This window comes from Chelonia mydas, chromosome 1 (genome assembly GCF_015237465.2).
Source record: "Chelonia mydas isolate rCheMyd1 chromosome 1, rCheMyd1.pri.v2, whole genome shotgun sequence".
Taxonomy (NCBI): Eukaryota; Metazoa; Chordata; order Testudines; family Cheloniidae; genus Chelonia; species Chelonia mydas.
Window position 1 is genome coordinate 302,591,561 of NC_057849.1, and position 288,358 is coordinate 302,879,918.

Here is a 288,358-nt window from a genome sequence, read left to right on the forward strand (position 1 = left end):
CAAGGAAGCATCAGAACTGTCAGGAGCTTCACAGGGCGGAGACCCAGGAGAGACAGAGATCACGCCACTGGAAGACATGGCAGGAAGTAGCCCAGGGGAACTAGACATTGATCCAGTTGTAGGACCAAGCACTGAGTCAGCGTGTTTCGGTCAGATCCCCGCTGACCCAGTGGCAGTACACATGCTGCTAGCAGGGCCCTGGGCCGGGACTCGGTGGAGAGGGAGAGCCTGGGTCCCCCTGCCTCAGCCACCTGCCCTATCCCCCTCTAGCCATCAGCCCTATGAGGAAGGGCAGCCAAACTGACTCTGGCCCCTAGGCCGCGTAGCCCTGCTAAGGAAGGCAGTCATATTGACTCTGGCCGCTAGACCATACCGCCCTGAGACTAAGAATAGTCAGGTGGGTGCAGCCATTGGGCTATAATGCCCTCTTCCCCATCCCAAAGGGAGTCAGGGTGTACTTGCCCACAACAGTGGCACTGATGCCTGTTTTCTACTTATGTTCCGAGGCAAGCAGAAGCCCTCTTTCAGTTGGATATATAAGCCTCCTTTAAAAAGAATTAATTAATTTATTTCTGCAGTAGCTCAGACAGAACAAAAATTTGTTACAGTGAATGTACAAATGAGATGTATTGCAGAGATTAGATATCAGTTCCCAGCTCTGCTTTAACTGGAAACTGAAGATAATTATATGGCTCCCCACCAAACACATTTTAATAATCCAATCATGTCATGGTTTAGATTGTATGTCTAGGTTTTCAAAGAAACTTGAAGTGTATTCCAAAAATCACTTTAAGGTGATAGCTTTGAAAAGGTTTTTTTTAACCGATGGCAATGTCTGCTTTTATTAATCCAAATGCATTTTCAGTATTAACAATACAATAGGTTTTATTAAAAAATCTCTTCCGTTATTTACAGCATCTGCTACTCAAGTGATGTTGCTCTGTTCATCTAAATAATCAGAGTTCTTAGACTGAACGTGGTAAACAATATTGCATAGCAGTTATGAAGGAAAGAGACCTCATACATAAAGGCTTTCCATTTTAATTTTAGTAGTATGCCTTCATTCCTAATCCAATGGTAGTGTTGCCTGTGTAAAAATTTGATACGGTCCAAAATCACCATGAATTTGATCATGGATATAATGGACATGGTGCATATTCAGTGAAAAATAGTCATAACAATTTAGGAAAGTTATAGCCTCCTGCCAAAAAATAGCTTTTACAATTTTTTATTTTTTACTATTTCCTATTTCCCATTGTAGCAAAGAGTCATGGTCGCCCTCGGAAATTGACAGCGAGGGACAGCCAGAGGCCCTCTGGTGAGCGGACCCAGAGAGGCCACGCTCAGCATCCAGAAGCAGAGGGGTGGGACAGGAACAGGAAGTATAAAAGGAGGGCCCTATAGCTCAGTTGAGCTGGACCTGTCAGGGGAGACAGATGCATTCTGCTGGAGCTGGCTGTACCAAGGACTGGTGAGTGCTCCCAGACCTGAGGACTGGCCACAGCATCCAGGGTTGTTGGCCCACTAAGAAGCTGCCAACTGAAGACTGATCAGAGCTCCTGGCTGACAGACACTGAAGAGCTACTGGGGCTGCTGCTAGCCACCTACCTGTGGGAGACTGAGGACAACTACAATGTAAAGGTACCAAACCTTGGAGATGTAGGAAGTAACCCAGGGAAACTAGACAATGGTCTGGTTGAGTGCCAGCCTGATACAAGGTTGGTGTGTTGTGGGTGGATCCCTGCTGACCTAGTGGTGGACCACTCTGCCACTGTTAGGGCCCTGGGCTGGGACCTGGTGGAATTGGGTGGGCCTGTGTCCCTCTGCCACCTCCTGGGGTAGCAGCCTCCCCACCATAGGCCAGGAGGCCTGTCAGTCTACTGCAGGGGTTGGCAACCTTTCAGAAGTGGTGTGCCAAGTCTTCATTTATTCATACTAATGTAAGGTTTTGTGTGCCTGTAATGTTATTGACTTGAACTGGGACCATATAGAACATTGTTGCAACCAAGGTCCTGTAGTGACACCAAATCTTGTATAAAGGGGATCATATAAGGTGTCTAAGATGAGGTTATGGTTTGCTGGTTATGATTATGCTATCTGTTTGCATATATAAATACAAAAATGATAAAAGTATTGGCTCTATACTGTCTGTATTTCAAACTTATGCTATGCTTCTGGGTGTCACCCCGGACAAGTTGGTGTCCACTCTGCCTAGCCTGCTTGATGGCGCATTAAGGACCATCAGCTATACAAGTGACCCATTGAGAAAAGGCAGACATGCCTGAACCAGCATCGTTACAGTGGCGTAGTCATGCTAGGATCCACAGAATCAAGTCAATTAAGCTTTGGGTCAGAACCCCACGCTATCCAAATTTGAATTTTGGGATTGAGAGTTTGGTTGGTTAAAAAGCAGTTGCAATGGATGAGCGAAGAGCATATGAAGGCCTTGGCAAAAAAGCCCTGGAAGGTTTGTGTTCAGAAAAGGGGATAAGCTTTAGAAAGAAAGCTACAAGTCAAGAACTGAGAAATCTGTTAGTGGCCAGTAATCAGGAGGCCGGAGCACAACCCTTACCTGAGGCTACAGAAAAAATTAGAGTGCAAAAAGGCAACCAATAAACTGCAACTTGGGCATGAACAGAATCTAGCAGATCTTCGATTGCTAGAAAGGCAAAAAGTAGCTGAATTAGAAAAAGAAGTTGCTGAGAGAGAAAGAGAAGCTGATGAAAGGAAGAATAAAGCTCAATAAATGCAGCAAGAGATGGCCAAACTTCAGCTCCAAGTATTTGAAGAGCATCACCACCTGGTGCTCCACTTCCCCACCGCCATGAGAAAAACTGGGAAAGGATGTGTCCCATTTACAATGATACTGAGGATATAGAGGAGTTTTTGTCTACCTTTGAATGCCTCTGCAATCTGTACCAGATCCCCGAGGATCAGCGAATGCCTGTCCTGGTGACCAGACTGACTGGAAAAGCCAGGGAGGTATTTAATGAACTGGGGGAACAAGAAGCCTTGGATTATGAGCGGTTTAAAGATTCTGTGTTGAGGCGGTTCAAGGTTACTCCTGATTCTTAGAGTTAAATTTAAAAAGTTTAAAATGTCCAATGATTGTACTTTTGTAGAATGTGCTCATAAGCTGATGGGTTTTGTTAAAAAGTGGGTTGTGGGAGCAAAGGCGCATGGGAGTTTTGAAAAACTGCTGGATTTAATAACTTTGGAATGGTTCTTAGACATTGTGCCTGACCATGTGAGAGCAGCTGTGTGTGATAGGGACCCTGAGTCAGTCCTACGTACTGCAGAGATTGCAGATGCCCATACCCAAAACGGAGCTCAGGAGGGCTATAAACCCCAGGGGGAAATTAATCACTGTTCTCCCCAGCTCAAGAGGAGGGAAGGATTTAAAAGTAAACCTGGCCCTGACTCTTATAAAGGAGCTCATGGGGGCCCAGAGGGTAGGAACTCTCACCACAAGAATAAACAGGTTGAATGCTATCACTGTGGTGTGCTGGGCCACATGATACCAGATTGACCAACCCTGAAGGGCGGCCCACAACCAGCAACCCCAAATGCCACGACAAATGCTAATCCTGTTATAAGATCACAGGCAAGCCACACAGAGCCCAGCGCTGGTGCCCTGTGTGCAAATGCTGTTTCTGTGGTCTCTGAAGAATTTGACCTTAAAACTCATGTTAAAGCTAAATATGGGAAAAATAATGCAGAGTTTATTAGCAGTGCAGAAGTGAATGGAATAAGGTGTATGGCATGGAGGGACACCGCAGCAGATATTACTTTTGGTTAAAGCAAGTCTTGTCAGGGAGGAAGATTATTGGCCAGATGAAAGTGTAACTGTTGTAGCTCTGAGTATTTTGTCAGGGTGCCTTTGGCTAAAATCCACCTTACATGGAAGGGATTTGAGGGCACTAGGGTTGTGGGAGTGAAGAACACAATCCCTAAGGATCTTATGATTGGAAATGATATTAAAGCTATGGTCAGTCAAGTTGACACAAACCAGGCACAGGAGAGGATTAATCCTGAAGTTGTCTATGGAGGGTTTTTCTAAAAATATATCTTTGGAAAGTAGCTGTTTGTCTGTGAATGAAGTTTCTGACTGGCTGTCTAATGTCTCAGAAGTGAATCTGGAATTAGATCAAGCACAGAAAGAACTCATTGGTCAGGACAATGTTTCTCAGGAGCAGATTAAAGTGGATGGTCAGGTTGAAGCCCTAACTGAGAAAGGAAAGGGTAGAATTTTGATGGGTGATGGATTGTTGGCTAGTACAGCTTATAAAGGTGAACCTGAAAAGGGTAACTGATTTGCTGGAAGTAGCTCAGGGTAGTGAGAAGAGCAGCCGTTTATCTGTGGGGAGTGGCAATGTGCCTGGGAAGGAAAGTTTGGATGAGCCTAGGCAGCCTTGTGAGCTGATGGCTTTATCCAGTCAGCAGTTTGGGAAGGCAAGGATAGTGGAAGATGAGTGTCCCTATACCTTACCTGTTACCTGTGTGGAGAAGTGTGACAATGAAGGAAATGTGCCTGTGTCAACAGTATGGACGTGCCTGTGGAGGGAGCTACCCCAGTCTCCAAGCAGTTGTCTGTGAACAGCCCTGTGTGCTGGGACAAGGGAAATGAGATCCCAAGCTGTGTCTGGGAAAGGAGAATGTGTCTCCGACCCTTTTGTCTGTGGAGCAGGCAGAAGGTGCCTTTCAGCCTGTGATGGTTGAGACTAGTGCAGTTGTCTCAGAGTTGGTTCTGGATTCAGCTAAAGCCCAGGAAGGGAATAGTCCTAAGATTGTGTCTGCTAGGGAGAATAGCACTGTAACTAGGTTGCATTCAGTTAGTGTCCTAGCAAAATCCCAGAGACCAGACAATTCTGGTGCTTGTATTTTGCCTGTTGCTAAAGTGGTGTTAGGAAAGGGTGTAGCAACTCTGCCTGATCAGGGTGATACCCTAGCCAGGGCACAAGGAGAGCAGAAAGGTGATTTGATTGTGTTACCTACTGATGGTGTGGAAACTTGTAGCAAGAAGGAAAAGATTCCTGAGCTTGTGTGTGGCAAAGGGAAGGAGAATGCTTCTAACCTTTTATCTAGGAAGTCTAGAAGTTTGCCTGAAGGGGGATTGTGTAGGAATCTGCCTGATTGGGCCAGAGGGGATTCTGGATGTAAGTGAGACCCAGAAAGGGGGAAGTGTTCCATTAGAGCAAGCCCTAGGTGAAAAGGGTAAAGGCAGAATTTCTGTGAGGGGTGAACTGTTGCTTAGAAAAGCTCCTGGGGAAAAGAATCCTCATGGTAGTCTTTGCAAGTTTACTGTAACTGAAGGGTGTGAAAGTGATGTAATCAAAGTTTCAGTTCTTAACCGCCAGAAATTCTCTGTGAATGGATCCACTGACTTTCCTTTTGAATGTTCCAGTATGGGTAGCTTTGAAAAGGTCTCAGATGTAGTGAAAGCTGTTAAGAAAGTTGAACAGTCCTATAACCAAGTGGCTGGCCAGCTTGTTGGGGAGACAAGGTTGTTCAGAGAAGAATGTCTCCATGCTGATTCTGTGAGTGAACAGTCTGTGTCTCAGGTTCAGAGGGAAGACTGGGTAGCTGAGTCTGCAGAGCAAACAGCCATGTAGTTAATCTTTCAAGAATGCAAGCGATGGTAGGTATACTCTCATCTCTAGACACTTTGGATATGACTTGCAGTCTCTCAGTGAACTTAACATCTGATTCCATGTGGAAGCAGAGGTTGGTAAGGGAAGGACAACAGAACTTTGAGTCTAGCTTGTTAGTGAAAATGGATGGTCTCTCTTTAACACAGAATCCAGCCTTGGAATTGGTAGCAGTTAAGGATCTGAAAACTGGTGAACTGGCTCCTGTCTGTGGTCATGCAAATTACTTGGCTGGCAGGGAGAAAAAAGACTTGCTAATAGCTTTCAGAGTAGCAGCCATGTTAGTCTGTATCCGCAAAAAGAAAAGGAGTACTTGTGGCACCTTAGACTAACAAATTTATTTGAGCATAAGCTTTCGTGAGCTACAGCTCATGCTCAAATAAATTTGTTAGTCTCTAAGGTGCCACAAGTACTCCCTTTTCTTTTTGCTAATAGCTGTTAGCACAGAGCACACCCAATCAGCCAGTGAATTCTGTTAAGCAAGAGAAATCAGGATTTGATCCTTCAGGACAAGGAGGAAAAAGACCTTAATGTTGCAAAGGGAAGCCACAGGCTAACCCTAAAAGGCCCAACCTCAATGGTATTGAGCCAAAGGTGTGGCATGACAAAAATGGTTGTAAATGGACGCTTGCAATGAATTTGTGGTTATTGCTAATGGTACTTCTTGTAACTGTGTTGCTATTACCAAAAACTGTAAAAATGTACAATGTGCCAAATCTTTTGGAAAATTCCTTGAATATCTTAAAAGTGATAAATAAGGGCACACTTTTTATGTTAAAAGGCCTTGTTATACTGATGTTGCACAGTTAATGCCTGTACAGTCTTGGAACTTTTCACGTGGAAAAGACGTTCCGAACCTGATGTGCTGATGAAAGGGGAAACTGAGGCATATTACCATATTGCTTTCACGGCTAAATGCCAAGATTTCTATACTATGGACAACATTAATATCTACATTGACTTGATGTTAATAGGGTTTCAAACATTTGCCAGAGCTTTTATGGATAAAATAGCTATGTTCTTTAGCTCTTGGCAAGATCACATGAGACATACAGGAACCATGCTGCAAGAGCAGGATCCAATCCACTGTTGTTCTAACCAAGTTTTGCCTTGAGTTTGTAAAGAAATTCAATCAGGTTATTGAAAATGACTTTGATTAACCATTTCTGTTATACACTGGTATGGCTTCTAACCCAATACTAGCTGTAATAAGGCAGAACCAAGGATGGGGAGCTCTTGGGATGCAGTCAGTGATGTTTGTGTCATCCCTTCCTGCATCAATTTTGCACTGGGGGACTGTAATGATGCTGGTTCTGGCAGGACCCAACTGAGAGTGTCAATTCAGGACAAATTGCTTAAAGCAGGGCAGTTACAGCCCAAGGCTGGGGTTTCTATGCACACCAAGGCAAGGCAAACCAAACCAGAGAAGACTTTTGTTTTACCCTACTGGCTAACCACAAGTCCCACAAGCAATTCCCTTAGACACTCCAGTTTCCCAGTATCACCACCAGTGCCCCCCATTATGGGGACACATGGTTATGAAAACCAATACCCCAGTAAAAGAAAAAAGGTTCTCTCGATCCCAAAGGACTAAGCCCCAGACCCAGGTCAATATACATATCAGATCTTAGCCACCAATCACGCTGTTGCCAATCCTTTAGAATCTAAAGGCTTATTCATAAAAGGAAAGAAATATAGATGAGAGCTAGAATTGGTTAAATGGAATCAATTACATACAGTAATGGCAAAGTTCTTGGTTCAGGCTTGCAGCAGTGATCAAATTTAAACCTGCAGTTTATCAAGTCTCTGGAGTACATCCACAGCTGGGATGAGTCTTTCAGTCCTTGGTTCAAAGCTTCAGTATAGCAAAGTCCCTCCAGAGGTATGGAGCTGGATTGAAGACCAGATGGAGGAGCTGCAGCAGCTTTTTATATTCTTGCCATGTGGTCTTTCTTTCTTTGTTCCAAAGACAAGCTGTCCATCACATGGCCTGGAAAAACCACAGAGTTCTGTCCATAGGCAGGTCCCTGCATACCTTGCTGAGTCACAAGGCGTGTCTGCCTTTTCTGAATGGCAGGTTTCAGAGTAACAGCCTTTTGTAGTGATAATCAAGGTGGGCCATTTCCAGCAGTTAACAGGAACGTCTGAGGAACAGGGGGGTGGGGGGGAATAAACATGGGGAAATAGTTTTACTTTGTGTAATGACCCATCCACTCCCAGTCTCTATTCAAGCCTAAGTTAATTGTATCCAGTTTGCAAATTAATTCCAATTCAGCAGTCTCTCGTTGGAGTCTGTTTTTTGAAGTCTTTTTGTTGTAATATTGCGACTTTTAGGTCTGTAATTGAGTGACCAGAGATTGAAGTGTTCTCCGACTGGTTTATGAATGTTATAATTCTTGACATCTGATTTGTGTCTATTTTTCTTTTATGTAGACTGTCCAGTTTGACCAATGTACATGGCAGAAGGGCACTGCTGGCACATGATGGCATATATCACATTGGCAGATGTGCAGGTGAACGAGCCTCTGATAGGGCCTAATCACATCAGCCACACTATGATGGTGTCCCCTGAATAGATATGTGGAAACAGTTGGCAATAGGCTTTGTTGCAAGGATAGGTTCCTGGGTTAGTGGTTCTGGTGTGTGGTTGCTGGTGAGTATTTGCTTCAGGTTGGGGCAAATATTGTCTGTAAGCAAGGACTGGCCTGTCTCCCAAGATCTGTGAGAGTGATGGGTCGTCCTTCAGGATAGGTTGTAGATCCTTGATGATGCATTGGAGAAAAAACTTCAAAAAGACTCCAACAAGAGACTGCTGAATTGGAATTAATTTGCAAACTGGAAACAATTAACTTAGACTTGAATAGAGACTGGGAGTGGATGGGTCATTACACAAAGGAAATCTATTTCCCCTTGTTTATTTCCCACCCCCCACTGTTCCTCAGATGTTGTCAACTGCTGGAAATGGCCCACCTTGATTATCACTACAAAAGGTTCCCTCCTCCCCTGCTCTCCTGCTGGTAATAGCTCACCTTAAGTGATCACTCTCGTTACCGTGTGTATGGTATCACCCATTGTTTCATGTTCTCTATGTATATAAATCTCCCCACTGTATTTTCCACTGAATGCATCCCATGAAGTGAGCTGTAGCTCATGGAAGCTTATGCTCAAATAAATTTGTTAGTCTCCAAGGTGCCACAAGTACTCCTTTTTTCTTTTTGCGAATACAGACTAACATGACTGCTACTCTGAAACCTGAGATAGGACACTAGACTGTGTTTGGTGCTCACCCTGGCCTGGGCCCTAGACTCTTACCTGCACTATCCTGCTTGAAGGCTGGAGCTAGACTGCTTGGTGCCCTGAATTGTTCACGCTCTACCCTGCCTGAGGGTTTGTACCCTAGAGATTGCCATTCCAGAGACCTGACAGGAAAGAGGCATGGCTACCCTCGGTGATTGCAAATGAGGGATGGCCATGCAAGCCTACATGCTTACACCCAAGATGCTTGTCATTTTTTTCCCCCCATGTATATAACAGACCATCACCTGTTTATACACCCCAGAAGTGATTACAAAATACCAGTCAGCCATGTATGCACTGTACACATTCAGGATAATGTTGAGATCCCTTGGGAAGAACAGATTGTCAATGCGCAAAACTCTGCTGCCATAAAGCTAACAAATGCAATCTATTTGGCTATTATGCTCCCATTTACAATAGACTTTGCTCACAAAAACCAGAGCCACTTCAGCACTTATGCAGTGTCTGAGAAAATAGAGCACTTTTTTAAGGCCCAACCTACCCCAGTATGTCATGAGGTGATTTTAGTCTTTTTGGCAAGAATTAATGGAAATTAGTGTATTTACATGTTGATTTATTCTCCTTTTTATCACTTTAATAATTTTGTTGAAGGAAAGAGCAACCAGGTGGGAGAAATTACAACAATGCTTTACTTTGACATTTGGGATATTTTGCTTAACATGCTACCATTGAACTTTCATTTGCTAGGTTAACAGAAATAAGTATGTCACCAAGTTAATACTCAGTCTCCTGAATAGGAGAGCACTGACTGTATTGCTCTTACAGTCCCTTGCAAACTCATCTAGTTATGCACCAGTGCAGTACTGGGGGTGTGTGTGGAGGAAGTGGGCAGAATGAGTTCCAACAGTTTTTTCATAACAAACAAGTGAATGATGGCTAAGGCACTAGACTGAGTCAAGAGATCTGGGTTCAACTTCTGGCTCTGCCACAGACTTCCTGTGCTTGAGCTTCCCATCTGTAAAATAAAGCTAACAATCCTTTCTTGTCTTTGGGGCAGGAACTGTCCCTTATTATGTGTATATACAGAGCCTAACACAATAGGGCACTGATTGACTGGGGCCTCTTGGTGCTGTTGTAATACAAAAAATCAACTAGGATTGAGTTTGGGATTCAGGACTGCTGGGTTCTTTTTCTGTTTCTACGACTGACTTCAGCGTGGGAGCCTGGATAAGTCAGTTAACCTCACACTGACTCAGTTTACATACCATATAAATAATACTTATCTCTTACAGAAACATTGTAATGCTCTACTGAGGACATACAGCAAAAGGTACTATAAAAGTCCAGAGCCATATTAATAGCCTGTCCAGCACAAGCTGAATACAACCAAAAAGGAGAATTATATCTGGAGAAGATGCTCAAACACCAAGACAGTCTGTTTTCAGCTCCATGTGTCCATCTACTGTGGATTCTAGAAAAGGGAAGTGAATTTGAGTGACACTCCTATGACTAGTCAATTAGATAGACTTAACATATGAGCCCTTTCTGAACAAGAACTTAAGGGACAAGCATCTGGAGCAGTAATCAATAGCACTATAGCGAAGTGGTTGATACCACAGTGATGTCTGAACTACTCTATTTCTAGATACTATGCAGTGATGGTAGCCACTCCATAATTGAAGTTGGCTTAATGGGAAGTTTATTATAAGCCCAATTTTCAACACGTCCCACAACCACCCCCCGCCCTAACTGATTTTCCTGAGATTTCAGACACTGCATCTGATCACCTTTGAGTTGCCATGCTTACCTGCAAAGTAAGTCTCAAATGCCATAGGCACCCCACTGCCCACACCCTGACCCTTTTTTACCCTGCGCTTTTGGAGCGAAGGGCTATACCTGAGAAGACATGGGTTTAACTTCATTCTAATGAAGCACTTAACTATGCCCTCTGCTCTTTGGCACTGCTCCTGCTACTAGGCAAGACAAGCCCACTTCAGCATATCAGTAATGCTGGATCAGGTTTCCTTGTGTTCCCTCTATTGCTTATCAATTTTTTTTTACCATGTGGTTATGCATGAATCACTCAGCACCTGCTCCATGCAGGCTCAAGCCCATTATGTATACTACATCCACTTACACAAGTGCTACAACAATGCTACTCGTGCAAAATGAAAGATCCAGGTCACAATGAAAACCCATTTTGATAAATGATTTAACGTAAGTTATACAGGAGAAACATTGATTTTATTTTTCAGTGCAATTTACATTAAAACTGGCAATAGGCAGCATGTAAGCCACCTCCAGACAGAGCTCTTTGACCATATACTATTCCTTTTATGTTGTGTTCTTCTAGAATGCAGCAAATGAAACAAGGAATGGAAGAGGTCAAATAGGCATTGCTACACAAAGAATTAAGATAAAGAGTATAATATTTAAAACTGTGAGATCTAGTCATTCTAACAAGCTACAGATTTGGAATTTGATATGATTAACTGTGCCTTGATAAGTAGAAAATCTACCAGTACAGAAATATCTACTACCTGTAAGTAATTTAACAAGTGAGAATTTATCTATGGCTGCAACAAATGAAGTTTGCATGTTAAGTCAGTTCCTTAAAACTGTCCTTTTATGTAGTTCATGTTCTTTTAGCATTCATTTAGACATCTTAATTTCTGTTTAGAACAAATGAACATGAGCATCTATTTGCTTTGTATGTGGTCATATAACAAATGGCATTTTCCAGCCATTATTTCATAAAGCCCCCTAAAAATATATTTTAGGAACATTATTCTTTTAAATACCCCTATCTGTCTTCAGTTTATTCCTTTTAAAAAAAAAAAAGGAAGTTTTGATGTCTCTACTTTTCTGAGAGTAGAAAGATGTAATCTTTTTTAAGCTGACACATTGTTAGGATGCAGCATAATGAGAATGGAAATATGCTGCTCATATGTTTGCCGAAAATATACATTTTTTTCTCATCATGAGAGCTCTTTAGTGAAAACCAAGCTTTCTCAGAGCTTTTCTGATAGCTGGAATTACTACTGTAGGAAACCAGTTCAGGTCCGGTGTTTGGTAACTGAGACATCCTAGGGACAAACAATGTGCTGTGGGACCGCTTGCCAAGCGGGCTTGTTTCTAGGGGGCTGTAATTCCTATTCAAAGCCTGCTATAACTTTTAGATTGTTAACCTTTTCAAACACTTTTCATCTGATTTATGCCAAATGCCCATCTAAGGGTATTTAAATACACTATTTTAAAAAGATTTCAGGCTCGATTGTGGCCAGCACTGTGGAGGTGCACAAGGACCTTCACCTCCTCCCTCACACACTTGTGTATCTGCGCAAGTGTCAGCCATAATCTCCGTCCTGCTGCTGCTGACATTCCACTGCCACCAGTAGAACTAGAAACCCATAAGAAGGCAGGGAAGGGCAAGGCAGAGGTGGGTCATGTAACTGCTTTTTCCTCAAGTGCACACACTCCAGCCAGTGGAGCTGAGTCAGTAAAAGTATGTAAAGGATAAAGTTAAAAGGTGAAGCACTGGCTTTTGCTGTGTGCACTCTAATCTTAAACCAATGATGTTTTCATTGTTTTTTTTTTTTCCCCCTTTCAGCATTGCATCAGCACTGCCTCCGACTAAGCCAATGTGACTCCAGCAAATGAAAACTGATGTAGGAAAAGTGTTCTCTTGCATCACCAGCCCCAGCCTTGAGGCTGATGCAAACAGCAGTCCATGCTTTCCTTCACTGCAAGATGGATTGATTTGAATCTGACAGAGGCAAGAAATGGCAAAACAGATTATGTCCAGTATGCTTCGATCTCTTTGGAAGAATTGACATAGTGGAACTATACTGACTTTCACCAGCTGGGGGATCTGGCCTACAAAGAAGAAGCTACAGAAGCACAAGGAGCAAAGCTCAAGTCTTTGGTAGTTTCTGCAAGACTGCTCAGCAACTGTATGGCAAGAGCGAAGGCTGAAAAAGGGACAGGATTAGCACCAAGCTGCCTCAACTGCCTGTCTCTGGGGCTGACATAGGAACCATCAGACTCTGACAATACCAGGGGGACTGATGTTGGCCAGGCCTTTCATCTCATGCACTAGATCTTTATAGAGCTGTTTACCCATGTCAGCAGGATTATTTCTAGGGGACTTCACCTCTCCTTAACTAAGGATTGCTACAGGTCATATCAAATGAGATGACTTCTAGCAGCACCCTAGGAGTGGATGTCATTCTCCTCTAGCTGCAGCCTAATAAAGGCACTGACCCATGCTGCCACTGGAGCAGAAGCTAGTGCACTTTGGAAGTTGTAAAATAAACTATACACAAAGACACAGTAATAAGGGCATCAGTCACCCATCCCTCCAGCCACAAGGCTCACACAAGAAGATATCTGCTTACAGATGAGCAGTGCAGCCCCCTCTGCAGTTCTGAAAGGGCTCTCATCCTGGCCAGGCAACCCCTGAGGAGCCAGGATCGTGTGCAGATACAGCCACAGGAGCACATTCAACTGCCACGGTGGTGGCCTTCAGTAGGTTATACAATCAGTCACAGCAGCTACCCCATGGCAGGCCACTGATGATCAAGTAGGAGGCAGGTGAATGCTCTGGAAAGTGACTTTTTTTTTTTTTAAATCTAGATGGAATCATCAAATGTTTTAATACATGTTGTTTAATAATCAATATATACACTATTTCAGTAATCTCAGTTTGAATGTTAAGTATAATCATGAGAAGTGCACAACACAAAAGGAAAGATGTCTCAGCAAGATATGACATTGCTCAATAAATCTGAGGGCTTGATGGCCGCTATATCTATACATATGCAGTGTTGTTCGTTTGTTTGTATCTCTAATATCCTAGGACCAAGTGGGTGAGGCAATATCTTTTATTGGACCAACTTCTAGCAGTGAAAGAGAAACTTTCAAGCTTAAACAGATCTCTGCAAACTCTGGATAAGCTCAAAAGCTTGTCTCTCTCTAACAGAAATGAGTGCAATAAAAGATGTCATCTACCTTGTCTCTCTGTCTATATATAGTAATTCATTGCACTATCAGGGATAGATTCTCAACTGGATACAGATGAAGGGGAGTACCGGGGGAAGAGATACTTGAAGCTCTGTCTTTCTGAGGCCAGTGCTATACTGGCTGACTGGGGCCCCCTCCCAGGGACCATCTGTTAGCCAGAGAGAAGCAGTGTGCTGCTGATCAGCTATACCCCTCCCCCAATGTCAGTGGGTGGGTGGCAAGGGATCCAGACATGTCAGCGTTGCACACACTGAGAACTTCACCAAGCTGGGGGAATTCCCAGCAAGTGAGATCCAACTGGTTTCTGCTCCTTTTGCACTGCTGGAGCAGTACAAAGGGAGTGGAGTGGGCCACAAAATTTGTCTCCACGTATCTTGCCTGATTTCTGTTAAGTGTCTGAGATACCCTTACCATGAAAGGTTTTAGAGTAGCTGCTGTTAGTCTGTATCCGCAAAAAGAAAAGGAGTTCTTGTGGCACCTTAGAGACTAATCAATTTATTTGAGCATAAGCTTTCGTGAGCTACAGCTCACTTCATTGGATGCATACTGTGGAAAATATAGAAGATGTTTATATACATACAAACCATGAAAAAATGGGTGTTTACCACTACAAAAGGTTTTCTCTCCCCCTACCCCACTCTCCTGCTGGTAATCACTTATCTAAAGTGATCACTCTCCTTACAATGTGTATGATGATCAAGGTGGGCCATTTCCAGCACAAATCCAGGGTTTAACAAGAACATCTGAGGAACGGAGGGGGGGGTTAGGTTACCTTGCATAATGACTTAGCCACTCCCAGTCTCTATTCAAGCCTAAGTTAATTGTATCTAATTTGCAAATGAATTCCAATTCAACAGTCTGGAGTCTGGTTTTGAAGTTTTTCTGTTGTAATATCGCAACTTTCATGTCTGTAATCACGTGACCAGATAGATTGAAGTGTTCTCCGACTGGTTTATGAATGTTGTCAAGAATTATATCTGATTTTGTGTCCATTTATTCTTTTATGTAGAGACTGTCCAGTCTGACCAATGTACATGGCAGAGGGGCATAGCTGGCACATGATGGCATATATCACATTGGTGGATGTGCAGGTGAACGAGCCTCTGATAGTGTGGCTGATGTGATTAGGCCCTGTGATGGTGTCCCCTGAATAGATATGTGGGCACAGTTGGCAACGGGCCTTGTTGCAAGGATAGATTCCTGGGTTAGTGGTTCTGTTGTGTGGTATGTGGTTGCTGGTGAGTATTCGCTTCAGGTTGGGGGGCTGGCCTGTCTCCCAAGATTTGTCAGAGTGTTGGGTCATCCTTCAGGATAGGTTGTAGATCCTTAATAATGCGTTGGAGGGGTTTTAGTTGGGGGCTGAAGGTGACAGCTAGTGGCATTCTGTTATTTTCTTTGTTAGGCCTGTCCTGTAGTAGGTGACTTCTGGGAACTCTTCTGGCTCTATCAATCTGTTTCTTCACTTTCGCAGGTGGGTATTGTAGTTGTAAGAATGCTTGATAGAGATTTTGTAGGTGTTTGTCTCTGTCTGAGGGGTTGGAGCAAATGTGGTTGTATCGCAGGGGTTGGAGCAAATGTGGTTGTATCGCAGGGGTTGGCTGTAGACAATGGATCGTGTGGTGTGGTCAGGGTGAAAGCTGGAGGCATGTAGGTAGGAATAGCAGTCAGTAGGTTTCCAGCATAGGGTGGTGTTTATGTGACCATTGTTTATTAGCACTATAGTGTCCAGGAAGTGGATCTCTTGTGTGGACTCGACCAGGATGAATCATAGAATCATAGAATATCAGGGTTGGAAGGGACCCCAGAAGGTCATCTAGTCCAACCCCCTGCTCAAAGCAGGACGAAGTCCCAGTTAAATCATCCCAGCCAGGGCTTTGTCAAGCCTGACCTTAAAAACCTGTAAGGAAGGAGATTCTACCACCTCCCTAGGTAACGCATTCCAGTGTTTCACCACCCTCTTAGTGAAAAAGTTTTTCCTAATATCCAATCTAAACCTCCCCCACTGCAACTTGAGACCATTACTCCTCGTTCTGTCATCTGCTACCATTGAGAACAGTCTAGAGCCATCCTCTTTGGAACCCCCTTTCAGGTAGTTGAAAGCAGCTATCAAATCCCCCCTCGTTCTTCTCTTCTGCAGACTAAACAATCCCAGCTCCCTCAGCCTCTCCTCATAAGTCATGTGCTCTAGACCCCTAATCATTTTTGTTGCCCTTCGCTGGACTCTTTCCAATTTATCCACATCCTTCTTGTAGTGTGGGGCCCAAAACTGGACACAGTACTCCAGATGAGGCCTCACCAGTGTCGAATAGAGGGGAACGATCACATCCCTCGATCTGCTCGCTATGCCCCTACTTATACATCCCAAAATGCCATTGGCCTTCTTGGCAACAAAGAATGAGGTAGATGGTGGGACGGAAACTGTTGAAATCATGGTGGAATTCCTCAAGGGCTTCTTTTCCATGGGTCCAGATGATGAAGATATCATCAATATAGCGCAAGTAGAGTAGGGGCGTTAGGGGACGAGAGCTGAGGAAGCGTTGTTCTAAGTCAGCCATAAAAAGGTTGGCATACTGTGGGGCCATATGGGTACCCATAGCAGTGCCGCTGATTTGAAGGTATACATTGTCCCCAAATGTAAAATAGTTATGGGTAAGGACAAAGTCACAAAGTTCAGCCACCAGGTTAGCCGTGACATTATCGGGGATAGTTTTCTTGACGGCCTGTAGTCCATCTTTGTGTGGAATGTTGCTGTAGAGGGCTTCTACATCCATAGTGGCCAGGATGGTGTTATCAGGAAGATCACCGATGGACTGTGGTTTCCTCAGGAAGTCAGTGGTGTCTCAAAGGTAGCTGGGAGTGCTGGTAGCGTAGGGCATGAGGAGGAAGTCTACATAGCCAGACAATCCTGCTGTAAGGGTGCCAATATAAGCTATTACCAGCAGGAGAGTGGAGTAGGGGGAGAGAACCTGTTGTAGTGGTAAACACCCATTTTTTTTCATGGTTTGTATGTATATAAACATCTTCTGTATTTTCCACAGTATGCATCCGATGAAGTGAGCTGTAGCTCACGAAAGCGTATGCTCAAATAAATTGGTTAGTCTCTAAGGTGCCACAAGTACTCCTTTTCTTTTTGCGAATACAGACCAACACGGCTGCTACTCTGAAAAAAGAACATGTGAGGAACAGTGGGGGGGGGGGGAATAAACATGGGGAAATAGTTTTACTTACCATGAAAGGCACTATATAAAACCAAACTGGCTTACTATTTCTTCACTGGTTGACATAATGATAAAATATCAAAGAAAGACATTCTATTATCTCTTCAAGAAAAACAGAGGGAGAATAACTCACTCATTTTGATAGATATCAGCTACTGAATGTATCAATCCAGTTCACAATAGAAACTGATGGGAAGGGCCAAGACATCTCTTCTGAATTAAAAAACAGGTGAAAAGGCTACTTCAAGATAGGGATGTGCAAACAGCAACTTAACATCCCAGCATGAATTTTCAGGATGACCAGCAACCTCTGAGTATATGTTCAATGAATGGGGATGTTGCATATGTGGAAAAAGCAAAATTTGCCCAAAACTTACAAAAGCTCTCTTGTTTATGATTCCTGATGACCCAACACACAGCAGATTGAGCTGAATGCTGTAATTATATGCAGATGTAAGAGATCCTTTTCATGGAATGCCAAATGGTAGCACAAGAGTAGCTAACGCCAGCCAAAAAATAGAGAGAGTGTGTAATAGGTTTTCGGTCCTGAATTCCTGTAGTGAGAATAACATACGAGAGTCCATTCAGTAAGGTATAAGAAACAGGCATCTGACTTTGATATAAATGTATACATAGAAAATTATGCAAAAATGTATCAGATCTAACGGTATTTTACATTTTAAAAAAGTACTTGTGGCACCTTAGAGACTAACATTTATTTGGGCATAAGCTTTTGTGGGCTAAAACCCACTTCATCAGATGCATGCAGTGGAAAATATAGTAGGAAGATTATATATATACACACACAACATGAAAAAAAAAATGGGTGTTGCTATACCAACTGTAACGAGACCAATTAATTAAGGTGGGCTATTAAAAAAACCTTTTGTAGTGATAATCAGGATGGCCCATTTCAAACAGTTGACAAGAAGGTGTAAGTAATAGTAGGGGGAAAAAATTAGCTTTGGGTAGTGACCCATTCACTCCCAGTCTTTATTCAAGCCTAATTTAATGGTGTCCAGTTTGCAAATTAATTCCAAATCTGCAGTTTATCACTGGAGTCTGTTTTTGAAGTTTTTTTGTTGGACAGTTGCAACTTTTAGGTCTGAAATTGAGTGACCAGGGAGGCTAAAGTGTTCTCAGACTGGTTTTTGAATGTTATAACTCTTGATGTCTGATTTGTGTCCATTTATTCTTTTGCGTAGAGACTGTCCGGTTTGGCCAATGTACATGGCAGAGGGGCATTGTTGGCACATGATGGCATATATCACATTGGTAGATGTGCAGGTGAATGAGCCTCTTATGATGTGGCTGATGTGATTAGGTCCTATGATGGTGTCCCCTGAATAGATATGTGGACAGAGTTGGCAACAGGCTTTGTTGCAAGGATAGGTTCCTGGGTTAGTGTTTTTGTTGTGTGGTTGCTGGTATTTGCTTCAGGTTGGAGGGCTGTCTGTAAGTGAGGACTTGTGCAATAGTCATGCCTGTCAGACCTAGAATGAGGTTTTCCTTGATATTTATGTTGTTGGAACTGCTGTTTATAGTTATATGCAATAAAGAATTTCAACATAACTATCAGAACAGAAATTATTATATCCACAGACATCTGATGCATTCAGAGAGAAATCTATCATGGACATAACGTCCCCTCATTCAGTAACGGAAAGCTGATCTTCCAAAGGTGAAAAGCTGCAATGCATACAAACCCTGATAACTGTATCTTACCAGTATGATATTAATACTTATGTATCACTAATATGCCATATACTCAATTTGTTAATGATCCAGCCTGTAAGTATACCTTATTCCCCCTGAAGGAGCAATAACCGCCACAGTGACATCAATAACAACTACTTTCTCACAAGGTTGAGAAGAAAAGATGCAATTTAAACCTGCCTTTGGAAGCTTTACTTTGCTCACTTCTTGCTCACTTTTTTAGCAGTGCTTCTTTCAATGACATAGTGCTTAGGGGGATTGGCCCTAACCATATGAAGGTGACAAGCACCTTTTTCTACAACGGCAGTGTAATTTACATGTATGTAAAGCACCTAGCATATTCTCAACAATACTATACTAAACAAATAAATAATTATTAATAATTTGAAGCCCTCAGATACTACGGTAAAGAGTGAGGTATGAGAACCTAAACAGAATAGTGTGTATGTACTTAGCAGAAGTACATGTATTATTTGTATTTACCGGATATAGAACCATACATACATATACATGATGCTGTACAACAGGTAATGTGTGCCAAATAATTAATAGATCCCTGCCCTGAAGGGATTATATTCTAAGGTTGGTTCAATACAATACAGAAACAAAGTCACAGAAGATCATTTTATTCAGAATTTATTGCAGAGTAAGTGAGTTTGACTGGTTTTTTGTTTAAGAAGCTGAGGAAACATTGTCTGTGTTAATTATGATTAACCAGGATGTGAGGAAGATAGGAGCAAGTAGGGAGCCAGTTGTGGAGATAAATGGATGCATAGAAGCGACACACAGGCAGAACAAGGGCAGAGCAGGAGGTAAAATCAGAGGCTTATATGGCAACCAAGTGATGAGTGCCTCAAAAATGAAACACATAGTCATTTTTAGATTTTTAAAGCTGAAAGGAAGCATTATGATCACCATGTCTGACCTCTTGCATAACACAGGCTGTAGAATTTCACCCACTAACTCCTACATCAGTCCCACGACTTTTGCCTGGACTAGGGGGTTGAACCTGCCACGCACGCACACACTGATTAAATTGCGTAAATCTCAGGCAGGGCTGACACCTATCACGCACTGCTTTAGGGCGGGAATTTGCAGCGGCTGGACGGAGCCAGAAAACCTCAGTGAGTATGCACTTAAAAGCCTATAAAGATGAGTAGGGGTAGGCATGCTTGTGGATACGCTCAGCGTGCATGTGCAGGCCAGACTGGCTGTGGTGGGGTGGTGCAGAGGATTGAGGCAATAGGTGTTAGGCGGCAGCTGCGCATCCCTCCCAGGCAAGGGACTGCCAGAGCTGCACAGTGGCTAGTGCAGTGGTTCTCAAACTTTTGTACTGGTGACCCCTTTCACATAGAAAGCCTCTGAGTGTGACCCCCCCTTAAATATATAAAAATGTGTTTTTAATTTATAACACCATTATAAATGCTGGAGGCAAAGAGGAGTTTAGGGTAGAGGCTGACAGCTTGTGACCCCCCTCATGTAATAACCTCACAACCCCCTGAGGGTCCCGACCCCCAGTTTGAGAACCCCTGGGCTAGTGTGACATGCCTGCAACTGCAGCCTACAGCTCCTGGTCTTCCCAGGCTAGCTCCATGCCCCTGCAGTCCTCTCTCTGCAGGGTGGCAGATGGGAGGAGCATGCCTGCAGGGCTGTCCTGAGTGGGCGGGAGGGGAGAGGAGGAGAAAAGTGGCTGAGTTTTAACGCTTTCAAGTCAGGGTGTGATGGTGGGGGCAAGGGGCAGGGCCCCAATAACTGCCCCTCTGCCCAGCTCCGGACACAGACTGTGCCCTGCCAAGCAAGCCACAGGAACAAGAGTGCTTGAGACTAGGCTGCCCAGATTGGCCCAGTTCTGCTGTGGCTGTTTGCTAAGAATCAGCAGATAGCTGTATGTTATACACACTGTCCGCAGAGATGACTGATCCCCGAATGTGGCATGGTTAGGCCACTGAGATCAAGACAGCATATAGCCTGACAGGAGCTGCTATCTGCCTGTGCTACGCTGATACTGAAGTAAGCAAGGCCAATATTCTGCCTCCAGTGAGAAACATAACATTCAATTGTCTCTAACAATTCCATCAGAGCAAGATGTCTTTCTAAAAGATACTCTAGCCCAGGGATTCCCACAACAAAATTTGCCTCAGAGTGCTGCAACCAACTGTTGCTGGTGGCCACGCTGACATTTTTTCCTAAAATACTTAATGAACTTTAGGAAAAACAAATGAATATGCACATATAAACATCCAGATCGCTGTGATTTATTTGTGTAGGGTTTTTTTGCAGACTCAGTAAAAATACTGTGAACAGTGATATTTATATGTTTGTTAAATATGACAGGTTTCAGAGTAGCAGCCGTGTTAGTCTGTATTCGCAAAAAGAAAAGGAGTACTTGTGGCACCTTAGAGACTACCAAATTTATTTGAGCATAAGCTTTTGTGAGCTACAGCAGCTCACTTCATCGGATGCATCCGATGAAGTGAGCTGCTGTAGCTCTCAAAAGTTTATGATCAAATAAATTTGTTAGTCTCTAAGGTGCCACAAGTACTCCTCTTCTGTTTATTAAATGTAAATCACTTTTCACAGGACACTTATTACTTTTCACAGCTTCCCAGGTAGCTACTAAGTGATATCATACATACAAGTATCACTTTTCACAGCTTCCCAGCTAGCTAGTATGTCTGCTGTGAAAAGAGATACTTGCATGTTTGTTAATATCCCGTTTCTCAGCAAGTCCCAGGACAAATTAAGCCCTGGATGGCGGGATTGGAGAGGGAGGCACGGGGGCAATGGAGGGATGGATGCAGGGCCAGGAAGGCAGTGGGATCCAGGGGAGATGAGGGGTGAGCGCTGCCACTGCTCAGCTGGAGCCGGGGGTTGGCACCCGCTGCCATGAGTCAGTGCCTGTAGCGGCAAGAGCCCAGAGCTGAGGCAGGAGTGGCACAGCCAGGGCCGGGGGGGCAGTGCCCATGGCCAGAACCTGGAGTTGGGGGCTGGAGCCACGGTGAGAGCCTGCTGCTGCACAGCCAGGGCTCAGAGCCTGGTGCCCCCTGGCTGAAGACCAGGGCCGCGTGGCCAGCGCTGGGGGTCAGCACCCGAAACCCCACGTTTGGAGCTGGGAGTTGGCGACTGAAGCCCCGTGGCCGCAGTCCTGGTCCACGCAGCCTCAGGGTCCCACCGCCGGCCACCCCAGAGCTGAAGCCCGAGCCCCACTATCCAGTGGTGAGCTGGAGCCAGTTCGCGTGAACTGGTTGTTAAATTCTGAAGCAGTTTTAGAACCGGTTGTTAACCCGCTTCCCTGTAGGGGGCGCTGAGGCTTTGACGGGCTCTGGCGAGGAAGTGATGTAATTCCTCCTCCGGCCACTGGGGGTGCTGCACTGCGGGAGCCATGTGGGCTGCCGTCTGGCCCTGGACACGAGCCCTGTTGCTGCTGCTGCTGTTCCCCCGACCTCTGGCCCAGGGGTTCCTGCTGCTGCCTGGTGGTTCCCCAGCTGCTCTGCTGGGCCTGGGCTGCGTCCTGCTGCTTGGGCTGTTCGGAGCCGCCCTCCCTGTGAGTACCTACCACTCTGCCTGCAGCCAACCCCTGTCTCCAGCCAGGCCCTGTCTCCAGCCACCCCCGCACCCCCTGCCCTGCCCGCAGCCAGCCCCGCACCCCCTGTCTCCAGCTAGCCCTGGCCCTGCACACCTGCTTCAATGAGGGGGGCAGGGAGCAGCTTGGACCCCCACATGTGCACACCCTAGGGTGACCAAACAGCAAGTGTGAAAAATCAGGATGGGGGGGGGGAATAGGAGCCTATATAAGAAAAAGACCCCAAAATCAGAACTGTCCCTATAAAATCGGGACATCTGGTCACCCGAGCACACCCCCAGGGCGTGGCGGGGACCCACCCGTGTGAAACGCAGCTCATTCCTAGCTCAGGCCCATCTTTCTAAAGAACTTTAGGCAGGGTTAACATGCCTCCGGACGGGTCAGGCTTTTTGGTTTTTAAATTGCCGTCCGGGAGGAATTTTTAAATTTTAAAAATTCCTCCCGGGAAAATACGGACGTATGGTAACCCTGGTGGTACAAAAATTACATACCGGGGCCCACCCTTAAACCAGAACTTTTTACAGGGCCCCGGTTGTTAAGATTTTGGCAGCTCATCACTGCCACTGCCCCCCCCGGAGAACTCACCTTGCTCCTTCTTCAGCCTCGAGTCCCACCTGTCTGAGGGAGGGGCCAAGCATTGGCCCCCCCCGCCCGGGGGTTGTCCTAGCCGCGGGACAGCCCTGGCGGCCGCATTCGAGAAACCCCACCCCACACGCCTCTTCCAAGCCCCTCCCAATCCTGCGCGTGCGCAGTGCGCCAAGCCCGCGGCGTCACTGAACGTTCGGCGCGGGACGTCTCGCGAGATCCGGTTCCCGGCCCCGGTGGTGCTGGGAAGTAGCGCGCGGAACGGAGCCCTCGCCGCCATGACTTCCGCGCTGGAGAACTACATCAACCGTATCCTTCCGCCGGGATACGTGTGCTGCTGAGAGTCGCGAGCCGCGCAGGGAGGGCGGGGGGAGCCGCGGGGAGGCGGAGTGGGGTCTGCAGTGGCCTCTCTCTCTCTCCCTCCGCCTTCAAGGGGTCGGTGGCGGCTGCTGCTCCGAGACCCTTGTGGGACCCGCCCCCAGCACACACACACCCCCTGGCTCAGCCCGGGCGGGGATGGAGGCCACGGTCTTCCCGGTCTGTGGGGCTCTGCGGGGCGGGGGCTGGGCCGGTGCTGCCTGCGGTGCTCTCTGGCGTGGGGCAGCGCGGCCTAGGGGGCAGAGCACTGAGCTGGGACTCCGGAGACCTGGTTTGGTTCTGGGGTCTGCCGCTGCCCGGCTGGTTGACTTTGGGCAGGTGACGTCCTTCATGGCGTGTGCCTCAGTCTCCCTGTCTGCAAACTGGGGCTAATGATAGTGACCCCCCCCCCGTCCCCCCGAGCTCTATGGATGAAAACGCCAGGTCTGAACAGGTTTCAGAGGCCGTGTTAGTCTGTATTTGCAAAAAGAAAAGGAGTACTTGTAGCACCTTAGAGATTAGCCAATTTATTTGAGCATAAGCTTTCGTGACAGATCAGGGCGCTACTCTGAGCCGAGGCACATTCAAATTGACAATAAGGTGTCAATTTGAGGGTGATTTACCATTGGCGCAAACTAGCCAGGCATATGGTGGAGTCTACGTCTCTTGATGTCTTCAGCACAACATTGGCTGGTTTTTTGGGGTAGTATGTTTTAGCCCAACACAAGTTATGGTGGACAATATGGGGGTAAGTGGGTGAAATGTGATATGTAGGTCAGAGTAGATGATCTAATGATCCAATTCTGGTCTTAAATTCAATGACTGTGAACAAAATAAATAGCCCAGACTCAGAAACTGTAACGGGATGGGATATCTAAAACGCTTTAGGGAACCAGCACAGGCTGTCTGAGGCTGTCCTGATGATAAAGGAAAATACTTGCCTCTGTATATTTGGGGGTCTGCTGCTTTGATTTTCTGACTCTCCTGCAAAGAAAAGCATAGTGATGCTGGTTTGACAGAACAAAAAAAAATTACCCCAGACCACTGCTAATTTCAGAGGTTGATTTCATTAGTCAGTTAACACATTTCTTTAACAATTTTTTGAGTAAGAAATTTTTAAGGCACAAAGTTAATCTCTTGAATCATAATTAATACTACAGATTTGTGTTGAACACAACACCTTCATCTTGTTTCAAGCTGTGAATATGTTTTCTTTAAACATTTCCTTGACTGTACTGTTAGGTACTGTTGCAGTAATTACTTCTGATGGAAGAATGATTGTGGTGAATATAAAATTAGTACTATGTAAATAGTGTTGTTTGGATTATGTGGGTTTTTAAAAAATAACTAGAGCATTAACCTTCTAATGGCAGATGCCACACTCAAATAACAAAGCATGGAAACTGCTAATCTTGAACATTGTTCATCTTTCCTACAGAGCCTAAATAACTCTTTTTTTTAAAGAGACATCACTTTTAAAATCCTGTCAATTTAAAAACAAGTTTCAAATATTGTTGGGGTATGAAAGACCCACACAAACAGGGAAAACTAAATATACAGCAGAAATGGGGAAATTCGCTATTTTTAATTGACCATCAACTGCACAAAGTACACTTGAAAAAAGTAACTGCCTGGTCAGCCCGTTAAAAAGTCCCGGGCCGTTAAAAGTCCCGTCGGCAGTGCTGCCCAGCTAAGGCAGGCTTGTCCCTACCTGTTCTGACGCCGTGCTGTGCCCCGGAAGTAGCCAGCAGCAGGTGCGGCTCCTAGGCGGGGGGGCCACGGGGCTCAATGCGCTGCCCATGCCCCGAGCACCATGTCCACACTCCCATTGGTCGGGAGCTGGGGGTGGGGCAGTGCCTGTGGGCGAGAGCTGTGTGGAACTGCTTGCACACCTCCGCCTAGGAGCTGGAGCTGCTGCTGGCTGCTTCTGGAGTGCAGCGCGGTCTGCGGTGCCAGGACAGGCAGGAAGCCTGCCTTAGCACCCCTGCTGTGCCACTGACCTGACCGGGGGCCACCCAAGGTAAGCCTCTGCCCCAACCCCACACCCTAATCCTCTGCACCAGTCCTGAGCTCTCGGAGCCCCTTCCTGCATCCCAAACCCCTCATCTCCAGCCCCACCCCAGAGCCTGCAACCCCAGCCCAGACCCCCTCCTGCACCCTTGCCCCAGCCTTGAGGGCCCCCCCCAAACTTAGATCCCCATCCTGCACCCCAAACCCCTCATCCCCAGCTCCGTTGGGTCGTGGGCATCAACAATTTTTTTCAACTGGGTTGCCAGAAAAAAGTTTGAAAACCACTGCTCTAATACTAAGTTACAGTAATCTTAACTGTTACTTGTAACACGTGATAGTGCGTGATAATCATCTTAACCTGACTGTCTGCTATCAAGTTCCAATCTCTAACAGTACACGTTTATTCAGCTTTAAAGCTCAGAGTAAAATCTAGATTGATCATCTCTTCTACAGTATATTGCTGCCTGAATTATTCTTGTGAGCTAAAATGAAAAACTTAAAGATAATTGGAACACTTAAATTTTTTGTGCGCTTTTCAGGGAACCCTCAAAGGTTTTGATCAGACCATCAACTTGATTTTGGATGAAAGCCATGAACGAGTGTTCAGTTCTTCACAAGGAGTTGAACAAGTAGTATTGGGATTGTACATTGTTCGAGGAGATAATGTGTAAGTATATCTTATTCTTTTCTAAAACAAATCAGAATTAGTTAAAACTGTTTTAAAGCTGTAGTGATGCAAGATGTCAGATTGTAAACCTAGAAACCCTAAATTCTCTTTATCCACAGGTTCAGAACAGACAGTAACAGCAAACCTGCCTCAACGTTGACATAGTGGGCAAACATCTGTAGAATGGCTAAAATAGTTCAGGCTCCAGTTTTGGCACCCCTTACTGAAACAGCCAAAAAGTGTTCCAGTTAGCACTAGCTTGGATGAAGATGTGCACACTTATCACTAGAAGTGAGGAAGACATTTTACAAAGGCCCTGAATAGCCATCAGAGGGTTGTTTTTGGTCAGTAACAGGTTTAGTCATATTGAAACTGGTAATCTAGAGCATTGTTTCTCAAATGCAACCACGACAGCATCCTGGGCAGAGATGCGGAGGGAGTAAAGCAGTGGCCCCTCCCTGCAGCACCTGGAGCAGGCTTCCGCCCCCCTCTTCTTCTCTCCTCCTCCCCCCCCATCTTCAATTGTGGGACTGTGGGGGCAGGCTTCACACCCCAACCCCTGCCCGGCTTCAGCCCGAGGCTCCGGTGGCAAGCTTCAGCCCACCCTGCTTGGCTTCAGCCATGGGACTCTGTGGGAGAGCTTCAGCCCCAACCCTGCCCCCTTCAGCCGTGGGCCTCTGGTGGTGGGCTCTGGGCTTCAACCCACCCAGGATGGTGGTGCTCTGTGCTTCAGCCCCCCTCTGTCCCAGGTCCAGATGTGGGGCTCTGGCTCTGGGCTTCACGCCATGGTCAAGAGGCAAGGAGCAGGGTGAGCCTGGGTTGCGAGGCCCTGAAAGGGAGCTTGGGGCAATGCGGCGGGGGAGCAGTAGTGTCCAGGGGGGTGCTAGAGAGTCCTGGGGAGGCAGCAGAGGCCGGGGGCACCAAGATACAACTATACATTTATTTTTATTATTGGGTCTGCAAAAAACAAAACAAAACCCTACATAAAGGAAGTGCAATGATTTGGACATGTATATGTGCATATTTATTTGTTTTTCTTAAAGTTAATTAAGTATTTCAGGAAACTGTGTCTGAGCAGCCACCAGAAGGAGTTGTTGGCCACAGTCTGAGACCACCAAAATAATTTGTTGTGAGAACCCGTGACCTAGAAGTGAAAGGGAGTTGTATGCTTCAGACCTGATGACCTGTAATAAAAATTGTAACATAAGTTCTCACTTGTGGATTTAGGACTTATTATTTATTTGTATTACCATAGTGCCCAGCTCCCCGTAGTGCTAGATACTGTACCCACACACAACAAAAAAGGCCATCCTGCCCCAAAGAGCTTCCAATCTAAGTATAAGATGAAACAACAGATCCTGGAGTACAAGGAAATAATATTGGTCAACATGATAGGAGCAGCCTAAGCGTTTAATATTCTGTAAATATCAGGGGAAAGAAGAATTAAGTAGAGCTGGATGAAGTTTTTCAGATGAACAGTTTATTTGCCGAAAAATGCAGTTTTGAGGCTACCAAAACTATTTGCGTTGAGTTTGACAAATAGTTTCAACCAAACTGAAAAATTTGAAACATTTTTGGTAATGTCAAACAAAATGTTTGATTTCTATTAAAAACAAATCATTTTTATTTTTCTGGCCTTTTTACCAAAGAAAAGAATTCACAAAGTAGCTGGAGGAGGTGGTGGTGATGCCTTCCTCATAACCGTTAGGCTACTTACCTAGGATTTGACAGACCCAGGTTCAAATCACTGCTCCCATTGCAGGAGAGTGCCCAGGACACTGGGCAGTGGAGTATTCTGATACAGGGCTTTCTTAATCTCTCTTTTCAAAGTAGCAGCCGTGTTACTCTGCATCCGTTTAAAAAAAAAAAAAAAAAAAAAAAAAAAAAGGGAGTACTTGTGGCACCTTAGAGACTAACAAATTTATTAGAGCATAAGCTTTCGTGAGCTACAGCTCACTTCATCGGATACTTTAATCTCTCTTGAAACTGTTCCACTTTTTGTAAATAATTAGTCACTGAAGCAGGGACTTGAAATTAAGCCTCTCACATCCCAGGTAAGCGCCCCAATTACCAGGCTGCAGAGTCACATCCCAGGTGAGTGCCCCAACTACCAGGCTGTAGAGTCATTCTCACTCTTTCCCTGGCTCAATGACTGTACATGGTTGTTCACACACAATCATGGTGAAGTCATTGCCCCAAGGAAAGCAAATGAGAATATCTCTACCGCCTTGAAGTTAGGACACTTGCCTAGAATGTGAGAGACCCAAATTCAAATCCCTGCTCTAGTGACTAGGAGTAGACAGATTTCATCCAAAGTTGTTGAAGCATCAAAATGTATAATATCTTTTCAGGCTTCTAGATTGCCAAATGTTTGCAGAATGTACTTATTGTTCAATTTTATTTTATTTTTTTGCTCCAAATAAAATCTATGGGGAAAAATTACTGAAGTTTTGCAATTCTGTAATCACAGACCTCATTCTGGTATAGCAAGTCACCATATTTGTGGTTTCCATCTTGTTTCAAAGTGGGACAATTTCTACTAGTGATATTTAATCTATTTTGTTACTTTATAGTGCTGTCATTGGTGAAATTGATGAAGAGACAGATTCAGCACTTGACTTGGGGAATATTCGAGCAGAACCTTTGAACTCAGTAGCACACTGAACAGGAGAAACACAAGGATGCACAAGGACTTTGTAAACTTTGGCTGTATAGAACTATTTAAAAAACAGCATGAAGAATTTTTACAAATTGTTATAACTTGGTTGGCCCACACTTTATTTTGTGAATGTGTTGTAGTTTGATATGTAAATTAAAATACCTACATTTTATTGAAGTCTCTCGTATAATTTCACTGCAAAGTAAACATACATCTAACGTTAGCATTTAATTTCAGTGGCAGACTTGACACTTCAGACATAAACGACTCGTGAATGCCACTTTTGAAGCAGAAACATAAATCACTACTCTTAAAGGTGAAGTGTGCTTTACTGTGTTGATTTGTAAATTACACTGCAAAAACACAAGTCAACTTAACTTCTGCCAACAAGTAGCTTTTTTTAATGTGTGATATTTCAGTATTACAAATAGTGACACATTTTGGACAAATATAGTTCTGATTTGAGTGCAGGAGTGAAAGTCTTAACTAGGATCCTTGTTTACTAACCTATATGTGGAAATTTCATGATGCATGTTTCCAAAGTATTGCAAATTTGCTTTTATCAAGTTAATGGGACTGTTACTCTTCTGGTAATCACAAAACATCTGAATGTATTTTGTTTATTAAACCATTCCAGCCATTGCACCAATTCACAAATGCCAGAGCATTCATAACTTCAGTGCACCTCTGTGGTGTTTGTGAATATCAGTTTGCAAAATAAACATAATTTTCTGTCACTTGCACTAACACACATTAGGCTACTATAATAGTGAGTTCTATTCATTGTGAACAGGGGACTTAAACAGAGTAGTCAGATGGAAGGAAGGCTGATAAGTTCCAGAACAAAAATTATTCTTGTCCTGTACTCTAAACAATCCCTCTTGCATCTTAAACTTTGGGGAAGAGCTGAATAAAGAGAATGAATGGTTTGTTTGCTAATGTGTAACTTATTTTTGTTAAGCATTAGTTTTTTACATATTGCTGGCTCAGGTTAATGTCAGAGTAGAACAAATTATTCATTTTTCATGTGTATTTGCATGTACAATTACTAAATGAATGTACTTATCTTTGTAAAGTTCTTTAAGATTATGGATCAAAAGCACTAAATAGGAGCTAAATATCGTAAATTGGGCAGATGTAACTATGCACTAAACCGAGGGAGGCTAGAGTGCCTGTGCTGGAAAAGGCTGCAGTAGCAGTAATTACTGCACAAAGGCAGAGTCCTTACACATTTAAATGTGCAATACACAGAAAACAGACATCATAGCTACATACATCAGTCAGGTAAAACTGACTCGCCAGAGCTGTATTAAAATTATTTTCTCAGTCTGAAGAGTTATCCATCTACTTAGCTGTTTGTGCATCCCAGGATCATATTAGATCTTTCAGCCACAGCATCAGACTGGAAGCTCATGTTCAGCTGATTATCCACTACAACCCCCAGATTTTTTCAGAAGTGCTGCTTCCCAGGTTAGAGTCTCCTACCTTGCAAGTGTGGCCTACGTTCTTTGTTCCTAGACACACACATTTATGTCTAGCCGTATTAAAACACATATTGTTTGCTTGTACCTAGTTTCTCAAGTGATCCAGATTGCTCTGAATCAAGGGCCTGTCCTCTTCATTATTTACCACTCCTACATTTTTTTGTGTCATCTGCAAACTTTATCAGTGATTTTATTTTTTCTTCTAGGTCATTGATAAAGATATTAAATAGGGTGGGGGTCAAGACCTAATCCCTGCAGGACCCTCCTGGAAACAGACCCTCTTGATGATGATTCCCCGCTTACAGTTACATTTTGAGACCATTTAGCTAATTTTTAATCCATGTAATGTGTGCCATGTTAACTTTATAATGTCCTAGTTTTTAATCAAAATGTCGTACGGCACCAAATCAGCCAATTTACCAAAGAGTACATCAACACTATTACATGTAGCAACCAAACTTGTAATCTCATCAAAAAAAGATATCAAGGTAGTCTGCCAGGATCCATTTTCCATAAACCCATGTTGATTTACATTAGTTACATTACCCTCCTTTAGTTCATTATTAATTGAGTCCCATAGCAGCAGCTCTTATCTTTCCTGGGATCAAAGTTAGGCTGACAGGCCTATAATTACCCTAGTCATCCTGTTAACCCTTTTTAAAAACAGGCACAACATTAGTTTTCTTCCAGTTTTCTAGAACTTCCCCAGTGCTCCAAGACTTATTGAAAATCAACAGTAACAGTCCAGAGAGCTCCTCAGCCAGCTCCTTTAAAACTCTGGGAGGCAAGATGTCTGGACCTGCTGATTTTAAAATGTCTGATTTTAGAAGCTTCTGTTTAACATCCTCCAGATATACTAGTGGACTGGAAAGAGTGTTATCACCATATGGTGAGACATAATCTGTTTTTTCCTCAAATATAGAACAGAAATATTTATTGAACACCTCTTCCTTTTCTGCAAAGTATTGTTTAATCATAATAGTAGGACCAAAGCATAGCAAGATAAAAAGTTTTAATGTAACATAATATCTAAGTGTATGTTGGTCTTACCCAAAGCTTAGGTTGGCCTACCTTCACTTGAGTACCCCCACCTCTGGGGACTGGGGTTTAGTTTGCTTCCTCACTGACCCTCTCTCTCCTCTGTGCTTCAAGAGCTCTCAGTTTCTCAGTCCCAAAGTTGTTTGTTCCAGTTTCCTGCCTGAAGGCATCACCTCTCTTGGGTACAAGCTGAAACCCTTCCCCCACCCCAGGTCCCCAGCCATACAATTGATCTCAGCATGGTCAGAGAGAAATTTCTAGGGGGATGACACCTGCACTGTCCTTTTAAGTGTTGGTATATGGGGCAATCTGAAGCTATTGTCTTCCCTTTCCTGTGAACATGTAAGTAAATCCTGCATGAATTAATCCTTGAATTTGACAGTCATAGAGCAAACAACACAATCACAAATAGATGGAAATATCATTCATAAAATATTACAGGCATCTTCCCATCCTTCACAATCTGAGCTCCATCCAAAGACCTGAAAAAAGTCCATGTGGTATCATTGGTACTCCTTGTCTCCTGTGCACTGGGGAAGGCCATCCCTCAGATTGTTGTTTGGCATGATGTGTCTTCATGCCTTGGACTTGAAAGGATAGGCACATTTAGCTTCTGGCCTTCCTCATGACAGAAGCCATACAAGCCAGCTCTTCGGATTCATCCACTAGTCAGGCCCCAATCCTCAGGCAAAAGAAACTTTAGAAGTCCCTAATGTGCCCAGCACCATTATTAGGTTTTGAGTCAGAACACTAAGTCTAGTTTCACTTCCAGATCTCCAGTGCCAAAGAGGCTGGTTCTGTCATTTGAACCTTTATCTCAGGGTGTGTGAGGTACTGGGGAATTCAGTGCCTTTTCTGGCCAAAAACTGGCTGGTGCTATCAGTGCAGGTTCTTCCATGCCAAGTCTGTTCCATTGCTCTGGAAGTTTCCAGTTAAGTGCCTTTGTGTCAGTGCAAAGCTTTCCTCTGATCTTGGTTCTCCATCAGACCTAAAGTTTAGGAATGCCTGGGTTCCCTTCTCTGTATTTGGAGTGGTGCTGGGCGTAGGGGAAATTATAACTTATGTTAGGGAACGAAAAGTACTGTGATGTTATAAGGTCAACCTGGTAGCCATACAAGGGCAGAGTTATGGTTGTGTGGTTGTCTTGTGTGAGAAATATTCCCTTAACTCTGCATTTTCTCATGCTCTAACCTTTGTTTTCATAGTGTCTAACACTCTTTTAAGAGAGAGGTGCTGAGACTGTAACTGAGCAGGTTCTGTTTCCAAAGGTTTGACTTTGCCTTATGCATTTCAAAATCTCTTGTTCCAGAAGGATCAGAGGAGCAGGATACAATATTGTGCAGCAGCAACCTTTACAATGTTCCTTGTAAATGAATACATAATTACGGACAAAATATACACATCTGAAAGAGGCGGTTAATGTAGACACATTCATTGATGATATATCTGCCTAGATAACATATTGACAATAAAGAACCTCCTCTGATGCTCTGTGCCTGTTCCAGAGAGCTGTGTCTAGAATTACAGAATAGGTGCCTCTATGCACACATACAGTGATGGCTGTAGAGTGTGCAGGGCGCACCAACAACGTGGACACACTGAACAGTTTCAGCAGTAATAGACACACTTTGTTGTGCTGCTTGACCTTGGAGTGGAACAATTTTTTTTAGTGCATCTGGGGCTATAAAATGCTACTTAAAGGCAGTGATCCCAAAGCATCCACCCTTGATTTTTCACTTGTGCATGGGAAAAAGATGAACTTCTGGAGGCAATGGATTGAATAGTTTTGTTATCCCTATGGCAGCAGTAAACAGCAGTTCCTAATGCTATGGCTGGTGCTCATGCTGACTCTCAACACCTCTGCTCCAGCAGCCAGTGTTTGGAAACTTCAGCTCCTTCTGCCAACAGGTAATAAAAAAGCAATGGCATTGTGTTTTTAAGCAAATATAACTTTTTACAACAGGCAATTTATATATATATATATATGTAGTGTGACAAATATGGCGATAGGTGAGGCAGATAGGGAGGCTAAAGAGAAGAAGGGGATGGTCAGCTGGGCATTGGTCCTGTTGGTATCCAGGAGGTGAGCGGGCTTCTGCCCACCCACTACTAAAGGACCTCCCCCAGCCTAAGGGGAGGATCCACAAGTAGGCCAGATTTATAGTCTTTGCGCAAAGCAGTGTGGAAGCAGTCATAGTTGTAAAGCCTTGTAATGAATTATAAGTGGCTGCCTGCAAATCTCAAGAGTCAGGATTGAGTTGTCTGACTACTATCTCTACAGCAGCCCTACTTGAATGAGCTTTAACTGGTCCCTCAAGCAACAGTTCTGCCAATGAATAACAAAGAGAAAGCATGCTTGTTCTTTGGACAAAATGCACTACATCTTGAGTAAAGCAAAAAGCTGGATGGGCTTTTTTAAAATGTTTGCTCCTGGTAAAAACTAATGGACATGATCAGATACAGTTTGTGAAAGGAAGTTTTTCTGGTATTTTATTTGTATAGCTATAGCCTATGAGAGTACAACCTATTTTTGAAAAAGGAATTTGCCGTGATGCAGTTTAAAAATCTAGAAGTTGATCCTAAAAGAATACTTAGCAAGCTGCCTTTGTGACACATCTTAGCAAGGAAATTAAGAGGTGTTTCTGACACTAACTATATAACAACCAGTGTATAGATAAAACAGCAAAAATTTATACAACTCATTAGCACAAAATCCCAACAACAGCTTCTATGCCAAGTCACACAAGGGACTTTCACAATACAATGATGTGTTTCAAATAAAAGAATCACAAAATACTTACGAGCTAATTAGCCTCTTCATACAATTACCTAACATCAGAAGAAAGGTTACGAAGTGGCAGAGAAGTATATGGGCCCACACCATCCTCTCCTATGGTAAAACCAGAAGGAGATGGCTTATTAGGATGAAATCTCTGTGAGCAGCCATTTACAGAGATCCCATGCGGGAGGTGGGGTTGCCCCCCTACCAGAATAGGCCATGGGACCTGGCTCAAACTTGAGAGTACCCAAGGATCTATTGGAGGCCATCTGTGGAGAAGCTCTGGGCTTCCACAACAGCTCTGGCCCCTGCCACCTGATAACACACCTGCTGTTAGAGTTCCATTACCAGGGATCCCTGCTGCCTGAGGTTGCCCCCAGATTGTTGAGTGGGAGGTTCCATAACTTGAATTATTTTCTCTGGGGAAATCTCTGCAGGGCCAAAGGAGGCATAAGGTACATGCCCCTCACCACCCCTCTCCCCTGCCCATTCACTCTCCAAGTCTTCCTGAGGGCTGATGCTAGGCCCCAGGAAAGGCCTCCTGGGGGAGGGTGGAACAGTGTGGTATGCATGGATACATGGCTAGCATCCATATGTGTGCCTGGATTTCAAAAGGGAAGGCTAGGCAAAGAATGAGACATTTCTTACCTGATAATTTTCTTTTAGCAGTTTCTCTTCTTGTTCATTTCTAATGGGTTAAAACCCCCACCCCTCCAGAATTCAGAGGCAGTCCAGTGTTGTTTCTGGAGGCTCCGGGACTAAGCCCCACCCTTCCATACAGGCCACTGGAGGAGTACTTCGACAGCTGTAGAAATACTACAGCAACCGATTATTAGCATTAAGACAACCTGATACAATGTGTTAAATTAACCTTAAAACAATTATAAATATCTAACTCTCCCTCTAGTCATTTACCAGACTACCAGGGTGAGCTGAATGAGGAGAGAAGCTGCTAATGGAAAGAAAATTATCAGGTAAGAAATTTGGCATTCTCTTGCACAGCATCTCTCCTCATTCATCACTAATGGGAAGCAGCAAGCAGTGAATTCAAAAAGTGGGGGAGGGGAAAAGGATGCTTTAATTATTATTATAGTTGAATAATAGGCAAGAATGGAAGTTTCCCTCCATAAAGAGCCAGAGCTCTGTAATCTAAGGAATTATGTGGGAACCAACCCAGTAGCAGCTTCCTGTGGAGAAATGGAAACTCACTTTGCAAATCTTCCTCAGATGAGGCTCATACACTTTCCCTGCAGTGCCTCTAAAGACTTCTGTGATGCCTAGCATGCCACTTAGTGCAGAATTTTTGTGTTTTGCCTGGAGCAACTTTGATGCGTTATATTACCTTGACATTTTGGATAGCATTAGATGAACAAGACACAACTGGTGCATGTACTCCATGTGCTTCAGATATATTTTAAAGCACTAGGAATACCTATTTATGACACAACCTTCCAAGGTTTAGAACAAAACAATCGGAGACCTGTTTCCCAGGAATTGTGGAAAGAGGAACTTATCTTGATCAGAAAGATTTCTGGAGCTATAAGAGTAACCTTTTCCTCATGACAACAACAGTGTAGTTCTTGTAGAGATAGGGGAGTTAATTCCAAAAGCTGCATTTCAGAGGTACTGGCAACTAGAAAGGCCAGATACAAGCTTGTGTAATCTTGTTATTCTGATTAATCTTGGCACTTGATACTCAAATGAAGACTCGAATGTGCCTACCTATGGAACATTGCTCGGGCCAGTTCTTCTTCGAGGGCTTGTTCATGTCAATTCCAATCAGGTGTGTGCGTGTGCACGTGCACAGTAGCAGGAAGATTTTTCCCCTACCAGCATCTGTGGGGTCGGTCTGGGCCCCCCCATGAGTCACGCCTTCATGGCGCCCAATAAAAGGTCCTGCTGACCCACCACCTCCTCAGTTCCTTCTTACTGCCAGTGATGGTTGCTGGAACTTCCCCTTGCTCTTGCTTCGGCAAGCGGCTTAGCAGTACTTTCGGTTTTCACTGTAGATAGTTAGTTCTAGTTGGTTAGTATAACAAAAATTTACTTATAAGTTACACGGGGTTCCTCCCCCTTGTTTTTCTCCTCCCCACCCCCTGCCCCGTTATCTGTCAGCGGGGCACTCCACGATCCCTGGGCTTCAAGACTTGCTCGGACTGCGTGAAGCACATGCCTAAAAGTGACCCCCACACCTCCTGTTTACGGTGTCTGGGCAAGGGAAAAAGACCACTGCAAGATCTGTTGGGAAGTCTGACCGAGAACTCTAAGAGAGGGAGCAGCGGCTTAAAATCCTCCTCATGGAGGCAGCTCTCCGACCTCGGTTGGACCCAGGTGCCGGGGATCCTGCTCCCAGTACGTCTTCTTCAGTGCAGAGTGCTCCAGCGCCGTCTTCGAGAGATCCGGCGTCGAAGAAAGACACTGCCAAGGAGGCTTGGCACTGGCATGGAGCCTCTTGGGGGCATTCCAGCCTTCGGCACCAGTCCCAATCACCAGCACAGAAGAAGAGGATGGGAAAGAGGCCGATCCCCCTTAGCAAGATCCAGGGACCAGCCATCAGTGGCACCTCAGTCGGGCCACAATTCCGAGGCTCAGAGTGGGGCTATGTCGACTCCTGCCCAAGTGAGGCAGTCGAGTCTGGGCCCATCACACTCGCTGAACCCCTTGGAGCACCTGCTGCTCCCATCCACCCAGGAGACTTTTGAGGTGGCGCAGGACCTGCTGAGATTCACGGCGCCATTCTCACCCTCGAGGCAGGAGGATTCGCTGGCAATGCAGGCTCCATCCTGGCACCCCATTCAGTCAAAGGGAAAGCCGGCGATGATGTCATGCCAATCCCCGTCACCTCAGCACCCCCTGATGCCAGCACCTCCATCCAGGGAGCGCAGTCGGTCCCCAGGCTCCTGACGCTCTACGTCGAGAGGTGCAGTGCTGCCCTGGTCCTCCTATTGTGAAACATCAGAGTCGGCGTCAGTCGTACCGCTCTGACTATAGCAGAAGCAGAAGGTCCAGCTCAAGGCACCATAGGGGGTCCCGCCCGATGCAGTGGCCCTCACAATGGCAGAACCCGGCTCAGTGGCCCTTTTGGACTCTGTGGGCTTTCCGTCAAGGCCAGGGTCAGAGCCAAGGATCCCGCTCGGGAGCTGCATTAGTGGCGTCTGCAACATTTGTTCCACCACAACCAGCGACTGAGCCACTATCTCCAGTGCCGCCGCTGCCCTCGACAACATCTTTGGCACTGGAGGCGTCATTGGCTCAGACTGGTGCTACGGTGCTAGCTGCACCTTCGGCACCGACGACGGCACCGGCACCAGCATTTACACCAACATCGTCATCGATGCTGGCTGCGATGGCGTTGATGAAGACCCTGGTGCAGATGCTACACCAGGCGTCTAGACTGGCACTGGTGTGGGACCCGACATCGGCACCAATACCCGCATCCTTCACGGCACTGGGACCAGGCCAACCAACCACAGCCTCCTGGGGTCAAAAGATCCTTCGGGTGGGGATGGTAGAGAGCAACCACCTCCTTTGGTGGCCTCCGCCTCTTCACCAGATGAGGTGATAGTGGGCACTTCCGTAGCCCGAGCTCTGGAAGACTCTAGGGTTTGCAGCAATTGCTGTGCTGGGTCACCCAGGGTCTGGGCATTAAGGTGACCCAGCCTTAATGGTAGATGACGCAGACCCTATGGTTAACATCCTGGCCCCCTCTGGCCCTTCGCGTATCACCCTACCATTTATAAAGACAATTACCGACATGACTAAGACCCTGTGGCAGACCCTGGCCTTGCTATCACCCACCGCCAAGCGTAATGAACACCGGTAGTTTGTGCCCTCCAGGGGATATGAAATCATGCTGCATCCATCTGTTAGAATTCTTTGAGGGTATCAACAAACATGTGGACAAAGGTGATCCAGTGGATATAGTGTACTTGGACTTTCAGAAAAATCTTTGACAAGATCCCTCACCAAAGACTCTTAAGCAAAGTAAGGAGTCATGGGATAGGAGGGTAGGTCCACTCATGGATCAGTAACTGGTTAAAAGATAGGAAATAAAGGGTAGGAATAAACAATCAGTTTTTCACACTTGAGAGAGGTAACTAGCAGGGTCCCTCAAGGATCTGTACTGGGACAAGTGCTACACAAACGTTGAAACGAAAAACTTCAGTGATGTGGTGTTCACTGGGGCAATGTTGTTGGCTCATTTCCTCAAACTACCCAGGCAAACATTATCTGGCTGCACAGACAATTGCTCATGTTTTTTTTCTTTACTGGGGCATTTGCACAGTAATCCTTCCAGACTACACATGCAAAGAAACGATAACACATTCTTAAATATCATTCTCAATTTGCATCCCCCAAAGATTTAGTGGGTATCATGCCCTATCTGTGATAAAACTTGTCAGAGTGAGACCATTTTGACCCACATCACAACAATAGTTTGATCTCTAGATCTGTGTAAAAATAAAACAAAACACCAAAAACTCTTTGAAAAAACGCCTATTTTGGGGGCTTATATTTTTGCACCCCCCCTAGCTCAAATAACCCCAATTTTTGGTCTCTACCATAGGCTGATGTATCCTCCCAATTCAATGCGTGCACTGTCCCTCCCATCCACCCAAATGCCACAGGTTTGGGCAGGAGCGCCATTTCAGATTTTGATGGGGGGAGCCCAGCAGGGGCCCAGGGAGGCCACATGGCCACTGGAAGCTTGCGGAATTTTTGAAATGACAGAGAAGTTTATTATGCCAGAAATAACTTGGACAATCTTCTCCTCCAATTCTGTACTTGTATCACACAGATCTAAGATATATTGGGAAACAAGAAGGAGAGGGGCGAAGTTAGCTATGTAACCCTTCTGCCATGTGCTGAAGGCAGCAACAAGGGCTGGGATCAATATATAGGACAGGGGTGGTCAAACTACGGCCCGCGGGCCGCATCTTGACCGTCGGACCTTTTAATCCAGTCCTTGAGCTCCCACCGAGGAGTGGGGTTGGGAGCTTTCCCTGCTCTGGTGCTTTGGCTGAGGAGCAGGGTTGGGGGGCGTGCCTTGCTCCTCATCGCGCATGCAACAGCTCCGTGCGGCTCCTTGAAGCAGGAGCAGCCAGGGGGCTCCGCACACTGCCCCCGCCCCAAGCACTGGCTCTGTAGCTCTCATTGGCCAGGAACCATGGCCAATGGGAGCTGCGGGGACGGTGCCTGCGGATGGGACAGTGCACAGAGCGGTATGGCCCTGCCTCCGGATGGGGGACGGGCCGCTGTTTCCAGGAGCCACTTCAGGTAAGCACCATCTGGATCCTGCACCCTCGAGCCCCACCAGGCCCTAACCCCCTTCCCCAGCCCTGACTGCCGTCCAAACCCTTTGATCCCAGCCCAGAGCACCCTTCTGCACCCCAAACCCCTCAGCCCCACCCCAGAGTCTGCAACCACAGCCGGAGCCTTTATCCCCCCTGTGTGCCCCAATCCCCTGCCCCAGCCGGCCCTCCATACAATATCCATACCTAGATGTGGTGCTCAAGCCAAAAAGTTTGCCCACCCTTGATTTGGGAGGGGGTGTGTGTGTGTGTGGGGGGGGTCCTCTTAACAATGCAAAATAGAACTGTCTTGAGCCTGGTAATCTGGGAAATCTGAACGCCACCCCTGGCCGCCGCGAAGAGGCAATACTTCACCATGTGCAAGTCCTGTGTATAACCAAAAAACCCTTTTATTAAAGGAAGAAAACACAGCATTAATTTCAGAAAATACTGCAACAATGACGTGAAAGGACTTGCATATTTGAATGTGACCTGCTCGGTGACAGGTTCAGGGGCCCTCGCATTCACTGCAGCTCTCCGTGGGGCTAGCTTGGCTCCAAGAGCCAGGGAAAAGGCCTCAAACCAGCAGCAGCGCGAGCTCTCCAAGGGGTGCACTGTCAATCACCCTATTTTCCTTCCTGATTGGTTAACTCTGTTCCGATTTTACTGCGCCTTAGCCACTATCGTTGCTGGGCAGGATAGCAGGAGGGCGGGCTCTGCCTGCCTGATGTTCTGATTGGCCGTGCGTCACGCCATGTTCCCGGGTAGAGAAACCACTCTTCCCTTGGTGGTTTGTTCGGCAGCGGAGGTTGAGCTTGGAGCTTTACGATTGGCCAGAGAAATGTGATTTTGTTTTTCGATTGGCTGCCGTGATGCCAGTCTGGATTTTTGATTGGCCGGAGAAAGCTGTTGCTAGGCAGAGTGACCAGCGCTGGGACTTTGCACAGGCAAGGCGGGAGCGCAAGAGAATCGGGGTCAGGGGCGGGGCGGTGCTGGCGAGGGCTGCTTTTGTGTCCACCCGTGATGGGGGTGGGTGCAGCTACACCCGTGGGCCCCGGCCAGAGCCACCACTGACCCTGGCCCTGCGCCCTCAGAGGAACCGGACTGAGCGCGCGGCTTTCAGGGGACTCAGAGGGGTCGAGCTTTAAACAGAAGGCGGGAGGCAGCCTGGGCTGTAGTGGGCTGCGGCATCACGCGAGTCCCACCGAGCCCCAAAGAGCTCACAGCGTAAGGGGCCGGGCGGGTGGGTGCAGTGGGCGAGCCGTGGGCGCAGGTGGATTGGGGGTGCGGGGGGGTTGGGGTGCACCAGCAGAGCTAGAGGATGCGGGGTATGTTGGGGTGCACTGGGAAAGCTGGCGTGTCCCTCACTTGAAACCCCCATCATCTCTCCCTATCACCCGTCCCCATGTATCCTTCTCCCCGTAACCCCCTGCCTGTTGCTACAACCCCAAGCTCCTGTTCCCCCAGTCCTCTACCTCATAATGCCCCCCTCTCCAGGAAGCAGTCCCATCTAATTCCCCCTCCCACGAAGACTTGGATTACATTCCCCCTAAATAAAATTGCCACCCGTGACCCACAAATAGGGTGCCCAGGTGTCCGGTTTTCGACTGGAACACCTGGTCGAAAAGGGACCCTGGCGGCTCTGATCAGCGCGTCTGACGGGGCTGTTAAAAGACCCATTGGCGATGCTGGGATGCTAAGGCAGGCGAACCGGTCCTGGCTGGCACCGCGCTGCGCTCCAGAAGCGGCCAGCAGGCCTGGCTCCTGGGGGCGGGGGGAGGCGGCACAGAGCTCCATGCGCTGGCCCCACCCCGAGCACTGGCTCTGCACTCCCATTGGCTGGGAACTGGCCAATGAGAGCTGGGGAGGGGGGCAGTGCCTGTGGGCGAAAGCGGCATGTGGAGCCTCGTGCCCCCCCGCCTAGGACCCAGACCTGCTGGCTGATTCCAGGGCACGTGCAGCACAGTGCCAGGACAGGCAGGCAGCCTGCCTTAACACCCCGCCCCCCTGCGCCACTGACTGGGAGCTGCCCAAGATAAGCCGTGCCCCAGCCCTCTGCCCCAGCTCTGAGCTCTGCCCCCAAGCCTGGAGCACCTTCCTGCACTCCAAACCCCTCATCCCTGGCCATAGCCCAGAGCCCACACCCCCAGCTCAGAGCCCTCATCCCCCCTGCACCCCAACCCCTTGCCCCAGCCCAGAGCTCCCTCCCACACGCTGAACCCCTCATCCTCTCCTGCAACCCAACCCCCGGCTCAGTTTGCAGTCCTGTCCCGCACTCCAAATCCCTCCGCCCCATCCCCCAGCGTGGAGCCCCCTCCTGCACCCTAAACCCCTCATCCCCAGCCCCCACCCCTGAGCCTGCACCCCCAGCCAGATCCCTCACCCACTCCTGCAACCCAACCCCCTGCCCCAGCTCAGCGAAAGCGAGTGAGGGTGGGGGAGAGCGAGCCACCGATGGAGGGGGAATGTAGTGAGTGGGGGGCAGGGCCTCCGGGCAGGAGGGAGCCTCAGGGCAGGGGTGGGGCTAGGGTGTTTGGTTTTGTGCAACTAGGAAGTTGGCAACCCTACCCACAAATCGCTGCAACCTCCACCCACTCACTCCAAAACTCCTTTTGTCTTAGGTCAGGGCTGCTTGTGATTAACTTCATAGAGTCTAAGGCCAGAAGGGACCATTGTTATCATCTAGTCTGAACTACTGTATAACACAGGCCAGAGAACTTTCCCCAAATGATTCCTAGACTATATCTTAGAAAAGAAATCCAATCTTGATGGAAAATTATCACTGCTGAAGAACCAATCATGAGTGTTGGAAAACTGTTGCTATAGTTAATTACCCTCATTACATCTTATTTCCAGTCTGAATTTGTCTTGCTTCAACTTTCAGCCATTATTTGTGTTATACCTTTCTCTGCTAGATCGAAGAGCCCATATTAAATATTTGTTCCCCATATACGTAAAGACTGCAATCAAGTCACTCCTTAACCTTCTATCTGTTACGCTAAATAGATTGAGCTCCTGGAATCTATCACTATAACATGTTTTCTAATCCTTTAATCATTCTTGTGGCTCTTCTCTGAACCCTCTCCAATTTATCAAACTCCTTCTTGAGTTGTGGCACCAGAACAGGATACAGTGGTCGCACCAGTGCTAAGTACAGAGGTGAAATAACTTCTCTATTCCTACTCGAGTTCCCCTATTTATGCGTCCCAGGGTCGCATTAGCTATTTTGGTCACATCACCACACTGGGAGCTCATGTTCAGCTGATTATCCAGCATGACCCCCAAAACCTTTTCAGTCACTGATTCCCAGGATACAGTAGGCCATACTTATAGAATGGGGGACCTTTTTTGTTAAAATGCATATTGCTTACATCCAGTTTACTAAGTAATCCAGATTGCTCTGAATCAGTGACTTGTTCTCTTCATTATTTACTACTCTCCCAATTTTTGTATCATCTGCAAACTTTATCAGTGCTTATTATATGTTTTCTTCCAGGTCACTGATACATGTTAAATTGTGTAGGGCCCCAAGAATGAATCCATGGAGGACCCCATTGGGAACACACCTGCTTGATGACAATTCCCCATTTACAGTTACATTTTGAGACCTCTGTTAGCCAGTTTTTATTCATTTAGTGGTTGCCATCTAAATTGTATATTCTAGTTTTTTTAATCAAAATATCTTCTGATACCAAGGCAAATGTCTTACAGAAATCTAAATATATTACATCAGTACTGTTACCTTTATCAACCAAACTTGTATACTCACCACCAAAAAAAAAAAAAAAAAAAAAATCAAGTTAGTTTGACAGGACCTATTTTCCATAAACCCATATTGATTTGCATTAATTACCCTTGTTTAATTCTTATTAATTGAGTCTCTTATCAGCTGCTCCATTATCTTGGCTGGGATTGATGTCAGGCTGATACAGGCCATTTACCCTTTTTAAAAATTGGCACAACATTAGCTTTCTCCAGTCTTCTGGAACTTCCTCAGTGCTCCACAATTTATTGAAAATCAATTGTAACTGTCCAGAGAGCTCCTCAGCCAGCTCTTTTAAAACTCTTGGATGTAAGTTATGTGGACCTGCTGATTTAAAAATGGAATAGAAAGGGTGTTCACACCAGCTGATGAGATTATATCATGTATTCTTTCCCCAAATACAGAACAAAAATATTTATTGAACACTTCTGTCTTTTCTGCATTATTATTGATAATTCTCCTATTTCCATCTAGTAATGGACAATACCATGTTAAAGATTGCTTTTGTTCATAATATATTTTCAAAAACTCTTTACTTTCCTTAATTCCGCTGGCCATAAATTTCTCCTTCTGTCTCTTGGCTTCCCTTCTACTATTCCTAACTTTTGCTTTATAGTAATTACTATCAACTTCCCCTTTCTTCCATGTGTTATATTTTTTTACTTTTTATAGCTGCCTTTACTTCCCCTCTCAACAAAGTCAGTTTTTTAACCATTGTGGCCTTCTTCTTTGATTGTGGCTTTTGGGGCTTCTAGTAAGATGTTCTTAAATCATTCCTAATTATCATTCATATTTTTTCTGATTTAGTTCTTTCTTACAGCTGATTTAGCTCAGAATTGTTTTCAGCTTTATGAAGTTGGCCCTGTTAAAGCACCAAGTATATATATACACTGGTATGGACTTTATTCTTTTTGTACATTATAAATGTGATCAAGTCACATTTAAGCTACTATTATCTTTTAGTTCTGTGATCAGTTCGTTTTTATCTGTTAGGACAAGGTCTAATAAAGAATTCCCCTGTGTTGGCAGCAACACTTTTTGAGTTATGAAATTGTCTTATATGATGTTTAACAATTCCAATAAATTAGAATGTTTTAGGACAGGCAGAATGAGACCTCCAGCATATGTTACTCAAACTGAAATCACCCCAAGTCACACAGATTTTTTTCCTACACATTATAGATAGGTGCATAAGGAGGTGGTCATTCTGTTCCCTAGTGTGATTGGGTGACATCAATCTAAAGACTAATAGCCCAGCTTGTGCTTATTTGATAGGGCATTGATCCATAAGCATTCAAGATAATTTTCTTTTAAGTTATCAGTGACTTGGAAACGCATAATGCCATTTTTTGACAGTGAATGCCATTCCCCTTCCGCCCATTTGATCCTTCCTAAATAAGTTGTAACCACTGATTTTAACAGTCCAGTCATGTGAATCTTCGCACAAGATTCAGTAATACCAACTAGATCAAATTTATGCTCAAATTAGCAATTTCAGTTCCTCATTTACTACCCAGGCTCCTAGCATTGGTGTATAGGCAATTCAAACATTTCTTCTCTTCATGTCCTTTGGTTTCTTGATTAATTTTGTTCTCAACATCTCGATTTTGTGCTGACTGCTCCTATCTTCCCTCTCTTTACCCTGCCCTTTTGCTATTAGTGTAATACCCTCCTGACTACTGTAGCCAGCCTGTCCCTGCGAAGATTGGTCTCCCTTCTATTAAGGTGGAGGCCATCCAAATGGCCCCAGCAGATGGTGGACCATTGTTCCACAAAACCAAACCTCTCCACCCTATACCACTTCTCTAGCCTGCAGTTCACTTCCAAAATCTTCTGACTTCTACCTTCCTTCCCTCATGGGACAGGAACCATCTCAAAGAAGATCGCTTGGATATTTTAATTCTTCAGCACGCTTCCAAGTTCCCTGAAGTCATCTACTCTCTACGAAATATCTCACAACACAGTGTCATTAGCACCAATATGAACCATCATCAATGGATCCCTGCCCGTCGACTTCAGAAAACTAGCCAATCTTATTGTGACTTCTTGTGTCTTGGCTCCAGGAAGGCAGCGTACTGTCCTGTTTTCTGTCTGTCCCTTGTAGAATGTTCTTTCAATTCTTCAGAGTATTGAATCTGCAACAAGGATAGTCTGTCTTCCTTGGAAAGCTGGAAAACTCTTTGTGAGAAAGCTAGATTTTCTTGCAGGTTAGACTGAGTTACCATCCACACGTGTCCTACGCATCTTTCCATTCCCTTGGACCTGCTTGATTTAGGGGATATCTTCCAGAGTTTCCATATTGATGAATTGGTATCAATTTGAAAGTTCTAGCTGTGTGGAATCCCCCCTGGTCCTCTTCCCTCTGGTGGCCACAGCCTGCCCATCTTCATCTGTCTCCAGCCACCTACAATGCCACCCTGACTATCTTGATATTACATGTAGTGCTGAAGCTGGAAGGACAGCTGCTCACACTCTCTCTGAAACTCCAGTTAGCTTCCTCTGTTTGTGACTCTTGAGCTTGCTTAGCAAGTGACTTTTTATACCAAGTCTTTCCTGCTTAGAGCAGCTCAGCCCTGCCCCTCACCACTAGGGAGCAATCAACCACTCAGAGACTTCAAACTTATCCTTAGTTATGCTAAGTGAAAGGTGATCTCACAGTAATCAATCTCAATAAGGTCTGTGATTCATCCAGTCACTAGTACCTTTAGCTTTAAAATGCAGCAAAAAGAAACCAGTGTTTTCTTGGGAACCCCATGGTCAGATGACCCCAATTTTGGATCACTAATGCTACTGGGCACCTCCATGAGGCAAATTTCAAAGCAATCGGAGTCACCATTCAGATTTAGTGGGAGCCATGCATGACCTTGGGTGAAACTCAACAGATTGAGACCAATGGATCACAGCAATGATTTGATCTCTAGATATGGACAAAAACCAACCAAACAAAAAACCCCAAACACCTGGAAACTTTAAAAAAATGACTTATTTTTTCAGGGCTTATATCTCCACCACCTTAGTCCAAAGGCCCCCAACTTTGGGTGACTAACTCTACCTGTCACCTTCCTGAAGCACGCCAAATTTGAAAAGGACATGGACTAAGAATGTTGATTTTAGAGGATCTAGGAAGGTCAAGCTTTAAACATAAGCTGTGGTGCAACTTTACTGTAGTGGTGCTCCTGCACCACTGTAATGCTTGAAGGGGAAGATATTTTATTAACATTTAATAAATTCCTTTCAAGCCACTGGCATCCTGTCCTGGCACGTTTTTTGCGAATAGGCTGTTTACAAGAAGAAGATAGCACACTATTGATCCTGGCCTGGACACCACTCAACTGAGGCGAGATGCTGGTACAAATACCTTGTGTATGGGACTAGCCTGCTAGATGGCCTCAGAAGTCTGGAAGGATGCCTGTCTCCTCCCCAGTTTGTCTAGAACCATGAATGTTCGGCAGGAGTCATTTAGTACCACTCGAGGCTTTATTCAGTAAATCGAGTAATTCTGAACATGGGAAGAGATATCTCACTTATCTCTCTATAATCCCATGATGGTGCAACCCTATGGGGAATGGAGTCCTCATGTGCCTTTGATCTGGTCATAATCTGCCTGAAGTACTACTTACATTTCAGTGTGGGGCCAGCCTGAAGAGAGAGGCCCCCTTATCCCATCGTTAAGACTCTGAGCCCCGTTTGCTGGTAGGGCATGGTTTTGTGGGCTGAAAGCCAGATAGGCACAAATCCCATTACGCTGCAGCCTGACGCAGATAGGAGTAGGTTGGTTTCCATACTATGATGTTCTCTGTTTACACAAGAGCAAAATATGAATGGATTTCCATTTGCATTTAATTCTGTGTCTGGAGAATGATGGTCAGTGTGGAACAGGAAGAGTTTTGGGTCCCAGTAGATATTAAAGGATCCTGTGTATTGTGCTATTCGGCCCCTTGCCACAGAGTTGGACTTCAGCATATTAGCTTTCATTTTAAAAGCAAAACACCTTGTAGCCCTTGTGGTTGCAAAGAAAACCTCAGAACCCTTAATCAAGTGTAAATGGATGCAGTGTCATCTGCCTGTGTCTGAAGAGAGGCTGATTAATAGCTCTGAGAAGGGTCACTTGCCCCATTCATCTGAATCACAGCCACACGGACTGCAATTCTGTAACTGGTAATTTGGCAGTTTTCTCAAGATGTCACAAAATTAACTGTTTCTGTTTTAGCATCACCTGTTGCTGCACTCAAGACACCTGACATTTTGTTTTGTTACCCTGTACCTTGTCTGTACCTACCTCTTGCTCTGCATCTTTCCATATCACAGGGAATTAATTGGATTACAGCGCATGCTCATTACAATATTCTGTGGACCTAGGCAGCAGGAGGTTGGGGAGTGAGAACTGGAGTACAGCCAGAGGGAGGGAGGGACAGAAGCAGAGACTAGCTAGCGCAGCAACTGAGGTCTGGGGATCTGGTGAGTACAAGCTTCTCTCTTCAGTAGCACATATGGGAGAAGGAGGTTGTGAGCTGGGTTGCCATGGGAGCTGAAGCCCAACCACCAAGAGAGCATACCAGAACAAATGCTCTAGTCTAAACTAATCATAGTTGAAAAGTATAATGAAGTTTTATGCCAATGATTATTTTCTACTAGAAGCCACAGTGGTGTATGTTTTCATGACGGTGCAGATCATAACAACTGATGTTGATACACAAGAAATTAATGTTACAGTGGAATTTAGGAGTTGCTGCTGTGGAATTTTGTCCCATTGTGTCATGGAATACAAATGGCTCTGGTTAGCTGAAGGGTTTGATGGCTGATTGCTAAGAGATTACCAATTTAGGATACTCAATTTCATATTAGGGGCATTTAGGGAAGAGTCCAGAGCCAAAAATGATTTCGATTTTTGAGTTGTAGTTTGAGGTTGGGTTCCTAGTGCTTTCCCTTAAAGATGTGTGTGTTGGGGGAAGGGATGTAATTTCAGTGAGAGCTGCTGGGAGTGCTGAATACTTTGGAAAAAATCAGGTCATTTATTTAGAAGTCTAACTTTTGGGGCACCCATTTTTCAGTCTTGGCTGGGGTATCTAGAGGTGATAGATAATGGGCTGGATCCTCAGCTGCTGTAAATCAGCATAGTTCCATTAAAGTCAATAGGACGGTGCTGAACGACACCAGCAAAGGATCTGCTGCAATACCGCCCCTAAACTGTATGAGGTTTTAAAAGGCAACTTGCTCAGGGTGAGTGGAAGTTTTATATGGGATATTGAACTCAGTAGGAACCATTTTCTCTGGCCCACTGAGCTGCTGTTCCTTCAATCAGAAGGAAGGAGAAGACCAGAGAGAAAGGAGTATGTGGATAAGCATGGACATGGGTGTGTAGGAAAGAGAGGCACGGGACTGACATTTTGTGGGGAGAAAGGAGAGACAGAAGTATTAGAAATGAGATCAGTTGAGAGGGTTGGGCAGAAGACAGGAGAGGGAGTAAAGGGATGGTAGGAGAAGGACGGAAAGAAAGAACAGACACTGAAAACAACACAGAGAATGATGCGCACAAGTATAGTCAGGAAGAGAAGCAATGTAAAACAAAAAGTGAGACATGTTACATTTAAAAATTTATTGAACAGCTGATATGGAGTATTTTACAAGTAAAGACAATATACCAACTGTACAAAACTGTTTTATTCCTTTAAAACTGCTAAGAGACATGGTGGCACAGGTTTTTTCCACCCAGGCTAGTTAGCTTAGTTCTTGGAATAGTGGGTACAGGACAAATTTTTCATGTCCTGCTCATCTCAGTATAATCATTGTTCATGTTTTCTCTAGTGGGGATTTCTTCCTCCATTTCACCATCTTGAACCACAACATTAATGACTTTTAAAGATATTTAATGGCAGAAATATGGGTCTTCAGTAACAATGGATGAATCGCTGGAATAAGTAAAACTGTCTTGATCATTGAAACAGACTCGCTATAAGTCCAGTCTACTAGATTTATGATCAAGGGGTCTTCTGATTTTAGTAATAATGCAAAACTTAGCTTTTCCATGCACCAACTTTGGAAAATAACAAGAAAATTGGAGGTAGGCGCACACAAAATATATATAGTTTTACTCTATTTCATCTACAGAAGAGTTGTACTTATAACATAGCAGTGATCTACTAACAACTCAGAATGCCCCAAGTTGCTGTATTATTCAATTAAAAATTCAGTGCATTGTATTGATAAGTTCCTCTACAGTATAAAACACACACTACAAATCTCTTGGCACTATTACAGATATGTAGTATTTTTTAAACTCAAACACAATGGAATAAAAGCAAAAACAAATTAGGCAAGTGCCTAATTCTGCAAACCTAATATAGGTAAATCTTACAGTGAATCAACAGGAGTTTTCCCTGTGTCAGGACTACAGAACTGGGCACAAAACAGATGCATCAGATCTGAACAGGCTAATGGGCTACTTAAGAGAACATTTAAAAACATAAAATACATGTAAAAGAGAAAACACAAAACAAAATTCAGGAAATGCTTTGGTTAAAATACATCAGAGAAAATGAATGGGACGAGACTCAGAACAACTATTGTAACAACTAACATTCTGGCAGTTCTGTCAAACTCAAGAACACTGGTCTGTATTTCCTTTGCTAGTTACAAATGAAAACAAGGTATGGCTTATATATTTAATTTAAAAGGAGACTATATAACTATGTGCTGTTTCTCCAGAGAGAAGTGCAATGTGCCTGATATTTATAAAATACCTTTATAGTTTATATTTAAATTGTAATTAAGATTTTTCACATCTGAACCCATTTAATGGGAAACCATTAAAATGTGATGTAAACAAAGTCATTTCCACAAATTTGCTTTAATGTTTTGTTCAAATCATATAATTTTTCTTTAATACATCTAGATACTGCTGTGTTGCCCTGGAAACCGGATCCTGATCCACATTTAGATTTTTTGAAGATCCATCAGTAGATCCTACAGGAGAGACTCTTACAGACCCAGTTTCAAGTTCAGCTGTGGCTAGAAAGAACAAGAAAAACAAATGACCATATATGTTCTGTGTTATGTTGTGTGATAGTTTTACAATAGGCTTTGTCATAAACCCATTGAATTTTTTCCACTGACAGCGGTGGACATTGTGTCAGGTCCAGAGACAACAGATATACATTTTAAATCAATACAAAGGAAACACGATGAAAATTACATAAAAGGGATATTCACAAAGGAAGGGACCAGATTTTTTAATTATATAAGCAATATATTAGCCTTTTTGCTAATCAGTAAATAACTGTTAGTATTTCAAGGGCTATTGAAAATCATAGGTCAAATCCATAGATGCTCTAAGCACACCAAATTCCAATAAAGACAACGGAATGACAATTGCTTATTCTAGTGATACATTTGGAAGAATATGAATTATATACAATAATACTGATTAAAATATGTGTGAGAGGAGAAGTGATTTTTAAAGTTTGTGAAAAATCTTAAAAGAGGATTTACTGTATTTGTGTTAATCCTATGTGTATGGTATTTGGGAATTCCTGCAAAACTGACTTCAGATTAAGACTTTTTTTTGTGGGGGAATTACATAATATTCTGTACAGCACTTTGGTAAGTGGGCAGTCCTTGCAAATTTTTTTTATCAAATTTGAAAATTAGTAGAAACAGCAATGGTGTATGACATAATAGCTTAATACTATTTTTGAATTATAACTATATCATAAATTATATTTAGTAACACTCAGTTTTTGAAAAAAAATGTTAACATGCTCTAACAAATTACCTTGGTCAAGTTCTTTAGTGATACTTTTTTCTAGTTCCTGCTGCATCTGAAATTAAATATTAACAATATTTTACATATAAACAGTTTAGGATAGTTAGTGTCACAAAAATATTGCTATATATTTAAAAACAGAGTGTAACTAAAAGTGAAACCGAAATCCTGAACAGAGATTTAATTTTGTTTTGGAGAAAATCTTGATTAGCTGAGTCTTCATATTCTGATGGTTGAACAATATCAACAGCATCGTAAAACAATCTATACCTTCATAGACATCATAGAAATGTAGGGCTGGAAGGGACCTCAAGAGGTCATCAAGCCCAGCCTCCTGCACTGAGTCAGGACCAAATAAACTAGACCATCTCAACTGACTAGACGGTTACTAATTAGCCTCTTCTGTCCCTATGAAGTATTTTTACAAACTATAATTCACTACTCTATAGCTCAGAAGAGTGTTGGACTCTTGGCTTTTACTCCCCTTCATGTACATGCTGCTTAATAAACCGTCCTTACTAGCTGTTGGCTTATTAATGTATTTAACTAATGATAAATGATTCATAATTTAGTAGTTAAACACATACAAACAAGCACAATCAATTAATAATGGAGGGCTAAATTCTATCTTCAGATATGTGAATAAAACCACAATTAAATTCAGTGGTGGATATATGTATCTAATTCTAAGTTTGACCTGTTAAAAATATGAGGCCCAGTCCTGCAACCCAATGAAGCTACTGTTGCATGAATAAGTTTTGCAAGATTGAGTCCTTAAATTGTATATAAAAATAAAGTATCAGTATTTAATTTAGCTGCTATAAAAATGTACAATATCAGTTTACTGCAAGGCCCTCAGATCACACTGAGAACCTTCTCTCTATCTTTGTGGAAAGATGCAACACTCATCTCTTTTTGTCATCCTTCTCCTAAGGATGGTGAAATGATGCTTATGGGATCGGAGAACAAGTTCTGCACCTTTGTATTAAGTGGCTTAAATTGACTAGGAGAAACGGAAAGGTGTGTTCCTCTCTCAAGGGAATTAGTTACTGTCACTTTTACAGTTCTGATTGCAAGCTCTTTCTAAGCATTTTGTTTATTCATACCCATGGTACTGTGTAAGTTATTGTTATTTATAACTTGTATTTCTGTAGTGTCCACAATAGACTTTTCATTAAGACAGTCAATGACCTGAAGAATTTAAAATCTAAACAGACAAGACACAACAACAGCCAGCATATAAGAAAGCATAATTTCTAAATATATGGAGCTAGCACACAGATATAACAGTGGTGAGTACCTCATGAACAGTAATTAATACTTTTACAAATGATGAGTTTTACCCATTCAGTATACTGAGAAACAAATGGAAGAATTTAAATACTGGTTAATATCCTTTTTTTTCTTTACAAGGTTAATTTACTCACCAATTCAGCATTTTGGGATGAAGAAACTGCTTCAGTAAGGGAGTAAGGTAAGACACAATTGGGGAAAGTGTAAGAACAGAAAGAGAGCACAGAGTCTGACTGGTACTGAGTGGCAAGGCAAACTGTTTAGAGTGCACATAGGTGCCTTCTGTTGGATTTACGGGATAACTGGAATCAAATTAAGAAGCATGCCAATGGAAAGAACCATCAGGAAGCCAAGGTGGGGGAAATTCTGAAAATTCTGTACCTTAATGGGTAAAGAAGGGAAGTGGAGAAAAGGAGCCCCTAAATCCCAAAGCTCCAAATTATGTATGGCCAGGAAGAACAGCAGCAAAGCCCTGGGAAGGAAAAGGCTATTAGGGTTGAGGGGGAGAAGCTGAAGGAGCAGAAGACAGCAAGAAGTGGGGAGTCAAACAGCCCACCATGGGAGGAGACTAGCCAGGATCCCTGGGAAAGGAGAAGTTATGCAGTCTGAAAAAGTACATCCACAATCTGTTTCTGGAGCCTGCACAAACAGGTGCATGGCGTACACAGATTACTGAGTATCTGCTCTACTGGTACAGAATCATCAGTCAGGATCCTCCTTGGCCTTCCCTTGACCCATTTCATCCTATTTTTACCTCTTCTTTTTCTTCTCCCAAAGCCTGAAGTCATCCCTCTTATTCTCATCCATATCTGTCAAAGAGGGACCAAATGGAAAGAAAAAGCTGAGAAGAGATGGCTAAGAGTTGTGTTTCACACTTCCAGAAAAGGAAGCAAAGAATACTAGGGTGGTCAGGAGTCAACCTACATATATCTTGGGCATTATTTTTGATTCACCTCTCCTCTGTCAGGAAGAGTCTGATTCTCTTGTGCCTTTCTCAGCTCCTATTGTGGACTATCCTCAAGAGAGATCAGGGAACTCTTTTTTAACTTTATCATGAACCTGTGTGACTGAAGTATCGAGAGAGTCACCTGGGTCACTTCCGATGAGGTTCCTGGGGATGATCATCTAATGAGCATGTCATTTAAGAATTATTACAGATGAGTCCCTAAACTCACATGATTTATTATCAGTGTCAGTACCTTTATGAACCTGAGTAGAGACAGATGACAGATAAAAGGAGTAATACTTTGTATTTGTAGTGACTACTTCTGTAGGGAGGGAACAAAAAAATTGAAGAAATTGCTAGTGATGGGAGCGGAGTGGAATATGCAGCTAAGCTTCTGTCAGGCCTGCTGGAGAGATTGTAAAAAATAATGGAAGCTAGAATCCGATCCTGAATTTAATTCTTCTTCGTTGACCTGTTCAGCCTCTTGAGGTCTAAGATGGCTTGGATTCTTCCTGATCTTTCCCTTTCTATGAAGAATATGGAATAGAACCCTGAAAACATTTGCTCTTGGGAGAGAGGCTCTACTACTTATAGCTCTGGGAGATGAGAGATTTACTTCAGGATGGCTTGCTGTGTCTTAAGGCTGCAGAATGGATAAAGATGTAGAAGAGCCTGGAGCACCAGAGATTATCAGTGTTGAACTCTAATGTTGACTGGAACCATGTGTCTAAGTGCCCTCAGGGAGTATTTCTGGGTGGAATCTGGCACAGTTGCATCCATACTGACTGTCTGGATTGGAAACAAGGGCTAAACTTGTTCCCTGATCAGGACTTGTCTGTGGGTTACTGGTTTACTGTTTACCCTGGAATAAGAGAAGTCCCTTATCTGGTGGCCTGTGTTGTGGGTAGCAATGAAAGGAGCTTTTGTATAAGGACTGTAGTCCTTTTATCTTTTTTGGTGTAGAGAATAAATACTTTCACTTCCACCTTATCCCAGTGTCTACCTAAACAGGATTCCCACCTGAGACCTTTGAGGCACAGAGGGAGTTGCTTTGAATAGTTTTGCACAGCCTTTTGCTGCCAGCTTCATGGAGTCCATGGATCCATCTGCCACAAATGGAGTTGCTAGGGATAGTTTCTTCAGTGTTGACTCGACCTTGTCATGGGCTTCTGGTGGTCCAAGCTTTTCAACTCACTGCACCAGGACATCATGGCTCTAGTGAAGAATATGCTTGCGAATGAGTGTCTATGGATTTATCTACACAGCAATTAAAAACCTGCCAAGTGGGAGGGTCTCAGAGCTTGGGCTGCAGCCTGAGCCTGAAGGTCCACACCGTAATTAAACAGCCCCTCAGCCTGAGCCTTTTGAGCCTGAGTCAGCTGGCACAGGCCACCCTTGGGTGTCTAACTGCAGCGTAGACATACTCTATGGATCACTGAAGAAATTTCCAAGTACTATCTAAGGGTAGCGTCCATCTTCTTATCTGCAATGTCTTTTGGGAAGAAATAACGGTTGGTAAGATTAGCACAAATTTTTACTTGGGGAGTTTCTGTTAATCAGCTTTAGGGAGAATAAAGAACCTTTGGCTTTTAAGATCCTATGAAACTCCAGGGCTTGTTGACAGCATTTTTTGTCTTCGGTTGGGAGTTTCTTATCTTTCCCCAGGAAAGAGGAGTGGAGGATGAAAAGGAAGTGAGAAAACTATTAACATCAAGAAAAAATGAAAAACTAAACTATAAAAAATACAACTTAAATGATAAAGTAAGTATTGAGGTCTAGACTGATAGGCAAAAAGGAAATGAAAGGGTCATCATATACAATATATACAGTACTGTAGCATGACACTAGTCCATACACAGTAAATGCACGACTGATGGACTTTTCCTGGATTCAGTGGATTAGATAACTATAAGGCAGTCCCTGTGAGAAACTCCAAGAGTGGATTTTACAAAAGAAAGACTAAGTTGGAAAACAACTTTTTATCTAAAAGATAAAAAAATATATCCACCAACCCCTGCTGTTTAAAGACAGCCATGATTCAAATATAATAAATATGATTCTGCACATTCCATTCTTCAGTACTGATCAATGGTATCATTTTAGATGTTGTCAGTGTTACACACAAATACATAAAACACAGCAGTACTGTCTTGCTAATTTAAATAATTATGCCATTCACTTTTGTAAAGTATAACAAAAGTATACACTAAGTTTTAAAATTTGCAATATGATGAAATCCAGACAAAATATGTTCTTAATTGAAATTAAAATTTAAACAATACAAACAGACAAACGTGCCCAGTAAAAACAACTACATTGTATTAAGCAATACTGACTACACACCTTGCCATGTATCTGGTTGCAGAGAAGAGAAGGAAGAAACAGACTTTTGATCAAGGAGCTGAAGAAGTAAGAACAAAAGCCAATAAGTTTATAGGTCTTGGAAGTCAGAACTGAAAAATGACCCATAAATAAATGAAGAAAATAAAATTACTTAGGATTTTTGAATACTATACTACAAGAGAGTGCAGATGGAAAAAGACTGGAAACAGAACTGAAATTTAGAGATAAAATAAGGAGATTCCGCCTATTTTCACAGATTAAAAGATGTGCTTTATAACTATACTGACTCATGCTTAGTGTGGTTGGCAATAGAGATCGCTATTGTTTTCCAACGTAAACTGTTCATTTTTATTAACTATATTTTAAAATATTCACCTATTAGTTTTATGCATAGCTCTTTGTTTAATGTTTACTAAGGCCTCAATCCTGCAAAGAACTCCATGTGGGCAGATCTCCCCTAAAGTCATCACAGCTCCCTGAAAGATTGGGGCCTATTGGCTAGAACCTATCCTAGTGAACAGTGTGCAGGTATAGCACTCCATACACAGATCTCCCTCTGCCCCTGCACAAGGGAGGGCAACGCATACTCCTCACTTCCTCCTGGCTACAGAGAAGCTCTGCTGTTGGAGATCCAGAGAGTTAGGAGGAGTTGAGGTGGGCTAGCGAGTTTAAACCTCCCTCCCTTCATAACATTGTAAGTTATCTAAGTTACTACAGATGCAGTTTGCAGTGGATTTCTCAAGTACTTATAGTTGCTGTTTCTTCAGAATAATGTTGTATTTTTAATATGAAAACTGTATGTTATTTATCTGTAATTTTCTATTTAAGGCCGAACAATGTGGGTCGTTAACGTGTACATATTTTTTTGTTTCCTTTTCAAAAAGGTTTTATATGCAGTGTTTACATTTTGAGGTTACTGATGAATATAGTATTTATTCTGGGTCAGAGTTAAGGGTGCTGTGATTTGATTAAATATGCTTTTAAAAATACTTAATATGAATAATGAGTTTATATTTCTTCTATACCCAGCATCAGATTTATGAGGTTCTTAATTAATAATTTCTTTGGTTTTAAGTGCTTCGGTTTTTAGATGATGTGACAGGTAACTATCTTGTTATCTTTTCTTTTGTGTAGGTAAATGAAAAGACCATTTACATTTTTTTTATTTAGTGGGCTGGACAAGGTCACTAAATTATTAAACCAAAGGAGTGGCTAGCACTGAGAAAACTAATAATGGCTTCTGAAGAATAATGTCTCATTCAATTGTATCTGGCAGTGTATTTCCATTCTGTATATTGCTGAGATAGTCATGGATGCATGCACAGCATAGCCTACCTTCACTGAATGTTGGTAAAAAGTGCCAAAAAGTTGACACATTAAGTATCAATTTCAAGGCTGAAACCTAGGTATCTTCATTAAAGAATCAATGCCTAACACATTAGGAGACTCTTCTTCCCTGCCAAGTCACTGAACCTCTCTGTTGTGCTTTAGTTGCCCCATCTTAAAAATGTGTTTAATAATGCTTTGTATGTACATACAACACTTGTTCATCCATACATCTCAAAGCCCTTTACACATAGCTGAATGAGCATTATCGTTAAGGCTACGTTTTAGTCAGAGGTATTTTTAGTAAAATCATGGACAGGTCATGGGCAGTAAACAAAAATTCATTTTACTGTATACCCCTGACTAAACCTTGTGGGGACAAGCGACCATGGGGGCAATGCAGGTGCTGGGGGGGGGTGGCCCGGGGGTGTGTGCCGCAGGTACTCAAGGGGGCGCAGCCTGGGGGGCGCCACAGGTACTTGAGGGAGCAGGTGCCGCGGGTGCTTGGCAGAGGGAGGGTTTGGTAGGGCTAGGGCAGGTTCCCTAACCAGCTCCTGGGAAGCAGTGACCTCCAGCTCCTAGCTCCACATGCTGCCTCCACTCCACCCCAAGCCCCGGTTCTGCAGCTCCCATTGGCTGGGAACCGCGGGCCAATGGGAGCTGTGGGTGGAGGCAGCACATGGAGCTAGGAGCTGAGGGAGAGGAGTTCCTGTCGGTCTTCCAGGGAGCCTCCACCAGGTAAGTACTGCCCCGCACCCCAATCCCTAGCCTGAGCCCCCCCACACCCAAACTCCTGCCGCTGCTGGAGGGTTTCGTGGGGAGGGGGCATGAGACAGCCCCAGCAGCAGCCAGTGCAACTGGTCCAGGGGCTGCCCAAGCTGCTCAGGCAGCTCCCGGGCCAGCCACATGGGGCTGTTGCAGAAGTCATGGAGGTCACGGAATCTCTGACTTCCGTGACCTCCGTGACAAACATGGAGTCTTAATCATCATCTCCAATTTACAGGTGACCTAAGCAACCACTTTTGAAACAGTGTGTATGAGAGGCATGTAAGAATGTGTACTGTTTCTTTAAATCTGTGGAGGAATCTTGGAAGGTCAGAATTTGGGGAGGATTGTAGGAAGAAGCTCAACAGAAAAGAAGACAAACACAGGGTAGCTGTAAGATTAGTCCAATTTTCCTTATTTAGTGTTAGAAGAAACCAACTATTTTACCACATCCCAAAGTCTCTTTCCACTTTTGAAAAATCACCCAAGGATGTTGACAAAAAATATCTTCTATTGCCACTCAGTGCTGCCTCAAAACAGCTCAGCTGATAGAGAATTCGTACCTGATTTTCAAATAGCACCACTTTTTAAAACATTTTATCATTCTTGTCCTTGAATGCTATTTTTAGCATAAACCAATGTCAAAATCTACTTAAGTTTCAATTTTTGTGATGTAATGTAGACATATACAAAGAAAAACACTTTTCTGAAGTTTCAGAAGGGTATTGTTAAGACATTTTAAATTTCTTGAGAGTAAAACAATCAAAACAGTCAGAAAAAGTTCTAGCTGAAAATGGAACTTAATCTTAAAAAATCTCTAAGTATGGAAAATTCTCTTCTTTGCATTAGAAAAGGGATTAAAAATCAATCAGAATGGGACTGTGGTTGTAATCTCTAGACCATGAGGAGGCTATCACTTCAAAAGAATAATGAACACTTGTGGAGCTCAGACTGGAATTCTGCTTGGCTACACAAACACAGGATCTACCACTTGAGCTAAGGAAAATATCAGTTTGCTGCCATCTAGAGAAATACCATTATGTTTTAAGCTACAACCAGAAAAAAAAAAAGCAACATGCTTTACTCCACAGGACAGTGCCCAAGTCTGTTTCCACTTTAGTCTACATGAAAGAACTCACATTGATAGCAGTAAAAGGGTGATTGGGTCCATAACGCTCCACGTGGGTGGTGGGTGAACCTCCGCTTTGGAGTGGCTAGTGTGCTGGCGGTGCCCGCTTCTGCCCGAGGCCCTGTCCCCTCTGCATGCTGGAGCTCCAACCTCCCCCCATAACAGGAGAAGCCCTCCTAAGGCCCATCCCCGCGACTCGAGGAGCTCTGTGGCCTGCCCACACCAGGCCACTCACCCCCCCCGAGCGCCAGTCCGGCCCCAGCCAGGCTGGACCGAGCCCCCGCACCTCCAGACAGGCCAAGCACCCGGCTGAGCCACTCCCAGGACAGGATGGACCCCAGCTCCCCTCAAGTCAGGATGCCAGGCCGAGCAGCCGGCCCCAACCATGCTGAGCACCAGGCCGGCCCCAGCCACACTGGCTGGGCCAAGCTGCTGGTCCCCCCATGTCCAGCGAAGCGAGCCGCCTCACTCCCCCACCAGACCTTCCTGCCCACTGCTGGCTAACTGCGTTCCCTCCTCACTCCCCCACCCCTGAGGAGTAGGGATGTGGCGAGCAGCAGCAGGCAGGCAGCAGCAGAAGTTGGGGGCCTTGGGAAAGGGGAAGGGACGGGGCCACCATGGCCCAGGTGTCCAGCAGCAGGTCAGTGGCAGCTGCACCAGGGAAGGCTTAGAATTCTTTGTCCTATTATACCCGCTGCCCATGATGCTCCACAATAAAAATTGTTAAGAACTTTGCCTTATCTCCAAACATAGGCAGTATATGACTTTTCACAGAGATTTAACAACTGGGAAAGTTTGAAGAGTTAATAACAAGTGGTTTTTGATGCAGAGGGAGAAAAATGTTTTTGTTTTCTGTTAATCTGTAAATCAAAATTTCTGAATTACTTCAGACTGACTGTTGAAAATACAAAAAACGGCTTCAAATGATGCAGAGAATCTGAGAACTTGTGTCTTGTTTATTGTGAATAAGGCAGGAGTCAGGCAGAAGAGAAGGTTACTCACCTTGTGCAGTAACTGAAGTTCTTGAGATGCGTGTCCCTGTGGGTGCTCCACTTCAGGTGTCGGTGCATTACAGCGCCGTTGATTGGAGATTTTCGGTAGCAGTGTCTGTTCGGGGTCCGCATGTGCAGTAGCAGTCTCACGGTGCCGCTGGTGCTTCATCTAGCCCGCACATGGTCTGACTCCTTCAGTTCCTTCTCTACCATGGAGTGTTTAGCTTGTACTCCAAAGTAGAGGGGAGGAGGGTGGGTAGTGGAGCACCCCCAGGGACACACATCTTGAAGAACTTCAGTTACTGCACAAGGTGAGTAACCTTCTCTTCTTTGAGTGCTGTCCCTGTGGGTACTCCACTTCAGGTGAATGCAGAACAGTGCCCTCATGAGGATGCAAGGGGCTTTGGAGTTGAATTCGTTGCTGAAGCTAGTACCGTGAGACCTAGCCTTGTGTCTGAACTTAAGCTGAGAGTAATTGCGTAGTGGTTCATGAATGTCTGTTCAGAGGCCCAGGCGGCCGCCCTGCAGATGTCTAGAACGGGCACATTGTGTAGGAATTCTATGGAGGTAGATAAAGCTCTTGTCGAGTCGGTTCTGATGCCTGGAGGGGGTTCAGTGTTGTGTAGTGAATAGCACATATGGATACAGCTGGATATCCATTTAGATATTCTTTGCGTAGATATGGCAGAGCCCTTCGATCGTTCTGTTGTTGACACAAAAAGTCAAGGTGATTTTCAGAAGGGCTTCATTCTGTCCAGACAAAATGCTAAGGCACGGCACACATCCAGTGTGTGCAGGACCACTTCTTGAGTGTTAGTGCATGGTTTTGGATGAAATGTAGGTAAGTGAATTGGTTGGTTGAGGTGGAACGAGGAAGATATTTTGGGCATAAACTTAGGATGTGTTCTAAGTGTCACTTTATCTTAGAAGAATATTGTGTATGGGGGGTGAGCCATGAGAGCCCTTATCTCGCTGACTCTTCGCACCAATGTAATGGCAACCAGGAATGCCACTTTCATAGACAGTAATGAGCATGTGGCTAAAGGTTCGAATGGGGCCCTGGTTAGATTTCTGAGCACCAGATTTAAGTCTCAGGCTGGTGTGGGTTCTAGGATGTCTGGGTACATGTTCTGTATGCCCATTAAAAATCGCTTAGTAATCGGGTGAGTGAATATCAAAGTCCTGTCTACCTGTTGGTGGAAGGTCGTGAGGCGGCGAGATGAACTCTAAGTGAGCTTGTAGCTCCATCTCAAGCCGAGGACGGCTGAGAAGGAACTGAAGGGGTTGGGGTGTGCGCGTGCAAGATGAGGCACCAGCGGCGCCGCAAGACTACTATTGCACACGCACACCCTGACCAGACACTGCTACTGAAGATCTCCGATCAACAGCGCCGGGATGCACCAACACCTGTAGTGGAGCACCCACAGGGACAGCACTCAAAGAAGACCTAACAGTACGAGATCATGGGGCCCTAATTCTAGCCTAGTTTTGCCACTGATTTAAAGGGAAGCAAGATCAAGTTCTATAGTACTACACATACAGTAACAAACATATGCAGTCTTTTCTTTGGTATTTCTGACTTGAACCCTTTACTCTGAAACTTTAATCTCTTAACATCATTGTTCGTATGGAATAGATATCTTGTACTTTTACTTCTTCAGAAATGGGTGCAGAAGAAGAATATGGCTTCAAATACGATGCTGAAATACTGGGCTATGAATAGATACCCTCAGTCTGCACAGCTATGGGAAATATGTATTTTACTCAACTGTTCTCCAGCAATGACTGTACTTATTGCTGATAGTTCTATTTATTTTTCTGAAGCATGTTTGAAAGAAGAAACTAAGAGGTATAACCCTTTGGAAAAAAACTAACTATTCAGTGATCTGAGATGATCGATGTTGACATTAAAGTGGAGTCAAAGTTGTTCCCTGACCAGTGAATAGATTAAAAGAATCTCGCTGAAAGTTCTGCAGCTTAATGAAAAAGTTCATGAAAGAGAAGACTGATAGACACTGAAGGTTTAAGCTCCTAAGATCAGACTCCTGTTTTGTTAGAATACATGGCAGCTGAAAATCCAACAAAGAAGAAATTAGAGGATCTACATTAAAAGAGCTGAGTAAAATGGGAAAACTTGGGAGGCAGCATCACTACAGAGGCGGATGAAAGTATCAAAATGGAAGAACTGGATGACATGGAGGACTGGAATAACTGAAATGGGATCAGATTTAATAGTACAAAGTGCATGGTCTTGCACTTAGGGACAAATAAGAATTTATCCTATAAACTAGGGACTCATTAGCTGGAAATGACAAAGGAGGAGAAAGATTAGGGTCTATTAGTCAATCACTGGATGACGGTGGCCCACCAATGTAATGTGCTATAAAAAAGGCAAATGTGATCCTGGATATATCGGGAAAAATATTTCCAATAGAGACAGGGAAGTATTAATATCATTGTACAAGGCACTGGTAAGACCTCATCTAGAATATCGTGTACAATTCTGGTTACCTGTGTTCAAGAAAGATTAATTTAAACTGGAATAGGTGCAGAGAAGGGCTACTGAGATGATCAGGGAATGGATAGCTTATAAGAGGAGACTAAAAGAGCTTGACTTGTTTAGCCTAACAAAAGAAAGGCTGAGAGGGAATATGACTGCTCTCTATAAGTACATCGGGGAGCAAACACCAGGGAGACAGAAGAGCTATTGAAGCTAAAGGACCATGTTGGCAAAAGAACAAATGGGTATAAACTGGCAATGAATAAATTTGGGCTAGAAATTAGAGGAAGGTTTCTAACAGTCAGAAGGGGAGTGAGGTTCTGGAACAGCCTTCCAAGAGAACAGTGGGGCAAACAACCTAACTAATTTTAAGATGGAGCTTCATAAATTTATAAACAGGACTATACGACGAGGTTGCCTGCAATAGCTGGGAACTGTACTTGATAATGCAGGAAGTCCCTCCCAGTCCTGTGTTCTTATGGGAAGAGAGGGGAATGGTAAATTACCCATGAATCTAATAGTAGTTCTGCTTACTTTCATCTAGAGAAGGAAATCATCTCTATTAGAATAAAAAAAAAATCCTGCCCTGAAAAGGTAAATTTCAGATTTTGCTATGGATATGTAGTATGTAAAAGTATGTTTGAACTATCTACAAATATTTGTAGGATGTAATCAATAAACAAGGCTAGAGAGCAACTTTTTAGGGTGGTAAAAGGGAATTTAATTTGGAGTTATAGGATGAAATTAGGAGAGGGAAATTTAGGCTGAGTAACAGGAAAACCTTCCTGACAGTAAGACTCTTCCTGATATTCACCTCAAATCTTTTTCCTAATAAGATTATTGAATTTTGTTTTCAAAACTATTTAAGATATTTCAAAAGTAAACCACATAAAGGCACTTGCAAATATATAGTGAAGAACAATCCTCCACTGCCAGCTAGATACAACAAATGACCTAAAAGTAGGCATTTATCTTTAATTGTAAAGAAAAAATCCAAAATTAAGAATGAGAACATGTAGAAAATGTTTGACATTATTAACCCAACAGCAAAATTAGTTACATTCATGCAACCCTAAGAGATGCCTGGAAAATACCAAACTGTTTTTAAAACTTAAAGGAAATAATTGTTTAGATAATTTCACTGTAATTAATGCGATGTAAGAGCTCCCATCAAAGATGCTGGAACATGATTGCCACACAATTATAGAACCTGGTCTACTGTACTACTAATTAAACGTTAGACCTGGCTTTAGCACCTGAAACTAAAAGGGACTGAAAGTGACAGATTCTTTTTTTAAACAAATAGGTGGTGTTGCTGAAGTAGAATGAAGAGAGATATTCAGGTATGTAAAGAGCCTATCACAAAGATGAAGTCTTACAAGTGCCATGCAATAATTAAGCAGCACTGAGGATGCTCACTGCGATTTCGCAAATCTCACATTTTTCGGAAGGCTGGCAATTGATGAATCCTATTGAAAAGGATTACCCATTAGAAAATGCTCTGGGAGGAAATCTCATGAACAGTTAGAATGCTGTGAATGTTCAAGACCTTTGCCATTTTGTGAAACACATACTGAAAGGAAGTTAATCACCAAAGAAGTTTGCATGAGGGATCTTCAAAACTTCAAAGGGGATGTTCCTTCTTTCCGAAAACTTTCCACCTAAAATCAGAGTATGCGATGACAAAAGGGTTAGTGCTGTATTATCATTTGTACAGATAGGTCTGGAACATCATTCTTAATAGATCAAATTAATGGTGCAAAGAAAGCCAATGACTGACATGTTTCTAGTCAATATTTTATATTCCAGAATGCATGAACAAAAATACTCCAAAATTCCTAGGTTAAGTCAATGAATAATAACAAGAAGTCATCATCTGCCAGAGTCAAAATTGGAGCGTGAAAGGAATAAAATTTAAGTCCAGTGTACAGGCTCAGATTGGCTTCTATTTAGTCTCTCAGAGGGCTTGACAGCCTTCTATGAAATAAAGGAGGCTTAATTACATTGGTACCAATGATGTCCCTGAAGGGATTAACAGGGTTCCATGAGGGCATACCTCAGTCCTGTAATTGGCACCATGGCTAGTGCTGGCACCTTTTTCTGTGCTGATGCTGGCTTACTTAGTGCCACTCCCTTGGCACAGAACTGAAGTGCCCTTCCCTTGATGGAATAATTTCTGTTCTCTGTGAGGCAGTGCCTCTATGCTTGCAGCCATGTCTGATCTCTACACGGCCCTTCCTTTCAGTGTCATCCTGGAGTTGGGACACTGGTGCTGGCTCTGATGAAGTCATTGTTGGTGTTGGTGGAGCTTGTGCTAAGGCCAGTGCCAAGTCTGTTGATGATGATACAAAATTGGCAGTGATGCCAAAATTGTACTGGGCAGTTGGCATCAATGTCACCAGTGTCTGTTTCAACAGTTTTATTCTCAGCCTTTGTTTCACTGCTAGGCCCTGGGATATTGTGTCTGCTTGAAGTGGCACTCACTGAGGATAAGCCTTTGGGTTCCTTTCAGGTGGATGTCTCCACTGGGTCTAAGGTGACATGCACCAATTGCACAAGTACCAGTAGTTTCAGCAACGCCATCCCTCAACTTGTGAGTCCACAACAAGAAGGATTTCAAACTTATCAGGAATGAGGTCTCCCCGCAGACAGAAAAGGCACTGACTGTGTTGATCAGCCAGGGGAGTAAGTCCATCGCAGGTTGGGCAGGGCTTAAATCCTGAGTCCACCATGGCAGATGGCATGAGGCACCTTGCCTCACTGTACAGCATGCTATCTTTCTGTTGTTTTTTAAAACGTCGAAATTGGAAAATTAATCAAGGGTAATACTTCTTCACCAAACTAATTCCAAAAGATTAATTTGAAACTAGAGGAAAGTTAACAAGTCAGACACTTGCTAAATCCCATCTCACTTCCATGTGCAATAAGAGAGAACCGAGGAAGGGCAATCGGCTGCTCTGCCCTTTATGTCCTTACACGGGAGCATGACGCAGCACAGGGTGCATGTGTGGCCCAGATGGACACTGCTATTAATTTTTTTTTTTAAAAGAGTAAGATGCTCCAGGGAAGCCCCAGAAGAAAATGAGATCACAATTACACCAAGCTGCAGCAACAAGGTCAATGTCTTGAGAAGAGGGAGTTTATTTAACATAGAGTTTGCCCTCCCTTCTTTGAAAACAAGTTCTTGAAGATGGAGAGTCTGAAACAGGATGTTTTCCTAGAGGCCAAATCCAAGCAATAATGTGGAGAGTGTGCCAAGTAGCTGCATTTGTCTAGATAGATGAAGATGTCTGTGAGGTAAAATGTGGTAGCAGTCTCACCTTGGATCAAGTAAGCCTTGACAAAGCCTTTGGGCCAGCTGGATCACAGAAATGAGGAATACAATCTGACAGCCATCTAGACCGCATCCTTTTGGTAACAGCATTGCCCAGGGCAAACTGAGCACCCCCTCAAGAAGTGGTCTTCTCCCAGAGACTCAAGGAAACTGGTGTGCTGGTCCTTTACAGATACTTTATTACCACATGGCACATACTGTTTAATGGTAGATATTTTATCTGGATCTGATATGAGATTAGTCAACTTTAAATCAGGAAACTGATTAGAACTAACCAACTTAAAACAGTATTAACACTACTTAAGGTTTTAAAAATATTTTAATTGAAACTACAGCTAACCTACAAACTGACCTGATATAATTCACCATACTGCAGTACAGCTGAAGCAAGTGATCATTTTGAAAACTACTGACTATGGTGGAAGCAGCCCTGGGTCCCCAATATATGGTAATAAACAGATCAGTGAGTTGCTGTTCTTGCATTCTTGATGATTTTGGGGTTTGTAGCCCAAGAGTGGAGCTCTGTCAAGACAATTCTTAGTGGAGAAATTATTGTCTGTTGATCTTATTAACTGCCTATTGTTAACAGTGTTCTCAGATCTCAGTACCCGCTGAAAGGGGAAATAATAGAAACTAGTTGATTTGTCATAGCCTCATTTCAGCCAGTAATGAGTTAGTTAATGGAGAAAAAATTCCTATAATTGGTTTAATTTAATTCTTCTAAAATAAGTTATGACCAAAGCATTTAAATACACTATTATAAAAACCCTTAAGGTAAGCAGAGATTAAAGTAAACCAGCAGTGAGCAGCTCACCAATTTTGGTGGCTGTTGTCAAAGATCTCCGTCTCGTGCTGCTTTGAGATTGCATTATCTGGTGGCGATGTGATGCACCAAGAGGTAGGACAAGGAATTAATGTACTCATGCAGGTCAAAGCAGGAAAGAAAGTAGGTGTATTATGAGCACACATGCACATGTGTGCACTGTCAAGAGTGGTGTAGAGATATACTCCTGGTGCTCCCCTTTTCTGTATCTTATATACACACACGCTATAAAATCTAGTAAGACATAAAAAAAGCACTAACCTAAAAGTTGCCTGTGTCTTCTTTTCCTGCTTACATTTCTTTATTCTGATTTTCTCTACTTCCATTTCCACTTTCTTTCCCTTCTCTGTCTTTCTTTTTCTGCTTCTTTAAAAAAACACAACTCTTACCCCTTTTTGTTTAAGCTGGAACAGCATTCTTTCTTTTATCTATATAAAACAGATTCCTCCCTTCCCCTTGTTCTTCCTGTTATTTATTCTGTTCCATTTTCTCCCTGCTGCTCTTCATTCCCTCCATTCTACTCCTATCCCAACTCCTATTCTTCCTTGTTCGGCTGCTTCCTCCCCTTTTTGCCCTTCAACTTTTCTGTCTCCCATTTCTAATCTTTGCCTTCCTAAATCCTTTCTTACTTCCTTCTTTCTGGATTGCCTATTCCCTGCTGCTTGCCTTTTTTGCCATGGGTTAGTTCTTCAACAGACAACATGTCCATATTCCGTCCTAAATATATGCTCGTAATTATCAAGAGAACGTTGCCCTCTTTAGATTTGCCACTGCTACTCATTAATTCATATTGGTTTGTCCTGAAGCCATTTTCTCAGGTACAGTAAGCAGACACATTTTTAACAGGATGCTGATTAAATGGATTCTACTGTAGAACTAAACTGAAGAACTTGTCACTGAAGTGACAAAAAATATTTCTCAGCTCCTACCAATGGTGGAGTGAATGGGGGGAAAAAAGAGAGAAAGTAAGTCTGAGCTGAAAGCAAAGTCTTATTCACAGAAGGGAACTGAGAGGTGTTTTGTGAAGAATCCTGTACTCAAGTGATCTAAATATAGTTTGGTGGTTCCTGAGCCTCATAGTAGGAGGCCAATGCATTCTTCATAGAGTGAAGATCATGCATTGAACATGTGATCCCTGTTAGGGTAAATGCTGAGCAGTTCAAGAGATTCTGTGAACCCATTTAATGAAGAAAAGACAGTTACCTTTTCCGTAACTGTTGTTCTTCGAGATGTGTTGCTCATGTCCATTCCATATTAGTGTGTGTGCTTACCACATGCACGGGTGCCAGAAGTTTTTCCCTCAGCAGTATCCGTAGGGGACCGGCTCTGGTGCCCTCTGGAGTGGCGCCCGCATGGCACGGTATAAGGGGTGCCACTGGCTCCCCTCACCCTCAGTTCCTTCTTGCTGGAAGCTCTGACAATGGGGAAGGAGGGCGGGTTGTGGAATGGACATGAGCAACACATCTCGAAGAACACCAGCTGCAGAAAAGGTAACTGTCATTTCTTCTTCGAATGCTTGCTCATGTCCATTCTATATTAGGTGACTCCAAAGTAGTACCCCAGAGGTGGGTAGGAGTTCATGGATATGTCGATTGCAACATAGCTCTGCCAAATCCAGCATCATCTCTGGCCTGGTGAGTGATGGCATAATGAGCCATGAACAGGTGGACAGAGGACCATGTTGCAGCTCTACAGATGTCCTGGATAGGGATGTGCACCAGGAAGGCTGCCGAAGACGCCTGTGCTCTTGTCAAGTGGGCTCTGACAATTGGCGACGGCGGAACCCCCGCCAGGTTGTAACATGTCCTTATGGACAAGGTGATCCAATTGGCAATCCTCTGCGAGAACACGGGAAGGCCTTTCATTCTATCTGCTGTAGCGATGAAGAGCTGAGTTGATTTACGGAAAGGCTTGGTACGTTCTAAATAAAAAGCCAATGCTCTTTGGCCGTCCAGCACGTGAAGATGCCTCTCTTCACTGGTCTTGTGCGGTTTGGGAGGAAGATGTCCTGGTTCATATGGATACCACCTTCATCAGGAAGGCCTGGTGGGGCTGCAGCTGAGCCGTGTCTTTGTAGAAGAAGTTCTGAGGTCAAGGCTTTGATTTCAGAGACCCATCTTCCCAACGTCACTGCCACTAGGAACACGACCTTTCATGACAGGTGGGAAATGGAGCAAGAACCCAGCGGCTCAAAGGGCGGGCCGGTAAGCCTAGAGAGGACCAAGTTAAGAGGACTATGGGACAGGAGCCCGCACCTGCAGGAAGAGTCTCTTGAGCCCTCTCAAGAATTGGATCGTCATGTCATGGGAAAACATTGTCGTCCTTGGATCAGTTGGTGAAAAGCAGAGATGGCCCCGAGATGCACAATAACGGAAGAGTGTGCCAGGCCCTGGTTCCTCAAATGGAGCAGGTAGTCCAGGACAGCCTGTATGGAAGAACGTGAGGGAGAGATGCCACGTTCGGATGCCCAGCGGGAAAACCTCGTCCATTTAGCCAGGTAAGTCAGTCTGGTTGAAGGCTTTCTACTCCCCAGGAGGACCTGTTGGACTCCTTTTGAACAGGTCCGTTCCTCTGGGTTCAGCCACACAGCATACATGCCGAGAGGTGGAGGGACTTGAAGTTGGGGTGTAGGAACTGACCATGGTCCTGTGACAGCAGGTCCAGACAGTTGGGCAGGGGCCAGGGTGGGGCCACTGACAAGTTCATGAGCATGCCGAACCAATGCTGGCGAGGCCACGCCGGGGCGATCATGACAACCTGCACATTGTCTCTCTTGATCTTTGCCAGGATCCTGCTGATGAGTGGAATCAGAGGGAATGCATAATCAGGCTCCCTGACCACAACAGGAGGAAGGCATCGGAGAGGGAGCCCTTGCTCAGACCTTGCCAAGAATAAAACCAGTGCATTTCCTGTTCTGTCTGGTAGTGAACAGGTCCACTTGGGGAGTTCCCCACCTTTGGAAGATCATGCAGGCTACTTCTAGATGGAGCGACCACTCGTGGTGAGAGGAGAAGTCCCTCCTGACCTGGTGCGCCAGCATATTCTTGACACCGGGAAAGTGACAAGCTTCCAGGTGGATTTCGTGGCTGATGTAGAAGTCCCATAGGTGGAGTGCCTTTTGACAGAGAGCCGATGAGCACGCTCCCCCTTGCCTGTTGATGTAGAACATCGAGGCTGTGTTGTCCGTCAGGACTTGTACCACCTTGCCCCAGAGGTGGGACAGGAAGACTGCAAGCCAACCGGACTGCTCGGAACTCTTTGATGTTTATATGCAACCTCACCTCCTTTGGGGACCACATCCCCTGTGTCTGGCCGTTGCCGAGGTGCGCACGCCAGCCAAGGTCTGAGGCGTCCGACACCAACTCGATGGAGTGAAGGGGTTTGTTGAATGGAACGCCATCCAGGACTTGCCCTCAGTTGGTCCACCATTGCAGCGAGGTAAGTATTGCCTGGGGAATGGTAATGATAGTTTCTAAGGGGTGCCGGGACTGGGAATAGACTGTCCCCAGCCATAGTTGCAGGGGCTGCATCCAAAGCCTGGCACAGTGGATCACGTAAGTGCAGGCTGCCATGTGACCCAGCAGGTGCATACGGACCCTGGCTGTAGTCAAAGGGAACGTGGAGACTTCCGCGCTGAGGTTTGTCAATGCGTGGAACCTTTTCAGTGGCAGGAACACCCTGGTGCAGGTTGAGTAGAGGACTGTTCCAATGAACTCTATCCTCTGCACCGGCACTAACGTTGACTTTTTGTCATTCACCAGTAGGCCCAGGGAGCGGCACGTGGCTTGAAGCACCGGGACATCCCTTTGGACTTGAGATCTGGAGCTGCCCTTGATGAGCCAGTCATCGAGGTATGGGTAGATCTGGATACCCTGTCACCTGAGGTAAGCTACTACCACCGACATGCACTTGGTAAACACTCTCAGTGCTGTCGCCAACCCAAATGGGAGAACCGCAAACTGGTAGTGGTGGGGCCCCACTGTAAACCGGAGGAAGCGTCTGTGTCCTTGAAAGATTGCTATGTGGAAGTATGCATCCTTCAAGTTGAGGGTGGCATACAAGTCTCCCGGATCCAGGGAGGAGATAATAGAAGCCAGGGAAACCATGTGGAACTTTAACTTCTTTAGGTACTTGTTGAGATCTCACAGGTCCAGGATGGGCCGTAGATTGCCCTTGGCCTTTGGGATTAAAAAGTACCAGGAACAGAACCCCTTGTTCCGGTAGTCAAGAGAAACTTCCTCCACCACTCCCAGCTGTAGCAACCCCTTTATCTCCTGTGCGAGGAGACTTTTGTGAGGGGGGCCCCTGAAGAGGGACAGGGAAGGCAGATGGGGGGGGGGTAGAAAGGAACTGGAGGGTATAACCCTGCTCCACCATGCTGATGACCCATCGGTCCAAGGTTACAGTGGTCCAAGAAGGTAGGAAAAGGGAAAGGCGGTTGGAGAACACTGGGACAGATGGATCCGGGGAATAGTCTGGTAGGTTGCCCTCGGGCACACCCACAAAATGACTGTTTGGCCCCTTGCTTGGCACAGGTCGAGCCCGACTGGGCAGAGGGTTGAGGCGGGTGGAGGTGCTTGTAGCCCTTGGCTCGTTTGTGAGGCTGGTCCTGCCAAGGCTGGCTCCCCTGGCCCTGAGGCTGCTGCGGTTTGAACCATTTACGTGCCAGGGTTGGGACATAAAGACCCAGGGTTTTCAGGGTGGAGTGGGAGTCCTTGAGGCCATGGAACTTGCTGTCTGTTTGCTCTGCAAATAGGGCTCAGCCATCGAAAGGCAGTCCTTCATTGACTGCTGAGCCTCAGAGGGCAACTCAAAGAGGAGCAGTCAGGAGGCTCTGCATGGAGATAGTGGAACCCACGGTGCGGGCAGCAGCATCAGCGGTATCCAACACCGCCTGGAGGGCTGCCCTGGCCATGGTTGTGCCCTCATCGAGGATTGCTCGGAACTCCTTCTTGGAAGCCTTGGGGAGCGACCCTTCGAACTTGGCCATGGCTTGCCACATATTAAAGTCATATCAGCCAAGGAAGGCTTAGTGGTTGCCACTCTCAGCTGAAGGCTGGAAGATGAATAAACCTTACGCCCAAAGAGATCCAACCTCCTCTAGTCTTTATTTTGGGGGTGACCCTGGGTTGTCCTTGACTCTCTTTGTGGTTAACCACCTCTACCACAAGGGAATTGGGGGCCGAATAGGAGTAGAAGTACTCATGCCTCTTGGTTGGCACAAAGTACTTGCATTCAGCCCTCTTAGAGATAGGGGCCAGGGAAGAGGGGGTTTGCCACAGGACATTAATGATTTTGGATACCCCTTCATGAAGGGGTATGGCCACCCTGGCAGGAACCGAGGAGCAGAGGACATCAAACAGGGAGTCCGAGGGCTCTTCCAGTTCCTCTGCCTGAAGCCCCAGGATGGACGCGATCATTTTCAAAAGTTCGTGATGCACTTTGGTGTCATCTTGAGGAACTGGGTGAGGAGGCCCCGTGCAATGAGGACAATGCCACAAGGACCTCTACTTCCATTGTGGTCCAGTAGCTTGCTCCCCTGGGTCCTCCTGGACCTGTGGGGTCTTACCCCCCAAAGCCTTGACCAACAGAGGGGGATGAGATACTGAGGCCGCTGGCCTCTCCGAGGCTCTCAATGCCAACCGGGCAGCCTGGGAGGGTTGGGTGATAACAAGGGTTCCACAGGTACAATGGTACTGGCCACTGCGCCTGGGGCCATGGGACAGGTTTCAGTGCTGATGATGTAGGCGGCACTGCAGGTATCGGGGCTAGCCCCGCGGTCAGGGAACCTCGTTTAGTGCTGGAGGTATAAACGGAGCGGTTGGTACCGGGTGACCAGGATCAGGTGGAATGGTGGCTCTTGTCTGACCGGTGCCCATCACTGTGTCCCGAAGCCAACCTGTCCGAATGAGACAGGCATCTTGGTTGGGATCTCGGGGACCGATAGCATTTGGCGGATCTGCGTTGGAGACCTGGCAATTCACGCCTCACTCTACTCGACTAGTACTGGGACGTCAAACCGGACCGGGAGCTAATAGGGGCTGGTTGCCGGGAGGATCTTCCTGGATAAGGTGACCTATTGCTAGGAGATGGGCGATGATGACCTGGTGATCTGCAATCTCTGATCCTCGATCGGTCCCCGTGATTGGTACCGGGCCCTTGGAGACAGTCGGGGCCGGTCCAGGAGTTCTTGCCAGGTAGCGCGTGCCTCAGAGGGTCTGCGCCAATCTACCGGCGAGGTACGCCTTGAGTTCCTCCATTGGTGCCCCCTGTGCGGAGACCAAAGAGGGCTCTGCTGAGCCTGCCTCTCTAGTCCTGAGGCATGATGGCTTCTGGTGGGTGCGCAATGATGGGACGTCCCTATCGATGGGGAACAGTGCCGCTGAAGTGGGGACACCCGCATAGGTCCCAGCATGGGTTTTCCCCGAGACCGGGGTACTGGTGGAGCCGGTGTGGGCAGCACCGGGAACATAAGGCTCTCCTGAGCTGCTTGAAGGGCTTCGGGCGTCAATGGCACCTGAAGCTGGCTGGGGCCTGCACCGCTATCCGGAGTCACAGGTGAGGGATGGGCTGCACTGCTTGACTTGAGCTGGGGCCCGACTTCCTGAAGGGGGCATTGAGCTGCATGGCATGGGTCGTGGCTCACCCCCAGCCCTCTCCTTTCCCTTACGGGAGGTAGGAGATCTTCCCCTCCCAGTCTTTTTCGGCTTCTTGACTGGAGCCATGGAGGGGGATCAGTGCTGGCTCGTAGACGGTACCAGCCGAGCGCTGCGCATGGAGTCCACAGTGCTGGATGTGGAGTCAGACCATTGCTCCGGTGCCGGAGTAAATGCCGACTCCATTAGGAGCTTTTTCAGACAGATATCATGCTCCTTCTTCGTCCTAGGTTTAAAGGACTTACAGATCTGACACTTGTCACTTACGTGCCCCTCGCCTAAGCACCTTAGGCAGCTGGTATGTGGATCGCTGGTGGGCATAGGTCCTTTGCACTGGTCACAGGGCTTAAAGCCTGGGGACCAGAGCATGCCCCATCCCCTGGCTGACTGCCATTGGGACTAACGATGAGTTTGAGTACTACTAAGGGTAACTAAGAAACTACTAACTATATTACAGGTTTTCGAAGTTCGCATGAAACAATGCTAGCTGAAGCAGCAGATGTTCCAACACCATCACTGGTGGCAAGAAGGAACTAAGGATGGGGGTAACTGGCGGTGCCCCTTATACTGCATCATGCGGGCACCAGAGCCAGTGCCCTACGGATACTGCTGAGGGAAAAAACTTCCATCACCTGTGCACGTGGCGAGCATACACACTTAATATGGAATGGACCTGAGCAAGCACTTGAAGAAGAAAGAGTAGTTACTTACCTTAATGTAACTGTGGTTTTTTGTGATGCGTTGTTTGCACAAATTCCACCTTGAACATGCATGTGCCCCATGTGCACAATATCAGATTCTTTTAAAATATCAATATCCATTGGGGCTGCTCCTGAGTCCTGGGAGCTCTCAAAACCACCATAGCCAAGGATATAAGGGATGGGACAGCCTCAACCACTTTTCAGTTTCTTCACTGATAAAGAATCCCATGTGACGGGACTTTGAATTAGCAAGGACAGAGGGCAGGTTGTGGAATCTGTGTGGACAATACATCTTGAAGAACCTCGCTTACTGACTGTAAAGTTAAGTAACCTTTCTTTTTTGAGTAACTGTCCACACAGATTTCACTGTTGGTGATAAGTAGGGCTGTCAATTAATCGCAGTTAACTCATGTGATTAACTCAAAAAAATTAATTGCAATTAAAAAAATGAATCGTGATTAATCGCAGTTTTTATCGCAGTGTTAAACAATAGAATGCCAACTGAAATTTATTAAATATTTGTGGATGTTCTTCTACATTTTCAAATATATTGTTTTCAATTACTACTAACACAGACCACAAAGTGTACAGCGCTCACTTTATGTTATCATTTTTGATGACAAATAGTTGCATTGTAAAAAGGATAAATGAAATAGTATTTTTCAGTTAAGCTCATACAAGTACTGTAGTGCAATCTCTATCATGAAAGTGCAACTTACAAATGTAGATTTTTTTGCTACATAACTGCACTCAAAAACAAAACAATGTAAAACTTTAGAGCCGACAAGTCCACTCAGTGCTACTTGTTCAGCCAATCACTAAGACAAACAAGTTTGTTTACATTTACGGAAGATAATGCTGCCCATTTCTTATTTACAATATCACGTGACAGTGAGAACAGGTGTTCACATGACACTTTTGTAGCTGCTATTGCAAGGTATTTACATGCGAGATATGCTAAACATTCGTATGCCCCTTCATGCTTCGGGCACCATTCCAAAGGACATGCTTCTATGCTGATGATGCTTGTAAAAAAATAATGAATTAATTCATTAAATAGTGACTGAACTCCTCGGGGGGAGAACTGTATGCCTCCTGCTGTTTCACTCGCATTCTGCCATATATTTCTTGTTTTAGCAGTCTCGGATGATAACCCAGCAGATGTTGTTCGTTTCAAGAAGACTTTCACAGCAGATTTGACAAAACACAAAGAAGGTACCCATGTGAGATTTCTAAAGATAGCTACAGCACTTGACCCAAGGTTTAAGAATCTGAAGTGCCTTCCAAAATCTGAGAGGGATGAGATGTGGAGCATGCTTTTCAGAAGTCTTAAAAGAGCAACACTCTGATGTGGAAACTATAGAACCCGCACCATCTAAAAAGAAAATCAACCTCCTGCTGGTAGCATCTGACACAGACGTTGAAAATGAACACCTTTTGGTCCGCGCTGCTTTGGATCATTATCGAGCAGAACCTGTCATCAGCATGGACGCATGTCCTCTAGAATGGTGGTAAAAGCATGAAGGGACATATGAATCTTTACCGCATCTGGCTCCTAAATATCTTGCAACACCGGCTACAACAGTGCCATGTGAACACCTGTTCTCATTTTCAGGTGACACTGTAAACTAGAAGCAGGAAACATTATCTCCTGCAAATGTAAACAAACTTCTTTGTCTGAGCGATTGGCTGAACAAGAGGTAAGACTGAGTGGGCTTGTAGGCTCTAAAGTTTTATATTGTTTTATTTTCGAATGCAGGTTTTTTTGGTACATAATTCTATATGTGTAAGTTCAACTTTCATGATAAAGAGATTACACTACAGTACTTGTATTAGATGAATTGAAAAATACTATTTCTTTTGATTTTTACATGCAAATATTTGTAATAAAAATAAACAAAGTGAGCGCTGTACACTTTGTACTCTGTGTTGTCACTGAAATCAATATACAGTATTTGAAAATGTAGAAAGCACCCAAAAATATTTAAATAAATGGTATTCTATTATTGTTTAATAGCACGATAAATCACGATTAATTTATTTAATCGCTTGACAGCCCTAGCGATAAGCAAACAGTATCCTGCGCCCAGATTATGTAAAGGAGTCATATTTAAGTACTGATTGAAGAATCACCTGATCAAAGCTTGCATCTGATCTAGAGGCTTGAATGGTAAAAGTATCGACTGAACTCCATATAGCTCTTCTACATATCTCAGTCAATGGGTCCATTAAAAGAGGCAGTGTAGACCCAGTGGATTCGAATCAAATGAGACCAGATGTGTCTAAGGTAATATCATTCTTTAATAATACATACCAAGTATGTATATTGTTCAAAATCCATTTAGACAATCTCTGCAAGGATATCCGTTGTCCCCTCATCTGTCCTACAAAAGTACTAAGCAGTCTCAGTGAAGCTCTAATCAATCAATCTAGTCCTGTCCAAATAAAAAGACTGCTCTAACTACATCCAGTGTGTAAAGGTTTGCTTCGGCAGGTGAAGAATGAGGTTTGGGGAAAAAGACTGGCAGATGAAGAGACTCATTAATGTGGAAGTCTAAGACTACCTTAGGCAGCAACTTCAGATGAGGCCAAAGAGTGACTTTGTCCTTGTGAATGATGGTATAAAGAGGGCCTGCTATAAAGGCCTGAATCACCCATATCCTTCTGGATAGGGGCATAGACACTGGGAAGGCCACATCTTCACTGAGATGTGATGGAAGGAGCAGGTAATCATGGGCTTGAAGGAAGAACCCATTAAACTAGACACTGCAATCAGATTGCACGGGACAGGGACTGGTGGAAAAGCTTAGATTAGTCCTTTCAGCAATTTTTCCACAGTGGGGTGACAAAATATCATGTAGCTTTATACTGGGGAACAATTTGCTGAGATTGCAGCCAAATGGACTCTAACCAAGTGCAGGGATAGTCCTGATTGCTTTAACAAGAGCAAATAATCTATATTTGAAACTGTTGTCTAGAGAGGTGAGCAGTGATGTTGTTCAGCCCAAATAAACAATTGTTTCCATTTGGACTGGTAAATTTTCCTTGCTGAAGGCTTTATGTTTCTGAAGCAAGACGAGTAGGATTGATGCAAAACAGCTCCTCTCTGTAGGTGTCAGTCAACCAGACTCCAAACTGCCAGGTGCAGGGACTATGGGTCTGGATGGAGGACCTGGGTATTGTTCTGAGACAGCAGGTTGGGTAAAACCAGTTAGGTGATTGGCTTCTGAACAGACAGTTCAATCAGGTCCAAACAAAACAACTGCCTGGATTAAGCTGGGCTATCATGGTTTTATCTGAGCTTCCTAGCACGCTCTGAATCATGTGTATTGGTGGAAAAGCATACATCACCCCTGGTGTCCAAGGGATGAGGAAGGTATCTGTGAGGATCCCAGACTCCTGCCTTCTCTGGAGCAAAATCTTGGACATTTGTTGTTATGGCATATAGCAAGCAGGTCTACTGTCAGAGACCCTCATCTGTGCAAGATAGCCCAGGGAGTCAAACACTTGAGGGACCACTCACAAATCTCCAAGAGTCCTCTGCTGAGGCAGACTACCAGCATGTTCTGATGCCCCAGAAGATGAATAGTTAGTGGGATGACATGATGCTGAACGCTCCAAGTATGACTTCCTGGCACAGAGGGGATGGCTGGGCTTCTCCTTGCCTGTTGATGTAACACTTTGCAATGGTGTTGTTGGTAAGCACTTGAAAGGCCCTGAAAGAGAGGCAGAAAGGGCCTTGCATGCCAAACAAATTGTTCTGAGTTCTAGCACAGCAATGTGGAAGGAGGATTCAGGAGCTGACCATTTCTGTTGAATCTGAAGTTGATTCAGGTGTGCTCCCCACCCTTAACAAGTGGAGGTGTCCATGATTAATCTTTGACGGAAGGAATGTGGAAAATGGAACTTTCCAACACACTTATTTTGGTTGTGCCCACCAATCAAATGATCACAGGACTTCTGTGTGCCCCTTCCTGTCCATGCTGCACTGAGCAGATACACTGATTTCAACCACACTTCAAGTGGACAAAAGTGAAGCGTGGCAAAATCTTTAGAGAAGTTCTCACTTGCGTTATGAAATGCACCTGGAACTGCTTTATGATGTCTGATCTCTGTTGCGGTTGGTATGTCTTTGCTAACCTGGAATCTAAACATTGCCCCTATGAGTTCAATGCATTGTGTTGGAGTTAGTGTGGATTTGTTTTTGTTGACCATTGAGTCCCAGAGGGCTGAAGAGAGCTAGAGTTTTTTGTATGGAGTAGGTGACTTGTTCAGGGGACTGATTAATGTGGAAATCAGATGAAGCCTAAGGGTGATTAAGGTATATTTTCTGTGATACTCCCAGCACAATGTGAAAGTAGCTGTGAACCAGCCCATGGGATCCAAAGAGGGGATAACACAGGCTAAGGTGACCATCCTGAATTTGAAACACTGAGCAAAAGGACTGAGATCTTGAAGATTCAGGTGGGGTCTCCATGCCCCCTTCTTCTTTGGGATCAAGAAGTAGTGGGAGTAGAGCCCTTTTCCTTTGAATCCTTAAGGAACTTCCTCCACTATTCCCAATGTTAAATTTATTGTCTTAGAAGTGTCTCGTGAGAGGGATCTCTGAGGAGGAGCGGGAAGAGTGGGGAGGAGATTGTAACAGCTTGAAACTGGATGGGATACCCCTTGTTCACTATCTTGAGGACTGACTGGTCTGAAGTAATCCCAGCCCAAGCTTCTCTGAAATAAAATAGGTGGTTGCCAACATGAATAGAAGGGAGTCGATACACAGGTGGTCCAGCTGGGCTCTCGACATTGCTTTCAGAGATGTTTTGTGACCAACTGTCTCTGTTGCAGGGGTGCCAAGGAAGAGCTCAAGGAATGTCATTGGTGAAAACACTGCCTGTTCCTTGGTGGCTATGAAATGCATTGTTGAGGATAGCATTGCTGCTGTATTTATACAAGGACTGCTGACAACATTGTTGTTTACCTCTAAAAGCTGGATCACATAAGCCTCAGTGACTGGAGGGTTGTTCTCTGTATCTTTAAGACAGTGCAATGCCCAATCAGTGTCACTACTGAACAGTTAATTACCTGGGAAGGGTAGATCCTGTATGGTCACTTAGACTTCATGAGGGATAGCAGATGTCTATAGCCAGGACAACCTTCTCATTGTCACAGCCATAGCTGTGGTTCTGATGCATTGCTTGGAGCAATGTTCTAGCAGTGAGCTGTCCATCTGTCATGGTTGACCTTAACTCTTCCTAGTATTCACGGGGGAGCTTCTATGTTAAGGTGAAGAACCTGTCCCAAAAGCGGACATCATACTTAAAAAGAAGTGCTTGATAACTGGCAACTCCTAGTTGACAATTCGCTGAGAAGTATATTTTTTTGTCTGAAAAGATCTAATTTCTTTGTCTTTTTCTGGGAATGGATTTGGGCTGTTTAGATTTCTCATGAACAGCCTGGACAATCAGGGTACTGAGGCTGGGATTCTAAAAAGTATTTGTGCGCATTAGCTAGCACAAACATCTCTTGTTTGTGCACTTGGAAGTTGTGGGGGGAATGGATGCAGGAGTGTCCCAGATGACCTTTGTTGGTTCCAAAAGCCCTAAATTAATAGGTGAAGTCATTTTGCTTAAAGATGATGGGTGGAGAAGGGCTAATATCTTATGTTGCTTTTCTTGGATTATCTCTAATAGGATATCCAATGTTTCTGCTAGTCTCATCATTTCCTGAAAAACTTTTAACCACCCTGAAGAGGATGTAGGAGGAGGGTTGGTCGTTTCATCAGCAGGCGAGGAGGAAATAGCTAGAGATTGTGAGTGGTCCGAGGAGAGGTCATCTCCACTGAGGTCTTCCTCTCCTTTCAGAAACTGATGATGTCTGGGAGTGGGTACTAGGACTGGCTCAATCTGCTGTGTAGGCAAGGGGTGGTCTTGGTCTGAAGACCACTGAGGAAGCTGGTTTCCCAACATAAGGGTTGATACTGCATGGAGACCAATGAAGCCAGTGTTGGTAGGAGTGCTGAGGGGGAGGATGGCACATGGGATGGGAGAGTACCAGTTTAGAAGTTCCCTTATCAATTCAGAACTTGTGGGTGCCTCTTAGGGGCGCCATCATTATGTATGCATCACGGGTTTTCTTGGTGCTGCTGCCATTGGTATGGACCTATCCAGCGCCAGAGAGGAGTCTGCCGCCTGAGAGGTATCAGAAGTGGCAAAGTGCTTACTGTGTGAAGTGACTGTCAATGCCGACTTCGGCTTTTATGTACTTGTGTGAGGCTCAGCCTCAAGGGACTGGAGTGTCAGAGCCTCAGGTGAGGACTTAAGTCTTCTGACTGGGAAGGAAGATTTGTACGTTCCTTGGTCCGAGGAGCAGTGCTCCTTATGGTCCCTCTCCTGGGTCAATGCCAGAGGAGTGGGTATTCTGAGTGTTCTGTGAGTTTGGGATGACATCATAACTTGCTGGAGTGTGTGTGACTGACTGGATAGAGAAGGTCTCTCAGGTCACTTGCCAGGATCTGAAGATGCATGCAAAGACATCTCCAGGTGATGCAGGGTACTCAGATGCATGCAAAGACATCTCCAGGTGATTCAGGGTACTCAGAGATATTTGTGTACCAAGTATCACTCAGCTACATGTCCTTCTCTTACACCTAAGAGGCATCTTGAATGTCTATCACTGATGGACACTGCTGTCTCGCAGGACAGGCAAATATTGAATCCTGGACACTTGACTTCAGTCATTCTGAGCCTGTGTATGTGGGGTGAGGGGAGAAGTGTCTAGCTCTTACACAGAGAGATTGGGGGTGTGTGTGTGTGCAAGAAATCGGATATTAAGTAAAAACTCCCCCCCCCCCCACAGTGTTAACTAAGCTTATGTAAGCTACCAACTACATACCAGACAATAGCTCCAAATATTCTCTGTAGATGAAGAGAAGTGGACACCATGGGGTTCCATTTTGTAGCCACAAGCAGTAAGAAGGAATTGAGAGGTGGTTGAGGCTGCCCAGCCCATTTTAAACTCAGCTATGGTGGTTGCAAGGGCTCCCAGGCTACAGGCATGGCCCCAATAGACACTGCTATTGAAAAACAATCCAACCTTGCATGCATGGAATCCATGCACACTCAAGGTAGAATTTGTGTCGACAGTAACTTGAAGAACAATTAGTTTTACCTTTTAATTATTATTTACCATTCATATTTCAGCAGAGGAGGAAACCAGCCAATAATACAGTACATATACGGTATCATTTATCTTGCCATATTATGCTACTCTTCAACCTGAGACAGCCCAAAGAGACTAAGCTAAGGAGCTATTAAAAAGTAAATATTTACTGTGCATGGCATAAATTCCTCACCAAGGGATGTATACTAAATACAGACAACCCCATTGTACAGCATTCTTTTTTTAACGGGGCCCAAGTGGCCAATATTCATGTGCCAAGTCACTTGCCAAAGAGTGGAGCCCTATGACGCATGTATATAGCATAAACATTAGGAAGGTAACAGAGGAAGGCAAAAGTACCGTTAACTAATACTTGTTCTTCAGAATTTTTGTACCCCTCTTTTAAATTAAAGCTAGCAAGAATTACAACATCATGAGCTTTTTATCTTCACCCTTTCATAATACAAACGATCTTTCTATGTAAATAAATAATATGCACCTGTGTTAGGAGTTTCCTGCAACCTAAGACAAATATTCTTAAGATTTTTTTCTTCTTCTTGTTAGATGTTAATTGCCAGATATTCTGTCTTGTGTGCATGCTTATTTGCACACAGGCCCATACGGCCCACTGTATGTAAGTACTATAGTCTCTTTTCCCTCTAAAATTATATATATATTTATTTTCATGATTAATTATTGTGGTTTTTACACTATTAGGTTACAAGCATTGGGATATATATTTTGCATTTAAAATGAACGCTCATTAATAAGACTAAGACAGACTATGCTTTAACCTAAATTATATAAAAATAATTTAGAATGATATCTGTAATTACTCACCTTAGCAAGATAAGCTTCCACTCTGTTTTTTGAAGATAATGCATTTCCAGTTGGGTTTATGAAACTTCCTCCAAGACCAAGACTTCTATTTAGTGTTAAATTATTGCCGAGATTGCCAAGTTGAGTTGTATCCAGGACTGGACTTGCAGAAAGACCTCCATTTACAATGCTGTTAGCAATTAAAGATTTGCTCCTATGGCGCTCATGAAGGAGTTTTGCATTGGCCTCTGCTATCCTTTCATTAGCTCTGTGAAAAATATAGATGTAGTTTTTACTCACGCTTTCACAACTAAATGTTATCACCCAAATTTCAAGCTATTTTTATTATATTTCTATAACTGTAAATGATTAAGAATATTAGAAATGAGGAATTACTCAATTCCCTCTATCAAAGAGGTAGCCATGTTAGTCTGTATCCACAAAAATAACGAGGAGTCCGGTGGCACCTTAAAGACTAACGGATTTATTTGGGCATAAGCTTTAGTGGGTAAAAAACCCACTTCTTCAGATGCATGGAGTCCCACAAAAGCTTATGCCCAAATAAATCTGTTAGTCTTTCAGGTGCCACTGGACTCCTCGTTTTTGTCAATTCCTTCTGGAGTTTTCTGAGAACCCAATCCTGAAAGATTCTGAGTGCCTCTTGGGAATGAATGGGAGTTAGAGATGCTCAGCAGTTCTCAGAATTTGACCTCAAGACAATTTATCTTAGATAGTTATAAGTCCCGATTACTATAATCTTTAATGTATTTATATTATCTCATAATACCCTGTGAGAACAGAAAGTAATATTATCTCCATATTACATAAGGGGGAAACTGAGGCCCAGAGAGAGTAAGCAACTTGCCCAAGATCACAGAGGAAATCTTTGGCAGAGCTGGGAACTAAACCCAGGTCTCCCAAATCCTAGACTAGTACCCTAATAACTGGACTGTCCTTCCTCTCAATGTACTTCCAATCCTGAGAAGTACTGTTATAATGGGAGCTGAACTGACCCTAAACACACCACCAGATCAGGCTCTTTTTCTAGAGAGCCCTATTCTTATTCAAGCATGGATTGAGGCTGATAGAGTAAGGAAAAAAGAGATTACTCACCCTGGGCAGTAACTGCAGTTCTTCGAGATGTGTCCTCCTACAGGTGCTCCACTTCAGATGTGCATGCGCCCCACACATATTTAATCTGAGATTTTCATGAGCAGTCTGCATTTGGCCCATGCATGTGCTGCTGATAGCCTCATGCCCTGCAGTGAGGCTATATTAGGCTGCATGAGCAAACTGCCCTCAGTTCCTTCTTCACCGCTGCACCTCAGAAGAAAACTCTGAAGCAAAGGGGAAGGAGGGCAGGTAGTGTAGCACCCAAAGAGGGACACATTTAGAAGAACTACAGCTAATGCACAGGGTGAGTAACCTCTCTTTCTTCTTTGAATAATGTCCCTATGGGTGCTCCACTTCAGGTAACTCCCGAGCAGTATCCCCATAAGGAGGGGGAAGCCTCAGAATCAAGTCCAGCACAGAAGAAAGAACTGCATTGCCAACTGCAACATCAGCTCTAGAGGCACTGACTAAGGCGTAGTGCCTGGAGAAGGTATGTACCAAAGACCATGTAGCAGCTCTGCAGATCTCAGATACTGGGGAATTTTTAGGTTGAGCTATAGATATAGATTGTGACTTCATTGAGAACCTTTAGATCTGTCTACAAACAAAATGAGCAGGCTAGGAGATTTACAAAATGATTTAATCCTATCTAGGTAGAAGGGTAACACCCTCTTGACATCTTCAGTATGGAACACAGTCTCCAGATTGGAATTATGTGGTTTTGGAAAGAACACTGGCAGGTAAATGACTTGACTCACATGAAACTCTGAAGACACTTTAGGAAGAAACCTGGTGTGTGGTCGTAAAGTAACTTTGTCCTTGCAGAATACTGTGAAAGGAGGGTGTCATAAATATAAAGGGAAGGGTAACCATCTTTCTGTATACAGTGCTATAAAATCCCTTCTAGCCAGAGGCAAAGTCCTTTTACCTGTAAAGGGTTAAGAAGCGCAGGTAACCTGGCTGGCACCTGACCCAAAATGACCAATGAGGGGACAAGATACTTTCAAATCTGGAGGGGGGAAAAGGCTTTTGTCTGTCTGTGAGATGGTACCTTTGCCGGGAACAGATCGAGGATGCAAGCCCTCTAACTCCTGTAAAGCTAGTAAGTAATCTAGCTAGAAAATGCGTTAGGTTTTCTTTGTTTTGGCTTGTGAAATTCGCTGTGCTGGAGGAAATGTGTATTCCTGTTTTGTGTCTTTTTGTAACTTAAGGTTTTGCCTAGAGGGATTATCTATGTTTTGAATCTGACTGCCTGTAAGATTATCTTCCATTCTGATCTTACAGAGTTGTTCTCTTATCTTTTTTTGTTCTTCTAATAAAGTTCTGTTTTTTAAGAATCTGATTGGGTTTTTTGAGTCTTAAAAATCCAAGGCTGGTTTGTGCTCATCTTGTTTATTCTCAAGCCTCCCCAGGAAAGGGGGTGTAAGGGCTTGGGGGGATATTTTGCGGAAATAGGAACTCCAAGTGGTCCTTTCCCTGATTGTTTGATAAATCACTTGATGGTCGCAGCGTTCTCCCTAATCCAAGAGCAAAGACTTTGTGCCTTGGGGAAGTTTTAACTTAAGCTGGTAGAAATAAGCGTAGGGGGTCTTTCATGCGGGTCCCCACATCTGTACCCTAGAGTTCAGAGTGGGGGGGAACTCTGACAGAGGGTCTACCATGAAGGCCCCATCTCCCCGATTCTGTTGGCTGAGGTAGTAGCCACTAAGAAGGCTGTTTTCATAGACAAATTCAGTAAGGAGCGTGTCACCATCGGTTCAAAAGGAGATTTCATGAGTCTTTTAAGAGACAAATTAAGGTCCCAAACTGGGGTGGAGATTACCCAGACCTTTCATGAATGTTATGGTTGTAGAGTGAGCAAACAGTGAGAACCTCCAATAGTGGTATGAAAAGCTGTTAAGGCACCCAATTGAATCTTGAGAGAACTAAGTAATAGACCCATTTGCTTTAGTTGTAGCAGGTATACCAGAACAAGAGGAAGCAAAGCAGACTTGGGGACAGGATTCTGGAATTCAAACCAGTGACTAAATCTTCTCCACTTTTTGAAGGTATTTCTGGTAGAATCTTTCCTATTTTATCTATTGTACTTCTGCAAAGCAGACCAACTCTAACGCCACGAACCATCAAGGAGCCACGCCTTCAGGCGGAGAATGCTCAGATTACGATGCAGCAGTTGACTGGCACCCTGGGAGAGGAAAGATTAGAAGATTTATCACTGGACAAAGAGCTAGGCGAAACAGGTAGGAAATCAGGCCTGCCTTGATTGCGTTGGGGCTATTAGGATAACTCTGCTCTTATCCTGTCTGATTTTGTTCACCACTTTGAGAATCAGAGGTGTTGGGGGAAACGCATAAAACAGTTTCTTCGTCCAAGTGCGGGGGAAGGTGTCCCCCAATAAATTATGACCTAAGCCCCTCCTTGAATAGAATAGATAGCATTTTTTGTTTATAGCTGTGGCAAAGAGGACCACTTCTGGAAATCCCGGAGTCTGAAATATGCCGACAAGAACCTGGGAATCCAACCCCGATTTGTAGTCTTGGGAAAAACGCTTGCTGAGAGTGTCAGCTGTGACATTCATTATTGAAGTTCTTATGCAATGTTTTATATAGCAGTTCCATAACCTTATTGCTTCAGCGCAGAGGGAAGGGGATCTCGCTCCTTCTTGCCGACTGATATATAACATGCAGGCCACATTGCCTATCATAACTTCGATACACTTGTGTCTGATGAGAGGCAGAAAACAAACGCAGGCATTTCCGACTGCTCTGAGCTCCAACAGGTTGATGGGGGGGTGGATTCTTAGGATGACCATCTGCACTGTAACATTAGAGCACTGAGGTGCGCCCTCCTCCATCCTAACAGAGATGCAACTGGGGTTATGGTTACCATTGGCATTGGTTGAAGGAAGGGAATCTGTACCCCTACATTGTGATGAACATTCCACCAGTCTAGGGAGTACCTGACTTGTTGAGAAACTGACACCTGTTTGTCTAGGCTGTATCTGTTTGGTAAGTAAACTGGTCTGAGCCACCACTGGAAACAGCAAAGGCACAATCTTGCATGTTCTGTCACAAAAGTGCAAGCTACCATGTGACCTAGAAGTTGAAGACTGTTTCTAACAGAAGTCTGGGGTTTTCTTTGAATATTTCTGACAAGGTTTGATATTGTTGTGGATCTATCCAAGGGAAGGAAGGCCCTGGATGCCAAGGAATACAGGGATACCCCTATAAATTGTATGTTCTGAACAGGAGTCAGTGTGGATTGTCCCACTTTCAATTGAAAATCCAAGTCCAAGAACAAAAAGTGCTTTCTGTTTGGCAGATAACATTTCTTGGTATGACTGAACCTTGAGCAACCAATCGTCAAGGTATGGGAATACTGTAATTGCCTGATGACACAGGTAGGCAGCCACCACTGACAGAACCTTTGACAACAATCTTGGAACCGATCAGGGCTCTGGAGAACTGCTGCCAATAAGCTGCCCAGGAATCCCAATATGGCCACTGAAGACCATAAGGGGGAGGTGGGTGGTATCCAGGGTTGCTCTTATCAGGAGTCATGAGGTCCCCGGACATCATCTGTCTCTTTGAGAAAGGGAGTTTATATATGGATATGTAGGAGAGCCCTAAACAGAGATCCATGATACTGAAGAGAGGTCTCCATCATCATTATCTTCCTCCTCTAATGGGGGAACTCTGACCAAAAAGGGAAGTGACTGTACTGGGGATATATAAGGGTCTGGAGATTGAGAGGTTCTCGGTACCTAGAGATGCTTGGTACTTGCCAGCAATGGAGACTCTGGTTCAGCAGTCACTGATAAGTCCTTTGGATACCTAATGTCTTGCAGTACTGAGTGGAGCTGCGGCACTGAGTGCTGTTGCAGCGCCGACAGACTGGAATGCTTGTCCCTGCAGAATGGTGATGATGGTTTTGAGTGATTCACAGGCAGTGCTGATGTAGATGGAGGCTTAGTTCTACATGATATTGAAAAGCTTGACATAGGTACCAGGAGAGGGGTTAGGTCTGATGGTACCTATATTCTTCCGTGTTTCCTCTGATCATCTCCACTAGATGGTACTGGAGCCTTCTCAGAGCCAGGTTTACTCTTCAAGCTGCTGGATTTTCCTGACTCACTGGTACTGGAGGAGCCCTTCACTTTTATGGTACCAAGCCTTGAGGATGAAGTCTTTGAGGCTGCTGGCCTGGTCTAAGAGCGAGGGTTTTTGAGATGGATCTCTTCAGAGGGGAATTAGAGCTTCTCTTTTTAGGATCTTTAGAGGAGGTCTCTGAGGCTTTCCCCTTTGCAGGAGAGTGTTGCACCAAAGTCAAAGGGGCACTAGAGGGACTGATGTACGGGGTGCAGGGGTTCTCCTGACTTGGCTCCGAAGTGGGGAGAAGGGAGCACTCCTTCATTAACAGTCACAGCTTGAGTTCCCAGTTCTTCTGTGCCCTGGATTTGAGGGCTAACCGGAAGTTACACTTCTGTGGACCATGCAACTCTCCCCGGCAGTGAACCCACTTAGACTGTCCATCGCTGATCAGGATAGCTTCTCTCCATGTGAGGCAACATTTGAACCCCGGTGAACCGGGCAGGCCCCTCAAAGAAAGGATTTTCCCTGAAGCAATAAAATAATCTTTCAATAACCAGTAACTAACTACTGTACTACTACTACAAATTAACTAAACTAAATAAACTCAGTAGAATGAACTCAGCAAGAACCCGAGGCAGGCACAATGTAGACATGCTAAGCTCCATCTCAGGCTGAGGCAGTTGCTTGCACAGCCTCATATAGCCTCAGTGCAGAGCACGAGGATATCAGCAGTGCATGTACTGGCCAAATGGACATTGCTGATGAAAATCTTTGATCAAAGACATGTGGAATGTAAGTGCACCTGAAGTGAAGCACCCACAGAACACTATTCAAAGAACTGCAATTTCTCTTGCCTACTGTAAGTACAGATTATTACAGACCAGCCAGAAGACAAGCCTGTTAAAAATCAAAATAACTTTATAATATACTCTATAAAAACGAATGATATTTCTGCTACTTATAAAATATTGACAGAAATTCATGTTTCTCAGCCTTCCAGTTAGTTGTGAAAGTCTACTGCATACACAGATAACTGCTCTTGGATTGATGCATATTACGGTGAGCAGGTCCAGGAGTGAGGCATTTTAAGATGAAAGTTAATGAAGGGAAAAATAATATTTTACCATTTGTTTTAAAATAAAGATTTTGACTTACCTATCCAGTTTACTTGCTAGTGATTTTCTAATTTTTAACTCTTCCAAATAAAGTTCTTTGTATCTTTCCAGTTCTGTCTGCGTAGACTGTTTTTGAAAGACACTGTCTTCTTGTGTGTTTTTTATTCTAGCCAGTTCAGATTCTAGATCTCTAATTCTGTGCTCCAACTGGTTTCTCAGTGAAGTATTATTAGTAGTTCTTATTTGTTCTAATGTCTCTTGGGAGGCTGCCTGCGTCTAAAGCAAATAATACAACTTTAATAAATTGGAAGAAAGAGGATTTTTTTCCCAACTGTTACTCATATTCAATATAAGTACACTATCTTATTCTGATAGGGAACTACTCTTCCTTAGTGCCATTAACGATACAGGGAGACATTTGAAGTCACTACGCAATAGAAAGATTTCAGCTTAGAAAGAAACTGTCCATTATTAAGGATCTATTACATTAAAGTTAGCACTACACAACTTTCAGTCTTATAGGACAATAGTCTAATTGAAACTGATCCCCTTGCTGAAGCCAGAATCCCATGTGATCTATACACACGTAGATAATACTTCCAGCATTGGAATAATAAATGTGGAGTCAAAAAGAGGAGGTTATTTTGTAACTTTTGTTCTCTCAACATACTGTGTTCAGAACCACACTGTAGCAGTTAACATGCCTGGTCACTGACCATGGAACCATCAGTAATAACAACTCGAGGGGGTGAGGGGAAGGGAAGGGGTGGTGTAGGTGAGGTGGTAGACACACATCTTTTGAGCCCAAATAGTCTACTGGCCGAGGATATAAATAATCCATCCCCTTAGTCTTTCCTCAGTTCATCTTTATCTACAGAAGCTCAAGAACTGAATTCCAAAGAAGAGGGGAGGAGGGAAAATCAGTGTAGCTCTGCAAAAGAAATACAAAGAACAAAAGCTACTTTGGTCAGTGTGATAGGATACAATCCCTCTAAGAGTAAGCAAGTTGAGCATCCCCTCCAGGGTAAAAAATGAGTCATGAGGGAAAATCAGTCTGGGGCAGTCTTTGGGATAGAATGACCTGCAGGCGCTACTGTAAGGGATTGTACTCAATTTTACTTTTCTTTGTATTTTTTTTCTTCCTTCTACTGTATCTCTAGTTCCCTAACTACCAAACTGGAAACATATGGAAATACTATACATTTAGCTTTTATGATGAAAACAAAGCACCTAAAATATAAATTTCAACATGGAAATGAATATGGAATATAAAGCTTAAAGTACCAATTTACAGCATACAGTAAGTAGCAAATAAATTAACCTGCAAAAATAGATTGACTTCTTCTAGTTTTTGTCTTATTTCTTGTCTAGCTCGTTCTTCAATCTCTCTTTTATACTGTTCTAGTTGACTGTGGTCCATCATATTAGTCTCTACTTGATATTTGAGAGTAGCTACTTCTCCTTCCAGCTGCCATTTGCTCTTCTCCAGCTTTTCATGATTCTTATGCAGTATCTTCATAGAAGACAACTGTTCTCGTAGATCACGATTTGTAGATTCTAACTGCGTAGATTTTTTTGACTCTATATCCAGCTTTTTGGAAAGTTCATCTATCTGTACACATTGAAAAAGTTTAAACTCAATTATCAAACAGGGGGTTCAAAATTTCTCTAAATTCAATGAAAGTCAGTGAAAAAAATCACAATAATTTTACAAGTTCATAATTTTGCATTTAAAATTATAATAAATCATTCTAAACTTACTAAAAGCAGATCTTTTAAATTATTTATCATAGAACAGCTTAAGTTCTCTTCTTTATCAGCCTATATACAGTAGTTTCCAGAAATACTTTAAAAAATAAAATCATTTAGGCCCCAAACCTACAAGCATTTTACCCATGTATTTGGCTTTAAATGCGTAAGTAGTCCCAATGAAGTCACGGGACTATTCATATGCTCTAAAGTAAACAGGAGCATAAGAGATGGGGCCTTGTTATGTATCAAAAATGCTATGCAACCCTTTAAAACTTGCAAAATTGGATTGTAGGAAGCCTTTTATGTTAGCAGAGAAATAAAATATATTTGTGGTAAATCAAAAGGTAGTTTGCTTATAAGAATTTAAAAGACAATGTGAGATCTTTCAGTAGGATCTGAAACCTGAATAAAACTCACTGGAAAAAAAACTGTTAATCTTTTCTGTCATTACTGCATATTTTATGGTTTCCTTGTCCTTTTTAACATAAAAAAGGAAAATAGGAAAATAAATAAAATAAATAATGTGTAAAAATATGTAGACAGTATCAAACAGACCTTCTTATTCCAACTGTACTGATATGTATAAACATAACTGCAAGGAAGGGAATATATACAAATCCCCTTCCTTGATGTTCAAATATAATTTTTACATTTTAACTGCAACGAAGTCATACAAATACTATTAATTTTATTTATAAAAATGCTCTGATGTGAAGGCACTCAAAGCACTAAACACATAATTAAAAAAGTTACTTAATTTCTAAAATATAGTGCACTAGCAACAAAGCTACACTCATAAAATGATGGGAACAGACTGTAGTAAGTTAGGCCCTACCTAGGAATGGTGGAAATGTTTCTAAATATAAGCCAGATAAGGATAATAAAAGCTATTTCTAGGACACATTTTCAGGTTTTTAACAATAGGGCAGGATGGGCTGAGACAGCTGACAAGGGGAAAAAAGTTCCACTCCTTACAGACCTACCTCATTGCCTGCTTACCTAAAATATGATGGTGGAATCCCTAAAAGGCAGGTGACATCAGAGCCTTAACATATAATAAGACTCAAGAAGATGGTCTGGAACAAAACCAAGTATATTCAATGGCAAAAAACTACGTTAATGCAGATTTAAGGTTGCTTGGGGCGTGTGGTCCCCATGCAGAACGTTGAGTTGAGCAAATCTCAAAACTTCTGAAAACCAGCAAATGCAGTTAAGGTTGTCCATGCAACCTTAACTCTGCTTTCTTTCAGCAATGCCCCAATACACCCTGTTAACACACATACCTTTACTCTGCCACTCCCCAGGTGCTGAAATGTACAAGCTCTTCACCTCCTTTTACAACACATTCACTCTCACCCACAGAATTCCATCTAATACTAGGGGTGGGAAGGAAGGTTGCCCACATCACCTCTGCTCTGTTCCCCTGGAGATGGCAGCAACCCATGGGAACTATTTGCATGCAGACAGTGTTAGGCATATCTACACTAAATGGTGGAAGGCATAAGGCATTTTTTACAAAGACCATTGTCAGTGGTGATGGGCAATATGAGAGGATTCTAATGCTTTAATTATGTTTAAGTGAAAGTGATGGCTGAGATGATCTCGTGTTGTGACAGATTTCTGTTACCAATCTGCCTGAGGCGTCAGGTGATCAGGCTGAGGCCACAGGATTGTTTGGGGAGGAGATTACAGAACACACAAAGTAACTGAGTTTTTAAAGCTTTATTGATAAAATAATAAAACAACAGCAGAGAGTGCTGGGGGCGGGGGGGAGGTTCCCCACATCACTCGGAGAAAGGAAGAAAGCATTAGTGCCCCAAGCCCTAACCCACTTTCATACTCACACCCACACTACCCGAGGCTGGCCAAGCCTGGGTGTAACATAAGAAGAAGAGAGGGAGGGGTGGACGGCAGTTCTTTTCCCGTGCACGGGTTGTCCAGGGTCCGCTGTTGATCTCCGATTTGCCTCAGCTCCCGGGCGGGTTTTTAAGTCCTGGGGTCTCTTGGGGGGCGTCTCCTTCAGAGACCTTTGTTCCCCATGCTCTGTGTACCAGTCTAAACCGGCCTTCCGTGGTTTCTTCAGCTTTCCCAAAACACACCGGTTTCAGGGCCGTGAGACAGTTATGTTTTTTCCTTGTTGGCCTTTGCTGTCTTGGTCTTTTTTGCAGCCCCTGCATTTCGTTCAACAACTCTTCTTTCTTACAGCTGGTCGGGGGAGTGGACTTCCCCCCCCCCCCTTCTGTCTTGGCAGGTAGCAGAGTGAGTGTGGGTAGTGGCCTTGGGCTGGTGTCAGCTCCTTATTTTCGGGTTTAGCTGGAACATCAAGTTAACCCGTTTCCCACTCCCCCGCCTTCTGTCTTTTCGCCGCCTGTAAAGAAACCTTTTGTTCCGTATTTATACCTTTAACCCTTCCCAACATTCTTTCTAATACATACAAAAACATTTGCAACATATGAGGCTGGTATTTACACAGGGGACCCCCGGGGGGGGGGAGGGGGCGAGGGGGCAGCCATCTTGTGACAGTGTGAGTAAGCGCAAGGGAGTTGTAAAAGGCTGTGAAATAGGCTATGTATACACTATGAACCTTACAGCTGTACTGGTGCAGCTGCACTGCTGTAAGGTCTCCTGTGTAGCGGCTCTTTGCTGGTGGGAGAGAGCTCTCCCGCCAGCATAATTAAACCACCCCCAACGAGCCGTAGTACCTGTCGGCAGAAGAGAGACATACCACAGTCCACACTGGCGCTTTTGTCGGTGAAACTTATGTCGGTCTGGATTGTGTTTTTTTTTCACACCCCTGACTGACAAAAGGGCTAGTGAGGACAAAACCATAGTTCTTATATTGCATAGTGTTATTCTTTATGGGGAGCTGGCTAAGTGTGTGAGCATATGCCAGGATCCGGGACCTCCTCAATCTTATAGTGCCAAGGGCCAGAGTGAGTATATGCATATTGAAGCATTGCTCAAAGAGTGCAGAGGGAAGGTGGCGTGGGCAACCTTTTTTTTTCTCCTTTTTGTTTTTCAGTAGTGTTCGATGAAAATCACGTGGGTGAGAGTGAAGGGGTTGTAAAAGAAGCGAACAGCTTGTACATTTCAGCAACTACTGGGTTGGAAGAGTAAAGATATGTGTGTTTATGGGACATACTGGTCATTGCTGAATGAGGGAACACAAATGTTGCATTGGCTTAACTGTGCATTTCCTGGTTTTCAGAAGTTTGAGTTTTGCTCAACTCAACATTCTGCAAGGGGACAACATATCATCAAGCAACGCTTAACTCCATTAACAGTTTTTTGCCAATTGATTTCCCAGGTTTTTTACTAGGAAAAGATACATTGTTGATAGGAGTTAATAGTCATGTAGACAGTTGTTCATATCCCATCCTGCAGTTTGCATACTCAGTCAAATCAGCAATCCCTATACTGTACTCCATACTGTATCACAAACTTCTCCAACCTTGTGGATGAGGAATCACCCAGAATCAACATATTGGCAACCTAGCAGAACACATATTGCTCTTCCCTTAGCGTCAAGTCACCTGTGCTGTCAGTTCTGTACTTCTGTACTATGTGTTTTAGGAAACACCACATTAATCTACTCCAAGATCAGGAAATAGCCCTTTGCCCTAACCTCCCCAGAGGCTAGTAAAATGAAAAAAATCTGTAAACAACCAATGCAAGGCTCGCCTACAGTGGCGTAGCCAGGTGGAAAAAAACAGGGGGAGCGGAGATAAAAAAAGGCGCCAACCCCTGGTACTGACCCGGCAGTGCTCCGGGTCTTCAGCAGCACTTCGGCATCGGGTCTTTCACTCACTCCAGTCTTCGGCACTGAAGGACCCCCCCAACCCCCTAGCCACTGCAATGCCGCCGAAGACCGGAGCGAGTGAAGGACCTGACGCCGAAGAGCTGCTGAAGACCGGAGCACCGCCGGGTCAGTACCAGGGGGTGGCCCCTTTTTTTAATCTCCATTCCCCCTGACCCTCCACTGAAGACCCAGAGCGCCGCCAGGTGAGTAAAAATTTTAAAGGCGCCAAGTAATTAAAAAGGTGCCACTTCTGCTCGGTGGAGGAGCGGCTGCTGCCCCACTCCCCCACTAGCTACGCTACTGCCCACCCCTTCTGCAACTGCAACCCCTCTCCTTGTCTGTCCTTCTTGCCAACCCACAAGTCCTCTGTCATCAGCTCCTCCCAACCCAAAATAAACATTTTGCTTAAATCAGCTACTGACTATTCTGCTGTTGTCATAAATATAAAGGGAAGGGGTTAAGAAGCTCTGATACAGTACTATAAAATCCTCTTACTTGTGAGGGGTTAAGAAACTCCAGTAACCTGGCTGGCACCTGACCAAAAGAACCAATAAGGGGACAAGATACTTTCAAATCTGAGGCGGGGGAAAAGGCTTTGTCTGTCTGTCTGTGTGTTGCCTCTGCTGGGGACAGATCAAGAAAGCAAGCAATCCAACTCCTATAGAGTTAGTATGTAATCTAGCTAGAAAATGCGTTAGATTTTCTTTTGTTTTTGGCTTGTGAAATTTGCTGTGCTAGAGGAAATGTGTATTCCTGGTTTTTTTTCTTCTTTCGTAACTTAAGGTTTTGCCTCGAGGAATTCTCTGTGTTTTGAATCTGACTGCCTGTGAGATTATCTTCCATTCTAATCTTACAGAGTTGTTCTTTTATCTTTGTTTTGTTCTTCTAAGAAAGTTATGTTTTTTAAGAATCTGATTGGGTTTTTAGGATCCTAAAAACCCAAGGCTGGTCTGTGCTCATCTTGTTTATTCTCAAGCCTCCCCAGGAAAGGGGGTGTAAGGCTTGGGGGGATATTGGTCCTTTCCCTAATTCTTTGTTAAATCACTTGGTGGTGGCAGCGTACCCTCCAAGCACAAAGAGTTTGTGCCTTGGGGAAGTTTTACCCTAAGCTGGTAGAAATAAACTTAGGGGGTCTTTCATGCGGTTCCCCACATCTGTACCCTAGAGTTCAGAGTGGGGAGGGAACCTTGACAGCTGTGTTCACAGTAAACCTCCCCATAAAATACAAGCACACGATATTATAATAGACAACTTGCAGCAAGCAGCGTGAGTTATTAGATCTTTATTGCACAGGTGTACACAGATTAGAACTAGAAACATCAGTAGAGGGCTGTTCACTGGCGTAATGGTATTGGCACATTCCCTCAAACTACCCAGGTAAGCATAAAGTGCTTGCATAGAAACGCTTTCACGGTTTCTTCTTTACTGGGGCCTGTACATTGTAATCCTTCCAGACTGCACAAGTACGCAATTGAAGAAACAAACACTTTCTTAAATTCCCCAAAGATCTAGTGGATGCCGTCCATTACCGTGGGTAATAACCGATCAATTAAGAACATTTTGAGCTGCATCCCAGCAACAGTTTTATCTCTGGCTCTGCGCAAAAAAGCCTACCTAGTAACTTTTTGAAAAACTGCTATCTTTTTCAGAACTTATATCTCTGGAACTACTGTCTCAAATGATCCCGAATGTGGTCACTAGCCCTACAATGTATTCCTGCAAAGCAATGCGAATTTCAAAAAAATCAGTGCAAGCATGCAAATTTTAGAGCACTGTGAAGCGCAGTTCATTAAGCAGGAAGGATAGAGGGACGATGGAGGGAAAAGGCTTCTCTCTACGCATCCTCCTTCAGCACAGGAGTCTCTGAAAGGTCTGAAGTGGCCCTCTCATCTCAATGTGTTCTTTTGAGCAGAATGAGAACATCCTATTGAGATGAATACAACCTGAAACAATAACTCTGAGATGTGTGAAATAGTCCATTTATCTCAATGGGTGTTCCCATCCCTCTCCTGAGTGCTTTTTAGAGCCTTTGAGATGCATCAGGATCTCACGAGGCTCTTTGGGTGGGGAGCTGAGAACGGTTATTTCTTTACAATCTTTAACCAGAATAAAAACAACAAAAATCCCACTCAAAATGTAGCCACCACATTTATAGCAATTCTAAGAGGAATATATGAAGAATGAATTATGTGAGTTTCAAATATTAGAACCTACCTTTGTCCTTAATCTACTAACTTCATTGTCCATTTCAGAATATCTGTTCTTCAGTTCTCCCTGGAAACTAAACTGGGACACACTCTCTCCATTCTCATATTCCTTTAGTTTCTTCTTAGCTGTTTTTAGAAGTTTCTTCATTCTGCGTAGTAAGTACAGTAGAAAGACAAACAGACTTGTTTATGTATTTTTAGAAACCATAGCCAAGCCCCTCAAACCCATTTTAAATATATTTGATAGACAAATCTGAGGAATCATCCTCTCAGTCTCAGAAATCATTTTTAGGACAAACTTCTGGCTGCCCCATGAGGATGTAGGTGTAGGTCCTTTTTTCTCCATCCCTGCCTGAAGAGTTGCATGGCAGCCTGGCTTAACATACCTGCTCACTGCACTTTGCAACAGGTGCTCAATTACAAAAGTGAACAACATTAAAAGTTCAGCATTATACAAGCAATTTGTGAGGTCAGTTGTGCAATCATTTTTCAGTTAAAGTTTAATTTTGTAAACAGAACAAAGTCATGTTTTAGTTTACTTGATATTTTCTTGAAAGTGCTGAAAAAACTGTACCCATTACATTCTTTTTGTAATTCACTGTTTCTCTTCATTTCTTGATCCAGCCGGGCTTCCACTGATCGTTTTAACTCTACTAGCTTCTTCACTTTTTTCCTTTCACTCTCGAACTTTCAAAATGAAAAAAAAACAAACATATACACATTACTACATATAGTATTAATGGAAGTTTTCACTTGCTATATATGATACATACAGGAAGCAGACCTTCACATTCTTTACAGAGAAGCTGGAATACATCTTTGTTTTAAAATTTTGATGTTTTAATATAAAACTCTATTAAACATACATTCATGGCCAATTAAGAAGCAGATACAACTGATGCTAAGTCATGTTAACCTTATTAATTCACTGTTCATTATTATTAAATATTTTTTATTTCAGTGTTGCTCACATCGTGATAGGTGCTGTCCATGTACATATTAAGACACATTTTTGCATCACCAATTATCTCATATTAAAACTCTGGGGTTTTCATTAGCTGCTATTCTTCCAGATGTAGAAAGTATATTTCATCTCATCTCAAATTTAGATTTTGTCTTGCATCCCTTCAGTATGGGCTGAAATGAATAGGCTACTTTCTTCTCTGTTCTCACTTAGGACATGGGATCAAATTGTCACAGTGGAATTTTGGCACCTCCTGCAGTAGCAAGAGATCAAGACTATCAGCCCCAAATCTTGATTATAGAGTTGGCTTTCCAGAGTAGGGAAGATCTTCACAGAAATCTGTATTTCAGGAAATACATGGGAAAAGTTGCCATTTTATGTTTAACTTCACCACATCAGAGACTAATGGATTTCATCTAACAGTAACCCAGTAGACTCAGAGAAGGCACTATCATGTGACAGAAATACGTATTTTCTGGGATTACCACACTGAAATCTTCAAAATGTAGCACAAGGAGTCCCTTCCATCAAAATGGTGATGCCTAGTGGACGAGTGTGGACTGAGCACTATGTTGCTTTCTGGAAGATCACTAGCACCAAAGTAGACTCCTGTTTGGATCAAGAAGCTACTATGAGTCTCACTAAACATCCTTTGCCCCTCCAAGGGGCAAAAGACTTAAGCAAATAAGGTTTCTCAATGTAAGTTTACAGTCACTTAGCTAGAGTGGAACAAGAAATTGGCTGCCCTCTCCAGGAATTTACCCCATACTTGTGGGCTCAGTTTAGCATTTGTTACATTAATCTCACTCATGGTTGAGATTTTCAGGGTCCTGGTGAGATACAACTATTGGGGGAGGTCATGATCATGTAGATGGTGCCTTAGGTAACATGGGTCAATCCCATGGAGGCTTTTGAAGATGAGGGCTGAAATTTTAAGTTTGTCCCCAGTAGTTACAATGAGTTAGTGACAGGGGAGCATTATGGTGATGTACTCTTGGAGGCCTGTGGCTCTGTAAGCAGGCTGCTATGTTCTGAACTAATCAATGTTGTGTTTTTTTTTTTTTTAAGTAGTTTCATTCCTAGTTAAGTATATTCCAGTAATCAAGCCTGGAGAGCATAAATGCTTAGTCTGAATGTAACAGGTTTTTGCCAGCAGTAGGTGAGAAAAGGATTTTTTTTGGTAAAAAAATAAAAATAAAAATAGTTGTGGCTAATGAGGTATCCAGCGCAATGAGGAGACCAGATGAACATGTACATCATTTCCACGATCTGAGGGCAGACACCCTCAAAGAAGCGTGAAGTTATGGAGATGGCAAGTTCTTAACAGTTTCTGTCCCTCTCTGACATCAGCCCCATCTCTGTCCTTCTGGATTCAGTTTCAGTCAGCTGCTACTCTTCATCCAGCCAGGCTCTTGGAGAGCTGGAAAACTGTGCTGCTTGAGTCTGATGTGGTACTTGTGACTTTCCTGATGGATGGAGGAAGGGAAAGCTTGACTTGAGGGAACTACAGGTCACTTTTGTTTTCTTGGCATTAGTGTGATTAGCCTTAATTGTCTCCCTAATATGATTTCCATCATGAGGCAGCAGGCCCTTAAGCTTCTGTTGTACCTACTTCCGAAGGCCAGACACTTGCCGCAGCAATCCATAACTATAGGCATCTGGTTCCAGAGGCAGTTGCTCTTACTGTGGTATCTGCAACATCAAGCAACTTTCCAACTACCTTGATAACATTTCTGAATTCTTTCTGTTCTTCAAGAAAAGAATATATGATGTGGCAAGACTTGCTCCACATTTTGTACTCATAGTAGCCCATGTGAGACTGGCAGTTTCCTATGCAAGTGGCAAACTCAGCAAACTATGTTTCTGAAGGAAATCAGCATCTGGAATTATGGCAAGGCAATAGAAAGAATGGATACCTGTGTTGTAACTGTTGTTCTTCCAGATGTGGTTGCACATATGTATTCCACTGAGGTATTCGCTTGCCCAACAAGCTGGACCCAGAGTTTTCTGTAGCAGTAGCCATCAGGGCAGTGCATGTGTCCTGTACCTCCCCATAACCTTTCCAGAAGCTACGTAAGTGCAGTGCCACCTCAACACCCCCTCAGTTCCTTTACAATGGAATATGGGGGGTGTTAGGATATCGATATTCAGGCCTGTCTGTAAAGGCCTATACTCTAAGAATTTAGGTGTATTCTTATCACTTGGCTAGTTATAGAGGTATAAAAGAAAGAATCAAAATCACTGTCTGCCTGTGTAAAGTCCTTCTCTTACTGTGACAGTCTAAGGCCCTGTGCTTAGGCAAAGATCTTTGGCTAAGCAACAGAGGCAGCCATAAGCTGAGAAGCGACCGGTCACCTCCTCACATTCCAAACTAGTCACATTGAAATAAGGCGCTATTGGGCTGTTAGGAATGCAATCCTGTCTTGATAATGCCTATCACCTCCAGAGAAAGGGAAGTGCCTAGAAGATGTAAAAGGAAACTTAGTTTGATAGCATCCTGTCTGGCAAGAACTCACTTATCAATAGCTGGGATGTGAAATCCTCACTTCTGTATTGTTTTGTCATTATAGTTCCCACTTTGCTATTGTTTGCCTGTATAATCTCTGTCTGGTTCTGTGATTGTTTCTGTCTGCTGTATAATTAATTTTGCTGGGTGTAAACTAATTAAGGTGGTGGGATATAATTGGTTACATAATCATGTTACAGTATGTTATGATTGGTTAGTTAAATTTCAGTAAAATGATTGGTTAAGGTGTAGCTAAGCAGAACTCCAGTTTTACTATATAGTCTGCAGTCAGTCAGGAAGTAAGGGGGAAATGGGAACAGGGAATAGGCGTGGGGAAATTGGAATCCTGTTTTGCTAACTTGGGGAATGGGAACAAGGACACAGGTAAGGCTCTGTGGTGTCAGAGCTGGGAAGGGGGACACTCAGGAAGGAACCTGGAATCATGCTTGCTGGAAGTTCACCCCAATAAACATCAAATTGTTTGCACCTTTGGACTTTGGGTATTGTTGCTCTCTGTTCATGTGAGAAGGACCAGGGAAGTAAGTGGGTGAAGGAATAAGCCCCCTAACAGGGGGGTCAGGACTCCAATGCAGATGTGATAGAAGGCGGGTCCTGGCATACATGTGTGCAACCATATCTCTAAAGGACAACCCTTAGAATACAGGTATGTAACTTTTTTCTTTTTTGAGTGGTTGCACACACATATTTCACTCAGTTGACTCGTAATCAGTACTCTTAGGAGGTGAGACTTGGAGTCTACTTAAATAATGACTGCAATATTGCTTTCCTAAAGTTGCAGCAGCTCTTGAAGCAGTTGTGATGGCATAATTATGAGTGAAGGTACGCTTCCACGGAGGACCAAGTAGCAGCCCTACAGATATCCAATATAGAAGTGTTTCTCAGAAAAGTTATCGAGGTAGCTTGAACTCTTGCTGAATGGGCCAACAGTCTCTGTGGAGGAGGTGTATTTGCTAAACTGTACGTCATTATGATACAGGAAGTAAGTGTCCATCTAGAAAGTGTCCATGCTGAAACAGGTTGGCCTCTCACTCTGTCAGAATACAAAACAAAGAGCCAAGCCAAGGGGACAACCTGAAACATCAGAGCCATTAAACACAGAATCATAGAACTGGAAGGGACCTCGAGAGGCCATCTAGTCCAGTCTCCTGCACTCGTGGCAAGACTAATTATCTAGACCATTCCTGACAGGTGTTTGTCTAACCTGCTCTTAAAAATCTCCAGTGATCTCCACAACCTCCCTAGGCAATTTATTCCAGTGCTTAACCACCGTGACAGTTAGGAAGTTTTTCCTAATGTCCAACCTAAACCTCCCTTGCTGCAATTTAAGACCATTGCTTCTTGCCCTATCCTCAGAGGTTAAGAAAAACAATTTTTCTTCCTCCTCCTTATAACAATCTTTTACATACTTGAAAACTGTTATGTCCCCTCGCTGTCTTCTCTTTTCCAGATTAAACAAACCAAATTTTTTCAATCTTCCCTCATAGGTCATGTTTTCTAGACCTTTAATCATTTTTGTTGCTGTTCTCTGGACTCTCTCCAATTTGTCTGCATCCTTCCTGAAGTATGGCGCCCAGAACTGGACACAATACTCCAGTTGTGGCCTAATCAGAGCGGATTATTAATGAGCTCCTGGAGAGACTCCACTTAGCTCGGATCCTTACAAAATTAGACCTGCGTGGAGTGAAAAACAGCCATTTTGAATATTTGGCTATGCTGTTTGGCCTCTATAATGCTCCCGCTACCTTCCAGCATTTTATGAATGAAGTATTTAGGGATATTCCAGATCAGTTCATGGTCACCTATTTAGCTGACATTCTCATTTTCTCTGAAAATCAAGAGCTCTGTATCTGTATCATTCTAGACTGGCTTAGTCAGAACCACCTCTGTGCCAAGTCAGAAAAATGTGAATGTGAGAAGAACATGGTGGAATTTCTGGGTTATGTCGTATCCCTCGCAGGACTCACCGTGGACTCCTGCAAGGTAACGGTGATTACAGCCATGTCCTTCTTTGAATGGTTTCAGTCTATCTTATGAGTTTGTTTTTGGGGAAGACCTAGAGAGGAAGACCAACCCCACTTTCTCCCAGGAGAAAAGTCCAAGTCCAGGGGTCTGTCAAAAACCACTATAGCCTTGGTAGTGAACTGTGTACAGGTGGGAGGGTATTCAAATGAGGGCCCTGGGGAGAGAAGAATCTCACTGCCTGTTCCATTAAGTGTTGCTTGAGGCATAGATCTCTGGAAAACTGTGTTCTCTTGAAAAAATGGCTGATACTGCACCTTTCTTTAACGTATCCCTCACAAAAACACAAAAGCCAACACATATAGAGGGCACTATTTGAGACAGACACCCCCGAAAGGCAGTGCTTTAAGCTCAGTGAGTGCTGCATGCCATCGATGCCTAACACTGAAAGCCAAGTACTACACACTTTAAAAACAAAAATAAAATCATAAAGGAAGCCTAACTACAGGATACTAACTGCTAAGTAACTATTTACAAAAAAGGCAGAGATCTGCTCACTGACTATGCAGATAAAAAAACATGTGGTACACTACAAAGGGCGACGAGCAGTGACTCAGGCCACGAGCAGTGAGAAGGAACTGATTATGGGTGTGATGGCATCCCCACTCTCCCAACATTGCTTCAGGAGGGGCTATGAGTTGGCGAAGGGCACATGCACCACCTCAACAGGTACTGCTGCAGAAAACAGTCTGGCTCCTATGCACCAGGCACACACACACACCCCCCCAGGGCCAGATTAGGCACCCCTAGGCATAGCATTTTCAGTGCCCCCCTGCCTACAATGGACCTATGTGTAAGAGTCCTGGCCAATTTGTGGGCCCACAGAAAAATGGGTGAACAAGCCTTGGCAGGAGCTGCTGGGTGAAGCCCTGAGCCTGGTGTCCCGAGCCCAGGCAGCAGTGGGATGCGGGGGTGGAAGCTCCGAACCCAGGCGCCCAGTGCCCCGGCAAGAGTGGGAGGCAGAAGCCCGAAGCCCAGGCGCCCTGGTTGGAGCTGTGGAGCAGAACCCCCAAGCCTGGGTGCATAAGTCCTGGCTGTAGCCGTGGGGGCTGTAGCCTTAAGCCCCAGCTGCAGCCACCAGGTGGAAGCCCTGAGCCTGGGCGCCCTGGCTGAAGCAATGGAGGGCTGAAGCCCTGAGTCTGGTTACCCAAAACCCCATGGCAGGAGCAGGAGGGAGGGTGGAAGTCTCCGCCCAGGCAGAAGCTAATCTTACTACCTGGCTACTGCAGCACATTGCCTGGCAACTCTGAAAAGAGACTCCTGAGGGCTTCCATAAAAATACACAACGTTCCCATATAAAACACATTTGGAGGGAATTTGGCTAATAACCAACATTTCAGTGGTCTCATTTACAGATGAGCTATAGGTACTAAATATGTGGAAGAGGACATAAGCCTCATTAATCTCAAGAAGAATCCCACTGAGACAGAGGCTGTTCTAAAATCAGTGAAACAGATTGGTGAATGTCCTTGAATCTCTTTCCTGAAAGAAAGATTTTGGCCAGAGGCAAGTCCAGGATGGCTCTATGAAGGATAATCTTAGGTAGGAACAAAAATGGAATTGTCCCAATTTAGATGGACAGCTAAGGATTTGGAACAGTGTGCGTGTCATGTTGAAGAAACATTTTAATGCTTATTGAGAACAATAAAACCGCTGTAACAATTTTTATTGCTTCACAGGCAACTGGCAAGACAAAGGCGTCTGGAACGGGGTAAGTCAGAAAATACAGGAACCCCAGTTGTTAAAGGTGCTACCTTCTGAGTTTTGGCCAGGATCAAGGCTGATGTTATTCCAAGGTTTAGTGACTTTTGGAAAATGAAATTTTTTTATGGTAATTTTTAATAAATTTACCTGCACAGAAAGTACTAATAATGGAAAACTTGTTTTTATTTATTTTAAACTAAAAAGTATAGCTGAGACAGCCATCAAGATTTTCTGGGAGCTCCTCCAGTCTTCCTGCATACAGTGAAACTGAAAGCTGATGATATATAAGGGATTGCTGTGGTTCCTCTCCAAGTGTGGTGCACAAAATACACTAGTGAAGTCAATGGTTGTAGAACTACAGAGCTATGTGACTTTCTTGGCAAACACAAAGAGCATACACCCAAGAAGGTGGATCTACTATATGTTGTAGCTTTAGAGAATCTGACAGTTACTGGCTATCATATCATCATATAATATACCACATCACCCCTCAAGAGACACAAAATCTTCCAGATTTTTAAGAGGCTCTCCGCCTTCTGTTATAAATCTGCCAGCTGACTTCCCAGAATTCGTATGTCACCGTAAGCTTGAATTTCACAGGATACTAAGAAGGGTGACATAAAATGAAAATGTAACTATTTAAAATACAGATACAGCCTAAAACTGACAAATTATTTGGGTATTTTTTTTTTTTACTTACTTGTTCCAACATCTCAGCCTTTTCCCTATCAAGTTGAGATAGACGAACTCCAAGTTTGGATCTGGACTTCAACTCCTCCTCCCACAGATTATGTGTATCTTTTGCAGTCATTGACAGCATGGTTTGCTTTTGGACCTACAGAGTAAGCATTTGCACAGAACAAAAATGTAACAAAGAAATGTCAAGATTATTGTCAGGCTGGCAGTTATAGAAATTTTAGTCACATATGAAGGCCCTAATTATCAGTACAGTAACTCCTCACTTATGTTGTAGTTATGTTCCTGAAAAATGATACTTTAAACGAAACGATGTTAAGTGAATCCAATTTCCCCATAAGAATGAATGTAAACGCGGGGGTTAGGTTCCAGGGAAATTTTTTTCCCCAGAAAAAAGACTATATATACACACGCACACATACACACATATACACACACACACACATACATATATACACACACAGTATAAGTTTTAAACAAACAATTTAATACTGTACACAGCAATGATGATTGTGAAGCTTGGTTGAGGTAGTGGAGTCAGAGGGTGGGATATTTCCCAGGGAATGCCTTACTGCTAAATGATGAACTAGAACTCGGCTGAGCCCTCAAGTGTTAACATGTTGTTAATGTATCCTCACACGCTACAAGGCAGCAGGAATGGAGGGAGGAGACACAGCATGGCAGAGAGAGACAGAGACACACACCGTGTGTGTGTGCGTGTATGTATGAGAGAGAGAGAGATCGTGTCTGTGAGAGAGACGCACATTACCTCTTTAAGTACGCTGACCCCACTCTAAGTACATTGCCTTTTTAAGTAGATCAGCAAGTTGAGACAGCAGCTGCTGCCAGCAAGCTCCCTCCATCCTGAGCCCTGTTGTGCCCCCCCTCCCCCCCTGCTCTGTTGAGATGGGGAAAAGGAGTGGGGGGCAGGAGTGGGAGGAGGGGGCCACCCTGACATCAGCACACCTCTTTCCCCCTCCCAGCACAGCAGCTCCAAGGCAGAGGGCAGGAGCAGCACACGGCAGTAGGGGGAGGGACACCTGAACTGCCTGGCAATTGATACCCTGCTGGGTGGCTGCTGCACAGGGAACTTAGGGGAGCTGATAGGGGATCTGCTGGTCCACCCTGGTTCCAAGCACCCCCACCAGCTAGCTCCAACAGGCTGCTCTTTCTGCAAGCAGTGGACAAAGCAGGTGGCTGCCAAACAACATTATAAGGGAGCATTGCGCAACTTTAAACAAGCATGTTCTCTAATTCGTCAGCAACGTAACAATGTTAACCGGGACGACATTAAGTGAGGAGTTATTGTACTGGTCTTTTTATCTGCTAATTTCTCTCTTAAGAAGCCCATCCAACAATTTATAACAAGAGCGCTGTCTTGTTACTTATGACCGGGAGGCAGTAACAAAGAAATTAGAGGAACAAACCAATACGGCCCACTCCAACTCAACTCTCCAGAATGAAGTACAAAGTTAACTCAAGAAAGAAAACTAAGAGCAACGCTGGGAGAACTCGTGGACAGAAATGGCATGCCGTATTATATATCTCCAGAAAAATCAGCAGGTGAAATTTCTCTATTTCTAATAGAAGGCAGGCATTAGATGATTAGAAGCAAAAATATATAAACACTCACTCCAACCACTCTCACAAATTTTAATATTATGTACAGATTTCCTGTCAGCCCTACACCAACCTACAAGACTTCTGTTAAAAGGCTGCATCAAAAGAAGTCAAACTTATACAGCCTGGTAAAACTGTTGATGCTTGATCATGATGTAAACTTGCAAATTTCTTGCATGGGTCCCTTACACTTACTTACGAAGTTGTTGTAGACTGACTGAATGGTAATAATTCCTCTGCTTTTTGGCAAGAAGAAACTCCTTATATTGTAGGCTTCCCCAACAATTCCTGATCCACTTAGAAATAGAAAAAAGACAGTTACCTTTTCCGTAACTGGTGTTCTTTGAGATGTGTTACTCATGTCCATTCCATATTAGGTGTGTGTGCTCGCCACATGCACCAGTGCCAGAAGTTTTTCCCTCAGTGCTATCCACAGGGGACCAGCTCTGGTGCCCCCTCGAGTGGCGCGCAAATGCCGCGGTACAAGGGGCACCACCAGCTCCCCCCACCTCAGTTCCTCCTTGCCGGAAACTCCAACAGTGGGGAAGGAGGGCGGGTTATGGAATGGACATGAGCAACACATCTCAAATACCACCAGTTACGGAAAAGGTAACTGTCTTTTCTTCTTTAAGTGCTTGCTCATGTCCAGTCCATATTAGGTGACTCCCAAGCAATGCCAATGGAAGCAGGCAGGAGTTCACAGACGTGTAGATTGCAACACACCTCTGCCAAATGCAACATCGTCTCTGACTTGCTGAGCGATGGTGCAGCGCGCCGTGAATGTGTGAACTGAAGACCACGTCGCAGCTCTGCAAAAGTACTGGATGGGAACATGTGCCAGGAAGGCCGCCGAAGACGCCTGAACTCTGGTTGAGTGGGCCCTTGCAATCGGCAGTGGTGGTGGGACCTGTGCCAGCTCATAACAGGTCTGGATGCAGGAGGTGATCCAGTTGGAAATCCTCTGCGATGACACCGGAAGGCCCTTCATGCAGTCCGCTGTCATGACAAAGAGCTGGGTCAACCTGCGAAAGGGCTTGGTATGCTCCAGGTAAAACGCCAGGGCATGTCTGACGTCCAGGGCATCAGCCTCCTTTCCTCCCTAGTGGTGTGCGGCTTCGGACAAAACACTGGGAGGAAGAAGTCCTGGTTAACATGGAAGGAAGACACCACCTTCAGCAGAAAGGCAGGATGGGGTCGCAGTTGAACTTTGTTCTTGTAGAACACCGTATACAGTGGCTCCAATGTCAGGGCTTTAAGCTCTGACACTCATCTCATGTTATCGCCACAGGGAATGCGACCTTCAATGACAGGTGGGAGATGGAGCAGGAGCCCACAGGCTCCAAGGACTGGCCCGTGAGCCTGGAAAGAACCAAGTTAAGGTCCCACTGTGGGACAGGTGCCTGGGCCAGTGGGAAGAGTCTCTCAAGGCCTCTCAGGAATCGGACCAACATGTCATGTGAAAACAATGTCTGACCTTGGATTGGTGGGTGAAAAGCGGAGATAGCTGCAAGGTGTACTCTGATGGAAGAGAGGGCCAGCTCCTGGTACTTAAGATGGAGCAGATAATCTAAGACAGACTTAAAGAGGAGCGCATTGGAGAGATGGTATGCTCCAACGCCCAGTGAGAGAACCTCGTCCATTTAGCCAGGTAGGTTGCTCTAGTGTAGGGGCTCTTAACCTTTACTGCAGCCTGCACCCCTTTGGTTCTCAAAATATGTTCTTGCACCCCTTATCAAAAATCAAAATATGTTCTCACACCCCTTATCCAAAATCGTTGAAGTAGGTCAGTTCTTTAAACCTAGATATATTTTTTGTTTGTATATTACAGTAATCGTTAAAAACTGTATAATGTTAATAAATACATAGGTTTGATGAAAGCGTTTTGAGGGTACTTATGTGCCTGTGCTTAATTTGTCTTTTGATGATTTACCTTCTAAAAAAATCTGGCCTGTCTCGCACCCCCAGAAAGGGCATCTCATACCCCCAGGTGGTGCGTACACCCTAGGTTAAGAACCACTGCTCTAGTGAAAGTCTTCCTGCTTTCCAAAAGCATTTTCTGGACCTCGTTAGAGCAAGCCTGCTCCTCCAAGTTCAACCACGCAGAATCCACACCGTGAGGTGAAGGGGAGCGAGGTTGGGGTGTAGGAGATGCCTGTGATCCTGCAAGAGCAGATCTGGTCGGGATGGGGCCAGGGAGCGGCCACCGCCAGGTCCATCAGCGTGCCAAACCAATGTTGGCGTGGCCACACACTGCAACCATGATGACATCCCTCTGAACTTGGGACCTGGAGCAGCCTTTGATGAGCCAGTCATCGAGGTATAGGTAAATCTGGATACTTTGACGTCTGAGGTAAGTGGCTACTACCGACATGCACTTGGTGAACACCCTCAGTGCTGTCACAAGGCTGAATGGGAGGACCGCGAACTGATAGTGGTCGGGTCCCACAGTGAAACGTAGGAAGTGTCTGTGACCTTGAAATATCGTTATGTGGAAATATGCGTCCTTCAAATCAAGGGCGGCATACCAGTCTCCCGGATCCAGGGAGGGGATGATGGAGGCCAGGGAGACCACGCGGAACTTCAGCTTCTTTAGGTATTTGTTGAGGTCTTGCAGGTCCAGGATGGGCTGTAGACCACTCTTGGCCTTCGGAATTAAAAAGTACCGGGAATAGAACCCCTTGTTCCTGTACTCACGAGGAACCTTTTCCACCACACCCAGCTGCAGCAACCCTTCTACCTCCTGTGCGAGAAGACTCTTGTGAGGGGGTCCCTGAAGAGGGATGGGAGAAAGAAAGAAACTGGAGGGTGTAACCCTGTGACACAGTATTGAGGACCCAGTGGTCCGAAGTTATAGTGGTCCATGCAGGGAGGAAAAAAGAAAGGCAGTTGGAAAACAGTGGGAAAGACGGATCCGGGGTATAGTCTGGTAGGTAGCCCTTGAGTGCACCCTCAAAATGCTTGCTTGTCCCTCTGTTTATTGCGGGTCAGGCCCGATTGGGCAGATGGTGGAGGAGGGTGGCTCGGGCAGTGCTTGTAGCCCCTACTCTTCTTATGGGGCGGCTCCTGCCAGGGTTGACTCCTTTGACCCTGAGATGGCTGCAGTGTGAACCATTTATGGGCTGGACCGGCGACATACAGCCCTAGAGTATGCAGGGTAGAGTGGGAGTCTTTCAGTCCTTGCAGCTTACTGTCCATGTGTTCTGCAAACAGGGCCTGGCTGTCGAAGGGGAGGTGCTGCATCGACTGCTGAGCCTCAGTTGACAGACCTGAGAGGAGCAGCCAGGATGCCCTCTGCATGGAAATGGCCGAGGCCCTGGTGCAAACCAGAGTCTGCTGCGTCTGAAGCTGCTTGGAGGGCCGCTCTGGCCGCCACCGTGCCCTATTCGAGGATCGCCCGGATTGCCACTGTGCCTCAATGTTGACCTGTTCAATTGAGACGAGTCCCTTGCGCGGGCCCTTTGGGATCTTCGGTGATCGGCGTTGGTAGACCAGCGATCTACGCCTCATGCTGCTCGTCTGGTGTCGGGACCTAGAGCAGACCCAGGAGCCGGCCCGTCGTCAGGAGGATCTCCCCGACTGTGGGAATTTGCATCTCAGTGACAGGTGCCAGCAGGCGGGTGACCAGTGGCTCCGTTCAACCGATTGGTCGCATGATCGGTGCCGAGGCATTGGAGACGCGAAGGGTTGGTCTTGATGCTCATGTCAGGGGGTGCATGCCTCTGCAAGTCTGCGCCAGATTACCGGCGAGCCTCGCCTTGAATCCAGCTGTTGGTGCCCAGGGTTTGGAGACCGAAGAGGGCTTCTCTGAACTTGCCTCCCTACTTCCGAGGCATGATGGCTCCATGTGGGCGAGCGCTGGTGGGACATCTCCCGTGATAGGGAATGGTGCTGATGAATGGTGCCACTGAGGCGGGGACACGTGGAATGGTCCCAAGGCTTCAGCCCCAGACAGGGGGCCTGTAATCTGAGCCCTGCCACTCAGGGTTGAAGCCTTCGGGCCTGGGCAAGTGTAAGCCAGCCCCAAAGACCCCATTAAAACGGGGTCGTGACCCACTTTGGGGTCCTGACCCACAGTTTGAGAACAGGTGTCTTAAACAATTCAGAAGGGAATAAAGGAATATGTGCCTCCTTCTGTTTATTTGGAACAGATTTTAATCTTGCCTTCCTCACAAGTGGATATGGGTAAGGAAGAAGAGTATTCTGAAAAGGAGCAAGTGAATACAAGTTGATATTATTTTCTGGACTTGGTCCTAGGATTGCTCAGTCTGTGTTTCTGCCTTCTTTCTCCTTTAGAGGCTCTTGGAATGCTCCCAAGAAGATTGAAACTGCTGCATGTTGGTCCCTTCTTAAGCACCTGTAAATCCTTTCAATGGTGATAGTCATGCTCCTTGCTGAAAAAACTTGTGATCTAACTTGTTTATGCCAATTTAATTTGATTTCAAATACTGGAATAATCTGTTGAGCCCTTCTGCTGTTCTTAGTCTCCCACTTCCATACTCTCAAATTATATAATAGATAAAAATAATGATAAATATTTTATACTATTTTGCCTTTCATTGAATGTTTTCAAAATACATTATAAGCAATTATTTTGGTCTCAACCCTCTGTGAGGTATGAAAGTACTATCCCCATTTTGCATATGGAGAAAATGAAGCACATTCTAGCATGTTCAAGATGACATGGCAATCCACAGCTGAGACAAGAACAGAAAGTTTCCCACATTCCACTCCTGTGCCTTAACTACATAAGCATTTCTTCCCTATAGGCCACAAAACACATTATGCATGAAACTGTTCATGTTGATGAAAACATCACATGTTTACAGGGGCCTCATATACTTTAATGTCAGAAGGGACCATCATGGTCATCCAGTCTGACCACTACACATAACCTCACCCATCCACCTCAGAAAAAGGAACTGTTAAACCCATAATATGGCTCTTAGGAAACATATTAACAAGTCCTTACTAAGACACCTTGTTCTATAATAGGGTCTTGAATGCAACTCCTCTGGGTATTGTGCAATTTCCCCCCTTCATACAAAGCTCCCAATCCAAAAACAGTTATTTCATTCCTGCCCCACAACCATGATCACTTATAACAGTTTGCAGAGGAGATAAAAATTCATGGCCATGTGAAAAAAAGGTTACTCACCTTCTTGTAACTGTTGTTCCTTGAGATGTGCTGTTCATGTCCATTCCAATCAGTTGTGTGCGCGCGTAAGTGCACGTTGGCCGGAAGATTTTTCTCTTAGCAGCATCCGTTGGGTCGGTGTGGGCACCCCCTGGAGTCGCGCCCTCATGGCGCCTAATATATAGCCCTGCTGACCCGCCACCCCTTCAGTTCCTTCTTGCCAGCTACTCCGACAGAGGGGTAGGGGGGTGGGTATTGGAATGGACATGAACAACACATCTCGAAGAACAACAGTTACGAGAAGGTAAACAACCGTTTTTTCTTCTTCGAGTGCTTGTTCATGTTGATTCCAATCAGGTGACTCACAAGCAAAATTAGGAGATGGGGTCGGAGCTGTCCACTGACTGGAGTACTGCTCTACCAAAGGCTGCGTCATCTCTGGCCTGCCTAATAACCGCATAGTGTGCGGTGAAGCTGTGTACTGATGACCACGTTGCCACCCCGCAGATTTCCTGGGTGGGGATTTGAGCCAGGAAAGCTGTTGATGAAGCTTGCGCCCTTGTAGAGTGTGCTGTTATCGGGGGCGCTGGGATCCCTGCTAGATTGTAGCACTCAGTAATGCAGGCCACAATCCATGATGAAATGTGCTGTGGCGAAACAGGCTGGCCCTTCATCCCATCCGCTACTGAGACAAAGAGTTGTACCGACTTCCTGAACGGTTTCGTCTTCTCGATGTAAAAGCGCTCTACGGACATCGAGAGCGTGGAGTCTCTGTTCCCGGCTACTCGCATGAGGCTTGGGGTAGAAAACAGGGAGGAAAATGTCCTGGTTGACGTGGAACTGCGATACAACCTTCGGGAGGAAGTCCGGATGGGGCCTGAGCTGAACTTTGTCCTTAAAATATAGGGTGTAGGGCGACTCGTACGTTACACCCCTGAGCTCAGACACCCTCCGGGCTGATGTTATTGCCGCAAGGAACGCGACCTTATAGGAAAGGTAGAACAGGGAGCATGTTGCTAGAGGCTCAAAGGAATGCCCCATGAGCCTAGAGAGGACCCAGTTAATGTCCCAAGCAGGAACCGGTTGGCAGACGGGCGGGTATAACCCGTCGAGGCCCTTCAGGAAGCGACTGACCAGGGGGTTAGCAAAAACCAAGCGGCCCTGTACCCCCGGATGGAAAGCCGAGATGGCAGCCAGGTGTACTCTTCTAGAGGACAAGGAGAGACCTTCCTGCTTTAGGTGGAAAAGATAATCCAAAATCTGGGGCACTGAGGCTAGCACTGGGGGAAAGTCACGCTGAGCTCACCAGATTGAAAATCTCTTCCACTTGGCCAGGTACGTGGCCCTAGTGGAGGCTTTCCTACTGCCCAGGAAAACCTGTCTGACTTGTTCTGAACAGGAGAGCTCAAACAGAGTCAGCCATGGAGCCTCCATGCTGTGAGATGTAGCGACTGCAGGTTCAGGTGCAGGAGCCACCCGTGATCCTGTGTGAGAAGGTCCAGGAAGAGTGGTAAGGTAATCGGGGCTCCCACTGACATGTCTAGGAGAGACGTGTACCAATGCTGGTGGGTCCAGGCTGGTGCTATGAGGATCTCGAGCAGGACCTTGTGTACAAGCGGTAGGGGTGGGAAGGCATTTAGAAGCGGACCCCCACAATGGAGGAGGAACGCATCTGCTGTGAAGCCCGGACTGTGATTCTGGAAGGAGCAGAACTGCTGACACTTCCTGTTGCGTCGCGTGGTGAAGAGGTCAGTCAGGGGACAGCCCCACTTCTGGAAGAGTGAGGATGCAACATCCGGGCAAAGGGACCACTCGTGGATGTGAAAAGACTGCTGAGGTGGTCCGCCAACTCGTTCTGAACCCCTGGAAGGTACAACACCTGTAGGTCGACTGAATACTCTATACAAAAGTCCCATAACCTGAGGGCTTCCTGGCACAGGGAAGAGGAGTGTGTTTGTTGATATAGAACATCGTGGTTGTATTGTCCGTCATGACCGATACACATCGACCTGCCAGATACAGGTGGAATGACTGGCACGCTAGGCGTACCGCCCTGAGCTCCCTGACATTGATATGAAGATGGAGATCTGTCTGTGACCATAGGTCCTGAGTCCTGTGGCCCCCAAGATGAGCTCCCCACCCCAAATCTGATACGTCTGTCACTAGCACTAGGGATGGTTGTGGGGCAGCTAAGGGAAGTCCTGAGCACACCTGCTGAGCGTCCGTCGACCACAGGAGCGATAGGGCGAGGCAGGGTCATGATCCTGTCCAAGCTGTCCCTGGCAGGTCTGTACACTGACGCAAGCCACGACTGCAGTGTTTGAAGCCTGAGTCTGGCGTGCTGAACGACATATATACAGGCCGCCATGCGGCCAAGAAGTTTGAGACAATTTCTCGTGGTGGTGGTGGGGAACTGGCTGAGTCCCTGGATCATGGCATTGAGGGCCTGGAATCTCGCCTGTGGGAGGAATGCTCTGGCTTGGGTTGAGTCCAGAACCCCCCCTATGAACTCTATCCTCTGGACTGGGGACAGAGTCAATTTTGCCTCATTCAGAAGCAGGCCCAGATTCTTGAAGGTGGCTCTGATGAATGCCACCTGAGCTTTCACCTGAGCCCTGGATCAGCCTTTGATCAGCCAGTCATCAAGGTATGGGAACATCTGTACCTGATGTCTCTGCAGAAAAGTGGCAACGACTGCCATGCACTTGGTGAAGACTAGAGGTGCTGCTGACAGGCCGAAAGGGAGGGCAGTAAATTGGTAATGGGAACCATTGACCACAAACCTGAGGAACTTTCTGTGGTTGTGCGTGATTGCTATGTGAAAATATGCATCCTTCAAGTTGAGGGCGGCATACCAGTCTGCTGGATCCAGTGAAGGGATAATGGAGGTCAGGGAGACCATGTGGAACCTGAGTTTCCTCACAAACTTGTTGAGGTCGCGCAGGCCCAGGATAGGCCTGAGGCCGCCTTTGGCCTTCGGTATTAGGAAATAGCGGGAATAGAAACCCTTGCCCCTGTGCTCCAGTGGAACCTCCTCCACCACCCCCAGTGCTACGAGAGATTACACCTCCTGAATGAGAAGTTGCTCGTGAGAAGGGTCCCTGAAGAGGGATGGGAAAGGGGGGTGGAAGGGCGGGAGGACACAGAATTGGATGGAGTATCCCCGGCTCTACCGTGCGAAGCACCCAGCAGTCCAAAGTTATATGGGATCATGCACCATAGAAAGGGGATAGTCAGAAGGAATAGGTAAGGCGGGGTAGATCCAGTCTCTGGTCTGGCGCGCCATCCTCGACCACACCTTCAAAAGGCCGGTTTAGGCCAGAGGGTGGTTTGGGCTGGCCTTGATTAGTGGAGGAATGTTGCCTTCTCCTACCGCTCTGGTTCCTCCTCCTAGAATTGTCCTGGCGGTTCTGCTGCTGGAACCTTTGAGGAGGTTGTGGGCGGAAGTGTCTCCACTGTGGGGTGGGGGCATGCAAGCCCAAGGATCTGAGGGTGGCTTGGGAACCTTTTAGGCTCTGAAGCCGTTTGTCCATCTTTTCTGAAAAGAGTCTCACCCTCAAACAGGAGGTCCTGAACTGTCTGTTGGACTTTGTAGGGCAACCCTGAGACTTGCAACCAGGCCCCCCGCCGCATAGCCACCCCTGTTGCCATGACTCTTGTGGCAGCGTCGGCAACTTCTAAAGCTATGTGCAATGAAGCGTGGAAGACTAATTTCCCTTCTTCCACCAAGGCAGTGAACTCTGACCGAGAGTCCAAAGGGACGAGCTCCATGAACTTTGCCATTGAAGCACAGGTGTTATAAGAGTACCTGCTCACAATGGCCTGCTGGTTAGCAATACGGAGTTGTAACCCACCAGTGGAGTAGACTTTTCTATCCACGAGGTCCAGGCATTTAGCATCCCTATTCCTTGGGTAAGGACCTTGGAAACCTTGTCTTTCCCGCTGGTTAGCTGCATCGACCACTAGCGAGTCTGGAGGCGGATGGGAGTAGAGATGCTCAAAACCTCTGGAGGGACGAAGTACCGCCGCTCATTACGTTTGGCAGTGGGTGACAGGGATGCCGGTGTCTGCCACAGGGTCTTAGTGGTGTCCACCACCGTCTTTATGAGGGTAACGCTACCCGTGAAGGCCCCGAGGGTGCTAGGATGTCCACCATGGGATCCGTGTCCTCTATCACCTCCTCGGCCTTGATGCCCAGACTTTGGGCAGCCCTGCGGAGCAACTTCTGTAGGACTCTGTTATCCTCTAACGCAGGAGCTATAGTCGTCCCTGCCAACGCTTTGTCTGGCGACGAGGAGGAGGAAGCGTGTGCCAGTAGTGGAAGCTCTCTACCGTCTGCCCTGGAGGGTCACGTGACTCCCAGGGCAGCGTTGGAGGAAGTGGTGCCAGGGCCATAGGTGTCGTAGCAAACATCGGCATCAGCATCAGTCTCACCGGAGGGAGCTGAGTCAGCACGCTCACAGGAGCTGTCGGGGTCAGGGAGGGGGGCGAGGTGCCTGCATCGAGCTTGACACAGACAACAGTGCAGGTGTGGGAGACAGGTGCGTCAATGTCACGAAGGCTGATGCTGAAGTCAGAGCCGAGCACGGTGCCAGAGGCGATGACGGGGCCAGAGGCAAAGGCGTCGGGACCGTAGGTGCCAGGGTGGATGCACAGTGGAAGGCGGCATGAAAGTGGCGGAGGCCACTGAAGATGTCACTGAGTGTGGGCCCCTGGTGATAAGCCCAGGGAATCCAGAAGGGCCACTTAGGTGGATACTGCTACTGCAGAGGCCACGTCTGATGCTACCTTCTGTCTCTGCCTGACCTTGCTCTAAGGCTTCTGCTCCTACTTGAGCGGTAGGAGTCAGGCTCCGACTCCGGGGTCTCAGACACCGAAGACCACAGAGGAGCTGATCCTCAGTGCCTCGAATGTCAAGAGCTCGGGGAGTGGGAAGGCGCTCTGTCGGCGCGTGTAGGTGCCGATGGACAAGGCGAAGGGGAGTGCCTCGACATCATAGCCAGCTTTCCCTTCGCACTGGAAGATGGAGCTCCGTCGGCGCTGAGGGTTCCTCCATGGTAGGCGAGAACAGTGCTGTCAGGTGGAGGAGATCTCTGGCGGCCTGGTATGCTTCCGGCGTGGATGGGAGCTGCAGCTGCTGTGTAGGCGCTGGTGATCGAGGTGGGGCTGGAATCGACTGCCTCACCTGGACAGGAGTCGACACGGCCCCAGAAGGAGACGCTGAGGAGTGTCCCGCCTGGGGTCACACGTCTCGAGGCTTTGCCAGAGGAGAACGGTCGTCTGGCTTTTTCTTGTTTTGAGGCACTGGAGAATGGGAGCAGTGCCTACTATCAGATGGGCCCCACGAGGAGCTGTGGCAGTGCCGAGCGTCCCTGGAGGAGTCCTTCATCGGCATCGATGTTGCTGATGGCGCCGGGGCACTCCACATTGAGGACGACGCCGTAGAGGTCGGGTCTCTTGAGCCCAGGTCGGAGTGGGGCGTAGGCCTGCATCCATGAGGATCACCTTCAGCCGCTGTTCCCTTTCTTTAAGTGTTCTCGGGCGGAAGTCGCAGCAGATCTTACAACAATCTTTCTGATGGGTCTCCGCCAGGCACTGAAGATACGACGAGTGCGGGTCAGTCTTCTGCACATGCTTCGCACAGGCCATGCAGTTCTTGAAGCCCAGGGACCACGGCATGCCACGGCACCGGGGCTGAAGTGGGGGGGGGACCCCAAATACTATACTATACTATTAACTGCTGTACTATTAAAAACAAACTAACCACATACACAGAATAGAGAAGAAAACTTCCTGAGCAAAAGCCAAGGGAAGTTACAGCCACCGTCACTAGCGGTAAGAAGGAATTGAAGGGGTGGCGGGTCAGCAGGGCTATATATTAGGCGCCAGGAGGGCGTGATTCCAGGGGGCGCCCAGGACGACCCGATGGATGCTGCTAAGGGAAAAATCTTCCGGCCAACGTGCACTTACGCGCTCACACACCTGATTGGAATTGACATGAACAAGCACTCGAAGAATTATGTCTTTTAATTTACCTGCTGATTTAGCTGTTCTTCTAAATTGATTTTTGCTGTCTGTAAGCCTGTAATCAAGTCTTCAAGGCGATTATGAACCTATACAAGCATTAAAAAAATATATCACATTTGTAACTTTCCACACTCAAGTTCATATACAGTTACAGAACAAAAGTGATGCAAAGAAACAAACAAGTATTGTGAAAATTTCTAAGGGCAGTCAGACATATTCAAAGAATATTTCCCTTTTTGTATTATACATACCAATCATATCTGTTTTGATGTCTATGTCAACTGATTATTTCTCCTAACATTCCAGACATTATGGGACAGATTTTCAAAGGGCTTCTGAAAACGTGCTAATAAAATTGAGAAGTCGTTCATCTGCTAAATGAAAATCCACATTCTTTTCTAAATTAAAAAACCACAAATATTATCTATATTTGAGATCCTATTTGATTTTGGAAGCCGTGTGCAATGTGTTGCAATGCAGGAGGTGCAGGTTCAGGAACCATTGAGAGATTCCAATTCCAATAGACTAGTGGAATTTGGAAACATCAGAAGCATTATGGCCATCACCTTTATAAAGAAATGGTTTAGATTTTTCTCAGGTGTTCAGGGAGAGGATGGACTGAAAGGGGCAAGTTATACATTGTGGGCAGTTAGGGTTTTAAGCTATTATGCTAGATAAAATGTATATAGAAGAAAATGTAAAAATAGCTTTGTATGTATAATAGTTTCAATGTTTATATTGTGTTTTCTACTTTTTGTAAGGTGCTCAGAGCAATGAGTGTGTGCTTGAAATCAGTCAAAAAAAGAAGAAAAACTGTGCTTTATAGAAAGGATAACTTATGTGATGGCCCTCACAAGATTAAAAAAGGACTGTCAATCCAGAGAGGATGACAAATTACCAATAATTTGCCTTCACAGAGCATTTTGACTCAACAATTCTACGTGTCACACATCTATGAACTATGTAAAATGCAGTAACTGTTGTGAAAGCATGCATACCCTATTCTCAGAATCAAATATTCAAGGCAAAAATTATATAAAGTTCACAGCCTAAATAACCCCAGTTTTTTACTGTGGCTCATCATCTAGGAGAGAACTTAGAAGAAGTGTGGATCTTCAGAGTCAACAAACAAGTCTCCTATGTTATTTGCCATATACAGAGAGAAACATAGAGGAGCCTCTGTTCAGATCCATTCAATTAATCTCTAAATCCAGGCCTGTTATTACACTGCAGGTGTCTCAGTACCTTAGGGTATACGGTGGTAATTCATTGCATATAAAATCTCTTCCACAGCATGCCTAGAAATAGCCTAATAGCATCTTCTTCTCCCGACCCCAAAACTACTTCCCACTTACTTCAGTGATAGAATCTTCTCCCGTGATTGAAATAGACTGTGGATACCAAGAATAATTCCTCTCAGAACAACTTGCTTCTGCTAGCATTTCTCCTCAGTTTCCACACAGTCCAACTTAGAGAGCTACAGGACTATGTGACAAAAGGTCTATCTTTGAGGAAGAGGTGTACGGTAAGATGAGTCTATATTAGACCTGAAAACAATGGCCTTCATAGCTAATTGGGAAAGATGAAAACTAATGATGCTCCCCATATTGCTTTGCCAGTTGGGTGGAGTGGACAGTTCAATATCTGTGCCCATTCATATTTGACTTCTCTATGGCGCTGCCTACAAGGGTGTCAATTAGTGACAACTGTTGTGATGATTTCTCTGATATGGACCTTATTTAAATGAAAAGCTAGCCATCACAGAAGAAAAACGGATCTTAAACAAAAAATCAACATCTCACAAAAGGTACCTACCACAGGGATCCAACTTTGTTGTTTATTGCACATCACTAAACACAGTATTAGGAAGCAAAGGGAAAAAGCAACTGTACATAGCAAAACCAACCTCTGCTTATTGAAAAATCTCATCAGCTGACAACCTAAAAATGATTTTTTCCTTCTATACGTGTGTTCTTCCCCTATTCATTGCATATTTAAACCTTTAGAGTTCTTTCATTTAGATTATGTTAAAGAAATTCTAGCCATGAAATCAGTTGTTAAAATTGAGAAGCCGACATATAATACAAGGGATGTAATTCTATTCAGATGTTCTGATGATGTCATTTAGCATCAGCAGACTAGTGTGGAAGTATTTTGTCACCAAAATCCCAAGGGAATTTCTATTTATTAGCTGGTTACATACATATTTTTAACAATTTGCATGTCTAATGAATGTTTGAAAACTTGTCTGATTTAAAGTCAAACATTCACATTAGTATTAATAATAAAATATATCATACTGAAACTGATTTAATATATAATGTCAAACGTATAATAATAATACATATAATGCCATTTAAAAGTTCTCAGAAACCAAGTATTTGGCTATATTAGACTGGGATTTTCATAAGAGCGTAACTCCATCAGATCTGAGAATCTATTTCCTTTAGGCTCCTTTGAAAATCCCAGCCTTAATGCATAGATGCAATAAACTCACAAGAAAGTTAAGCCTGTGGGTGACTTACGGAAGCAGAATCCTGCAGGTCTTTCTGAAGTACCTCAATTCTGATTGTTTGCTGTTTGGTTGTAGCTTCCAATCTGGCATTTTCAATTTCTAGTCTTAAAAGCAAATATACTTTTTAATATGTAACAATATAATTTTTCTGGACAAGTCTCTAAATCCATAATAGCACAAAACTTGAAATAGTTTTGAAATAATCATTTATATATGAATTTCATAATCTAAAACTCATTTTAAAATGTATCTAGTATTTAATTCTGTAATATTTAATTGTGTATTAGCAAAAGTCCTTTTATTTCTGGCCATATTTTAACAATAAAACCTGGTTTCAACATATTGGAAATTTTCCTACCTTTGTATATGTTCTTCCAGTTGTTTTATAGCATTATTTGTTCCAGATGATGCTATTAGAAGGTCTTGCAATTTCTGGGAAGAAGCATTCACTTCTCGTTCCTTACTATCCAATGCATTCTTCAAATCATGAACACGTCGTTCAGACTGAATATATTGATCTTCCGATTCTTGCAGCTGTAAACAAATCAAATTTCAGGTAACTGATGTTTGAAGTGCAAGTATTTAAATCATTATTGAATTTCAGATGAAAATTCAACTTCCTGTACATACACATTTGTTTTAAATAAATCCCTTGTCCATTTCCTTTCCTTTCTGTCCAGATGTATGAAAGCCTTGTCCATGCCTTATCTTCTTCCTCAATTACTGCAACACCCTCCATACTGGCCTCACTAGTCCCATATTGCTCCTCTCCAATTTGTCCAAAACAGAGCTGCAAAAATGATTTCTCCTCATCTTATAAGACCACATCACTCTTTGAATGTCTTTACTTGCTCCTCCTTGCCCACTATATCTTGTTTAAAATTTGGCTCTGGGCTCCAGCAAGTATAAGCCAGCCCCAGCTACCCCATTAAAACGGGGTCGCGACCCACTTTGGGGTCCTGACCCACAGTTTGAGAACCGCTGAACTAGATAATATGTTAAGTAAAAGATATATACATGCATCGCTTTGTCCAAGTGAGTTAGTGAGCTTAGTTACTCTAAGACAAATTGTTATCAGGTATGTACCACAGTTATAAAACAATGTAAATTACTTAAATGTCACTGTGTTTTAGATGCCTAGAAATAATGTTAAGTCAATAAGTGTTTAAAGTGCTGAGATGACGAAAACTACTCATTGTACTACTCTAAACATAAATTGTATGTAGGTGCTGAAAAAGAGATAATGAATACAGCAACTGGAGCGTATACATTTTTCAGAACACATGGTTTGTGATGTCACAAAATGGACAGCTCCTTAGATAACAGAGAAAAGTGTGAATTGAAGAGTTTATTGTTTCTAATGTAAGAGGTAAACCATTATTAAAGTTACAAGTTACTGGTGAATAACAATAAAATGAGAAGTGGCTTTGAATCATCAAGTGCACACTTGATGTTAGTAGGTGTTGTGTGTGTGGAAAAGGAATAGGTTTAATTGGGTTCTAGTTTGTAACATGAGTTTTGCTTCTCTAAGCATTCAAGAATAGGTTTAGCTTAGAATTATGTGGCAAGATGATTTTAAATTGAATTGACATTTCAGTAGTTAAAGCAACTTAAATTTCTAACTTTAGAATTTTTTTGATTGAACTGTTTTGATAATTGTACAGTATAAGATAATTATAAAGCTTGTCTGGCAATTTGGCAAAAGACTTGTATTAAGTTTCCATAGTGATACCAAATTATTTCCACAAAATAATACACAAGAAGTTTTATCACTGAATGATAAAATTTTGTACCTTTCAGTTACTGTGATTTGATGTATTACTTCAACAAGTGTAGCATCCTATGTCAAAGCAATTCACTTAAACCTTGTAAACACTATCCTATAAATATTTTTAGCTTGCTTTCTGTAAACTTATTTTTTTTAAATTCCATTCTGATAACACAAAGTCTTCAGAAATGTCAAATGCAGACAATAAAGTTTTCAGGCTCTATGCCAAAACTCCTCATTTGAATAGTTAATAACATTCCCCCGTCTCCTGGGGGAAGGCTGCTAATCAGAGTTACAACATGTGCCTAAGGAATAGCCTACTTCCTCCAAAAAGGGCAACCGCAACCACCACTGGTCCTATCCTCCTCGCCTGCAAAGAAGTCTTTGGAACTGGCTGGAGAGAAGCTCGATTTTAATACCAATACACAACTCTTTCTGGCTTCCAGCTCTACCTACACTTCCAAGACTAGAAGGGTGACAAAAAGGATTGAAACTACACTTCAGACGAGCTTCCAATCCTGCCCCATTCCACACCACCACAGCCTGAGGTAGAACCACAGAGTAAAGGAGTTTCTGATCCTGCTCCCTGCCTCAGTCCTCAGAAGAGGGGGCGAAGAGCTAAGTGTTTTCCTAAAAATAAAGAGGGTGGAGAGAAAATAAAATGCTTGGGATGGCAGAGAGGATGAAATGCTTTGTAGGAGGGGGCTGAAAATTGAATTGTTAGAGGAGAAATGGAGAAAGAAGAGAGGACTGATAAATTCTAGGAGCAGGGAGGACAGAATCAGTTATTTGCAGGTGTTCTGAACTGATCAGTTGGAGAACTGCTGCTGCTCCAAAATTCAATGAATTAATGAGAAATTAATGCATGTTTAATTGATTAGTCAAAATTATTTACCTTGTGTTTTGCACTGTATCTGTCCTAATACTCTCACATTAAATGCCCTACTCTAGTCTTTCTAGTGCACGTGCACAGATCTTCTTGCTGCTGCCAATAAAATATGTTGTCCCAATTCTGCTTAAAATGGAGATTAGACTTTCTGCAATGTTTAGAAGAAAAATATAGTAATGAGAAACAACTATTTTTACCTATAGTTAATGAGGGCTGACATCATGCAGAACATTTTTCTTGAATGCTTAGAAAAGCAAAACTCATGTTATAAACTAGAACCCAATTAAACTATTCAATTACTTTACACTTAAAGAAAAAAATGAAAATTTTAAAAGGCCAATTTTGTGTTTCCTCACCCTGCTTCAAGACTTTAGCGTGACCATAATAGTTAAAGTAAAGCTACTATTAGACGACAAAGGACTCCCTCCCTTCATAACATTGAAGTCAAAGGAAAGTGTACAAGTTTAACCACAAGGTGACTGTTGTGACAAACCATCAGTAAAACACTAGCAACAGAAATTAGCTTCTGATTTCATGTGACAAAATAAGACACTAGATATACTTGTATTTGAAATGTCATACTATCATAATCTTTAAAATAGACTCCTATTAGAAAGATTCCATTTAGTTTTATGAATTGTGACATTTCGTAATATCTTGCCATTTATAACAAAGTAAATTAATTAATGAATACAACTGTATTTGATATTATTCTCAAAATAAGCAGAACATGTTATGTTTTTCACTATTTGTAAAATCAATGAACCAACTACGGATTTACCACTATATGAAGTTAATAGACTTGTATACCTTGGTTTTAATCTTGTCTATTTCCTTTTGCAAATGTAGTTTGTCCTCTTCCAGGTCATTGCGATAACGTGTTGTAACTTCAAGTGAAGCTTCTGACATTGATTGCTTTTTAAGAGCATCAGCAAGTTCTTGTTGCAGTTGTCTTACTGTACCCTAATGAAATATTTTCAAGTTAGTATTAATAAAGATTACAAAAATTAGTATGAAGAGTCCAGATTAGGATTTAAAATATATTTTTTGATTTGTCAGGTTATATATGTCAACTAATCCATTCAGAAGAGCATAAAATGGTAAACAATCATGACTGCCAGTGATGCGCCTAAATAGCTGCAGGCTCCCTCCCACCTGACCACTGTCAATCAAAGCCAGTTGGACAGCTGGTGCCAATGAATGCGGATTGCTATTTCTAGAGAGGTTAAATGTTTTAGACTGTTTAGGATGTGTGCTATCTTCTGCTCACGGTCATTAAAAAGAAAGGGTGTTGGTCATTCCAGTGATGTAGGAAAGGCCTTTTACAGAGAGTTTTCATTGTTAAGTCTGGTTTTGTTTTATTTTTTTAAGATATACCAGAATACAGATTTAACCATTTAGGCATAAAAGCCACAATTTGATTGAGTGTATAGTTGGGACATTTAGCATTTAAGAATTTAGTCATTCAACATCTTAACATATCTGACCTTTTCAGAGCTTCTGAAATCATAATACATAAAGGTAAATGCAATTTCAGAGTATCAATAATTTCCCAGCAACACTAAACTTAAGGCAGAGATCTACCGAAGAATTGCTGACATTCAGGGTTTATTTTCAAAAAGACAAGGGACAGGAGAAAATGTCTGAAAGAACACTGCCAACTTAAAAATCATAACTCTGTCTGAAAATTTTGTTTCTGATCTTCTTACAAGTAGCACATAAAAAGACAACAACAGAAAGAGATTACAGGAAAAAAATAGTTTCCTCCAAGCTTGTTTGTTTACTTTGGGTGTAGTTCAACCCACTGCGGATGGCTAGCACATGGCCTCTGCATCACTCAAATTTCAGTTCTGAGGGCTTAAATGAGATCTCAGAGGTACATAGACTTGTGCTGGCCCCTACACAGAGGCGATTTTCACTCTTGTGCGTTTGCAAGCACTTTAGCTATACTTCGTTTTAGCTGTTTTCCTGTTCAGTCACTCACTACCTTTCCATTTTTTTGTGTGGTCTCTCATACAGCATCAGAGGAGCAAAAACATGCTTAAATCTCACTGAAAAGCCTAAGTAGGGGAAGCTTGGAGCTATTGTAGTACCTGAAACTAACTCATTTTTGAAGATGGTGACTAGATTTCAAATTGCCAGCATATCCTCTTCTCCACTCATCTGTCTCTTACCAATTGTCCACCCTTCCGAATGATTCTTCAATTGATTTCCACCCATGCCCAAATCTAATTTACTCTCTCTTATGTTCAGCCTCCCTTTCTTAATCTGTTGCTTTTCTTAGTTTTCTCCAGTATTCTTCTTTGTCCTTGTCAAGGCTGATTCCCCACTCTGGCACTTTGAGTACAGAAAGTGGGGGCCCGCAAGGACTCTAAAAATTAATACTTGCCACTCTGGGCTTGTATTAAACTCCCAAGGTTACAGCTTTTCTCTGACCTTGGATAGGTAGTTGCTGCTACCACCCAAGTGCAGAACCCCTTTGAGATCCCAGGAAGGCACATTTGGGAATTTCTTCCTGTGGGGTACCCTCAAGCCCTCGCATCCCATCCCCTTCTGGGGAAGAGCTGAGAAAGAAAAACAAAGGAAATCAGATGTTGTCACCAGCTAATTAAACAACATGTGCATAAACCTCTTAGGACACAAAAATCCAATTCTGTTCTTAAAAAAGGTAAATTTTATTAATAAAAAAAGAAAAGAAAATACATCTTGGAACTTAGGCTTTTGCTAGATTTAAAACAAACAACTACAAGGATTAAGTATCAAGAATAGGTTTCCTGAGGTCTAGCTTAAAGGTCACAAGCAAAACAAAAGCATCTGGGGCTAGCACAGAGGAGTCCACAAGCCATAAAGAAATAAAGAGATAAACCTAATCGCGTCTTCCTAGAAATTTCCTGATCTACTTACATAATTGGGGTTTTAGATGAGTAGTTTCTAGGTATGATATTGATGATTTTTCATACCTGGCCCAAGCTTCTCACAGCATAACTGACTCTCCCCAAGAACAACAGACAGACAGACAAAAAGGGAGTCTTGTTTCAATTTTAAAAAGTTCTAGCCTTCCCACATTGGCTCTTTTGGCCAGGTGCCCACTCACTTCCTTTTACCTATGCATAGCAGTGAGACTTTTTAACCCTTTAGAAGTAGAGCACTTAGAGAACAGCTACTAAGAGCGATTTTATAGCTACTGGCTGGCTGGGTGTCCATAAAATGGAGCTATCCCTTCATTTATCACAGTCCAATTGCCTCACTTATTTCCTACTTCCTCTCTTCTAATCTTTTGCCTCTGTGGCTTTCCTTTGTTCCATGGCACTCCAGTCTAATGCTACCTGGAATTTCTTGAACTGTTTGGAAAGTTTTACTTTCCATTCCATGATGCACAAATACTACTAGGTAAAAACTGAAAGGAGATCACACTTGTAGACAAAGCAGTTTATCCTTGAATAGTCTGAATTCGGAAGTCATTGCTCAAATCTTCCGAGCAGAATACATAGGTGAGGAAAAGCAGAGATGGATTTATTTGCCGCAAGCTATTACTATTCCAAGTACGAAACAGATAAGTGCATTCCCCTGTAAGTAAATTACACACTTATTTTTTCCAACTGGTGTATTTCAAAATTTTACAAGGATAAATTTTAAACTTTGTTATGGGACCTTTAGTGAATAAATGATAAAACTCAAATCACTGTTTGAAGTTTTTATACTTACCTCTCTTTCTACTTTCTCTGTTTCATATTTAAAGACTTGCTCCCTTAAATTATTACATTTTGTGATTAATTCCTTATTTCTCTCTTCCATCATATGAATCTGCTTTTCAGTATCAGCTCTAAGTTTACTGAATATATCACTAAATCTGTCTTGGACATCACTCACTACTTTTTCTTTGATGATCCCCTTGTTTTGCATATCTTCCAACTGCTGCCGGAGTAAGACGTTTTCACTTTGAAGCTGTGCCAATCGTTCTTGCATAGATTCCTGTTTTACAATATATTTGCTCATTTGATCCTTCTCAGTTTGTCGAGCATAATCAAGTTCCTTTGCCTGACATTGTGCATGACTTAGATCTCTTTGAGTACTTTCTAAAAGCAAAGTTTTTTCTCTAAATGTGTGTGTTACATGATGAAGTTCATTTTCTAGACTGTTAGCTTTAGTTTCGACTTTACTAAGCTGTTGAGACAAGATATTATTGGTGTCTCGCAGATTGGACAGGTCATGATTGAGCTTGTCTTGCAAACGAAGCCATTCATCACGCTCTCTTTGTAGTGTTCGCTCAACATCAGTTTTTGATTTCCGACAGCATTCAAGTTCTTGAACAGCAGAGTTCAAACGGGAACGGAATGATTCCATCTCTGTCTCCAGTCTATCTTTATTTTCTTTTGCATGCTCTATTTTGGAAGTTAACATTGCAGATTCTGTCTTTAATACATTCAGCTGTCCATTGTACTGAAAAACTGTTTGTGTCAAAGCCTCCTCATTTAGTTTTAGCTCCTTCCTAAGATCTTCATTTTTTTCTTTCAAGACCTCATTTTCTTCTAAATATTTGGTTTCTTCCTCCTGGTGCCGAATTCTTATTTGATCAAGCTCTAGTCTTAGTATAGCAATTTCATCTTGCAGTTTCTGATTTTTGTGTAACAGATCCTTTTCTCTCAGATTATCAGGTACCTGAGTAATTGAGAACATATAAACATAGAGGTGAGAGGGGGGAAGGAAGGGAGAGGAGTTACATTTAAAAAAACTGATAACAAACATGCATTTTGATGTTTTCTAATAATCAAGCTTGACTTACTTAAAATAGCTTTATAAACTACAATCTAATCGGCTGAAAAGGCTCTGAACGCATGTTATCTTTTAGTGAATGAACTTACTGGAACTATAAGATACTATTCAGCAACCAAATCAGTAAGCCACATTCAAGTTTCTTTTTTACATCAACAATAATATAAACAAAGTCTTTAAATATTTTAAATCTAAATCCTTTCAAATACATTACCGTACATGTACGCTTTAGTACAGGCACCACACTATAGGCCCTACAAGAAGGATGTGGAAAAATTGGAAAGAATCCAGTGGAGGGCAACAAAAATGATTAGGGGACTGGAACACATGATTTATGAAGAGAGACTGAGGGAACTGGGATTGTTTAGTCTGCGGAAGAGAAGAATGAGGTGGGATTTGATAGCTGCTTTCAACTATCTGAAAGGAGGTTCCAAAGAGAATGGATCTACATTGTTCTCAGTGGTAGCAGATGACAGAATGAGGAGTAATGGTCTCAAGTTGCAGTGGGGGAGGTTTAGGTTGGATATTAGGAAAAACTTTTTCACTAGGAGGGTGGTGAAGCACTGGAATGCATTACCTAGGGAGGTGGTGGAATCTCCTTCCTTTGAACTTTCTAAGGTCAGGCTTGACAAAGCTCTGGCTGGGATGATTTAGTTGGGAATTGGTCCTGCTTTGAGCAGGGGGTTGGACTAGATGACCTCCTGAGGTCCCTTCCAACCCTGATATTCTATGATATGGGGGTGTTTTTATATTCCTTTAAAAATATGGTTTAGGCTTGTTATCCCATTTGCAGAATCAGCAACAGAACCTAGCTCTCCTGATTCATTGTGTTTTAACTTCCCTATTTATTATCTCCTTCTCTGACTTCTATTTGAATATATATCCTACATATTTTAACTTTATGTATTATCTTGGCATTAAAGTGTGGTTTTTTTCCCTACGTATCCTTCGTTTTCCTTCCCTCTCTCTTTTTTCCCATATTGCTGAAGCTTAGGTATGTAGTCTTCCAATCATCCAAACAGCATAATGTACTCAGATAATAATCAAATAGGAGATGCATATGTATTCTCTTTTGCTCTGGAGACGGATAATTCATCCACTCTACCAAGAATTTTGGGTAGTGTGGTGAGGAAGAAGTACGACCAAAAGTTGGAGTGTTCCTGTCAAACAGCTTCTCACTGTGTCAGCCTCAGGCATGTTAAATGTAATCACATTACTTTGAAGATGAAGTTACACTCTCAAAAGTGACTGTAAAAATGGGGTTCTTGGAGTCCATGTTTGTCTCAAATTTGCTCAGTTTACAAATAAACAGCTATTTTTAATAGATGTGTTCTTTCTGCTTTGTCCATCACTGCTAGTAGTAAGGAACTCAAATGGGAACTTTGTTATCTAGTATATCATAGTATTTGAGCCAGAAAAGGATCCAGATCAATCTCCTGCAGCTTCACTGGCTCTGCACTGCTCGCAGGAGTTAAAAGTAATTAAAAAAACAACAGAAAACATTTGAGAATATTGTCAGAAAAATAAGCAGATGACTGAAGTTGAGAAAAGTGTCATTTTTACTTTACAAATTTTCTAAGAGTATTTGGTGGATACTGCCGTCCACAACATACCAATTTTAAATCTGGAAGTGAAACAAACAAAGATAGGAATGTTTACAAAACTATATTATTTTCATATATTGTAAATATTCTGGCAAAGGGTGGCATGTTAAGTCAATGCAATTACAAAACATCCTTTGTTTACACTCAATAATGAACACTGTGTAATTTTTCTTTGAACTGGACAGAACGCTGCTTACTTCTGAACTTTTGGCTGCAGTTATTTTAGTTTCTTCTTCTATTTCTTTCTGCCTCCAAAGATGGTTGTTCAAAATACCCTCTTGTAGAGCTCTGGCACTCTGTTCTTGAGAGAGCTGTCTCTGGGTTTCATTACGTTCTTCTTCAACCTAACACAAACACATTTTAAATATTTTAATATTGGAAAAATATACTAGATATAGTAATCATTGTCCTTTTCATCATGGCTTCCTCACCCATACATGAAGAGGTTCTGCACATTTGCCTAAAGAACACCTCTTTAATATATGTCTGCTTCCTTAGGATGTATATAGGATGGAAGTCTATCTTGAAAAGACAGAATTTAATATTGTCTTTAACTGATCTACTTTTGACAGTAAATTGAAAAGAACTTCCAATATTTAGATCACCCCAAGCATTAAGAAAAAACATTTTTGTAACAAATTTTTCTTTCAAAGATGAAAGTAGTCACAAGAAAACATAGCTCTAAAGTTTCAAAAATATGTCCCCAAATTATGGGCTTAAAGTTGCAAATACAATTACTGCACCTGCAGTAATTACTGCAATTGTGGACTAAACTCTTGATTGCCACAGAAAATACACAAATAATTGCATTTGCAATCCTGAAGCCTTAACTGAGACCCAGCTAAAAGTCAGGTTCTTCATATCACTGCACAGTAATTTACAGCAGAATTTAGTTAAGACATTAAACCTCAGAAATTTATAGCATCTTGACTTCAAAAGGACTTAGGTATGTGCTTAAAGTTAAGCATATGCTTAAACGCTGTGCAGAACAGGACTTCAGTGCTTCGCTGAAATGGGATTTATAACTTGTGCTCAATCCAAGACTTTGTCAAATTGTTGTACAAACAGTTCAGTGTGTTCATACTAGTCATGCTTACTGGTGTCTTGAAGCGTTGCAGTTTTCACCACATCCACAAAGTCTGTTCTAAACCATTTCAGATGCCCTTTCGGTACTGATCATACAGTTCCTGGCACAGCTTCCAGAAGCAACTGATTCTGGGAGATTTCAAAATATTGATGATGGAATGTGTGACAGTAACAGAAAGACCACCTGAGCCATTTTATTCTGAACCATATTAGTTCCACGTACATTTGCACGAAATCTGTAGAAGTTGAAACTGTTCAGACTAATCTAGTATTTATTCCTACTGAAAGCAAGTCTAATCTAAATGGTAGTTGGTACCAATAAAAACAATTTGGATCTTGTATGTGTAAAAATAGGATGTGTTCTACAAGTGTGGTAGAAGGACCATGCTATTCTTAGCATAGTAAGTTTCTCTAGAGAAGATAAGGCCTAAAAGTCACAATGGGGAATTGCTATCATGTTTTGAGGATACGTTCGTATGCAGGCTGAACTTAAGAATGTTCAATGATAAAGCAGCCTTAATGTTAAATACATTTCAACAATGAGGGTTATAAGTAGGTCAAGGCTAGTGAAAAGATCCATGAGATCATGTGCAGACAGCTGAATGGTACACACTGCATAAACATGACTGTTTAAATAGCTTAATCATCGGATTTGAGATACCCAATCCTTTACGATAGAAATCATGATCCTTATTTTATAGTCAGTGTCTCACTGAGTATCAACTACCTACACAAGCCCAATAAAAACTATCTGTTAGAAATAGAGACCATGAATTCATAGCTTTACGATGTTTTGCTTTTTTTTAAAAAAAGCAGTCAACATTAAGTGAAGACTGACACTAAAATGCAAGTCAGAAACACACAAAAATTCTGTGTGTGTTTTCTGAAAATACGAGAAAAAAATAAATCAAAGGATCTTTTCAACTTAAAGTGATATTCTCAATATTCTTTGTCACAGACTTCTTAAGCTGAACTAATTGGACAATTTTAGATTATTTCTGAAGCTGTACCAAAAAAAACAGTCCTCTCTGATGAGCAGGTTACTTTTCATGGAAAACTAATTTGGTACTGAAAATGTACGGAATCTACAATTAAACAATTTGATCACCTAGTATCACCTAATATCAAATATGGGTAAATTAATTTTCCAGTGTTTGGTATTGAATAAAGAATCATTTTGCAAGAATGGACACCCTGCTTCCATTTTAAAAGTTTAAATAACTAGAGCCCTGCAGAGATACAAAATTTGAGTCCACATCCATCCATGATCCGCAGACATGGTCTGCGGATATAAAGCGGATATCTGCAGATTTCCAGGGCTCTATAAATAACACACACACTTCTCACAGCTAGGATGTTACCAAGGGACACAAAGTTCTTACCATTTTTCGAACCATATTCACAAGGCCTTGTATTTCCTGAGGTGTTTTCCTCTTGAACCCCAGGTCTAATGTAGTTGAAGGAAAATTAATTCCTTTAAGAGCGTTCTCTCTCACCGGAGGAATAGAAAATGATAGAAGATGGGAAGGAAATCTGCTTTCAAGTCTGCTGGGAACATGTGCTCTACACAAAGGAGTAGAGGCAACAGAGCCTCTAAGAGGAGGACTAGAGAAAGAAGAGATGGGCTCCTGATGAGGCTGAATAACTTTCTTCATTCTACTAATTCTAGATCTGCCAGCCCATTTGCTACAATCCACACAGACAGAAGTCAAAAGAAAATTTCCTAGCACGCTACACTCTGAAAATATCCACTTTTGGGCAACACTATTGCAGTCTGCACAAATATTTCTTAAATCCACATTTTTTTCAGCTTGTTAAAGATCTTCTATTCCAAATTCCCGAACAAAATACTAAGCTGGAGATAACAGGATTCCAGGAAAAATTTATAAAAGAAAATACAAGGCCCGGGGAACTTGGCAGAGTGTCCTGGAGTGAGACAAAAACCTTCCTTAATTTCTTGATGTTTGTTCATAAGTTCTACCTCTCATACTGACAGTATGAGAGGGATGAAAAATAGGCAGGTATTTTAACTATTCTTAAAATTGAACGCAGACAGGCAAATATGGCAAATTTAAAATAAAATCAGTAAACTAACAATGTTCCTCTACTTAATTTTACCAATTTGTAATCAATTTATTATGGAAAAATAAAAATAACGATACATCCATATCTGCATCCATCTCTCTTGCTGTGTTCATCTGACATCACAAAACACTAGAGCTTTGCTTTCATGGCTAATTATGATGTCACTAAAAATTTCTCCACACCTGCCTATCTTTATTACTCAATTTCTTGTTTGTTCTCAATCATAAGGTTACAAAGGAACAAGATACACATTTGTCATTCCTCTAAATTCAATGAAGCAGGGTGAAATGACAAATATTTTTTGTCAAGAACCAAAAAAGAACAATTATCAGACATTTATCTTCTTCACTTTAGAGAGTCCATAAGAAGATGAAGAAGTTCTTCGAGTTTACCACCCTGGCATATCCACATTTTTGAACATGGCTTAGTGCCACAAGCTCAATAGCATCTGGAAAGCAGTGACCATTAGGGGTCTGAATAAGCCTCCCCACAGATCAGGATTGTTGTTGTCAGATAACAGAAACTGAGGGTTGCTGGGACTACAGTCCCTTTTATGCCTATATTCAACAAACAATATGATCAGTCTGAGAAAAATAAAAAACAACATGGGGTATATCTGTAGAAGCAGCATATTCTGAGATTGCATATGCTACTGAGTGCTGGAATCTGCAGAGCCAGCTCTTGAAAGAGAATCATAGTTTCATGAGCATGTATATAGAGAATTATATACTGCCATTGTATGTTTGACAATTTTTTAAAACCCATTTTTAAAAACATATTAGAACAACACATCTGAATTAAAACAAATTGGAAGAAACATATACAAGAAAATTGTGTTGAATTACATATTTTAAGATTTAATAAACAATAACCTGTTTCAAGTGATTTCTCAATGTTCTCAACTCCATTTCTAGACTCCTTTGGGTTAGCTCAAGCTGTTGTTTCTCCTCCATCTCTTTACAGTACTGATCTTCCTTCTTTCTAAGCAGTTCTCGGTTTTTGTCATACAGCATTTCTATACTCAATCTCTTTTCTTCTTCTTGTTTCAAAGTAAACCTGGTATTTAACACAACATTATTTTAAAACCAAACCCCTGGAACATGCTTGCACCCATCATGATTTTCAACTGTTGATATTTCAGCCCACTTAAAAAATTGGTAAAGAGAAATTTTCCACAGTATATAGCCTGAAGACCAAACAAACAGAAGAAGCACATTTTTAAAATCCCCACCACCTTCAATTCTTATCGTGTGACTCTGAAACGGACTTTTAAAGCAAATTGTAACCTCATTCAGAGGTGCCAGCTGTACAAAAGTTTTGATGAAGATACATAACACACAAACTCACTAAAACAACACAATATTTGGATATAAAGTTATAAAAGGCAAAGTTGTAAAACACATTTCCTTACATAATGAACACAATGCCTTACTTAAAATTAAATACATACTTTGATTATCTTCAATGCCATAAGGGCCAAATCCTATATCTTATCCCAAACCATGGAAGTGGGAAAGGAAGGGCTTCTCCCTGCCCCCTTCCAAAAAGGTACTATCCAAAATGTTGAGTCATTTTACAGTAATACGGAACAAAGCATATTAAAACAGAGCAATTAACATAGAAATAAAACATATGGCCAGATTCTCAAGCTAGTGTAAATCAGTGGAGCTATGACAATTTACTGTAGTTGAAGATATGGTCCAATGAATCTAAATAAGGTAAAACTTGACAGCTACTTTAAACTAAATATCTTTACTCTGAACCTGTAATATTCACTAGTAATTCCAAATAAGTAGTATAGGTAATACTACCAGTAAAGTAAGTGTCTAAGGCAAAACTGGCAAGATTTTAAACATGACTTTTGTACAAATAAACTGACTGAACACCTTTGTAGTAATTAAGCAGAATGTTTTCTCCTCTGCAAAGGTTTTTTCCCCATAATGGAGTGTACTTAAAGAATGAAGCCAATAATCTAAAATAAGTTTAGAAAAGTCTTGCTAGTTAATCAGCATAAGCTTCAAGCTTAATGTGATAAAAATGACAAGCATTTTTTTAAATGCATGAAACTGAACCTTAAGGTATAACATCGATTTAATTTTTAGGTTAACAGAGAATGAAGGCCTTGAGGAGAGTTTAGCAATTTTATTTTTTTCTTTTCTGATAATTGAATCCAATTATCTATAAGTGTAGAGACAGTGAACAATGAAAAACACAATGCATGGTATGTTTCCTTGTTCCCATGACATGAATAATAAAGCATTTGAGTATTGGGTGACCTTTTAGATATTTTAACCAATATCACAAATCACATAGACAACAAGGAAAATCTGATTGTATACGAGGAAATGGCTGGTTTAAAATCATGCTAAACATTTTCCAAGTATTTGTAACTACTAATATACAAGTGATTCATATTTCAGAGTCTGAACTCCAAACTTTACAAATAGTAAGGAAGACAAAATGTCCCGTTATGAAAAACACTGACATGTAACATATGAATCTGAACTTCAGAGATAAAGGGTTCAATGCCATACTTACTGTAACTCTGCTAGATTACAGCTGGTCATGAGTGTAGAGCTAGTATTCATTTAGTTGTAATTTTATTTAAAAAAAACAACATTCAAATATTTGTTATGAAAATAAACAGTGTGTAAGGATTTGGTAAATAGAAAAGAAAAACAAAAATATGCCAAATTTGGGATCAAAGTGAAGTGTCCTTTTAAATACTAATACTTATTTGTTACACAAAAATCAACTTCTAAAAACAGTCTATTAATGTGAACAGTAACAAAACAAAATTACCCCCCCCCCCAAAACAAAAACAAAAAACACCATACTATTCAGATGTATAGTTAAGAGATACTGCTCAGGTGGAAGCCCAAAGTTTGATCTTCCTTAACGGTGGAGTCCATCTAAAAAAGGAGTATCTGCCCTCTGTCTCAAAACTTGCTTGTTTCCATCAGCCTTTCAGCACTGAACCCAACCCTGGCCTTCATTCTAGACACTACCCACAGTTCCTAATACCATATATTAAACTAAAAAGTTGCAAAAATCACTAACATTAACAACTCATGAGCTTTCATCATTATAAATGAAGGTTACTTTCTTGTAACCGGAGTTCTTTGAGATGGCTCTGCACATTCCCACTTAAGGTATTGAGCCACCTAGAGGTGCTTAATGGTAGAACCTTCGCCAAATGGCATCTGTTAGAGTGCTCATGTGCCCCTCAGCATCTCCAAATGGTCTGAGAGTGAGGCTATATAAGGTGCACAGAGTCCTCTATCAACTCAGTTCCTTTCACCACTGACACAGAGAAAAGAACAAAACAACTGTGAGAAAGAGGGTGAGAAGTGTGAATATATAGATTTCAGAGCAGCAGCCGTGTTAGTCTGTATTTGCAAAAAGAAAAGGAGTACTTGTGGCACCTTAGAGACTAACAAATTTATTTGAGCATAAGCTTTCGTGAGCTACAGCTCACTTCATCAGATGCCTCCGATGAAGTGAGCTGTAGCTCACGAAAGCTTATTCTCAAATAAATTTGAATATATAGAGCCATTTTGAAGCACTCTGCTTACAAGTAAGTAACCTTCATTTCTTCTTTGAGTGGCTGTGGATATTCCAATTTATGAATAATTTGTTAAGCAGTGCTGAAAATAACATGAAGCCGGGAAACGTAGTCCTAACTGAATAGAGAATGAAGCACTGTTCTATTAAATCTAGCATCATCCCCTGAAGCCAAACATAGAGCATAATGTTTTGTAAAGTGTGCATAGAACTCCAGGTTGCAGTCCTGCAAATCTCAACAAAAGGGAATTATTTAAGATAAGCAAAAAACACTGCCACATATCTAGTGGAATGAGATCACAGGTACAGGAGTTTTTGCTAACGTGTAACATTTAACAATACATTGGTTAGTCTATCTAGAAATAGTCTGGTGAGACACAGTATGACCTATGTGATTTTTACCACAAGGGATGAACAATCTAGATGGTTTTTGAAAACTTTTAGTTCTATTTAAATAATATTCAAGAACTCTTCTTGCATCTAATGTATTTAAAACAAATTTCCCCTTATTTGTACGCAGTCTTGGAAGAAATAGCAGCACAGTAATTGTCTGATTGGTGTGAAATTCAGAAAACTACTTTTAGCAAAAACCTAGGATCACGTCTAAGAAACACTTTGTCTTTATGAAAAGACATAAATGGTAAATCAGCCATCAAGGCATTTAATTCACTTACCCTTCTGGCTGACATTATGGAAATAATGAATGCCATTTTTAGAGACAGATGATACAAAAACCACTCAGCCAAGGGTACAGAGTGTAGATAAAACCAAATTAAGATCCCAAGGAGGGACAGGATACCTCAAAGTGGGATACATTTTAGATAATCCCTTCTTAACTTTTTAACCATATTATGCACAAACAGTGATCTCAAATAGTAAGCTGAGATAGCTGCCAACTGAACTTTCAAATATAACCCCTTAGTCTTTAAGTACATTAAATATTCTGAAATACAAGGAACAGAAGCTGAGACAAGGGAATCAGATTTTCACCACATGAAATAGCAGCCTTCAACAGCCAATCATCCCAATATGGGTAAACAAAAATACCTTGCTTTCTCAAATGAGCCTAGAGACACTTTGTACATATACTCTTGGTGTTGTGGACAGGTCAAATGGGACCACCTTGTACTGGAAATGCTGTCCCGCCGCCATGAAACAGATACTTTCTATGACTGTGTCTGATAGACATATGAAAGTATGCACCTTTTAAATCTAAACTTGCAAACCAATCCATAGTTGAAAGTGAAGGGATTATGGAGGCCAAAGTTAACATACAGAAGAACCAAAACTCACAAATATATTTCGTCAGGTTTACTGAAAAGACCATCCCATTCGAAGGGGAGATCTTCCATCTTAATTCCAGTATCCAGAACCAGAGAAGAGGACGAAAGCCTGGAGAGAGTACTTTGACACATTCTGATCTTCCATTAGGATTGCATTTGCCAATCATCTGACAAACCCTTCACAAACAATGCCATCTTTTCCAGCAGGTGGAATTAATAGCTGGTCATAACTGCTTGATAATTTGCCATCCTACCACCAAGAGAGGAAGAGAACAACACCTTTCTCTGTAGAGACTCTATCATTAGGAGTGGAATATGCTTGTCCAGACCTCAACTTGCTACTAACAGCAGCCACCACCAGTGATTTAGGTATAGGATGTGTGTTAAAATATGAAAATCTTTCTAAGGGTATCTGATATAATTTGTCTGCCTTCTTGTAAACAGGCTGGCAAGAGGCAGGAATGGACCAAATAGTCTTAGCCAGCTGCAGCAGACAATGAAGAACTGGCAATGACATGCCACTTTTGGAGATAGGCACAAAAATGTTGAACACTGGATGGAATGTTTCCTCCACAGCTACTGAAGGTAAGGTCAAAGTGGACGCCATGCGATCCACCAGGCCATGAACTGCAGAGTCCTCAGAAAGGGAAGTGGTGCAAGCCATTCCCACATACTCATCTGGTGATAAATCAGGATCATAGTCTGTGTCAGCATGCTCATGTTCAAAAAGAGGAGCTATTTCCTCATCTTCTTCAGACAGAATTTCAGGTACCACTGTCTGTGATGCAGACAGATCCGGTGGAACCAGATCTGAGGATTTCTCCACCACCAAATTCTTTATAAAGGAAACATCATCTCTCCATTCATAAAGAAGACAACTGAAAAATTTCTGCAGCCTCACCCAATAAGGCCCTGGAGCCCAGGACTGTCGTTTCTCCAGCAACTGGGTTCCAAGAATATACTTGTAAGAGGAGGAGCCAGGAAGAAACAAGTCTCTTTATTCTTCCTCTATCCTCCTGTAAACACAGTTTTGGCCTCAGATACAGAATGGAGTGCACCAGAGACAGCAACAGACCTGGAGGATGGAGAGAAAACTGTTTGTGGAGATTCTGTAAGAATCTTAGGAGGAGGAGGTATAGGTGAATCAGGAGAAAGACCAACAATCTCCTCTGTTCTTCCCTTTTTTTTTTTAAGTGAAGACAATGCAGACCTTGGAATCGACGAAGCCTGTCTCTTCTTGAAGACTCTCACATCTAGATCTGAGGAATGCTTGGAAGTTGAATGGTATACATCAGCCACAAAAGTAAAAGTCTTCTTTGGATCCGAAGATGGACTCGGAACCAGAGCAGATGTCAAAGCCAGAGCTGAAGATCTGAGCAGCACAGGATCCAGTGAAACACTCAGGTCTACTCCATTGGTCCTTGAAGCTGAAGCTAGAACTGGCCTGGGTTTCAGAGCCGTAGCCATAGAGGCCCTGTCAGAATCAGACAGATCCGATAAAAATGACTCAAGAGATCTGTCACTGCTAACTGTGCTTGTCTTCACCCTTGCTTTCTTCCTTACAACTGACACAGCCGGAACAGAGTTCCTGGAGCCCTTAAGGTTCTTCAGTTTGCTGGAGGAAGTCATGGAAGCCAAGACTGGCCTCTTAGACCTTGGATCCAACAAGTTTTTGCAACTGGATGGTTTGGCCTCAAGAGGCTCCTTAAGGAGAAGCAACTGTAATCTGTTGTGCCTCTCATCGTGCACTCTGGGCATGAAGATCAGCAGATGGAACACCCAGAAGGAAAAAAGTTGTCTCACAAGCATTTCAGGCACCGAATGTGGTCATCTGATGCTGGGAAGACAGCTGGGCTTGAAACCCAGCTTCTTTCTCTTCGGTTCCACCATAATCCAGAACTGAAATATTAACTAACTATACTTCTATATGGGGGGGTGGGGGGGGACACAACAGGGGATTGGATGGGTGGGGCTCGGCGGGGGGCTCTAGTTCTGGATGCAGGGGGTGAGCCTTGGTGGGATAGGGATTCAAGTGCAGGGAGGGTGGCTCGATGGGGCGGGGGGGCTCAGTGGAGTAGGTTCTCTGTGTGCGTGAGTCTTAATGCAAGGGGATTGTGCAGACATGGGGGCAGCTCCCCATACAGTGACCCCTTCTCCTTGTGACCGAGGAGTAATGTGGGCAGGAAGTGGGGGAGGGATGTGGCCTTTCCTGGGGTGGGTCTGATTTGGCCCCAGCTGCTTCAGGGGAAGAGAAAGTTCCAGTCCCCCCGCCCCCAGCAGCTGAGCCAGGTGCAGAATTCCAATTCTCCCAAGAGTAATTCACTCTGTCACTCACCTGGGCTGTACACTGTGAAAGCAGCTGAGCCACCTGGTTCTCCTGGGTCACTGCTTTCCTGACCTCCCCTTACACAGATCACGAAGGCAAAACTTACCTGCTAGCAGAGAACACGTGGCTGAACTCCCTCAACATTCCTCTGTGCCCCCTTAAGGGGATGAGGGAGAGGGGGGACAAGCAGCAAAGCCAGGCGCTCTATGCCTGCTGGCTGTGCAGTGGGCTGTGCAGTGAGTCAACAGGAGCTGCTCCCTGCCCTCCCCTTATACAACCTACATGGGCAAACTGACTGGCAAACACAGAGTGCCTTGTGTTGCCGCTCACCCCCTGCCCCCCAATGTTCTTTCGCGGGGAGGAAGCAGGGCTAAGGGAGAAATCTGTATGCTCCCCCCATGCATCCCCTCTGCGACATATTCAGTTGGGGGGGGAGGGGCAATGCTTCCCCCTCCCCCAAAATCCCTGCTTATGGTTATCACTAAACAATTATCAAGACACTAAGAACTGGAGAAAAACCAGGCCTGAACAGACTGGAGTGATTAATTTTTGTCTGCCACAGCAGTTGGAAGGAACTGAGGTGGTAGGGGGCACCTGTGCCCCCTTATAAAGCCTCACCCTCAGAATGTTTGGAAACACTGAGGGGAAGACTAGGAGATGGCGTGCGAGGACTCTAACAGGCACTGCTTTGAGAAAGTTCTGCCATTAGGCTCCACTAGGCAGTGCAATACCCATAAGTGGAAATAGCAGAGCTACTCAAAGAACCCTCATTTTTCCATACTCTCTCCATCTCCTTTTTTTTGCCATCATTCTTTGGGGCACAGATTTGTCACATTATTTGTCTGTAAAGCACTGTGTGTACTCATGATCCTATGTAAAAAATGTCTAGAAAGTCCTAATTTTGTAAATAAGCAACTTGTTTCTGAAGATTGGAAAAACAACAGCCTGGAACAGATCTTACTTAGAGACTCTACCAAAAGGATATCACCACACAGTCTCTTTCATATAAGGTGTACACTGGATTGTTTATGGTTAGTGTGACAGAGGTTACAAGGGTAGTTCTCACCATGGCAGCCAAGAAGGGGGAAACTGTATGGAGTGAGATTTACCTGAGCAAGAGATAGCAAAAGGCAGCAAAAGGGCAGCTGTGCTCTATTCCTTACTTTATCCCCAAGTAAATCACTCCCTCCCTTTCCATGTTACAACAATTAGCTGAAAAAAGATTGCATGAAAAATATCTGGCAGGTAGACTTTCCAGGCAAAACTACTATAGAACAGTAAGCTTTTGACCAAACAATTTTGAGCTTGATGCTGTAAAGTGCTGAGAACTAGCCCAATCCAGCAAAGTACTTAAGAATGTACTTAACACTGAAAAGCATGTTAATCGTCCAATTGACTTTAATTCCAGCATCCCTTTTGTTATTTGCATTCAGACAAAGTAACCTGGTAAAATGCTTATTAGAATTTAAGATTCCGTACTTGAGACTGCTGACATCGCTTTCCCATTCCATTTTTTGGTGATCCAGCATGGATTTCAATTCTCTGGTCTCTTCCAATACTGCTTGTAGCTCTTTCTTTTCATTCTCAAGCTTTCTTACTTTTCCCAAAAGCTGTGTATAGCGGCCCTTTTCACGTTCTATTAATCGTTCATATCCATGAAGTAAGTTCTGAATTTTCAAGAGACTAATAGAATCTGCTTTGTGAAGAAAATCAACAATGTAAAGATATGTGCAGATTTCAATTTGCAAAAAAAAACCAAAAGCACTTCAGATTGCTTTAATTTTCTATACTGTATCTGGAAACAAATGTAAATGTCTCTTTCAGTACTATTCAAAATCCAATATAACAAACATAACAAATGCTCGCAAAGTATTGCTTGCAGATTTCTTTTGCATCTCTGTCGAAGAAGAAATATTTTCTAAAAATACTTCTGTTCACCGTATAATTTATGTAAAATATATAAACTATCATTTACATTAGAAGTGCAATGTTAAAATTTTATTTTCATTTTTATTTCATTATGCGAAGTACAAACCAGATTATACACACACATATTCTGTGTGCGTGTTTGAACATAAAACATTTTATACCTCCAGTGATTGTGAATGCATGTCCAATTCAGTAACTTCTATATACTACAAAATGCATGCTTCTACAGTGAGGAGGCAATTTTCAAAGGCATAAAGAGGAATTGGGCACCTAACTGTCTTTTATGCCTTTGAGCATCTCCGCTTGCAATACCTGATAGAGAAATTTTGTGGCATGTTAAGTGGTCATTGCTTGTTCTAAGTAAAGATACTGTAGAGTAAAGATTATACAGTAAAGCTACATCACTTCTGTGCAAAATGGAGACAGATATTAAGTTTGATCTCTACTTCCCCTGACAAAGGTATTACAGAGGCCACATACCCAGCTCTGGGAGTGGGATAAAGGAGCCCTTTGCAGCTGCAATACTGGATACCTTTGTCTCTTTAAATGCCAACGCTAATAGATTCTGTAGTGTCTAGCTGCTGCTTGCGGAAGCTAGACAAATAATGGGGGGCGGGGAATATCTAACTAAAGCTCAGCAAATCTACAGAGAATGGGGAGGAGATTCTGTGGCATCTCTATAGCTTTGTCTCCACTGCAATTAAAACCCTGCAACTGGCCCATGGCAGCTGATTCAGGCTTGCGGAGCGTGGGGTAACAGGCAGTTTAATTGCAGTGTAGACATTCAGGCTCGGGTCAGAGCCCAGACTTTAGGGCCCTGAAAGGTAGGAGGGTCACAGAGCCTCAGGGCTGCAGCCTGAGCCCGAATGTCTAAACTGCAATTAAGCATCTCCTTGAGTCCTGAGTCTGAGTCAACTGGCATGGGCCAGTTGCAGGTTTTTAATTGCAGTGCAGACATACTCTAAGAGGCTATCTCCCTTAATACCTTTGCTGGGGGTTTTCCTCCCCCTGTTGTGTGGCTGGCTCTGGGACTTTTAGAGACCTTTTAGGAGGTAGAATAGGCCCTTTTACCCAGTCTATGAGGGTTATCCTGGCTTACTATCCTGAATCAGTGCTTCAGACAGCCAGAGCTCCCAGGGAATGTATCCTTCTTTATGGTCAAAGGAGACAATAAGTTTGGGAACAAATAGCTAGAAATACCAAGGATTTAAAAATAAATATGTGCTTTAATTTACAATGAGAATTCCAAGACACACAGGTGAAAAGCATTAATGTTGTCCAGAAATTGAAATCATTTGTCTTCTGTTGCTATGGAAACATAACTCTTTTACCTTTGCCATCCATACTAAGCTGCTCTATCAGCAACACAGCATCTCTGTAGGTTGAAGCAGGCAACTCAAAGTCCTCTATAGCAGTGTCAGAAGACTGAGTTAATTCATCAAAATCATCTGCAACATCCATCTGTTTGCCAATTTACAAACAAGACATAATTTCATGAGTAAAAAATAACGCAAATTACCGTACATTATAACAAAAACAGGGTTATTATTAATTTACTCAACTATTTCCCACACATTGTGGTCTCAAACATAATAGACTGTAAACTCTTCAGAGAAGGGACAGTGATTTACATATCTGGTGAAACACCATGCCATTTATGAGTACATAAAGTGCTATATAAATGCTTAACATTTAAAGCAATATTTTTGTTTAGTAAGCTATTTTACAGTACCTTGTTCCTTTCATCTACTGTTCTGGCTCCAGGTCTAGAATACAAAAATAAATTTTGATATTGGAAAACTGATGTTAAGATAGAAGTACAATTATATGTTTGTTCTGAAAATATTGATTTATTTATTTAGTAAATGTGAATTCTTTTACGGTCAATCCTGCATGAGATGTGGACAAGGGCTCAGAGTATACAGCTGAGTTACCATCAGAGCTGCTTAACACAGTGCTTTGTTACTCACAGTCCAACAAGACGAATAAGCTGAGAGCAGTGGGTGGACTGGCAAGAACACTGCCCAGAATAAGTCATGAGGTATTAAACAGCTGGCTGAAAAAGTAATACTATTTTCTTACAACTAGGCCTGGACATGGACGCTTGCTCACATTGCTCAGAACCATGTACACTTCACTACACTCTGCAGTAGATGGCTCTCTGTAGATGCTGAACAAACATTATGCTCAAAACTGGGGGTTTTGGTTCTCTCTCTTCTTTCAGCATTAAGGACAAAGCCTCTTATGGTCCAAAATAATTTTAAACCACTTATTTTTGGATTCCCCAGTTCTTCACCAACAATGTTTAATTTTAGTTACAGCTGTTGAGAACCTAGAAAAGCAATCTAAATGAGTCTTGCAAATATATTCCATAAATGCAGAAACTTAATCCTTTTAGTGTGCCATAAAGTGTAAATATGGTCTCAACAGGAAACAATAGGAACATTTTTTCAATGAACTTTGGATGTTGCAGAGCATTACACACAAAAATGGTCTGATTTTCTAAAAAGAATAAAAATTACAGTTTCTGACATGACTTTTTTTAAGCAGTGATAAACTTAATTTTTAAATACTCAGAAACATACCTGAACTGAGTCACCATGTGATCTTATTGATATAACTGTTCTTCCCCTCCTCATCCTGTTCTTTCCTTCACTGATTTTGTTATTTCCATATTTTAGATTAGAGGTTCTCTAACTGTGGTCCCTGGATAACTGCTAGCCTAAAGTACGTGCTGGTGGTCTGTCACATGCTGCTAGCTCCTCCTTATTTCTAAAAATATATAGACAGCTAAAAATAGATTCTACTTCCCTAAATATATTTTTCTTCATAAGCAATTACGCAAAGTGAGCAGTCATGGGGTAAGAGGGATGGTCCTCTCATGGATCAGTAAGATAGGAAACAAAGGGTAGGAATAAATGGTCAGTTTTCACAATGGAGAGAGGAAATTAGCAGGGTCCCCCAAGGATCTGTATTGGGACCTGTTCTGTTCAACATATTCATAAATGATACGGAAAAAAAGTAAACAGTGAGGTGGCTCTGGGGCTTTTAGAGACCTTTTAGGAGGTGGAATAGGCCCTTTTACCCAGTCTATGAGGGTTATCCTGGCTGGTTATCCAAAGTTTTCAGACGATACTAAATTAATCAAGATAGTTAAGTCCAAAGCTGATTGTGAAGAGTTACAAAGGGATCTCACAAAATTGGGTGACTGGGCAAGAAATGACAAATGAAATTCAATGTTGATAAATGCAAAATAATGAAACCTAATCCCAACTATGCGTACAAAATGATGGGGTCTAAATTAGTTGCTACCACTCAAGAATGAGATTTCGGAGTCATAGCGGCTAGTTCTCTGAAAACATCTGCTCAAAGTGCAGCAGCAGTTTAAAAAAAAAGCTAACCATGTTGGGAATCATTAGGAAAGGGATAGATAAGACAGAAAATATCACAAAGCCACTACATAAATCCATGGCACCCCTACACCTTGAACACTGCATGTGATTTTGGTCACCCCATCTCAAAAGAGATATATTAGAAATGGGAAAAGTAGAGAAACAGGCAACAAAAACGACGAGGGAGATGGAACAGCTTCTGTATGAGGAGAGATTAAGAAGACTGGGACTGTTCAGCTTGGAAAAAAGAAGACAGAGAGGGATATTATAGAGGTATATAAAAACATGAACGGTGTGGAGAAAGTGAAAGTGTATTTACCCCGTGACATAAAACACGAACCAGGATTCATTCACCCAATGAATTAATAGAAAGCAGGTTTAAAACAAACAAAAGGAAGTATTTCCTCACACAACACAGTCAAACTGTGGAATTCATTGACAGGGGATATTGTGAAGGTCAAAAGTATACACAGGTTCAAAAAAGAATTAGATAAGTTCATGGAAGATATATCTATTAATGGCTATTAGCCAAGATGGTCAGGGACGCAACCCCATGCTCTGGGAGTACCTATACTTCTGACTGTCAGAAGTTGGGACTTTATGACAGGGGAGGGATCACTCATTAATGGCCCTGTTCTATTCATTCCACCTGAAACATCTGGCACTGGCCACTGTCAGAAGACAGGATACTGCGCTAAGATGGACCATTGGTCTCACGCAGTAAGGCCATTTATTTGTTGCAATTACCAGTGTGTTAGGCATCTGTACAAAGGAAGAGATGCTCTAAACATCTGTAAATAGGATAGCAGACAGTCCCTGAGGATTTTCTGTATTAAAATATATTCCAAGCTACGAAAAACACTGAGAACTGTTATTTTAGATTACAAACTCTTTGGGTAGAGACATTAGAATTTGTTTTGCGAAGTCCCTCGCAAAACAAATTCTAAGCTCTGTTGGTACTACAGTAGACACTCATTAGTAGCAACATATCAGTTGCTATCATGCCCTTTTGCTATCATGGAATCATAGGACTGCAAGATACCTTGAGAGGTCATCTAGTCCAGTCCCCTGAACCCATGACAAGTGTTGATCTAACCTGCTCTTAAAAATCTCTAATGATGGAGATTCTATAACCTCCCTGGGCAATTTATTTCAGTGCTTAACCACCCTGACAGTTAGGAAGTTTTTCCTAATGTCCAACCTAAACCGCCCTTGCTGCAATTTAAGCCCATTGCTTCTTATCCTATCTTCAGAGGTTAAAGAGAACAATTTTTCTCCCTCCTGCTTGTAATAACCTTTTACGTACTTGAAAACTGTTATATCTCCTCTCAGTCTTCTCTTCTCCAGACTAAACAAACCCAATTTTTTCAATCTTCCCTCATAGGTCATGATTTCTAGACCTTTAATCATTTTTGTTGCTCTTCTCTGGACCTTCTCCAATTTGTCCACATCTTTCCTGAAATGTGGCACCCAGAACTGGACACAATACCCCTAATCAGCGCAGAGTAGAGAGGAAGAATTACTTCTTGTGTCTTACTTACAATATTCCTGCTAATAAATCCCAGAATGATAACTGCTTTTTTTGGAACAGTGCTACACTGTTGATTCATATTTAGCTTGTGATCCACTCTGATCCCCAGATCCCTTTCTGCAGTACTCCTTCCTAGGCAGTCATTTCCCATTTTATTTGTGTGCAACAGATTGTTCCTTCCCTATTTACTTCAGGCCATTTCTCCAGTTTGTCCAGATCCTTTTGAATTTTAATCCTATCCTCCAAAGCACTTGCAACTCCTCCTACCTTGTTATCATCCGCAAACTTTATAAGTGTACTGTCTATGCGATTATCTAAATCATTGATGAAGATATTGAACAGAACCAGACCCCGAACTGCTCCCTGTGGGACCCCATTTGATATGCCTTTCCAGCTGGACTGTGAATCACTGATAACTACTCTCTGGGAATGGTTTTCCAACCAGTTATGCTCCCACCTTATAGTAGCTCCATTTAGGTTGTAGTCCCCTAGTTTGTTTATGAGACGGTTACACGAGACAGTATCAAAAGCCTTATTAAAGTCACGCTATACCACATCTACTGCTTCCCCCCTAGCCACAACGCTTGTTATCCTGTCAAAGAAAGCCCTTAGGTTGGTCTGACATGATTTCAAATCCATGCTGACTGTTACTTATCACCTTATTATCTTCTAGGTGTTTGCAAATTGATTGGTTAATTATTTGCTCCATTATCTTTCTGGGTACTGAAGTTAAGCTGATTTGTCTGTAATTCCCTGGATTGTCCTTATTTCCCTTTCCCTATGCTGCTCTTAAGTGGCGGTTGCTGTTATGGGGAGTGTCTGACCAAAGGCATATGACGAGTTAAGAGGGTTTTGGAAGGGATGTGGCAGCCACATTGTGAGGGGGAAGTCAGGGTGTGGGTGTGTGTGTGTGTCCCCAAGTTTGGGGGGAATTGGGCAGCGGAACCCTGTGTTTGGCAGGGGAACCCCCAGTTGGCAAAATGGCTGAGCAAACCTGGCTGCCAGGGCCAGGATGAGGATGCTCCCACTGGCAGGTTCATGCTCCACCCTGGACAGGTCAGTGCCCTGACCCCTCACTGCAAAACAGCATACCCACACCCCACTGCCAGCAATCGAGATGGAGGGGACAGCTCAGTGCACGGGGGGTCTCCACTGCAAAACAGCGGCCTCCCCATCCCCACCAAGCCAGACGCTGAGGAAGGGAGAAAGCCCTCTAGCTGTGCCTCTGATGCTCCGTCAACCCCAGCTCCCTGCCCCCCAAAATCCCTTTCTTCCAGATCTTCCCCCAAAACTCTCCCCCACGCATGCTCTCTACACAGGTTCTGTCAGGCAGGGCAAGTGGACAGGGATGTGTGCTCTGGAGCTTCGCTGAAGGGCCAGGGTCGCAAGGGGAGTGCAAGTATGCAGTTTGGGGAGGCAGTGCCCCTACATGCCCCCTCAATCTCCACCACTGGATATGATATCACAATGTCACAAATATTGATCTTATGTGATGGCTATGTTGCTGTTACCGAGTGGACACAGTTGGGAAAGTGTTTCTCATAGCGGCAGTTGCTCTTATAAGGTGTTGCTACAAACAAGTGTCTATAGTATTACTCACAGCTGAAGAATAACTTCGTCACCGAATAAAATTACAAGAGCAACAAAAATAAGCTAAGAATGACTTCGACACTATGCTGTTAATTTTATGTCATGAAAATGTGTTGCAATGGGTAATATCACAGTGAAATAATGGAAATCAGTGATCTTCTCATGTGGGGCTCTGCAAGGAGGCAAAAATATTTGTGAGATACTGTCACTTATCTATGTAAGCACGAATCTGTTTCCCCTTCTCACCAGTTAGATAGCAAAGTTGAGAGCAAAGGAAGACAGGAGAGCAGCACCACCCTACCCCAGCAGGGAAATGGGTAAGATGTAAAAAAAAAAAAAAAAAAAAACTATCACAAACAAATGCTAGGGAGTAACTTTTCCTTTTCGTAAGTCTTTCTTCTGCCCTCGTCTAATATGCATTCAGGATATTTAGTGAATGTTGAGACAAGAACCCAACATTTACTTAACAGCGATTCTTGAAGGACCCAGGCCCAATGAGAGAGCACTGGGATGCAGAGGAGTTCAACTCATATTGTTATATGAAGGAATGTGGAGACAACAAGGTTACTGTCTGGCAGTCATCCAAGCAGATAAAGTGACAACCCCATAACAGAATGTCACTGAACCTCCTAATGGTGAGTAATGGCTAGCCTTCTTGTAAGCTAGACAGTGTTTCTCAATGACTGGTCCATGAACCAGCGCTGGTCCCTAAGATCTCCCTGACACAGTTTAGGAAGGTAGCAAGCTGGTCCCTGCTATCTAAAAGGATGAGAAACGCCTGAGCTAGAAGATACAAGTGCATACCCTTCTAACAATGGTAGTCTTCATTATCAATTCATCTCTATTGCAGCTATCAAAAAAGGCTAATATCCACATCCACAAACACCGTGTGGAGTTCTTTAAATGGGGAAAAGTAGTACCCTAACCACGCTCCAATCCCCCATGAAGATGCCAAAAAGGAAGGCTAGGTGGGTTCAGAAGCAAAGTCTTCTTTCCTTTTTTATTTTGCTTTTCCTCCTATACTCCTATCTTTTTTCCCTAAAAGAAAAAGACTAGGGGCTGGTCCTCACTGTGGGGAGATCCATGCCACTGCCCATAGATTCCTTCTGCAGGAATTCCATGTATATCCCCTCACACACCAACTAAATTGTTGCTTCAACCCTTATATGTATGTGCTGCAGTTGGGGTGTACCTGGTCCACCCACCATTCTCTGGGGTGTACCACCCATCCATGCAGCAGGGATCAATTTAGAGGGTGAAGACCAACTAAATCAACAGCAGAGCGCTCTCCAAATCGACCCCAGTACTCCAGCTCCCCGAGAAGATTCAGGTAAGATGACGGGAGAGCATTCGGGGGGAGGGATAGCTCAGTGGTTTGAGCATTGGCCTGCTAAACCCAGGGTTGTGAGTTCAATCCTTGCGGGGGCCATTTGGGATCTGGGGCAAAAATTGGGGATTGGTCCTGCTTTGAGCAGGGGGTTGGACTAGATGACCTCCTGAGGTCCCTTCCAACCCTGATATTCTATGACGCAGCACAGTGAAGACACTGCGGTAAGTCAACCTAAGTTATGTCGACTCCAGCTATGTTATTCACGTAGCTGGAGTAGCATAAATTAGATCAACTTACCCCTGTAATGAAGATAAGCCCTAAGCATTAAAAGAAGAGAAGGGGAACAGAGCAGTACTAAAATGAGGGCTACACACTTCTGAATAAAAGGAAGCAAAAGAACCTGGAGAGGAGGACGGTTTTTATAGATAAGAGAGAGTGAGCTCTCAATTCATTTGCCTCTTTATTTCCTGACATACTACACACTTTTTGAGAAAATTATTATGGAAGGGATGGTATATGGTCATGGTACTAGTGGACAACCAGGAAGATGGATGGATGGGGCATGTCAGACCACTGGAAGGTCAGCTGCTGAGAGCTCAAGTTAGCGATGGATCGTGAAGGCTACCAAAAATTCTGCTACAATGTCACTGATATTCAGACATGAATAAATAGATTTACTATACTTTTTAGATAGCTCACTAATATTAAGTTGTTCTGAATGTCTGAAATAGGATGGGAGAATAGTCATATACTGCAAAGATCCTCCTAGAATACTTCAAAGAGAAGTGTGCTAAGCTTACAGCCACAGACTGAGTATCACTGATTTCGTGTACCTGAACAACAAAACAAACAGCAGTATGCAGTGTTGTAGCTTTGTCGCTCCCAGGATATTAGAGAAACACGGTGGGTGAAGCAATATCTTTTATTGGACCAAATTCTGTTGGTGAGAGAGAAGCTTTTGAGCTGCAGAGCTCTTCCTCAGGTCTGAGAAAGGTACTCAGAGTGTCACAGCTAAATACAAGGTTGAATAGATAATTTAGCATAAGGAGTGAGAATATATACTAAGGGACCATTCAAGGTGAAGTGGCCTGTTAACACCCCTATAAGTCATAGGACAAAAAGGGGGCGGATACTGGGTTACAGATTGTTGTTGTAAGTCATGAATCCAGTGTCTTTATTAAGTCTATGATTTTTAGTGTCTAGCAAAGGTATGAATTTAAGCTGCCAGGCTCATCTTTCGAAAATGTTTTGCAGGTTTCCTTTGAGGATGAGGACTGATCAATCACTCTATAGCTAACCTCTTTGTTAAAAGCGTTCACCCACAGGTGATACAATGTTTTTGTCGTTTATCATTTCCCTGTGAGAGTTCATTTGAGAACATAGTGATTGTCTGGCTTCACCCACATAGTTATGAGGCATTTAGTGCACTGTATGAGGTACACTAAATGTCCCAATAAAAATTGAAAAAAATCAGACATAAAAATACAAAAGTGTGAGAGCACACTATTACTGAAAACTTGCTTACTTTTTCATTTTTACCATATAATTATAAAATAGATTGAAATATAAGTATTGTACTTAAATTTCAGTGTATAGTATATAGAGCTGTATAAACAAGTCATTGCCTGTATGAAATTTTAGTTTGTATTGACTTCAAGAACCACTGGTATGTGCTAACTACTTACGCGGAACTATCTGTCCTAGTATTTAGCTGTGACAGTGAATACCTTTCCCAAACCTGAGGAAAAAACTTCTCGCCCTCTCCAACAGACGCTGGTCCAATAAAAGATATTACCTCACCCACCTTGTTTCTCTAAAACAAATACAATAGCTCCTCAGAGTTACAAACACCAGAGTTATGAACTGACCAGTCAAACACACACCTCTTTTGGGACTGGAAGTACGCAATCAGGTAGCAAAGGGGAAAAAAAAGCAAATACTGTACAGTACTGTGTTAAATGTAAACTACAAAAAAAAATAAAGGGAAAGTTTAAAAAAAGATTTGACAAGGTAAGGAAACTGTTTCTGTGCTTGTTTCATTTCAATTAAGATGGTTAAAAGCAACATTTTTCTACTGCATAGTAAAGTTTCAAGGCTGTATTCAGTCAATGTTCAGTTATAAACTTTTGGAAGAACCACCATAACATTCTGTTGAGTTACGAACATTTCATAGTTATGAACCACCTCCATTCCTGAGGTGTTCGTAACTCCGAAGTTCTACTGTAGTACTTATTGTTAGTGTCAGTTCTCAAGCTAATTTCTACCTTAAATAAGTTATAGTTCTAATAGTCTTAAATTAGAAATACAGCATTGTTATATTCTGTACCTTCCTTCATCCTGAGATGTTTCACTTAAAGTGCTATCATCCAGTATTTGGAATTGATTTCCATTGGTAGAATTCATCTGCTGATTACCTCTCTGTTTTGAAATACGCTTTTTGTTTTCATTTTTCTTTGCATCCTTCACATTCAAGGCAGAATTACTACTTTAAACATAAAGAAAGAAAAAAATCCAGTACTTAAGTATCTTCAAATAAAATACTTTGTAACATAGACAAATACAAAAATAATACAGAAGACAATACCCAGGAACACTGAAGCACTTAAAAGAAACATGTCTTCTATGATAAAGTACTGAAGCTGATTCCACCAAATAGTGAAGGACACACCAACAGTCTAAGCACAAATTTTTCTCCACACATGGATGTGGCAACATATATTAGAATTCCTGGGCCAGATTCAGCCCAGCAGGAGCAAATGTCACTCTTCTGCACTTGAGTAGTTCCAATGGGATTTCAGTGGCACTACTCACATGCTTTAAATTAAGCACAGTTTGCTGGAAAAGACTCAGCAGCTTGCAGGCTCAAACCCCACAAAGTGCTCTTACTTACTGTTTGGGAAATTCCAAGAACTACTTATCTGCAATTTGATCAACTTGGTAACAATTTTCTGAGATTTCTGTACGGGCAAGGAATAGCGATGGAATTCTTTATAGACATAAATGTGGCTCTTACTAATCCATTTCTTTAGCTAAAGTTAAGTTGAAATAGATATCTGAAAACTGTAAATTTCCATCTATTTATAGAAAAGATTTTCACGTTGTAAATATTTTTTAGATTACTAGAATACACTTTTGTATTCAAATATCAGCAGTGTTTAGTTTCTTTTAATTACTCTTTTAATCAATCTATCGTGGTTATTTTTAATTCTCTTATTAATTATATGTAATATAACAAAAATACTTTATATTGTCATTCTACATCCTGCCTTGTCTCAACCCTTACGCCAGAGGTGGCCACATTTTTGGATAGATGGGATATGAGGTGGATAGACCCTGATCCTTGTTAGTTGTCACTGTGGCCTGACTTTCATGGATGCACAAGTACACAGGGAGGCATAAATGCCCCCTTATTCCCTTGCACCTATAGGCAGAGGTAGAGAAAACAGCCTCCACAGTGCTCATCCTTTGTACCCCACATAAATGAAAGACAGTAGGAGATACAGAATGGGGAGCAGGCAGAGCACTGGCTTCACCCACAATGAACCAACTAGCATAGCTATCCTGGTACAACCAGCTAGCACAAAGATGGTACAGGGTACTTATTGAAGCAAGGGGGAACCCAAAAAGCAGACTGTGACTCACTGTGCCTCCCTGTCTGCTCCAGGGGTCGTGCAACAACTGAGTCACAGTGTTCCTTCTGGTCTGCTCTACAGGCAACCCAACAACGTGCTACCACGTACTCAGGGCAAAAGTATGACTGTGCCTAAAAGGGGAAGAAAAGAAGAAAGGTGATGAGAACTAGTGTTTGCCTACACTCTCAGCTGAGTTCAGAAGAAAAAAAGTTACTAAAAGGTTAGGTTGCAGTTAAGAAAACCTTGCTGCCACTAAGCAGCAAAATTAAAAAGAAATGGTCATGTGTGATGGCAAGCCAACCTTTGTCCATCTGCATGTTATTCCAACTCTGCGTAACTCATTAAAAGTATCATCTCTCCCCTTATTCCTGCGAAACACACATGAATAGAATGACAATTAAATCTATAATCTTATTGATTATAAAAGAGACAACTTGCACCCAACCAGAAAAGGAAAAAATTAAACTGTGAGCCACTGTCTCTCTATAGCTAAGTCTGCAACCAGTTTCCACAATGCCATTGTATTTTTGCAGGTCTAATTTTGGCTTTGAAAATGTATTTGGCCTGAATATTGATACTGAAGTCAAGGAGAATTTTTAGGTGGTTCAACATTTTTAAAAAGGCGCTAATTTAGGGTCCTAAGTCTATTTTAGGCGCCTAACTTTTGGCAACCTTTTAAAAAAATCTTGGTCAATGTGTTCATTTATTCAATGGGTAGTGCACAAATTATTATGTCCTTAACGATTTTTAGGAAGGAAGGTAAATTTAGTGTTACTTGTAAGCAAACACAATGTGTACCCCAAGTTTTCACAGGTGGAAGACTATTTCATTAAGCTACAGAATAAAAAATACTTCAGACAATTAGGTTTACATGCAAATAAATAAAGATCATTATTTATTTTTACTATCTTACCCCTTCAAAGGTATTTGAATTAACTTCGCTCTTTCCTTGGAGGAAATACTGTTCTTCGTGTGTTTTTCTTCTTCTGTGGTTTCTCCACTTTCTACTGTAGAATATTGATTCCCTTTTACAGTGAGCTTCTGTTTCATTTGCTGGTTAATACCATTTCCAGCCAATGTTTGCATATATGACTTATAAGCATCTTCTCTTTCCCCACATTTTTGCTTTCTCTTTTCCTTTTCTACCTAGGATAAGAAAGTTTGACGCTTAACATTTTTGTCATCATTTTCTTGAATTAATAAAGAGGTACTCTTGCCAAAATGTACACTAAATTGTACTCCTATGATTCACATAAAGGAACTAAAAAGTTAAAAGAACTACACTTACATAATATTCCGTTACATAGGTTAGCAAGGGAGTGGGAATACTTTCACCATTGGGGGAAAAAAGATGAATTCACTCACTACTAAAAAGTTTAATAAAAACATACCCTTTAAAACTGAAATACAATTTACATCTTAAAACATGAAGCAATGAAGAGCTTAACTGTATTAATGACAGCAAGTTAGAAGGAATGAATAGTGTTTGTTATGTAGACATAATAGATATGATTAATAGAAATGTGTACACAATTCTTTTTGAATGAAAAACACCTAATCAGAGAATGGTTTCACTGAAAACTGAAGAGTTTCAGCAAAGGGTAATGAAAGATACACATGCACAGAACAGAGCAGATGCAAAGACTAGTCAATACCCTGTTCAGATGCTATTTTCATTCTTTGGTTCAAAGTGAGAACTGATGTAAATGTGTGCATTTCCTTTGAAGTCAATGGAGTGCCAACTACTTACACTAGAACTCAATGTGGTCCTTTATGTTTGAATTGTAGACTACTATTAAGAATAACTAAATTTTAGATTTCTTAAATCTTCTAAACCACATAATGGAGGAAAGGAAGATTCTCTCCATCTGCCCTCTTTCGAGATCTGAAATATATTTGCATTGCACAAAAAGCCAATTTGCACAAGAAACCTTTCTGAAATGATGAATAGCTGAAGTGAACAGGATGGTTGATGTGGAGCAAAGACCAATGAAAATGAAGCAGCAGCAGGTGAACCTCTACCTCTTTTTGTAGTTGTACTTTCTCTTTCTCCAAAGCCAGGAATACTATCTGCAGCATTCCTACCTCATTCTTAAATCTTTCCATATCTTGTTCCAGTTCTTCATCCAATAGTCTTTTCAAAGTTTCATCACGAGATTGTCGAGAGTTTCCCAAATTACTTTCAATTTCAGTATTACTAGTTTTAGGATTGCCAACAAAGCAGTCTTTGGGAATATCATTAAAATAGCATGTGTCTTTTCCAGGTTTGTTTTTTGCTACAGCAAGAAGTGTGCTTTTATCATCTGCAGAAACAGGTCTTACAACATCTGGAATATTAGCTCTTTTGTCCAAAATGCTTTCTTTCAAACTATGTTTTAGTGAACAACCAGGACTATTCTCTAAATCTGAAATATTTCCATCCACATTTTCTTCTATTTCCATAGCAGCTATTTGGTCTCCCCTCTCTTTGTTTGCAGCTACTTTTGTACTTTCTGCATTGTTAGTAAAACCCTCTTCATTTACATTCCATACATGTTCAGTACACAGTTTGTCATCATTTTCACATAGCCTGATAATATACTGATTGGGATGCTCATGAGAACTGGAATTTAAAGCATAGCAAATTACGTTTTCATTGCTGGATTCCTTTTGTTCAAGCACAGAGCATAGGTCCATAAATTCACTTCTTCCTTCTATTCTACTGGTGGGTTTTGTCAAATTATGTGGTGCTTCGTGAATGCTCTCCAATTCTTCACTGAAGCCATCCTGAAATGTCCCTTCCATGGGTGTAGTTTGCTGAACTTCATTAATTTCACCAAACATTTTCTTTAGCTCTGCTGTAATGCTTTTAAAATTTGTTTTCACTTCCCTTTTGTCTTTTTCAACCCACATTTTCTCATATCTTTCTTCCCAAAGTTTTGGATTTAATTGCACATCATCACCATGTGAGTCCTCATTTTGTTTTAGTGGCTCAGTTTTCGTTTTTGGATGTGGAAATGAAATTTCTGTTTTGTCAGTCTGATTATCAGATACTGTTTTTTCTGTGAAGTTGGTTGTGCCTAATATGTGTTTATCCTTAAGAAGGCAGGTATGGAGAAAGAAAAATTAGTTAAAGATCAGCAGTTACAATTAGTCTAGTAAGCTTATGTTGCAAACTTGTCCAACTACCACAAATCTGAGCCAAAGAAATCCTGAAAATAACTGGTCTGTAACCAAATCTTGTAAAAAATCCCTAAACATTAAAAAGGTTTATTGAATGTTGTTTTTATAAAAGGAGTCTTTATTTTTTATTTTATAGAGTCTTATTTTGGCTGGATTGGATTTATCTGAGCAATTTGGTTTCTTAAACCATTTTAAATTTTCAACCCGTCTACTTTCTGTAATTTCAAATATACAAATTAAAGACAGACACTGGAATGGATTATGCCTCTGAAATCCATGTGGAGAAAGAGTTTACCCATATACAGATCTCCTTCTCTCTGTGCAGAAGGGCTTTCTACCTAGATCCCTCTCTCAATGGTCCAGAGACTGCACTGGGAAAGCAAGAAAGGGGAAGAAGAGACAGGCTAGAGCTCATGTTATTCCCTAAGGGGAGCCATGCTGGCCCTATGTCTCCTTTTAAATATTTGAAATTAGAGAAAATTTCAACACAGAAGTCACCTGTAAAAGTTTGTACACAGATTGTGTTAATTATCTTCCCTCACCCTAAATTCCAGGATCTGCCCCACCCAAGGGGAGGTCATAGTAACACAGATCCAAAGATGCGGAGCTCTCACGGGGGCCATGCAGCTGCATGGATAGCCTGGTCTCTCACAGATCCCCTGAAATCCTCCAGGTTTGAGGGGGCAAACTTTCTGTGGTGATGAGGCAAACTCCAACTCCCACTGGGATAATTGGGATAATCTCTGTGAGGGAATCCTTGTGGAGATTTCTTCACAAGAAGTCCCCGCCCACAGTTTCTAACAAAGAAGGGACTCAGATCTATTTCTAGTTATTTGGTGAAAACACCACATGGGGTGGAGGTTGGTTCTGCTCCAATGATGTGCATGTATCCTTCACATTTGTAATTCACTATACCTTGATTTTCAAGTTTTAAAACCTACAAAATTATTCAAATTAATGATAATACGCCCAATGGGTTTAAACATTGACACAAGATTTCCATGCCATGCAAAATGCAGGGGGCTTTAACTTTTGTGCAATATTCTGTTTCATTGGCTTTATTTTTACAATACAAATAATTAATGTTTTGGCGATCATCACCTAGTTTAATGAATACAGTAATAATTACTGCACCATTATTGAACAGGTGTTTTCTTCCAGTTACAGGGTTTTTAAAAATAGCTTATATTGAGTACCCACTTCCCTTTAACAAAAAGCTGTTGAAAAGGAAAGTAAGATCTTGTCTCCTAAGTAAAATCTTGTGCAATTTAAACAGGCAGGCTGAAGAAGAGAGCTCGCCTACTGAAGCCAATAGGGTTATACACATAATAAAGCAGACAGAACTTGGCCCTTCATTTGTATGATTCTTTTATTTTTCTTCTTCCATTCAACCATATTTGTTTTGCATGAACTCCGATTGGTTTGTCCCAAAATTACAATTTTGTAATTTACATTTTAATAAGGTTATTGTTGTAACAAATAAAAATTTACAGGTTTGTATTATGGTTTGTTTAATGAATCTTTGCTTCAGCCAATCAAAAACCAGCCGTGAAAAACAAATCTAAATATGCAAAGGCGAAATAAACAACATTTAAAGTCTGTGTCGTAATGCATGGGGGTCAGACAAAGGCTACATAGGCACCCTTAATTCTAGCATTTCCAAACGTCTGAGTGCTTGACTTTAAAAGAACATTATTACAGTTGCAATCTCATTTTGTGTGTGTGTCATTTCCTTGGTTTTTAAATAAGCAAACTGAAAAAAACCCTTCCCATGTGGCATCATATTAGGTCATGGATCATTAATAGGGTTGAAACCTTTAGATCCATATATCTCTGCCACTTGAGCTAATGGAGTAATTGATAGCAGTTGTAGCTTGTCAGCTTCGATGAGGAGAAACACAAAAAGGGGATGAGACACTTTACCAGCAGGTTTCATAAATATTTGCTGACAGCTGAGGAATGGTGCCACTCAGGAATTTTGAGTTCCATTCCAGCCTCCACGGGGAGTGTGCACTACTGAATATACACACAGTCCATTCCCCCAAGTGGGGCCTTTTCTGCCCCACTTCTCCAAATGGTCTGTCTCTGTCCATCTTTTTCCTACATCTTTGCTCCTTGTTCCAGTTCCAGTCCCCACTCCTCAGGCTTCTTATTCCAGTCCCAGTCTTCTTGCCCAGCCAGTTCTAGTCGCACCCCCCAAGTCCCCAGCTCCTTTTCCCCGGTCTCCTTGCCCACTGATCCTAATTCCTCTCTCGGCTCCTCATCCAATCTATCTCCTGCAACCTGGCCTCCAGTCACCTCTATCCTCCCCCATCCCCTCTGGCTCCAAAGCCCTATTTTCCTTCCAAGACTGCTAGTTCAATCTGACAGACACATAACAGGTCCTTCCACCAGTCTCTTTGACCAGCCAGTCCCAGTTCTCTCCCCACAATCTGACTCCTTGGCAGATCTGTCTTCTCTCCCTCATCACATCATTCCTCCCAACACATAGGTTCTCAGTCCCAGTTTCCCCTTGGCTTCTCATCTTATCTCAGTTTCCCTGCCATCTGCTAGCTCCCAGTCCCTCTCACGTTCTCAGTTTTCAACCCTCCCAGCCCCAAGTCTCAGTCTCCCCATCTCACCAGGCTTCTTGTCCCAATCTACTACCCCACTTCCCTCAGGCTCAGTTCTTGTCGCCTCTGTATTCAAATCAGGCAGCTTCCTCCTCCACACTGCCTGGGCCCACGGCGGAGAGAGGAAATGGGGGTGGGGGTGGGGGCGGATCTGTGATTGAAAGCACAGGAGACAGTCTCCCTGCTCTGAGTTCAGGTGCCTAGTCCCAGAAAAGACTGCAGCAGTCCAGCACTGCATTTGTAAAGTCCTGCTCAGCCCCAAGCTAGAACACGCTCAGTACAGACAGAATATTTGGGGAATTCAGCTACAAAAATCTAAATTTTCTACTGTGAATGTGTGAACTGCTAGTTTTCAAAAGCCTGTAACTTGGTGAAATTTGCAAAGATTTTTATGGGGACAGCAAAAGGAATCTCCTCTATTCCTCCTCTTCCCTTCACCTTCCCTGCAAATTCAAGTTCTTTCTCCAAAGCACAGAGCTTTTCAAAGAAATCGTTGCCAGAATCTTTTAACATGGGCCAATCAAGGTTTTTCTCCCTAGCTTCACTCTGAAAAATGGCAGACCCATTTTGGCTGAAATTTCCAAACAAACAAACAAACAAAATCAGCCTGAGGCAGAAAACCAGCAAAGAAAATCTCAGCCCCAATGGTTAAAGTATGACAAAGTTATAAGCAACTGAGAACAGGCTCTTTTATTGGGAAGTGCTAGGCACCCTTAATAAAAGGTGGCACTACGAGCCCCACCTATAAAATGATTTTAGTCTACAGGGCTGATTTGATTCATGGACTCTAAAGCTTATTTACAGTTTTTTAAAAGTACTTAGCAAGGGCTTTGTGACATTTATCATCCAGCAATTCGGCATGTGAACTGGCTAAGGTCAATTTTATTTGGTATAACATTAGCGTGAAACAATTTTCAAGATAGTCTTATCTAAATTAAAACAAATTTGCTTTACATACCTGCTTCTTGCAGTTTTCACCTGCATCTTCTTGTTCTTCATCTGGTGATGGCATATTAAAGGAAGGTTCGGATAGTTCATCTATATTAATATTGAATAAAAATGCTTGTAATTGTAACTTAAAGGCATTAGCCTTTAGCATTTACTTCTGCCTATATTACTTTGCAAAAGGTCAATTCTTACAGCTAATATATTTACATTAAACAACAAGGAAGTTTTAAAACATCAATGGAAAATTCACCTTTCTCATAAACTTATGCAATTTTGAAGCAGAAACTGACACAAAAGTAGATTTAAGATAGAGCTGGTTTAGTTTTGAATCTTTTCTTCTAATTAATTGCCTTTTTATATATATATGAAAGAAATCTATTATAGATCATGATAATAATAGACGCCAAACACATATCACTCCTCTCTCTCATGGAAATACAAAATTAGACATATAATTTCTCAGTCATGTTGCTCATTCCACCTTACTCATCCTGTTGCATATCTGTATTATGACACCGTCTAATTACATGATCACATTTTTCCACAGGATGCCTGCCTCATTCAGTGCACAGGATGGACCTGCTTTGGGGGTCAATCAAGGCTGAGTAGTAAAGGAGGATGTTTACAGGACCCCTGCCTCATTTGTTGCAGAAATTGGGAATAGGCTTATCAGAATTCAATTATTTTTTATAATTTCAGTGGATAACATCAACATTTATCTTTAAGCATTTTTTTCAATTATTGATTTACATTTTCACAGCTGCAAAAAAATTATGGGTTTTAAGCATCTTTTCCAATTTTTACACATTTAAATTTTCCAGAGTTGGGAGAAATTATAGGAGGTGGGAGAGAGTCAAACAATTATTTAATGACAGACACTGAGATTCAAAAAGTTAAAGCTTTATAATCATTAAAAAATAAATTGTCAACATCATATGTCAAAATATACAAAGCATATATCTTTAAATCAAACTCTAAGAAGTTTTCAAACAGCATTTTTCTTTAATTTGATTCTCATCAATGGAAATATTTTTTCATTGGTTTGCATACACATGGTGAAATTGAAATTTATTGACAAAAATCCAATCCTTCAAAACCTATGAATGAGGCATAGGATTGCTGAAAGAGAACAGTCTCATGGCTAAGATACCTGAGTGCTGTCCTGAAGAAGTGAATTCTCTCCATGCCTCTGTTATAGACTTCCTCTGTGATGCTAGTCAAGTCACTTAAATCAAACTTTTCACAGATGGCCATTAATTGTGTGTTCCTCATTTTCTGGACCCCAACTTGAGACCCTATAGCCTGATTTGCAGAAGTGCTGTGCCCTCACAGCTGCAACGGAAATAAACTGAAAATCAGGTCCTAGGCATTTCAAATCGTGCATCCAAAAGTTAGTGTATACTTTTGACCTTAATTTCTCTGTGCCTCAGTTCCCTGTCCATAAAATAGGGATAATACTACCACCTCACCTCATAAGAGTGTCATGAAGATCAATTAGTATGAGTGCTTCACAAATAATTATAGTGATGAGAGCCATAGAAAAGCCTATGAGACAACTAATAATTCTGTGTTCAGAACAAGATTTGAATAGTGCACAATAAATAATGCCTAGGGCCACACAATGAACAGTGAAGAGAAAACAAAATATTGAATAGCTGCTCAATACATGAACACTGACCACTGTGTGCACTAAATGAGGCTGGCATCCTGTGGAAAAAATAGGATGTCATCACATAATTCCAGAAAGTAACATAATACATATGCACAAGGAGTCTGAATTAGTGTTACCAGGACAACCTTAGTTCTGGCATTATCTAACTTTGCAACTTTAATGATCCTTTAATGGTGCATACGTGTGTGTGTGTGAACAGTTGTATTAATAAAATGAATGCTATTTAAAATAAAAATTCGTATGAAAATACAGGAGTAGAGGGAGGGCAGTGGAGAGGAATTTACCATACCAGTTTTAAAAATTTCACTCTCACAAATGTTCACCACAACTAAGATGTCTGGAGTAAATGAGAAGTTGCCCCTATAAACATGTTATAGACAAAGTCGATTTTAAAAAATATTTTTAAAATTAAAAAATTAGTTTTCATTTAAATAAAATTGTTTAAGTTAAATATATTTTTCTTTTTAAAAATAAACCTATTTAAAAATAAATTTGAAATTATGACAATCTACGTCAAGGCCTAAATTTACTATAATCTATTAAAATAATTCAATTAAATAAAAAATATTAAACAGTACATTTTTGCTCTGAAGTTTTAAAGAAAGCTAAACTATGGAACTGGTCAAGCACATGGAACAAGAGTTTGTTGAAGTGCTAAACTAGTGTCTGACAGCAGGGGCAGAGAGAATATTTTCTTCATTTAAGATTATACAAACAGTTCATTTCAATGACTAGCTCATTTAAAGTTAAGTAACCATTTGGGAGTTGAAAAACCAGGAAAGCTCGTTTTCTTCCAATGTAAGAATAAAAATTAGGTGAGAGAGGATGAGCTCTACTAGTACTAAAATCTTAAAGGATATGGTGACCAGAAACAATCAGTTCAATTCACGAAGTACAGACAATATTCCTCGGTTTGATAATGTTTTAAACCAAAATGTTTTGATTCAGTTTTTATAAAATGTATCCAGCACACTGAAGGTAATTATTTAAATATTGTTTGTGCATTTTTAATTGAATTCTAATTCCCATCCAAATAGAGATTGAAACAAATTGCGAGTAAAAATATTAATCTAGTAAATAAGAAACATCACCATTTCCTACCATAAGGAAAAAAAAAAGGAAAAATTAAGCATCTAATAAATGTTAAGCAATGTAATTGCTTAAATGTGTATAGATACAGTGCATCTGTCTCGTAAGCAAAAAGAGGTACCAAATTTAACTAAAAGACTATAATTTAGTTGCAAATCAACATGTTTTAATGGTTATCAACTAATGAGAATCAACAGCTCTTTAGAAAAAGAAAAGACAGTTACCTTTTCTGTAACTGGTGTTCTTCGAGATGTGTTGCTCATGTCTATTCCACAATAGGTGTGCGTGCTTGCCATGTGCACCGGTGCCGGAAGTTTTCCCCCTAACAGTACCCATAGTGGGGAGTGCCCCCCACGACACCTGGAGTGGCGCCTGCCTGGTGCGGTATAAGGGGAGCTGCGCGCTCCCCCCACCCTCAATTCCTTCTTGCCAGATAACTCTGACAGAGGGGAAGGAGGGTGAGATGTGGAATAGACATGAGCAACACATCTCGAAGAACACCAGTTACAGAAAAGGTAACTGTATTTTCTTCTTCGAGTGATTGCTCATGTGTATTCCACAATAGGTGATTCCAAGCTATATCTGTTGGAGGTGGGTAGGAGTTCACAAATTCCCAGGATGGAGGACAGCCCTGACCAACCCGGCGTCATCCCTGGTTTGGGGGACGATAGCATAGTGCGAGGTGAACTTGTGAACCAAAGACCACGTGGCGGCCCTACAAATGTCCTGGATGGGGACGCGGGCCACGAAGGCAGCCAAAGAGGCCTGCGCCCGAGTCAAGTGTGTCCTCACAATGGGTGGCGGGGGGACACCTGCCAGCTCATAACCGGAATGGATGCACGAAGTGATCCGATTGGAAAGCTGCCGAGTGGAAATCGGCTGACCCCTCGCGTGCTCAGCTGAGGCGACGAACAGTTGCAAGGACTTTCTGAATGGCTTGGTCCGCTCAAGGCAGAAAGCCAGAGCCCACCACACACTGAGTGTGTGGAGACGGCACTCCTCACTGGATGAGCGAGGCTTGCAGCAGAGGACCGGTAGAAAAATATCCTGATCCATGTGGTAGGCAGAGACCACCTTCAGGAGGAACGCGGGGTGTGGGTGGAGCTGGACCTGGTTTTTATGAAAGACTGTGTATGGTGGCTCGGAGGTCAGGGCCCTGAGGTCCGAGACTCACCTGGCAGATGTGATTGCAACCAGGAAGGCCACCTTTCAGGATAGATGAGACCAGGAGCACATGGCCAGTGGTTCAAACGGGGGCCCCGTGAGACGAGCCAACACCAGATTTAGGTCCCACTGTGGGACAGGGGGTCTAGAATACAGAAAAAGGCAGTCCAAACCCTTAAGGAACTGGCCAGTCAAACCATGGGAAAATACCATGTGCCCTTGCACCGGCGGATGGAAGGCTGATATGGCTGCCAAGTGCACCTTGACTGACGAGGGCGCCAGGCCGTGGGCCCTCAGGTGGAGGAGGTAATCAAGGATAAGATGGATTGGGGCGGTCACTGGGGAGATACCCTGGTCTGCCGCCCACCTAGAAAACTGGGACCACTTTGCCAAATAAGCGTGGCAAGTGGAAGGCCGTCTACTTTTGAGGAGGACACGCTGAACCTGTTCTGAGCATGTTCTTTCCTCTCCACCTAACCACTGAGCAGTCACGCCATGAGGTGACGCGCCGCCAGGTTGGGGTGGAGGAGACGGCCCTGGTCCTGAGAGAGCTGGTCCAGCGGAGTGGCAACGGCCACGGTGGAGCTACCGCCAGGCCTGTGAGGGTCCCGTACCAATGCTGCCTGGGCCACGCCAGGGCAATCAGGAGGACCCGGGCCTTGTCCGTCTTTATCTTCTCCAGGACCCTGCTGATTAGAGGGAATGGGGAAAAGGCGTAGAGAAACCAGCCTGACCAGGACAGGAGAAAGGCATCGGAGATAGTGCCACTCCCCACGCCCTCCCCCGGAGCAGAACTGGGGCCATCGCTCGTTCTGCCGAGTCATGAACAGGTCCACCAGGGAGTTCCCCACCTTCAGAAGAGCCAGTGGGCCACTTCCGGGTGGAGGGACCACTCGAGTTGCGAGGAAAAGTCCCTGCTCAAGCAATGTGCCCTCTTGTTCCAGGCTCCCGGCAGGTGGAAGGCCTTCAGGTGGATGTCGTGGGCTATACAGAAGTCCCACAGCCTGAGGGCTTCGCAGCAGAGGATCAGGCCCCGCCTTGCCTGTTGATATAGAACACTGAGGCCGTGTTGTCCGTGAGGACCCTGACTACCTTGCCCTCCAGGTGCCAGCGGAAGGCCATACAAGTCAGTCGCACTGCCCTGAGCTCCTTGACGTTTATCTGTAAGGTCAGGTCTTGAGCCAACCACAGGCCTTTGGTCTGGAAGTTCCCCACATGGGCCCCCAAACCCAGGTCCGACGCATCGGACACCAGCTCCAATGATGGGGCCCTGTCCCTTAACAGGACCCCTTGGAGCATGTTGTTTGGGGCGGACCACCACCGTAGGGAGGTGATCACAGAGTCTGGCACTGTGAGGACCTTGAGCATCCTGTCCGTGGTATGGGAGAACTTCGAGGCCAACCAGAGCTGGAGGGGCCTCATCCTGAGTCTGGCATAATGGACCATGTATGTGCACGCCGACATGTGACCCAAGAGTTGTAGGCAAACCCTGGCTGTTGTCACCGAGAACCTTGTGACTGAGTCAATGAGACCTTTCAGGGTCTCGAATCTGTCTGGCGGGAGAGAGGCACTAGCTGACACTGCGTCCAGGAGTGCCCCGATAAACTTTATGCATTGGACTGGGACTAACATGGATTTGGTGTTGTTTACCAACAGACCCAAGGCAGTGCATGTGGACATGAGGAGAGCCACGTGATCCCTCACCTGCGACCGGGAGGTGCCCTTGACAAGCCAATCATCTGGATAGGGAAAATATCTGGACCCCCCGCCGTCTGAGGTCGGCCGCTGCCACCGACATGCATTTGTAAACACCCTGGGGGCAGTGGACAGACCAAACGGGAGGACCATGAATTGGTAATGATTCTGTCCCACCACGAAATGGAGGAAGCACCTGTGCCCCTTGAATATGTGGATGTGGACGTATGCAACCTCTCGCTCAAGGGCAGCGTACCAGTCCCCGGGATCCAGGAAGGGGATGACGGAGGCCAGGGAGACCATGAGGAACTTGAGCTTCACCCATGTACCGGTTCAGACCTCGGAGGTCCAAGATGGGTCTGAGCCCCCCTTTGGCCTTCGGGATAAGGAAATAACAGGAGTAATACCCCTTGCCCATGAACTCCTCGGGCACCGCCTCTATCGCTCCTAGACCTGGGAGCCGCCCCACCTCCTGCTTGAGCAGAGCTTTGTGCGAGGGGTCCCCCAAGGGGGACGGAGGATGGTTGGGCAGGGAGGAAGTAAACTGGAGGGTGTAACCCCAGGAGATGGTGTTGAGAACCCATTGGTCCAACGTTAGCCACGACCATTCTGGGAGGAAAGCACCCAACTGGTTGGAGAAGGGAAGCTTTATTGGGGGTGGATCCCTGATGAGGACTGGTGGGGTGCCCCTGAGCATCCTGTCAAAAAAGCCTTTTCCCCACCTGCCTGCCCTTGGAGGACTCAGGCTGGGGGGCAGGCCGAGACTGCCTCTGAGGGCGTCTCTTATAGTCCTGCTGTATCTTATGGGCGGCCTCGTACTTTGGGAGGGCGGCCTGGGCAGGAGTCTGCTGTGGCTTGAACTTAGGTTTTGCCGGAGTCGGGACCCAGAAGCCCAGAGTCTGGAGGGTCGTGCGGGAGTCCTTCATGCCATTCAGCCTTGTATCTGTTTCCTTTGCAAACAGAGCTTTCCCATCGAACGGGAAATCCTGCATGGAAGACTGCGCCTCCCTGGACAGCCCAGAGAGCAGGAGCCATGATGCTTGTCTCATGGACACCGCAAAGGCCATTGATCGTGCGGCTGTGTCCGCAGCATCCTAGGCTGCCTGCAGGGACGCCCTAGCGGCCTTTGACCCTTCCTCCGCTAGCGCCTTGAACTCCTTCCTATCACACTCCTGGAGGGAGTCCTCAAACTTGGGCAGGGAGCCCCATAGATTCAATTCGTACCGGCCCAGGAGAGCCTGATGGTTTGCCACTTGTAACTGGAAGCTCGAAGATGAATAAACTTTCCTTCTGAAAGGGTCCAGTCTCTAAGAGTCTTTGTTCTTTGGGGTCGGGGCTGGCTGACCCTGCTGTTCCCTGTGGTTGACCGACTTGACCACCAGGGAGTTGGGCGCCCGGTGGGTATACAAGTACTCATGCCCCTTAATGGGTACAAAGTACTTGCGTTCTGCCTTTTTAGAGATGCGGGCCAACGAGGCCGGTGTTTGCCACAGGGCATCTGAAATCTTAGCCACTCCTTCAAGGAGAGGCAAGGCCACCCTACCTGGTGCTGATGGGGACAACATGTTAAACAGGGAGTCTGAGGGCTCCTCCATCTCCTCTGCCTGGAGGTGGAGGCTTGCTGCCACCCTCTCTAAGAGTTCTTGGTGTGCCCTGAAGTCCTCCTGCAGGACGGAGCGGGGCGTGGCCGCAATTGCCTCCTCCGGGTGGGGCGAAGAGGCCGGTGCAGTGCTCTGTGTGTTGGCCTGCACCGGAGGATGCACCACGTGGTCGAACTCCGGGCACGGTCCTGAGGACGCATGTCCCACCGCCTCCTTTCTCGGGGGTCTGGAGAGGGAGGCCGACGGTGCCTCTGAAGCTCCGGCCACCAAGCGAGCTCCCACTGGGAGCTGCGCTGGAGGCCACAGTGCCCACTGGTACCATTGGGCTGGCCACGACGCTCGGTGCCACTGCACCTGCTGTGGCATCGGCGGGGCCGGCTGTTCGGGTTGGCTGGCCTCGCCCATCGAAGGACCGCTACGAATGGAGGCCGGGCTGGTGTAAGATCTGCTGCTGTCTCTGGACTGGGAGGAGCAGCAGTGCTGGGATCTATGACAGCCACGGGACCGCAATCTCGACATGGAAGACCGGTACCGGCGGTAACAACTGCTCTGCGAACGGTCTTGATGGGCGGACCTGCAACAGCAAAACGCTAGCGATCGACACCCGGGCCTGCGATGTCTTGGCGGAGACTTGGAGCGGGACTCCAAGGGGGAATGGTGTTGACGACTGTGCCGTGATCGACTGTGGTACCCTCTCCGAGACAAGGACCGATTGCAACACCCGCCACGGTCCCGCCGATATTCGCTCCTTGAGGATGAGTGGTGGCGCGAGTCCCGGCCGGCCAGAACCCAGCCAGACAGTCTGGTTGGCGTTGAGGGCAATCCACATGGACTCTGCCCCGAGCGATCACTGGGCGGTGATTGGCGTCAGGAACGTTTCCTCGACCAAGATCAGTACCGGAATGGAGGCGACTGCAGAGATCCCAGCGGCGGCTTGCCTCTGGAGCTCAGGGCCAACATCGGTGGCGCTCCGGGCACCAGCATGGACATAATGTCCCAGGCTGCCTGAAGGGCTTCAGTCATGGATGGCATCCGGACATCCAGAGAGGCCAGTTCCGAAGGGGCTGGGCTACTCTGCTCAACGTGAGTCGGAGACCTGGGGCCTGGTGGGGATCGAGGACTGCCCAACATGGGCCTAGCCTCTGTCCCAGACTTCCCTCAGTGCCGCTGCAAAGAGGGAGTCTTCCTGGCCCACTTGGCATGCCCCATGGACGGGGACCGGTGCCGACTGGTCGATGGCACTGGAGGGTCACCGCGTACCGCGGTGCCGGTTCGGAGCAGCGTGCCGGGGTTGGGGTCAGCGCTGACTCCATCAGGATGGCCCGGAGCCTAATGTCCCTTTCTCTTTTGGTCCGAGGCTTAAATGACTTGCAAATCTTGCACCTTTCACTAATATGGGTTTCTCCCAAGCAGCGCAACAGTCTGCATACGGGTCACTTCTTGGCATAGAACGCTTACAAGAGCCGCACGACTTAAACCCCGGGGCACGCCCTGGCCCGGGCTCACTGACTAACTAAATAGCTAACTAACTATAGGTACTAACGCTGAATGAACTAACAGTTCTGGGGATGGGCTACAGCAAAGCTGGAGCTGAGCAGTTCCGACGCACCTTCACTGGTGGCAAGAAAGAACTGAGGGTGGGGGGAGCACGCAGCTCCCCTTATACTGCGCCAGGCAGGTGCCACTCCGGGGGTCGCGGAAGGTGCTCCCCCCCACTACGGGTACTGCTAGGGGAAAAACTTCCGGCACCAGTGCATGTGGCGAGCACGCACACCTATTGTGGAATACACATGAGCAATCACTTGAAGAAGAACTAAAAAGTACAAATGCAAAACAAGATTAAAATCAAATATTTAAAATTACTTTGATTAAAATTAATCCACTCTATTTACAGAATAATTATCCACTTTGGGAGTCTCCCAAGCATCTGGTACTAGCCACATCTCATATGGCAATTCCAATGTTCCTAAGAACTTCAAAAAATGGCCAATTCAAGTAAGAGACAACTGAAAAAAAAAGATCTCTATAGGAATGTTTGGAACCCTTTTCAAAAACAGGTTCTGAAGACTGAAAGATGTACTGTGATTCCTCTCCTTAAACAGAACCTAAACCAGTGGTCCTCAACCTTTCCAGACTACTGTACCCCTTGTAGGAGTCTAATTTGTCTTGCACACCCCCAAGTTACACTTCACTTAAAAAAACTACTTGCTTAAAAAATCAGACATAAAATACAAAAATGTCACAGCACACTATTACTGAAAAATTGCTTATGTTCTCATTTTTATAATATAGTTATAAAATAAACCAATTGGAATATAACTATTGTGCTGACATTTCTGTATATAGTATATAGAGCAGTATAAACAAGTCATTGTTGTCTGTACGAAATTTTAGTTTGTACAGACTTCGCTAGTGGTTTTGATGTAGCCCGTTGTAAAACTAAGCAAATGTCTAGATGAGCTGATGTCCCCGCTGGAAGACTTCTAAGTACCCCCAGGGGTACACACACCCCTGGTTGAGAACCAATGATCTTAATCAACAGTGCTTTGCAGAAGTGTTCACAGATGACCATGTGACTGCTTTGAACATATCTGCTAGTACAGTACATCTTAGGTTGGCAACCAGAGCTATTCTGCCCCAATGAGGGTCATGTTCATGATGTGACTGCAGACCTGCCCAGTCACAGCAGTAATACAATACAATATTAGACAGGTATTTAGACATGGTTGTTTTAGTAATGACAGCGCCTACACAGATGGTGTCAAACACCACATCTACATCCAGCACCCTCCAGGTTTACTCCCAGGCTCGTTCCCTCTCCCTCAGCTCCTCTGTTACCCCTGACTCCCCCAAGCCTTTGCACTCTTCTGACAGGTGCAGGAAATATAGTTCTGTATGGTAATTTAAATTAATTACACAAAGTTCTGTATTAATATGCCTAGTAAGGAATCTATTTGTCAAAAAAAATTACAAGAATCTTTTTTTTGTTTGTTTTGTTGTTACAGACATACTTGACAGATATTTTGAAATAAATTACCAAAATAGTTCAAACTGTCATGATTTATTTTGACAAATAAAATATGCAGATTTTTCAAATATTGTGTGCAGAATATTTAATTTTTTGGTACATAATTCCCCCCGAAGTAACCAATTTGGTGCAACAATAGGCTGAAGCCTTGCTTTGTGAATGGCATAAATCTTTGCAAGATAACTGGTGAAGCACATTTGCTGAGCCTGAAGGGCTGCTAGGACTGAACCAATATCAAATCTCAGCATCCATTGGAGAGACAGTAGTAAGGAAATTGCTTGAAGGAGAAATCCTTTAGAAGTATTCTGGGCTGGTATCTTATCAACCTTACAGGATTCTCTCAAGTGCCTCAAAGAATAACCCCATTTATTCCACATCAGGAAATAAAGTTGCACCTTCTCTATTAGGTTGCTGTAAAAACATCAGGCCCATGTTCAAGTCCTCTCAGTCAGCCTCCAACGACAGTTTATGGCTTTTGTCCCAATCCTTATAGTGATTAATGGATCAAACCCCAGTTACGTTAAAGACCAAACTGCAATCCATCAACTGCTCAGACAGCTGTACTCCTGTGGGACATTGCAGATCACAAAGCCCAGGACTAAGCATGCAAGTATTGGAGGCAGGACATTCTCAGTTCAGGGAATCCAGCTACAGAACAATCTTTCACCTGAAACCAGTGGGTATATGGTCGGCATGGCTAAGCTGTGCTGCCACTGCCCATGCTACCACAACTACACTACTATTTATACTTGTGTTAGCTCGATGTGCTAGCGCAAGTATGTGTACACTTGCTGGGAATCACAGCTCTACTTCATAATGCAGATCGGGTCTAAGAGTGCCCTTAGGCAGTTTAGCTTAGAACACTTTAAAGTGGACTAAGCTCAAGTGCACAAAGGTATTTTCAGTACACAGTAAGAGGGCAGATGGAGAGTTAGTATAGAGCAGCTAGTGTATAGTAAATCCAAACCCTACCTTGCTGTTCCCTAACTTCCCATGTAGACAAGCCCTTAGTGAATGCAATGCCTTACTGTTTTTAGGAAACACTGCAAACCCTTCTCTTCAAAAAGACTTTTCCATCATAATGGCAACCACAACTCTGACTCCCCCTTCTAAGTGAAAAGAACCCAACAAAAACAAATCAACCAATTTTTCTTTTTAAAAAAGTATCCTACCCCAGGCAGAGGTTTTATCCTGAAAAGGTTGAAGTACCAGACATACTGCAAAGTCTAGTAGGGACTTGACTATTACTATCAATTTAAGTGGAAAGGTGACAGTGTATAGTCCTAAAATAGAAAAAAAAGTTAAATGCTGGGTATCTTCTGTTAGAGGATAGCTAGGAACACTATTGCCATCTTTTGATGTTCATGGTCTTCTATGTTTCTTTTCAACATTTTTCTGTCTTTCTACATTTTGTGTAATGAAGTTACTGGAAAACCAACTGCTTACCAGTGAGAAATGAGATCCTGTTGTTGGAACAGTAAAGTTATTTTTATTACAGTACTCTGACTTTGAAGGTCTTAGTTTTTTCCATGCTCTTTGAAGCATTAATCGTTTACAGCTTAACAACAGCAACTTCAAAGCAGGTGTCATTATGTGCTTTCCATGAAGCGTCACAATTCTCCAAGTAGACCTAATACACAACTACATCATGCTCATCTCCCAGGCACTGTTTCAAGTAGCTGGGCTTCTTTCCTGAGATGAATCAGGTCTGATGCACCTTTGTGTCAGAGTTTTCTCCTCCGCCACTCCCAACCCAGAAAGTTATCCTCATCATCACCATCCAGAAGAAAGGTTCATGTCAAAGCCTCTTATTTATGAATGACTTGCACCATGTTTCACCTTCTCTTCAGCTATATTTTTGAATTGGTGTCAAACTTTAGAATAATGTGACTCAAATATAAACTGATTTCAGAGTAACAGCCGTGTTAGTCTGTATTCGCAAAAAGAAAAGGAGTACTTGTGGCACCTTAGAGACTAACCAATTTATTTGAGCATAAGCTTTCGTGAGCTACAGCTCACTTCATCAGATGCATACTGTGGAAAATACAGAAGATGTTTTTATACACACAAACCATGAAAAAATGGGTGTTTACCACTACAAAAGGTTTTCTCTCCCCCCCACCCCACTCTCCTGCTGGTAATAGCTTATCTAAAGTGATCACTCTCCTTACAATGTGTATGATAATCAAGGTGGGCCTTCTCCCCACCCTCCCCAACAAACCCACTCTCCTGTTGGTAATAGCTTATCTAAAGTGATCGCTCTCCTTAAATGTGTGTGATAATCAAGGTGGGCCATTTCCAGCACAAATCCAGGGTTTAACAAGAACGTCTGAGGAACGGGGGGGAGGGGTAGGAAAAAACAAGGGGAAATAGGTTATCTTGCTTAATGACTTAGCCACTCCCAGTCTCTATTCAAGCCTAAGTTAATTGTATCCAATTTGCAAATGAATTCCAATTCAACAGTCTGGAGTCTGGTTTTGAAGTTTTTCTGTTGTAATATCGCAACTTTTATGTCTGTAATCGCGTGACCAGAGAGATTGAAGTGTTCTCCGACTGGTTTATGAATGTTATAATTCTTGACATCTGATTTGTGTCCATTTTTTCCTACCTCCCAACCCCCCCGTTCCTCAGACATTCTTGTTAAACCCTGGATTTGTGCTGGAAATGGCCCACCTTGATTATCATACACATTGTAAGGAGAGCGATCTCTTTAGATAAGCTATTACCAACAGGAGAGTGGGTTTGTTGGGGAGGGTGGGGAGAAAACCTGGATTTGTGCTGGAAATGGCCCACCTTGATTATGCTCAAATAAATTGGTTAGTCTCTAAGGTGCCACAAGTACTCCTTTTCTTTTTGCGAATATAAACTGAGAGACTCGGAGTCAAAGACAATTTTTAAAACATATCAACAATGCAAAGACAATCAGTGTGTGAAACAGCTTACCAAAACAATTACAGGAATAACTGTGCAACAAAAAGACATATATAAGGTAAAAGCAATATACAAAGAGTACAGTGATTAAGAGAAACATTTTCAAAAGCACCTAGGAGAGTTAGGATTCTTAGTAGTCTTGTCTTCACTATGGAGCTAAATCAGCGCTGCTGCAACAAATGCAGCGGTTATTGAGATATTCTGCTGACATTGACCATCCACAGGCATGGCCTCCCGCAGCTCCCAGTGGCCGTGGTTCACCATTCCCAGCTAATGGGAGCTGCAGGAAGCGGAGGGCTGCAGGGACGTGCCGGCCGCTGCTTCTCGCAACTCCCATTGGCCAGGAATGATGAACCTCGGCCGCTGGGAGCTGCAGAGGGCCGTGCCTGTGGATGGTCAATGTCAGCAAAATGTCTCACAGCCCGCAATCAGATTACCCTGATGGGCCGCAGGTTGCCCACCACTGCACTAAATCGATGGGAGAGCGCTCTCCCATCAATATCTATACTCCACCTCAACAAGAGGCAGAAGCAATGTCGGTGGGAGAGTGGCTCCCATTGACACAGCGTAGTGTTGACCCCGCAGTAAGTAGACTTGAGTTATGTCGACTTGAGTTATGCTACTAACTTAACTCAAATTGCGTATCTTAGATCGACCAGCAGCTGTAGTGAAGACAAGCCTTAAGTTCCACTGAATTTAAATGGGACTTTGTGATGTCTGAAAATGGGATGCAGGCACACTTCCTCACGCTAAATTAAGGTATAGAGAGAGTGGAAAGGACAAGATAGAAGGATCACAAAGGTTTTCCACTCCCCAAATTCCAGTTTTCAAATAAGTTCTTCCACAGTAATTGTAACTAAGAAAAAATTATAACAGATTATATCAAACAAACAAATACCTTTGCTTTTTAGTATTACTGGCAGGAGTTGTTTTTGGAGAGAATATAAATGGGTATTTTCTGATGCAGTCACAGTTTGAGCTTTTGACATTTCTTCTAATCTTGGAGGAATAACTTCAGAAGCTGTGGCTGCTGCATCATCCTTTGCTGTTAACATTGGTAGTAAAGATGAAGGATTCCCAAATGTCAAAACGTTGGGGCTTTTAGTACCTGGTAAATTTTTAAGTGAAATGCTAGTAGAATCCCAGTCTGATACATCTGAAAAGAATATCAGATTTAAAAGAATTAAAATGCAGACAGTAATGCTAAATTCTAGTAGCATACTCAGTTATCCATAACCACCACATAGCAGACTGCATCTTTCTACCCTCAGATGCACATGTAGAGGTCAGAGTTATCCCAACAGTATCAAAGCCACTCAGACACATCTCAAGGCAATCTGTGCACATCCAGCGACTATTACTCTAACAGAACATAGTCTGCGTGTACCTTAGCAAGCCACAAAACATTATTTTTGATGCTATCTTATGATTAAGGGGAGAGATCATTTTTTTCCTTTCTGAACTGAGATTTCCTTCCTAAGAAATAAGGGTTCTTTACAGAGGGATTCTTGCAGTGACTCCAGAGTGAAAAAGGAACTGATTATTTTATTTGCGTAAAAACACTATGGGAAAGGGATATTTATCTATGCTCTGAAAGCCCCATATTCTAAAAACAGATATGATTTGAAAATCAGTATCTAGGGAAGCAATATGGAAAAGTAATATCTCTGATGCTTTGGGGGTCATCCAAGCCAGTAAAGGGTTCAGTCAACACCTGCCTTGGAACTCTGGGTACCTTAAATGTTATGCTGTTGTGGTTCACAGCCCTGACACCAACAGCTAGCATATAAGCAAGCAGGTCACACCCTGGATTCTACTGCCCAATTACTCTTTACAGGGGACATCGAAAATCTTTTCAGCCCTGAGTTCTGCCCCCAAAACATCTTTCTCTACAGTGCTCAGACCCTCTTACTGTGGCATCCACAAATCTTATCAAGAGACAGTACACAGCAGCTTATTAATAGGGCTGTCAAGTGATTAAAAAAATTAATCACTCTGTTAAACAATACTAGAATACCATTTATTTAAATATTTTTGGCTGTTTTCTACATTTTCATATATATTGATTTCAATTACAGCACACAATACAAAGTGTACAGTGCTCACTTTATATTTATTTTTATTACAAATACTTGCATTAATCACGACTAATTTTTTGAGTTAATCGAGTGAGTTAACTGCGATTAATCGACAGCCCTACTTATTAACTTAACTGGAATTGACAAACAAGCAAAGCACTGAGTTGGTTTATGGCAAATGTAAAACAAGCTTATTAATAAAGAGACATAGGTTTAAGTCAGGGATTGGCAACCTTTGGCAGGCGGCCCGTCAGGGAAATCCGCTGCAAACCGCAGCCAGTGGGAGCTGCAATCGGCCGAACCTGCAGGCACTGCAGGTAAACAAACCGCCCCGGCCCGCCAGCAGATTTCCCTGACACATCGCGTGCCAAAGGTTGCCGATCCCTGGTTTAAGTGATACCAAGTATAAGGAACAAGGTTAGAAATGGCTACAAAAAATAAAAAGTAAAAATATGTTTCTACAACTGAATTTCAACTTAAACTAGTCTTTTCTTCAAATAAGTTTCTCACCACAGACCTCAAAGTGTGTCAGAGTGAGGAGACAGAGCTGGAGCAACAGAAGCTTACTGACCAGGACAAACACAGGTGGCTTGAACAGAAGAGGGGGGTAAATCACACAAATGAAACTTGGAGGAAGGACATAATGATGTGCCTGATCAGGTGGTCTCACACAGACAGGTGTATTGTGGACCCCGTTACTCCGCTTGTAGCCTGAGTCACTATGGACACTAAATGTTATTCCGACTGTGTGAACGTGGGAAGTGTTTTTTTCTTGATGTGCTACTTTCTGTGATGATATAACAAGGCTGAGCCCAAGGGCTAAGGTACAAATCTGCCATGACCACACTCAGTGATTAAGGGTATAAACCCTCACTGGGGAAATTGAGTCAGTGTTTTGTGTGTCTGTGGCACAGCTAAAAGGTGCTGTGGCCCAAGTTCTGCTAGAAGTGGTAGGACCCTAGCACAGATAGGTTAATAGCTATGAGCCAGCACGCCACTGAGAGCAGGGAAACTGAGGCACAGCTGGACGGTGTTTTGGCCCAAAATCTGCTGGGAGTGGTGAGTCACTAGTACAGCAATGTAAATAGCTGTAGGCCAAGATTCCTCTGGGAGCATGGCAGAGTCAGGGTGGTAAGATCTGGTTTCATGCCCTTGGAACCCTTTGGCCTAAGTGACCCAGATGGGTGTGCAGCAACTGCTGGGGAAATACGGATGGGTAAGGAGGGGAAAAGGTGTCCCGTAACCTATGGGCTCAGGGGGATTTAGGACCAACACCTAAGGAATGGCTAATTGTACTGCATCAATGTCAAGGGGGAGATGTGACAAAAATGCCCATTGGTGGTTCGCTACTCTGTGTCAGCAACTTTTGTCAGGCCTGACATACTCACTAAACCTTGACACTAACCTGACACACTGTTGTCATAATTTGTCTCTAAAAGGTATCACAAGTAAGGAATAATATACAACTGGGAACACCTGGCCCCCAAAATCATTGTGTAGTATATGTATACTGTGTACAAAGAGTTATAAATACATGCTAGAATTATGTTCTTAAAACGTGTTTGACCAACAGCGCATAACCCAGTCTGTCCAGGAAAAAGGAATATGTATTTGTTTGTCTGACCAGCCTGGTTGTCAGGCAGAGACAATGAAGATCCCAATATATATAAGGTAAATAAAACTATCAAGCAAAAAAGTGGGGGAGAAGATAGCATAGAATTTACACCCCTGAAGGAGAAAGAAACTTTATCTGGGCTCATGTTTCACAGAATACATTTTAAACGTTTACTCGACTATGAAAAGAAAGGAAGAGAACCCCATAGTTATCCTTCACTCAAATAGTCAAAGAAACCAAACACTTTGAGCTTTGTGTGTTGGGTCCTGGTTCAAGAATGGGCCAGCCATGTTGGAAGAATGTCAGTGATGAGACAAACTACCCTAGTTAATATTTTAAGTAGATTTTTAGTGTTAGAAACATATTTTTACTTTTGTTTGTAACCATTTCTACCTTATTCTTTATACTTGGTAACACTTAACCCTATGTCTTTTTGTTAATAAACTTGTTTTACTTTTACAATAAACCAACTCAGTGATTTGCTTGAAGTGGAAGGTTTGTCAACCCCAGTTAAGTTAATAAGCTGCTGTGTACTGTCACTTTAAAGGAGCAGCGAACTTGATACGGTTTTGTGGATGCTACAGTAGGAGGGGCTGTGCACCGCAGAGAAAGATGATTTTGGGGCAGAACTCAAGGCTGGAAGGGTTGTGGAGTTCCCCCTGCAAAGAGAAATTGGGCAGTGGAAGCCAGGGTACAACTTGCATGCTAGCTGTTGGTGTCAGAGCTGTGAGCCACAACAGCATAGCATTTAAGTCACCCAGAGTTCCATGGCAGATGTTGACTGAACACCATAACTGGCCAGGGTAAACCCCTAAGTGTCACATTGGCATAGGCAGCAGGATTCACATACAGGTTGCTATTTGGGAATTACACTTCAAGCAACAATAAAATAGTTTTAAGTGATTCACAAGTCAAAAGGCTGGAAACAATCAAAGAAAAATTACAGCTTAATTATTTTCTGTTTATTATCTCAAGTGTGGAAATAGAATAAAGGAAGTTTAAAATTAGCAACTGTGAAACAACTGCAAATTCAGAGCTGGCTCTATCGGAAAAGAAGCAAAAAGCCCTAAAATGAGAGGCTGAGAAAGCTGCACAAGAATACCAGAAATGAGAAGTCAAACAAGACAGACAGACATTTTTGGGGAAGAACTCAGGTATGGAAGGGCTGTTGAGGTTCCCCAGAAAAGCGTAATTGGATGGTGGTAACTAGTTGCATGCTTGTATACTGGCTGTTGGTGTCAGGGCTGTGAGCCACAACAGCATAGCATTTAAGGTACCCAGAGATCCAACTCCTTACTGAACTCTTTACTGGCCTGTGTGAATCCTTATGTATCACAGTATCTTCTTCATTCTATCTTTTACAGGCTTGGCAAATGCAGTACATTTCCCTTCCCCCACAGATTTACAGAGTAATGAAATAGGTGCTCCTAGGCCCCTTGGACACTGGAAACATCTAGCCACTAGTGACATGAGACCATCTCCATGCGCATGAACTCTGCTTAAAACTGCTTTGAAACAAAGAAATATCTGTGAATGTTTCTCTCAAGTCTGACTCTTGAGATAATGTTAAACTGAAGAGAATAAGGTGTCATGGAACTTACTGGAAAACACTGAGCAGATGAACAGTAAGAGCCAACAAAAATATGCTACTAACTGCCCATCTGTTTGTTCTGCATTTGTAACATAATGCGATCCTGGTCTATTACTAGTGTTCTGTAGTGCTACTGTAATAGAAATAATAAAATATCCAACTCTTTCAGCTTCTTCCAAAAAAGCACATACTGCAAAAAGATGAGAAAAATGGAAGCTCATGCTTTTAACACATGTTCTGCTCTCAAACTACAAGCATACATTTACAAATTTCTCTAAAAAGAAGCTTAGCCTCCATTGAATTCGAAGTGGGGAGAACTGAAGTACCTTTCCTTTTTAAAAACAAAAAGAATTTGAGATCCTAAATCATAAACAGACTACATGTACGCTATATATACTTTATTTACAATGCATTTCAAAATACATGAAAGTTCTCTCTTTTACTTACCTGCCTAGAACTGAATCCAAGGTTTTGTATTCCCCCATTTCACTTGATATGCTTAACACCTAATTTTTGCAGTGGGAACGCAGAACCCTGAATTCAGCTCTTGGCTGATTAATAAAAGAAAAAAGGACACATTACAAATCAATGTAAATTAAACCAAACTTAAAAATCCTTTAAGTCCACATTTTCTCTATACAAGATTTAGGATCTCAAACTGGGGTTGTATTTTTGGATCAGTTATTGTATGTTCTTCAAGAAAGAATTAGCAAATGTCACAAGGTATGTTAAAAGCACAGAATATTAACAAATTAAATATGGAAGTTTTATACATTGACTGTAAATCATTTTTTGTATAAATTGCAATTAAAACATATGTTAGTAAAAAAAAAAAAGGACAAAAAACATATAAATACCTTCAATATCATCTGCATCATCTAAACCAAGTTCTTCCATTAAATCTTCAAAAGAAAAAAATAAGCAATGTTGAAGATAAATATTTGTTAATGAAGATGCCCAATCCCACACCAAAATTTGATGTAGTGAATATTACCTGACTTTTGCCTTTTGCCAATCTCGATTCCCTTTGCAGGACAAGAAGAGGTGTCATTTGTTTCTAAAATTGTTTGAGTGGTCTTTGGCTATTATAGACAATCCAACACACAAAAATTAAATAAAATTCAAAATAATGATATATTCTTTAACTAGTAAGACAAATTCTTAGCATAAATGACACTTACCTGTGAATCAAGATTTTTTTCACAAAAACCTAAACAGAGGAGGAAAAAGTATTATCTAGTGTCTTTTAAAATCCTGAAGTGTAATAGTTATCAACTTCATGCAAAATTAGTACCTTGTGTGACAACTATGTATTGACTATTTGCAACCATTGTTTTAATTCCACAAGACTTATTTTTAGTTAGGCTAAATATATCATAGCAACCAGCACGTTAGTATTATAGAAACTCAACATTGTTCAATCATGCATCTCAGATTTCAAGTGACCAAGCTAGAGTAATTCATGTGAAGCAATAAGGCCATGCTGATCAACAGTACAAAAATAAAACCTTTATTCTTTCTTAGAAGGCAATAATCCATTCCCTGAGTGGAAAGTTACAAAAGCCAAAGTGGAATGGAGTAGTTTAATGTGTTATAAAGCAGTGCAACAGTACAATTATTATGATTATCCCACAAGTGTTTGTGTGTTGAAGAATCTCTATTTTCTGTAGATGGGAGGAGTCAGAGGAGAGTTATATGCAAGTACAGATGTCATCTCAGTTTAGTTATCTGGCAACAAATTCTCAACACAGAGACCTCTAAATGATGTTATCTCAGTTTAGTGATCTACAGATCAGTGTGCTTTGATTACCAGGAACTAACAGAAACAACTCTTCTGTTTGGCTGTATTGTCCACTTTTAATACAATTCTCAATAACAGCTTCAACTTTTGTCTAGCGTAAAATCATTTCCATACCCATGTGATCTACTGGCCTATCTACACTCCTTGTAGCCTCTACCTTAGTCATCATATAGTTTCTCGATCCTCTTTTGCAACGAGGAATATAAAATGTTAGAAAGGATGTACAGCACAATTTTAATACTACCAACATTCAAGTGTTCTTATAAGCAACTATTACTTCATCTCAACAAAACTGCTGTCCAGTGATATAGTAATCTTTCTCATATATTTCCACAATTGTCTTTTGATCTTTTTAAAAAACATTTTATTTAGTTTAGCAGAATCATACCAAAGTAAAGGGAATGCAAAGCAACAGACTTCCCCAAAGCAACCCTGCAGTACAGAATTTCAAGCCTTCAAAAAGATGGAAAAGTTTTGGCTACAACTTAATGACATATGATATGAAATTTTCATTTAATTGTGTCAATATGTTCATCATGTTCCAATGAGAGTGAATTCTTTAAAGACAAAAATAGGAAGAAACATGCTGTCTTAGCAGTAGAATGTTCTTGTCCTCCTCATAAGCACGAAGTCACAGAGCACCATGCAGAAAGTTTATTATTTTAAATATTAAGATTTATGTATTATTTTATCAAATAACATTTTATCCATTACTTTAGCTTCCAGGCAAAACAAAGAGAGAGATCAATATAAAAGTAGCTACAAAAGGAGGAAGTATTACCCTTTTGTGTTCAACGTTCACCCACCAGGAAAAGTCAAGAAATTCAGAAGAGGACAGATACTGCTAACAAAGTTTAGAGAATCAGGCAGATGCTGGGTTGAAAAGAGTCAGTCTTTGCTCTACAGGCTAACAGATTTGAACTCTGGCTAACCAGCAGAAATAGCAAGTTCCACAGCCCAGAACTTTCAAATGAGAACAGTTTCTTCCAGGTGTCAAGAGCGCGCTTCTGGGGACAGGAAGCAAAAGTGCATCAGGTATCTCAGACATTTTGTTGGCGCACAGAGAACGAGAAGAGGTTTGATTCTTAATAGTGGATTGGCAGAGCACAGGGGTTCTCAAACTTGGGGTCATGACCCCTCAGGAGGTCGCGAGGTTACTACATGGGGGGTCATGAACTGTCAGCCTCCACCCCAAATCCCGCTTCGCCTCCAGCATTTATAATGGTGTTAAATATATCAATTTTTTTTTAAATTTATAAGGAGGGTTGCATTCACAGGTTTTCTGTGTGAAAGGGGTCACCAACACAAAAGTTTGAGAACCCCTGCCATAGCAGATTGGAACTCTACACCAGATGGGGCACGGAGAAAAGGCACAGACCTGGATCTGGCAAAGTTACACCCAACAGAGAGTTCCTCCCATGGTCCCTCTGTTGAGAATTTGTGGCAAGATTACAGCACCTTTATGTGCCTAAGCAGTGCCAAAGGGCCCCAGCACTCAAGAAAATCTGGTCTGATATGTCCAAAATTGTCCAGCTCTAAGCCAGGTAGGGCTTTACATACTGACACATAATATTAATCGCAGCCAAAACCACTGGAATGAATGAAGAATAAGGATGATGGGTCCAGCTGGACCTGCTCCACTAACCATGCAGACTACCAAATTCTGCATAATCTGAAACAAGGTGGCCACTAAGGTAGCTTTAAGTATTGCACAATTATGCTAATCAAGATATGAGGTGTCAAATGTCTTGAACAATCAAAAGACATCTGTAACTATTAACCATTATTTTGTGCAAGGTTCATATTGTTATTCTTTTTTAATATTGAATAGAACAATAATCTTTTACAGTGCTTTACAGAAAGATTATTTGGCGCACAAAAGGGATACAACTACAGACTTCCCATTTGCCATTTGAACAGTTAAGAAAACTAGACTTCTCAGATGCCAAGTACTACCCTTTCTGGACTCAAAAATAAATTAGTATTCAGAGATAAAGTCTGAATTCAGAAAATGAAAAAAATCATATATTTCTGAGAAAATTATCTGTTTCATTCACTCCTTTCTATCTAGAACCATCTGTTAAGCTCTGGAAAGTGGAGTATTTGAAAATATAAATGCAATGGACCAAAACAGCTGGGCACTGAGAGTACCATTTATGAGACACACAGATGCTAAGCAAATAAAATACTCTGTCTTTGCCTCTGGGAGTTCACCCAAATCTTCCTTCCCCCTTAAGGTTTCTCACTCTCAGGATGGAGATTATGAGGTTCTCAAGTAATACACAATGGATGATCTCAGGTCATTCAGAGTCAGACATTCTATCAAGCCAAAACCTCCCCATCTCTTTATAACTTTCATAGGCTAAACCTCCTGGGCCAATAAAACTATAGAGAGGAAATAAATATAACAGCAGCAAATCATAACACTTTTTGACCATAAAAAATCTCGCATATCATCTTTTCTGTCAGAAAAAACTTTCTATACAAATAAAAAAAATGAACCTTGTCAAGATTTTGAAGAACATTTACAAGTCTAGTGAAAATAGAGTTTGAACTACTAAGGAGAGTATCATTCCAATTACTACCCATTTTAGCTGCTAGTCAATGGCCAAGGACATACAAACTACCAGAGTTCCTCTGAAATGGATCATCTCCTGAATTAATGTCAAAGCATTTTCTGCTCTTATTAAGAATAAAAAAACCCAAATCTATTAATAATGACAATTAACAAACAGTTTTCTATTGCCACTGAGAGAACCACCCCCTCCTTTTTTTGAAGAATTCCTAAGGAATACATAGAAAATTAAGCTTATTCTATAAAAGCTCATGAAGTATGGATAACAATACAATGATAAAATTACCTTTACTTCGTTCCTCAAAAATACTCTGCATGTGTGTTTCAGTTCTGACAGCAGATGAAATTAACAGGCTGACTGGTAGTTTTCTTGGGCTTTCAGAAGCACACTGGTTAATTAAAAATATGCATGATAACCTGGATACAATTCATTTTTAATTGCTTTCTACAGAAAAAGTATAAATATTTTTAGTTGTTGGGTATCAGCAATGATTTACAACCAAATACTTTTGCGTTCTACCCACTATACATAGTACTCATATATCTCTGAAAAAGCTTTGGAAAAGGAATGTCATAATATAGACTATTCAAAAATCGTAACACTTATGAATATTTTTAATTAAAGTGTTAATATAATGCTAGTTAAAATTTCTGTCAACTAAGATGTCTGAACTAGCCTGGATAAACACAGAAGAAGTGGTAACATGAAGTAGGGAAATAAGATAACAAATCAAGAAAATGAAAAAAAAAAACGACTGCTTGAATAATAATTGCAGTTCTTTACAATGATTGTTTGTTTGTATCTCTATACTGTAGGTGCAGGTGATGTTCATGTCCTCAGCACACAAGTCTATGGGAGTTGTGCATACACCCTACGATAATCAATAGGCCCACAGCTGCACAGGGAATACTATGAGGAGGACTGCAGAAACAAAGTCCAACAAGGCCAAAAAGTTGACAAACACTAACACTAACTATACTAAAACTTTAAGATTAACATTTTAAAAGGATAAAAGTTAAACGCTCTCAAAAGACGACTAATGTGATAAAACACCACTACATTCTCCTTTCTTCCTAAAGCAGTCTGCAAGAACTGAGTAGCAACTGGGGCTATCCTCTCGATATGGGAGAGGCAAGAGACCATAGCTAGGATTTATGTGCAGCTCCAATGGTTACAGCTTTTTCATAATGTGCATCAGCTTAAGAGGGGATTTATAGAGGCAATGCTTGCAGATCAGATAAAGGGTGAAAACCTGGCCCCAAATCCATTCAATGAGAGTTTTACTGTTGACTTAAATGGGGCCAAGATTTCATTGTCTTTTTTAAAATAAAATAAAAAAAAGATTTAAATACCTAATATTTTTAACTTTCAAAAACATTTAAAACAACTAAACTCTTTAATAATTCAATATGATGCTAGAAATACTAATTGAATCGGGGGGGGGGGGGGTCACTGCCAGGAGACCTAGGTTATTAGCAGTCTTAACTAGTCAGCCCCTAATATAGCATAAGTACTTCAAAACCACAGCATCAAGCCCTATGATCCATTAAGCAGCGAAGAAGTCAGAAATGCAATAAAAGTAAACTCTTAAGAGGTAGTGAATTGAATACAATTGGTGGGATCATAATAGCCATATTAATAGAAAGTACCTCTGAATCCCAGGGTGATTCTGTATCCTCCTCCTCTTCCAATCCTAATTCTGACATTATATCCACAGAATAAAACAAATATGAAATTTTACTTTTCTCTTATAAACATTTCACATTAGTTTGTATTCATAAAATAGCCAATAGGCATACATAATTTATCTCAATCTGTATACAAATAATTCACCTGTGCTGCTAAGGTAGCTGCACACCACAGTGTGTCACTCTGTTTTCTTTAGGACTCCATCTTTCTTCCCTCCTCCAGTGGGAGCCTGCTAAACACCTGCTATACCCGCTGAAGAAAGAAACTGAAGGCTAAGGCCTGGTCTACACTTAAAACTTACATTGACTTAGCTATGTCCTTCAGGGCTGTGAAGTATTTTGCAACTTAAGTGCAGCCCTTAAATTGACCTAACCCCGGGTGCAAATATGGCTAAATCAACAGAAGAATTCTTCCATCGATTTCGTTACTGCCTCTCACGGAGGTTGGTTACCTATACTGATGAAACAACTCCTACGCTGATACAGGAAGCATCTATACTACGGTGCTACACTGGCACACATGCAGTGCTGTAGCTGAGCAGCTGTAGTGTAGACATACCCTGAGGAATATGTAAATCCTTATATGTGAAGGCATGATGACATCCTCAAAATTCAGTGTTCTGGCTGCATCTGCTGGTTGGGAGGAACTTTAACAAATATCTGAACTGGTACAGAAGATTCAATAGAATAAGGATTTTTATAGAGCACTGGCGTTACATGCTGCCACTGAGTAGCTCCACTTAAATGTATTCTGTACTAGCCACAGTTTCCAAATGGTTTTAAAGTGTAGCATGATTTGGAGTGTGTTGCAGTACTCAAAAGTTACAAAGGCACGGTGATGGAAGCTACATCCCATCAAAAAATAGATTTGAACCCTACCTGCCAGACACAGAAGAAAAATAACATCAGTACTAGCCACTGCTGCTATCTGATCATCTAAAAGCAACTGAAGGTTGTGAAATTAGATAATTTGTAGAAATACAACTTCAACTAAAGGGTTGGATGTAACATTCACCCTCTCTTCTGATTGTTGTCATCAGCTCACCAATGTCATTTTAGACATATCTGTGAGGTGACTTAATTTAAAAATGTAGGCTATAAAAAATCCGAATTATTCCTATTTCTGTGCTTTACAATATGTCCAATCTACTTTATGCCTTTTTTAGATTATAAGTGCTTCAAGACAGGTGTAAGTGCTTCAAGTGTAATGTGTGTCTTGTACTCTTTGGAGTCCTTCAGAAACAAAGGAACAAAGTGATTTATCAGCTGAGTCATTCCCTGAAAGTGTACCAGGGCAAGTGAAAAACATCTCATGGTTCACAATACCAGAGGCAGCAGATTATGATCTTTTCTTAGTACTCTCACACAGTAAACTAATCTAAGAAAAACATCTGGGTTACTATTTACTAATTTACCTTTCCTAATAGGAGTATCTTCTGAGGGATTCTGTGCTTCACGGTTGCCATTACAAAACAAACTTTTATCTCCAACATTTGAAATTTGTGGTTGTTCTATGTCATCTTCCTCCTCTGATGATTCTTCCTAGTAGAAGGAGATTGAATGAAAAATATCTTCCCAAAGAAAAATACTAAACAAAACCCAATTATTTTCTATTTTAAGATGTTATACTCCCACTCATTACTGTAGTGTCTGAGTGCCTGCTACATTAAATCAACAGTAATAGCAGAGTCACTTTTTGAGGCAAAAAACTCTGCTTGGGTATGGGATTTGTTTAGTGGGTGGATGATTCATTTGTTTTAGGTGGGTTTTGTTTTGTTTTTTTGGATGGGGGCACATTTGTTTGGATGAAGGTATCAATGTTGAGAGTATCATTTTGCTATGGTGAAAAGTTCTTGCAGCATTTTCTAAAGATGGTCAGATTCACCTAATCTCCTCTGGAATTTCATTCCTTATTTGATCATCTCAACCAAGAATACTTTTATTCCCAGATCTCACACACTTAACAATGGGCTTTATCTGTATTGTCCCAGAGGTGCGCAACTGACCTTCTGATTCTAAATGTGACTTTATATTCCAACCACCTTCTTTTACTCATTTTTTGTATTAAAAAAAAGTAAATTAAAAAAAATTCAGTTTATGCTGTTATAGTTCAATTTACTTTTCATAACACATTTGGATTTTGTCAGAGCCCAGTTACTCTTGCAAATAATACCCTATTTATTTTATGTATCATTCTTTAGGCCACAAATTATACTGACTTCAGAATAATGAGTCTAAAATTCATCCTTCTATAGCATCATAACCACATTTAGAATAAAAAAAATGCTGCTCATTACTATCCTAACTAATGCATGAAAACTCTCCTTTATTGGAAACAAATTTATGGTCAGTCATTTCTTTATTCAATGCTGAAGATCAGATTAAATTTGAGTTACATGATTCTTGTTATCAATCTTGTATAAAGGTTTTTCATTTAACTATATTCAAACCATTCAGTTACAATACAAGTACCTTGTGTCTTATCTTCTGCTTTACCTGTGTAAAAATCCTTGTTATTGGGTTTGTCCCTTTTTACTTACTTTGATGCTTGGTTGAAACGCTTCTTTTAGATTTTCTTCACCGCTATTTACAGGCAAATTCTCACTTTCTGGTTCCAGTGTTTCACAGACTGTATTACCCAATTCCTTGGAATTCTTGCATTGCTCCTTTCCAGCATTTTGATCACCTAGAAATCGAAGCTTCTCTGAGTCCTGTCTTCTGTTCTCACACCTTGGATTTTCTGTCTCTGACCAAGGATCATCATCACTTTCAAAGATATCATCTACTAGATTTGGGTTTTCCTCCTTAATATAACAACTATTTAAGACAGATGGAGATGCACCTTTTTTCCAGACTGTCATTTCAGAACCTTCAAAAGAAGAGCAGTTCTTACATCTGATTTTCTCATTTCCATCGGTATGTAACAATTCATTTGTATTCTGAAATTCATTAATTTCTTCATGTTCACTACCATCTCCTTTTTTTGATGAATCATAAGGTACTTCATTATTTACCATCTTAGATGATATGGCAGTTATATTTTCCTTTAAACCTTCATAATGTCCAGCTATAAAAGACACAGGAATATCAACAGATTCCTGCATTTCCTGATCTTTCTCTTCACATGTTTCATGACTACCACCATCGTGTATATTTTTGCTTCCACTTTTAACTTCCCTTTCAGATTTAACAGCATTGTTAAAGATTTCTAACTCTTGATCATGCTTATGCTCCAATTTTCCAACATATTCCTCTTCCTCATCCTCTGTGTAATCATCTTGACTTCCTTCTTCATCTTCTGTATCTTCATCCTCCTTTTCTTCCTGACTAAATTCTTCCTCATCATCTTCCTCCTCTTCTTCTTCCTCTAATTCTCCTTTCTCCTGTTCGCTTGCTTCTGAAATATCTTCATTTGTCAGTTCTTTACATTCTTTTTTATTCAAATTTGTATGATTTCTGGTTACTTGTTTGAGGTTTTGCCTTGATGACTGAGGACTTCCAATTCTAATATCCTTGCCATCTTCATAAAATCATAGATGAATTTGAAAAAGAAAACACAACATAGGAACCAACATATTAATTGCACAAACAAAAATTTACCTGTTTAAACCCCAGGAGAGGAGGAGTCATCTGGGAAGGTTTTGAAAAGGAGCCAGGTGAGGGATGGACAGGTCGAGGGTAGGACTTGACTTGGGAAAAAGGCTTAGGAGGGGATTCAATGACATCTTCAGCTTCACAATCAGATTTATTTTGCTGTGAAATGGCTATATGTTCTGTTCTCATAATGCTACTTTTCTCACCTACTACAATAAAAAAACCAAAGATTAAATATACTTAAAGAGGAAGTAAAATACATAATAAATCTACAATTTCCTATCAACATATAATGTAGTAAAGGAGATTCCCCCTGCCGCCCCCAACTGCTTACTGTTTTTGTTGAATTGCTGGGAAGAGTTCATTAGCAGAGTCAAACTTGGTTTCTGTGGTTTCTGTAAACAAAGTTAACTTTAAGCACATTGAGTTTTTACATGAATAGTAAACAACACCCCTCTCATCAAATATTGAAGACTAAATTCATTAACATTTTCTTACTGACAACGCCAGCTGAAGTCTCCATCCTGCAGTCCTGACTCAGCCAGCACTCTCATTGAAGTCAGTCAATGAGAGTTTTGCCCAAAAGATTTAGCCCATACATCATTAAATAAAATATTTCTAAGTGAATTATATTCTACAAAATCTTTTCTTTAATCCAGGCAGCATTAGCAATACTGGCATTTAGGATGTTTTGTTTCAATTTTATGTCTAAGAGTCTTAAATACTTGGCTCCCTAGGATTCCCTAGGATTAGCCAACAGATTAGTCACTTAAAATGGCCCAGTCCACTGCCTGATGACACCAAAATTCCTACATCATGATGGGAAGGTGTTACTGCTTCTATTTTAACACACAATGCTCATGAAATACAGTGGAAATTCAGCAATTTATCATCTGAGTGGAAGAGGAAAAGTCATCAAATTGATACAAAAAATACTTACACAGAAGTTTGCAGGAATTTGGATAAGAAGAAATAAGTGATCCAGACAGATAATCTAATGACTGTATTTTAAGGTAAGTTTTCAAAGAAGTTCACGAAGATTTAACTATGTGTTTCCTCACTGGTGTAACATAGGAAATTCCCTAAGCAATGCTTTTAAAACATACTCCTAAATTTTCATGTACAACTTCTAAGGAGGTTTCAGAAGATCTAATGAAAACCAGAGTTGAAAAAGAGTGGACCTCCAGCAGGTAGTGCTTCCATTATTCACATTCCATGCTTAATGAGAATGGAAAAGGCCTAATAAATAATTCTAGTGTCTACCATGTTCAATCAAATTATTCAGCAAGTGGTGGTGCTTAGAAAAAGACCTAGTGCTCCTTAACAGCCTATTGTGTATTTTAGCAATGGTATGTTAATACTATAAGCACTTGTATTTAAAAAGAGAAATCAAAATACAGAACAGTTACTTACATTTCAATGCCTGTTGCTTCAAGATGTTTTGTCCACATAGATCCCACAGGAGCATGCAAGATCAGATTCTTTTGGCCAGCAATCTCCACTGGGACTGCGGCTTCACCCTTCACATCCTCATGTCCCCCACCCAAGAACATAAAGGGTAGAGCAAACTCAATCACTTCTCATTCCTTTCACCAATATCGAATCCCAAGCTAAAGAATGCTGCAATACAGGGGAAGGCATACATAAAAAATATGCAGTTTGCTGATCAAAAGTCACAAACCAATCCTGAGGTTTTAGGGAGGGAATTATAGAAGCCAGAGTGACCATCCTGAGCCCAAAGTGATAAATGAATTTGTTGAGTTGGAGATGTCATCCTCCTTTCTTTTTCAGATTGGCAATACAAACTTCTGCACCGAGCAGTAGGAGAATGACTCTCTCTTGTTTCTTGTAAGAGGAATCTCTAAAAATGAATGGGGATGGGTGGGCAAGGCCAGAAACTGGACCAAATAATCCTGTTTGATAACTTCCAGGATCCTGCAATCCTTAATTCTAGTACAGTACCACCCTACAAAAAGAAATAAAGGAGGTTGATAAGGGACAGGTGTGCAGGGGCAGGGTGTGTGTGAGAGAGTAACAGGTGAACAGATCTGTATAGATCAGTCCAGGACTCTTGACTGTAGAATCTATTTCTTGTCTCAGGGATGGTGATGTGTGGGTTCTAACAGAAGATAAGGTTGAGCTTCTCCTTCACTGATAGTGAGGTCTTTTCTTGGGAAGCTCTGAGGACTCCTGTTGATAACAGTAAGAGAAGCTGACCTTAGCCTGGAAAAAATTTGAGGTGTAACATGCCTCCTCCTCTGGACTATACTGTAGGGGCCAAAGTGTCTTTCTATAGTCTTTCAAAAAGAGTGGAACTCTTTATCTAGGTCATGACTTTCACATGAAAGGTCCTCAATTGTGATCTGACATTGTCAGCATGGATGAAACCAATATAATCTGTACAGATTAGATGGGCTGATTATGGAGCTCAACTGACATGAGGCCAGAGCCGAGGAGCATGCATCAGACAGTAGATTTGATCAGCAGTGGGGGGTCAGGCTTTGAAGGAGGAACTGTGGCCAAATCGGAAACAGAATGACTCCTCAGCCTACTCTTTGATTGTACCAGGGAAGGTGATTGGTACAGTTGTTGTTTTTGACCATGGTCAGCAGGAACAACTGACTCACCTGTGGAAACCTCAACTGATCGATCATGAACTCTAGATGAGGTCTGAGGTCTTTTGGTAGCTGTCGTCCCCTGGGTGCTAGGGATAGTGTCTGAGTTTACCAGAGAACTAGCTGAATGTGGTTTAAGAGCAATTAAACCATTTTTCAACTCACAATTCTCTGAGTCAGAGATTCTCTTCATAATTTCTACTGGAATAATCAATTTCAGGCAGCATCTCAGGCTTTCTGCATCCATTCAGAGAAAGATCTACAGATGGAGCACTTGTGAAGTAGGTGGCCTTCTCTAAGGCAAAAAGTCATTTAGAATGGCCATCAATTTGGGATTGGCCACCTCACAAGAAGGGCAGGAGGGCAGGACTTAAAGTCTAGAGACTTTGTCTTGGCCATGACATTAATGCTTTCGTACCAAGTATCCTCATAGTTTCTAACTTATTTTTTGGCCCAATGGGCAAATAAAATGTTAAGTACTAAACTAATCCTAACATTGAGGGAGTTATGGTTTGGCAGACCAACACTGCTGAATTCAGTCTCGTTGCCATGGGTGATAAGAGGAACTAGGAGATGGTTGGGCCTGCTTTACCCACTATCGCTTCACGTGGATTGGTGCGAGCACATGCAGGGTGAAGGGGCAGCCCCAATGAACACTGCTGGCCAAAATAATCTGATCATCACACACACACAGCGCATGCCCACCTAGAGCAGGATCCATGTAGAAAAATACTCGAAGAACAACTTCTTGTTTCAGGAAATTGCTAGTAGGCATATGATCTGAGGAGAAGGAAAATGTATGTGGCTTCTTCACAAGTAGCTGATTTGTTTCATACGGTATATAAGCTCATGAAGATTTTTTGAATCTGTAAACAAGCAACTTAAGAGGTAAATTGCGTGATAACTTTAAGGGAGAGAAAGACTTGGTAGAACGTTGCTGCACATATACTCTCCCCGCCCCTGCAATTTCAAAGCACTTTGGTCCAGATTTTTAAAGGTATTTAGGCACTGCTGCCCTCAACATTGTAATACCTAAGGTAGGAACCTAAGTCTCTGTGATGGGGTATGACTCACCATTGTGGTGCCTCCGGCTGGCTGTCTTGGGGATTAGCTCTGCTAGCCAGTGCACCCTTTTCTGGTGGTGTCTCACCTCTGTCACTTCTCCTCCAGGACCCTTGTCACTCCCCAAACCATGTCATTGTCTTCATGGCACAGCCCTCTGGCTGTGTCATGCTCTGTTCTCCCCCCTTCCAGGGGAACTGCAGTGCACTGTCCAGCCACTTCCATCAGTGGCAACTGCAGCCCATTGTCTGGCCAATTCCTCATTGGTGGTGGTCGGGGGGGTGGGGGAGGTTTGACCTGGGCCCACCCACTATTCTGGGTCATAGAATCATAGAATATCAGGGTTGGAAGGGACCTCAGGAGGTCATCTAGTCCAACCCCCTGCTCAAAGCAGGACCAATCTCCAACTAAATCATCCCAGCCAGGGCTTTCTCAAGCCTGACCTTAAAAACTTCTAAGGAAGGAGATTCCACCACCTCCCTAGGTAACGCATTCCAGTGTTTCACCACCCTCCTAGTGAAAAAGTTTTTCCTAATATCCAACCTGCAACTTGAGACCATTACTCCTCGTTCTGTCATCTGCAACCACTGAGAACAGTCTAGAGCCATCCTCTTTGGAACCCCCGTTCAGGTAGTTGAAAGCAGCTATCAAATCCCCCCTCATTCTTCTCTTCCGCAGACTAAACAATCCCAGTTCCCTCAGCCTCTCCTCATAAGTCATGTGTTCCAGTCCCCTAATCATTTTTGTTGCCCTCCGCTGGACGCTTTCCAATTTTTCCACATCCTTCTTGTAGTGCGGGGCCCAAAACTGGACACAGTACTCCAGATGAGGCCTCACCGATGTCGAATAGAGGGGAACGATCACGTCCCTGGATCTGCTGGCAATGCCCCTACTTATACAGCCCAAAATGCCATTGGCCTTCTTGGCAACAACGGTACACTGTTGATTCATATCCAGCTTCTCGTCCACTGTAACCCCTAGGTTCTTTTCTGCAGAACTGCTCCCTAGCCATTTGGTCCCTAGTCTGTAGCAGTGCATGGGATTCTTCCATCCTAAGTGCAGGACTCTGCACTTGTCCTCGTTGAACCTCATCAGATTTCTTTTGGCCCAATCCTCTAATTTGTCTAGGTCTCTCTATATCCTATCCCTAGCCTCCAGCATATCTAAATGTAAATAGCCCTGTAAATAGCCGCCACTTGCTGCGTCCCCTCCAACTCCTCCGTTCCTTTCCCTGGGCCACTTCTCTGAGGCCCCAGCACCCTCTTTGCCCTTGCCTCAGGACTTCAGTCTGCAGATCCCTGCAGCCTACCAGGAGCTATCTTAAGCTTTCCCGGTCCCTGCCTAAAGCACTGCTCTGTCCAGAGTGATAGCTGTCTTCAGCCTGCAAGGCAACCAGTCCTCCCCTCCTCAAGCTCCAGGGAGCAATTGAAACTGCTCTCCCCTGCAGTCCTTTTTTATGGACCTCCCTGGCCCTGATTGGCCGCTCCTTGGAGCCCCTCTTTAATTGGCTGCCTCCTGTGCAGCCTCCCTAGGGCTCAATTAACCCCATTATAGGCTACTGTGGGGTGGACACCTCATCACAGTCTCATTTTCAGAAGAAACTCAGGCACTTAGATGTCAACACCCAATTTACAGTCATCAGAATTTAGGCTTCTAAGTGTCTATATCACTTTTGAAAATGAGACTTAGGTGATGCAACGCTGAGTGCCACAACCTCTAAATACCTTTACAAATCTGGGCCTTTCATACCGCAGCGAACATAGAAGGGGAGAATATTTAAATCTCATGGATTTAAACTGGTTAGTCATTTCCAATATCCCCTTTTCTCTTTTTGAAGACTCTGTGTTTGAATAATAGTCCATCTTCTCCTCCTGCCTAACTCTATAAATGAATAATTAAGTCAAACTTCATGACCTTTCAGATACTGGACATAAAAAAAAATATGACTCAAAAAATTCAGCATGTTGAATTTACAGAAGGATCCCAGATTGGAAGAGACAGATAATAGGTTTTGTTCAAATATAAACTATTTTCTATAACACAGAAGAGTTATAAAAATGAATATTAAATATAGTTCAAAATCCCTAGTGTAGTTTTCCCAGTCCTTCTTTATTGGAATATGATGCCTGGTTTTCACTTAAACTGTAGATCGACCTAGCTACTTTGGGTACGTAAAATTCACACTCCTGAACACCACTGGTAAGTCAACCCAAACCTCAGTGTAAATGTGATTTGGTCAATGGAAGAACTATTTCCTTTTTGTTTAACATGTACTGTAAAATTAAATTCTCTAAGACCACAATTTTTGCTAAGTTTGGATATTTCTGGAAGTGCTTTCTTGCCTCATGAAAATAGATTATATGATCCATATAAGATTAATAAAGATTTTTAGACTGCTATAATCAGAATTTTTGCCTAGACTGAATGATTTCAGCCTAGGCAAATATCTCAGTGCTCATCAAAAAACAGAAGAGTATATTTTCAGTTAAAACTAAGTAAAGTTTCTCTGCATTTATAATTTTTTTTTATAGCATATAGGGGAATGAAATGAAATGGATTGTTAATGAGGCTGAAGGATATGGGAAAATTGTTCCACATAGTGAGAACTGCAGAGAAAAAGACTCTTGTATCAACAGTAATGGGAATGTAGGTGTGACATTACTGATATGAACTGTGACCGTATAGATCATTGTTGCAACCAGGATCCTACGGTGGCACCAGGTCTTGTACAGAGGAGGTCAAATGGGGTGTCTACGGAAAGGTTGTAGTTTGCTGGTTATAATTATGCTCTCTGTATGTGTGTATCATTTTTGTATTTGATGTTATGAATATTGGCTATGTCCTTCTATCTCAATGTTTTTTGATTCTAAGTAGCCTCAGTGAAGCATTTGGTCAGCTTCTTGAGAATGGGCACTTACTGAGAATAGTCCTATCAAAAAACACTTAACTGACAATGGACTTTGGGAGATGCCAGTCCACATCTGAGCTTTCCTGGGAATGTTCAAACTAACATGTAAACAATGGTGTCAGCCTACAAAAAACTGAATCACTCATAGACATGTGACTTGCCCAGGTGGCGACAAACTCCATCTTGTTGCTGTGATTTTGCACAGAAGAACAAAGGGGTTTCCACCCACAAGAGAGAGAATATAAAAGGCCCTGAAAATCCCTCTATTTTGTCTTCAGCTGGCTTAAGAGATGGCCTCTCCACCCCAAATTGATGCCTGAAAGAAACTGGAACAAAGGACAACTACAGGGTGTGAGTGATTGCTGGACCCAGACTAGGAAGGAGTCCAGTCTGTGAAAGAAGCTTATTGGAACATCTCTGAGGGTGAGATTTACCTGCATTCAGTTTCCTTCTGTATTAGTCTTAGACTTGTGTGTTTTTGTTTTATTTTGCATGGTAACTTACTTTGTTCTATCTGTTATTACTTGGAACCACTTAAATCCTACTTTTATATTTAATAAAACCACTTTTGCTTATTAATTAACCCAGAGTAAGTAATCAATACCTGGGGGAGCAAACAGCTGTGCATATCTCTTTATCAGTGTGATAGAGGGAGGACAATTTATGAGTTTACCCTGTATAAGCTTTATACAGAGTAAAACGGATTTCTTTGGGGTTTGGATCCCATTGGGAGCTGGGTGTCTGGGTGCTAGAGACAGGAGCATTTGCTAAGCCGTTCTCAGTTAAGTCTGCGGCTTTGGGGGACGTGGTTCAGACCTGTGTTTGTAGCAGGCTAGCGTGTCTGGCTCAACAAGGCAGGGTTCTGAAGTCTCAAACTGGCAGGGAGAATGGGCTTAGAGGTAGTCTCAGCACATCAGGTGGCAGTCCCAAGGGAGTCTTTGTGACAAAGTGACAGCAGACCTCTGAGGTGAGGAAAAGGAAGAGAGATAGGAAACAAGGGGGGAAAGAATACTGCTTATGAATGAGTAACATTCTTCAAAGACAACTAACTAGTTGTTTCACTTTCATATTTTCTCCCTTTTAAAAACAAAATCACCAAGTATGTGTGTGGTAATAGACCGGGGTGGGCAAACTTTTTGGCCTGAGGGCCATATCTGGATATGGAAATTGTATGGCGGGCCATGAATGCTCACAAAATTGGGGTTGGGGTACGGGAGGTGGTGAGGGCTCCACACTGGGGCCAGAAATGAAGAGTTCAGGTGTGGGAGGGGGCTCCGGGCTGGGGTAGGGGGCTAGGATATGGGGGAGGAGGCTGGGGATGAGAGGTTTGGGGTGCAGGAGTGTGCTCTGGCCTGGGACTGAGGGGTTTGGAAGGTGGGAGGGGAATCAGGCCTGGGGCAGGGGGAGGAGGTCGGGGCGCAGTCTCCAGGCGGCACTTACCTCAAGTAGCTCCCAGAAGCAGTGGCATGTCCCTCCTCTGGCTCCTACGCGGAGGCGTGGCCAGGGGCTCTGCGCACTGACCCGTCTGCAGGTGCCTCCCCTGCAGCTCCCATTGGCTGTGGTTCCCGGCCAATGGGAGCTGCGGGGGTGGCACTTGGGGCCTTGGCAGTGCGCTGACCTCCCTGACTGCCCCTACGTGTAGGAGCCGGAGGGGAGACATGCTGCGTTGCCGCTGCTTCTCAGAGCCGCGCAGAGCCAACCCCCAACCCCGCTCCCTGGCTGGAGTGCCAGAGTGGGGCAAGCCCCAGACCCCACTCTCTGGCTGGACCTTAAGGGCCAGATTAAAACATTTTGGCCTGTAGGCCATAGTTTTCCCACCCCTGTAATAGACAAAACCAATCTGAAGATTATAAATTAGAGGCTAACCAGAAGAAATTAGATTTCAGAAGGGACTGGAAGTTTGAATGAGATTTGAAAATAGCTAGCTACATAGAAAAGAGGCTATTCCAAGTTGGGAGACAATGAGAGAAACAGTGGGAGTCACAGAGGGAGAAACAAAGACAATATGGAAGCAGCAAGAGTGTGCAGAGAGTAAGGCGAAGAGTGGGACTATAGAGGAAATGAGAGCTGAAAGCAAGCAAGGCGATCTGTGTAAATGCTTAAAGTTGAAGTAATGGAGTTTGAAGCTGATAAATCATCAGAAAGCCAGTAAAAATATTTTAGGAGTGGGGTGGAAGAACATGATCAGAGCACCAGGAAAGAGGGCATTTAAGTACCCCGAGGTTAGCATGAGCAATATAACAACAAAGTAGAAGGTAGAACCACTTCAGTGAGTAATCGACAGAGCCCACTTGAGGAACAATTAATTTGTTGCTGAGGAAATGGGAACCAGTCAACATGGTGAAGCATTTAAGTGGAACTGTATATAAGAAATGTCTGATGAAAAGAACAACAGGCAAATAAATAATTTCATTTTAATGCACTGTTACCCTGTCATAAAAGTACTACAGTTCAAGATCAAATTCTTAATTCTGGAAGGGAGTAGAGGTAATTGTAGGGTTTAAAGAACTACCTTTATTCTCTTGAAACCCTGGTTTAAATGAGCAGAAATAAGTACAATATATGAGGTGGTCTTTATCTCATCATCTACTGAATATTTATCCAAATCATAAAATCTTCATACACTCTGCCACAACTAAAAGTCTTTTTAGAAGGGGCTCAAAGTGGGAACAGAAAGGGTGAAGATCAGGTCAGCTGCATTTGTATTTTGGGAAAACTTGCACTATGACTGACTAGAAGTAAAGTCTCTCAATCACAGCAAAAAAAAAAAACTTTGCTAAAATCTCCCAAATGTTAAAAAAAAAAAAAAGGATATATGCTTCCTCTTATATCTAGGAAATATTTTTCCATAAGAGTATGATACCTTAGGCGTAAAATCTAGTTCTTCCTCCTCTGATGTAAGCCAGCTGTCATCCCCTTCATCTTTTTTAGAGCTTCTTAAATAACAAAAACATAAGACAATAATAAGTGGTGCGCTCTCTCTCTAGGATTTGCTAAAATATGTTTTTTTTTTTTAAATCTTACCTTACTGAATCTCCTTGGGAAAGGTCATCTATAACTGTTCAAATATTGATTAAAATAAAAAATAAATTAATAATTTTAGCATTAAAAGCAAAAGACTTGGAAACTGCCAAAGGTAAGTAAAAATATTTAGTATGAGCAAACCTATAAGTAATTCAAGGCTGAAACTTAGTATAGACATCTTAATCAAGGGTAGTATGAATGTAAATACATTTTCTATTATCAGTTGAAAAAATCTGTATGTTCAAAGGATGAAACAAATAAGATCTTCAGTTTGGTAAGCACTTTTGTACTTATGTTCAAAATATGACATACAATTTAAAAATGAAACTAAGTTCCAAACAATTGGAACATAGTTAATCATTTTTGGTGGGCATGATGTGGTGAAAGGGAAGTAAAACTGCTAAGATTATAAAATTTGGAATTGTGGGCAATTCATATGAACAGAAACTTAGTCTTTTTTATATTTACAGTATGGGCTATACATTGACATATGTTGGACTATGTCCGCAGCACCACTCTCTTCTCTGCATTACTCTGGTAATGCATAGGGAATGGAGAGCAGTACCCTTGTATAGGGAAATTGCCAGGTGGTGTAAAGCTGATTGGGCCTGCTCTACATCACCCACTCTTGACCCCTCTGAGTAAGGAGCATTACAGGGACAGAAAGGATGTGAGTAGAGCATGTTGCACTGAACCACACTTCGCTAGTGGAACGGCAGTAACATATATCAGTGGCCAAACTAGATCCATGTTTCCCCCAGGACTGGGGAGGCCAAAAGATGGTGGAAAACCACTTATGCGTCCCCATTCCCAGCTATTCCGAGGCCAGCTCTAGCACACCCAAAGATTGGGCCCATAGATTAGTCAGCAATGACTCTTTGAAGATTTTAGAGGTGCTTAACTTTACAGATTGCAAGTAGTCGAATAGAAATAAATGGAACTACACACTGTTCATAAAGCTAAGAACATAGTTACATGTGTGCAGGATTTGGGACTTTACCATAGAGTGATATCCAAGACATTGTAATTAGAATGAAAATGGTTGAGATTCCCCAACTCCACTGACTTTAATGAGATTTGAGAGAGCTCTGGAATTTCCAGGATCAGAAAATAAATACTGTTCTATGTTCAGAAAAATTGATATTTGAGATATCATTGTGCATTAACTCGTATAATTCTTATTTTAAAAGACAAAATTAATATGCCTTTTGTGACTTTCCATGAAGAATTTTTTTTTAAACTTCTTAACATGGAAATCAAATAGCAAAGAGCAATTAAGAGTCTTAAACAAAAGACTGATATAAACATAATAAAGTCAGGAAACTGAAAATTAACAGCAACATGTTAGTTACTTAAGCATAGGACAAGTTCATCTCAAGGCATACATGTCTTCTGTTCTACAAACAACCAAACAAAATACAAATAAACTTGTTTTACTATGACAGTAATTATATTCTTCATAACTCCAGAATGCTGGTACATTGATGATTATTTTTTCATAATCTGAGCAGAATTTTCATATTTTGCCTTACTGTTTGCACCTACTGTGTCATTTTTGCTAGACAGGCCTGAATGGTTGTAACTTCAACTCTGGGTATAGATGAAACACTGAAAAAATTCTGATTAGCAAGAATGGAGGTAAGTGCAAATATTTTTAATGAATTTTGACCTTTTCTCCAAAAGAGTAACTCTCAAAAACAATCATTTCCCCAAATTTTTTTTTCCATTTTAAAAATATTTTTATTATAAAAATACTATACTCTTAACGCGGCAGAAGAGTCTGTCCTATCTCAGGCCCTCTCCTTTTGTCCCTCAAGGCCCACGAACATGATACAGTTCTGTGGTGACCTAGAATCCTACTTTCAACGTCTCCGACTCAAAGAATATTTCCAACACACCTCTGAACAACATACTAACCCACAGAATCCTTCCTACCAACACTACAAAAAGAAGGATTCTGCGTGGACTCCTCCTGAAGATCGAAACAACATTCTGGACTTCTACACAGATTGCTTCCGTCGACATGCACAGGCTGAAATTGTGGAAAAGCAGCATCACTTGCCCCATAACCTCAGTCGTGCTGAACACAGTGCCATCAACAGCCTCAGGAACAACTCTGACATCATAATCAAAAAGCCTGACAAAGGAGGTGCTGTCATCATCATGAATAAGTTGGAATATGAACAAGAGGCTGCTAGGCAGCTCTCTAACTCCACATTCTACAGACCATTATCCTCTGATCCCACTGAGGATTACCAAAAGAAACTACACCATCTGCTCAAGAAACTCCCTGAAAAAGCACAGAAACAGATCTGTGCAGAAACATGCCTAGAACCCTGACCAGGGGTATTCTATTTGCTACCCAAGATCCATAAACCTGGAAATCGTGGATGCCCCATCCTCTCAGGCATTGGCACCCTAACAGCAGGATTGTCTGGCTAAGTGGACTCTCTCCTCAGGCGCTATGCTACCAGAACTCCCAGCTATCTTCGAGACACCACTGACTTCCTGAGGAAACTACAATCCATTGGTGATCTTCCAGAAAACACCATCCTGGCCACTATGGATGTAGAAGCCCTCTACGCCAACATTCCACACAAAGATGGACTACAAGCTATCAGGAACAGTATCCCCGGTAATGCCACGGCAAAGCTGGTGGCTGAACTTTGTGACTTTGTACTCAACCACAACTATTTCACATTTGGGGAAAATATATACCTTCCAGTCAGCTGTACTGCCATGGGTACCAGCATGGCCCCACAGTATGCCAACATTTTTATGGATGACTTAGAACGACGCTTCCTTAGCTCTCGTCCCCTAATGCCCCTAGTCTACTTGCACTACATTGATGACATCTTCATCATCTGGACCCATGGAAAAGAAGCCCTTGAGGAATTCCACCATGATTTCAAAAATTTCCATCCCACCATCAACCTCGGCCTAGACCAATCCACACAAGCGGTCCATTTCCTGGACACTACTGTGCTAATAAACGATGGCCACATAAACACCACCCTATACCGGAAACCTACTGACCGCTATATTTACCTACATGCCTCCAGCTTCCATCCAGGACACACCACACGATCCATTGTCTACAGCCAAGCTCTAAGAGACAACCATATTTGCTTCAATCCCTCAGACAGAGACAAATACCTACAAGATCTCTATCAATCATTCTTAAAACTACAATACCCACCTGCTGAAGTGAAAAAACAGATTGACAGAGCCAGAAGAGTACCCAGAAGTCACCTACTACAGGACAGACCCAACAAAGAAAATAACAGAACGCCACAAGCTGTCACCTTCAGCCCCCAACTAAAACCTCTCCAACGCATCATCAAAGATCTACAACCTATCCTGAAAAATGATCCCTCACTCTCACAGATCTTGGGAGACAGGCCAATCATTGCTTACAGACAGCCCCCCAACCTGAAGCAAATACTCTCCAGCAACCACACACCACACAACAAAAACACTAACCCAGGAACGTATCCTTGCAACAAAGCCCGATGCCAACTCTGTCCACATATTTATTCAAGTGACACCATCATAGGACATAATCACATTAGCCACGCCATCAGGGACTCGTTCACCTGCACATCTACCAATGTGATATATGCCATCATGTGCCAGCAATGCCCCTCTGCCATGTACATTGGCCAAACTGGACAGTCTCTATGCAAAAGAATAAATGGACACAAATCTGACATCAGGAATGATAACATTCAAAAACCAGTAGGAGAACACTTCAACCTCTCTGGCCACTCAGTAAAAGATTTAAGGGTGGCAATTCTGCAATAGAAAAGCTTCAAAAACAGACTCAACGAGAAACTGCTGAGCTTGAATTAATATGCAAACTAGATACCATGAACTTGGGTTTGAATAGACACTGGGAGTGGCTGGGTCATTACACATATTGAATCTATTTCCCCATGTTAAGTATCCTCACACCTTCTTGTCAACTGTCTAAATCGGCCATCTTGATTATCACTACAAAAGTTTTTTTCTCCTGCTGATAATAGCTCATCTTAATTAGCCTCTTACAGTTTGTATGGCAACTTCCACCTTCTCTGTATGTGTATATATATATATATCTTCTTACTATATGTTCCATTCAATGCAGCCGATGAAGTGGGCCGTAGCCCACAAAAGCTTATGCTCTAATAAATGTGTTAGTCTCTAAGGTGCCACAAGTACTCCTGTTTTTTGGGTTTTTTTTGCAGATACAGACTAACACCCTGAAACCTATAATGTAGTTTGTTGGTTGTTCTTAAAAATGTTTCTTTTTTGCACTGCAATCTTGATCAGTCTTTTAGTCACATTATGCCTTTAAAAAAATCAGAAGTTTTACTTACAAAAGTTGACTTCAAAAACAAAATATTTTTTTAAAATGACAGAGAAAATTTAATTTTTGATCGTTTTTTCCAAAAGATTACAGTACACACAAACAAAAAACCCTGATTTTGCAGGAATTCCCATAAATTATGTATTTTTAACCAATTTGTCTCTTTATTGAAGGAGAAGGGGCAGCTATAAAGTAGAAAGTCTTGACTAATGGGTTCCACTTCTGTTGGGAGTCTATTATTATTGTTGCAGTCCATTTATTTAAATTGACAATGTTCTCAATTCTTGATGGTTACCTATAATTGTTACATATTTTACAACAATACTTTTCTTTAGAAGATAAGAGACAAATTCATGCTGCAAGTTTTGGGTGTTTCAGACACCCTTGCATTTGGTTTGGACCAGCCATAAAGTGTTTGATCTAAATCCAAACTGTATTTGAGGGTTGCTCATATCCACTGTTTTGGCTCAGGCCCATCTCAAGTTTGTAGTAATATTAAATTAATAGATGTAAATAAGAACACACTATTACTTAATGTCACGCTACAACACACATTAACACACAACATTCTGCACTCTTACATGACGAATGCCAGGACTGACTAATTAGTTCTTAAATATTTGCAAAACAACAAAAGCTATAACATCACCACCACAAAAAACAATTTAAAAAGTAAAATCAAGCCATTAAAGGACTTTTGAATTCACACAAAAATAATAACCATCAAATATGTATAAACACTTGAATTTGGTATTTTCACATTGGAAGTCTTATTGTATGGAATACCTTTCCCTGAATCTCTTGTTCTTGATGTCTGGCTGGGAGACTGTTGCATTTCTATTTCCATTTAGGGAAAGGCATGGAAAGGACAGATGAAACAATGAAATCAGAAAATAAAGTTGTAAAGCAGAAACATGCATATATGAAGATGAAACAAAGAAATACACAACTACTGACTGTTATTAATCCATTGAGCAATTATGATAGTGCTGAAAGCAAACAAGAAATGCTACTTGTATAGACTCTTAATACCGTGCCAATAAGTTTAATTTTCATCTTATTCTCCATAATCTGAAATACCCTCAATTCAATATTAAAACAAAAACATTTCTCTATCAGGATCTGTACTTTACTACTGGCAATCTCTAATCCCTGCCTCCCTGAACTCATGTGATTCTAGTCTGTCACAAATTATTTTATTATGTTTCTATAAGCACCCATTCCTTGTACTGCAGGTATGTTTATTTTCACCATATACATGGAATGCAGGGAAACCATCAGTGCAGTACAATAAAGTTTGCCTGCTGGAGGGCCTAAATTCCCTTCACAAATACTGTGCTCCAAAGCTGCTGATGTATCTGTGCCAGCAAGCTAAATATGTGAGCTCCATAGTCCAGAGCTAGTGCAGGAGACCTTTGCACTGGGGATCCCATGCACAGGTCTCCTGCACTTTGGATCAGGGCACATTCTCCAGTTGTGACGTGGTTTGAGACCATTTCACCATAGGCATGGTTAAGTATGTTTCTAATACTTGCTAATAAAGTTGTAGCTTTAAGGCAGCCAACCTTAAACTAGCGTCTCTTATTTGTGCACACCTGAAATAATAAAAAGACCTACCTATTGTCCTAAATCTGGGCCTGGAGGGGATCCTCTTTACATATATTGGTCCATGACCCATGTGAAAATGGTGAGAGAATTCCTCCTACTCCAGACCCACAAGTGGGAAGAGTGAACAGTGTGTGGAGAGGTGTGGTGGGGACAGGGGCAGGACACACATTGACCTCCAATTTCACGGGAAATACTCTGAAAAAAGTAATTCATACTGGAGCTATATTAGTTTTCTGAGAATGCTCCATGCTGTGGAAAAAACTCCAGAGGTAGCCATAAGCAGAAATCAGAATGAGGCAGCTATCCCAGAGCCAATGCAGGGGCTCTGCACTTCCACACAAAAGACCCTATGACTTTGCTACAACCCCAAGGTCTACGCAAACCTGAGGGGAAACCAGGGACTGAACGTCTCATGAGTGGGGAGGTGCGGGCAGATGAAATTCAGAAGAAACACCACCAGGTTCCCTCACAGGCCTTTCTTCCCCATGCCTCTGCAGTGGGTTTTCCCATGGAAAGGGAAAACTGGCTAAGGTTAGTTACTTCATCAATTACTGTAACTGCAGTTGCAGATATAGCAGGGGAACATGAACATGCTATTTGGCAAGCACTATAAACATGATGCCCTTTCAAAGTTATATTTTTTCTTTGACAGAGCAGTGAACTTTGAATTTAGAATCTGGTAATTATCTTGTGACTAATCTACTTGACAGTCTTTTAAAGACTTTTTAAAAGAGACTAAACAGTTAAATAAGGAAAAAATAAGAGACATTAATAGGGCCCTACCAAATACACAGCCCTTTTGGTCAATTTCAGTCATAGGATTTTAAAAATCATAAATTTCATGTTTTCTGATATTTAAATCTGAAATTTCACGGTGTTGTAACTGTAGGAGTGCTGACCCAACTCTGATGGCAGCAGCGCAGAAGTAAAGGATGGCATGGTATGACCCTGCCACTCTTTACTTCTGTGCTGCGGCTGGCAGCATGCAGCCCTCAGAGCTGGATGCCTGGCCAGCAGCCACTCTCTGGCCTCCCAGCTCTGAAGGCAGTGCAGAAGGAAGGGTGACAATACTGCATCCCCACTACAATAACATTGCAACCCACACCGCCCATGACCCTCTTTTGGGTTGGGACCCCCAATTTGAGAAACGCTGGTCTTCCCCATTAAATCTGTATAATAAAGACTAGATTTCACAGGGGAGACCAGATTTCACAGTTGTGATGCGTTTTTCACAGCCATGAATTTGGTACACATTAAGGATCCCAAAAATAAACAAAATAAATAATGTTTACTGGCTCTGAGATAAAGTAGTGCCTAATCAATCACAATTTGTAAAACATTAGCTTAATTTACATTACAAAATGATATTAAAAATTAGCAAAATTTGTCATGACCTGTACACGGTTTGTATTCTAATCAAATATTCTTCTGCCCAAATGGAGTTTTTACTGAATCTGGCAATGATGAATCAAAACAGTACATTTAAGAACTGTTTTGATAAAAATTTAAAACATTAAAACAGACATGCTAAAATGCAAAAAGAATTTCAAGTTTTCTGAACATCTTTTCCAACAAGAAGGGCAAAAGGGTAGAAGAATGTAAGGAAATAAATAAATGTAAGGAAATAAAGTGGCATGCAGGGACATTTTTTGGTCTTTGAACCTCATCAAATTTTTCTCTAATTCCTAATATGCTTTCTTCCCCCACAAAATCTTTTAATTAAATTACAGCCACTCTACTTTCCACATATTTTACAGAGTACAGCTCTTAAAGAGAAATATTAAAATCTCATTCCATTTTATTTCTTTTAATTAAGGTCATCTGTCCAGGAAAATAAAAAGGAAGTTTTCTGATCCTACAACCACTTGTACTGGCTTGCCAGTATAGTGCAGTTTCTGGACCTTAAAGAAGTTTAAAAATGTGTGAGCTGGTTGGGGAAAAATGTAATTTTTTTAAACCATTTTGTCCAATTTGTGTTTTGATTATCATTTTCCCTTACCTTACAAATGAGAATGACCATGATGTACAAAGTTAAGGCCCAAACTGTTTTAAGTGTTCACTAATTTGGGGTACTTCAGTTCTTAAATGCCCAACTTGAGATACATATGGTTGATTTTCAGGTATATTGTATGCTCAGAGCTCTCCTTGTCTTAAGACTAATGACATCCATGCAATAAAGCAGGCACTTAAAAAAAGTAGGTGTTGAAACACCACCTAGACACCTGACCAGACCCAGCTGGAAAGCAGGGTGTAGATAAGAAAGGATACAACAATGAGGCATCATTGGGATCCAGAAAAGAGACAGAACAACAGCTGATGAAGCAAACTCCTGTGGGGAGCTCCTCTGACAACCTTGGTCAAAAAGACCTACATGGCTGTTTTTAGAACAGTATTTAAAGTAGGTAGAGGGTGGTGCTCAACAGCTAGTAAAGACCTAGCTCCTGATCCAACCTACAAAGGCCAAAAAAACCTTAAGAGAAAGGGGAGGTCTATCAGCCTTGAGATAAGGAATCCTGCAAAGTGTTTCTTTAAAGAAACTTTCTTTATTCATTACTAACAACTGTTTGCAAACAGAGAAAGGCAAAGAAAGAAGAAACAAGGAAGAGATAACCACAGCCCTTCACTACAATAAAGACTTGGTGCTTGAAACACAGCAGCCTCAGAATGGCTAATGAGTAGGGCCCTAACAAATTCATGGCCATGAAAAACGCATCACGAACCGTGAAATCTGGTCTCCTCCCATGAAATCTGGTCATTTGTGTGCTTTTTCCCAATACTATACAGATTTCATGGGGGAAAACCACTGTTTCTCAAATTGGGAGTCCAGATCCAAAAGGGAGTTGCAGGAGGGTCGCAAGGTTATTTTAGGGAGGTCGCAGTATTGCCACCCTTACTTCTGCACTGCCTTCAGAGCTGGGTGGCCAGAGAGTGGCGGCTGCTGACTGAGGCCCCAGCTCTGCAGGCAGCAGCGCAGAAGTAAGGGTGGCAATACCATACCATGCCATTCTTACCTCTGCACTGCTGCTGCAGGCAGCAACTCTACCTTCAGAGCTGGGATACCCGCCAGCAGCCATCGGTTTCCAGCTGCCCAGCTCTGAAGGCAGCACCACCGCCAGTGCAGAAGTAAGGGAAGCAGTACTGCAACCCCAACTATAATAACCTTGCAACTCCTCCACAACTCCTTTTTGGGTCAGGACCTCTACACTTACCACACCTTGAAATTTCAGATTGAAAGAGCTTAAATTATGAAATTTATGATTTTTTAAATCCTATGACAGTGAAATTGACCAAAATGGACCGTGAGATTTCCCGCATATACAAGAATATGACAAACTGCTGATCTAATAGCATATTCTCCACTAAGGACAAATGGTGACATTACCTCCGTTTATTTTCATTGAAAAGACTTCAAAAGCCAAATTCCAATCTCTTATAGGAAGCATGTTAGATCCCAATTCCTGATTATTCTGGCTTTGCAACAGTGTGAATGATCCTGAGTATGCAGAACAGGATCCATGCCTGTTTTCCAGTCACAATTGCCAGAGCTGCTCAGGAGCCCAAGAACTCAAATAAACTTCACATCTCCAGACAACCCTTCTGCGTCTCCACAGGTCAGTGCCACCACACACCTGCACTAATCACTTCAGAGATGCAACATTAGGAGAGACGTGGTCCAGGGAGATTATTTAAGTGCCATCACAACCAAAGAAGAAAAAAGAACCTTTGAGACCTGGGCTCAGTAAATTGGGGGGATGGTATATTCTTCCCTGAGCCTTTTTCTCTCAGCTGTAATGTTTTTATTCAGGTATGTACAGTTCGATAAGTCTTCACTCATGTTCTGTTTATCTGTAACAGCAATACCAGGTGGTTCCATAGATGACAATAATTGCCCAGGAGATGGAGGTGTTATTTGGCCCAATTGTTCATCCTTTCCTCCCAGCCAGTAGCTCCATTTTGGAACTATAAGATGGTACTGTTCTTTGAGCCTCACAAACTCCATGTGTGACTGTCAGCCATGAGACCCGTCACTACAGGATCAGTAGGCATGTGCCCTGCTTTTTGCCGTCAAACCCTCAAGGTCAGGAGCCACATCACAGTCTTTTGGGAGGGAGCTACAATTTGATTTGTGTGTGGAGCCCGTAAACACAAGATTTAATTCTTCAAGATACCAGCACACATAGCACTCCACATACAGAATCAGGCAGGATCAAGGAGTTCAGCTCTATGCCACTGAGCAGGCCTGGAACAGGATTTGGCCCTAAATTTGGTTTAGTCTTTTGGGAAGGAAAAAGGAGAGCCAGGGTGACCCTGTTGTGTTTTACTTTGCTCACACACTTCCTCAAAATTTTCAAAAATTGTGTGATTTGCTGCATTTGAATGATATCAGCTCTGTCCACTCACCACATTATTATGTTTACAGATTATGTATTAATATCATTAACAATATGAAATCTTAATTTAAAATAATAAACCTGAGTGATTTATATTGCTTGTACTTTACATGGAAAAGGGGGATTTCAAGGTGGGAAAATAAGTTTTGTTTATGGAATCTATTTTTAGTGCGTGAGAGGCTTGTAGTTGTAGATTAGATTTTGTAAATACCTTAATAAATTCTTTTGCCATATAAAGATATTTAATATAATTTCCTGATCATGTAACTATTCATAATTTGTGTTTCTACTCAGTGCATTACTTGACTAAATTAAACATTAGTTTACAAAATGATATGTAAGAATCAAAACCAAACCAAAGCTCTATCCAACAGTGTACCTAATTATTTTAAAGGACATAATGTATACACAGAAAATGTATTTTTGCTGTTTATGAGTTTGTTTACACAAAGCCACAATACTTTGTAATATCATAAAAAACCTCACAACAGCTTAGTTATGACAGAAACAGAAAACTGTGACTGAAGGTGACAAATAAAAGTTAACCCACTCTTTCTATTTTAAACAGCCTACTTAAGGTTGCACATATATACGCGCACACAAATTCAGTGGAAGCCAAATATAGAGCCATGTGTTCTAATACTGAATTTATTGATCACTTCCTTACTGCAGAAAGAAGAAATCGCTTGACTTAAAGTATGGATTAATCTGCAGTTTCCTGTAAGCGGATTCACCACATCAGAAGTGAATAGGCAGCAGGAAAAATTACTTGCCTGAACAAATATAATATTTCAGTTCGCATTTTTTTTTTTTTTTTTAAAACAGCAGTATTTTTTGGTATATATCCTAGTGAGATCTGGTGGGAGGAGGCTGGAATCCTTTGGCAAGACAGATCACAACCAGCCACAGGAGATGCAACAAGAATCTGCTGAGATCCATAGCCAACTAACGAGAGAAGTACAAAACTTCCTAGGTTGGTCACTCTCTTTCCTTCGCTGGATGATTAAAAACAGTTTTAACAAGGCATGTGTGAGTAAAATAGTTATTGACTCTTCATTTAATTGAATTTTTTTAACAATCCTACCTTCTTTATCTGTAGCAGGTGCACCCAAAGCAAAACCAACATCTCCAACCCTGTCTGGACTGCTAAACACCAACATGCCTTTTGTATTGTTTGGAGAAGGTTTTTCTACATTTTTCCGGTTGGCATACTCAGAAAGTTGTTTACTAAGACTAACGAAAGAAAGAAAGAAAACACATTAGGGAAATAGTAATGTGACATTTAAATATATCATATTTACTATAACAATAACACCCATTAATTATTCATGGTGAGGTTTAAAAGGATAAAGAAAAGGAGTACTTGTGGCACCTTAGAAACTAACCAATTTATTTGAGCATAAGCTTTCGTGAGCTACAGCTCACTTCATCGGATGCATACTGTGGAAAGTATAGAAGATCTTTTATACACACAAAGCATGAAAAAATGGGTGTTTACCACTACAAAAGGTTTTCTCTCCCCCCATCCCACTCTCCTGCTGGTAATAGCTTATCTAAAGTGATCACTCTCCTTACAATGTGTATGATAATCAAGGTGGGCCATTTCCAGCACAAATCCAGGGTTTAACAAGAACGTCTGAGGAGGGCGGGGGGGCGTAGGAAAAAACAAGGGGAAATAGGTTACCTTGCATAATGACTTAGCCACTCCCAGTCTCTATTCAAGCCTAAGTTAATTGTATCCAATTTACAAATGAATTCCAATTCAACAGTCTCTCGCTGGAGTCTGGTTTTGAAGTTTTTTTGTTGTAATATCACAACTTTCATGTCTGTAATCGCGTGACCAGAGAGATTGAAGTGTTCTCCAACTGGTTTATGAATGTTATAATTCTTGACATCTGATTTGTGTCCATTTATTCTTTTACGTAGAGACTGTCCAGTTTGACCAATGTACATGGCAGAGGGGCATTGCTGGCACATGATGGCATAGATCACATTGGTGGATGTGCAGGTGAACGAGCCTCTGATAGTGTGGCTGATGTTATTAGGCCCTGTGATGGTGTCTCCTGAATAGATATGTGGACACAGTTGGCATCGGGCTTTGTTGCAAGGATACGTTCCTGGGTTAGTGGTTCTGTTGTGTGGTATGTGGTTGCTGGTGAGTATTTGCTTCAGGTTGGGGGGCTGTCTGTAGGCAAGGACTGACCTGTCTCCCAAGATTTGTGAGAGTGTTGGGTCATCCTTCAGGAGAGGTTGTAGATCCTTAATAATGCATTGGAGGGGTTTTAGTTGGGGGCTGAAGGTGACGGCTAGTGGCGTTCTGTTATTTTCTTTGTTAGGCCTGTCCTGTAGTAGGTGACAGGATAGGTAGTAGATCCTTAATAATGCGTTGGAGGCTGAAGGTGACGGCTAGTGGCGTTCTGTTATTTTCTTTGTTAGGCCTGTCCTGTAGTAGGTGACAGTAAGCTATTATCAACAGGAGAGTGGGTTTGTGGGGGTGGGGGGAGAGAAAACCTGGATTTGTGCTGGAAATGGCCCAACTTGATTATCATACACATTGTAAGGAAAGTGATCACTTTAGATAAGCTATTACCAGCAGGAGAATGGGGTGGGGGGAGAGAAAACCTTTTGTAGTGGTAAACACCCATTTTTTCATGCTTTGTGTGTATAAAAGATCTTCTATACTTTCCACAGTATGCATCCGATGAAGTGAGCTGTAGCTCACGAAAGCTTATGCTCAAATAAATTGGTTAATCTCTAAGGTGACACAAGTACTCCTTTTCTTTTTGCGAATACAGACTAACACGGCTGTTACTCTAAAACCTTTAAAAGGATAATGTACAATATTTCACTGTATTAGAGGCTATTGTTAAAATTTTAATTGTAAACTGTACCATTTTAAATATATATTTTAATAATCTAGATACCTAACCTGCAATCTGATCTGCACTGGCAGACCGTTAAACATGCATGGAGTTACACTGATCTCAATGCAGCTTCTCAAATACAGATCAAATTGCAGGATAATAATCTCGGTGTGGTGGGATTTTCTTGGTGTGAGTTAATAGAGAATGTGGATAAAAATTTTCCAGAGCATGTAATTGATTTTTATTGGAATTTAGGCACTTTTGAAACCTTTAGGGAATTAAAGCATAAAGACTTTCTAATGTTTAAAAAAAAAAAAGGTCAAACAAACCTAAACTATTTATTTAGGAAATATTAACAGGTTTGCAAGTCTTTCCATGTAAATATCAGAAACAATACAATAATCATTACAATAGTGAGCTTTTGTTTAAAGATATATTATACAGGAATGTAGTTATCAGATATCTCTATTTAACAGGGTGTTACCATATTACAGAGTATCATTACAACACCTATGACATGCTGTTCCTAATGACTATTAAATTGAGTGAAATCTCTGATGACACATATTTAACAGACCAGGCATGTCTACCAAATCCTAATATTTGAAAAAAGTTACAGGGGGTGTTATGCAGCTGAATAAATGTACCTGAATAAAAAGGTATACAAATATCTAAGTATCTATTTGTTCTCTATTTTGCTGGGTACATAATTGGTGTTAATTTTTCATAACAACCACCTCTCATATTTTTTGAACCATTCCTCTATGGTTGGACTATTTTTGTTTTTTCCAAGGAGAGGCTATCAGTAGCCAAGCAGCTACTAGCAGATGAGAGATTAATTCTTCATTTCCTTCAGTGTGATAATTTCCGCAAGAATCTCCAGGAGGACTACCAAAGTATCATTTGGTAATAAATATCCAACAATATGTGATATTTGCTTACAGATTGCGTTCCAATATTCTCTAATGACTGGACATGTCCACAATATATACATAAAATCTCCTCTTTCACCATAATTTATCCAACTTTATCCCAATCTCTCTATATTTTTTATCTGACTGGTGTGAGATAACACTGAAACAGTAATTCAAAGGAAATTTCTTTCATTGTGCTTCAGACTGAGGATGCTGATCCTCTTTTGCAGATCAAACCCCATTCCTCTGGGGTAATTTGCCTACCCCTGTCCTTTTTCTAGTGTGTTATATATATACTTTTTTTTTCTTTTTTTTTTGTAAAAGGAAAGCTGTCTGCAAAGATATAAATTAGGGCCGTCAATTAATCGCAGTTAACTCACGCGATTAACTGAAAAAATAAATCGTGATTTAAAAAATTAATCGTGATTAATCACAGTTTTAATTGCATTGTTAAACAATAGAATACCAACTGAAATTTATTAAATTTTTGGATGTTTTTCTACATTTTCAAATATATTGACTTCAATTACAACACAGAATACAAAGTGTACACTGCTCACTTTATATTATTTTTGTTTACAAATATTTGCACTGTAAAAATAATAAAAGAAACCATATTTTTCAATTCACCTCATACAAGTACCGCAGTGCAATCTCTTTATCATGAAAGTGCAACTTACAAATGAAGGGGTTTTTTGGTTACATAACTGCACTCAAAAACAAAACAATGTAAAACTTTAGAGCCTACAAATCCACTGAGTCCTACTTCTCATTTAGCCAATCGTTAAGACAAACAAGTTTGATTACATTTACAGGAGATAATGCTGCCCACTTCTTATTTACATTTTCACCAGAAAGTGAGAACAGGCATTCTCATGGGACTTTTGTAGCTGGCATTACAAGGTATTTACATGCCAGATATGCAAAACGTTCATAGGCCCCTTCATGCTTCTGTCACCATTCCAGAGGACATACTTCCATGCTGATGACGGTCATTAAAAAAATAATGCATTAATTAAATTTGTGACTGAACTCTTTGGGGAAGAATTGTATGTCTCCAGCTCTATTTTACCCCAATTCTGCCATATATTTCATGTTACAGTAGTTTCAGATTCTGACTCAGCACATGTTCATTTTAAGAACACTTTCGCTGCAGATTTGACAAAACGCAAAGAAGGTACCAATGTGAGATTTCTAAATATAGATACAGCACTCAACCCCAGGTTTAAGAATCTGAAGTGTCTTTCGATATCTGAGAGGGACGAGGTGTGGAGTATGCTTTCAGAAGTCTTAGAAGAGCAACACTCCAATGCGGAAACTATAGAACCCGAACCACTAAAAAAGAAAATCAACCTGCTGCTGGCGGCATCTGACTCAGATGATGAAAATGAACATGCATCAGTCCGCACTGCTTTTGATTGTTATCGAGCAGAACCTGTCATCAGCATGGACCCATGTCCTCTGGAATTGTGACTGAAGCATGAAGGCACATATGAATCTTTAGCCCATCTGGCATGTAAACATCTTGTGACACCAGCTACAACAGGGCCATGAGAACACCTGTTCTCACTTTCAGGTGACACTGTGAACAAGAAGCAGGCAGCATTATCTCCTGCAAATGTAAACAAACTTGTTTGTCTGAGCGATTGGCTGAACAAGAAATAGGACTGAGTGGACTTTGTGACAGTTTGCCCCCCCCGCATGCCACCAGATGTGTTGGGATGCCACTGAGTCAGCCTATTCTGCCAGCCTGGGTCCCCTTTACCTGGTCTTGCTGGGCTAGGCTCACAAACCTCTTCCAGCCAAGCACACAGGCAGGGCCACACCCAGCTGCACAGAGAGACAGAGATCTGCTCTAGAAAGATTCAGCCTTAGGGACTTGCCCCAGCACTCTGGCGCCCACTCCCTTAATGGGGTACAAACCCAAAGGTTTTACGAAATTCGCCCTCTCCCTCAATGTGGAGGGAGATATGCACAACTGCTTCTCCCCACCCCGTCAGAAATTACATAAACTGGGTTATATTATAAACAAGAAATAAGTTTATTAACTACAATAGGTGAATTTTAAGTGGTAAAGAGATAGCAAACAGAACAAAGCAGATTACCAAACACACAAACTAAGCTTGATGCACTAAAGAAACTGGTTACAAATAGTAATTCCTCATCCTAGATATTGTCTTAGGTAGATTCCTTCACAGGCTACGTATCTTTCCAGCCTGGGTCAAGCAGTTCTATACATACATACATACATACACACACACACACACACACACCCCTCATTCCAGTCCTTTTGTTTCCAGCCATTTTCAAGTATCTCTTTGGGCAGGGAGCCGGAACTGAACTGAAGACCTTGATTGTTTTCCTCCCCAACCTTATATAGGATTTCCATAAGGCAGGAATCCTTTGATTCCTCCACCTCCCAGTGGAAACGTTCAGCAGTCCAAGATGGAGTTTAGTATCAGGTGACCAGGTCACCTGACTCTGTAGTGTCACAGCGTCCATGAGTCAGTGGCGGTACGGAGCGTCCACAGGAAGGCCAAGCCTTTTCACAGTCCACTGTCCACGCTGACGGGCCATCAGCCCTGTCTGGCTTTTCCATTGCTGTACCTGAAGTGTTAGCAGTGGGTGTCACCCAAAGTAGCATAGTTGATATACAGATACATAGTCAATATTCCTAACTTCAGATACAGAAATGATACAGGCATACAAATTGGACAAACACATTCAGTAAATTATAACCTTTCCGATGATACCTTACAAGACCCATCTAGCATAAAGTACATCTCAGTTATATCATATTCATAACATAAGCATATTTTGATAAAGAATATGGAGTGCAACGTCACAGCCTTGTTGGCTCTGAAGTTTTACATTGTTTTATTTTTTAATGCAGGGTTTTTTTTGGTACATAATTCTACATTTGTAAGTTCAACTTTTATTATAAAGAGATTGCACTCAGTACTTGTATTAGGTGAATTGAAAAATACTATTTGTTTTGGTTTACAGTGCAAATATTTGTAATAAAAAATATAAAGTGAGCACTTTACACTTTGTATTCTGCGTTATAATTGACCACAGGACGACTATGAGCTGCCAATGTGATATGGCCGTGAAAAAAGCTAATGTGGTCTTGGGATGCATCAGGCGAGGTATTTCCAGTAGAGATAAGGAAGTGTTAGTACCATTATACAAGGCACTGGTGAGACCTCATCTGGAATACTGTATGCAGTTCTGGTCTCCCATGTTTAAGAAGGATGAATTCAAACTGGAACAGGTACAGAGAAGAGCTACTAGGATGATCCGAGGAATGGAAAACCTGTCTTATGAAAGGAGACTTAAGGCGCTTGGCTTGTTTAGCCTAAGCGAAAGAAGACTGAGGGGAGATATGATTGCTCTCTATAAATATATCAGAGGGATAAATACCGGAGAGGGAGAGGAATTATTTAAGCTCAGTACCAATGTGGACACAAGAACAGATGGATATAAACTGGCCATTGGGAAGTTTAGACTTGAAATTAGATGAAGGTTTCTAACCATCAGAGGAGTGAAGTTCTGGAACAGCCTTCCAAGGGAAGCATTGGGGGCAAAAGACCTATCTGGCTTCAAGATTAAACTCATTAAGTTTATGGAGAAGATGGTATGATGGGATAACATGATTTTGGCAATTAATTGATCTTTAACTATTCAAAGTAAATAGGCCCAATGGCCTGTGATGGGATGGGATCCGAGTTACTACAGAGAATTCTTTCCTGGGTATCTGGCTGGTGAATCTTGCCCACATGCTCAGGGTCCAGCTGATCGCCATATTTGGGGTCGGGAAGGAATTTTCCTCCAGGGCAGATTGGAAGAGGCCCTCGGGGTTTTTCGTCTTCCTCTGTAGCAAGGGACACAGGTCACTTGCTGGAGGATTCTCTGCACCCTGAAGTCTTTAAACCATGATTTGAGGACTTCAGTAGCTCAGACATAGGTGAGAGGTTTATTGCAGGAGTGGGTGGGTGAGATTTGGTGGCCTGCATTGTGCAGGAGGTAAGACTAGATGATCATAATGGTCCCTTCTGACCTTAATATCTATGAATCTATTAAATTTGAAAATGTAGAAAACATCCAAAAATATTTAAATAAATGGTATTTTATTATTGTTTAATCGCGCGCTTAATTTTTTTAATCGCTTGACAGCCCTAATATAAATCAGCTATAATTTTTTTTTGTTTTTTAATTGACCAGATGCCACTATCCTTGGCAAAATGTTCGTTTTGACTGGGGTTTTTTTTCCCAAAAAAAGAAATTGCATGCTTTCACCAGCACTCCAGATCTTTTTCATTTGCTAAAGTAGTGGTTTGACATTTAAATCTTGGAGCTCTTCTAGGCTGTTTGAGATCTAAATTTCCAGGTATCTTATATAACTTGTTGCTCATGTGTACCAAAATGTTTTCTAAAGGAATGACTTTTCAGAATTTGGCAAATTTTTAGCTAGCATTTCAGATTTGGCATAATTTACTTTAAATCCAGATGCTTTTGCAAAGTCATGGATTTCTTTAGAAACTAATTTTAGGGAACTATTTGGTTTAGATAAATAAAATAATATTACATCATCTGCATACGAAGCTATTTTCTGATGTGTTCCTGCAAGTTTAATTCTTAGGATAGATTTATTTATCCTTATTCTCTGTGCAAAAGTATCGATAGCCAGTGCAAAAGTAAAGGAAAAAACAGAAATCCGTTTAGTCCTTCTGTTCATCTGAAATGAGATTTAACCCCATTTTGTTGACATTTTGTAACAAATGTATGATCAGGAGGCTTAAAATGTAGTAATAATTTAGTCTCTGATATCTACACAGCAGGGATTTGTAAACCTGTTAAAACGTCAACAAATCTTTTTACTTCATTTAAAAAAAAAACCTAAGTATTATCGTCTCAATACCCTGAGGAATTCCTAACTCTGAAATGGCAAGAAACCCTACAAAACACTGGGAACTGAGGTCAGTACCGGCAGTAAATTCTACCTGGAGCAGCCAGATACCCCAGGGATCTTAGGAAGCCTGCAAGAGCCTCTGATAGGGGCAGATGATTAAAACTTTATGGACATATTTATTCTTTTCTAGGAAAATAGGAATTTCCATACTAGATCAGACCAGTGTTTCAGTTCCCTGTCTCGGACAGTGGCCAGTTCTTGCAGACAACCACGGAATTGCCATCCTTAAGGAAATTTTCTTCCTAATACTCATCAGCTACTGGTTGGCTTATGTCCTGAAACATAACAATACAACCTTTTCAAATATTTATCTTTTCTAATCTATGCGTGTTCTCATTCACGTCTAATCTTTTTTAATCTTACTAAGCTCTTGGCCTCAATGATCTACTGTAGCAATGAGTTCTACAGGTTAATTATGTTAGTTTTTGAGGTTGAGAAGGAGAACTGACAGATGAAATCCAGATATAATGCTGAATGATTTAACTGCTCATTTCCTTGCTTTTTAGGTTTTGTATTGCACAATATGCAGTCTAGCAACTTAAACAAAAAATATTTTGTGGGGGAATCTCTGAAAAATTTTAAATAGATACATATCAATACTGTATGTTCGATCAACATGGAACTTTCAACTGTCTTTTGACAAGTTATCATGCCAAATTTGAAGACTAAACTCAATCTCTAAGGTGTGAAATAGAGGAATTCTTTTTCAAACTTGAAATTAAAATTTCAATACATCGTTGAACTATGGAGTTGCTACCAAGGACTCCATTATCAAATCTGTAGTTCTGACTTTACAGTTTTGAAAGAGGTGTAAACACTTACCCAGAGTATCCACCAATAAGAGCATAGTCCTCAGATGTCCATCCATTTATATCTTTATGGGAAACGTCAGCACCATACTGAAGGAGAACTTTTATTAAACTAAGCTCTCCTCCAGAGGCAGCAATCATGAGAGGTGTTCTAAAACAACCACAAGATGACATTTAACATATCAATTTATATGATCTTTCATCTTCATTTTTTTAATCCCTAATTGTTCTCAAAACATAATTAATCTCTTTCTTCCTAGCGCAAGTTAAACAAAATCGAAACAAGACACCCAAAAAATTCAGACTCAAGTGTAAACAGAAGAGAAAATAAACTACTGCACTCAGTCTTCTTACAAGTTAGTATAACACTAACAATACAGAAGGTATGTTTGAATTAGGGAATTTTTCAAAAAATTCTCACCTGTACTAACACTAATTCAACTCACTACTAGGCCTCCCACCAGTCTGGTATTACCAGTGGGAATTCTTTCCTAAAAGTCTCTTTATAGAAAAAGAATGGCTGCAGAAGTCAGTGGAAGAGGACTTATTAGATGATGAACCCAAGATAAGAACGGTAGTTCAGTTTCCAGAAGTCACTATGAAAGGAGTTTGCATACTTAGCTGTTTAATCAACAACATTTATAGCGCTCTCCCATACCCGTAATCAAGCAGATTGTAAGAATATTAAGGGGACGTGTTATAGCCAAAGCATTTTTGAATGTGCAATGAAACAGATATAGGAACTGAAATTTCACCAAGGAAAAATCTTTCTTCACTCATACTCAATATGGCTTCCAAGTAGACTACTTTCTGACAAGGAACCAAGACGCGCTTCTTTTTAATCACATAGACATACACTTCTTACATGGCATGTATTCTGCAAACTGCAGACTCCTTCTGTATTTATTACTGCACAGGCACAAATAAAAAGGCAGCCAACCCACAGAAATATAATTTCTCAGAAAGGATTTACTCTCTTTTGCACTTGAAGTGAGATATAGTCAATCACAAGTCTGATGTTAGGGAGACCTGCCAGCAGCAAAATATACATGATTTTGCACTAGCAAATTAAATCCATATTGGGAAGATGATCACCTGTGAGCTGTACGTGCTAGGATCTTTCCTTCTACTAAGTCTTCATTAGGACACCACGACATATATCAAGGGCACACAACAGCAAGCTGTTAAAGAACGGAAGTTGCTGCAAGAATGAAGTCCTGCTCTCCTAGGCCTTACTATGCAGTAAAATAACTCCTAACCATCCAGAATTGGGGTTTCTTCCACTTGCTTGAAAAAGGAAGCATCTAAGATAAGTGTCAATTAATCCCCTGATCAGAATTTGGTATAATCTGAATTCCTTATTCATGCAATCACCTTCTGCTAAAAATAAACCTTGCTGGGCTAATTAATACAAAATTGGAGGATTAAACATTTTAAAATGTATTTGTAATGGTTATTCACGAGCAAGGTTATTCTCAAAAGTAGACATCTAGCAAGAATAGTCCAGATTTTGCTTAGATGGCATAGGTTTTCTTACAACACAGCACTTCCCTCATGCAGATTGCAGGCTTTAACGTACCTTTTTACACACATCTTTCTTTGATCTGTACTTTGTGAAGATCAGCTACACCAGAGGACCTGCCTCTGTATTACTTTTTGTAGCATCCACCATTTGGGGCTACTGCTTATTTCGTAGATTAGTCAATAATAGTTTGACCTATACTTTACCTTTTAGACTTGTCTCTAGCATGTACATCAGCTCCTTTTCTAAGAAGAAACTCTACCATCTCTTGGTGATTTTCAGTTATAGCAATAGTAAGCGGTGTATACCCCTCCTATGGAATAAAGATAAATTATTTTTCCCGTAGATATATTGTGCACATGCACACACTCCTACTTTCTATTTAAAATAAAAGTTAAATTTAATATGATTAATAACTAAAAAGAGACAATGTGGGTGAGGTAAAATCTTTTCTTTGTGAAAGAAACAAGCTTTTGAGCTACAAAGAGCTCTTTGGTTGGTGAAACAGACAACCTTCAGAAGAGATCTGTGTAGCTCAAAAGCCTGTCTCTTTCACCAACAGAAGTTGATCCAATAAAAGATATTATCTCACCCACCTTGTCTCTAATATCCTGGGACCAACACAGCTAAAACACCACTGCTAATAACTGAAGGATTTTTTAAAAAATAGAATGTTGCAATCATAAAATCTGCTAACACAACACTGTACACTGAAATAAAACAATATTTATCTATACAACACACATAGCACAGGCCAGAGTGGCACAAGATTCCCATACTGATCCACTAAAGTTCCTCATCCTTGATAGTAGGGTAAAGCTAGTAGGCAGGTTCACTTTCCAGGCTGATCTAATTCATATATGTGGTGAGACTGCCAACAAAATAATAGTGGCAGGTTTTATGATATGTATACTTTCCACTTAAAGCTTGACAGAGACCAAAAATTAAATTTCACATACACCATTGCACAGTAGTAACGTAACACATTTGATCGCTAAAATCTTATTCTCGGTAGTGAAAAAAGTCTATTTTAAAATGCTGAATTCTGAGGAACTTTACACAACACAGAAGCTACAAATCCTAAATTTCTATACTACTTTAGAATGTACTGACATCAGAATAGCAAGACACTAATCTTTACATAACTTGATTCTTGAGACAAGCATCCCTGTCCCAGCTCCAATCACCTATCGCTAACTTTGACCAAGTACGATATGATAGAATAATTGGTTTGCAAGTTGCTGCATATAACCTCATGCTCAGACATTTTATTTTATTTTTATGCCAAATTCAGTTTACAGTATCTTGCTGAAGCTTGTATTTTCCTCAATGACACCACAGACAGAGAAACTGAGGAAAGATTAAGTTCTTATTTTGCAATTTCAAGATTTAATAGGTGCCCTCTTTTATTCAGAAGAGTAGTCAGCTTGTTTCCTTATTTACACTGCTATTACAGAGCTATAACTCCATCAATTTCAATGGATTTACTGCAGATTTACAACAGTTTAAATTAGAGCAGACAGTCCAACGAACTCTAAACATGAACCATCTGAAAGATGTATATATTCATTTTGTTTCTTTTTACTGGATATTAATAAAAACTCTAAAAATATTAAAAACACCTTTATTATATTATGATAGTACCCAAATGCCCCAACACTGGATGTTTTACAAACACAATGGTAGACATAGTCCATGCTTCTGAAAATTTCAACCTAGGATAAAACAAGACACAGCCAGTAATGAACAATGGGGGGGGGGGAATAACTATTACTGTATAGCAGTATAAAAATTAACAAGGCCCCAGTTTGATAGTTCCATATAATTTAACTTTTTTTGTTTTTGATTTTATTTTTAAAAAATGATCATTTAATTTTTTTTCTACCAAATCATAACACCTGGCGCTCACTTAACATTTCCCACTTCTATCCCCATAAAAGTGGACTTGCTTATTATGTTTATACTATTTGTTGGTCTAGCTAGAACATGGAAAAATGATCTGCAACTGCCTCTATACCAAACATACTTGTTTCCTTTCACGAAAAGGAACTAACAAACTATCCCCACAACTCCTTTAGGCACTGTACATAAAGCCCTATTTCCTCTGGACTGCCTTCGGCACTGAGGCTTAAGAGCTCTCCCATCCCCTCTACTACTGTTCAGGGCTAGGGATGGGTCCTGGCAGCTATCACATACCAGCAGAGGAAAAGGTTCTTTGATTAATATGCAGCATATACTTTGATAACTCTGCAATTCAGAATGGCAAAAAGGGCTACTGACGACAGTCCATAAATTACACCCTCTCCACTATTCCTCCCCTCTCCACTGTAACATCACCCTCACCAGACAGTCAATCTCCCAACCTCATAAAGCAGATTACAGTCTGGAACTGCTGATATCATCAAAGTTCCTGAGGTTGTAAAGACAGCACCTTTTAGCTGCTGAAAGGGGAGGGGGGCTGCTGGGGCCATGTGCCCCCAAGGATATGGCTCTGTGGAAGGACCACAAAAGCAGAGGTCTCAGTTGTTAGGCCACGTGTATACTGCAAACTTTCAGCAGCACAGCTACATCAGTTAGTGCTGTGATCCCAGACTGAAGTAACTTTGCAGGCAAATGCTTCAAGTGTAGACACAGTTATACCAGCAGAACTGTGCTTTTGCCAGTACAGCTTATTTTGCTCGAGGAGGGAAAAGAAGCACAACTTTGCTGGTATAATGTGTGTCCACACTAGCAGCCCTTTGCCAATATAGTGTACCAGCAAAGCTTTCCTAGCATGGTGTTACTTCTTTACCCTGTTCCCTGGTGCTGAGGGGCAGGAGAGCTGGGAAGTCATGCATGCTAGAAAGAGAGAGACACTCTGTCCCTCTTGCTTGCTTTGCAGCACTCTTGGTGTGGAGAGGCAGGGCTTTGAGGTGTTTCTAAAGAGGTAGGCATGGGGCAGTCTCTGTTCCCTCAGGCAAAGCAGAATGTAGCAGCCTGTCTGCTCAGTGAATTGTTCCCATTGTTCTTAGTGAATTCCCCCAGGAGTATAAAACAGGTGTAAAAATTTTAAGTCTCCTTTACATTGCCAGAGTGGTATAAAGGAGCGTTATTGTAAAGGACAGTATGGCCTTATAAATGCTTATGGTGCTTTTGTGATTAGAACTAGTATAAATTTTTGGACTGAAAAACTGATGACCTGTTTGCTACTGACCTTTTTGGTGGTGGTCAGTAGCCAGTATAAACTGTGAGTTTGAGTCCCCAGCCCTCACTTTCTCTTCAGTTGCCTATGATTTAACACTGAGCATATGGCTGCATATATTTGTTGACTAATAACATGAAGGGTGAATACTAGCTACATTACTAATACACAGAGGGGGGTTGGTGACTTCCTCCAGTGCTCCCCACTCCCATTCTCCATCCATTGTATTGTAGTTTAAATAAATTGCCAAAATAATTGACGAAAAATATGCAGAATTTTAAAACATTGTGCACAGAATTTTTAATTATTTGGTGCAGAATTCCTCCAGGAGCAAAAGGCATACTACTAGATGGAGATGGTAAAATTGTTAATAATGAGGCAGAAAGTGTTCAATAAATATTTCTGTTCTATATTTGAAAAGAAGCAGGATGATGTATTTGTATCACATGAAGTTAATGAACTGTTTTCCAGTCCATCAGCAGGCACTAACAACTTGCACCCAAGAGTCCTAAAAGAGTTGACTCAGGAGATCTATGTCCTAGGGAAATTCCAGAAGACTGGAAGAGTACTAATGCTGTGCCAATATTCAGACAGTGCAAGTGGTATGACCTGGGTAACTATAAGCCAGTGAGCCTGACATCAATCCCAGACCAAAAAAAAAAAAAAAATGGAAATGCTTATATGGGATTCAGTTGCTAAGGAATTAAAGAACAGGAATATAATTAATTCCAATCAACATGTTTTATGGAAAATAAGTCTTGTCAAATTTCAGTCTACGATGACATTATAAATGTGATTGATCAAGACAAAGGGTTTGCAGCCACAGTTCAGTCTCCTTTGGCTGAAGATGCACATCCACAGTTCGTCTATTAGAGTCATAGTTTAGGAATACTCCTGGATTCCTCGCTGATGCTAAGCTCTCACATAACAGCAGCTTTGAGTAATGCTTTCTGCGCTCTCCACATGGCTAGGAGACTCCATCCCATCCTAGCAGACAATGTTTTGGCCTCAGTTATCCATACCTTTGTTACTCCTCAGCTGGACTATAGCAACATGATATACTGGGGCACGAAGACTTCAGCATTTTGAAAATTCCATCTAGTACAGAATGCTGGAGTGCACCTCCTCGGCAACAAAGGCTATCATGAAGACATCACAGCTCTCTTCCACTCTTTAAGCTGGCTTCCCATAGAATTTCAAATCAAGTTTAAGGTGTCAACCTTATTTTCAGGGAGCTCAGTGGCCTAGACCCAGGATATCTAAAACATTTCCATCATTCCAAAACAAAGACATTGGTCAATAACTCTGATCCTCAAGCACAATGGAACTCTCTACAATAAGGGTAGAGCTTGTCTGTGGAGTAGACAGAACTCTCGGTGGGGCTAGTCCCACACTGTCGAATGAATTCCCCCAGGAACTAAGAACCATCACAAACCTCACCACTTTCTGCTCAAATTGCAAGGCTCATTTCTTTGATCTTGCCTTCTCTAACATAAACACATAGCAACAGGTATGTTTAATAAAAAAACAAAACTTAAAAAACTGCCAAAACAAGACACTCTGCTGCTATCCCTGGGGAGGATGAGAGACCAAACACCATATGACAGACGTGTAGTCACATTGCTTAATGCACTACTAGAAGATGCTGGTGATGAGTGCAGTATAAGGACCTCTATGGAAGAGAATATAATATACTTCGTCTTATTTCCACACAACATTCTGATTAAAGAATTAGAGCTATAACATACCAATTAAGCATACATTAAATGGATTAAGAAATGGTTAATTGACAGGTCTCAAACCGTAGTTGTCAGTGGAGAGTCATCAGTGAATATGGGTGCTTTTAGTGGGGTTCTGCAAGGATGCAGACTACGCCCAATGCCACTCAACATTTTCACCAACGATAAGTAAATATAAAGACACTGCTGATAAAATTTGTGGATGACAAAGATTGGCAGAGAGGTAAATAGTGATGAGGACAAAGCAGTCCTACAAAGCAATCTAGATTCAAACAAAATACATTTTAATTCATCTAAAAACAAAGAATTCAGACAACTTACCAAATGGTGGACTGAATCCCGGAAAGCAATGATTCTGAAAAGGATTTAGTGATCACAGAATCAGAGAAATGTACAGCCTGAAGGGATCTTAAGAGATCATCTAGTCCAGTCCCCGGCGCAGGACCAAGTATATCTAAACCATCCCTGACGTGCTTTTCTAAGGGTACGTCTACAGTACAAAATTATTTCGAAATTATTCTATATGAATTTTTGGAAGCGATTTTATACATTCAGTCTTGCATGTCCCCACTAAAGCACGTGAATTCGGCAGAGTGAGTCCACAGTAACAAGGCTAGCATCGAATGTCGGAGCGATGCACTGTGGGTAGCTATCCCACAGTTCCTGCAGTCCCCGCCGCCCACTGGAATTCTGTGTTAAGCTCCCAGTGCATGATGGGGAAAAAAAAAACATTCTCACGGGTGTTTCTGGGTGTCTGTCATCAGTCGCTCCTTTCCCCATGAAAGTTAGGGCAGACAATTGTTTCGTGCCTTTTTGGCATGCAGACGCCATACTGCTTTCAGCAGACGGTGCAGTAGGGTCTGCATGCTCCTGGTACTATGAATCCACCTGACATTTCCTCTCGTCTTTCTATGTAACCTCTATAAGTATCTACTCTTTCTCTTCTTCATTGACAGCTTCCGCTGCCAACTCTGCTAGGCCATCGTGAACTGAGCAGCACAGCTTCCGCCCCCAACTCTGCTCTCCCACTCTTGCTGCGTTACCGAGCTTCTCCATGTTCCTGCCTCCATGCTCACCTCACGGAGCTCCCGCCTCCATGAAAGCTACAGAAGACAACCACTTCCCGCCTTTTTTCAGCTATCATGAACCGAACAGCACCTCTTCCGCTGCCACTCTGCTCTCCTACGTTTCACGCCCTTTTTCCAGGATTACCCATGCAGGTGCCATAGTGTGGCAAGCATGGAGCCCGCTCAGATCTCCGCTGTAGTTTTGACCATTGTAAATACCTCGCACATTATCCAGCAGTATGTGCAGTACCTGCAAAACCGGGCGAGGAAGTAATGACAGCACTATTACTATACTGATGAAGACATGGACGCAGACGTTCCTAGAAGCATGGCATGTGGCGACTGGGAGATCATGGTGGCATTGGGCCAGGTTCATGCCGTGGAATGCTGATTTTGGGCCCGGGAAACAAGCACAGACTGGTGGGACTGCATAGTGTTGCAGGTATGGGATGATTCACAGTGGCTGCGAAACTTTCATATGCGTAGGGTCACTTCCATGGAACTTTGTGACTTGCTGTCCCCTGCCCTGAAGCGCAAAGACACCAAAATGACAGCAGCCCTCACAGCTGAGAAGCAAGTGGCGATAGCCCTGTGGAAGCTTGCAACGTCCGACAGCAACCTGTCATTCGGGAATCAGTTTAGAGTGGGCAAATCTACTGTGGGGGTTGCTGTGCTGCAAGTAGCCAACGCAATCATTGACCAGCTGCTATCAAGGGTAGTGACTTTGGGAAATGTGCAGACCATTGTGGATGGCTTTAATGCAATGGGGTTCCCTAACTGCGGCGGGGCGATAGACGGAACACATATCCCTATCTTGGCCCCGGAACAGCAGGGCGGCCAGTATGTAAACCGCAAAAGGTACTTTTTAATGGTGCTGCAAGCACTGGTGGATCACAAGGGACATTTCACCGACATCAACGTGGGATGGCTGGGAAAGGTGCCGGTCGCTCACATCTTCAGAAACTCTGATCTGTTTGAACAGCTGCAGGAAGGGACTTACTTCCCAGACCAGAAAATTACTGTTGGGGATGCTGAAATGCCTATAGTTATCCTCGATGACCCAGCCTACCCCTTAATGCCATGGCTCATGAAGCCGTACACAGGTACCCTGGACAGTAGTAAGGAGCAGTTCAACTATAGGCTGAGCAAGTGTAGAATGGTGGTAGAATGTGCTTTCGGACATTTGAAAGCACACTGGCACAGTTTACTGATTCAGTTAGATCTCAGCACAACCAATATTCCAACTGTAATTGCTGCTTGTTGTGTGCTCCACAATATCTGTGAGAGTAAGGGGGAAGACGTTTATGGCAGGGTGGGAGGTTGAGGCAACTCGTCTGGCGGCCAATTTCACACAGCCAGACAACAGGGCCATTAGAAGAGAGCAGCAGGGAGCGCTGTGCATCAGAGAAGCTTTGAAAGACAGTTTCATGACTGGCCAGGGTACGGTGTGACAGTTGTGTTTGTTTCTCTTGAAGTTACCCGCCCCCTATATATGTATAAAGGAAATAAAGTCACAATTGTTTAAAAACCATTCTTTTTTATTTGTTGCACAACACACTGAGAGAAATCAGAAGGTAGCCGGGGGGGGGGGGGGGGGGCGCGGGGGGATAGAGGAGGAAGGAAGGACAAGTCCAGAAACCAAATCAAAAATTTCGGAAATGCCAGTTTTGTGGTGGGGGTAGTGGTGGCGTCACTCTCCATAATTGCATGCAACTCACGGTAGAAGCGGCATGTATGGGGCTGTGACCCAGAGCGCCCATTTGCCTTCCTGGCTTTTTGGTACGCTTGCCTGAGCTCCTTGATTTTTGTACGACACTGCTCTGTGTCCCTGGAGTAGCCTCTTTCCGTCATGGCCCTGGAGACTTTGGCGTACGTATTTGCATTTCTTTTTTTGGAATGCAGTTCTGCCATAACAGATTCGTCTCCCCAACATGCGATGAGATCCAGTACCTCCCATTCGGACCTTGCTGGAGCTCGTCCGCGAATCTGGGACTGCGTGGGCTCTTGTGATAGTGGACTCTGCATGGTCGCCTTTGATGGTGGACTGTGCTGATGGTCACCTGTGCTGATGGTGACCAAACAGAAAATGAAATTCAAAAGTTCTCGGGGCTTTTCTGCCTACCTGGCTAGTGCATCAGAGTTGAGAGTGTTGTCCAGAGCGGTCACAACGGAGCATTCTGGGATAACTCCTGAAGGCCAATAACGTCGAATTGCGTTCACAGTACCTGTAACTGCGATCTCGATTTTAGCGCTACTCCACTTGCCGAGGTGGAGTACATAAATCAGATTAAAGAGTCCTTTAAATAGAAAAAAACGGTTTGGTCGTGTGGACGGAATCACTTTTATTTCGAATTAACTCAGCTAATTCCAAAATAACCGCCTACAGTAGACCAGGCCTAACTCACTCTTACAAACTTCCAATGACAGGGATTCCACAACCTTCCTTGATAACATATTCTAGTGCTTAGCTATCCTTATATTTAGAAAGTTTTCCTTAATATCTTACCTGAATCTCCCCTGCCATAGATTAAACCCATTATATCTTGTCCTACCATAAGTGGACATGGAGAACAATTGATCACCATACTCTTTATTACAGTCCTTAACATATTTGAAGACTTTTCAGGTCCCTCCCCAGTCTTCTTTTCTCAAGGACTAAACTTTTAAACCTTATCTCAGAGATTACGTTTTTTAAACTTTTTATCATTTTTGCACCTCTCCTCTGGATTCTCTCCAATTTCTACACATCTTTTTAAAAAAGTGTGGTGCCCAGAACTGGCCACACCACTCCAGTGCTGAGTAGAGGCCTCACCAGTGCCGAGTAGAGCTGAACAATAACCTCCCATATCTGACCTACAACACGCCTGTTAATGAACCCCAGAATTACGTTTGCCTTTTTCGCCACTGCATGATACTATTGGCTCATATTCAGTTTGTGATCTGCTCTAACCTGCACATCCTTTTCTGTAGTACTGTCACCTACCCAGTTATTCCCCATTTGATCTTTCCTTCCTGTGATGAAGTGGGAAGTTTCCCTTGTTATGTTGTATGTGAGCCTATGTGAGTCTGTTTTGCATGAATGCTGTGTGCACCTCAGTTTCCCTGTATATTGCACCAATGTCTAGGTGGTGCATAGCTGCCCCTTCGTAACCTGTGACCCAGGAGGGGGATGCGACCAGGTGACTCTTGGCCCGGGGAGCGAGACAAAGGCCGGAGGAGGAGCAATGGGAAGGGTAGGAGCCAGGCAACTGGAAGTGAATCAGTCTCGGCCGGCGTGGGGCGCAGGGGGAGGGCCAGACCCCTGGCTCTGGACTCCCTTCTCCTCAAGATGGACTTGGCTGAAAGTCACTTATTTCTGTGCTAACAAGTTCTGGCCTACACTGTGTTCCTGTTGACTAATAAACCTTCTGTTTTACCAGCTGGCTGAGAGTCACATCTGACTGCAGAGTTGGGGTGCAGGGCCCTCTGGCTTCCCCAGGAGCTCCACTCGGATGGATTCACTGTGGGAAGCGCACGGTGTGGAAGGGGATGTTGAATGCTCCGAGGTCAGACCCAGGAAGGTCGAAGCTGTGTATACTTCTTGCCCTGGAGACAGTATGCTCAGAGAGAGGAGGCATGCTCCCCAAAGTCCTGACTGGCTTCATATGGAGTAGTTCCAGAGCATTGGCCTGGTGACTCCATGACACTTCCTAAGTGTCTTCCTCAGTACTTTTGACTTGTCTTCACTGAATTTCATCTTGTTGATTTCAGACCAATTTTCCAGTTTGTCAAGGTCATCTTGAATTCTAACTCTGTCACCAAAAGCTTGCAATCCCTCCCAGGGTGGTGTCATCCACAAATGTTATAAATGTATTCTACACTTCATTATCCAAGTCATTAATGATGTAGACAAACAACCGAACATGAGCTCCCAATGCAATTCTGTGGAAAAATGGGCTAATGTCATCCTCGTACGTACAAATGGAAGTACTGAGTAAGGAGGTGATTTTTACCGCAGTTTATGGCATTGGGGAGATTGATACTAGAATATTGCATTCAGTTGTGTCCCCATTTTAAAAAGAATGTTGAAATACTGGACAGGGCATGGAAGAGAGCCTCAAAAACGATTCAGGGGCTGGAGAAAATGCCTTACAGTGACAGTCAGAGAGCTCCATCTGTTCAGCTTATCAAAAACAAGACTGAGACATGAATTAATTATGATATGTAAGGACCTTCATGTGTACAAAAAACTGGGTACTAAAGACAAAGGCAGAATAAGAAATAATGGCTAGAAGCTAAAGCTAGACAAATTCAGATTAGAAATTAGGCACAAATTTTTAATAGAGAGGACGATCAACCATTGGAACAAACTATCAACAGAAGTAATGAATTCTCCAGCTCTTGATATCTGCAAATCAAGAGTGGATGTCATTCTAGAACATATATTTTAGTCAAACAAATTGGTACAGTGCTGAATACAAAAGCAACTGAATAAAATTTTATGGAGATATACAAGAGATCAGATTGGATGATCTAATGGTCCCCTCTGACCTAAAAATGTCTCTATCTATCAAACCCTGTTACTAAACCTTCTGCACACACATCTTTTTTCAGTTTCCCACTCCATGTGGATGTTTGGTGTAGTAGTTGGCTGTGTCAGGATTACAGACCATAAGACCTTCCTTAAGAGAGGAGAGAACAAATTATGCAGAAATTCACGCAGAAACTTCCCATCTGTGTAAATCAGTGTCTTATCACACAAATCCTTAGGAATGCTTAAGTACAGGTGCCACCACTGATCAGCACTAACAGCAGCAACAATTGCTCAATTAAAATATTGTATTACAATATATAGCAAATTATTTACTTATTTCACAATTTCAGAATTAAAGCGAACAAGTGCAATTGATTACATTCATTGAGTATGTCATTTCATTAATGGTGAAACATGCATCTTACTAATTACACTTGCAGGTAAGTCTGATCACAAGAAAGATTTAAAAATTTAACCCTTGCCTACTTTCTTCAGAGATTTATGAGTATGATAGCAAGTAAGCTGAAAGAAAACACGATGCATTTTGGAGGATATATCTCAAAGTAGTGACCTACATCTTTTCAAATACCAATCGCTGATTATTTAGACAAAAATGAAATGCCCCTAGTCCAGAAAAAAACCTTCATCTGCCCTCTCTGTAGAACTATACAAGGTAACTTGCATATAGCATTAATAATGTTTCAAATATTCACAAAAAGAAAAGGAGTACTTGTGGCACCTTAGAGACTAACCAATTTATTTGAGCATAAGCTTTCGTGAGCTACAGTTCATCGGATGATGAAGTGAGCTGTAGCTCACGAAAGCTTATGCTCAAATAAATTGGTTAGTCTCTAAAGTGCCACAAGTACTCCTTTTCTTTTTGTGAATACAGACTAACATGGCTGTTCCTCTGAAACGTTTCAAATATTGATTAATTCAACAGAAGTCATCAACATTATTTGTGTAAACAGTAAAGTTCATTAAAGAAAGGTGTTATCACAGATTGTTGCGATAACATACAACACTGAGAATAATTTTGTATGTTCCCACAAACTTGCTCAACCTCAGGGCTGGCATTTCTATGACAGAATTTTAGAATTAAAAGGGAAGGGGTGGAGATATTCAAGCCACAAGTAGAGTTCTCCAAATTCTAGTGAAGTGTACCAAGTCACATGGCTGCTGCCTGAGTCTTACAGCAACACTAAAGATACTAGCTGGTTCAACTAATTGTAGTATTCAGCAATAAAGTAGTATTCCTTGAAGCAGTTTGTGAGCATTCTAGTGATGTTCACTGTTTTCTATATTTTAGAAACCACTCAAGACAGTAGTATGCATTAATCTAGGCATATAGTTAATAAACACGATTATTTGGGAGCCAACTGTGCCCATGCAGGGTTTTCATATTAGTTTTGTTGTGTAAAGATCAAAAAACAACTCTAAAATTAAAAAAAATTAAATAAATTTAGCCATTTTTCCTATTTTTAATTTATCTCACAATAAACCTAAGTTCCTACCAGCACTTTCACTTGTAACTATCATACAATTTCTGTGAAAACATTACAGTTGGATTTGCAACAAATTGATTGAATATTGCTTTTTGTTGTTTTTCACATGCATATTACATGTTAACTAAGAAAGAAAACACAAAATAAAAATTGGAATAATATACTTGTCAGACCAGAAATAAAGGTTCACCTCTAAAAGTGACATATCCTTATCTCTTCCTAACAAAGTAACAATCTCTGGAACATGTCATTTTGATGACCCAATACATTATTTTGCCATAAATAGCCCCTATTACTTCAGAAGTGTATAACACTTATAGACAAGTCATTTGGGGTGACCAGAGACTTATTTTATCTCATACAGCCAGTTAAAATCCAGCTCCTTATTCAGCATCATTTACAATATGGAAGTGGGATAGGGATGGGATATTAAGTAGCATATTGCAAAAAAGAATAAAAGCTTCAGGTCAGGGAGTGGCATGTCACAGATCCTTCAAAAACAGTCTGACAATCACAGGCATGCTCCACTTGGGGCGAGCAAAACGCATTTTGTCAGATACTGTCTGTCAAAACCCAGTTCCTTATTCAAGTCCTCTGTACAATATGGAAGCGGGGTGGAAGCATGAATTTAGCAGCAAATTGCACAGGAACAAAGTTTCAGGTCAGCAAGTGGCATGTCCCAAATCCTTCAGAACTGTCTGACAGTCAGAGAGATGTATCACTTGGGATGACCTGAAACTTATTTCATCATGTACAGCCACTCAAATCCTAGCTCCTTGATTAATTAATAAACAAGTAAATAGGAATTTAATTTATCAGAATCTCATTAATTTGATGACATTTCTAAAAATTTAATCTTATATTGATATATTTCTAAGTAATTTTGGCCTTGGAATAAAGAACTGGGAGCCACATAAGGAGCTGGTAGTACAAATAAGAAACTTGGAAAATGTAACCAGGAATAAGGAACCAACTTCAGCCTCTTCAACGGCCTCAGGAAAATTATGTGTGGGGCTCCAGGCCACACAGTACTCCTGGGAGGGATCACAGAGACTGCTGAGGCCATGTCCCCAAAGTTCTGGCTCCGCAGGAGGCGTGGAGGGAACATTTGGCTAGCCACCCCCACCCCAGAAGTGCTGCTTTACCGATGATGATTTATATACCAAGATTCTGATTAAAACAGATTTTAAAAGGAAATTTAAAAATAATGTTTTAAGACAAAAATGAGTGTTGTTCTTTTTTAGAAAACACACATTAAACTAGAAGTTGAAATCTACAATTTTTCTTGTTCTCTTTTTCTAAAAATAAGCAGTTACCTTATTCTGTGCTTCAATATGGGCATTGTACTCAAGCAATAGTACTGCTAGAGATATATTAGCAGTCTGGGCAGCCAGGTGAAGGGCAGTGCTGCTGTTAACATCCACAAGATTAGGGTCTGCACCATGTTCTAGCAGCATAGTTGCACATTTTTCCTGCTGGCATTGTACTGCCTGTGAATATAACAGAAAAAGAGAGAATAAATTCTGCAAGTTAAATTCCATCTTATTAGAATTGCCACAACTTAATGAAATTAATAAATAAAAAACTGCATTAACATTTTGTTTATATACTATATTACATACCCACTGACAGTAAGGTAACTTTATACATTCCATAATACAGAATTTGTAGTTAAGTGGAAAAATAATATTAGTACATCTTACATAACTGCATTAAATACTGTGCATACCTTCATCAACGGGGATCTGTTATCATTGTCACACAGATTTAGTTTGCACTTGTTGTCCACTAAGTAAGTAACAACATCTGAATGTCCATTAGCACAGGCAAGATGCAAAGGTGTCCTAAAAATAAGATGATACATCAGATTAACAGACAACCAAATAAAAGTTTGATGTTTATGTTACAGGAATAATGTCAATTTAAATTTGGCCCAAATTTTAGATTTTGTAAAAATAAGCTTTAAATGAAACCATATTACCAATGGAAAACATTTCTGTACTTTAAAACATTACAAAACTAAGAATCTGAAACTAATAATAACTATTTAAAATATCCTTGAAAGAATACACTTATCAGACGCTGATCCTGCAACTGGACCATACAGGTGGACTCCTGTGCCCAAATAGGGTGCTTCAATGAGACTCCAGTGCAAAGCAGAGTTCTGCCAATGCAGAACAGATTGCAGGATTGGAATCTTACTCTATAACAACCAAACCTGCAATTTTTCTTTATAATTAGAATGCCAAAACTGTCCAAAGTGTTAGGATATCGGCTTTTGTACCAAAATGTCAAGACAGTTCTGAATTTTGTAAAGATAAAATATATATTACATTTTCTAGCTACTGCAGCAAATGTAAGCCTACGCTCACTGGAGTGGGTTTATAAAACTTCTGATTGGCAGAATAAGATAAGGAAATTATCACCATTAATTTTTAATCACTAAAAAACAAAGCAAAAAACACAAAAAAAGTGTCCTGTCTTTGTGCCAATCTCAACTCTAGCAGTCCTAACATTGAATCCTGCTATAAGAAGAGTCCTCTCTAAGGCAGAACTTCTTGCAGGATCAGGGCCTAATTGGCAAAGTAATTTTCATAATAGTTGACCTGTGTAACAAAACAAAACATTTTTCTTGAAAAGAAGGCCAAAACTAAATATGTAGTATGAATATTCAAGGGTGTGTAACTCAATGTATTCGTTTATAAAAATCTACCAAAATATTACATAAACCCCCCTACGTTCAAAATACTGTAAAACATTTTATCCCCGGCCTCAACTCTCATTGATTCTAATGAGAATAGCATGGCTGAAGGCCTCACGTGATGCTTGAAATATTGAGCATAGATTTTCTCAGGATGGGACAACAGAATCATTTTTGCAATTTGTACTTCCTGCTTGAAAGTTAGTGGTTGCATAATTTAAACTTCTCTTCTGTTCCTGATTGCAAGAAATATCATTCAAAAGCATTACCTCTCATATGAATTGTTGTGTGAATCCAAAAATTCCAATATCAGTTGATCACTTGTTCCAAAACATAAACCACAATTGGCTAATTACCATCCTTAGAGGGTATAGTTATTTTCATTACCTTACCACAATTTCACCGAACAGAAAACCCAGTCAACATTGCAGTGTGTCAATAAATATATTTAATTTATTTCAGCCTGTAATTCTCCTTTTGTCTACACTGCACATATGCGCCTTGAATCTTTTGCATTTGAAACATTGTAGATTATTTTCTTTTAGTACTAAACAAGCCAATCACTTCAACTTTCTGCATCTTTTAAGTCTTAATATACCTAGTTCAATGGATTATCAATGGTACTTCAAAAACTAAAGGCAGACAATGTGCCTCATGGCTCCATTAATTGCGCTTGCCAGGGTACTATAAGAAAGCTACCTTCCTGATTACTGGAGATGTTAGCACCACAAGGTGGCCTTACAATTTTCCTTCCATTCAAACTTCTTCCAAGACAGAGGAGAGAAATAAGCACCCAATGGAGGGTCGGGACAGGAGTTTGAATGGGTGCAAAAGGTAAAGAACAGTCTTAAAATAATTTGCACCAAGCAACCATGGCCATAGCTATGGCGGGGTGAGCAGAGCAGCCACCCATGGTGCAGAGCCAGCAAGGGTACAAAAATGGGGTGGCATGCAGGATTGGGCCCAGTAGCATCAGCCCCCAGCCATTTACAAGATTGGGCCCAGCTGCATTGGCCGGAGCCCAGGTTAACAAACTGTGATGCATGGTTGATGCTCTGTCACAATTTGCTACTCCTGGACCAGAGGATGGATAAGTTGAGAAGTAGCGAACTGTGACAGGTGACCCCATCTGTCAGAATTTGCTAACCCTGGGCCAGAGAATTTCAAAGGTGAGAGGTAGCAAATTATGACAAGGCAGGAAAAGACCATTCGGAGGTGTCAGTAACTGCTTCTTGTAGCAAAATCTGTCAGTAGTGGTTTTTGACATTACACCCTGGCTCCTGGCAGGGAGGTGACAGTTTTCAAACTATGGGGTGCATCCCTCCATGGAAGTGTACCCCACAGTTTGAAAACCTCTGTGCTAAACGGAAGGCAGAAATCGGGGGGGGGGGGGGGAGAGAATGTGACCTTACTTGCCCCCCACAGGTCGCATCTAGGGGGCACAAATATGCTTGCTCACCACAGGAGCTAAAATGCTTTGTTACAGCTCTGCAAGCAACTGGCAGTTTTCAAAAGCATGAAATCATCTAAAAGTGTGTCTACATTTGGTAACATTTAAGGTATATTACAGAGCCATTCTGGCTCCCCAACTTCTGTTTCAAGGGGGAAAATAGCTTTGCCATAAGTAGGGTGACCATATTTCCCAATGCTGAATACGGAACACCTGGTAAAATGATTCATGTTCAAGTAAGCTCAATGGTAATCAATCAGAACTAATGTTCAAATTAGCATCAAGTTGACTGAGCCCGTTTTACAAAGAAATACTGAGTAGTTAGATTATTTTTATTTACCTTCTTATCTTTAAGGCTTTAGGGTTCACACAGGGAGAGGTGACATACACACACTCCCATACACCTCTCTCACATGGGGTGGTGACCGACTGACCTGACCCAATCCTCCCTGCCCGGCGCCCTCCACCCTCCACGCTTGGCTTGGCTGGGCCCCCCCGGGACAGACCCCCCTCTCCTGGTACCTGGCACCGTCTCTTCCCAAGGCAACACATGGGGGCAGCATGCAGGGTCACATACCACCCCCCTGCCCAGATTTTTGCCAGAGTTCACATCAGAATGTGGCCAGCAGCAGCCTTCCAGCACTGTGAGGGACAGATGGGACAGGAGCTGCTTTCAGCAGCAGGGGACTGGGAAAGGATGACCCGGCCCCTGTCTTTGCAGAGCTCATCTCTTCCTCCCCATCCTTGTGTCTGGAAGCAGCTTGTCCCTTCCTGACTGCACAGTGTCGAAAGACAACAAACACTTCCAGGCTTCTGTTGGCAACCAACACAACACAACCGCCTCCTATCCCCTCACTATGGCGTGGGCAGGAAGGGGTTAAGCCCCGAGGATGCATTGTGCACTAGGGCCCAGGGAACCTGCAGGGGCTTCAGCAAACCCGGCCAGAGAGGTGGCTCAGCAGAGGAGGGTGCCCAGGGGACAGAGCATCCCTGTGTTCCCTGGCGGCAGGACCCTGGGTGGGGGTGTGCGTGAAGAGGATGCTAAGACCCTGCTCGGGGGTCTGCTGTGGAGCTTGCAAGGTCAGAGTGCAAACAGGCTGGAAATCTCTGGAGTGGCAGGGGGGGCATAGCGCTTAGCTGAGGGGTGGAGAGGCTTCCCTGTGCTAGTGCTGTGCTTGGCTCTTCCTGGCCAGCACCCCGGGCCGGAGGGTCCTGGGCTTTCCTGGGGTGCCAGCCCAGCCAGAGGCAGTGGGGGAAGGAGCCTGGTGAGCCAAGTTCACCAACCGCGGGTGGTGGTGGTGGAGAGAGATATGAAGGAGCAGCAGGGTTGGGGAGGCTGAAGGGGCAAAGCAAGGAGAGGACAGCAAGAGGGGGAGCACATAAGGTGCAGATGCGTGGGCTACACTTAACTAGCTGATGCCTGGCGCCTGCCCTCATGCACCAGCCCCTGCAGCTCACAGCCAGTGCTGGATGGAAACAGGACAGGGGTTGGGGCCCTGCTGGCCTCGCACACCCACCCCCATCATCAGCCACTGGACCCCACACACTGCTGGTGGGCAGGTGGCTGGCAAGTAGGGATTGAGCCAGCAGCAGGAATCGCCAGTAACGATGGGGGCTGAGGGTGGACAGAAAATACGGGACAATTTGCCCGTTTTTAAGAAAAAGTCAGGACACTTGCAGGAGAGCTTAAATATGGGACTTTAAAAGTGGGACACGTGGTCACCCTAGCCATAAGACTCATAAATTTTAAGGTCAGAAGGGACTACTGTGAACATCTAATGTCTGATCTCCTTTTCAGTCACAGAACCTCACCCACCAACTCCTATAATCAAGCCCCTCACCTCTGGCTGAGTTACTGAAGTCCTTAACTCATGGTTTAAAGACTTCAAAAGTTACAGAAGAGAGAAAAAAGGAGTACTTGTGGCACCTTAGAGACTAACCAATTTATCTGAGCATGAGCCATTGGTTAGTCTCTAAGGTGCCACAAGTACTCCTTTTCTTTTTGCGAATACAGACTAACACGGCTGTTACTCTGAAACCTGTCATTATAGAAGAGAGAGAGAATCCACCATTTACAATAATTTAAATTACAACTGACCCATGCCCATACTGCACAGGAAGGCTACAGCATCACTAGGGTACAGCATTTCTCAACCTGTTTACCACTGTGGACCCCATATGCAGCTCTCTATCGGTTATGTGGGCCACATCCACACACTGTATATACTACCTGTGGCATCCTTGAGGATGTCACATGGGCCACCGCTGTATGCTGATTGGGCCACAGCGGGTGGAGACCCACTGGTCTGGAGCCGCTGACGGTTGGGTTTACAATAAAACAACAGTAACACTTGGTGCCTATGTAAGTGGTGCTTCTCGGGAGCTAGGGAAGGAGGGTCTCTGGCCCCACGTGGCGATCCCCGGCAACAGGGAGGTGAAGGGGCTGCTCCCAGTCGCGCTGCCCGGCCGTGGCTGGGATGGGAAGGGCCACAGCGCTGCGCCCCGCCCGCCCCAGTTACCTGTTCTCTTTATCCAGCTGGTTGATGTCGTTTTTCTTCAGCAGCTGCTGGAGCTTGCCCAGGTCCCCGCCGGCGGCCGCTCGGTGCAATTTGCCCAGCTCCTTCTCCCGCAGCTCGTAGCCGCCGCCGCCGCCGGGGACACCGGGCAGCGAGGCGCGGCTAGACGGCGACTGCCCCTTCTTCTTCTTCCCGAAGCCGAAGATCTTCTTCATCCTCCGGCGGGCCGGCTCGCCCAGCTCAGGGGTCGCGGCGGCGGCAAGGGGCAGGACCGCGGCGATTCCCCCCGCCCATCACAGGCCCCGGCCCCAGGGGCGTCCGGGCCCCGCAGGGTCAGGAACTTTCCGCCCGCCGCCGCGGCCAAGCCCGGATTAGCTGCGCGCTCAGGCGGCTCCGGGCCCGGGCGCTCACTGCGGGGAGCGTCCGGCTGAGAACGGCGGGGGCTGAAGGGCCGCGCCCCCTCACGGTGGGGCGGGGGACCCCTAGGGGCCGGGGCTCATTCAGCGGCGGCAGCAGCAGCAGCCACGGCAACGGCGTCCCAATCCCGAACGCGCATGCGCAGGACACGGCGGCTGCTGGTGGGGGTGGCTCGACGCGCAAACGCGAAAGACTCTTTGCTGCTGGGCCCTGCCTACTTGTTCTCATTGCGGTCCGCCCCGACCTCCACCCGCGGCCTGAGGCGAGCCCCGGGGCCTGAGGCGAGCCAAGGCCGGACGCCAGCAGCACGTCCCGTCGCTGTCACCTCTGCCCTCCTCGTTCGGCGGCGCTTCATGCCCTCTTCCCCTTCCGCCGATAGACCTTGGATACCCCGGTATCCCTCCGCCGTTCTCCTGCACGCGGCCAGGTGATTTATATGGAGCTGGCCTAATGCTTTCTGTTAGGTTTTATCTCCGTGTTTTTTGCCATTGTACAACCTAGTTTACCATTCACCCCTGACTACAGCTACTTGATCACACATGATTATCGACCTATTCACAGTGGCCCCAGACATTTTCTGTATGGGGTTACTTTGTTACAGGCTATCTGCATCTACTGTAATTTCAAATTAGTTCTCCCTATGTACACTACCCGTTAAAACCATGTAAGGCCTCATTTACATACATTTAGCTGTCTACTTGCCTGCTTTGCTTAGTATGTTCTTTTAGTTCAAGCACTGTACCGGGATGCCAGAGACTTAAGTTCAATTTCCAGCCCTCCCACAGCCTTCTTTTCTGGCCTTGGGCAAGTCACTTAATCTCTGTGCCTCAATTCCCCACCTGTAAAATGAGGATAATAATACCCACTTTTTGTCTCTTGTATATTTAGATTGTAAGCTCTTTGGGGCAAGGATTGTCTCTTCTGTACAAATACACAGTTAGTATAACCTAATTTTGCTTTGGCCTCCTAGACGCCACTATAATATCAAAAAAATCACTTACCTCTTCCATTGCTTTAACAGTAAATAATTAGGGTGCCAGCCTGCAGATCTAGCCAGCTCACTGCCCCAAAAGTTTTCCAAGTCATTCTTGGACAGCCTGTATAAATTGTTTGACAACTGCATATGAAACAATGTAAACCATCTGATTCTAGCTAAAAGTCAGGTATGTGGAATGGTTTCTGGGAACATACAGGGTCTTGATGGTTCTCAAACCCACCAGGTAGAACATTGTTCTATAACAAGAACATTATGGCAATTATGACTTCCAAAGCAAATTTGTCAATAGGTAACAGCCTATGTTTCATTTTCAGAAGTGACTTAGGGTGCTCGAGTCTCATTGAAAGTCAGTTGATTTAGTAAAGTAGTTGACTGGGAGATCTCCAAACCCCTACATACTGCAGGGAGGGTAGATAATATAGCAGGTGGCACTGCTAAATTAGTAATGAACAAGTGTTTCAACATGGTATCAGGGGACACTGCATGACTAGAGGAGCCACTTTCAGGTAGGATGTGACACTTTTTATAATTAATGATCCCTTGACAGTTTTTGTAAAAGTCCCTAACTAATATTTATATAGTATTTTGAAAATTTGACAATAGTAATAATACTTAGCACTTATATAATATTATTACCACAATTCTCCCTCAGTCTTCATTTCTTCCTAAAATTATTGCATTATGCTCCAGGACCATGAATCTGTTGCTTGGTTTTATCCTAAGACATAGTTGCATTTCAGTGGTGAGTGAAATGAAGCTGTGATGGAGTTCACTCCCCACATGCTGGGAAATGGTTAATATGGGCCTGAGGGGCCAATTAATCTGCCTGCTTGTACTTGGAGGCTGGGCTAGCCCTAATTAGAAATAAAGCCCAGCTGGGGAAGGGCAAGGCTTGTTGCCCTAAAGAGCTGGGGGAGGCCAGTTGGAGGGAGGGGAGATCTAGAAGAAAGGAGGTAGAGAAGGTTCATGCTCTTGGAAGTAGTATCAAAGAAGGCTGAGAAACAGAGTAGACAGGATGCTAGAGGTGTGTGGGCTGGAAACCTGGCTGGAGTAAGATCCCCCCCAAGGAGCTGTAGCTTGTGCTAACCCTCAAGTGAGGGAAGGAGTGTGCTAGCCTCTGGGTTGTGGGGTTGATCAAGACACAGAAGCCTATGATTAGACAGGACAGGAAGACAGTCATGGGCAGCGGAGGCATACCTGTGCTGAGGTGGCTGTTAACTGAGCCTAACCAGGCTGAAGGTTTAGTTTTGTTTCCATTTCTTTTCTACTTTAGTTAAGGACTGTGTGGGCCTAGGCCTGGAACGGGTAGGACTCTAGGATGTGAGGCATAAATGTTGTTTCTATTATTATTTATTTGGAAAAAATCACCCATTTCTCAATTTCTAAGACTTACTTTGCTTGCAGCACGTTCCATTTTACTTGGACTATCCAACTGGAAAAATGTATTCATTAGTGGCCTGCCCTTCCATTCTAACAGGATTACATTTATTTTTGACTAGTGTTGTCATAATATCTGTACCAAGACAGTGGGGCACAGCATGAGGTAGGAGTCAGTCCCCAGAGTGAGTGGCCAGCCAGGGGCAATGGGGCAAGGGGGAATCTATCCTGGGAGTGAGAGGCTAGCTGGGGGAAATGGGGCATGGAGGGGTTAGGATCCCTACCTCTCCGCCGGAGCTGGGATGGGAGATGCTTCCTCTTTTCTTCCCACCCTCCGAAGGTGGATTGGGTTACTGCACCTGACCAGACACTGTCACGTCCCTCCGCAGCCAATGCCTCCCTCCCTGCTCAGAAGTATGTGATTAAAGCTGTTTTTTAAAAGCGTTGATTTTGTTTTCAGTGAATTGCAGACATTAACTGTGATTAATTGACAGCCCTATAAAATAGGGAAGATGTATCATGATGAATTGTACTGGAGTCAGAGGGCCAGTGTTTCTCTGGAGGGACTGTTATTGACAAGGCACTAGTAGAACAAAGAACATAGGCAGATAGGCTGCAAGCAACTCAGCCATGTGACGTAGCAGTCTACAGGGTTTAGTAAGGTTCTCCTTGCTCAACTTAACCTGCATTCAGCTTCATGCTGTGTGAATGAAACACTCGGGACCTGAGGAACCCCAATAATGATACTGTTTAGAACATGATTACACTGGAGCTGGAGGTGTAATTTCCAGCTTGGGTATATGTACCTGCAGGGCCTGATTAAGGCTATGAGGGGCCTAAGGCTAATGGGAGGGAAGGGCCTAAGTATGAATTACATATTGCAAAAAAATTATGAAGTCATCAAATATTTATCTAAATACATATTTACATTTTATTTATGTAAAATTAACAAGTTTATTCTATTCTCACTACACTCAATTCTTCAAACAGATACTTCTGAGTAAGAGGTAGCACGGGATGCTACACTGTCCTTCTCTTAAGCCTCCTTCCTCCTAGGTAGTGGAGTGCTCATCTGTATGAGGATGAACACTGAAACATTCCCCGTCCTGCTCACCTCTTCCATCCTTGTGCTTCTACCCTCAGTTCTCCACATGGCACAGTTCAAAGCCAAGCCCTGCAGGTGTTTTCCCCCCCAAACTATGGACTCTACACCACATACCCTGTCTCATTCTGACTGCAGTCTGGGAGGTAGCCTGCTTTTATTATGTAAAAGAAAACCACTCAGGTGTAAAATCCACTGAAGTAGAGGAAGTAGTAGTGGGGAAAATTACATTGGGTGGCATTGTATTTTAGGCTGTCTGGCTCTGAAAGCTGCCTCCCAGTGTTGCACTGGCTGAGGGCAATGAATTACTGTTTTCACACTGAACCCAAATATTATTTGTGGGATGATACCCAGTTTGTGTGGTTAAACTCCAGCGATTCACCACATCAGGCCGTTCTGTCGCCAAGCTCTTCCACAATTAGAATAATAGAATAGAATCATAGGAATCATGGGCAAGATCCCCTGGGAGAATAACATGAGGGGGAAAGGAGTCCAGGACAGCTGGCTGTATTTTAAAGAATCCTTATTAAGGTTATAGGGACAAACCATCCCGTTGTGTAGAAAGAATAGTAAATATGGCAGGCGACCGGCTTAGCTTAACAGTGAAATCCTTGCTGATCTTAAATACAAAAAAGAAGCTTACAAGAAGTGGAAGATTGGACAAATGACCAGGGATGAGTATAAAAATATTGCTCGGGCATGCAGGAGTGAAATCAGGAAGGCCAAATCACTCCTGGAGTTGCAGCTAGCAAGAGATGTTAAGAGTAACAAGAAGGGTTTCTTCAGGTATGTTAGCAACAAGAAGAAAGTCAAGGAAAGTGTGGACCCCTTACTGAATGAGGGAGGCAACCTAGTGTCAGAGGATGTGGAAAAAGCTAATGTACTCAATGCTTTCTTTGCCTCTGTCTTCACGAACAAGGTCAGCTCCCAGACTACTGCACTGGGCAGCACAGCATGGGGAGGAGGTGACCAGCCCTCTGTGGAGAAAGAAGTGGTTCGGGACTATTTAGAAAAGCTGGACGAGCACAAGTCCATGGGGCCGGATGCGTTGAATCCGAGAGTGCTAAAGGAGTTGGCGGATGTGATTGCAGAGCCATTGGCCATTATCTTTGAAAACTCATGGCGATCAGGGGAGGTCCCAGATGACTGGGAAAAGGCTAATGTAGTGCCCATCTTTAAAAAAGGGAAGAAGGAGGATCCTGGGAACTACAGGCCAGTCAGCCTCACCTCGGTCCCTGGAAAAATCATGGAGCAGATCCTCAGGGAATCAATTCTGAAGCACTTAGAGGAGAGGAAAGTGATCAGGAACAGTCAGCATGGATTCACCAAGGGCAAGTCATGCCTGACTAATCTAATTGCCTTCTATGACAAGATAACTGGCTCTGTGGATGAAGGGAAAGCAGTGGACGTGTTGTTCCTTGACTTTAGCAAAGCTTTTGACATGGTCTCCCACAGTATTCTTGCCAACAAGTTAAAGAAGTATGGGCTGGATGAGTGGACTATCAGGTGGATAGAAAGCTGGCTAGATTGTCGGGCTCAACGGGTAGTAATCAATGGCTCCATGTCTAGTTGGCAGCCGGTATCAAGTGGAGTGCCCCAAGGATCGGTCCTGGGGCCGGTTTTGTTCAATATCTTCATAAATGATTTGGAGGATGGTGTGGATTGCACCCTCAGCAAGTTTGCAGATGACACTAAACTGGGAGGAGTGGTAGATACGCTGGAGGGTAGGGATAGGATACAGAGGGCCCTAGACAAATTGGAGGATTGGGCCAAAAGAAATCTGATGAGGTTCAACAAGGACAAGTGCAGAGTCCTGCACTTAGGATGGAAGAATCCCATGCACCACTACAGAGTAGGGACCGAATGGCTAGGGAGCAGTTCTGCAGAAAAGAACCTAGGGGTTACAGTGGACGAGAAGCTGGATATGAGTCAACAGTGTGCCCTTGTTGCCAAGAAGGCCAGTGGCATTTTGGGATGTATAAGTAGGGGCATTGCCAGCAGATCGTGATTGTTCCCCTCTATTTGACATTGGTGAGGTCTCATCTGGAGTACTGTGTCCAGTTTTGGGCCCCACACTACAAGAAGGATGTGGAAAAATTGGAAAGCGTCCAGCGGAGGGCAACAAAAATGATTAGGGGACTGGAACACATGACTTATGAGGAGAGGCTGAGGGAACTGGGGATGTTTATTCTGTGGAAGAGAAGAATGAGGGGGGATTTGATAGCTGCTTTCAACTACCTGAAAGGGGTTCCAAAGAGGATGGCTCTAGACTGTTCTCAGTGGTAGCAGATGACAGAACAAGGAGTAATGGTCTCAAGTTGCAGTGGGGGGGATTTAGGTTGGATATTAGGAAAAACCGTTTCACTACGAGGGTGGTGAAACACTGGAATGCATTACCTAGGAAGGTGGTGGAATCTCCTTCCCTAGAAGTTTTTAAGGTCAGGCTTGACAAAGCCCTGGCTGGGATGATTTAGTCGGGGATCGGTCCTGCTTTGAGCAGGGGGTTGGACTAGATGACCTCCTGAGGTCCCTTCCAACCCTGATATTCTATGATTTTATAGCACTCTAACTTGCTGGCTCAGGGGTATGAAAAATCACCCCCCTGAGTGCAGCACATCTGAGTGCTTTAAAGTGCTAGTGTGGACAGGCTCCAAGCGCTGGGAGCTGTGCTCCCAGAGCTCGGCGCTAATCCCCTTGTGGAGGTGGATTACCAGACCTTTCTCCCAGCGCTTGTGCGCAACCACACTCGCACTTCAAAGTGCTGCCGTGGGAGCTTTCCTCCTTGACTGCTCACCTCCCTGCTGAGAGATGGAACTGAAGTTGCACCACAGGTTATGAGCACAGTTTTCTAAATATACAAATACAGAAATTTCATAACCACAGCCTGTATACATATCTCATCATGATTAGTAAGTTTAGAACATTACAAGCTTTCATAAAAGACCTTGTTTGATATATTTAATTGTATAATAATATAGTGTGCAATCAGTTGGTTTAATTTCTTATTTTGGGGGTTAAAACCTTTTATTCTCCCTTTGGGGAGTCTGGACCCTGGTTGTAACCATGGTCATTTAACACCCTCTCCCCCCACAGACACACCTCCTCACTAAACTAGTTGTCACAATTATATCCAGTAGTAGTGAGCTCCAAAAGTTAATTACACTTTACAAATATCTTCTTTCTTTGAGGGCTGTCTTGTTCTAGTATTAAGGCATAAGGTAAAAATGACTACTTGGTGTTTTATGTACCTCTGTCAGATCTTGTATTCTTCCAAATTATTTGCCCTTCCAAACTAAGGGCTCAAGCCTGCATGGTACTGAGCACTCTGAATCCAATCCAGCAAAACCCTTAAATAACTTTAAGCACATGGGTAATTCTATTGATGTCAGTGGGATTAGCCACATTCTTAAGTGTTGGATCAGAGCTAGCACATTGTGGAATTGAGCCCTAAGCTTTTAATTGTGCCCAGTTTTAGCAGATGTGTAAGGGGAGGGAGGATACACAAGGAGCATTCATACAAGAGCCGGGCACACTGACAACACATGTTCCCTAAATCCAAGGCTTCTCTAGTTTAGCACCTATGTTAGCCCTAGACTATCTTGAAGGTGATGCCATGGTCCTGACTCCCTCCCCAGGAGTGTCAGGGAGCTCCAAGTAGGGTGCAGCTTCTGAAGGTATTATACCTGCCAAAGACACAATGTGTCCAGCAACTCCTGCTGGGATGCCATGCCTCAATATTACTATTATTATTGTGGGCTGTGGCTTAATGCCACAATTGAGCCCTTCATCATCCTAGTTGTTTAGACCCAGTGTACCCTACAATATCATAGCTAGAATTGTGTTTAAAAACAGTTGTCAATCATAGTTCTGTTCAACATAGTTTGGTGGATCCACATTGTTGATGTGTGGTAGGCATTGGGTATCCCTACTCAACAGTGTTCAGTCTGAACCATGGTCATCTGTTCAGAAACTTGCAGATGTGGGGCCTCAATATTAAACCACGTTAACAGAACAGAGTACCTATTCACTAACGCACAACAATATTGCAAACAACTTTGTTGGCAAAAGTGGTACTCTGTGTTATCCATCTATCTGGTTCTGACATGGTCTGTAATTGTCCTAAGTGTGAATGCCAGCTGTTCCAAAAAGCACTTGGTTGCAGTTGTGTTTCGAACAGGTTTTAAACAAGATTTGCAAATATTAGTGTGGACAGAGCCTTAAAATGCTCCTGCTGGAAGCCCCCTCCCCCCCAAAAAAAGCTTCAGCAGGCAAACGTTTCTCCTTTTGACGCAAACATACAATTTTAAATAGCTATTTTTAAAATAAATCAGAATTGGTTAATTAATGCCCTTTGGATTTTAAGCTACTTTAGAGCTTGAATATTTAAAATCTCAAGAGCATAGCATAAAAGTATTGCCAAATCTATATGCATATGCAAATAGTGCAGCTCTTGTATTGCATAATCTTTGATTATACTACAAAGCAATCAGATTTCATCTAATTACAAATCATTACACAGCTTTCTCCTAGTGCATATATAATTGATCATTGTTGCAAGTTTACTGTACTTTCATTACCTCATTAGGCTCCCCTTCTTTGTAATGTGGCATAATAGACACTAATAATTGTTCCAGTGTATGAAGTCTACTCCAAATGCAATTTTAGCTTTACAGCCCATGCATTCATTAACTATAATAAACAGAATTGACCATCAGCGTGGCAGAGAGAAGGGTATTATTGCAATTGTTTTCTCTACATGTGCAGTTGTGTATATGGCCAGAATGTTTGTCAAAGTTGTAATGCTCAGTCAGGATCCTTGCATTTAAAGAAAAAGGGAGGCATTTTGCATACAAAATTCATAACCTTCTGAAAATGTGGATGCATTTCAAATAGTGCCAGTCTCAAGCAAATATAATTGAAACTGGAGCAGTAGGGCTGTTAACAGAAAAAAGAAGAAAGATAATACAAGGCCTCCAAGTTAATAAAAGTGTAAACATTGTAGTGCATATGGTACAGCCACCTTCCCTGCCCAGTAACCAGGGTACTGGTTATGGGGCTTGTTGCACCTCTGTTCTGGCCCTGAGCTACAGTACTTTGTGTATCAACCATGATTACCCAGTAAGTCGAACTGAGTTTGTAGACCTGCTATTCTTCCCTTTGGGAGTTTGTGATCACTGGTGCATAGAGCTACCAGTGTGCTTAAACCAAAGTACTGTTTGTTTCAACAGTGTGAACAAAGCATTTAGACTAAGGGCACGTCTACACTTGCAAAGTTATAGCGCCATCAGTTACAACGCTGCTCAGAGAGTGCCGAAGGGAAACTACCGTTGTGTATTCACACTGACAGCTGCCTGCGCAATAGCATGTTCACACTTGCTGCACTTGTGGTACTATTCGGAGCAGTGCACTCTGGGCAGCTATCCCACAGAGCACATCTTTCTCTTTTGTCACTAAGACTTGTGGGAAGGCAGAAGGGGTTGCAGGGTATCCTGGGTCCTGTCTCAATGCCCCGTGATGCATTGCTTTGCATCCCAGCAATCCCTGTGCTTCCGTCCGCATTTGGCGCCATCTTTCAATGTTTGTGTACTGCGCACCCTGCCCCGCCTCTTTCGGGCTGCAGGAATGGATCCCAAGCTGTTGACCAGTATGCTGCTTGCACTGACCAACACATCATGAGTGGCAGTGGAGTTATTCCTTAAACTATAAAGTCAAGAGGAGTGCAACGTTGATCTCGCCACGTGTAGTAGCTACGACACGAGATTGTTTGTGGCATTCACGGAGGTGCTGACCACAGTGGAACGCCGCTTTTGGGCTTGGGAAACCAGCACTGAGTGGTGGGAATCACCTCGTGATGCATGTCTGGGATGACAAGCAGTGGCTTCAGGACTTTCACATGAGGAAAGCCACATTCATGGGACTGTGTGATGGCCTCGCCCAGCCCTGCGGCGCAAGGACATGAGACTGAGAGCTGCCCTGTCATTGGAGAAGTGTGTGGCAATTGCACTGTGGAAGCTGGCTGCTCCAGACTGCTTCCAATCAGTTGCTGACTTTCCCACTCCGATCTGGTTGACCATTGGAGTCGTGTTGATGGAAGCGTGCAGGGCCATTGATCACATCCTGCTCCGAAAGACCGTGACCTTGGGCAACGTGCATGACGTGGTTGGCTTTGAACAAATGGGCTTCCCTAACTGCAGAGGGGTGATCAATGGCATGCACATTCCAATTCTGGCACCAGACCATCTAGCCACCGAGTACATTAATCGCAAGGTGTATTTCTCAATGGTTCTCCAGGCGCTTGTGGATCACCGTGGGCGTTTCACAGACATTAACGCAGGCTCGTCCAGAAAGGTGCATGATGCACACATCTTTCGTAACACTGGCCTGTTCAAGAAGCTGGAAGCAGGGACTTTCTTCCCTGACCAGAAGATCACCATAGGGGGAAGCTGAAATACCCATTGTGATCCTGGGAGACCCCACCTACCCCTTAATGGCACGGCTCATGAAGCCATATATGGGGCAACTTGACAGCAGCAAGGAGTGGTTCAACAACAGGCTGAGCAAGTGCAGAATGACTGTGGGGTGTGCATTTGGCCATTTAAAAGCCCGCTGGTGATGCCTGTATGGGAAGCTGGACATGGTCGATGACAAAATTCCTGTGCTTATAGCCGCGTGCTGTATGTGCCGTAATATTTGTGAAGGGAAGGGTGAAAGCTTCACTCAGGGCTGGACCGCAGAGGCTCAGCGCCTGGAGGCTGAGTTTGAAGAGCCAGAGACCAGGGCTATTAGAGGGGCACAGCGCGGGGCCATAAGGATCAGGGATGCTTTGAGGCAGCAATTTGAAGCTGAAAGCCACTAATATGTCTTGCTATGCTTAGGATTGCAGTGCTTGTAATGCTAGGAGGTGATTGGTGCACATGATGCAAGAAGGGGCCTTAACATAATTGCATGTTGCTTTGCAGTGCTCTTTTTGCTTTCACTTAATACTTAATTGCTTTCAAACACAATTTTTTTATTGAAAGATAGCAACCAGAGGAGAGAGTCAAACGAAAAAAATCATCAGCAGGGGTGGGGATTGGGAAAGGGAAGGTCTCAAGAGGAGGAGGGGTCCCGGGACAGCTACAGATTTGTGTATGTCCGAGGATCATATCCAACCTTCTCCTTTGGAGTACGATGCAGCAGGTGCTGTACTTCAGCAGGGCAAAACTGCAGAGGGATGGGTGTTGAGTGCAGTGGGTAATGGGAGTCCACATTGCTGGACTGTGAGGAGGGAGGAGTGGAATGCTGTGGGTAGAGAGTGTGGCCAGTGGGTTGATAACAGTGTGTTGGCGGTGTGTGTGGGGGGGCACATGGGAAAGAGTTTTGTGACAGCGGCTGCAGGGGAGGGCGGGCGCGGAGCTGCTCTGTTTGAAGAGCTAGTATCGCCTGGAGCGTGTCTGCTTGGCTCTCCATAACCCTTAAGAGCCGCTCCGTGGACTCTTTCTGGTGTGCCGCGTTCTCCTTTCAGTCCCTCTTCTCACTGTCCCACCACTCCTTCAGTTCTTTTTTCTCCATGAGAGTTTCCTGGAGATCTCTGAGGGAAATTCCCGTGAAGTGAGGGAGTGTATCAGCAGCCTGTTCTGAGGCTCAGACTAGGCATGAGGTGGGTGACAAGCCTGCTTTCTACAACCCTCTTGCCCCCAACAACTTGCTTCAGCAATTCCCAAAATCAGGTCCACTTACCAGGGGCCTCCTCTCCTGTTTGCGCTTCGCCAAGATCCAACTGCTGTGACTGGCTAGCCTCCTCCGGAGTAGAAAAGAACTCCTGACTGCATGCATCTCTGCCTCTGGGTCCCCCTCCCCCTCTTCGTCCAAGATTACTTCCTCCTGGCTCGATCCACTCTCGACTGGCACGCAAGCCAACGAAGTATCCACAGGGTCCTTCGCAGTGGAGGTGGGGTCGCCACCAAGTATCGTGTCCAGCTCTTTGTAGAACCGGCAGCTTGTGGGCACAGCGCTGGAGCGGCAGTTTGCCTCCCTTGCCTTGTGGTAGGCATTTTGCAGCTCCTTCACTTTGACCCTGCACTGCAATGTGTCCCGGTCATGGCCCCTTTCTGTCATGCATCTAGAAATCTGTCCGTAAGTATCATAATTCTGACAGCTGGAGCACAGCTGTGACTGCACTGCCTCCTCTCCCCGAATGCCAGTGAGGTCTAGCAGCTCGGCATTGCTCCAAGTGGGGGATCACCTGGTGTGTGGAGCAGGCATGGCCACCTGGAAAGATGCGCTGAGACCACTTCACTCATCACTGAGCAAACAGGAAGGGGACTTTCAAATTTGCAAAGGAATGTATGGGGTGGGGCTGACAGTTGGTCACCTGGGGGCAGGGCAGTAGAGTTCACAGCGATGGCCAGAGAGGTGAAAACAGGCATTGTGGGACACCTCCCGGAGGCCAATCGCAGCGCTGTAATCCCCACAGTGTCTACACAGGCACCACAGGGCTATAGCCCTGGTGCAGAAAGCTCTACGCCTCTCGTCGGGGTGCTTTTTTTGGAGCGCTACATCTGCGCAATTTCTATGCACTAAGTAGCTTGGCAGCGTGTACCCCTTGGGAGTTACAGCACTCAAAGCTGCTTTACTGCGCACAAACTTGCTGGTGTAGACAGGGCCTAAGAGAGAGGATTTTAAAACAAAGTACACAAACGTCTGTTTTATCTAAAGGCGTATCATCCCCTGGTGGCAATCAAGGCAGGCCTGATTTCTTCAGACACGCTAGTGATGTCCGTGTGTCAGTCTCGTTCCCCTGAACAGCACCTGCTCCATCCCTTGAGAGATGTTTCTTTTTGAACTACAAGAGACCTTTTGATCTTCTGGTTCCCAAGGCTAAAGCTTATGCTCCAATACATCTGTTAGTCTATAAGGTGCCACAGGACTCTTTGCCGCTTTTACAAACCACTTCTGTAAATCGGCCAGAGCCAGGAGATAGAATCTCCAGAGCTAATAGTTCAGGAATTCTCTTACTAACCCTTACCAATGGGTGGTTTCTCTTGAGCCATTGTTTCCCTACCTGCTTATCTCCTCATTAAAGTAAACCTATATGTTCATACAGTAAACATCTCAATAACCAGGACAACATACAGTATGCATAAATTATTACAGAGCTGCTCCAGTTCTGTCACAACAAATCTAGAAATGATTCACATGGGGCCTCCCAACAATATATAAAAAGATATTTGATTGACAGCTTGTCTCTCTACTGTAGGGACAAATTGCTTGAGATTTCTGAGATGTGGCACTGCCTCCCAGATCCAGTTGCACATCTTACCCAGTCCTGAATTTACAAAGATACATTTTATTTATATTTCACTTCATGGCTTTTCCCAGGGGGGAAATATTACCGCAGTGCAGACAGCCTGCACAAGTCTCTACTGGCCAGTTAAGCCATGCGTTAAAGGGACATTATCAATTTAAAATTTAACCAATTTAGAAAACTACTTAGAAGTCATATCAGGTATTACACCTCTCTTGAGTCCCTCTGCCAGTTTTTTGGTTTGACAATGACATTTTTGTATTTTAAAAATTGTTTTTCTGTTGTCTGTTGCTGTGTGAACAACTCAAGCAAACAACAGGGGACATTGTCTAACTAGCTGACTCTACAGAAGAAACAGTAAAACTGATTACATAGCGAGTGCTATCGAATGCACAAAGTGAAAAATAGAGCGTGCTATTTTTATCCAATCTCTTGTGTTGTTACAATAGGAGATAAATGTTTTCTTAGAAAAGTGCAATTTTTAGATTGGCAGCCTTTCATCAAAGGTGAGATTCACTTCAGGGCACAGCTGTTTATTCATCACTTAAGATGTTAATGCAGGATTTAAGTACAGCTTAAATGAAGGGGGCTTCTGCACAGGGTTATGAAGTTCACCTTAGGTGAGGGCCAGTGCAAGTCCCTGCTGGAGCTGTATCTGGATGAAGCACTGGTAAAGCAACTACCCAGGACTTCCTCTACGCACTATGGGCTGGCTTCTCCAGTCCACCAAGTTGTCATCCCAGCCCTTGCATAAGGGGCTACTGAGGGGGCAGGTTGGGACATGGAGCTGCACTGCACTACACCTTATACTCTGCTGGTGTAAGCTCCATTACAGAGCTTCTGCCTCTGGCAAAAGTTAGTCCACCTGCCACTCTAACTTCTGCAGGGCTTGGCGACTGAGGATCAGGGATCTACTGTCATGGTACTCAGATTTAGTGGAGAATTGAAGCCTATGTACCTGCAGAATGGGTCACTTTCTTGGACAAACATAGGCCAGGGAGAATTAGAGGTTGGTGGCTGGCAAGCGAGGGACTACAGGATCTATGCTTACAGGAGGTGCAGAAAAGTTGCAGTCACCTTACTAGCCCACAGGTTAGAGTAACACACACACAGGAAAGAAGAGCTACATGGCAGACTTGGGCCCTGGTTTTAACCTCTCTATGGCATTCTTTCACATATTGTAAAGCCCAATTTATTGGTTTTTATGCAGGTGAAACAAATTTCACTCTTAATATGAGGCTTACATGGTACTTAAGGCCTTGTGTGAGCTCATTGCATCAGCATAAATTTTGCCTGTGGAATCAAAGTGGAACTTTATACTTTGTATTGGGGTGACATTCACCACAAAAGCGGATGCAATGCTTTTGTCTCAACATTAATTCTCTTGCAGATTTTGACCACAACCTATTTGAAACACAGCTCCATTTTAACACTATGCTGTAAATGTTTTCTGGTTAATCTATATGTCAAAAATGGCCAAGGCAGTTTAGTTTCTTTTGCTAGTGTGGAAAAAATATCACATGGCCAAAAATGTCTATCAATATTACTGTTAAGTTCATTCAGGGGTTAAACAACAGTACTTGACAGTATCCCTATCAAAACACTTGCTCCCTGACCTGCTTCAACATGATTAAAATACCTGGTATGGACAGTATCTAGCTGTCTAAGCATGTCTGGGGACATCAGTGTTATAACTGAGTCCCGTGAGCTGGTTGTTTCAGTAGCTTAGATGGGTTCTGAGTTCAGGTAGTATTTGCCTCTTGTCTCCACTCTTCATTGTCAGTGATAAGTCTACCCATCATACTTGATCAGACATCAGGGTATTCAGCAAGCCTGTGTGAGAGATGTTTATCTCCAAATGTCTTGGTAAGGGATAGATCTTCTTGACATACTGTTATTTTATCCAGACAGCAGTGTGAGCAATACTTCTTATTGGCATTTGTTAGTTTCATCCAAATGTCACTGTGGGAAAGAAGCTTGCTTGGCACTTGTCTCTTTTGTACATCCTCTGAGCATTCTTGGCAGGTTGTCCTGAATGAATAATCTCACCAAAGTGTTCTTTCCCTCCCCAGTAGCACTCTTTGCTACACAGCATGCCATCTAGTGTGCTAAATGATTATATACATTTGAAAAATAAACCAGTACTATAGCAATAGCACTAGTTGCATATGGGTTACTTTCTATTCAACTCAAAACACATATTTAGATTGTAAGAGTCTTGAGGCAGGTTCTGTCTTTTCTATTATGTTTGACAGTAGTCAGCATAATGAGGGCCTAATACTGATTAGGACCTTTGAATGCTACTGAGTCACAAATAAATATTAATCATCACTGTTCTAGCAGATACTTAGATATGCAGAGTGATCCTTATTTATACCATAGTCACTTAACAGAACTGTAGCCGCATAAAACTGCTTTAAAATTATTGTAAGATACATCTTTCTTCCGGCAACTCACGGAAGTTACTAGATCGCAGGCCCTAGTTCTCATGGGAGACTTCAATCAGCCTGATATCTGCTGGGAGAGCAATACAGCAGTGCACAGACAATCCAGGAAGTTTTTGGGAAATGCCGGGGACAAGTTCCTGGTGCAAGTGCTGGAGGAACCAACTAGAGGCAGAGCTCTTCTTCACCTGCGGTTCACAAACCAGGAAGAATTAGTAGGGGAAGCAAAAGTGGATGGGAACCTGGGAGGCAGTGACCATGAGATGGTCGAGTTCAGGATCCTGACACAGGGAAGAAAGGAGAGCAGCAGAATACAGACCCTGGACTTCAGAAAAGCAGACTTTGACTCCCTCAGGGAACTGATGGGCAGGATCCCCTGGGAGAATAACATGAGGGGGAAAGGAGTCCAGGACAGCTGGCTGTATTTTAAAGAATCCTTATTGAGGTTACAGGGACAAACCATGCCGATGTGTAGAAAGAATAGTAAATATGGCAGGCGACAAGCATTGGCTTCACAGTGAAATCCTTGCTGATCTTAACCACAAAAAAGAAGCTTACAAGAAGTGGAAGATTGGACAAATGACCAGGGATGAGTATAAAAATATTGCTCGGGCATGCAGGAGTGAAATCAGGAAGGCCAAATCACTCCTGGAGTTGCAGCTAGCAAGAGATGTTAAGAGTAACAAGAAGGGTTTCTTCAGGTATGTTAGCAACAAGAAGAAAGCCAAGGAAAGTGTGGGCCCCTTACTGAATGAGGGAGGCAACCTAGTGTCAGAGGATGTGGAAAAAGCTAATGTACTCAATGTTTTTTTTGCCTCTGTCTTCACGAACAAGGTCAGCTCCCAGACTACTGCACTGGGCAGCACAGCATGGGGAGGAGGTGACCAGCCCTTTGTGGAGAAAGAAGTGGTTTGGGACTATTTAGAAAAGCTGGACGAGCACAAGTCCATGGGGCCGGATGCGTTGCATCCGAGAGTGCTAAAGGAGTTGGCGGATGTGATTGCAGAGCCATTGGCCATTATCTTTGAAAACTCATGGCGATCGGGGGAGGTTCCAGATGACTGGGAAAAGGCTAATGTAGTGCCCATCTTTAAAAAAGGGAAGAAGGAGGATCCTGGGAACTACAGGCCAGTCAGCCTCACCTCAGTCCCTGGAAAAATCATGGAGCAGGTCCTCAGGGAATCAATTCTGAAGCACTTAGAGGAGAGGAAAGTGATCAGGAACAGTCAGCATGGATTCACCAAGGGCAAGTCATGCCTGACTAATCTAATTGCCTTCTATGACAAGATAACTGGCTCTGTGGATGAAGGGAAAGCAGTGGACGTGTTGTTCCTTGACTTTAGCAAAGTTTTTGACACGGTCTCCCACAGTATTCTTGCCAGCAAGTTAAAGAAGTATGGGCTGGATGAGTGGACTATAAGGTGGATAGAAAATTGGCTAGATTGTCGGGCTCAACGGGTAGTGATCAATGGCTCCAAGTCTAGTTGGCAGCCGGTATCAAGTGGAGTGCCCCGAGGGTCGGTCCTGGGGCCGGTTTTGTTCAATATCTTCATAAATGATTTGGAGGATGGTGTGGATTGCACCCTCAGCAAGTTTGCAGATGACACTAAACTGGGAGGAGTGGTAGATACGCTGGAGGGTAGGGATAGGATACAGAGGGCCCTAGACAAATTGGAGGATTGGGCCAAAAGAAATCTGATGAGGTTCAACAAGGACAAGTGCAGAGTCCTGCACTTAGGATGGAAGAATCCCTTGCACCACTACAGACTAGGGACCGAATGGCTAGGGAGCAGTTCTGCAGAAAAGAACCTAGGGGTTGAGTGGACGAGAAGCTGGATATGAGTCAACAGTGTGCCCTTGTTGCCAAGAAGGCCAATGGCATTTTCTGATGTATATGTAGGGGCATTGCCAGCAGATCGAGGGACGTGATTGTTCTCCTCTATTTGACATTGGTGAGGCCTCATCTGGAGTACTGTGTCCAGTTTTGGGCCCCACACTACAAGAAGGATGTGGAAAAATTGGAAAGCGTCCAGCGGAGGGCAACAAAAATGATTAGGGGACTGGAACACGTGACTTATGAGGAGAGACTGAGAGAACTGGGATTGTTTAGTCTGCGGAAGAGAAGAATGAGGGGGGATTTGATAGCTGCTTTCAACTACCTGAAAGGGGGTTCCAAAGAGGATGGATCTAGACTGTTCTCAGTGGTAGCAGATGACAGAACAAGGAGTAATGGTCTCAAGTTGCAGTGGGGGAGGTTTAGGTTGGATATTAGGAAAAACTTTTTCACTCGGAGGGTGGTGAAACACTGGAATGCGTTACCTAGGGAGGTGGTGGAACCTCCTTCCCTAGAAGTTTTTAAGGTCAGGCTTGACAAAGCCCTGGCTGAGATGATTTAGTTGGAGATTGGTCCTGCTTTGAGCAGGGGGTTGGACTAGATGACCTCTTGAGGTCCCTTCCAACCCTGATATTCTATGTTTCTATGATTTACTTTAAGGCCCCTTTACACTTTCAGAATGGCATAAAGTGGCCTTCGCATAAATGAGAATCCGGTCTATTGTATCTGCCTCTAACCAAGACTTGAGGTTGCTGTTGTTGTTACACTTTGAAAAGTCTTGTATAGCCTGTCAGGCTAGTGAGGTACTGAAACAGAGTTCTACTGTTGTACTGTATAGGGAAAAAGAAAAGTTGATGCAAGTCGATACAAGAAGAAGTATCGGGTTACTCCTGGGGGAATGCGAATCTCCCCAGCAGTATGTTCTGGGTGCCCAGGGTGGCTGGCAGAGAAGTAAATCACTGTGGAGCAGGGGGTGGGACTGCGGCAGACCTGGCTGGTTGTTCCTATTCTGCACCAAGCTCAGCTGCTAGTCCTGGCTGGGCTGGGGAGGATGGGATTTCCTCTTCCCCTGCACAGCATCCAGGGCCGTGTCAGACCCACCCCGAGATTTCTTCACCAGCTGTAGGAAGCACTGCAAACTCCCCCTCCATGCTTCCTGCATCCATCACTCTTCAGATGCAGGGAGAGGGATCACTCTACAGTGAGCTGCTCCCACATCTGCCCAACCCCTGTGCATCCAGACCCCCCTCATATCCAGAGCCTCCTGCCCAGCCTCACCCCCCCCTCTCTGCACTCAGAATCCCCCTGGGGTGTTTATTGGGCAGGTCCAGTCCTCGTGCTGTGTCAGGGTTGGGTGCAGCCTCACTGCTGAGTCCGTGTCAGGGGAGCTGCACAGGGATCTCCCGCCTCTGTGCAGCCAGTGGCCTGTGTTCCCCAATGCCGTGCTGGAGTATCCACATTTATTTGACAAATAAAATTTGCAGAATTTTGCAGAATTTTAAAATATTGTGTGCAGAATTTATAATTTTTTGGCTCAGAATTTTTAAGTTTTTGGCACAGAATGCCCTCAGGAGTATTAGGTGCCCTCCTGTGGTGCATTCTGCTGAGTGCAGCATATGTACAGGATACAGAGGGCCTCATTTTTGGGTTCATGGAGAGCCAGTAGAATTTTTAGTTCCCCAGCCTAGTGCTCAAAGGAGTACATGTGGTGTGATACCATCTGACTGTATTTTGGGGGGAAAGAAGCCCCATGACATCATCACCTTATTACATGGGTCTCTGTGCCTCCATTTCCCTTCTTCTGGATCCAGATTTCTCCATCTCCTGTTCTTGGAGGGGCCAAATGCTTCTATATTATTTAGCTCTCTGAACAAATCATGCAATGCTCTCCATCCACCTACCCTTCCAGAGGTAAAGAAAAATTTAAACAAAACAAACCCTTCAGTTCTTAACCCAGGGCTCCCCACATCCCTTTATCTACCTTCCAGGCCTCCCCCATTTCTTGTATCATGACTTCTTAAGTTCAACTGATCCCTTCCTCAAAGCTGCCCTACTACCCTGATATCACAGTTTCAGCTGCAGACTTTCTGATTCACTCTAGAAAACCACCCACCTTTCTTTACTAAAGCACCAACTTCCTGCTCTCTGCAGGTCTCTCTCCATCTTTTTTCTTTTTCTTTATTTTAAATGGCAAAGAAGACTTCTCCCTAGCTGAATGCCCAGAATTACTTTTATAGGAAGCACTGGCTCCAGGTTACTGTCATGTGATGCTTGGTCACTTGACCCAACCATGGGGCCCAAAACCCATCTCTTAAGGCACAGGTAGGGCTCAGCGTAAGGACTGACTCCAGAGGTGCCCCGGGGCTGGAGCACCCATGGGAAAAAAATTAGTGGGTGCTCAGCACCCACCAGCAGCCCCACTGATCAGCTCTTTCCCCTCTCCCTCAGCCCTCCCATCCGCCAGCGGGCCCTGCTGATTAACTCCTCCCCCTTCCTCCCAGCACCTCCCACCCACCACGATCAGCTGTTCAGTGGCATGCAGGAGGTGCTGGGGAGAGGGGGTAGAACTGACAGGAAGAGGTGGGGTGGGGCCTTGGGAAAAGGATGGAGTGGGGGGCGGGGTGAGGGGTGGAGCAGGGGTTGAGCACAGTGTGAAAATGTGGGGCTGAGCCCAATTCTCTTAAAGGGCCAGCCCACCCTCTGACAAAATCTCTATACTTTTTCACTTTCTTCAAACTCATGCAGCACAGGGCAGGATTTAGTACGTAATACATCTCATTTTGAAGTCTGAAGTATATGTTCCTGCATTTATTTTAGAGTATGTAGTTCTTGCCATCTAGTGGCAGTAACATATTGTTTCACTACCCTGAAGTGTTGTTATGCAATGAGCTTCTCTGCGGTGTTGATACATAGCTCTGAAGAGCTTAGCGTATCAGCTTAGCATATCCAATCTTACTTTTTCTAACAAGCAGTAGAGTAAAATGTTGAGCAGTTGAAGTTATATATGACTTCCTAGAATACTGTAACTATAAATGACACCTTTCCTTGACTGATTTTCATAGATAATAATTTCCATTCAGTTTAGGCATGCTGTCTCTTTTTTTTCTATAGATAATTAGTAAGGCTACATTTTAGTCACTGGTTAGTCTCTAAGGTGCCACAAGTACTCCTTTTCTTTTTATTTTAGTCACTGGTATTTTTAGTAAAAGTCATGGACAGGTCACGGGCAGTAAACAAAAATTCATGGCCTGTGACCTGTCTATGACTTGTACTATATCCCTGACTAAAACTTGGGCTGGGGGTGCTCTGGGGGTGGTGGACTGGGGGTGCCACAGGTGTTCTGGGGGGGGTGGCCCGAGACCCCTGCTGGAGCTGGGGATGTGGGGCGGCAGCGCGTGGCCCGGGACCCCTGCTGGTGCTGTGGGGGGAGGGTTGGTGGGACTGGAAGGATCCCTACCCGGCTCCGTATGTCCCTGCAGCTCCTGGGGGAGGGAAGGCCAAGGGGGCTCCGTGCCCGTGCCACGAGCTCTGGCTGAACAGTTCCTGTTGGCTGCGCAGCTCCCATTGGCCAGGAATCACAGCCAATGGGAGCTGCAGGGATGGTACCTCCAGGCAGGGGCAGCGCGCAGAGCCCCCTGACCCTTCTGCCTAGGAGCTAGTGGGACATGTCAGATGCTTTCTGGGAGCCTCCCCCAAAGTAAGTGCCACCCCACACCCTAACCCCCAGCCCGTCGCACAGCTAAACTGCTCAGTAGTGGCCAGTACGACTGGCCCAGGGGCTGCCTGATCTGCTTGGGTAGCCCGGAGCCAGCTGCACCGGCTGCTGCAGAAGTCACAGAAGGTCACAAAATCCATGACTTCCATGACCTCCGTGACAGACATGGAGCCTTAATAATTAGTAAAGCTGATTGGGAATTTTCCATCAGTTTTTTTCAACTGAAAATACAATTTCCCCCAAATCAACATTTTCTAAACAAAATTTTTGATTTTTCCAGACTATTTAGATTTTTCATTGGGAAATCAAAACAAAATATTTCATTTTCAGGTTGACTCAAATTGAAATACTTCATTTTATTGAACAGGGGATGGATCACTCAAAAACTGAATTGAGAAGTGGTTCTATAAATACGTTAGAAGTAAAAGAATGATGAAGGGTATCTGCAGATCCACTACTTAATGGAGAAGGAGAGCAAATAATGGATAATACGCAGAAGGTCGACATGGTTAAAACCTTTTTTATTTCAGTCTTCACTAGAAAAGTTTTAAATTATGACCAGATGCTTAACATAATTAATATTAAAAAGGAAGGAGGATCTTGGGTCAGGAAAGGGAGGAGCAGGTTAAAAATATTTAGATAAGTTAGATGTATTCAAATTGACATGGCCTGATAAAATTCACCCTATTGTATTTAAGGAACTAGCTGAAGCAGTCTCTTAAACTGTAGTGCTTACCTTCGAGAACTCATGGAGGGCAGGTGAGGTCTCAGAGGACTGGAGAAGGGCAAACAAAGGGGAAAAAGAAAGACCAGGGAATTATAGACCAGCCAGTCTAACTCCCAGGCACAGGGGTGAAGTTGATTACAGGACAAAACCATACCTATGGAAAGTTTGACATGTCAGCTTTCACAGTAAATGGTCTGGGTAGATGAGAATGGATGCTGTAGTGAATGCCCTCTTCTGTTGATCAATGGCAGACTGAACTTCCAAGGACCCAGAAGAACCGTGCTCCTTTTCACAGAAGCGTCTGCATAGGGGCAGCCAGGCTAGAAAATCGCTTGATGAAATGCTGGTAGAAACTGGCAAAACTCAAGAACCACTATCGCCCTTGTATGTTTTTCAATGGCCTTTAGCTGGATATTGGTACCACTTTGCATGGGTCCATAGTTAGTCTCTTAGGGGAGACATTATACCCTAGGAATTCAACCATGTCCTTGTCAAACCTGTAATTCTCAACATTTGTGTATAGGTTTTGCCAGAGTCTTTCTAAGACATGGTGCATAAGGAGATCCTGCTCCTCCAAAAAAAAATGAGTATTGTCAAGGTAAATGACCACAAACTGGTCCAACATGTCTCAGAAGATACCATTAATGAAGTGCTGAAAGGTCCCTGGGGTGTTGGTCATGCCTTTCAGCCTGTGCAGTTATTCAAAATGCCCATATCTGGTATGGAAAGTGATCTTCCACTCTTCTTGTGAAATCTGAACTAGATTATAGGCTCCATGAAAGTCCACCTTGGTGAAGACCCGGGCAGAGCACAGTCTTTCAGAGAGCTCCCTTATAAGGGATATGGGGTACCAGTTCCAGATCATAATCTTATTTAATGTCCAATAATCCACACATATGGGTGCAGGAAGCCATCCTTCTTAGTCACAAAAAAGATTGGAGCCCCAGCCAGGGATGTGGAGGGAGTGGATGAACTCTTTTGTAGGTTTTCCTTGAGATAGCTCTGGAGAGCCTGTAGCTCTGGCTCTGAGAGGGAACAGATTTGTCTGAAAGGTACCTCCACTCCAAACTGGAGGTCAATGGGGCCATCATATCTGCCATGCAATGGCAAGATGTCAGCCTTTTTTTTAGTTGAATACGTCTGTGAAAGCCTTATACTTGGCAGTGTTGGCTCATATTAAAGAAGTTCTGTATTAAAATCACAAATGAGTTTGATTCCCCATAGTTTAAATTCCAGGGTATTACTAATTAAGAGGTCTCTAGGTTTTTGGTACTGTTTCTCTTCCTCTCTGTGTGAAACCTGCAAGCTGCTAATTGTGTTAGTACATCCTAAGACAGAGTCTATTCTCAAAGCAATACTTTGTAACAACAGAAACAGCACACAGAGACTCCCCGCCCTTTTGTTGTATTTATCTCGCTTTGTTAACAATTGTGATTAAAACAGAGATAGAGGATGTATATGGATGGATGCTTGGTGCGGATAATAACTGAATGATCAGGGAGGTGCCAGCCTAAGAATTCAGTGTCCATCGGCCGAAGAAGGTGTCAAGTGGAAACAACCAGACGACCCCCGGAGGGCAGACTTGAATCCATCCAGCAGCCTCACGGATGGGAGAACCGCAGAACAACACGGAGCCGTCAGCAATGTGCCATCTGCTGATTGATTCAGCAAAAGCATGATGAAGCAATTCCCATAGACTGGCATAGGAATAAATTCCTGTAAAAATGGACTCTAGAAACTGAGAACTTTGGGGTCTGGTTCTGCAAACCAACTTCCAGGAGTGTCAGATGTGCATCTGACCAGGCCATGCTCCCTCCTCGTGTCCAAGCCACCTGGCCAGTGGCTTGGCATGAGCAACTGTAAGGCTGGTAACTATGATAACAACCTTGCAGAACCTGTGTGTGTGTGTGTGTGTGTGTGTGTGTGTATGAATGAATGTGTGAATAAATATGAAACTGAATGGAATGTTATAGCTATAACTAACTGCTTACTATGATTCTTTCTGTATTCACAATAAATGTGGCATTTTGCCTTTCCCCTTTAATAAGATCCTGCTGGTTTTTATTTTATTGGTATAACAGCAGGTATTCCCAAGGCAGTTGGGAGAGTAACAGAGGCTGCTGGGGTTCCTTCCAGACTAACTCCTTTGGTCTCGGGGTCCATTGGGGGGCAGGTAGAGCTGCAGAGGACCTCTGACAAACATGGAGCCTTAATGATGAGACATAGGATGCTGAAAATGACTGGAGAGTTCAGTAAGCAGATCAACCACAACTAGAGGACCAGGATAACAACTTCTAAGGGGGCTGTGTGGTGGATGACCAGGCCTGAAGAGAACCGTGATCTGTCAATGGCCTCTGTGAAGGCAGGAGGGAATTTTGCACTGGGTCAGGGTATTATGAGCTTGGGAAAACTCCAAATCCATGAAATTGCCAGAGTTCACTATGGCTTTTAGGCTAACCTCCAACATAACGGAGTGCCGGAGAAGAAGCAGGAGTTGGAGGGATGTCAGACTATGATTAGCTGCTGCCGAAGTTCTGGCAGACCAAGCTGACATGAGGTATCGGAGCAAGGGAGTGCAGGCCTGGCTGAGCATAAGTAACTTGTATAAGTAAGCATAAGTAAGATCTCCTTTCTTACTGGACATGAATGGGAAGGTGAATAGAAGGTTAAGTTGTAAATAGGGGCTTAACAAGCAGCATGCTGGAGTCAGGATATCTGTACTAGCTAAAATAAGCAGGAACACCCTGGTGCTAGGGACAATGGACAAGATAAGTCGGGAATGTAAAAATCAGGTTTTACATGGATAGAACATGCTGTACAGGTATTGGTTCCTTGAAAGTAACCAAGCCAATCATAAAGCATATGATGCAATGTACAGGTAAGAATGCATGTGTTATTAGAGTTAATAAAAATGTGTATAAGGTAAAGTTTTGCTGTATAACTTTGAATGTATGGTATGCCCTATGCCCACTCCCTATGCTTGAGTCTGATCAACTCAGCATAGCTTTGATGGATGCCAAATAATGGAACCTGAGTCACGAGACTGGAGTCGAATGGAGTTCTTGAAGAACCCAGTGGAAGAGGTTTCGGGAGAACCTGAACCGGGAAAGATGCCAACTGACCCTGGACCCCTGTATCGGGGCTGGAGTTTCCCATTTCCTGACTGGAAATGCAGACTGGGCTTTCGCAGGGCAGTTTGATGTGAAATGTCCCAGTTCATCGCAGTACAGGATAGGCCCGATGTTCAATCCTGGTTTTTCTCTGTATCAGAGACCGGGCTAGCCTTGGTTGAGTTGCATGGCTTCGGGCTGGGACAAGAGTGCCAGGCATTGGCAGACTGGACCTGGTGAGCCTGGCAGGGGTCAGGATCTCAACTTCTTTTTAGTCAGCATTCCATTAGGCAGTTTTTAATGCTTAGCTCATTCAAGATGTCCAGACCAGCCAATGGGTCTGCTCATGCCAGCTCATCTTTCATCTCATTTTTGAGGCTGAGCCGGAGGTGGCAACACTGCACAGCCTCATTTCATGCAGTGTCAGCTACCAGATACCAAATTAGCATACTTAGCATAATTAGCGGCATGATAACTGGCCAGTGAGCCTGCTGGAGGGTCTGGAGTGTGGCCTCAGCTGTGTGCACATGGCTCAGGTCATCAAAAATTACTACCATGGCTTGAAAAAAGTTCTCAGACTGGTTCAGCAGAGGGCTAGACTTTTCCAGGAGCGGGGAGGCCCAAGCCAGCGTCTCCCTGGTCAGCAGGCTAATGATAAGTCTCAGCCACGATGACTGATCAGCAGGTAAAGACTGGGAGCAGCAGGAATAGGAGCCAGCACAGGTTCATAAACTGGCAGGAGGATTTTAGGTTCCCGAGGAGGAGGAGTTGTGAGTAACATGGCCTTTGCCTGCAGTGTAGCATTCTGTGCCTGCAGGAGGTCTGCCTGAGTCCATAGCTTCTGTATGGTGCCCACTACCACAACAGGGAGATGCTGGCCTTAGTGAGATAGACTCATTTCTACTCCCCTTCTTTACCTCCCTTTTTTGTTAGGCAGCTAAAACTGTCACGGACTAGGGCATGGGTGGTCATGCCTAATGGTTAGAGCAGTGGCGGTTGGGAGCCAAGAGTCAGAGCCAGAAACAGGAGTGATCGCAGCTGTGGGCATAAATGTGGAGCAGCCACTGGCCAAATGCTACTGCTGGGCATAAGAGTGGTCCTGACAATGCTGCTCAGCCAGTCAGGCAATCTGGCCAATTAAAGGTTTCAGCTGCGGTTAGCTAGCTGATTCCAGGCCCTCATTTCTGACACTCCTGTATGGCTCTTGGTTGAACTACAGTCCCACCTCTGGTTGAACTGCCCTGAGAGAACTGTGACCTTGGTGTATCATGGAAAATGTATTCCAGAGAATAATGGGAGGATGAGGCTGTCGCACTGTCTAGATTGGCTCGCAGCTGTGAGTGCCTACCTCAGGGCAGACTGTCAGAAAACAGGGCAGACACCCCAAACTGGTGGTCTGTTCTCTAATTAGATTTCACCAAACCAGTAACAAAGGTGAACTCTTGGATCACTATACCAGACTTACCCTGGAGTCACAAAGAGTCCCCTTAGACACTCCAGTCTATCTTGTCACCCAGACAAACTGGATTTTGTGATAAAATGGCTATTACACCAAAAATCACATCACATATAGGTTGCTTACAGACTCAAAAGACCAGTCGCTTATCCCAGATCAGTTGGTACTCTAGATCTTACACCAAAGACAACGCTGGTAGCCAATTCTATAGTAAACTAACTAAAGGTTTATCAGCTAAGAAAAGGAAGTGAGAATTATTGAGATGTTAAACCAGGTAAAATATATGCACAGGTGAGTCACAGTTTGTAATTCCAAATGGTGGCAGTGATGTAATAAACTCCCAGAAGTCTTTTCAGGGTACCCAGATTGTCTCTGGGGATCTCTGCTTTGCATCTGGTACACTGTTAGAATTCTTCATTTGCATTCCATAAGGCTTCTTTCTTGTTTGATGGATTATTTAGTTCTGAGGTATACACAATGTAAATGTTTGCTACTACATTACAGTAGGATACAGATAAGTGAAAACAATGCAAGTGATATCCCATTAGTTTTCGTTAAGATTAAACACCAAATACACTCTTATACATTTAACAATCACTTTGATCTATAGTAATACAAGAAGCGAATTGGCCTGGGGCTCTGGCATGAGCTGGAACCTGGTCTGCCAGCATCACAGAGGCATCTAAACTACCACTCCTATAAGATACCACAGCAGCTCGGTTGGATGCAGTTCAATGTCAGACTGAGCCAAAATGAAACGGTTTGACATTTCTGAATCAAAATGTTTTGGAACTTTCTGTTCCAAGAAAAATTTTGATACTCTCATTTTTCATCCTAATTCAGGAATTAGGAATAGGAGTATCAAAATTTACCAAGGGATGGAGATTCAAATTTTCTACCAGCTCTAATGATTAAGTTTTCCAGCTATAACTGAAAATATTCAGTACTTTGCCAAAATATAGCTTTAAATTCTAGAAGCACTATTACACTACAGATGCTCCACAGGTTACACAAGACCCGATTTACGCAAATCCGCACTTACGGAAAAAGTTCCGTAAACCAGAAATAGGAGGGGTCTTTTGTTTTGGTTTTTTTTTTTGGTTTGGTTTTTTTGTGTAATGGTCGGGTATACATTTCCGATTTACGCAAAATTCGAGTTACGCAAGGTGTTCTCGAATGAAACGATGGTGTAAGTCGGGGAGCATCTGTATAACCATTTCAAAATGCAGCTCCAAATTAGCAGCAGGGCATTCATTTGATCAAATAGCTTGCTCGAATAAAGCAACATAAAAAAAATAGGCTCATAAAAGTACAGATTATGAGCATTCCTGCAGTTTTAATTTCTGCTCATATTGAGATACTATGCCTAATTTCTGATTAAAAAAATGCAAAGATATCCTAGTATCTTTTAGTTCTTGGTGAATATTCTGCAATAGTATGTGAGACTTCTATAGGCAGGTGCCTTTTTGTCAACATATGCATTTTGGAACAAAGAGAAACATATTTTTCCATCTGTAAAAAAAATTATACTGATTAGTAATTCAACTGGAGTAACTTGTCCCATGGATCTCGGTATTTACCTTAACCGTTGGATTTGGCATGTCTGTGTTTTGTTCTGTGAGGCATTACAGCAATTAAAATATCTAAATCATAATAGGTTGTTGTGATATGGAGAAATTAAGTATGTGCTTGTGTAACAGGGTAGAGGAGTGCTGAGGTAATATGTGAATAATATGCTCACCTTTCGTGTGCCTCAGTCTACATCTCTGCTGATGCACCAGAGCTCAGTCTTTTTCAAACCTGGGGAAAAAAAAAAAAAAGGAATGATCGAGTTAAACCCCAGAATAAAATTTCAAGCTTACATACAGTTGCAATCGGGCATTTGGAAATCAGTAAATAAATTTTTTAAACAAAACTATTATCCACTAATTCTCTTGGTAGTTCCACACAGAATCCCCCACTGTGTTGCTGTTACAAACGTTTCAGTTTCAGATGTACCTTAGTACATTCACATACATCCATACTACTCTCCAACCGTCTCATGCAGATGACTTCTTATCTTTCAGTGTGGTATCAAAGGTGTCTGTGTATCACCTGGACTTATCAAAGCCAGAGAAGAATGGCACCCCCATATTCCCCTCTAAACTCCTCAGAATTTCCTCACTAAAAACTATAAGAAGATGCTTACAGCCAGCAGCAACTTTCAGTCCCAAAGTCAATTGTGGGACATCTCCTCAGTATCCAGTGAGATAGGGAGTCTCTAGCCTGGATCCAGAGTGGCACAGGCTTTGGGATGTAGCCCTAACAGCAGACACATCTTAGGACTTGTCTTCACTGCAACATTTAGCTGTAGTTACTCCACTCAATCTAGTACACATGAGAGCAACCACACTGGGAAACAACATAAGATGTTTGGGTTAGCACCAAGTGACTGGATTAGCCTCTGATGAGTTGTGCTAACTGGAGCTGTACCGTGTAGTTGCATCCTCACTGGAACTTCAACCCATAGACAGATGGTCCAACTAGTTCAAATTAAAAGCACAACTTAACTGGAGCTAGAGATTTGGGTGTGTGGACGAAAATCAGGTTGGGGCAACATTTAAGTTATACCTTGGAGCTAACACGGCAGTGACGCCAAACCATTAGTCCTGTGTTGTTTAGCTGCTGAATCCCCAGGGCTTTTTCTACCCACCTCCCCATTTATAACATTTTCCCCTCTGAGCTCCAGTTGTCTCAGCTCTTAGATGGCGGATGAAGTATGGAACCTGCTAGACAGCTTTGCCTTAATAGAAACCCTCTGCACACTTCAGAGACAACTACTGAGCAAGCCCAGAAACTATCAGATCCCCTCTCCTCTAATGCCTTTGAGCCCTTTTAAGTGCTGTACCCTGCTTTCTGCAGAGACACATACTGGCAAAGAAATCCATGTCTCCTCCCCACCTCTTCTCTCCCCTTTGGGAAGGGGCAGAGAATGGGGGGAATTAATTGCTGCAGTACCAGCATGTGGATTACACTTGGAGAGAATTTTAAAACGTCAGCAAAAAAACAAAAAAAACCCACACACACAAATCATGTCATCTTGGAGCCAAGGATGTATATATGTAATCAGCATACTGTATCTTGCATAATAAGTGAAAATGAAATCTGAGCCCAACAAACTATTACAACAGATAGTGGGTACCAAGGCTACATAAATATCCTAAGGAAAATGGCTACCCAATCAGAAAGCCACACATGATGGGCCAGATTTTCAGCCCCTGTTCTGTCCACTTTGTACTTCCTTTAGGGTGACCAGATGTCCCGATTTTATAGGGACAGTCCCGATATTTGTGGCTTTTTTCTTATATAGACACCTATTACCCCCCACCTCCTGTCCCGACTTTCACACTTTCTATCTGGTCACCCTAACTGCCTTACATGGTTAAGTGCTGTTCTGAGCAGGAAATTCAGCCTTTTGTGTACCTTTGAGATTATGTATACAGGGAATACAGTATTATTCCTGTTTCTGGGCATTAGACTTATTACAGTGGAACTACTCATGTTCTTGAAGATAGGCACTTGCTTAAATATTTTGCTGGGTTAAGGCCTTAGTGTTTATGGAAATTGGTGTTTTTGTTCCTCATTCCCATTCCCCTTTTGGTTTCTTCCTCTCTCCAAGCTAATAGTTTGCATCAGCCTTAACAGAGAGAGGAACTTTCCCAACAAATAACCCTCAAAACCCTTAATTTAGTTAAAAAACACCACAGAATAAAACTTAAAGACTCAAATTGTAAAGCTTTTATAGGCTTGAATCTGGGTTATTTTCAGCCAGTGACATGATTGTAAGTGGTACTGGTTCTCAGGCTGACTGGAGTAGTTCACAAGTGTGAGTGCCAACCTCAGGGCAGACTGTCAAGGAACAGGGCACAAAACCCAAACTGGTTGTATGTTCTATAATTTCACCAACCAGGTATCAAGCGTGAACTCCTAAAGCACTGGAACAGCCTTAACAAGACAGTGCCTATGGGCATTCTGGTATTTAGTGACACGCAGGCAAACCTGCCTTTGTGATAGATGGTCACTTACCTCAAAAATCACAGCAATATTCAGGTTATGTCCAGTCCCAAAAGACCAGTCACTTACCCCGGGTCACTTGTACCCTAGATCTCACACCAAAGACAATGTTTGTAGCCAATCCTATAGTAAACTAACTAAAGATTTATTAACTAAGAAAAGAAATGCGTTATTTACAAGATTAATGCCAGTAAACATACATACGCAAATGAGTTACAGTCTTGGGTTTCAACAGATAATAGAAGCTTCTGTAATATGCAAGTTGTGTGTGTCCTTTTGGGCTAACTCAAGCTAAGCAGCTTGGGGGTCCCTTGCTCATGCTTAGAAATATTGCTCTCTCCAAATTCCAAGCAGCATAGTGATAATTCCTCCTAGACAAGGATTTTTATGCACTCCCCTCAGCATTCAAGCTGTGATGGGATGACAGCTTGCGCATGTGCCCTGTTCACGGGTGTTGGAGAAGCAATCAGCAAAGTCTTTTGTCCATTGATGTTCCATAGTGGTTTGTCTGGTGTCTTTCGGCCTTCTTTTGTTGGGGAAGAGATGACACCTCTTGTTGTAAACTAGTATTGCACACTTGGTAAAGCTTCTTTCCTGACTGTGGGGTCTTGCAGTTTTAGCAAACACTTTCATAGTTACAGAGCAAATACTTAAATATTACCTTATAACATGGGATATAGATATTATAAGTGAGGTTAATGCATGCAGCAACTTACAAGCATTTCATAAAGTCTAAACTCTATACATATTCTTATAATTTATCTATTTTAACAATGCGAACACACAGGTGAGTCTGACTGGTTTCCAGCTATGCATTTGTCACTGTTAGTGAGACAAACTGAGAAATTGTCATGTAAAAGAAGGACTGATTAAAATGAGTTGGAAATACCCCACTCGTCCTCCAGGAGTGGATGGTGCTCAAATAGCAATATCTGGTATACTCACAGAGAAGCAGTTATGTTTTTGTGTCATTGCTTATTATGCTGCTCATAATTGTCTCTTTGTTACCTTGTGCTTCCTCACCCCGTCTAGTTGTTGCATTCACCTGTCATTTCACCTCTCGTATTTAGATTAGGTGCAGAACTGTTTTTTTGTTATGTTTGTACAGTGCCTGGCTCAATGGGGTGGAGATATTGCGGCAATACACATGATACAACAATAATAATTTCCCATATCTGGGCTGCTTTTAATTTTTCAAATGAATTTGATTTTTAACTGTGTAAAACAAACAACCCCCACTCCAAAAATCCCCATATTTTGCATACCAAGCAATATTTGCTACAAGAATAACTATCACTGAAATAACCAGAGTAAAAGGAGAATAAGTAATAAATACTAAGTTACATGGACACATGTTGGTCAGCATCTTTCTAAGCTGTAGTGGTGCTATTATCATCTGCATTTCATCCACAAAATTGAAAGGCAGCTAAGAAAAATACGCCCACACAACATGCACGCTGGAAAATGTAGGTTAAACGTTTCTTCAGCATCAGGGTTTTAAAAACATTGATTTATATGTTTGTGGATACCCCAGTATAATGTTATGCCAGTGGGGAAAAAAATACAGAGTATGCAATTTACATGGGTTAATGGAAAGGCTTCTTTTAAGGATGAAAATATGAAGTGTTTTTTCAGAAAAGTATAATTTTTTAAATGGTATATGAAAACACTTTCATATGAGTGCACTTCTTTGTTCTGTCTGTGGGTACCACTGTTTTGCCATGCATTTGCTTCTGTGCATGATTAGTTTCTACTAGCATGGATTTACAAAAGAGCTATCATACTTGAATCAATTTCTCACTACCAACAGGGAAATTGGAGTCTGGGTTGTCTTTTGCTATAAATTTCAAATCACAAATAACTGACTTCGTGGTCTTTTGTTATGTATGCAATGCAGTGTTTGAGGATTTATTCATATATTTAAAACAAAATGGTTTAGGCTGGGATTTTCAAAAGCACCTCAGTGGCTTAGGGGCACAAGTCCCATTTATTTGCAATGGGAGTTATGCTCCTAATCACTTACATGCTTTTGAAAATCCCTCACTTCTTTGTTCATGTAGAAAAGAAATTAAATTTGCTATTGTGATTACTACAATTAACTGACCAGGGGCCTGATCCGGTATACAATAGTCTCAGTTTTGCTCCTATTTCAAGAGGGTGCTTCCCCGCTACATAAAAACCACAAAATGTCAGTTCACTCAAAACATTCCCATTTTAGGGTAAAGTCACATCTGACAAGCCCCCTCTCTCCGCACCTGCCATGTCAAGCTGACAGAGAATGCAGTCATTGAATCCTGAGGTCATTCCCATGAGCCTGACTCCACTCAACATGTAACTCTCACCATAAAGTTCACAAGGGTGCTTCTCTGGCTGTTATCTAGGGAATATTTTTAAGGGTATTATTTTTTAAACTGAAACAACTGGCCCTTAAGACAAACCTAGGAGCTGTCACTCTCACACCTTGGGGCCAGGTTGTAGGAGAGTTACTCCAGCCCTATCATCTGTAGGAACTTCCATAAATTCCAGCAGAGATGGAGAGGGTCAGTCCAGCATAAGGGAGATCTTCTTTCCTTACAGCTCTGCAATTCTTCATGCAGAACTGCAGGGCCTGGGGTTTTTCACCTTTTGCGGGGACCTTTGTTTTTTTCACTAACTTGCCCATCATGTGCCTTTGGGCACATCACAGATAAAAACAAACATACATAAGTTATAACCCAGAAGTCTGAACACTGTTAGCTAGAAAAGCCAATGCCTCAGTTAAGGCTTGCCTGCAAAGATAAACTCAGCTCTGTGTTCTCAAAGGTATCAAACTGTATCTCATGTTTCAGAGTAGCAACCGTGATAGTCTGTATCCGCAAAAAAACCAGGAGTACTTGTGGCACCTTAGAGACTAACAAATTTATTAGAGCATAAGCTTTCGTGGGCTACAGCCCACTTCATCGGATGCACTGAATGGAACATATAGTAAGAAGATGTATAGATACATACAGAGAAGGTGGAAGTTGCCATACAAACTGTAAGAGGCTAATTAATTAAGATGAGCTGATATCAGCAGGAGAAAAAAAACTTTTGTAGTGTTAATCAAGATGGCCCATTTAGACAGTTGACAAGAAAGTGTGAGGATACTTAACGTGGAAATAGATTCAATATGTGTAATGACCCAGCCACTCCCAGTCTCTATTCAAACCCAAGTTCATGGTATCTAGTTTGCATATTAATTCAAGCTCAGCAGTTTCTCGTTGGAGTCTGTTTTTGAAGCTTTTCTATTGCAGAATTGCCACCCTTAAGTCTTTTACTGAGTGGCCAGAGAGGTTGAAGTGTTCTCCTACTGGTTTTTGAATGTTATCATTCCTGATGTCAGATTTGTGTCCATTTATTCTTTTGCGTAGAGACTGTCCAGTTTGGCCAATGTACATGGCAGAGGGGCATTGCTGGCACATGATGGCATATATTACATTGGTAGATGTGCAGGTGAATGAGCCCCTGATGGCGTGGCTAATGTGATTAGGTCCTATGATGGTGTCACTTGAATAAATATGTGGACAGAGTTGGCATCGGGCTTTGTTGCAAGGGTAGGTTCCTGGGTTAGTGTTTTTGTTGTGTGGTTGCTGGAGAGTATTAGCTTCAGGTTGGGGGGCTGTCTGTAAGCAAGGACTGGTCTGTCTCCCAAGATCTGTGAGAGTGAGGGATCATTTTTCAGGTTAGGTTGTAAATCTTTGATGATGCATTGGAGAGGTTTTAGTTGGGGGCTGAAGGTGACAGCTAGTGGTGTTCTGTTATTTTCTTTGTTGCGCCTGTCCTGTAGTAGGTAACTTCTGAGTACTCTTCTGGCTCTGTCAATCTGTTTTTTCACTTCAACAGGTGGTACTGTAGTTTTAAGAATGCTTGATAGAGATCTTGTAGGTGTTTGTCTCTGTCTGAGGGATTGGAGCAAATGCAGTTGTCTCTTAGAGCTTGGCTGTAGACAATGGATCGTGTGGTGTGTCCTGGATGGAAGCTGGAGGCATGTAGGTAAGTATAGCAGTCAGTAGGTTTCCGGTATAGGATGGTGTTTATGTGACCATCGTTTATTAGCACAGTAGTGTCCAGGAAATGGACCGCTTGTGTGGATTGGTCTAGGCCGAGGTTGATAGTGGGATGGAAATTTTTGAAATCATGGTGGAATTCCTCAAGGGCTTCTTTTCCATGGGTCCAGATGATGAAGATGTCATCAATGTAGCGCAAGTAGAATAGGGGCATTAGGGGACGAGAGCTAAGGAAGCATCGTTCTAAGTCATCCATAAAAATGTTGGCATACTGTGGGGCCATGCGGGTACCCATGGCAGTGCCACTGACTGGAAGGTATATATTGTCCCCAAATGTGAAATAGTAGTGGTTGAGGACAAAGTCACAAAGTTCAGCCACCAGCTTTGCCGTGACATTGTCGGGGATACCGTTCCTGATAGCTTGTAGTCCATCTTTGTGTGGAATGTTGGTGTAGAGGGCTTCTACATCCATAGTGGCCAGGAGGGTGTTTTCTGGAAGATGACTGATGGATTCTAGTTTCCTCAGGAAGTCAGTGGTATCTCGAAGATAACTGGGAGTGCTGGTAGCGTAGCGCCTGAGGAGAGAATCCACATAGCCAGACAGTCCTGCTGTTAGAGTGCCAATGCCTGAGATGATGGGGTGTCCAGGATTTTGAGTAGCAAATAGAATACCCCTGGTCGGGGTTCTAGGCATGTGTCTGCACAGATCTGTTTCTGTGCTTTTTCAGGGTGTTTCTTGAGCAGATGGTGTAGTTTCTTTTGGTAATCCTCAGTGAGATCAGAGGATAATGGCCTGTAGAATGTGGAGTTAGAGAGCTGCCTAGCATCTCATGGACATTCCATAGTTCAAATGTATCTGAGATGGTAAACCCTTTGGCATGGAGTGGCTCAGTGCATGGGGCACGGGAATGGGACCCAGGAGGCCTGGGCTCTTTACTCAGTTTTGTCACAATAGGGTTCTGCTCTCAGATGGGGCCTCTAGGCACAACCATAATAAAAACAATAAATATTAATCTTCCAAGAGATGAATCTTCAGTATTCCTGTCATTTCCTGTAGCTGCTTCCCCATACATTAGCATCACCTCCATTTCATTTACCGTAGCTTATTCTGATCCTGATACTTATTTTAGCTTGATAGTTGAATTTCTCCTAGTTCTGCTATATCTTTTTTGAGATAAGATGATCAGCATTCAACACAGAACTCCAGCTGAGGGTGTGCCACCATTTGTACAATAGCATTACAATATTTTCATTATTGACTTCTATTCAGTTGAATGCATCCTAATATTTTGTTTTCTCTTTTGAGCAGCTCTGTACATCAAGCAGATGTTTTCCATAATCTGTCCAAACTGACACTCGGGTCTTTTCCCTACAAGAGTACAGTTGATTTAGAAGCCAGTGAGGTGTATGAGTTCAAATTATTTCTTCCAGTATGCATTACATGAAACTTGTCAAAACTGAACAGAATCTGCCATTGTGCTACCCAATTATCTAGATGTGTTAGGTCCCCCCTGGAGTCCCCTCACTAATTGTTTCCAGCTAGCTACACAACAGCTCAGGCTAGGGCATGCTATATATTTAAAAGTTATGTTAACATAGCTGTGTTGATCGGGGTATGAAAAACCTACAGCAGAATCTGTCCCTCTGTAATTAACCCTTTCCATGGAGGTTTTCATGCAAGTATTCAGTCATATCAGTAATTCATAATTTACATTTAATTGTCATCCTTGCCCCAACATTATTATAGGAATACTCTCTACCTTTCAGTTTCAATATTGCACCAGGTTAGAAGTCAGATCTTGGAAAGAAGTGTTACAGAAGAACTTTGCACTCTGTTAATCTGCATACATTGTCATTTGTACACAGGAGAGGTTTCTTGAAGTGACTGCATATGAAGTAGTACTGTGGAAAGGGATCTGGGGATCATAGTGGATCACAAGCTAAATATGAGTGAACAGTGTAACACCATTGCAAAAAAAAGCAAACATCATTCTGGGATGTATTGGCAGGAGTGTTGTAGCAAGACACAAGAAGTAATTCTTCCGCTCTACTCCGTGCTGATTAGGTCTCAGCTGGAGTATTGTGTCCAGTTCTGGGCGCCACATTTCAGGAAAGATGTGGACAAATTGGAGAAAGTCCAGAGAAGAGCAACAAAAATGATTAAAGGTCTAGAAAACATGACAGATGAGGTACTATAGAAAAAATGGGTTTGTTTAGTCTGGAGAAGAGAAGACTGAGAGGGGACATGATAACAGTTTTCAAGTACATAAAAGGTTGTGACAAGGAGGAGGGAGAAAAATTGTTTTTCTTAACCTCTGAGGATAGGTCAAGAAGCAATGGGCTTAAATTGCAGCAAGGGTGGTTTAGGTTGGACATTAGGAAAAACTTTCTAACTGTCAGGTGGTTAAGCACTGGAATAAATTGCTTACGGGGGTTGTGGAACCTCTATCATTGGGGATTTTTAAGAGCAGGTTAGACAAACACCTGTCAGGGATGGTCTAGATTAGTGGTTCTCAAACTTTTTTTTTGCAGACCACTTGAAAATTGCTGAGGGTTTCAGCGGACCACTTAATGATCTTTCCAAATTTTGTTTGTACCTTTACTAACTATTGTAAAGCACTTTGGATAAAAGCACTATATTAAAAAAACCTTAATAATAATTAACATTTTTTGTTCTACAAATAAAAGCACACAATTCATATTTTAATATCAGTAGTCTTACCTTTCTAATGGGATTAATGTGCCCTCTCTTCCCCACCGCAGCAGGCCCTGAGCTGGGGCTGGGAAGGAGCGGGGGGGTCTCTCCTTCTCTCCCCTGCCATGGTAGCCCCGGGCTGGGAAGGAGGGGGTCTCTCCCCCACCACGGCAGCCCCCAAGCTGGGGCTGGGAAGGAGGGGGGTGGGTCTCTCCTCTGCCACAGCAGCCACAGAGCTGAGGCTGGGAAGGAGGGCCGTCTCTCCCCGGCAGCCACAGCCCTGGAGCTGGGGAAAGTCGCTTCTTTCTCTGGCCACCGCAGCCCTGCATGTCCCAAATTCCCCCTGTGACGTTGCACTCCATATGTTTATGGAAATATGCTTATGACTGTAAATATAATGTAACTGGAATATGCTTTATGCAAAAGGTCTCTTGTAAGGTATCATTACAAAGCTTATGATCTACTGAGTGTGTTCATCCTATTTGTATGAATGTGTCATTCTTGTATCTAAAACTAGAAATATGAAGTTAACCCTGAGGTCCTATTGTAATTATGCAAAGTGTGGACCATTAATGGTGGTTTATAATCTTGATGGCACCCACTGACTAGGACAATTGGCTGTAGATGGTTTATTTACCTGCAAGCCTTCTTGTGGATGTGGGGGCCAGCCTGTGGGTAATGAAGAATGAGGTCTTACAGTGACATGTGACCATGTCACCTGATACTGGAATCCATCTTATACTTGGTGCTTTTCCATTTAGAGAGAGGGGTAGGAACCCAGAGAGACAAAGGATTCTGGTCTTGGGCCAAAGCTATAAAAGGGGGCTGCAGTCATGAGAAATCCCATAGTTACCGCCTGAGCTGGAACTAACAAGAGCTGTACCAGGGAAAGGATTGGGCCCAGATTAAGAAGGAGTCTAGTCTGTGAAAGAAGCTTATTGGGACATCTCTGAGAGTGAGATTTACCTGTATTCAGTTTCCTACTGTATTAGGCTTAGACTTGCATGTTTTGTTTTATTTTGCTTGGTAACTTATTTTGTTCTGTCTCTTATTACTTGGAACCACTTAAATCCTATTTTTTATACTTAATAAAATCACTGTTGCTTATTATTGAACCCAAAGTAAGTGACTAATACCTGGGGGAGGAAAGAGTAGTGCATGTCTCTCTATCAGTGTTATAGAGGGCGGACAATTTATGAGTTTACCCTGTATAAGCTTTATACAGAGTAAAATGGATTCATTTGGGGTTTGGATCCCATTGGGAGCTGGATGTCTCGGTGCTAGAGACAGGAGCATTTGCTAAGCTGTTTTCAGTTAAGTCTGCAGCTTTGGGGGCATGGGTCAGACCCTGGGTCTGTGTTGCAGCAGATTAGCATATCTAGCTCAACAAGGCAGGGTTCTGAAGGCCCAAACTGGCAGAGAAAACGAGCTCAGAGGTAGTCTCAGCATATCAGGTGACAGTCCCAAGGGAGTCTCTGTGACTGAACCCATCACACCCCCCACCTCCTCTTCTCACCCCACTGCCCCCCCCCCAAGGCCACCACCTCATCTTACATGTGCATCTTCTCCAGGGTCCAGGCACCTAATTAGTGGAGCCACACCTGCACGGCTCCACTAATTAGGTGTGTGGCCCTTCATTGTTTCGTGTGCGGCCGCCCAGGCGCACACCTTAGAGGGAACTATCCATGTACCACCAGAATGGAGCTCGCAGACCACTGGTTTAAGAACCTCCACGGACCACAGTTTGAGAACCTCTGGTCTAGATAATACTTAGTCCTGCCATGAGTGCAGGGGACTGAACTAGATGACCTCTCGAGGTCCCTTCCAGTCCTATTGTTCTGTGATTCCAACAACCCTTAACCTATTCAAATCTGTCTTGAAGAACCACTTGTGTCATTTCATCTACATTGAATCTACACCCACTTCGTCCATAAGGCCTGCAATGAATGTAAGGCCCGTAATGTCCCAATTCTAATGTACTGCCAAAATGTATCTAGACCCACTTCTGCCATACTGCAGACAATGATTCTAGCTGAAATGTACATTCACTATATGTTGCTTTTCCTTCTCCCTAACTTCTGTCTACTTGTCTGTCTTTCTGTCCTTAGACTGTGAGCTCCATGAGGTGGGGATGGTGCACACTAGTCTGCTTGGAAAGCATTTAGAAAATTGTGAGCACTACCATAAACAAATTATAACTAATAATAATTCTCCGCAACAATCAGGTTCTGGTTTTGGGTCTTGTATTCAAAAATCCATTACTTTTATCTGAATATACATTAAATAACATTTACTAGTGTGCTATATGTGCTATTATCATAAATAAATACTGTGGCCTCTTTTGATCTGAGTGGCTAGTCAAAGTTTAGGACCCCATGGGTGTTCCAGTTGGGAGCAGAAATTTGTGATAGTCAGGTACTTCTCTGATGCAGTTTTGCTTATTTACAAAGAACATACAAAGTCCCGTGTCACTGAACACAGAAGGAATCAAATAGCAGGAAGCAGCTGTGTTAGCTCACAGCACGAAAAGCACCCTTTTCAGCGTGCACACCTGAACCGAGAACCTCTCCCCAGGTTTTCTTCCAGGATCAGCCACTGTGCTTTCTGCTGCTCCTTTAGGCCCTTTCTCTCAGGGCTTGTCTACACTGCCCTGCAGTTTGGACTAAGAGGATGTGCATAGCCGTGCGTACCAAAATGCTGTGCTATAACTCCCTTGTGTGGATGCTGGAGGCAAAAACCAAAAAGGTTCCTAGTTTACATAAATGTAATCCTACCGACACACCTATCCAAAACAATACTCAGCAAAACTCCTGGGCCAGTTCACAACTTTTGTTTTAGGTGAGTTTTATGCTTCCAGTTATGTTAACTGAAGGGTGAGTTCACACATATCAGTCTCAAACCCATAATAAGGTTTCATCTAGCTCATAATAATCTTTACAACCAAACTGTACTTATCAAATCAATTAAAAAAACATTAGGTGATTCACTATCCTTGCTTTTTTAATGTGTTTGTTCAGTTACTCTCTAATTTGAATCTTCCAGTCATTAGTGCAAATTAGATAGATATGTACTTTCAGGAATGTCTGAGATACATTTTCAATATTTAGTTTAGTTTGTTGGCTAACAGCTACAGTACATTTTTAGCAATGCTGAAAATCCACTTTTAATACATAATGCAGCATTCATTATAAAGATAGGATATACATTTTCCTTTGTATACCAAAACAAAATGAAACCAGTTGTGTAGGCTTTTACCACGGAAGAAGCGTGTGGGAGTTGAATTTTTTTGCTGGCTGTTGAGTCATTAGGAAGAGCAATTTCATAACTCAAGCAGTTTATAGATGGGTTTTGAGAAACGGAAGAAAACAGAGGACAAGAAAGAGGTTATCCTATATTGGCTAACAGATGTCACTCCATCTCTTGTTTTACTTAAACTGCTGAAATATTAGCCACTCCCTGCTATAATATGTGCATTTTATACTTTTCCCCACAATGGTTCATTTGACCATTAAAAGGTATTCTTATCCTTTGGATAATGAATAGGAGCGAAGATGAAAATTAGGACTCTTTTATGTTAGTGTTTCTGATGCTATTGGCAAATTGAGTGCCCAGGTCAGCATGGAACCAATTTAACAACAAATGTAAGAACACTTTTTCCAATGTTCCATTTTTAAAATTTTTGGTATCGTTTTCAGAAGGTGAATAAAGGGAAATTTTGGGACTATCAGACTGTTTTCAATAACATCACAAATGCCCCCCAAAGTTATTTTAATATGTGACAAGTGCTTTATCCTTCTCCTAGTCTGTCTTACTTTTTTGCCTAGTTCACACGCAGTTTCTGTTACTACACATTTGTCTATCAATTTTCCCAGCATGTTTGAAGGGGAAATTCCATAGCTCTTCCTTTAGTTATGCAGAATTAGAATATTTACATTGTTGTTTGCTTGGGGCCATGTCATTCCTTTCACTTATTGCTGCATAATACCCACTTCCCTCCAACCTCATGAAAGCCACCCACCAGGTCAGATCCTTGCACAGTATAAAGCGATACAGATCTAAGCGTAAGGGGCAGCAGGTCTAGAACCTAGGTCTGCAGATTCCTTAGGCAGACAAGGCCTTCATATTGCTATCTTACAACTCTGGCAGTAGAAAGACTGACCAGATCATGAGCCTTGGGGGCCCATACATCAAATGCTGTGCCATTCACAGAGGGCCTGACTGGCAGGACCTTCCTGCCTGGCCCAGTGTGACCATAGGGGCACCCCAATGATAGAAGGTCAAGGGTCTTCTGGTATGTATCAATGAATCTTGATCAGCTCAGTGCACCTCACACATTGTTGTCATGATATTTATTTAAAAGGTGTCTTTCACTTTGAGCTCTGTGCTGGATCTTGGCTAAGAATTAGCCAGCCATGCTGGAAGAATGACAGGGTGAAAAAATCACTTTGAAAAGAAGACTGTAGTTTCTTAAGTTTGGTTTTAGCCTTAGAACTTGGAAGCATATTTTTACTTCTGTTTGTTTGTAACCATTTCTATCCCAATTCCTTCTACTTGGTTTCACTTAAATATCAATCCTTTGTTAATTAATTAATCTTGTTTCATTATACAACTGTATCAGTGCCGTGTTTCAAACTGAAGAGTAAAATCTTCAACCAAACTAATAGGCTGGTGCTGTGTACTATCTCTTTAAAGGAGCAGCAAACTTGATAAGGTTTTGTAAGTACTACAGTCAAAGGGGCTGAGCACTGCAGAGATGGTTTTGGGGAAACTCCGGATTGGAAGTGCTGTAGGTGTCACCGCGCAAGGAGTAACCAGACTGGTGGAAGCCAGGGTGAGGTAACTATGCTGTAAGCAGACTGCTGGTGTCAGGTCTCTGAGCCAGGGTACACAGTCTTTTGGTCTGGTTGAACTTCCAAACCATCATACCTGGAAATACTATTCAAGCCTGGGGAGGAATCTATAGAAATTGGTAAATCTTAGAAAGCACTGGACATCCCAGATGCTCTTGGGATGTCCATGTCAAAACTGCCGAGACTTTTCCTAGATCCATGCTTATTCCATTTGGAGAGATGACATAACACAAGAGTCCACCGGGGTGCGATCAAATTTGCATTCTCAGGTTTCTGTTCAGGTTGACCGTTTGCTCGAAATTGTTCATGCTGGTCATGTAGGGTTTGATTCTCTGGAAAAAAGAAAGAATGTCATCGAGGTAGATTACAAAAAACTGGTCCAGAACATTCCTGAAGATATCATTAAGTGCTGGAATGTGCTGGGGACGTTACAGAAATCAAAAGACATAACTGGGTACTCAAAATGCCCATACAGAGTGTGAAAGGCTGTTTTCCATTCATTGCCTTCTCAGATGTGGACCAGGTTCTAGGTGCTGCATTGGTCAAGATTAGTGAAAATTTTATCCACGCCTACCCTCTCCAGTAGTTCATTGATCAATGGCAAGGGATATTTATTCTTGATGTTGATATTGTTCAGAGGTCGATAGTCTATGCAAAGGCACAGAGTACCATCCTTTTTCTTGACAAACAGGTTTGAGATCTAAGGGGGACATGTAGAAGGATGGATAAAATTCTTTGCTAGATTTTCATTGAGGTATTCCCATAAGGCCCTGAGTTCAGGTTCTGACAAAGAATAAATTCACCCAAAGGGGATTTTGGCCCTTGACTGGAGATTGGTGGGGCAACCGTAATGCCTATGTGAGAGCAGGGCATTGGCATTTCTTTTATTGACTATGTCTGCAAAGACACAAAGCTGCTTTCATTGACATTCCCATCCTGGTACACCTGGATCCAACCCAAGCATTTGTAATAGAAGCTGATGCATCCAGTGAGGCTATTGGGGCCATAGTCTCGCAGAGACACGGACCCCAACAATTACTGCATCCATGTACCTAACGCTCTTAGAAGCTGTCCTTTCAGATTCCCGACAAAGAATGCTACTAGCTCAAAGGTATATACAGACCACAAGAACCTTGAGTATTTATGCAAGGCCAAAGCCCTGAACTAAAGACAGTTTCATTGGGCATTATGTATTGACCTGGAACCAAGAATGGTAAAGCTGATGCTGTGTCACATAAGGGGGAATACTTCAAGGAGCAAGAAAACCCTAATTGAGAAAAGCCCCTCCTCCTCCTCAAACCTTGCAAATTCCTTGATGCTGCGGTGGAATGGAATCTCCTTACTCTGATTTGGTCAGCTTCTCAAGGCGACCTGTTGACCAAGGAAACTGCAGCTTCCCCAGAGCAACCTGGTAGTGGTTCCAAGAGACCACATTCTGTGATAGAATAACATACATGAATGGTTGCATCTATGTCCTACCAGGGTGCCCCCAGATAGAGATACCCTGTATATGCCACGATGCCCCCCAGGTCTGGCATCCTGCTTCTTTTGATGTCCCAGGATGCAGACAGAGGTTTAGACTTATGTCAATTCCTGTGATGTATATGCTCACACCAAAGTTCTGTGCACAAAACTCCTTAGCACCTTTATGACCCTATAAACCTATCATCCTTGACTTTATCATGGAACTCCCAGAATCAAATGGATACAGCACCATACTCACAGTAGTAGATCAGCAGACTAAGATGATGCATTTCATTCCTTGAGTCCAACTGCCCAGAGCCACAGTGACTGCTCTACTTCTGTTTGCACACATCTTTTATCTCCATGGGCTCCCTAACTGCATCACATCTGACAAAGTCCCAGTTCATCTCCCAATTTGTTCATCCCCAATTTTGGCATGAGATTTGCCAGCTATTTAAACATCTGTACCGGCGTATCATCCATGTACCACCCCAGACAAATGGCAAACAGAAAGTGTAAAATAAATACTAGAACAAAACCTGTGATGTTTCACCAATTACTGTACTATAAAGGTAACTGATCCACTCTTCTCTCGTATGCTTAGTTCACATATAACAACACTGACCATGTCACCACAGGCCAAAGTCCCTTTTTCATCAAATATGGATTTCATCCCTGTTTTCATCTCATGTTCCCAACCATCTCCAAGAATCCAGCAGCTTGCGTTATGGTCCAGTAAATCCACTATATCCGGGAAGAGCTCAAGGAACACCCAGCAGAGGCAAAGCAGGCCTATAAGCAATAAGCAGCTCACTGGAGACAAGAGGACCAAAAATCAAGGTTTGGCTATCAATCAAACTTCTTGAAATCAGTTAACTGTCCCATAAACTAGATCACGGTATCTCAGACCATTTCAGATTTTCCAACTTGTTAACCCCATCAGCATTAAACTCCACCTGCCAAGGTTGCTTAAAATATACCCCGTTTTCCATATCTCCCTTTTGAAGCCATTCACAGAAAACCTGTGGCTGAATGCAACCACCTCCACTACCCATCCAGGTCCAGGGCTATGAAGAATACCTAGTTTTGGCCATACTGGATCAAGCAGAGTCAAATATGGTATCTTATGGATTCAAAGGGGTGTGGTCCCAAGGAATGGTCCTAGGAACTGGCCCACCACATAAGCACCCCCAATCTCATGGAGACTTTCCACAAATAGTGTCCCAAGAAGCCAAGCCCAATGATGTTGAAGGGTCACTCCTCTGGGGGCGGAGGGGGTGGAGCAGCAGGTTTAGAACCTAGATCAGCAGACTCCCTGGTCAGTGACCACCTTCACCTAACAGTTCTACCAGTAGAAATGCTTGGTGGGGCATGAGTATCGGGGATGCATACACTACAGGATGTGCCAGCCACAGAATGCCGGGCTGACAGGACATTCCCAATTCCTGATTGGCCCAGACATACGTTTTAAGCCCAAGGAGGCTACAGGAAGTTTGTTTGTGCAACTAGATGAAACCTCAGCTAGCTAGTGCTACAGACTCTGCTTCCGTGTGCTGCTCCTAATGCCCTGTTCCTGACTGTGGCTTTACCTGTTGACTCTTGTATCTGGTTTCCCCTGCTTCTTACTTCAGCTTCCTGACCTCGGTCTTACCTCCCAGCACCAACATGACCTTGATACCTGACTCTGGCCCCTGGTGTCTGACCTTAGATAGACTCAGATTCTTGGCATCTGACTGTGGCTCTAGCCACTAGGCCAGCTGCCCACAACTTTACTTTGACAAACTATGTCAGTTTATACCAGCTAAGGACCTAGCTCTACATGTCTAGAGCTTCATGTTTTAAAGGTATGTATGGCTAGGTGAGGAGGGCAGGAGTTGGGTATGAATCATTTTCTGTGACATCATACTCCTTCAAGCTTGCAGAGATTTCCCTGGGTGAGATAATGTTTTCCCTCTTTGGTGTCGCTCATGCTATGAGCTGTCAAACTTCCCAAAGATTAAGAAGGGGCTGGGATACTGCACAAATCCCCTAACCCATAGTGGATGCTTTGAGATCTGCAGATTTCCCCAGGTACCTCTATGTGGTTGAAAGACAATGTTCTCTACCTCCACTACTAGAAGTTTCCCCCCTATTTTTGGCTTTCCTCTAGATCTTTACATGGAAGGACATGATTAAGTCCTTTCTAGTACTGTAGCTAGAGGCCCCAATCCAGCAAAATAATTATGCATGTGTTTAAGATAAGTGGTCCTATTGAAATCAGTGGGACTACTTTCATGGGTCCAAGTTAAACATGTGCTTAAATGCTTTGCTGGTTCAGGACCAAAATGAGTACAGATTTTTTGTGTCTCTACTTAGGACTTGCGATAATCACAGATATCTTTCTGAGAGTCCCGTTTGGTTAAATTACACACTAACATGCAAAAGGATAATTGTATGTACTGTATCTAAAAGATGTGTGAGTATTAAAACACCTCACACAGGATCAGCAATCAGTATTATTATAGTACCACCAACCTGCCAAGCGTGATGACTCTACAGCTCTAGGCAGTCAGTATTGCTGGTCCTGCCTGACAGGAGCCAAAGTGTAATTATGCTAGAGATATGTGGGCTTAGCATTTGTCTTTTCCAAAGTTATAAATCTCATTACAACTTCATAGTAATTTTAAATAAAGGCAACTTGTTTTAAAAAAAGAGTTTTGGGATATATTGTCTTTCAATGGTGGAAAGCAAGAAGCATTCAATAAAAACACATCAAAGGATACACAAAAGGACATGTATCAGAATATCTACGGGTCAGAGGCTCTCTCCTCTTGTGCACCACACAACACCTCTAATGCTCAAATGCCAGTTGTAACAATATTGAGGTTATTCTGTAACTCCACAGCATTACACCCACGTATAACACATTTGCTTTCTAGTTACAGTAAGTAAGCAATTGCAGGTATAATTAATTAGTGCAAATTAATAGTGCAGCACTTTTGCTGAACAAACAATGGAAAAAATGCCCAAGATTGCCCACTAGTGAGAAGGTATATAGGTATATGTAGGGGCCAGATACCGGAAAGGACATGAGATGCTTGCATCTCTAAATTCTCACTGTATATGTACAAAAAGGAACCTACATGTCCACAACATTTTCAGATTAGCCTATTTAGGCATGCCTAAATAGATGCACTAGCTTTTGTTTGTGCACAGTGGGCATTCCAGGGTCATGCCTACATGGAGTCAGACACACTTAAGTTTCAGAGCAGTGTGTCTAAAGGGCAACTGTATTAGGCATGCTGTTTGTGTGCAGGTAGCAACAGTTGGAGCAATCACAAAGCTACTATCACAGCCAACAAAAAATGCCCTTCAGCACAGAGGTCAAGGGTTGAATAGGCATGGAGACTGATTCAAGTGGCACTGTAGTTACTTCACACAGGAGTAAATATGGTGACCAGATATTCAAAATATAAAACTGGGAGAGCTAACACCAGACATAGTAAGAATAGAGCACAGGAGATGTCTTTGGAAAAGGTCACGGAGGTGCACACAGGAACACACTGGCAGCTAAGAATTATGGAGAAACGAGCATTTGGCTTTCAGGTTTTTGGTTGGTTGATTGGTTTTCTCCAGAAGATCATATCATTTCAGGGTGACAAACTAATTTGATTGCGAACTAGAAACATTATAAGTCTTGTTGATATCGGCTATGATACAGAACATTCATTCAGACACAAAATCCCTACATTCAAACTGCTTCTTGCACGAAGGCAATTAAATATTGCAAGTTTTATGTAATGGAAGTCTACAATATAATTTTATTTAAAGCTACAGGAGTGTAACATGGATATGGGCACTGTAGTTACTGACAGTAAATAAAACACAATAACAGTTACCCAAGACAGTGAACAAGAGCTAAATCACAAGCCGTTCAAAAACAGGGAAAATACGAGGCAAAGACATATGATACAAAATTAGATTATTTCTGTAATTCTAATTATTCATCTCCTGCTCTAGTCAGTGTATTTTGTTCTTTACATGTTGTGACAGGGTCAGGCCAGATGGCTACAGGAGAGTGCTAGAAGGCAGATATATTAGTCCCAGATTAAGCAGGTCCATTTTCCCTGGGTAAGGTAACAGGGGCAGTTCCAGAACAAGAAGGAACTTGCTGGAACAAATTCAGGCAGGCAAGCTAATTAGGATACCTGGAGCTAATTAAGAAGCTGCTAGAATCAATTAGGGCAGGCTGGCTAGTCAGGGCACCTGGGTTTAAAAACTTCAGTTTGTGGTGTACGTGTGAGGAGCTGGGAGCAAGAGGCACTAGGAGCTGAGAGTGAGAAGGTGTACTGCTGGAGGACTGAGGAGTACAAGCATTATCAGACACCAGGAGGATAAAGAAGGTGTTGGGAGGAGGCCATGGGGAAGTAGCCCAGGGAGTTGTAGCTGTTGCGCAGCTGTTCCAGGAGGCGCTCTGGACAGCTGCATTCCACAGGGCCCTAGGCTGGAACCCGGAGTAGAGGGTGGGCCCGGGTTCCCCCCAAACCTCCCAACTCCTGGTCAGACACAGGAGGAGTTGGCCAGAGGGGAAGGTCTCTGGGCTGTTCCCCGACCCACATAGTGGATCAGCAGAGACTGCGGAGATTGTTCTCCTTCCTTTTTCCCATGCTGGCCAGCGTTAAGGTTAGCTGAGTGAACGGCAGGTTTGAGCCACTAGCAAAAGTGGCCAAACTGAGGGCTGCCATGAATCTCTGAGGCAAGCAAATCTGCCAATATACACAGGACCCACCAAGGCAGAGGAGGAACTTTGTCACAATGTAAAATATTCTGTCTTGATTAATTTTATCTGGTTCAGCAGAGGCACAAATAAGACCATTTTCTTTTGCTAAGAATTTGTGTATTTTAGGGGGTGGATCACTCAAAATTGCTCTGTTCTGTTAATTTTCTCTGAAGAATCTGGCACTGGCTACTGTCAGAAACAAGATACTAGGGTTGATGGAACATTGGTCTGACCCATTATGGCCATTCTTCTGTTCTTAAGATCTCAGCTTAATCAATAGATAAATGTAGATTTTTGCATATAATTATTACCTAGTCTACAACACTGGAGAAAATATTAATAAAAAGGAATATAATTCCATTTCCTTCCTAATATATGGTTTCTGTCCAGTACATTGTAGAGAACAGGCATAATTTGTGAAGATTTTCTCTTTGGTGAACCCTTGTTTTGCAATGAGATTATCCATACTTCACAGGGATATTGACACAGCAGTGTGAGAAAGCAATCAGTGTGAAAAAGGCATTTGGAAAGGAAGACAAGCTGTGGTTTGTAGGTGTGCAATCTTGGAAACAATATGGATGGAGTTTTCAGTAAAAGCACATGAAGCAGGGGTCTGTTTAATAATCAATAGATATGAACAGGAATATATAGAAAGGAGAGGGCACCATATATTGCACAGTTATTAAAACAGTTGCAGAATTATGTCTCTGGTGTGGGGCACTGCAGAAAGTCACTTCCTGGCTCTGCTCAGCTGTGTGAGAAACTCCTCTTAAGGTCCCTAAATCCAGAATTTACAGAAATCCAAAGCAGTCCTTGCTTTCCAATATTTAAGAATAGGTTCCAACTGAATCTCAACTGACCTTTTCCAAAATAATAATGGCCACAAGTCAGTGGGAGTTTTGCCTAATGAGGGAGTGCAGGATTTGACCCAATTAGAACAACAGATTTTTTTTTCCAGACATTGCATCCAGAATTCTCTCCCTATTCTGGCAAATTTCCCATTGACTGTGTACTAAAACCAGGATTTTTCTATGTGCTGGACCCATTGAAGGAACAAGGGGCTAAATTTTGCCGATGGATTGTATGGGTGTAAGCAAGGATAAAATTTCACCCCTCACTTCTGCACTGGGTCCAGCACATAATAGGATCTTGGTTTCAGTACTGTACCTTCCCTGACATCATGATGCATTTCAGACATTGCTTAGCACTAGTTTAATGACTAAGGCTCCAAACTGTAAACACCCACATTCTTAGCCTTAGATTGTGTTTGCAGGATAAAGGGCCTAATGTGGTTATTTATCAGGCTTCCCAAATCTTCACTTGGGAGAACACATTTTCTGACACTCCTTTGGCAGAAGGATACATACAAATAAAATTGTATTGCTGATTAGTCATTTTCCTGAATTAGAGAGCACGTAAGAACAAATGGATATAAACTGGGCATCAAGAACTTTAGGCTTGAAATTAGACAAACGTTTCTAATCACCAGAGGAGTGAAGTTCTGGAACACCTTCCAAGGAGAACAGTGGGGGCAAAAAGCCCAACTGGCTTTAAGACTGAGCTTAATACGTTTATGGAAGGGATGGTAAGATGAGGCTGTCTACAATGGCATGTAGCTGATCTGTGACTGCTAGCAGCAAATATCTCCAGTGGCTGGTGATGGGACACTAGATGGGGAGGGCTCTGAGTTACTACAGAGAATTCTTTCTTAAGTGTCTGACTGGTGGGTCTTGCCCATGTACTCAGGGTCCAACTGATCGCCATATTTGGGACCAGGAAGGAATTTCCCCCTGGGTAAGATTGGCAGAAATCCTGGGGGGGTGGAGGGGTTTGCCTTCCTCCCCTGCATGGGGCCCAGGTCACTTGCAGATTTAAACTAGTGTAAACAGTGGATTCACTGTAATTCGAAGTATAAATCATGATTTGAGATTCAGGGCTATTACAGGACTGGGTGGGTGAGGTTCTTTGGCCTGCATTGTGCAGGAGATCAGACTAGATGATCATGATGGTCCCTTCTGACCTTAAAATCTATGAAAGAAGTTGAATGGTTTATTTTCCTCACTCCTGTCCCATTTGCCTAGAATCTTAAAGCCATCTCATAAAACCATCCTCGATGCACATTACTGCACATCAAAGCTTTCATTGTTTTTATGCTTGAATCTTAAAATGCAACTTTCAAGCGTGTTTATTTCTAATGAGCATATTATTCAGGACTAAGGGATAGAGAGAGCTTTACTTAAGTGCACCCCAGAGGTGTGTTTTTCCCCCACGTTTCCTGGGTAATATGTCACCATCGGTTGCGCAGTCATATCATGTTCCATTATTTGGAGTGATGCATGGTAACTATGACAGTCAGTTGTAACATGTCCCTAAAGGAGACACAACCTGGGAAAATGGAAACAAAAGTCATTATTCTGAAACCCATGACATTCTTCAGAAATAAAATTAAAAAAAAAAGTTTTTTTAAAAATAACTCCTCCTCCTGGTGGAAAGATTTGAGCTGATTTTCCCAGCAAAGATTGTAATGAAAGCAGACGCTAACACGCAATTAATCCATTAATCTAATCAAGTTTTAATGAAAACAGAAAATGGCTTAGAATTCCATTCTTCTGATAAAAACTGTAATGGGAATAAAAACAAAATCCAGTGTTAAGATTACCATGTGAACAAAAATTATACCAACTATTCATTTGATCAAAATTATGAGAATTTTGGGACAAGTGAATGGTATACATTTAATCAGTTCTCTGGGCAGTATGGCATTTTCATTGTTCTCTGTAGATGTTTTGCCACACTTGAGAGAGGTATAATATACTCAGAGCTAGGCTGAAAAAAAAACCCGCAGCCTAGTAAGGAAAATACAGACAACAAAGGAATGATAAAAACTACACGTGTAACAGCTGATGAGAGGAAAGCAGAACACATACAGGTACTTAAGAGGGTAAGAAAGTAGCCAGTAAGATTAAGGGAGAGAGAAAAATATTCTTCACTGTGGGCTACTACCAAAAGATTTTTATGATTTATTGAAGGGAGCTGTCAAGGGAAAACTTACAGCTTGTTCACATTACTGTACCTGGTAAACAAACAAATGGAAAAAGAGAGAGTTCCATAAATAGCTAATGGTGGAACACAAGGAACACCAACTGTTGTTCCTTGATAGGGTGAGGTATTTCTATTTCAGCTGTGCTAACCTAATGGAAAAACAGATATAAATTATTTGTTGATGTATTTGAAAGTTACATCCCAAGATTTGATCTGGAACAAAGCAGAGAGGGCTGATCCTGCACTTAAAATAGGGGCCCTAATTATATCTAGAACAGAAGAAAGGACGCATTGCCTCCCTGGACTGCTCTTTTTATTCAAAGACACAGCATTTGGATACCACAGTGAAAATCTGTTTATTGATGACATAAGGTAGATCAAATTTAATGTAATAATGAGTTCCTGGAAGTACCCACTGGTAACTAAACAGACATTATCAGCTAGTTATCTAATAATTATCAAACTTGATTCAGAAATAATCTAAGGTACCTCTACCCATTGCCAATTTTTGTAGTTATTCAAGCATATTTCACTCTATCTTAATAAAGTTTTTCGCTCCTCTGCTGGTATATGAAAAGTCCACATAAATAGGAGAAACTAAGTCGTCCCCCCTTGAATCCTACAAACATTTATGCATGCTCATTCATAGCTTTATATAATACTAATCCCATTGTTGATAGACTTGAGCTAATAGCTGAATCTGCACATCCTCCCCCAAACTATTTCCTGCAAGCCTAAATGCATCTTACTTACCAAAGGACTATACA

General features: G+C 42.8%; 2 protein-coding genes and 3 long non-coding RNA genes across 17 annotated transcripts; 3 read left to right on the plus strand and 2 right to left on the minus strand.

Moving 5' to 3' along the window:
* Positions 1–1,261: 1,261 nt before the first annotated feature.
* LOC122466440 lies at positions 1,262–13,529 on the plus strand. The gene is made up of 2 exons (XR_006291919.1): positions 1,262–1,641; positions 12,517–13,529. It is a non-coding gene; the product is annotated as an uncharacterized LOC122466440 (long non-coding RNA).
* On the minus strand, positions 8,892–23,196 carry LOC122466441. 2 transcript variants are annotated; one of them, XR_006291924.1, is made up of 3 exons: positions 23,031–23,196; positions 17,524–17,700; positions 8,892–10,377 (listed from the first exon to the last, which is right to left on the minus strand). It is a non-coding gene; the product is annotated as an uncharacterized LOC122466441 (long non-coding RNA). The 2 variants fall into 2 exon arrangements; XR_006291921.1 differs by lacking the exon at positions 8,892–10,377 and adding an exon at positions 11,750–13,537.
* Positions 23,197–23,243: 47 nt separating this feature from the next.
* On the plus strand, positions 23,244–28,895 carry LSM8 (LSM8 homolog, U6 small nuclear RNA associated). Of its 2 annotated transcripts, XR_005223765.2 has the most exons (5): positions 23,244–23,339; positions 24,630–24,670; positions 25,937–26,064; positions 26,184–26,408; positions 28,638–28,895. XR_005223765.2 is itself a non-coding variant. In XM_037888922.2 (4 exons), the coding sequence occupies exons 1-4, from the start codon at positions 23,309–23,311 to the stop codon at positions 28,726–28,728; spliced, it is 291 nt and encodes a 96-aa protein (XP_037744850.1). In that variant the 5' UTR covers positions 23,244–23,308; the 3' UTR covers positions 28,729–28,895. The 2 variants fall into 2 exon arrangements, 1 of the variants encoding a protein (XP_037744850.1); XM_037888922.2 differs by lacking the exon at positions 26,184–26,408.
* An 18,497-nt stretch (positions 28,896–47,392) lies between these two features.
* LOC122466448 lies at positions 47,393–56,401 on the plus strand. Of its 2 annotated transcripts, XR_006291930.1 has the most exons (4): positions 47,393–47,536; positions 49,971–51,860; positions 51,995–52,132; positions 52,254–56,401. It is a non-coding gene; the product is annotated as an uncharacterized LOC122466448 (long non-coding RNA). The 2 variants fall into 2 exon arrangements; XR_006291929.1 differs by having other exon boundaries at positions 51,995–56,401.
* On the minus strand, positions 48,660–237,039 carry ANKRD26 (ankyrin repeat domain 26). Of its 10 annotated transcripts, none has more exons than XM_043549994.1 (40): positions 236,242–236,996; positions 231,301–231,415; positions 230,888–231,061; positions 217,773–217,879; positions 216,058–216,195; positions 207,570–207,718; positions 201,273–201,323; positions 196,139–196,172; positions 195,978–196,050; positions 186,864–186,924; positions 185,476–186,455; positions 184,351–184,477; positions 182,897–182,958; positions 181,533–181,635; positions 178,052–178,080; positions 177,865–177,952; positions 177,728–177,772; positions 172,485–172,742; positions 158,417–158,496; positions 153,707–154,759; positions 152,598–152,830; positions 150,379–150,537; positions 141,942–141,975; positions 141,541–141,670; positions 139,760–139,976; positions 131,980–132,163; positions 128,134–128,280; positions 125,265–126,218; positions 122,370–122,522; positions 119,261–119,436; positions 118,913–119,006; positions 116,396–116,473; positions 103,611–103,745; positions 96,271–96,383; positions 95,704–95,845; positions 89,260–89,550; positions 87,979–88,214; positions 81,641–81,887; positions 50,850–50,895; positions 48,660–50,086 (listed from the first exon to the last, which is right to left on the minus strand). In XM_043549994.1, the coding sequence occupies exons 1-40, from the start codon at positions 236,451–236,453 to the stop codon at positions 49,938–49,940; spliced, it is 7,857 nt and encodes a 2,618-aa protein (XP_043405929.1). In that variant the 5' UTR covers positions 236,454–236,996; the 3' UTR covers positions 48,660–49,937. The 10 variants fall into 10 exon arrangements, with proteins under 10 accessions (XP_043405929.1, XP_037744851.1, XP_043405960.1 ...); XM_037888923.2 differs by having other exon boundaries at positions 141,541–141,682; positions 182,897–182,946; positions 236,242–236,995; XM_043550025.1 differs by lacking the exon at positions 185,476–186,455 and adding an exon at positions 186,536–186,738 and having other exon boundaries at positions 141,541–141,682; positions 153,770–154,759; positions 172,695–172,742; positions 182,897–182,946; positions 236,242–236,991.
* Positions 237,040–288,358: the final 51,319 nt, after the last annotated feature.

What these genes read in the sequence shown, in the direction of transcription:
- LSM8 (XM_037888922.2), top strand. Translation starts at nt 23,309, where the DNA reads ATGACTTCCGCGCTGGAGAACTACATCAACC. An exon ending in GCTGGAGAACTACATCAACC is followed by an intron (nt 23,340 to 24,629) that starts GTATCCTTCCGC and finishes CTGTACTGTTAG; the next exon opens with GTACTGTTGCAGTAATTACT. An exon ending in CTGATGGAAGAATGATTGTG is followed by an intron (nt 24,671 to 25,936) that starts GTGAATATAAAA and finishes TGCGCTTTTCAG; the next exon opens with GGAACCCTCAAAGGTTTTGA.
- ANKRD26 (XM_043549994.1), bottom strand. Translation starts at nt 236,453, where the DNA reads ATGAAGAAGATCTTCGGCTTCGGGAAGAAGAAGAAGGGGCAGTCGCCG. An exon ending in AACTAGATTTTACGCCTAAG is followed by an intron (nt 186,925 to 195,977) that starts GTATCATACTCT and finishes CTTTGTTTACAG; the next exon opens with AAACCACAGAAACCAAGTTT. An exon ending in TGGCAAAAGGCAAAAGTCAG is followed by an intron (nt 177,773 to 177,864) that starts GTAATATTCACT and finishes TTTCTTTTGAAG; the next exon opens with ATTTAATGGAAGAACTTGGT.